At 38.0% G+C, this 281,113-nt stretch overlaps 5 protein-coding genes and 1 non-coding gene across 14 annotated transcripts; 3 read left to right on the forward strand and 3 right to left on the reverse strand.

The window, feature by feature from the left end:
- The first annotated feature begins 698 nt into the window (after nt 1-698).
- Nucleotides 699-26,598, forward strand: Ncoa4 (nuclear receptor coactivator 4). Of its 4 annotated transcripts, XM_071611268.1 has the most exons (11): nt 723-806; nt 7,157-7,323; nt 16,852-17,006; nt 19,305-19,445; nt 19,610-19,698; nt 19,994-20,102; nt 20,620-20,709; nt 21,497-21,643; nt 23,233-24,246; nt 24,581-24,721; nt 25,078-26,598. In XM_071611268.1, the coding sequence occupies exons 3-11, from the start codon at nt 16,866-16,868 to the stop codon at nt 25,081-25,083; spliced, it is 1,878 nt and encodes a 625-aa protein (XP_071467369.1). In that variant the 5' UTR covers nt 723-806; nt 7,157-7,323; nt 16,852-16,865; the 3' UTR covers nt 25,084-26,598. The 4 variants fall into 4 exon arrangements, with proteins under 4 accessions (XP_027803652.2, XP_027803656.2, XP_071467369.1 ...); XM_027947851.2 differs by lacking the exon at nt 7,157-7,323 and having other exon boundaries at nt 699-806; XM_027947855.2 differs by lacking the exon at nt 7,157-7,323 and having other exon boundaries at nt 699-806; nt 21,500-21,643.
- A 664-nt stretch (nt 26,599-27,262) lies between these two features.
- LOC114102392 (mitochondrial import inner membrane translocase subunit Tim23) lies at nt 27,263-52,067 on the reverse strand. Its single transcript, XM_027947850.2, has 7 exons — nt 51,816-52,067; nt 50,604-50,662; nt 45,289-45,382; nt 44,245-44,329; nt 41,844-41,902; nt 39,485-39,595; nt 27,263-27,979 (listed from the first exon to the last, which is right to left on the reverse strand). The coding sequence occupies exons 1-7, from the start codon at nt 51,919-51,921 to the stop codon at nt 27,864-27,866; spliced, it is 630 nt and encodes a 209-aa protein (XP_027803651.1). The 5' UTR covers nt 51,922-52,067; the 3' UTR covers nt 27,263-27,863.
- LOC114102477 (small nucleolar RNA SNORA74) lies at nt 42,354-42,557 on the reverse strand. The gene has a single exon (XR_003584514.1). It is a non-coding gene; the product is annotated as a small nucleolar RNA SNORA74 (small nucleolar RNA).
- A 65-nt stretch (nt 52,068-52,132) lies between the features above and the next one.
- Parg (poly(ADP-ribose) glycohydrolase) lies at nt 52,133-166,140 on the forward strand. 6 transcript variants are annotated; one of them, XM_027947898.2, is made up of 18 exons: nt 52,133-52,613; nt 59,600-59,666; nt 60,348-61,331; nt 62,152-62,335; nt 65,326-65,448; nt 65,574-65,657; nt 70,229-70,303; nt 101,245-101,337; nt 104,746-104,903; nt 112,252-112,331; nt 115,844-115,904; nt 120,627-120,702; nt 125,464-125,611; nt 135,690-135,768; nt 137,168-137,276; nt 145,763-145,868; nt 161,055-161,183; nt 161,993-166,140. In XM_027947898.2, exons 1-18 carry the CDS (start codon nt 52,394-52,396, stop codon nt 162,145-162,147), a joined length of 2,931 nt encoding a protein of 976 aa, XP_027803699.1. In that variant the 5' UTR covers nt 52,133-52,393; the 3' UTR covers nt 162,148-166,140. The 6 variants fall into 6 exon arrangements, with proteins under 6 accessions (XP_027803699.1, XP_071467374.1, XP_071467372.1 ...); XM_071611273.1 differs by having other exon boundaries at nt 52,133-52,333; XM_071611271.1 differs by lacking the exons at nt 161,055-161,183; nt 161,993-166,140 and adding exons at nt 151,759-151,920; nt 152,067-152,568.
- A 37,944-nt stretch (nt 166,141-204,084) lies between these two features.
- Ogdhl (oxoglutarate dehydrogenase L) lies at nt 204,085-230,488 on the forward strand. The gene is made up of 24 exons (XM_071611275.1): nt 204,085-204,140; nt 206,345-206,410; nt 207,081-207,285; nt 208,974-209,138; nt 212,908-213,010; nt 213,422-213,537; nt 213,910-214,064; nt 214,909-215,055; nt 215,696-215,786; nt 218,285-218,464; nt 218,823-218,951; nt 220,409-220,588; nt 220,950-221,102; nt 221,653-221,755; nt 222,239-222,367; nt 223,799-223,949; nt 225,080-225,207; nt 226,050-226,228; nt 226,720-226,791; nt 226,911-227,036; nt 227,148-227,220; nt 228,545-228,708; nt 228,882-229,036; nt 229,808-230,488. Exons 3-24 carry the CDS (start codon nt 207,082-207,084, stop codon nt 229,929-229,931), a joined length of 3,027 nt encoding a protein of 1,008 aa, XP_071467376.1. The 5' UTR covers nt 204,085-204,140; nt 206,345-206,410; nt 207,081; the 3' UTR covers nt 229,932-230,488.
- A 15,583-nt stretch (nt 230,489-246,071) lies between these two features.
- C4H10orf53 (chromosome 4 C10orf53 homolog) lies at nt 246,072-276,953 on the reverse strand. The gene is given in 4 exon segments (XM_027947879.2): nt 246,072-246,249; nt 246,251-246,323; nt 260,864-260,983; nt 276,857-276,953. Coding segments are annotated over 4 exon segments (468 nt in total).
- Nucleotides 276,954-281,113: the final 4,160 nt, after the last annotated feature.

Consider the following 281,113-nt stretch of genomic DNA (forward strand, 5'->3'; position numbering starts at 1 on the left):
AAACTACCTGCTCTGTCCATCCCTGGCAAACAACATTGTCTTTCTGTGTCTAAGTATTTGACTACTCTATTAGTGGGCACCACAGTAGAGTTGATAGGAGGAATAAATTATAATGCCCTATAACATAGTAGGACAACTGTGGTTGACAATAACTAATTGAATATTTCAAAATAGCTAGTAGAGAGCATTTTCAATATTCCCACCAAAAAAATGATGTTTTAGGTGACAGATATGCCAATCACTCTGATCTAATCATCACACATTGTATATATGTATTGCAAGATCACGCCGTACGCCATAAATATGTATAATAACTATGCATCAGTTAAAATTAGAATATGTTTGAAAAAAGAATTTGACTAATTACAGCATAGAAAGTGGAATTATACGCTATATATTTTTTTGTGTCTGCTGACATTTATATTTACATCTGAACGTCAAATATAAATAATATCTATCTTGTGGGGACATTTGGTGTTAGAGAATCACTTAGCATAGTTCTCTACATAGCATTTATCTTCAAAAATGTTTGCTTCATTTAACTTGATGTATTCGCTAGAGGTGAAAAGGACACTGATCAAGGGCAGGGAAAAGAGTGTGCCTGCACTCTATACCCTCTAGAGGGCAGGCAAGAGCTTTGCGCTGACCCGAGCAGAGGTCTCGCGAGACTGTCAGAAGCGTGGCGAGAGGCGTGGGAGGAAGGTCGTGTTCTCGCGAGAACTCTGCCTTTGGGCCCAAGACTTGTGTCCGCTGGTGTCAGTCCAACCAGGGTACCCTCGGGTCGTCCGGAGAACCTCTCCGAACTGGTAAGAACTGGAATAACTGGCTGGGCGCGCAAGTCTCCTCCAGTTCTAACTCCGCGAGCCCAGCGGAAGCCGGATGGTAGCTGGCGTGCTGGGCCTGGGTCTACCCTTCCTGGTCGCCCTTTCCTTCCGCACGCCGGTCTCGGGCCTGTCTTCTCCCTTCTGGACACGCAGGGTCACTGACCACCTCATTCTGCCTGCCCGCGGGCTAAGCCTGACCTCCTCTCGCAGACCTTAGACTCGCCGGGCCCCGGAGCCACCTCCTTCTGGCTGCCAGTTGGCTGGGCCTGATCTCTCCCAGACTCTCCACTAGCCGGTCCCGGGACCACCTCGTCTTGCTTGCTCGCGGGCTCCCAAATCCTTGATATGTCAAGTCGGCCACCTCCTCCTCCCCGCCCGCGGGTTAGTTCTGTTCTCTCCCAAACCCTCGACCCATCCGGCCCCAAGGCCTCCACTTCTTGTGAGGCAAGGGCCTGTCTTCTTCCCTCCCATCCACACGTGGACCTCGCGGTTACCACCCGCAGCCAGGAGGCAGGGAAGATTTGTTTCCCCCTCCCTTTCCCTACAGACACTCCTGGCCGCAGGGATCCACCATCTGTTCCTGCTGGGTCGCTTTACCCCAGCTTCAAGTGTGACCAGGCGGGACCTGTTTTCTATGCCAGAGCGCATCCATTCCCAAGGGATTGTCAGGTGGAAACGCAAAAAATGTGGCCCTATAAGTGCAGCACACAGTGTTACTTAACATTCAAATAATCCCAATAATCTGGAAAAGTAGCCTGATTATCTTCCTTTTACAGATGAGAAGTTGCTCATTCATGATTCATAATACTGGCAATCATTTATTCAGTGACTTTATGCTGAAGGTATTACAGATATAGAAATGGGGAGGGGGAAGGACACACTTCTCGCTTCGATAGAACTAAATTTTTGTGATGGGAACAACAATAATATAGTCTTAAGTGCCATGGGATATGACAGGGGAAGATATGATCAAGAATGACTCAAGTCAGGGGCTGGGGTTGTGGCTCAGTGGTAGAGTGCTTGCCTAGCACATGTGAGGCACTGGGTTTGATCCTCAGCACCACATAAAATAAATAAATAAAATGAAGGTATTGTGTCCATCTACAACTAAAAATAAAAAAGAATGACGGAAGTCAGTGTCTGACCCCAAGGGCAGAGCTTTCTTTACCGGGCCATTTCTGTTGTTGTTGTTGTTATTGTTTTCTAGTTAGATAAGATTGAGTATCATAACTACTTTCGGATGTACTTAATTTTCTACCATCTATTTGATAATTTGGAATATGTAGGACTCTTGAGTTACCACCTTGAGTAAGGATGGGACAGGTTCATAGTTGACTCACTTCTGCAGTGGAATCCTAGTGTGACATTTCTGAACTTTAAAGTACATCAGAATTGTGAAAGAAAACTTACCTTGCTGCTTCAGTGAAGGGAGATTCGTTTACTATCTGTGGTCAGAGGAGTAACTTAATTTGCTCTTTGCCTTTTTTTTGTGGGGGGGATGGGGGATACTGGGGATCAAATCCAGGGGTGCTTTTCTATAGAGCTTCCCATCCTTTTTTTATTTTTTATTTTGAAACAGGGTCTTACTGAGTTGCTGAGGCTGGCCTCAAGCTTCCTATCCCCCTGCCTTAGCCTCCTGATTGCTGGGATTGCAGGCTTGTGCCACTGGACTTTGCTCCAAAGATTTGCTCTTTTAAGGATTTGCTCACTTGTATAATTGTTCAGATAAGTAAACGTGTAAAGTCTAGCACAGTAACATTCCTTACATTTTATTTCTCTTTCCCCTCTTCCATAGAGCCTTTGCCCTTGGGTCTCTAGAGGATATTCTAGCTGTTCAAAGTTTTATTATAGTTTGTGTATCAACGAATCTCTATAATTACATTATTCCCTTTGGGAAAAGAATTATTTCAAAAGTAGAAAATCAAATTGAACTATGTAAGGAAAGAAAAGGAAGATGTGTTTCTTAAAGCGGGAGGGGATGTATCTTAAAATTACACAGGACGGTATACTCTTACCCCCATTTTATTATATCAGCACAGTTGTCGGGGAATCTCTAGAACCTCTGAAGGGGTTTCATAAAACTCCATAGGCTATTTCTGATACATAGCCCTTCCTCCATTTGAGAGTCTCTTGGTTATTGTTTTCTAATACTTTCCTACATGGTGTTAACATACTGGAAGGCATTCAGAGCCAGTTGCTGCTGCTACTGATAGACTTTTAACCCTTAATCATTATTTCAAAGAATTAGTATTTTTTGTTTATTGTTGGTAAGTCCCTGATACAAATTCTTCTCTAAGTGGCAAGTTCATGTACCCTTAGGGAACACAGACCAAGGTAGTTTAGGCACTTAGATACTTGTTGAATGAATATATAAAACCTTAATACTTAAATGATCTCTTTAAAATAGCAGGTGTGGCTGAGGGTGTTAGACCTGGGATTAAATCTTGGCTCCTCTAGTTGGAAGGTTGTGACTGCAGGTAATATATTTAACCTTTTCAGTTTCATTTTTTTAAAATGATTATAATACTCACCCTAAAGTGTTGTGAGGACTAAATGAGATAAAGTGTAAAAAATTGAAAAGGCTTTTCACAAAATGGCTATAGGTAAATCCTGAATTCATTCATGTAGCAGATACTTCTGGAATACCAAGTGTACAACAGTAAACAAAGAGACAAAGTTCTTGGTTCTGTGGAATTTACCATCTAGTGTTTTCCAAAGGAGGGTCAGAAAATAAATGGTTTCTACATGTCAGATGGTGATAAGTACAGTGGAGAATAATAAAGCATATGAAGGGGTTGTGGACAGAAGTCTTTTTAAAGTATAGGATGGTGAGGAATGGCCTGAGAAGATGACCCTTGAGCAGACCCCTGAAGGAAATAAAGGCTTGGTCTTGAGGATATCTGGAGGAGAGTTCAGTGGTCCTATGGTAGAAGCAACCTTGTTGTGGAAGAGCAGCAAGGAAGGGAACTGGAGTGGAGGAGTGGGGAGCAGTCATGAATGTTTCTGCAGGAATCCCAGAGAGATGATGGTGGCATATTAAATTGATGCTAAGTACATAATAAAATGTCTTCATTATCATATTGCATTCTCTGACTAAAAGTAATAAAGATAGTTAATGCCCATGTAGCTCCTACTATGTGTCAGGCACTATTCTAAATACTTTACCTGTGTTAGTCATTAACTCTTTCCAAAAAAGTATACTCAGCTTCAGAGAACAGAGACTTGTCACTATTCAATACATACCTGGAATATATTACTGATTCAGATGTGTATTTACCAAGCCACCAATGACAATAGGGGTGAATTTAGGGCCCCAACCACATACTGGTTAACTTCAAAAGGCAGGCCTTATGTGACTATAAGTGCCTATAAAAAGGAACCAGCTAATAGGTATACATTGGGTTCAGTTCAGTTTCATGAGAGAACTGTAGATATCCATGACATTTTTATTACTTTTCCTGTGACTTTTTAGCCCTTCCAAAATTTTTGTCCAAGGTTTCCATTTTGGCTTTGTTTTCATTATTGGAAAATATATTACTTAAGCAGAGAATGCATATGTACAATGTGGACGCTTAGCCCGTAAGGAGGCCATGTTGACCACTTTTGCTTTGGTGAGTAGCAATAGTACTGTATCTCTATGTTGTCAGTTACAGGAGCTGCCATATAATTTTTCTCAGCTTGTCTTCTTTGATTCTTGAATCATAATATTATAGTGGTCATTTATAAACTTACAGTCAATCCTACAATAACTCAAATCCCAAATATGTCATACACATTCCCTAAATTAGATAGATTACCTGGCAAGTGAACAAAGTAATTATTTTGAGGGTGTTCCTTTTACTTAACTTCTGGCATAAATGACTCATTGAATGCTTTTAGCCATTCTTATCTCAAGTTGTCATTCTGATTTCACTTGACTTGATTATTCAGTTGAATCAAGCTGTTCCTTAGGGGGCTAGGAGTGTGTTTGGGGACACTATTGAGTCTTAAGATTCCTCTTACCTAGCATTACGTTAAAAGTGGTCTACAAATGTGACAATTTAGTTTTGTGATGGAGTAAAAAACTGACAAAATAGGATAAAAGGTTTTTGCTTGATTGTCAGTTTAGTCATAGGTAAAAAGCTAAGTCTTAACACTGGCCAATTACAGCTTTCAAGAGAACATAATATCAGTTGTGTTTTGTCTTATTTTGACATTATTGCTAGTCACCCACTTGTTTGCTTCTGTGGGGGAAAACCACAAGATATTTATCGTATTTACAAGGGATAAAATGATATTATTTTTATGATGATAGTAAGTAACATGTTTTCCTATCCATGACTATTTTAGGGAAAGGAGTTTCAAACTGAAGACAGGACACCACCCCTATTCTAAAAGCTAATCAAACTTTTGTTAATGTCCTGAGGATTTTCTGTGGTAATGCAAAGTCTGAGGGGAGAAAATTCAAGTTGGCTCTAAATACAGTAAATGTTTCCCTTTAACTTACAAACCTGTTGCCATTTGTGAATCTGTGGAGCTGACCTTGAGTCTGGCCTGAAAGACTGTTTTAGCAACTATTGTGGGATTGTGGCTTCAGTGTCAACTTGCCAGTTTTGTTTGAAAAAGGTAAATAATATTTGTGCTAAAAACATTTTTCCTTTTCTGAAAAACATTTTTAAATTAATATTATAGGCCTCAGTGGGACAGATTATGTTTGAAACAGAAATATACTATACTTTTAAAAAAAGTATAGATGGACACAGTACCTTTATTATATTTATTTATTCTTCTGTTTTGAGGCTCAAATCCAGTGTCTCACACATACTAGACAAGTGCTCTGCCACTGAACTACAGCCCCAGTCCTATACTGAACTTTATAGTGCCTGATCTGAACTTGAGCATTCATTTAGCATTTATTCATCCATTCATGAATCAAAATGTAGTGAGCTTTATTGAGTTCAGGGCTAATAGTTGTACACCATTCTTTTTAGTTCGATTCAGTAGTTCATGTAGAATGTGAAGAGGGGTGGAAGTGTTAAGGTGCCAATCCCAGGCTATCTTTTTACCATTAAAGGTATACAAAGCTATAAGATAGGGTCTCTCGGGGAGCTCTCAGGTCAAGGAGGCAGACATATAATAATTTGAGTAATGTGTTACAGGGGTCATGTTGGAAATCCATGCAGATTACAATGGGCACAAAGGGAGCAGTAAAATTATTGAGGAATGAGGTATAATGATCAGGAAAGGCTTTGTAGTGGTGGTGACTTGAAAAGTAGATAGCTAGGGAGAAGTAAAGGGACTGACATTGCTGGCAGGGCTGGGAGAGCCAAGCTGGACAAGATAACCAGATTGGATTATATGCATGAAATGCCTAGAAAGAAGGAATTCTTAGTTTACTAAAGTGTAACTAATGTCAAGAGCTAGAGCAGGACCACACCCTGATCTGCTGTCTTGACGTCAGTGGTGTATTAATAAACTAAGAATTCCTTCTTTATTATATTTTTTTATTTTTTGGTACCAGGGATTGAACTCAGGGGTACTCAACCACTGAGCCACATTTCCAGCCCTATTTTGTATTTTATTTAGAGAGGGTCTTACTAAATTGCTAAGTGCCTCACCATTGCTGAGCCCAGCTTTGAACTCCTGATCCTCCTGATTTAGCTTCCTGAGCTGCTGGGATTACAGGTGCTCTCCACCTTGCCCGGCTCCTTTATATTTGATAATGTCTGAACTGGTATCCTAGAAACTGTGAGCTCTGACGAAGAAATGGTGAACCAGCTGTTCATCTGGAATCTGAGGGGTGCTTAATAAGAGGGTGTTTACCCTCAATATTCATTCCCCTCTGGTGTTTTTTCATATGGTTTTGCTTTATCCTTACCATTTACAAAAATAACTTTGTATGCATAGACATATAAAAACTATTTTACATTTAAGAAATTGAAAGGGAATGACAGTGCTGTCGAAATTACATATTCTGGCCTGATTGGTTACGCAAGGTTTTAAGGATTAGCTGTGGACAAAAGGGAAAACTAGAAGTGCCAGTACTGTGAGCCTGATAGTAATCAGACAGGCAGTACAATATGCCAGGCATTGCCCTAAACATATTACATATAACCATACAATTCTCGTTGAGTCCAGTATCACTCCCGTTTCACAGGTGGGGAAACCAGGGCACAAATTGACTTACCTAAGGTGAGGTAGTATCTAAGTGGTAGAGCAAGGTTTTGCGATAAACCAGTCAGTGTCAGAGTCTATTTTTTTTTTTTTTTTGACGGGGGAGGATATCGGAGGTTGAATTTAGGGGCACTCGATCACTGAGCCACATTTTCAGCCCTGTTTTGTATTTTATTTAGAGACAGAGTCTGACTCGATTTAGTGCCTCGCTTTTGCTGAGGCTGGCTTTGACTCGGGATCCTCTTGCCTGAGCCTCTCAAACTGCTGGAAGCTGCTGGGATTACAGGCGTCAGGCAGCGTGCCCGGCCAGAGTCCATTCTTTTAACTGCTCTATCTGTCTCTCCAGGTAGGAATGCCATGTTCATTAAACTATTCCCTACATGTGGAATTGTGCTTGACACCAGGCAGGTGCTTAGTCAATGTCTGCTGAAAGAGAAGCATCCATGAGGCTTTGAGGCAGTACTAGACTAAGGCTGTGTGTGTGTGTGTGTGTGTGTGTGTGTATGCGCGCGCGCGCGCGCGGGGTGCTGGGGGTGGGGGTGGGGGGAAGCGGGGATAAGATACAGACACAGAGACAGACTGACATGGGTACAAACAGATTTGTTAGAGGTGAGGAGAGGGGATGTCTGAGAGCTTGAAACAAAAGCCCAGGACTGAACCCCAGATGGGCAAACAGTGGTAATCTCAAGTTTCTGATTGTCCCACGTTTGCTATTTCTCTGCCGTGATTTGCAGCAGGATCCTTAAAACAAAGACGTCTTAGCTCGGATTTGGGGCTCGGAGCAGGTGGAGCAGACCAGGAAAGGGGGCTGGGGAAGAGCCCTAGCGTCTTTGGATCTCAGAGGCAAAAGCAAGTGGAAAACTGAGAGCTCTGCGGTGCGGAGAGCGCGGCCCACTGGGCGGAGCCTTCTGCTCGCCCGGCCTGCGTGCTCCCGTCCGTCCGCTGGAGGCCGCGCGTGACGTGCGAGGGGCGGGTCGCGGCCGGGCTCGGGACTTAGCACACCCAGGCTGGGGATAAAACCGCTTCTTGCCCGCGAGGTAGCTGGCTGAGCCGGGATCTGCTTTTCGAGGTACGTTGGCAGCCTAGGGGCGCCTCGGCCCCTCGGGTCGCCCTCGCGGGCTTGGGCTGGCCCTGCGGCGCGCTTACAAACTGGTGACGGCTCTACGGCTAGGAGACCGCGGGACGGGCTCCTTGGCCACTGCTCTTGGAAAGGGCACCGGGAAGCCTAGAAAGCCGCCTGAGTCACTATTGCTCTTGAGCTAGAAACGCCTTGCTTAATCCTGCTGTTTTCTAATTTTTGTGCTAGAAAAGACCTAAATTTAATTCTACTATTAGATGGTAGAATTTTGCGGTCAGTTTTCAGCTACTGCTTCGGAGAGTTGCAAAGATTGCTTGCTTGCAGTTACTTATACCTTTAGGTATATCGCAGAAAGTCCTGAAGTGTTAACACAAATCTTAACGGTATCGTACGGTGAACTAAGTAATGCCTTATTTAAATTCTCTTGAAACATTAACGTTTATTTGTGTGGTTTTTAAAAAAATGGCGGAGACACAGGTCTTGAACTTCAGTAGCTACTTGTCTTGATAAATTTAAGTGGGTTGGGAATAGGGTAAGATCTGTGTTATCTTTGAATTAATGAATTATGATTCAAAACTTTTTTAAAAAATCTGTCAGAACAAGTGAAGCCAAAAAATCCCAAAGTAAAACTGAAAAATATCAATTATTGTTTTTAAATTTATAGTTGTTCTCAAAGTTTGTACAGTTTAATGTAGGTTGTCACATCAAAAATAACCAAATTGGCGATTAGTAATTCGAATCTAGTAATCCATGGAACACATAGGTCTCCTGTGGATTGATTCTTGCAGGCTTGACCTTTTACCAGTGATTCAGATGCCAGGAAAATAAGTAAAAAGTGAAAGGTTGTTTTTTTTTTTTGGTGTGTTGGGGGTGTGTCAGATGGCATAGGGGGCAAAGAATGTCAGAGCTGGCAAGTGAGGTAGAGATTAGCTAGTCTAAACTTTGATTCATGCACAAATGAGGACTGAAGCATCTTTGATAACCTGTAGATATTTGCTGTGAAGGCAAGTCTCTTTCTTCAGTTCTTCCTACTTGGTACTAGTATTTGGCAATGTTTTGATTATTCTCAGCTTATTATGACATTTGTGGTATGTGGTTTTTTTTTTTTTTTTTTTTTAATGGTGTAAGACAGGTGGTTCTGAGAAACTGGCTATAATTCATTGAAAACTATTATGGAAGTTATTGAAATATTAGTTTTTTTTTTTTTTTTGGTTACTGGGAATTGAACCCAGGAATGCTTTACCACCAAGTCACATCCTCAGCCCTTTATTTATTTATTGAAACAGGATCTCTAGAAGTTGCTGAGGGCCTTGCTAAATTGCTGAGGCTGTCTTTGAAACTGATTCTTCTGCCTCAGCCTCCCAAGCTGCTGGGATTACAGGAGTGTACCAACTTGCTGGGCTGGAATAGTAATTTTAAACTCTAGTGTTGGCAAATAATAATTTATGGGTGATAATACTCTAAAGGAAGAAAGTGTGCACCTGGGGGAGAGATCCCAGGGCTAGATCCTGGAAATTTTAGTTCTGTATCCAAATCTTCTTACCCCTTGTAACTGTGGCCTTTTGGAAGGGTCATTTAAACTGTGTGGACCTTTGGAATCATATATGAAGTGTGGACCGTGTACTAAAGAGACAGTTACAATTTTTTCATCTTTAATTATTATTAGTAATGGTAGTGCTGATGAATGAACCTAAGGCCTTCAGTGTGCTCTGAATGTGCTGTAACACTGAGTTACACCCCCAGCAAATTTTTTGATCTTTAAATTGTGGTTTGTGTGGGACATGAGGGTTAGGGCTTTTTGGAAATTTTATGGTTAAACCATATGATGATGAGTTATTTTCATTTGTGATTAGTTGCTCAGAAATTCTGATTCCAAGATCTGGGACTTCATAACTAGATTTTTGGAAAGCACTGTCTAAGTATGACAGGTATTATTGGCAGAACTCCCCTTTAAGGAAACTCCAGTTTCTGTTATTTGTTTGAAGAATGTGTCTTTCTTTTCCTCTCCTTTATATTTTCCTCCTACTCTAAAACTTAGGGTAGGGAATCCTTGAAACAGGGAAATTTTAGAAAGCACTTAACTTTGACTCAAAAAGTGAACATGTAAGGCAGTCCTCCTTTGAAGGTGATAGGGCAATAGTTTGGATTTTGAAGGTGAAGATAAAAGATACTGAATTTTAGAATTAGAGCTAATCTTTGTACAGGCAAGGAAACAGACAGAAGCATGCATACTTGGTATATATTAGTGGGTTTAGACTATTGTGTTTTGCCATGAAAACAATTTGCCGATTGCTATATTATAGAGTGAAAGACTAGACTTTATTAAATGAGTACCGTGTTGTTACATCTGCAAGTCTATATTGTTATCCTCACTTATGAATTGGGAAGTTAGGTTCAAAAAGGCAAGGTACTGATAAATAGCTAAAGGATTCTAAGTCCAGGCCTCTTCATGTGAAAGCTTTTACCAGTTTCAAAGCTGCTTTCTATACTCAACAGAAGGAGATTCCCAAGGTCCTTATCACTCAGTTAAACCTAAAACAAACCTAAAAACAACTGCATTGTTAAGAAGTGACATGAGTTCTTGGACCTGGTGGCATATGCCAGTAATCCAGCAAGTTGGGTGGTTGAGGCAGGAGGATCACAAATTTGAGGCCAGCTTAGACAACTTGGCAAGACCTGTCTCAAAAAATTTTATAAAAAGAGGGATGGGGATGAATCTCAGTGCTAGAGCATCCCCAGATTCAACCCCCAGTGTTGAAGCCCCTATCTATCCCCCCTTTGCCCCTCCCCCCCCCCAAAAAAAAAAAAAAACCCATGACTTGCTGGGGTTGGCTAAGTGCTCAGAGACAGATAATGTCTCACTGTAACTACACTGCAGTCTTCTGTGTGGAGAATAAAAATAAAAATTACAGATCATTACACTGGACTAAGTTCCTGCATACCCCAAAACCAGACTAAAAGTCAAAATGGAGTCATTTACACTAAAGTTTCTCATCACCAAATTGAAATTAAATTGTTAACTGATGGTTACAAACTGTCAGGATTAGAGACCACAGCTAAATTTCCTAGGTCAGTTTTAATTGGCATGATAATGACATTCTCTCTGCTTTAATCCTTACACAAAAGAAATAACTTTAATCTCATGTTAATTAATCAGTCATTGTTCTGTCTTCCTGTCTCTGCCTGACAAGGAGCATAACCTAGAAATGGCCCATCTGCTTTTTCTTTTCTTTGTATGTTCTCTCTATAAAACAAACCTCTTCTGCTCAGCCCTTGGGAGTACTTTTTCTATTTTATAGAATGAACTGTTGCCTAATTCTAGAATTGGGGGAAAAAAGCCAATGAAGATCTTTAAATGAAATTGTTGATTTTTTTCCCTTCTATTGTTGTTGCCTTTATTTTTCCAGAGGAAGGTGAGGCCCAGAGTGGTTAAGTTACTAGATCAGGGGTCTCCAGCATACAGACAGGTTTGGCAAATTCTTAACCATCATGCTTGCTATGCTGTTTCTTGAACCTGGAACAAATGGTGAATTATTGTTGAAAATGATCAATGTGAGCTACTTACCTTATGCAAATCTCTATTTCATAAAGCTAGGTCAGACATCAACTCATATGATTTAAGCTCACCTGAGGGGTGGGGTTCTTCATTTTAGATCTGAAGGTTTCTTTTTCATCACAGTACAAGAGGGCAGGCCTTTCTTGGGATCAGGAGTATGGAAGCCCCACAGGAAGGAGGAACAGCCATAGTTGGAAAAGGCCAAACATACTAGGACTGGCCCTAAAGACATGAAACAGATTTTTATAGTGGCTGACAGTGAGCTCTAAACACCCTTATTCTAACAAGATGACTGTTTTGAAGATAGCATTCATTTTAATTTGGGGGAAAAAAATGTGTGTGTGGAAAAAATGGTTTTGTAACTTTTTTTTTGTTTTTTATTTTTTATTTTTATTTTTTTGGTACCAGGGATGGAACCCAGGGGCACTCAACCACAGAGCCATGTTCCCTAGCCCTTTTTGTTTTTTATTTGAGACAGAGTCTTTCGAAGTTGCTGAGGCTGGCCTTGAACTTGTGATCCTCCTGCCTCAGCCTCCTGAGTTGCTGGAATTACAGGCATGTGCCACCATGCCTGGCTAGTTTTGTAACTTTAATCTCATTTTATGTTCTGTGCATGGATGATAAGGAGAAAATCCAATGTGTGTACTTATCCATGGTCTGTTCTTGTGCAGTTCCACAGTGCTTGTGATTTTATCAAGAAGACTTGCTTTGGGGATCTAGAGATAACAGACTACACTGTATGCATTTGTGTTTGCCTTCCATTTTCCCAGAGTTCTAAGGTTTTTGACAATGTGAAGCAACGTTTTAACTTAATCTTACTTAATTTACATACTGCCAGGAAATTGTGGCATTCCACACAGTGGTGAAGATCTAAGAATGGGAAATTTGATGCAGCCAAAGACAGTTATTACATTTGAAAGACAGCTGAACATGTCTTAGGGCAGTGTGAATCACCTTGCGAGTAATTCTGTCTTCTAACCTTTCAGTGTTTACCTGTGTTAGGATTTTCAAAGTCCCTATAGTGTGTACCAAATACATACTAATGCCTGGGTTTCAAACAGGCCACTCACACTGTGAAAACAGGCTGCAAAGTTAGCTGCAGCTGGTGTTTTCAGGGTTAGAAAGAATTTTTGCAGAGACTTCTGACAAGTCCAATTGAGAAAGGCTTTTCTTTTACAGATCATTTTGGGGAAACAGATTGAGGTAACAGAATTAGCAAGGGGAAGTTAGAAATCTTCCTGAACTTTTGAGTTTCTTGTAGGAACTTTCAAGTTCCTGGATCTGAATCTTTTGCTGAGATGGTGGAAAGAAAATCTGTTGGGCTGTGTCTTCCCATCAGTTTCTTTCTTCTTTTCTTTTTTTTTTCCTTTTTAGATATACGTGACATTATAAAGTATTTTGACATATTTTACATACATGGGGTATAACTTTCCATTCTTGTGGTATGGAGTTACACTGGTGGTGTATTTATATATGAACATAGGAAAGTTATATCCTATTCATTCTACTCCATTAGTTTATTTCTGAGTTTGGGACTTACTTGCTTTTGTCTCTACCCATCTTTCAGTTAAGTACCTGGGCTGAAACCTAGTCTTAAAGATGCAGTCAAGACTAATCTAAGTTCCCTTTGTCTAAAGTGGGCAGCCAGCCATTTGGATGACTTCATTGGGCAGGCTGCTGTTCGGTTTAAAGCTGTCTTCTCTAGGGTTATTCATTGCTTTAAGACTGTTAGAAATTGGGGCTGGGATGTGGCTCAAGCGGTAGCGCGCTCGCCTGGCATGCGTGCGGCCCGGGTTCGATCCTCAGCACCACATACAAACAAAGATGTTGTGTCCACCAAATACTAAAAAATAAATATTAAAAAATTCTCTCTCTCTCTACCTCTATCTCTCTCACTCTCTCTTTAAAAAAATAAATAAATAAATAAAAATAAAGTGAGATAATGGATCTTATAAAAAAAAAAAAAAAAAGACTGTTAGAAAGTTCTTTCATGTATTGTCTAAAATGTCTCCTATTGGGCTGGGGATGTGGCTCAAGCGGTAGCACCCTTGCCTGGCATGTGTGCGGCCCGGGTTCAATCCTCAGCACCACATGCAAAACAAAGATGTTGTGTCCGCCGAGAACTAAAAAATAAATATTAAAATTCTCTCTCTCTCTCTCTCTCTCCCCCTCTCTCTCCTCTCTCTTTAAAAAAAAAAAGAAGAGTAAATTAGACCAAAAGTAGGTAAAATAAAGGTAAAATTTAAAAACAAACAAACAAACAAATAAATAAATAAATAAATAAAATGTCTCCTATTAACCACATCACATACTTCCACCCTGGACTGTTCTGCACAAGTTTAATTCTTATGTTCGACAGGTTTCCAAATATTTTATTTATTTATTTGTTTTAAATTTATCTTTTTATTCTCATTTGTTCTATATGACAGCAGAATGCATTACAATTTATATTACATATATAGAGCACAGTTTTTCATATCTCTGGTTGAATATAAAGTATATTCATTTATATAAAGTATGAAGACTATTTGTGTCTTCATACAGGTATTTAGGGTAATGATATCCATCTCATTCCACCATCTTTTTTACCCCCATGGTTCCTCCCTTCCCCTCCCACCTCTTTGCCCTATCTAGAATTCATCTAATCCTCCCATGCTCCCCCTTCCAACCCCACTATGAATCAGTCTCCTTATATCAGAGAAAACATTCAGCATTTGTTTTTTTGGGATTGTCTGACTTCACTTAGCGTTATATTCTGCAGCTCCATTCATTTACCTGCAAATGCCATGATTTTATTTTTTATTGCTAAGTATTATTCCATTGTGTATGTATACCACATTTTCTTTCTCCATTCATCTACTGAGGGGCATCTAAGTTGGATCCACAGTTTAGCTATTGTGAATTGTGCTGCAATAAACATTGATGTGGCTGTGTCCCTGTGGTATGCTGTTTTTAAGTCTTTTGGGTATAGACCGAGGAGTGGAATAGCTGGGTGGAATGGTGGTTCCATTCCCAGCTTTCCAAGGAATCTCCATATTGCTTTCCATATTGGCGGCACCAATTTGCAGTCCCACCAGCAATATATGAGTGTGCCTTTTCCCCCACATCCTTGCCAACACTTATTGTTTGTGTTCTTAATAACTGCCATTCTGACTGGTGTGAGATGAAATCTTAGAGCAGTTTTGATTTGCATTTCTCTAATTGCTAGAGATGTTGAACATTTTTTCATATATTTGTTGATTGATTGTATATCATCTTCTAGAGCATATCATCTGTTCAGTTCCTTGGCAACAAAATGAAAGTAAATCCCTATCTCTCACCATGCATGGATCAAAGACCTAAGTTTAAAGGTCAGAGACACTGTGCCTGTTAGAAGAAAAAGTAGGCCCAAAGCTCTGTTATGTCGGATTAGACCCCTGACTTCCTTAATAAGACTCCTATAGCGCAAAAATTAAAATCAAGAATCAATAAATGGGCTGGATTCAAACTAAAAAGCTTCTCAGCAAAAGAAACAGTCAGTGTGATGAATAGAGAGCCTATATCTTGGGATCAAATTTTTACCATTCTTACATCAGATAGAGCACTAATCTCTTAGGGTATATAAAAACTCAAAAAGCTAAATACCAAAAAAAAAAAAACAGGTTTCTAAATATTTGAGAGCAGTTATCATGTCCTCCCAGAGATGTCTCTTATCTAGGCCAAACAGCCTTCCTTTCTGGAGAAATTTTTCATAGTTTTGAGACCTTTTATCCTTTTCTAAATGCCCCTAGGTTCAATTCCCCAGCATTGCAAACAAAACAACAACCCTCCAAATTACTCCTTGCCTTTTCCACCCCATTTTTGCACCTCATTCAGATGCAAAAAAAAAAAAAAACCAAAACACCATATTGTTTTATGAGGTTTTAACAGCTACCTAGAGTGTTTTGGAATATGTTTCTGTTAAAACCCCATGTTAGCTCTAATATGATCTCATCCAAATATGTAGGAAAAAGAGTTGAGTAATTAGGGAAAACAGTGATATGCCTCTTAAAAACATTTAAACCGGCCTTAGTCCATTACCCTTTGAATTACTTTGTAAAAATGTAATCTTATTGTTTAATTTGGTTTTACTTCTATTTAGTCCATATTTACTTTGTCTCCAAGCATGTCACAGAATCTTGCCAAAAATCTTTCTGTCACCTGGGTACTTAGCATCTGCTGCTTTATATCTACTGGCCAATTTGGTGAAACTATACAAAAGGAAATAACTTTGGTATCACAGGGCTAAGTGAACTCATTCTGGGCCACAGTGATCACTGTTTACTTTTTCCTGGTTTTTAGAAATCATCTGTTGATTCTAGAGTTATGCAGGATGAATATCAAATTAGTCTTCCAGGGGCTGTTGTCAAGCTTCCCTGACACTCTTCTGTGGGCCTTATTGTATAATTGTGTGCTTTTCCTTATACTTTTCTTCCTTGTCTCCCCTGAGTTTTTTAGAGAACCCTCTGTTTTTAACTATACCAATTTCTATAAGTACCTCTTTTCTATGAGTCATTTGAGATTATTTTGTTTACATTTGTATTCTTGAGTGCTTTCTAGCTGCATAGTTATTCTTAAATTCTTCATAAATTAAAAAATTCCACCTAAAAGAGAAAATAACAAAATTACAGCTTCTTAATAAACTTAGGCAAATGTCAGTTCTAAAAACCTGTATTCTAAACTCTATCTAATTATTGATTAGCAGCTTATTTTAAAAGTAACTATGGAATCTTCAACACATTTTAGTCTAAATCTGTGAAGAGGAATACATGCTTCTTATGACTAAATAAATGTGTATTATGAATGGAAACATACTCATTTCCAGGGCTTGAACACAAGGGCTTGTGCATGCTATGGAAGCACTGTATCACCAAGCCACGTCCCCAGCCCAGCAACTTATGTTCTTTTAACTTTTTAAGAGACATGTGTTCTGTTGATTAGGAGGACTACCAGTATTGTCCCCCCCACCCCCAGAAGTATCTGTTCACATGTAAAGTGTCACTAAGGAAGATTTATATAATTTTATAATAGGAACAGAGATGGGGAAGGGAGGAGGCAGTATTTATTAAGAGTATCCTGTGTGTTGGGGTCCTGTGTTCTGTGTTGGAGGTAATTCAAGTAGTTAGTAATGGGAGCTGTTTGGAATGATCATTTGAGCAATGATTGATTTTGGTTGTAATTACAGTGTTACTTGGATTTTTATTTTTTTCTTTCTTTTAAAGGAACAGTGAGCAGAATGAATACCTCCCAGGACCAGAGCAGCTGCTCCAGTAATAGAGAAGCCCTTTTGAGATGTAGTGATGCACGGAGGGACTTGGAGCTTGCTATTGGTGGAGTTCACCGAGCTGAACAGCAAATTAAAGATAACTTGCGAGAGGTGAGATGTGTGCTTTTCTCTTATCTGGACTTCTAACATAGGGCTGGCTAAAACACAGCCAAAGACTTGGCTTCTCAGTGCCAACAAACAAATATCATCCCATGCCTTGTATGATCTGCCTAATCTCAGCTGCCTGGCATATCGATTTAAAGGAGAAATAGGCAGATGCCAGAGTCTGAGAAATCCTCTACCACTCCGGAGAATTCCATTCAACATGTATTTTTAAAAAATTTTAAAAAATTTGTTCTAATTAGTTATACATGAGAGAATACATGTGTGCACTTTGATATACATAAATGGATTATAATTTCTCATTTTTCTGGTTGTACATGTTGTTGAATCACATTGGTCATGCAGTGGTATATGTAATAATATCTGTTTCATTCTACTATTATTCTTGCCCCATACGCCCTCCCCCTAATCTAAAGTAACTCCCCTCTAATCTAAAGTAACTCTGTTCTTCTTCAACCACACAAACCCCATTGTGAAGTAAGCATCTGCATATAGACTTTTTTTTTTTTTTTTTTTTGGATTGGCTTATTTCGCTTAGCATGAGTGCCTCCAGTTCCATCTATTTACCGGCAAATGCCATAATTTCATTCTTCTTTAATGTTGAGTAATATTCCATTGTGTGTGTGTGTGTGTGTATATATGTATATTTATCACCTTTTTTTTAATCCATTCATCTGTCGAAGGGCTTCTAGGTTGGTGCCATAGCTTAGCTATTGTGAGTTGAGCTACTATAAACATTGATGTGGCTGCATCACTGTAATATGCTATTTTAAGTCCTTTGGATATAAACCAAGAAATGGGATAGCTGGGTCAAATGGTGGTTCCATTCCAGGTTTTCTGAGGGATGTCCATACTGCTTTCTATGATAGTTGCACCAATTTGCAGTCACACCAGCAATGTATGAATGTACCTTTTCCCCTACATCCTCACCAACACTTATTATTGCTTGTGTTCTTGATAATTGCCATTCTGACTAGAGTGATGAAATCTTAAGAGTAGTTTTGATTTGCATTTCTCTAATTGCTAAAAATGTTGAACATTTTTTCATGGATTTGTTGATTGATTATATTTCTTCTGTGAAGTGTCTTGTTCAGTTCCTTAGCCCGTTTATTGACTAGGTTATTTGTTTTTTTGGTGTTAAGTTTTTTGAGTTCTCCTGGAGATGAATGCTCTGTCTGAGGTGCGTGTAGTAAAGATTTTCTCCCATTCTGTAAGCTCTCTCTTCTTCAGTTTCTTTCTCAACTTAAATTTTTGATACTTTTCTATGTGGTCTCCATGACAGGCACTGTCATCAGTGAAAAATAATGAGGGGAGCAGGCAGTAGTTTGCTTAGCTGTACCCTCTTGATGTGTTAATAGTAGCACTTCAGTATGCCCCTGTCTCATTTTAACTTATTGGTCCCATTATTTTAGTGACATAGTTCTGTAAATGACTTTGTCATTTGGAAGTCAGAATGAAATCTGTTAGTTCCAATAGTAATCTGTTGGTGAGTGTGTAAAGTAGTATATGGCTTTGAAATACAACTTTTTTTAACTCAGAAAAAAAAAGATTGTCTTAAAAATTTTTAAAGTTATTTAATATGGATTCTCATTTATAGCTGTTTTGAGTTTTTCTCTTGGGATTTTGACATTTAGCCCTCAGGTGACTCACTGCTGATGCTCTCAGAAACATTTAGTTTACAATTTTACCTACTGACCACCCTAATTGGTCTTCTTGCTATTGACATGTGGTGACACATGTCTTTACTAAATTAGCCTGCTGAAAATGGATTGCTCATTCTGTAGGTAAGGAAAGACATAAAGGCCACCTATGATGCTGAGGACCAGAGCAGGTGTTCCAATGATCTCTTTTACTGATAAACTTGTGAAGTCATATGTTTTAAAAAGTATAGAAACTGAAGGGGATCAGTATCTTCTGTTTACTTTATGACACCCAAAATAAACTTGATGTTCTTAGAGGCAGGAGTATTAAAGGAAGATTTTAGAGTTGAGGTGTAACCTTTATGGCTGTAATTCTTAAACTGGGGTTTGAAAGAATTTGTGGGTCCATCAGGGGCCCTGTTGGACTTATACCCTGAAATTACAGGCCAAATATTTAGTATATATAGTTTTTAGTATATGTGTGGTTTGTTTGTTTTGGTTTTTTGGAGGGAGGCGGATATTCCTTGAATGTCACTAGATAATCGGAAGGATCTGTGACCCACAAAAGTTAAGAACCTCACTGTTCTGTGGGAGTCATCATTTTTTGGATTGTTACACAAGTGAAACTAACATGTATGTTTCCTAGGTGAAATCTCAGATTCATAGTTGTATAAGCCGTCACCTGGAATGCCTTCGGAGCCGTGAGGTATGGCTGTATGAACAGGTAGATCTCATCTATCAACTTAAAGAGGAGACACTTCAGCAGCAGGCTCAGCAGCTCTACTGGGTAAGGTGGCTCCCTGACTAGAACTGGTTTGACCATGGTTTCTTGTTTCCAGACAATATATTTCTTGTAATTCAATGTTAATATAAGTCAGATAAAAGTTTAATCTCAATTGCTTTTTAACTTGGATATACCTGGTACTTTTAGTGGTTTCATTTTTCTTACAGTTATTGGGCCAATTCAATTGTCTTATCCATCAGCTGGAGTGTACCCAAAATAAAGATCTAGCCAATCAAGTTTCTGTGTGTCTGGAGAGGTAAATACCCTTATTTGTTTTGACTTTTGGCTCTTTTGACATAGTAAAAGAAAGTCAGTTTTGTAACTCCCAGCTTATGTTGGTTTTAACTTTTTATCTTCATTCTCATAATATGATCATCCTGTCTTATATTTTAATGTTACACTTGTTATATGTGATTAAACCATACACAGTCTGTTGAGTTTATTAGAAAAGTGCAGCCATTTAAAATTACTCACAATTTGGCTTTTATTTTAGAAGCAACTGAAACAGATATTGTATGAAAATAGCCGAATTTTGCTTATTTTTTCCCCAGATTGGGCAGTTTGACCCTTAAGCCTGAAGATTCAACTGTTCTGCTCTTTGAAGCAGACACAACTGCACTGCGTCAAACCATCACCACCTTTGGGTCCCTCAAGACCATTGTGAGTAATGTTGACCTCAGATCCTTTGTCAGGTGCTTCTCAAGTCTGCATCCTCACAGATGATCTTTCTTAAAACAAATTACAGGGCCTGGGGTTGTGGCTCAACTGGCAGAGTGCTCGCTTAACACCTTTGGGGCACTGGGTTCAATCCTCAGCACCACATAAAAATAAAATAAAGATACTGTATCCACCTAAAACTAAAAAATAAATATTAAAAAAAGCCAAATTACATATTTACTATATGAATAGTGGCTTTCTTGAGGCGTTAACCTTCAAAAATTGAGAAAGTGAGTTCTGATAAAGTCAATAGAGCATTAGGCTGTTAGTTTGTTGACTCATTAATAATCTTTGGAATTAATCTTGCATCTCTAATTGTTTTGCCATATTTCTTATAAAATTGATGGCCCGAATGGTCTTTAATAAAGACCCGAATGTAGTGTAATTTGCGTCTCATTAAAAGTAGCAATACTATCAATTCTTTTGAAGATTTGATGGAATTCTTGTCTTCATTTTATAGCAAATTCCTGAGCATCTGATGGCTCATGCTAGTTCATCAAACACTGGGCCCTTCCTTGAGAAAAGAGGTTATATCCTGATGCCAGAGCAGGTAAAATGTCATTTGTTTCTGGTATTTGGATTACTATTATTTGCTTTAGATTGTGATCAAATAATTTTTTGTGGAGGTGGGGGCGCTACTATTTATTTGTAAAATGTTATCAGTGATAGTTTATGCAAGTGAATGCTTGAAGCATTAAATGTCAAATAGAAATTTGATTGTTATATAGGTATTAAATAAGAAAATAATTATGGTATTTGCCGGAGTCCGGCTGCAGCAAAATAACCGGGGGGTGACGAATAACTTGTGTACGTTGATACAGCAGGAGTAGGAGCCGTTTATTGCAGGACAGGAGCAGTATTTATACATTCCACACAGCTTATCTAATTAGCATAAACTCGATACAGCACTGAACCAATAAGAAATCTCCACACTTAATGGCTCGCTTTTGTTACTTCTCAAACCACTCCCTCTGGCATTTTGCCAGGCACCATCCAGACTTGTTTACGAACTCTAACATTCCCCTGGCAAAATGCCAGGTTTTATTTTGACTTGTTTACAGACTCTAACAGGTATTGATTCTTTATTGGGGATCCATTAATTCATAGAGATGATGTATTTTTAAAGGCAATGTGAATTAAAGGTCCTGGACATCTGAGTTGAGAACAACCCTACAGGTAGTTACAGTTCTTATTTGAAAATTGTGAAGATTGAGGGGGAAAGGCATGTGACTTGCTCAGGGTCAGTAGCAACCCAAGACTGGATTTCCTGCTTTGCTGGTGTATTTCTGTTGCATTTGACAATCCTTGTTAGGCAGCAAAGTTTTGTTTGTGATTAGCAGAAGTCAACATCCAGCAGCACAACTATACCTCTCAGTGAATGGCTTCTTGGAAGCAAACCTAACAGTGGTCGTCATGCTTCTTACCTACCTAGTACCAACCTCCAGGACTGGCTCACCCAAAAACAGACCTCAGAAAATAATCAGGTATGTTGCTGTCTTCATTGTGAAGTAGATATAGTAGTAAACCAAGTTAATTACTAACCAATATTGTCTTATAGTATATGATTATAATCTGGAAAAACCCATATACTTTTTGAGGGGCACTGGGGATTGAATCCAAGGGCTCTCCACTCAGCCATTTTTATTTCTGATTTTGAGACTAGGTCTTTTTAAGTTGCCCAGGCTGTCCTTGGAACTTGTGATCTTTCCATCTCAGTTTCTTGAGTAGGGAGTTGCAGGTGTATGCTACCTGCATATGGTATATGTCTGGCTGGACATATTCTTAATTTTTAATTATAATGGTGACATCTCTCAACTATGGATAGAAAGTTAAGAAAATAGCCATTAGCTTTAGCTGGACGTAGTGGCGCAGGCCTGTAATCCCAGCGGCCTGGGAGGCTGAGACAGGAGGATCGTGAGTTCAAACCCACCCTCTGCAATTTAGGGAAGCCCTAAGCAATTCAGTGAGACCCTGTCTCTAAATAAAAATACAAAATAGGGCCAGGGATGTGGTTCAGTGGTCAAGAGCCCCTGAGTTCAATCCCCAGGACCCTGCCCCACAATAAAGAATTTGTAAAAATATACAGCTGGGCCTAGTGGCACTCACCTGTAATCCCCAGTGGTTTGGGAGGCTGAGGCAGGAGAGTTGCAAGTTCAGGGCCAGCCTCAGCAGCTTAGCGAGGCCCTAAGCAATTTGCAGAGAACCTGTCTCAAACTAAAAATGGAAAGGGCTGGGGATGTGGCGGTTTTTAGGTGCCCCTGGGTTCAATCTGTAGTACCAACAAACAAATGCACACAGTTCCCATATGAAAAGATGTTGTAATGTTTTTGTTGGTATACTCATTTTTCCTGTGTATACATTTATTTTTCAAGTCTTTTCTCTAAATCCTGTTTTTGTATTTTTTCCCCTCCAATATAATACTGAATATATTTGTTATTTTTTTTTTATTTTATTTTTTTTGGTACCAGGGACTGAACCCAGGGCATTGAACCATTGAACAACATTCCCAGCCCAATTTTTATATTTGATTTAGAGAGAGGGTCTTGTTAAGTTGCTGAGGCTGTCTATGAACACACAATCCTACTGCCTCAGCCTCCCAAGCCTCTAGGATTACAGGTGTGCATGCCACTGTGCATGGCTTATCATTTGATTTCTTCTGTGGAACCTTTGAATAAATTCTTAGAAACTACATTCCTATATTTCAATTCAGCATACTCTTTAAGACTTGATACATATGGCCAATTGGGCTTTCCAGCAAGTTAGTAATAGTCATCTTCCTACTAGCAGAGTATTCAGAGTAACTGCTTTCATTCCCTTTGCCTGTTTTTATCTTCCATATTCATAAGAATATTACTACTAGCTTCTCTTGTATCACATATGCCACAAATTCTTAGTTTAGCTTTTTAGAACTACAGAAAATATTTTTATGTAGTCATGTTTTAATAATCCAAACAGAAATCTCTTGTCTATCATTAAATTTGGAAACATTGGGCAAGACAGTAAATATGCAGACAGAATCCCCAAAACATTCATAATTATTCTGGCAAACTAATGATGTGTACTTCTTGTATAGACCTCTGCAAGAGCCTGCAATTTCTTCAGTAATGTCTGGGGCAACTTAAAGGGCTTAGAAAACTGGCTCCTCAAGAGTCAGCAACAAGAAGTTTCTGGAAAACCAGGTTACCAAAAATTTAACAGCCACTCAGCTACCAGTTCTTTCTCCATTGAAGTTGAAAAGGTTGAAGATCTAGAGCTCCTTGATCAAAGTGAGATGGGATTGTCTGATTGGCTGGTGCCTCCCCAGGAACCTTGCAAGTTGGAGAAACCTGAGAATGGCAGTCATGAAACCAGTGAGAAGTTTAAGCTTTTATTCCAGGTCTTTCAGGAGCCTTACAGTGTGAATGATTGGCTTGCCAGGCCTGACTCTTGTACCAACTGTTGGGGCAACCAACCTAAAGGCGTGGAGATTGAAAACCTGGGCAGCCTGAAGTGCCTGAATGACCACTTGGAGGCCAAGAAACCACTTTCCACCCCCAACATGATTACTGAGGATTGGCTTGTCCAGAATCATCAGGATCCATATAAAGTTGAAGATGTATGCAAAGCCAATGAGCCATGCACAAGCTTTGCAGAATGTGTGTGTGAGGAGAATTGTGAGAAGGAAGCTTTGTGTAGATGGCTTCTGAAGAAAGAAGGAAAAGATAAAAATGGGATGCCTATGGAACCCAAACCCGAGCCTGAGAAACATAAAGAGTCCCTGAGTATGTGGCTCTGTCCTTCCAGAAATGACATAACAGAACAAGCTAAGGCACCAAAGGCAATAACTCCTAGAATTGCCGATTCCTTTGAAGTCATAAGGAACAGTTCCTTGTCAAGATGGCTCATCAGGCCTTCATGCAAAGAAGGAAGTCCCAAGGAAGTGCCTAGTACTGCCGACAGGGCTGGCAGACAGAAGCTTAAAAGCCCCATTACTACTTCCTGGTGTCCCTTTAACACTGCTGACTGGGTCTTGCCAGGAAAGAAAGTGGGAAACCTCAGCCAGCTATCTTCTGGAGAAGACAAGTGGCTACTTCGAAAGAAGGCCCAGGTAAGATGACATCAAAATTGCCATTTGAGTTTTACTTTCTTACCTCTAAAACTTGCACATGGGCCAGATCTTTAAATAGGTTAAATGCTAAATTTGACAGCCATGTGTTCAGAAGGACTTAATAATTATTATTTAAACTGAATTATTTGTGCTTTTCCCAGGCCAGCTGCCATCTTGCAGTAGAGAAAACCCAGCCTGATTTAGGGTAGAAATAATAGTTGTCATCTTTACTCTTGGCCAATATTTACTTATTATTTATATTCAGAAAGTGAGTTAAGTTGGTCTCGTGCCTCCCAGATGACATGAAACAATAGATATTTTTTTCTTCTTGCAGGAAGTATTTCTTAACTCACCCCTTCAAGAGGAACATAAATTCCCTGAAGACCGTTATGGCCTCCCAGCAGTTTGTGATCTCTTTGCATGTATGCAGCTTCAAGTTGATAAAGAAAAGTGGTTATATCGAACTCCTCTACAGGTGAGTATATGCTACCAGTGTGAATGTTAGATTAATAGTTTTTTATAAAATGTTTTATAAACTAAAGTAGCTGTTTATAAAATGTTGTTTTATGAATTCACACTTTTCTCACTGAACCATATATTTATAAGGGTGGGAAGAGGAAGAGCGCCTAAAAATTTCATGTATTGCACTTGAACTTGCTTTGTCACTCACTAGTTGTAATTGAAAATGATCATTTGAGATGTAATTGCTGGGAATTTCTTAAATCTCACGAATTCTAATAGCTTACTGAGAATTGAGTTGTTTTAAGATGAGGAGAATTTGCTTTCATTCACCAGTAGAATGACTTTTTATCTGTGGACTTTTCTTTGCAGATGTGAAGGAATGGACTACCATAGTCAAGCAGCTTCTCTGCAAATTATCACACATCCATGAACTGGTGACTGCAGCTTGCCAAATCATCTTGTTCCTGGGTCTGACCAGCTTAGTTTCTCATAATTTTGAGCTAGCAAAGAAAAATTATCAAAAGTTATGAGTTTCTTTATAAAAAAGAGGCTGTTTGTGGCTGTTTTTTGATGCTGAGGTTATTCATTTCCTTCTGATAGAAGTATTCACTAAATTTGCCCCCACACTACAAATGCAGCATTTTAGTGGATAGGTTGTCACCAGCTTCCACAGCTCCTTAGATTGGGTTGTTAACTAGTACATAAACACTGTAGTTTGAAAAGTGAATATTTCTGTAATCAAAGTGTGTTGATGTATTCGAAAGCTAGTAAACTTCCCTAAACTTTTGATTGCCCTTTAGATGCTTCTCTTGCTGTGGGTTTTCTATTAGTGGTCTGAAATGATTGTTCAATTTAATTAATACATAGCATATTTCATATAATTAACCTTGCCAATAGTGATTTTTTTCTTTTCTCATCAAAATATATTAGTAATCTTGACAATTTTTGACATTAATTACCAGATGTTTTGGCTTAACATGAGTTCTATACTATTTTTCTTCATTTGAAATTCATCCACTGCAAATTTTGCCTTTATTTCTGTGGATTTTAAAAGCACCCAGTGAGATGTTTGAGAATTCATTATTATTTAAAGACCATTTTAAGGATAATGCAAGCCTTTTTTCCAGTATTCTACAAACCCATATGCTTTTTGGGCCCCAGTGTTGACTAAGTAAAAAGTCAAGACATGCTGAAAAAGTAGTACTTGAACCATTCATTACCCTAGGGATTACTGGTGCATTCTGTGTAAATGGAAGCTGAGCTTGACACCTGGTGCTTTTGATTAGGGATAAAGTCAATGTCCTATCATTTTTAAGCACAGCATTCCTGTACCTCCAAATGTATGATGCAGTGAATTTTAGTGCACAGGCTATTTTCAACCCTTGTGCCTTTATGGTGTTTATTGAAGCTTTATGAAAACTACTAACATTTTCTCAATATTGTTAGTCATGCCCAAGCTTTATTTTCTCTGTAGAAGAGGTGGAATTTATCTTTTAAAACTCCGTTGAGGTCTTAGCTGCATTCCAGGCTTTATTTAGAACTATTACACCTCTTTAACTGCCTATGCTATTAGAAATACTTGTGGGGAAATTTCATGGATCCATAGCGACAGTGCCATTAAGCATCATGGGAATTCTTTGAACCATAGCTCAGAAGGGCCTCATGTTATTTCTTCCTGCCACTAATGAATTATTACGTAAGTGGTAGGTAAAAAGAACTCTTTCCAGTATCTTAGGTTGCAGGCAGGTAGTTTCTTTTTTGAGGTCTAACACACTGTATCTTAAATTATCAAAATGTAATTTACATTAATCACTATGCTAATAAGTATGTAAAACATTCTTTTGCAATGATGCATTTTATACCTCCCCCATTAAAAGCATAATAGCCACACCACATTTGTGTGTATTTGAAAACTATGTTGTAAAATGAGCTATCATGTTATATGTGATAATTTTTGGTTGGGTACAGCCAAAAAACGACTGTTGTATTTACTGTCTATATAAATTATGAATCTTAAATTAGCAAAGAATAGGTTATTCCATTTTCAGCCTTTACTTGAAAATTCTTCACATCTACTTTTTAGAACTGGAATTTCATAACTAAGATTCAGTGCTTTTCAAAAGGCCCAGGTTTTACTTTTTCCCATCTTAGTTGATTAGTATTTACTTTGTAACTGATTTCATATTATGGATAACAAACTCAGAAATTAAACTCGCCTTTATTTTCCGTAACTTTTCCTAAGGCTTCTTGAAAAACTTTTAGCTTCTAGTTATTCCCCAAAGGAGTTACTATGTACAGAATTAAACATGATTGTTGGATAGACTGTACTAGCATACTATTCTGATTAACATGAAGTATCTTCAGATTACTTAATGCCAACTTATCAGTCTACTGGTGAAAAATCCTATCCTAGTTGTTAATTTCACCAACAGACCTTCATTGCAATACAAACACAAAAACATGTTGTTTTGGCCTCCTTTAGGCAGAAGAAAATGCCAAGATTAACTTTGCCTTCATATCCAAAGAGATGTTTTATTTTCTTTTTTTGTGGTACTGGGGATTGAATCAAGACCACTCTGCCACTGAATTACATCCCAGTCCTTTTTAGTTTTTCAGACAGGGTCTTCCTCAGTTGCAAAGGTTAGCCTCAAACTTGCAATACTGCCTCAGCCTCCCAAGATGTTGGGCTTAAAAATGTGCACTGCTGTGCCTGGCTTGGGCAGATGTTTTAGAATGGAGACACCAACTATATGGTTATGTGGGAGTTATAACGGTTCTTATTTTTTACCCTTTATTCAGAACACAGGGCAACACTGCAGTTTGAGATCATGAAATGAACAAACAGTGATAAAGTATTAACAATAAGCATGACCTGAATTCTGAGAGTAAGTGGTTTTCTAGGTCAAGGAGTAGGAGAGAGAACAGGTGCAATATCTTCTCCAAAGGAGAAGAGAACCAACCACATTACTCAGTGAGTCACCAAAGGGTTTTGCCTTTAAGGGCAAGAAGAAATGCCGGTCCTGATCTTTATCACAGCAAATTGGAATTTCCAATTTCTCAAACTAATTGTAGGTAGAAGAGAAGGTAACTCCAGACTGATTAATTGGTCTAGATGACTACTGAAATGTCCTACATTCATCAGTTGGTAAAAATCTTCAGAGTGACTGTTGAAGAAAGGAACCTTTCATGTGTTCCCAGTTATTATACAGTGCATAGAGGCTGGTAAGTGTTAGTCCTGCCAGACCACCTCGTGCTACACCTCGAAGACCACCTGGGAGAGAAGGGAGAGAAAAAAATAATGAAATAGCTTTGTATTGTATAGTGTCCTAAAATGAAAATACATCAATTATGGGGTTACACTTGTTTAAAACATTCAATCTCAACACAGGATTAAATTTAGATAAACTGTGGTTTCTCAGACATATTTAAAGTCTGGTTGATAAATTCTCAAAACCATTATTTAATACACATACATTTTTTTTTTTGTATTTCGACATTCACAGCCCTTTTCACTTTCAATTTAACAATTTGTAGCTACCAGGATTAATGGGTTCATTTATCTCAATTCAGGTTGTAACTGTTGGTTCTGGATATAAGACCTTGTGTTTATTATTTCTGAAGTTCTTGAAAGTTCTTTTCTGCTAGTTCATACAGTTTAAAATTTCACTAGCATTTAAATTCAACGAACTTAAACTATAATGTAAATAAGGTGAATACTTTATGTAGAAATATAGCAGCCTTTGGACTCTGAACAGGTTCTCCAAATATTAACTTTGAGGACTCAGAAGGAGTAATGGCTAAGATGGTGGTGCTAATGTAAATAGCAACTCCCAGCACTGATGTGTCACTCTCCTACAACTGAAGAGCCAGAGACACCCAGCTTTACTGTACTAGCAAGGGGGGGAAAATCATGAGTCAGACTTTAAACTACTTCTTTTTGACAACAAAGGAACACTTGTGGAAAAAGATTTCCTTTGAAATGCAGAAACAAAAATGTTTCAGTCACTTGAAACAAGCAGCAACCACACAGAAATTTCCCAACATAGAAAAAGCCCCAACTTTATGGTTACATCGCTTTAATAAATAGCTTTTATGTGGTAAAGAGAAACCAAATTAAGAAGCTCTACAGAAATGGGGGTTCCCAAAGACACTTAAAAGACAATGTGATTCTCTTGCAGTTCCACAAACATGGACTTCAGGTAGCCCACTGTGTTTCTGCAGAGTATTTGTCCTAGTTGTGGTGGATCTTATTACCTTTGAAGTCTATGCCAGTCAGTTCTGTGAAATTCATTAACATCACTTCAGAAGTAACCATTTCTGCAATGAGTGTACTACCAAATGGTTGCAGCTGATAGATTGGAGGGCCACTCCCTGCAGGAATCTTTCCAGTCTGAAAACTTCTGATATCTGACCTGCTTAAGTTCTCAGGCTTCTACTGTGAAATGCCTTAATTATCTCTCTTAAACAGACTCAAACAAATTTTTTTTTTTGAGGTCTGTAAGAAAGATCAAAACATTTTTAAAAAGCCCCACAAATCAAAGTCCACATCATCCCTATCTTGTTACATTTAGACTGTAGACATGGCAGTTGAATTTGCAACTGTACCCAGTGTTGTTTAGAAAATATAATAAAGCTGTAAAATAACATACACTTATCCTGTTGACTTAAAATAATATGCTCAGTTTAATAGGGATCTCATGCTTTTGACTAATAATAGGTCAAGAGAAAGCTGTAGGGCTGAAAGGAAACTAATAGACCAAATTCCTAAAATGGAACAAAACTGAAGCATGGGAGAATACACACCTGCATTACTATGGTTCAGTTATTAGACCTAAACTTTTGAAATGTGATGAAGGTTCTCTAAAGGAGACAGCCAAAATAATAACACTTCAAACTCCTTTCTGAATCAACCAGAAAACAAAGGCAAAGTTCCCCTCATTATTATTTATCAGTAGGAAAGTGGCAAGAGGGCAGTTAATTGAAAATACAGTAGTTTTGGAGATACTTTTCCATGATGATTCAACTTTACACATTCATTACAGATCCAAAAGACTGCTCACTTGACTTGGAAAGAGCTAAAACCATTTTTTCCAGCTGACCCTTTGTTCTGAGTGCTCTAAGAACATGGCTTCTATTTGGCCCTTGTGGAAGAATTTTCACACTAGTTCTCAAGTAACAAGCTTCCACATGTATTCTCTTTGATACAGAAATCCTCTGATGCAGAAATTGGGAGTTACACAACAACAATGGGATCTATAAGGCTTTAAGATCTTTAGGATACTAGTGTACCTTAAGTGTCCCTTAAGAATAATTTATATCCCAGAAAGCAATTTCTTTAACCAAAACAAAAGCTAAGTTCAATTCAGTGTAATAAGCTCTTTAAAGGTTAGAGAAAAGTTACCTCAAGCAAAAAGACACTAAACATATGCAATGTTAGATTTCTATTTACCACATAGCTAATCCTGACCCATGTTTTAATTTTAACTCTTTTCAGTAATTTCAGGGTTTCCCAACTGGTCAATTTGTTAAGTTTAAGGGTCTCTGTTTTAAGTTCTCTAAACAACTTCTCCCCAACTAAATACAGGAATTTGATCATCAAATATAACTGTGTTGAACATGGAGTAAGCAAATAAGGTCAATGGTCAATCTATACAGAGCAAAGCAAATAAGACTTGTGTTTCAGTTTTACTTCCTATCTTTTGGATCCTTACATAATTTTTCCAGAGAGAAAGAACAAATAATGGTTTTTGTAAACATGGGAAAATAAGAATCAGAATATTTAAGTGTAGGTGCTTCTTATATAATTATTTAAATGTACCTACTTAAAAAAAAAAAGTCAAAACACCCAGTGGTTTGGAAGGCTGGGACTGTGGCTTACTGTTTAAGTGCCCCTGGGTAAAATCCCCAATACCCAGAGATGGGGTGGTAGGCGGGGATAGTGAGTGGAAACACATCCTTAGTTTTCAGACACTGAACAGACAGGCAGCAGTTGCCAGCAACAGTTAGTGGCTCCTGCTGCACAGAAACAGTCTTAACTTACATATTACTAAACACCATTTGGGGGGAGGGGGTTGTTTTAAATTTTTTATTTTTAAAAATTACGGAGGTGTTTGTAGCTCAATGGTAAAGTGTATGCCTCAGCATGCACAAGGCTCTCAGTTTAATAACCAGCATCCAAAGAAAGAAATGAAACTGTAGTATAATACACAAAATTTATCATCTTAACTTTTTAAGAACATAAGTAGCATTAAGTACATTTGCACTATTATGCTATTATCACCAATGTTCACTGCCAGAGTAACTCTTTGTCTTTCAAAACTGAAACTTTGTATCCATTAAAAAAATACTGCTCACTTCCCATCCTTGGCAACCACTACTATACTTTTATGTCTCTTTGACTTGATTATTCTAAATTCTCATATAAGTAGAATCACACAATATTTGTACTTTTGAGACTGAATTACTTCACTTGGCATCATGTCCTTTAAGGCTAATCCATGCTGTAGCAGGCAAGAGAATTTCCTTCTTTTTAAAGGCTGAATAATATTATCTTGTCCGATATACCACATTTTGTATATCCATTCATCTATCAAATGGTTAATAGATACTTGAGTATATACTTTTTGGCTATTGTGAATGATGTTAGGAACTAAACAGTATTGAAATTTAAAGAATCATGAAATCAAACCCTAAGAGTTAAATCAAAACAGCCTGTGTAAAGATCAAATATCAAATTAAGCTAGAAGACAGAAAAGGAATTAACATTCATTGAATTATACTTTCAGATATAAGCACTTATTGTAACTTGTTTCACAACCCTCAAAGTAATAATATGGGTGAGCCCATTATTAAGATGACCTTTTATAAAAAGTCATGTAGCTGGTGAGATTCTAAAACATTTCATTACATTTCTGTCTTAAATGGCTGAATTAACTACATATTCTCTATATTCAGGCTTTTTGATAAATATCTTTATTTGATGGATTGTTGGATTATACATTAAACACCCGATTAGCTGACTTATTCTGGTTTTTTGGTAATTCATCCATCACATATATCAGGTAGTGTTTCTATTCCATAAATCTTAAGAGGAAGTCTCAAAAGGATTACAAAACCCCAAGTTTTCTTGAGATATTTGAGAAAAGTTTTTTTTTCCTTCTATATTAAAAATGGAATTTACTTGTAATTTTATGTTTAAAAGCTCAAAATAACTTCTTGTAACATATGTATGTAAGTACATATAAATAGAGCTTCCATGGATAGGAGAGTGGATTAATTACATTTTATGCTCATGAAAAGTTTATCTCGTGTTATGATTTAGATATGAGCTATCCCCCCAAAATTACACAGCTGAGACAATGCAAGATGGTTCCGAGGAGAAATGATTGGGTTCTAACAGTCTTGACCCAATCAGTGAATTGATCCACTGCGAGGGATTAAGTGGTACGGTGTGGCTGGAGGAGGTGGGAATTGGGGTGTGGCTCTGGGGTATATATTTGTATATGGGATGTGGAATCACTCTGCTTCCTGATGATGTGAGCCGCTTCCCTCCACCATGACATTCTGCCTCACCTTGAATGGAGCCAGCCTTCTATGGACTAAGACCTCTGAAACCATGAGCCCTCAAGTAAACTTTTCCTCCTCTATAATTGTGCTGGTTGGGTCCTTTTAGTCACAGCAGTGCAATAGCTGACTAAAATACCTTGGCACAGGAAAACCTTGTTAAAAACCTAAAATATTTCCACATTGAAAATATTCAGTGGAAGACAAATTTAAAACTTAACTGACAGCACAAGGATGGCACACAGCCCGTAAGTTTTGTTGGTGTACACTATGTTTAAAAAATTAATTATTTTGCCAGCCCAGTTGCCCATGCCCTTAATCCCAGGAAGTTGAGGCAAGAGGGTTCAAAGTTCAAGAACAGCCTCAGCAACTTAGTGAAACCCTGTCTCAAAATAAAAAGCAAAAAAGAACTGGGGATTTAGTTTAGTGGAAATGTGACCCTGGGTTCAATCTTAGTACCAAAAAAAGACTTAAGTATTTTAAAACCAGGAACTTCACACAAAAATCTGAGATTACAATTTCTTTGGAATAAATGGAAGGCTTCTTGCTGGAGCTGAGTGGAAGGTACTTCTAGCCCAATGCAAGGATATGGAAGTTTGAGGTCCGTTCCATACCATCCCTTATTTTCCAACATAAGGTAAGCCATTATGGCATTTCCTGTATTACAACAGCCCTCATTATAATAATGCACTGAATTAGGATCTAACTTAAAACATATTTCTAACAAGAGAGGGAAGAAAAGGCTAAATATTTGATGTTAAGCCAAAGATATGGGAACCTAACATTGTGTGAAGGACTACAGTGTTAACACAATAGGGGAAACCTCCAACCTAAATTAGGAAGATAAAGATCTTGGCTCAAAAGAGAAAAAGTAAAAAGAACATCCATGAATTCTATGTCAAGTGACAAGTAGATTCTAATGTTTATCACAACTGTGGAACAGAGGAGGTAAATACACTGCTGACACAGAGTTCTAACATCACTTCATAGTTACTGATTTAGTTTAGCTCAACCACACTGGCAATCATTCTGGCAAAGGCCAATTAGGTTCTTTTACCAATTTTTGGTTTAAAATATTAAAGATCTTCCCTGACCATGTGCCTTCTGTGACCTTTGGACATCCTTGATGGAACAGTTAAAGAATGCTCACTTTTCCATGGGTTTGGCTCACTCTTCAAAACTCAAGGCTATCACTCCCTCTGGCTTTGAGGATGTGGCCAGTCCCTGGGGAGATGACGATCAATAAGTCACAGGAGGTTGTTAGAACAGAGCTTTCTTTGTTCCTTTTTTTTTTTAATATTTAGTTTTTAGTTTTCGGCGGACACAACATCTTTGTTTGTATGTGGTGCTGAGGATCGAACCCAGGCCGCACGCATGCCAGGCGAGTGCATGCCAGGCGAGTGTGTTACTGCTTGAGCCACATCCTCAGCCCTGCTTTCTTTGTTCTAACTTGCATTTAAGTAACCCCACTGGAAATAAGACTTTGGGAGTCTCACCTGTGGAGAGGATGCTCTGCCCAGGACTCCCAGTTGGGACCCTGAAAAGTTGCCCTGGGGCTCCCCAGCTATATGACTTCAGGTGTTGGTGTTTCCCCCAATTTGGTGATATATTTTCTTCCCTTTCTGTCTCATGTACCACTTTTGCTTCCATATTATTGCTAAAATAAATGCTACATTGTATAAAGAGAGTATCTTTATTGTCTATTGGATCTGACCTGCCAAATTCAGCAGCTGCACACATATGCAATGCTTTATAATATTACAATGACCTAGCTATCCCATTCCTTAGTATTTGAAAGAATAAAAACCAGCATACTGCAGTGATACATGCCTATCAGTGTTTATAGCAGCACAATTCACAACAGTCAAGTTATGGAACCAACCCAGATGCCTACCAACAGAGGAATAGATAAAGAAAACATGTATATACACAATGCAGTTTTACTCATCCATAAAGAATAAAATTATGACATTTGCTGGTAAATGGATGGAACTGGAAAACATCATGCTAAGTGAAAGAAGCTAGACTCAAGAAAGTCAAAGAGGATAATGTCCTTTAACATGCAGAAGCTAGGAAGAAACACAGAATTAAAAAAAAAAAAAGTGGGGTTGGGAGGCAAAGGGGTAATCCCATAAAAATTCCTAGAAGAGAGTACAGTAGAGTAGAGGAAAGGGGGATGGGAGGAAAAGGGAAAATACTGGGGATTGAAATGGAGTCAATTATATGCAAGTATAAATGTCAAAATGAATCCCAGTATTACACTTTTTAAAAAACACATTAAAAAGAAAAATACCCTTAATCCTTGGGGAATAGCTAATTCCTTGCGGACCTGAAATATTTCCAACATCCAGTGTACTCTTCAAAAACAAAAATCTGAAATAATCAGGTGTGGTGGTGAACACCTGAATTCCGCACAGGAGGCTGAGGCAGGAGGGTTGAGTTGAAAGCCAGCCTCAGCAAAGGTGAGGTGCTAACCAACTCAGTGAGGCTCTGTCTCTAAATAAAATACAAAATAGAGCTGGGAATATGGCTCAGTGGTTTAGTGCCCCTGAGTCAATCCCTGGTACCCCCAACAAAAACAAACACCCCCCGCCCCCAAACCAAAACAAAACAAAAAACCTGAAAGGTGTGGGGGGGGGGGGGAGGAAAGGAGCTTGGTATAAAGTTTCAATATAGTAGGTTTGTAAGCATTTTAGTGGAAAGAATGATCATGTGGACAAACACATAAGAAAATGGGAAATTGTCAGACCAAAGAGAAGCTAGGTTAAAGAACTCTGATGATGTGATTTTTAGTTCAGGTCTGATGTTACTTTGATAAACTGTGTAATATTTTCCAAAGCATGTGAAATGCCATTACTAGATTCCCCGTGGCATATACGAATCCATTTAATAATGACCATGTTCTATCATAACACGAACAGCTATGGTTTTGCTATAATCAATTAGCTCAGGAGTGGCCTAGTTACTTATTTTCAGGGAACAAGGTCTCAGAAGTTAAAAGATATAGCAATCCTTGCTGCCCTCTCAAAGCCCTAATTAACAAATCTTATGCTTTCCGTAACAAAATCCGTTTGTAAAAGCAAAGTAAAAGGATATACAAATCCAGTTCTTCAAATTATATAATAATACTGAGTCACTGTTAAAAGGTTCTATTTATCAATATCTAAACTGAACAACAGGCCTTTAGAATTAAATTTCACATGCCAAAAAGAATTTCTCGATGACTTTTTCTTTGGGGGGGTACCAGGGACTGAACTCAGGGTCACTTGACCACTAAGCCACATATCTACCCCCATTTTGTATTTGTCTCATTGAGTTGCTTAATGCCTCAGTTTTGCTGAGGCTGGCTTTAAACTAGTGATCCTCCTGTCTCAGCCTCCCACGCCAACTGGGATTACAGGTGTATGCCACTGTGCCCAGCTTGATGACTTCTTTGTATAATTTCTGGCATCAATATTTTTCCAATGAATAAACATTAATGTGTGTAATAGGTGAATGGCTAATTGCTATAATATATGAAGTGTTTCAATAAATCAGTTAAGGGAACAACCCAATAAAAAATGTGCACATTAGTACACACCTGTAATCACAGCTTCTATGGAAGCTGAGATAGGAGGAATGCCAAGTTTGAGGCCAGTCTTGGCAACTTAGTAAGATGACATCTCAAAAAAAAAAAAAAAAGATAAGAATGTAGATGAATGGTAGAATAACCCTGGGTTCAATCCCCAGTACTGCAAAAACAAAGGATAAAGGACTTTGGGAGAAAAATACAAACAACATCTAAACAATAGAAGTTGCTCAATTTTGTAAGCAACCAGGGAAAAGGTGAGATATCAAGATTTTTCACCAAGTGTCATAATAAAAACAATGGTAAAAGTAAAAAAGTACTTGGAGGGGCACTCTGGCTTTAGTCATTTAACATTTTCAATATGTAGATCCTCTGCTCAATAACTTGTCTTTCAACAATTGTACTTTAATGTAGAAAACTGTGTAGTATGGTGTTTAAGAGGGGCCTCAAGAAGGTAATATTTGAACACAGACAAATGAGGGATAATGTCAGGTACAATATCTAGAAAGAATGTTTTAAGGGAACAGCCAAAAGTGGGTGTTAAAAGGCAACAGGAAGAGCAGTCAAATCTGGAACCCGAAGTGGCAAGGGCACAAATCATGTAGATGATTTGAGCATCATAGGCCACTGTAAAGAATATGGACTAATTAGACTTTTGATTTTTCTAAATATTAGAATTTCCATTAAATCATAAGCCTTAAAGTGTCTATTGTAACTCCCAGCAAATTTAAACATTCACCGGTCTCCTGAGTAGTCTATATGTATGTTAATTTTGGGTTTAGAAACCCTCTGAAACTTTCACGGGATCCTTCCAGAGTTCTAGAACATTCCCCATCACCCACAGAAAAGCAATCACCCAAATGACTAAGTATCACTGGAAACAAAACAAACAAAAAAGTCCTAAAATGACAGTATAATGGAGAGTAAGAAACAACTGAGATGTTTTAATGAGTTCAGTCTTCCCTGGAAGAGGCTGCAAATAAAGGCTGGATGGTGAGGAACCCAGGAGAGCTAGCTGCTGTGCAGAGTAACACATTCTGCTTCCACAATATAATAAAACAAAGAAAAGCAAAGCAATAAACAGCGTCTAATCATCTTTGACATCTATCCCTCCATCACCATTCCCTCATATCATCACTTGTGAAGTTCATCACTGATCATAACGTTCTATATTAATATTTTTCCTTGACCATTTTGACTTCTATTTCTAATCTTTTTTCTCTACTCCTTATTTCTAGCTTAATGCCCCCCAAGGATGACTCTTGATACTTTCAGTCAAAAAACTTGATACTACATTGCCTTTCAACTTAACTTTAAATTTTCTCCCTAGCCTCTCAAGCCTAAGCCTAGACTAACCTCCCAGACATTTCTCCTAAACCTTCCTTATATGGTATCAGGTAACTAAACAGATAAATTTGAAATTCAGTCTTTTTTTCCCCCTAACCACCCCCCCCTTAAAAATCATAGATGTACATAACATCTTTATTTTTGTCTATTTACTGTTTTTTAATGTGGTGCTAAGTATCGAATTCAGTGTCTCAAACATGGTAGGTAAGTGCTCTACCACTGAGCCACAACCCCAGCACAAAATTCTTAAGGCCCAATCCAACTATTACTCCTTTCTAAAATTTCCCGGATTTCTTGGAGGCTATTTGGTATGTTGAAAAATACAATGGGCTGTGAAGTCAGACTAGGGTTTGACTAACTTAGCTAGCCTGAATTTCGACTTGTCTATAAAAGTGACCTTTGCTCCCTTCAGACACTTATAAATAAGAAAATGTATAAAAAGCAAGAGACTTCCTTTCTCCCATATGTATATTTTATATAATTTTTAAGGACTTAGCAGTCTCCCTAATCTGCAGTCAATAAATGATATCTTTATTGTTTAGTTGTAGATGGAAAATACCTAAATCTTTATGTGGTGCTTAGGCTTGAATCCAGTGCCTCACACATGCTAGGTGAGTGCTCTACCACTGAGCCACAGCCCCATAATATCTACTATCTTAAAAATCAAGAAATATTATCTAGAAACATAAAAGAGTGAAGAATTAAAGTAACTGCCTTTCAGAATGGGAAACCAGCTAAGGTGAGAATGGTGAATGCATAGTCTCATGCATTATTGAAATCTTTGATTTTTAAGACAATAATCTTGACTTTTAAAATTATATGTCTGACAAAAAAATATTACCAGAAGTAAGCAAAGATGTACCAACAAAATAATTAGGCAATGGATCAAGGGTAGAGCATGTGCTTAGTATATGGAACAAGGCCCCTAGGATCAATCCCCAGTCCAATAAAGAAGAAATATAGAGACCTAAATTAGGCATCACTGGGACATTTGAGTCTAACCCACTGAACTTATACACAGAAGAGAACATAGATCTCCGAGTAAGATTCTATAGGAATAACATACACTATACTGAACTGTGCCTTTGGCTTTGTGTATACCAGTAAACTGGGCACAATGGTGCACACCTGTTAATTCCAACAACTTAGGAGGCTAAGGCAGGAAGATCAAAAGTTTGAGGCGAGACTGGGCAACGTTGTGAGACTCTTAAAATAAATTAAAAAAAAAAAAAAAAAAAAAAGGCTGTAGCTGTGGCAGAGAACTTAAAACATGGGGTTCAAATGAATGCCCCAAACCACAAACAAGCAAAATGAAAACCAGGAAAAAAGAAATACAAAAAAATGGTAATTTTGAATATTCCAAAACTTACTCTATCTACAATAAAAAAACAAAATGAATGAAAAACATAGAAAAGAATCTTCTTCCTTTTTCCCTGCTTTTTTTTATAGTGCTGGGGATTGAACCTAGAGAAATTTTTAGCTCTTTTTAATGGCAAAACAACAATAACAACCAGGAAGTATATGACCCAACAACCCCACTTCTGGGTATATGTATAAGAGAATCAAAAACAGGGTCATAAACATATATTTGTGCATCCATGTTCACTGCAGTATTATTCACAATACTGAAATTCAGTAGAAGCAGCCCACAAAACCCTTGAGAGAGGAACAGATATGCAAATTGTAGCACATGGAATGGAGTATTATTCAGCCTTCAAAAAAAAAGAAATTCGGATACATACTACAACATGGATGAACCTCAAGGATATTATGCTAAGTGAAAAGCCAATCACAAAAGGACAAATGATATACAAATTCACTTATATGAGGTACCTAGATTATCTAACTTATCTTCTTAAAATTAAAAGATTTCAATGATGCCTGAGACTACTGTACCACCATTATCACATTAGCTAATTCTCTGTTCCCAAAGGCAACTGTTTTAATTATTCACTCATCCTTTCTGTTCAGAGACAGAAAGTATAAGATTACCAGAGCTGGGAGAAATGGAAAGCAGGGAATAGCTGTTTAATGTGTTATCAGTTCTGGAAGATGAATAAGTTCTGGAGATTAGCTGTACAACAATGTGAGCACACAACACTATCTGTACCAAACACCTAAACATGGTTAAGACAGTAAATTTTATGACATATTTTAAATTAAAAAAACAAAACCAAAAATAACCACAAGGTTACAGAACTACACCATATTATAAAAATACTATAACATTTTCACTGAAAACTAAAAAAGCACACAACAAGTGTATTAAGTGATAGTTCCCCATTCAGTAGTACCTACCTGTACATTTATACAACATGCCTGTCATAGTTCCAGCTGCTACTGTGTTGAGGTCATCTTCTGCACCTCTTGTTTTCTCAATGATAACACCAAATGCACTATAAAGCAGAGCTAAAGGAAAAATAGAAGTGATGTTATAAAAGTGTGACTAAAAGTCAGTATGGCAATAATATTTAGATAAGTTTATCTGAAGATACACAGAATAATCAATGGAACGGTTTCTAATAGCAAAAGCCTGGCAACAAATAAAATGCATTTGTACCATCTAAACTGATACAGGAAGAAACTTTCCATACAATGAAATACTACAGTCACTTGAAACAAAAACCATTAATAATCAAAGCAGGCACATATGCACACTAGTACATGACTCTGATTGGCTATGCAAAAAATAATCTATGTAAGTTTTCAGAAGAGTAACTATTTCTATATACTACTCCAGGAAAGCCCAAAAAGTATATTTTAAATTTTTCATTTATATGTTACCCACATATACCCAGTATATGTACTTTGGATTAAGTCTGTTATAATTAGCCAGAAGATCTAAGAAATAACTATATCCCCAATTAATAAGAGAATTACAACTCTGGACAGGGAACAGCTGGAATGTAGCCTTTGAAATGCCTCTTTAAAAACCCTCCATTCCCCCTGATGGGCAGAATCATAGCTTCTAGGACAGGATCCCCCCATGTTTGTCTTTTGCTAGCGAAGCAGTAAAACTTTTCCCTTTTTCTCATATTTTGTGTGTGTATAAAATTAAAAAGAAATATAAAGTTTGATTCTTGTACATGTAAAAAACTATAACATTGGCACCATTTGGTTTTACATGATTTTCCCCCAAACAACCCTCAACCTCTGCTACTTTTAGATTCCTATCAGACATGAATGCATTAACGACTTTTCTTACCCTTTCACAAAATCATAGCTATAACTGACCCTTCAACATTATACCAAACTTAAGACTTATAACTCCTTTGTTATGGTATTTCATACTTTTATTAACGTTCATCTATCTGTTCAACTTATATAACTACAAGTGAACATGAGTAGAACATTATGATTGATCATATTACAAAAAGAATACAGAGTGACAAACCCAGTGACCACTTTGCTTAGGCCCGAGAGGTTTCTTGCAATGTGGGATGTATAGTGCTAAAACTGAGAAAGTCTGAAGCAAAAGGGACAGTAACTACCCTGGGTATATAAGCAATTAAAAATTAACAAGAGATCTGGGCATGGTGGCACTTGCCTGTAATCCCAGCCGTTTGGGAGGCTGAGGCAGGAGAATTACATGTTCAAAGCCAGCCTCAGCCACTTAGAGAGGCCCTAAGCAACTAAGTGAGACCCTGTCTCAAAATAAAACGTAAAAAGAGTTGGAGATATGGCTCAGTCGTTAAGCACTGCTGGGTTTAACCCCCAGTACAGAGGAATTAACAAAGGAGGTGAGGAATTAACAAAAGAGGGTGACTGTGTGCACACACATGTTGGGCACGGAGACACAACGGGGACAGGAGAAATGTAGGCATGAGCAGCATATGGAAGTAGCTATTTATTAGAATCAAAATGTGAATCTGGCTTTAAGGTGTTCAAACGCACTGCTTCTAAAGCCCACAACAAGGCTGGGATCTTAGTATATTATAAGAGGATTTTTCTACCTTTTCAATGAGTTTTCTACATTTTTCCTTGTTTAATCTGCCACAAGTAAAAGATTTCCAGACATTCAGTTGAGCTCATAAATTATGAAAACCTTGCGTTAGGGCATATGTGCCACAGGCTGGTCTATTTTAAGTCATCAATAATCAAAAGAGCCTGTCATTTATAAATAACACGTGATGAAAGTATTTGGTTCTGACTAAGCACTACTAAATTACCTCTTACCTAGAACTGCCAATGTTTTTGTTATCTACAAAGAAACTATTATAACTCTGGAATTAGGTCCTTGAAATCTGCTGAGCAGGTTATTAGGAAAAAAGTAATAGCACTGGACTAATCCATCATGTCTCCACTTCAGAACCTTGAACCTTTCCCAACATACATAGCCCTTTGCCTCAGACCTAAATCACCTGAATTTTGTTTAGTTAAAATTTGACCTTATTTGGTGTCCTGCATGGACAAGAGAAGGCAGTGTTTAAAATATTTTAAAACGTTTAGAAACGGTATACAGAACAGAAATAGCACCTACTATTTTATTAAATAATTCAGGGTCTTTCTTCTAATGATATCCTACTCACCAAAGTGGATTTAAACATAATTGTTTCAAATCCTTGAATCAGAATTTTGGTTGATCAAATTGTTCATACTTATATATTCTTTCTTCGCATTATAATATGATTTATTATCAAATGAGATTTCTACTTACCCAGAGAACCTAGAGTATTAGCCCAAAGTGCACCTTGCCTAGTCACCATATTCAAAATCCTACCAGGGAAGAAAAAATCTGTATTAAGAATCCATAGTTCTGTAGTAACATAAAAAAAAACCATAATAATAGCTTTTTAAAATGCCTAAAGTCAAGCCTCAACATTTTCTTAATTTTGAGATACATTTTAATGCCTCCTGACATTTCAATAAAGATGGTTTTTATGCTATATAAAATAAGGGTTAGGTTAAAATTCTCAACATTTTGGTTAAAATTCCCATATTAAATATAAAAAAATTATTAAACATGTATAAAAAAACTTTGAATAACAACTTGGAATATACTCTATATAACGTATTTTATAAAGAAACATTATAGATGAATGTGAAAATATCATTTTTACTATGACACAATGGCTTTTCTTTCTGGGAGGGGGGGTATATTAACTATACGATATGAAGTAGAACTGAACATTAACAACCATCTAACTAGAATACATGGAGGAAGTACCGTGTCTGCTCCCTAACTTGAACTAAGCAGCCAAAGTGAATGCTTAGCACACTCTCAAGGAAGCAAAGTCCTGCCTTGTACCAGTGCCACATGCTACCAGAACAGTGACATAGGCAACTGGATGAAGAAGACAAGATATTCCTCTCCCAGCAGTGTAACACCATCACAGGAATGGTTGTGTCCGGATAGCTGACTACTGCTGGAAACAATGGAAATATAATAACAAAGAGTAAAAGAACTCATTAATTAACGTTCTATAGTATAAAAATTTGTATTACTTCTAACAATGTTTAAAAACATTAATATCCTCACAAACAAAAGTATTTCTAATTAAATTATTTACTAATGTTTTAAGTTCAATATTTTAAAGTCTGTAATTAGCTTTAAAAATATTAATTTTCATTTTTGTATTGCTGGAGGTACTGCAAATTGGTAAAATTCTTTGGGATGCCTATTAAGCATAACCATCCTCAGCAACCATCAGCCACAGTTATTGTGTCCCATAAGGCAGAAAAGTAGAGGAAGTATACTCAAGATCACAAAACAGTAAACAATAAAAACCACATATATCTGTTTGATCCTAATCCTATCTTCTTTTCATTATTAAATGCTGCCTCTATGTAGAAGAATGATTATAAAACTACTACTCTTTTAAAAAATAAAGTCTTGGGGCTGGGTTGTAGCTAAGCGATACAGCGCTCGTCTGGCATGTGAGAGGCCCTGGGTTCGATCCTCAGCACCACATAAAAACAAATAAATAAAATAAAGATATAAATAAATAAATAAAGTCTCTTCAAAGAGACTTTTCACTTCCAAATTCATATTTAACATAACGTGAGGAATTTGTTTCAAAACAATACAGGAGAGGAGATGGGACATAATAAGCTGTGGCTGATGGTTGCTAGGATGAATTATGCTTCATAAGTATTCATCATGCTATTTTGTTTACTTTGGTATTAATTTAAAATTCCTCATATACAAGAAGTAAAAAAAATTACTGGAGCAACGGACAAATGTTACAAAAATAAACATAAAATACTGAAGGAGGATGGTAATTTAAGTACAGTGATTCACATAGTAATAAGAATATTAAAAGCTTCTAATTCAGTAAATCTGCTGCCATCTGCTGGCTGAATAATACATATGGAAGATGGAGTTCAAAGTGTCCTAAAAAAAACCATGAGCCAAAGAATACATATTTGTGATTCTACTTATATCAAGAATAAAAACATGCCAAACAGAACAACTTACTATTTAAGCAATATTGATAGAGACTGGTTATGTTTACTTCTTAAGCACAGTGAAGACATATGTATACTTTCTGGACCTTAAATGTACCTTCCCTTCTCTGCAAATTAAAATTCCTGAGGAAATCTTAATCTTTTAAATCTACCTCTAGGTTCTAGGAATTACATTTAAAGTTCTTTGGCTCCTCATTTCAGAAATGGAGAGTGAAGACATTAAGAAATTCAGGTAAAATGACAGACTTTGCATTACTCTTTTGAACTGCTTATTTCTTCATTACCAAGTTCTCCAGTTCTGCATGCCCCTGAATAATCCAAAGTTTATTACTAATAATTCAACTATTTGAAAAGCATGTCATATAAGCTTGGAGAATGGAATCCACATAGCTGCAAAGTTAGGCTGGTGCAGCACCAGCTGACTGAGGGACACTAACTCAAAAATCACTCCTTTTAAAAGCTTACATTCAATAATTGGATTCCTTGGTTCCTTCTATTTTGAGTAAGAAAAAAAAAAAAAAACAGGAAAAAACAAAGGAAAGTATATCAATGTTCCAAACATTTGCAATCTCAGATTTGTGCCCATTACACTACGAGAGCAGAGGTTAATATTCAAGGATCATTGTATCAGATGATTACATGAGACTTACTGTACATTTCTTGGTTTGGACCAGGCCATGTTCTGGGTTTCCTTCAATCCTAGCCGAAGACCATTCACTGCTCCAAATGCAGCTCCTGGTAAATCATAATAATTCATCCAAATATAGCTTTGTATTAAAAAACAACAACAACCATACTTCTGAGTAATTTTCATTTATACTTAATAGAAAAGAAGGATAAATATAAATACCAAAAAAAACATTGAAAATATAAAAAAAAACCCTTAAAACCAGTATTCTAATTCCTTTTCATTTTAAGCACCATCAACTTCTTTTTTTTTTAAAAGAACAATTTATTTTAAATAAACCAATTACATATTTACATAAATAATTTATTTAATAAAAATCATTCTTCATTCCTGATAATTCTTCTTAAGATAGACATAGAATTAGCTAGTTTGGTTGAAATATTTTCCACCAGATACCTAAAATGAATGCATTTCATTTATTTCAAGGCTAGTTGCCCTGTCAGTATATATATTATCCATCTGAGTTCTGTTGATTCTATAAGAACCCAAAGCTCTTTTGTTTCATTGCTGACCCTTGTTCAAGACAATAGCATCCTCAGCACTTTGGAAACAGTTATGTGATGGAAGTAATGTAGGATTTCAAAAGCCAGGGGATTGAAAAGTTTGATGTGCCATTTAAGATCTACATGATCAAGAGTGATTACTATTATTTAAATACCCCATGATTCACTTTCCTCATCATCAAAGTGAAAGCAGTAATTCATGTCAGCTAAGGCTGATGATCGTTTATGTAATAGTGATTTCCATGGTGCTTAATAAGCTAGAAAATAAGTATTTATCAACAAAACAAAAACAGAACCCAATTATTTCCTAAATTCCCTTGTGAATGTACTATAGAGCTGACTCTGGCTATTGACCAAAAATAAAATAAAGAACCTGGGTTGGACACCATGATCAGTTGGAAGAAGCTAACATAACTAGAGAAATGCTGCAATAATTCTAAGGTAGCACCATCAACTTCTTAAACTGAGGACACCAAAGGAAAAAAATATATCATTACACCCACCTGTCATACAACATCCTCCAATGGTAAGGAAGGCTAGTTCAAATCTGCCCCGTGTTTTATTAGCTCCAGTTGGTAAAATAAACTCATCCGTTTCCTAATGGATTAATAAAGAAAACCAAGTTGAGCATCACTCAAGACAGCACCTGAAAACTACTTTTAACTTTTCAAAGCAGTTTTTCTAGAAAGTAAAACATTGAATTAATGCAAACTCAACTGTCTTTTTATGGGGTGGAGGGTACTGGGGATTGGACTCCCAGCCCTATTTTGTATTTTATTTAGAGATAGGGTCTCACTGAGTTGTTTAGTGCCTCGCTTTTGCTGAGACTGGTTTTGGTTTTGAACTCGCAATTCTGCCTTGGCCTCTTGAGTTGCTGGGATTACAGGCATGTGCCACCATGTGTGGAAACCTCAACTATCTTATTTAAACAAAAATAAAATTGTCTGCAGCAATAGCAATACCTAAATCAAAGTGAAAGGAAATACATAATACATTTTGTTCTTAGGAGGGATTCTCATTTAGCACTTGTTTCCTTCAAAATGTAAATCAGATAGATAATATGTAATCTGCCTTAATGACAAATTTGAGGTGACAGAGTGTAGAAAGAACAGCTTTAAAGAAAAGAACACTGAAAGCTATAAGAATTAACAGATGACAGACTGTCAAGTCTGAAGGAAAAAAATAATTTTTGATTTTGTAGCAACTAAACCTTGAATACCATCTTACACATGTAAAATCAAATGATCCTCAAAAAATGAGCAAGAACTATTAAAGTACAATCATCTGTATCAGTCATCAGTCATACAAGGGCAAATTATACCCTTAATAGTATTTTTTTTCAGCTGGGGATTGAACCCAGGGCTTCATGCAAACTAGGCAAGCACACTACCACTGAATAATACCCTGACCGCATATATTCCTTTAATAACCTTAGGAAGTTATAGACCCTATTTGTAGTAAATGCATAATTAACATGAGTCCCTGGAAGATGACCCAAAATCCTGGGTTGAGAAATGCTACTGAGAGGGGCTGGGCATGTGGCTCAAGCGGTAGCGTGTTCGCCTGGCATGCATGTGGCCCAGGTTTGATCCTCAGCACCACATACAAAGATGTTGTGTCTGCCGAAAACTGAAAAATATTAAAAAATTCTCTCAAAAAAAAAGAGAGAGAAATGCTACTGAGAGCAAAAAATGATGATCAATTTAAGAGTCAATATACAGTTAGAAAAAACAGTTTCATTTAAGGAAAGCTTTCCATGAAAAAATAGCTTTGGCAAATTCCCTGATGGATAGCACACAGAGTGTGCCACATTCAACATACTAAAAACCACTAAATATCAACATTTATCCCACTCCTTGTAGCAAATACTGAACTTTGGTAAATGCATTACTAATTAGGAAAACTAGCTCTGCACTGTGTTTTTAATTTCTGGCTTGTGCATACAAAATACTCACCAAACACTGCAAGTAAACAAGCACATGTATTCTCATCACACAAAATGGTCAGTTGGGGAATAATAAGCAAATCTTGAGAAGATTCCATGTGATGATATACTGTACATAGTTTTTCAAATTTTGGATGCTTCTTGACATTTAAATTATAGTGATTTTAAATACGGTTATGCCGAACCTTATCAAGCAAGCTCAAGGGCATGTCAGCACAAGCTCACTCAAGGCTTGGAAGCAAATGTACATCAATTCATACACAAAACTGACAGTAAAGTATATTAATACAATGAATACAGGAGAAGATACGTTGAAAAGTTCTTGTTAAACCTGTACTGGTGACACTCTAGTTGGACACTAGTGTCACTAAAATACCATAAGTTTGTTTGTCAATACAGAAGACAAATGAATCTAAGAACAGATATCAATGAACCTGATGAAATAGTCAGAAGGCTGAGATTATGTGTCATCTTTATAATTTCATGTGAATACTACTATGGACACTGGAAATTATTTAAAGTCTCCTTGTTTTTATACCAGATATTCATATGGGCTAACAGAGAACAAGATTTATTAACATAATTTAGAAAACATTTTAGGGATGATTTAAGAGTAGTGATAATACAAAAGCAATAGCAAGAGAAAGCACAAATAAAAACTGATGCCAAAACTACTATATGGTCAGTTGACAGGCAGTATTTAAGATATATTTAATTTTCTAAAAGTATAGAAAAATATTTTAAAAATGTAATTTTTATTAAGGTATCATCTTTACATTTGTTTTCGATTGTTACATGTAACATGAAGACAAAAAGGTTTAGAAAAACTTTTTCAATTCTGAAGTCCCTCTAGCATCCCCAAATTCCCTATTTTGTTTTTGAATACACATTTTTTTTTGTCTAACCATACTCACTTAGCAATGTAAGATCAAAATAATATTGCATTTATAGCTAGAGTAGCACTTTAATTCTGAAGTCAACATTTAAGCAAAATACATGTTCTGTGAAATTCTGAGTAAACTGACAAGATGGGAGCCTCTAAAAAATCCACTTATTAAAATTTAATAAATTTAAATGATAAATTTTCTGCAAAAACAATGAAGCTTTAAACTCACAAGGTCCTTATTAAAAAACATTTTTTTTTTAAGGACTAGGGTATAGCTCAGCAGTAGAGCACTTGTTTAGCATGCTCAAAGCCTTGGGTTCAATTCCTAGAATAGGAAAAAAAAAATTAAGTTACTGACATATCACTCACATACTATACTACTCATTTATTTAATGTACAATTCAATAGTTTCATTCCCCACATAGTCTCAATTGCAAGCCATTACTAGTCTACTCTTCATGCCTATATATTTGCCTATTCTGACATTTCATATAAATGGAATCATATATTAAGCGGTCTTTTGTAACTGGTTTTCTTTGATTTAGCAGGCATTTTAAGTTCATCCATGTTGTAGCATGAAACAATAATTCATGTTTTAATTGCCAAATGATATTACATTACATAGATACGCCATACTTTGTCTATTCATTCTCCTGTTAATGGACATTTGGTTTGTTTTTGCTTTTTGGCTACTATGAACATTTATGTACAATTTGTGTGAACATGTTTTCAATTCTCTTGTGTGTATATCTAAGAGTAGAAATGCCAGGTCATAAGATAATTCTATTTTTAACATTTTGAGAAACTGCCAGACTATTTCCAAAGCAGATTTATCATTTTACATCCCCACAAGCAAAGTATGAACGTCCAATTTCTCCACATCCTTACCAGTATTTGTTATTGTCTTTTTCATTATAGCTCCTGGTGGGCCTGAAGTAGTATTTTACTGTGGTTTTGTGACTTCAGTTTCTCTAATTAGTGACACTGAAGTTTCATGTCATTACTTGGCATCTATACACTTTCATGAAGAAATGTCTATTTATAATTAGAATTTTATAATTGGATTGTTATTTCATTAATGTTTTAAAACATTTTTAAAACTAAACATTCTAACTATAAGTCCATCATCAGGTAAATGATCTGCAAATATTTTCTCCTAGTCTTTGACTACCTTTCCCCTTTCTTTTTCTTATTTTGGTACTAGGGAATGAATCCAGAAGTGCTTTACCATTCAACCACGTTCCCAGCCCCCAACCAGCGTTTTTTTTTTTTTTGAGACAGGGTCTCACTAAGTTGTTTAGGGCCTAGCTAAACTGTTTGTTTTGGTTACTATGAACATTTATGTACAATTTGTGTGAACACGTTTTCAAGTTAACACTACATAAAGAACATAATATGTTGTGTTGTTAAGTCTCTAGCCTTGAACTTGTGATCCTCTGCTTCAGACTCCTGAGCTGCTGGGAATACAGGCATGCACTACCATGCCTGGCTCTTTCCCCTTTAAAAAAAAAAAAAATTGTTTTCTTTTTTTGGTGGGACTGGGGATTGAACCCAGTGCATACCAAGTTGTTTCTGTTTTTTTTTTTTTTTACTATTCTTTTAGTTATCAGTGGACCTTTATTTATTGATACGCGGTGCTGAGAATCGAACCCAGTGCCTCACACATACTAGGCAAGTGCTCTGCCACTGAGCCACAACCCCTCGTTTTGTTTTTGTTTTGTGTTTTTGAGACAAAATCTTGCTAAATTGCTAAGGCAAGTATCAAATCCTCCTATTTCATGTCGCCTAAATTGCTGGGATTATAGGCATGTCACTGGGTCCAGCTTTTTAAAAAAAATCAATTTTGACTAAATTGAATTAACCAACTTTTTATTTATTACTTGTGCTTTTGGTAGCAAATGAACTACTGCATAATCCAATCACAACTATTTATAGCCATGATTTCATTCAAGAGTTTTATATCTTTAGCTCTTACATTTATAAAGTAATTTTACACTTGGAGTGTTTGTTGCTACTGTATGGAAAGCAGAACTGATTTTATGTTAATTTTATATTCTGAGACTTTGCTGAATTCACTTATTAATTGTAAGTTTTTTTTTTTTAATATTTATTTTTTACTTGTAGTTGGACACAATACATTTCACTCATTTATTTGTATGTGGTGTTGACGATCGAACCCAGGGTCTCGTACATGGGAGGTGAGCGCTCTACAGCTGAGCCACAACCCCAGCCCTATTTTTTTTTTTGTACCTTTATTTGATTTTTAAAAGACAAGATCACATCATTTGCAAAGTGTTTCACTCTTCTTTCAATCTGCCATTTCTTTCTCTTGCCTAACTGCTCTGGCTACAGAATGTTAAACAGTAGTGAAGTCAGTAGAAATTGCTTTTATTACTCCTGATCTTAAAGGGGAAATAGTCCTTCACTATTGTGTAGATGCCATTTATTAGGTTGAAGGAATTCTCTACTATTCTGTGTGTGTGTGTGTGTTAAAATCATGAAAGGGAGATGGATTTAATCAAATGATCTTTTTGCATCTATTGAGGTAATCATGTGGTTTTGTCTTATATTCTTATTTTTATTGCTTTATTACATATTGATATGTCACAGAACATAAACTGATTTTCAGTACATTAAATTAACCTTGCTTTCCTGAGATATTCAACCACTAGTGTTTAAAGTCTTAACATTTAGCCCAGTATTCTGATACTACAAAGTGAGCTTTAAAAGCAAAATTTACTTTTATCAGGGTGCATTCCTTGTTGGTTTAACTCCCTTTAAAGGGGGTTAAATGGTTTCAGGGAAAGATACAAGCCAAGTTCTTAGGGTTTGTGAGGAAAAAAAAAAAAAGAATGGAAACCAGAGACTTAGTATATGGTAGAATTAAGTACCTGTACTAAGTTCATGGATTAATTCAACTTGGAATTAAATAATTGAACTTTTTAAAGTGTAAGATAAAACATCAAACACTAAAATTTTAATCTTACCTGCACAAGATATCGTGGATCCACATTTAAATAAGGAGACAGAGGGTTCATACCAGTTACTAGAGAGAAAACAAGATGTTATTTGCATAAAAATTCCCACAAGTTATTACATATAATAAACTAAGCTTCTAACAGTTCCCTGTCTTGCAATTCTGATTTATAGGCTCCATAAATATTTTATTTACAAGCTCCATGAAATTTTGTTTTTTCTCTTTTCTTCTACCTGTCAGTTTAGGGGCTGACTCATTCTGGAGACCCTCAATCTCAAAAAACAATGTTCATAGCAGCTCAATTCACAATAGCTAAGCTAGGGAATCAACCTAGGTGCCCTTCAACAGATGAATGGATAAAGAAAATGTAGTACACTTACACAATGGAATATTACTCAGCCATAAAGAATAAAATCATGGCATTTGCTGGTAAATGGAATTGGAGGCAAGCTAAGTGAAATAAGCCAGTCCAAAAAACCGAAAGGCCGAATGTTTTCTCTGATATTTGGTTGCTGAATCACAATGTGGGGGTGGGGAAAGTTCACTGGATGGGGGGCGCATACGTGGGGGAAGGAAGAGGGAATGAGAAAGACGGTAGAATGAACTGCACATAACTTTCCTATGTTCATATATGAATACACCACCAGTGTAACTTCACATCATGTACAACCACAAGAATGGGAAGTTATATTCAGAGAAGCATGTAAGTATATATACCTTCGTGTATTATAAAGTATAGCTCACTTTCCAGCTTATTTAGATGGTTTCCTGACTTTTTCCAACTCATATTTACTTCCCGACTCCACGTATTGAGTGTTTGGCCCCAATAGTTACTTTGGAATTTGATTTTTTTAAAAAAAAATTCGCCAAGAAGCTAACTAATTGCTTGCTATTTGCAATACGCTATTTCCAGAAAATCTGGGCTTTTCTCTTAACTCACGACAACATATAGGAATACATATAATAACAGAAAGGGACCTAGATATAAACGGAAGAAAGCATGCATCATCCCTTAAATCCGGGTCAACCACAGGTAGCTTCCCCAGGGATCTACAGTCCCCCAAAACAATGTTCATAGAAGCTCAATTTCACAATAGCTTTGAAAGAGCAGCCGGTCAGACACATTAACCTCGCTACCAGCGCTGATGCTTCCGAATGGCTCACGTTAAGTGCAGACGCCGGAAGCAGTCAGAAATGTTCGCATACTGGGCCCGATACTTACGCGGGACGCCGGCTAAATCCGCGTGCGAGTAACCTGCTCCACCGGCTCCGAAAAAACCCGCCAATCCCCCTGTGGTTTTGTTACCACTTCCCCCGCCGCCTTCCATGGTGTCTCAGGAAACTACCGTCTCGTTCCCGACCCTGCCTCAAGCCGGGGTCGAGCGCTCGGCGGTTGCTTCACAGTAGGCGCGGGGAGACCCGCGTTACCACAGCCTCCTTCACACGCTGACCTTCCGGGCGTCGATTCCCGTTAAGCACCACACTTCCGTTTTACGGCTGTGTACACCCCGGAAATCGGGGGCACCTGACGGCAGACTTCCGGTGGTGGGAAAGTGAACGAAGTCGGAATCCAAGCAGCGCGATCTGAGGCTGAGATACCTGCGGAAAGAAGGAAGGCAAGCTTCTGCAATAGGGCTTGACTCTAACGCCGGCGAACCAGCAATTACAGAAGCAGGCTGCGGCAGAGAGGGAATGGTGCGGGGAGGCGCTGAGAAGGAGGCGCAGTCCGTCCCTCTCAGGGTTAGTGAATGAGGTCTCCTCCCGGGCCGGCCCGGGGACTGTGCGCTGTGGGTCCCAAGCATGAGTGCGGGCCCCGGCTGTGAGCCCTGCACCAAGCGACCCCGCTGGGGCGCCGCTACAACTTCTCCACCGGCTGCCTTGGATTCCCGGAGCTTCCCCGGCAGGCAAAGGCGCGTCCTCGACCCCAAGGACGCTCCTGTACAGTTCAGGGTCCCACCGTCCTCTCCAGGCTGCGTCCCTGGGCGGGCGGGACCGCACAGAGGCGGCGCCACCTCGCTTGGTACGTGGGGAAATAAAAATCTTTTGTCCTTCGCCTCGGTCCAAACCTTCTCTGTTTTGAGTCCGAGGACCCGGGGTTCCTGTCACTCTAACCTGGTTTTATATGCATCACTCCGAGCTTCGCTTGCTCAACTACCAATGCCACCAGTGGAGGAGGCGGGGGCCGCATTTTTCCCGGATCCGCTTGATGTTGTGAGAAATCTTGATGGACAGTTACAGGGCGGAAAATGGCCGGAGACCCCGTTTTCTTTTCTCAGATTTGATGGAGAAATTGCCTTTATTGGCATCTAGTTGTGTAGCAGTAGGACGCTTCAGCCTGTAGATGGGGGAAAAAAAAAAAAAAGCTGTTGCAACTTCCCTCCTTCGGATTCTGGAACCCAGGATCCAGATTTTTTAGTCTCAGTTACTTTTTTTTCCCTAGTTGATCCTGTGGCTCAGCTTTATTTATGTACTTATATATTCATAATTAACTTTCCAATTTCCTTAGCAAGTCCAAATTGAGTTGCTCTCATTTGCTACCAAAAATGTATTAAACAATGCAGAATTTTAATTGGCGACAGAGTATCTTGTTGGAATGTATGGGTTTAGAAAGGCAAGTATAATTCAAAAGTTAATAACACAACAAATATATAGAAGAAAATAAGTCAATTACACACTTTGATATGGCCCTGATAGTTATATTTATTTTAAACAGCAACTAATTCTGTAAATGCAAAAAGCTGAATATTTTGTAAAGTTAATTTTCTGTTTTTTTGCTTCTCTTCAAGGAGAGGAAAAAACTCAAGAATAAACAGCTTAATTTTATAGTTGTTTCTATGGCATTATGATTCACTAGCTAAATGAATTATTACTGGCTTTAACTTGTTTTTTCACTAGGTCCTTATATGCAGCCACATCTTTTCAGATGTCTGTAATTGCTAAAAAAAAAAAAAAGCTTATAATGTAAAAATGTAATTTTTACTCAATAGTTTAAAATCCTTGAATAAGAATTTAGCATCTACTGAATTTTTTTTTAAATTTCAGTTACTTTTTTAAAAATATTTTTTTAGTTGTTGATGGACACAGTATCTTCATTTTATTTATTTATTTTTATGTGATGCTGAGGATCAACCTCGTGCCTAACATCATGCTAGGCAAGCTCTCTACCACTGAGCTATAACCCCAGTCCCTAGTCTTAGCTACTGTTGTGCTTGTCTCCGGCATAGTGTTGAACACAAGGAACTTGTTCTCTGCTTTCATACCCTAAAATCTGTCAGGAGAGATAGACAATAGACAAGATAATACATATAACAAAAGGTAGTGAATGTTTTAATATGTGAGGGACAGATTGTTTTGGTAGAAGGCAGGTGTACTTAACCTAGTTTATGGGCTCAAAAACAATCCTCCGGAAGACACTATGCTTACTTTGAGGACTAACAATTGTATACAGTTTCCTAGATGAAGAGGTAATAAGGAGGTGTTTCAGGAGTGCAACTAGTGTGGAGAGTTAATGGGAGAGTAGTGAGAGAAGGGGTGCAGCAAGTTGGAGAAAATCAGATCATACTTTACTGGGATGTAGTAAACACTACTAAAGATTTTGAAGTTTAATGACAATGAGGAGCTATTACAGAATTTTCACTGGGGCGAGGTACTTTGATTAGAATTGTTTGTTGAACGGTCCCTATAGTTGATGTGGAAAACAAAAAATGGTCGGAAACACAAGTGGAGGCCCAGAGAGTTAAGGTGTTCTAGGGGGAGATATTTTAGCCTTACACTTGGATATGGGCGGCAAAGAAGGAGAAGTAGATGAATTCAGGAGAGAATGGGATACTTATATTCCTCAGAAGTAGTACATGTGTGGTGGAGAAATTGAGAGTTCTTGGAATAAAGAGGGCTATGGAAGCTTATGTGAATAGTTTAGATATCATTTAAATATATAGAAAATATAAAGGTGAATAAGGACAGAACACTTAGGAACACCAACATTTTAAGGGAAGACTGAAAAACAAAATGGTCACAGAAGTAGGAGGAAAACCAAGCTTGTGTAGTGTCATGCAAAGAAGAGAGTGTTTCAAAAAGAATGCAGTAGTCAACAGTTTTAAGAGGCTGGGCAAAGGTCAGACAGTTTTCTGTATACTTGGGTGTCTTAGGACTTGGAGGCAATGGGGAGCAGATTTAAGTCTTGAAGGATGAGCAGGATTATATAAATGAAGGGGAGAGAAAATATGTAGGCAAAGGAAACAGCACACACTAAAGGATAACAGCATTGTCAGGTGAGATTGTTGAGTACTCAAACTTGAGTACCATGTTAAGGAATTTAAACTTGATTCTGTGGTTAATGGGAGTCTGTGAATAAGCTTTTAAGCAGAGAAATGACATTTTGTTAATATTTTAGAAAAGGTGATATAAACAATGGCTTTTGGATTTTTTTTTACTACAACCCACACAGTATAAAATTATTTGGCACACGGTAATATACATATAACCTGGTACTTTTGCTGTATTTATAACTGAAAACAAATTTTTCATAAAATAATACCCTCACTATTTATGATGCATTCTTGTATTTCATTAAAATATGCTACTATTTTGTAGTTTATAAAACACTGGATTAGAGAAAGTCAAGACTGTAAATAGGGAGACAAGTTGTTGGAGACACATAACAGTCACCTGATGAGTAATATATTTAAGGAATATAAGGAAGGGTTGCACTTAAAATTCAGCATGTAGATTTCAGAGAACTTGGTGTGGAGGAGGGAGAACTGATGATGAACAACAGGTAATATATTTGACTTGTGTGACTGGGTAATTTGTGGTCCTGTCAACTTTATTTGCATGGTAAAGAGGAGTTATTTGTTAGTAGGAGTTAGGGCAGTCATTCATATATGCATTTTTTTAATTTGTTTTTTTGTACTAGGGATTGAACTCAGGGGCACTTGACCACTGAGCCACATCCCCAGCCCTTTGTTATATTTTATTTAGAAACAGGGTCTCACCGAGTTGCTTAGTGCGTCTCTAGTTGTTGAGGCTGACTTTGATCCTCCAGGGCAGTCATTTTTTATTATTTGGATCTTGAGTTTTTATAGAAGAAGAATCATATTAATTCTTCACATGTGTGATGTTTTCTATATACAGAACACCAATTAACAGATTGTTGAAATTCTAAGTTTATTTCATTTGGATTTTAGGGTTCTTTTAGGAAGTTGGTACATAGTTATTTATACTAGAAGGAGTAAGTGGAGTAGAAAAATTAATATTTAGTATTATTTTTCTTCCTGCATATGTCTTATATTGATTGAAATCAGATAATCTGTATTTAGGCAGAGAAGTTAGCTTGCTGTTCACATTCTGGGGGGTGATTTATGTACTTGCATTGCTATGGGAAACTTTGTGGAAGTGGGGTGTTCCTTTGAAATGCAGCTGAATTTTAGTGCATTTTGTACCTTTTGCTTCTATCTATAGGTGCTTATTGAATAATATCATTGAAATACACTTGTTACTGATTGATGTTACTGATGAGAGTAAATGTGAATGGTGCAAATTCATAATAAAGTTGGAGAACTAGTGATCTCAGTAAAAAAAAGATTGAATAGAAGTGTTAAGAATAAATATATTTCTTGCGTATCTGTGTTGTGAGGCTGGACATTTAATATTTTCTCTCATTTTTGTAATCTTAATGATTCACATGACCCTTGGAAGTAGTTGTTGTTAATTCAATTTGAAGCTGAAAAAAACTTGGCATAGGTGATGCTAGTGACTGAACAAAGGTCTCAGTCCAGGATTGATTTTACATTATGTACCTTTTCCTTATTTATTTTTGTTGCTGTGATTGTTTCTAGTTAAATGAAAGAAATTTCCCAGAATTTGGGGAATCATCATTTTATGTTTACTTCAGAAGTAAGAGAGAGAGAGCTCTGAAACAGTCTTGTGATATGTTGGAAAAGAAACCTCTGGAAGCCAAAAGTAGTGGTATTGGAAAGAGAAGTAGGGAAGCCCTTTCTCTGGATACCAAACAAGGACTGAGGAATGTTAACAAGAAATATTGATTCCTCATCTCTTGCCTTTCCTTCTTCATCCTTTTCTCAGACTTCAGGAATCATAATCAGAAGCCCTAGCTAGAGAGAGAACACATTCTCCTTGTTAGGGCTACAGGAGAGAGCCCTAGCTCTCTTTCTCAACTTCATTGGTATACAACTCATGGTTTTTCATGAAATAAAGTTTGCAGTCTTTAGGTTCTATGGAATTATCAGTACAGTGCTGAGCTCCATGTGTAGTGGAGGAGCCTAGCCAATGAGTCCTTATATTTAACTGTAACATTTATGGAAAAAAAGTGTTTTAAAATCCTAACCTGACTCAAAAATGAATGCTTTGTACATTGCTGGTTTGCAATTTGAGGATTTTCTGAACTGTACTTGCTGTGTTTGGTACAGGTTGAGTGTCCCTTATCTGAAATGCTTGGGACCAGGAGTGTTCAGATTTGAGTTTTTCAGATTTGAAAATATTTGTGTAGATGTTAGCGATTGAGCACCCCTAATCCAAAATCCAAAATCTGAAATTCTCTAAAATCAGTGCTTGATACTCAGAAAGTTTCAGATTTCAGAGCATTTTGGATTTTCAGATCAGGGATGCTTAACCTGTAAAGTGAAATTCAATAGAAAAGATAGAACTGTAGAAAAAGTCTCAGAATCAAACGATTCCTTTTTTTGGACTGAGGGTCGAACTTGGATGCTCTACCACCGAGCTACATCCCAGTCCTTTTTATTTTTTATTTATTTATTTTTGGGAGCATCTCACTAAGTTGCTGAGGCTGGCCTTGAACTTGCAATCCTCCTGCTTTAGCCTCCTGAGTTGCTGGGATAAAAGGCATGTACCAATGGGCCTGGCTGGATCATCCTCTTAACTCTCTGCTTACTAAAATTAATTTTTTCTTTGAAGCTTAATATGCTGCAGAAATTCAAAATAAAATCACTGAAGTAGTGGTATTTAACAAGAAATATTAACTGCATATAATTACTTTTTATGATAAAACTAAAAAATAATGATTTTTACTAGTTGAACTATTAGTATTTTGTAGGAAGTATAATATATGGTACTCAGATACTTTCATGGCAGGTATAAATTGTATGACATTAGAATACTTGAATTTGAATTTTTTCCTAAGTCTCAAATGTATTTAACTTATGCCATTATCTCAGTGATAAACAGTGATATTTGTTATTTGAGCCTGCATCTGTTTTGCTCATATTATATGGTGTTTGAGAAGATGTGTGAAAATAAGAAAGAGTCTGATTTAAGGTGCAGTTTAGAAAGTGGTTGAGAATACTTCATGTTTTATTTTTTATACTAAAATGTTATATACATTTAATCCATGTATAGTATGTTAAATTTTGAAAGCACTTATTTCTAATGATTATATAAAATATTACTTGTTTTGATTTATATTGCATCTCTTGTACTTGATCTGATCAATAGCTATTGACTTCTGGTCATTTCTATCAAGTTATCTCCTTGGTACCTCAAATTTAGTATGTGCAGAATTGACTTAATCATATTTCCCCCCAATCTCAATTCTTTTATAATCCACATTTCTATTTAATGCTGTCACAATCTTTCAATCCTTTCAAGCTTAGAGCTTAGTGCCACATTTAATTTCTCTCACATTATGAAGTCTGTAATGATTGTCCTACATTTTACCACTCTTACTGAGATTTGTTTTGCTCCTTGGCCAGTAATTCTTCAGTCTAGTTGGTCATCAAAATCACTTTTTGAAACAATTACAGATTCCTCTCAGCCTCCATCATACTCATATACAGATTCTGATTCAGTAGGTTTAGTAGGATGTGGCCCTTGGATCCATTTATTGCTAGCCTCCTGATTTGAGAACTACTAACCTACACCAGGAGCTTTCTCACTGTTTTTTGTCGGTAGGCTCTGCCTTTTTGCCTGCGTATTTGTCCTTCAGGCTGGCTGTGAGCTTCCTAGATTTGAATTTTGGAATCACAGTATGACTTATAGCACTTTCTTATACTTCTCTTTGTGAGTATGGTCTTCGGTGATACTGTCTTAGCTGACTTTTCGACTCTATTTTGTGTTGTTTTCTTTTTTTTCTGCCATTGGTGCCTTTGCTTATGATTTTTTACTTTTTGTGAATTCATGTTTTTTCTTAAAGGCAGAATTTAAGTATTAGCTCTTTCCAGAGATCTTAACAATTATCCCACTTACTCCTATTTCTTGCTGTGGTCTTTTTCCTGGAAATACCTTCTTAATTAAAACCATTTTAAATAATAAAGATAATTGCCAGGCATGATGGTATACCATTTTTTATTCACCTACAATATAATTTCAACTACTTGGAGACAGACAGGAGGATTGCAAGTTCAAGGCCAGCCTTAGCAACCTTAGTGAGTCTCTGTCTCCAAATAAAAAATAAAGAGGACTGAAGATGTGGCTCAGTGTTAAAACACTCTATGTTCAATCCCTAGTACCAAAAGAAGTATTAATAATAAAAATGATAATTTAGAACTAACGTTTACTGGGCATATACTGAGTGGCACCTATATGCTTTACATAGATTATTATTAGTTTATTTAAACCTCACATTAACACCATGAAAAACACTGCTAGTATGTTTTATAGCTAAGGAATTTGAGACAAAGAGAAATTGTCCCTCACAAGATCGCACAGGAAAACAGTGGGAGAACCAGCATCTGAATCCAGATTTTCTGATTCCAGAGCCTGTATTCTTACACATTGAGCCATACCAACTCTTTTTGGAGCCAGTCACTTTCTATCCTTTGCCGTTAATATTAGTATGTTTGTCCATAACTTCTCTCTTAATACTTGAGGGTGAAAGAAGATCTTTGTTTAGCTCATAGAACCTAAAAAAATGCCATATGTATATTTTTAAAAATATATGTTTTATAAATATAATAGGCTGTATATATTTTCTATTTGAAGGAAGGTATGGCTGTACATTAATTTTGTACTGTTTTTTTTTCTTTCTTAAAGTTTTCAAACAAAAGACTATTACCAGTTGGATGGACACTCAAGGAATCAAGACAGCTGAATCAGAAAGGTATAGAGACATGCTTATATGGAGAAATGAATTATATAGTGTGGGGTTTTATGTTGCTTCATATTTCTCTTATTTCTGTGCTTTCTCATTTTTTATTCACCTACAATACAACCCGAAAAAGGAATAGTCCCTTACTTTATTTATTTAAAAAAAATTTTTAGTTGTTGATGGACCTTTATTTTATTCATTTATTTATTTGCGGTGCTGAGAATTGAACCCAGTGTTTCACATATGTGAGGCAAGTGCTCTACCACTGAGCTACAATCCCAGCCCTTAGTCCCTTCCTTTAGAATACTTATTTTGTAATGGTAGTTACAGACACAAAAACACGTAATGCTGACTCATGTGAGAAATGCCACAGTAAATGTATGAGCAAGAAAAGATATGAGTGGTGGTTAATATAGAGAAGAAAGAAAAAAAGAATCAGCTTTATGCTTAAGCCTTGAGGGACGACTACATAAGAAGGTGAGTGAAGTTTATGATTTGAAGAAAGGATAGGTGTTTGTCAAGCACACAGCTGGGGAAGGGAATTATAGGCACATGTACAAACAGTAATGAAAGAACATGCTGTGTGTTCATGTATTCACAAATATACTTATGGATATGACATTGTAGGGATGTGGTTGGTTAGGAAACTTTTTGTATCATAAATTCAATTTAGTTCTTTCTATTCTCTTGTAGTTTGCGTAGTAAAGAAAATAACAATACAAGGATAGAATCCATGATGAGTTCTGTACAAAAAGATAACTTTTACCAACATAATGTGGAAAAATTAGAAAATGTTTCTCAGCTAAGTCATGATAAATCACCCATTGAAAAAAGCACTCAATATTTGAACCAACATCAGACTGCAACTCTGGTTAAGTGGCAAAATGAAGGGAAACACACAGAGCAGCTTTTGGGAAGTGAACCTTCAACAGTGACTCTGGTACCAGAGCAGTATAGTAATGCTAACATCAATCAGTCACCCCAAACTGATGATCACAGTGACACAGATAGTGAAGAAGATAGAGATAATCAACAATTTCTGACACCTGCAAAGCTTGCAAATGCAAAACAGACTTTAGAAGATGAGCAGGCCAGAGATGCCAGAAACCACCAGAAGTGTAGCAAGACTTGCCATCCTGTAGAAGACTCTGCAGGTTGTCAGCAGGAGGAGATAGATGTGGTACCAGAAAGCCCATTGTCAGATGTTGGCTCTGAAGATGTTGGAACTGGACCCCAAAATGACAGCAAGTTGAGTAGAAAAGAAAGTAGCCTAGGAAATTCTCCATTTGAGAAGGAGAGCGAACCGGAGTCACCGATGGATGTGGATAATTCCAAAAATAGTTGTCAAGACTCAGAAGCAGATGAAGAGACAAGTCCAGGTTTTGATGAACAAGAAGATGGTAGTTCCTCCCAAACAACAAATAAATCTTCAAGGTTCCAAGCAAGAGAAGCTGACAGTGAACTTAGGAAACGACACTCTAATAAGGGAGGTGAAATTAGATTACATTTTCAATTTGAAGGAAGAGAGAATCGCACTGGGATGAGTGATTTAAATACCAGGCCACCTGGAAATACTTCTAGCCTTAATGTAGAATGCAAAAATTCCAAGCAGCATGGAAAAAAGGATTCTAAAATCACTGATCATTTTATGAGAATGCCTAAAGCAGAAGATAGAAGGTAATTCTTTTTCCCCATAAGGAGCATCTTTCTAATAGTATATGTTTTAAAATTTCATAAGGGAGTTTAACAAAGTCAGGATTTATAGTAGAATAAAGTAATGGTTGTGTTTCTTATTAAATATTCATGTTAAATTTAATCCTAGACTCTAAATTTTAAAATGGCAAGAAATAGAAAATAAGATATAATGTTGGCAGTCAGATTTTTATTTTCATGAATTTCTTTATGGAATATATGGGAATTATTAGAACATGAAAATATTAGATTGATAGTGGTGACTGTTAGCCATTTTTCTAGGCCATTATATATTATACTTTCTCTAATGTTCTGACAGGCAGAAATTATTGTACTCGTTTTATAAATGAGAAACCTGATTTGCATTAGAAAAGTCACTGAAATCATGTAATCTGGGTGGTGGTAGTGGGATTTAATTCCATGCATGTCTGATTATAAAGGTTATATTTTTGTCACTATTCCATATTGAATTTTAAAATCTGCCCAATGATTTTATATGATCTCAGTTTTCTAGCATATGACATTAAGTTCGCTTTGTTGAAAATTACTGTGTAAAGATGAGAAGTGGCTAATACTATGAACCATGGCTCATTTCTGTTTTTAGAAGATGATTTATCTGTCTGAGGAAGGAATTTTAATATAAGCTTTATAAGGTTTTCTGTTGCCTTGTAAGTGTAAAACAAACTGAAGTGCTAGAGCAAGGTTAATGCACTTTAAACAATAACATTCTGGGTAAAATTTTGTACTTTTGTATTCAGGGGAACAATAAATAATTTGTGGCTGCATACGTTTGTCTTGACCCTAGAAAAGAACAGTGTGAAGTCAAACATCAGAGAACAGAAAGGAAGATCCTTAAATACGTTCCACCTCACCTTTCTCCAGATAAGAAGTGGCTTGGAACTCCTATTGAAGAGATGAGAAGGATGCCTCAGTGTGGAATCCGGCTACCTCTCTTGAGGCCATCTGCCAATCACACTGTAACTATTCGGGTGAGTATCACCTCTTACCCACGAGGAGAGAGGACTGGAAGTTCTGATTTATTGTGATATTTATTAATATAAAACAGACCAAGGCATAGAAAGTTCTCTTTTTTTGCAAATATGAAATACTGAGAAGTCTACAGAATGAAGAGATGAATGTAGCTTACTTAATAATAGGGCACTTCACAAATCAGCCAGATGAATCATGAATAGTCAGTTAATGATGAATTTGAATTTTTAATGATGAAATTGAAATTTTCAGGGTTTTTATGAAAGTTCTTTTTTTTTTTCTTTTTAAATTCAGTTCTCAGTATTTATTAACACTACATTTTAGTTACTAGGTTAGACCCCAGAATTCAAAATTGTACATAGTTGAGTACATTCTCCAGTTTTGTCCTCATAAGGTTTAGGCTCTTCTATACATGTCTATCACTGCCTCACAGGTACCAAACTTAACATCTCTAAAGCCAATCTCACTTTTGTAAAAATTATGGTAAGACATACATAACATAAAACTTAGCATTTTAACCATTTTTAAGTGTACAATTCAGTGACATCAAGTACATTTACAGTGTCACGCAACCATCACTACTGCCTATTTCCAGAACTTTTTCATTTTCCAAACAGAAACCCTGTATCTGTTAAGCAGTCATACCTCATTCGCTGCTTACCCTAGCTCCTACTTAACTTCTTTCATACTTTCTGTGGGTTTTTAAAAAATTTAATGAGGTATATGAATTTGACTCATTTTAAATGTGCAGATTGGTGATATTTAGTTAGTGAATTCTGTAACCATTACAAATAATCCAGTTTTAGAAGGTTTCTATCTCTCATTGAATAGTTTTAAATATTCATCTGATTTTTAGTCAGTCTTTGTAGATTTCACAGGGACTACCACCCCCCAAAAAGTGTATATGACATTAAGTTTGCTTTGTTGAAAATTACTGTGTAAAGATCTGGTATCTCTTAGTCCTACTGCCAGAGCTTAAAATTTGTGTTTTCTTCTAGATTCATTATTCTGAATATGGCAATGTACATATTATATGTGCATATGTTATACATATATACAAAATAGTTTTTTAATGGAAAATCAAGGAAGTGTGGAATATTATCAAGAACAATGGTTAATAGAATGAGGCAGAATAACCCTCAAACTGGAAGTCACTGTGTCCCTTCTGAATTCCTGTTGTGCCTTGTCTGTCCCTTACTTGCGATTGTCATTGCATCTGTTTTTTGTTTTTTTTCGTTGTTGTTGTTAAAACCATTTCTGCTGGAGAGTATCATGCTAAGTGAAATAAGCCAATCCCCCCCACCCAAGAAAAAGGACAAAAATAAAAAAACTTAGTTCTTTAATACATAGTTCTTAGTTACATTTCTAAAGTGGCATATGTTAATAGTTACAGAATTTGATGAAGCTAATTAGCTTTAGATATATGGTAGTTTGAAATTGCAAGGATGTAATACTTGTGCTTAAATATCTATAAACATACACTTTTGTGCATGAGTATGAACATTCACAATATATATATCTATATATATGTTTTCTTTTGTTTAAAGCTGAAGTAGTACCTATTCTGTTTCCTCAAATGAGGGGAAAAACTAGACAAAATCACCATTGGTACCTTATGAGGGTGAAAAGTACTTTCAGAAAAATTAATAACTCAGTCACATTTGACTGTAGACCTTTTTTCTGCTTCCTGGAATATTCTCATCCTTAAGCTTCTATGACACGGTGTAATCCCAGTGTTCTTTCTACCTTCTTAGCCAGTTCTTAGGTTACTTCTTGTTTTATCTTCTATATATGACCAGTCAGTGCTATTAGAGTTCCTCTGGGCATTTTCATATGTCCTCTTCTTCCTGGGTGGTCTCATCTACCCTTGTGGCTTTAATGATCACCTATGTCGATGGCTTACAAATTTATTTCTCTTAAATTGCATATGTTTTTATGAAGCTGCTTGTTTGACAGTCTTCCTTTCTATAAGCTGTTCCTTTTTTGAGAATTATGTTGGTTGATCAACTTATAACAAGGAAAGGTTTATTTTGGTCATAGTTTTAGAAGTTTTGGTCTGTGGTCACTTGGCCCCATTGCACTATGGGCCTTTGGTGGCATGGTATGTTAAAGTGGGAGTACATGGTAGAGGGTCTGTTCACCTTATGCTTCCTGGAAGCAGAAGGTAAGAGGGAAGAGGCCAGGATTCCAAAATCCTATTCAAGGGACTTAACTTCCTTTCACTAGGAAATGGTTCCTTCCATTACTTGCAAATAGCGTGGGCTTGGAATAAGCATTTAGTACCTGGGCCACTAGGGGGACACTGCAGATCCAGACTATAGCTGGAACTATCTTTTCTTCCACTTTTTCCTAGCATGATTATGATCTAATAAAATGAGGAAATGAACAGCCTTTTAAAGAGTTTCTAAATATTTTGTAATGAAAAATTAAAATTGAGTCCAGCTATAAAGGTGAGAATAAAGGTTTAACCAGATTAAAAAAAATGTGAGGAGGAGGTAATTGGTATTTCTGGTATTAAAAAGAGAAGAGATATTGGTATGTACATAGGCATATATAGAGACATGCACTTGAATTTGCTCTGTTTAAAAAATTATGCATCTGCTGACTTATCTAAAATGAATTAGAAAACTGGGAATACTTTCAAAAGATAATGTTATTCCAAAGTGGGGATAAGGGTTTTATGGAGGAATGAGTGTGTCTGGGACACTTGGATTTAGGGAGAGAGTGTGGAGGCTTTAGGCAGCAATTCAGGCAAAGAATGATGAGGGCTTAGCACCTAGATGGAATGGAGATACAGAACATGGTCTCTTGGAAGCTGATAAGAGGAGAGGAGTGACAACAGCTGAAGAGAACTTTTGAGGTTTCTTGCCTGGGAACCAGTCTATGTATTTACAATGCATTTACTTTAGCTTCTTTCTGTGGATTATTTTATAGAAGAAGTGCTTAGAGTTTATGCTCTTAAAATTTTCCTATTTACCCTCTATTTCAGGTAGATCTTTTACGAGCAGGAGAAGTTCCCAAACCTTTTCCAACACATTATAAAGATTTGTGGGATAATAAGCATGTTAAAATGCCTTGTTCTGAACAAAATTTGTACCCTGTAGAAGATGAGGTAAGAAAAAGTGAAGATTATTTTAGTCCTTGAAACATGTTTTGGTACTTAACTTGCTTGACTTCTGATTCTGTAATGCAAAATAACTTGGAATTGTTTGATCTTGTTATTCTTTTTCCTAAAAGAATGGTGAGCGAACTGCAGGGAGCCGGTGGGAGCTCATTCAGACTGCACTTCTCAACAAATTCACAAGACCCCAAAACCTAAAGGTATATTCTTTTTGCCATTTTTGTTTCTTATTTATAGCTCTTAGAGATGAGTCTTCTGTTTCCTCTCTTAAAGATGTTTTATGATCATAATAGGCTCAGGTAACAGTATTCATTTTAAACAAAGTGTTTGCTTCCCAGAACTAAGGAAGGCTCCTTAGAGACATTCTTGGTTTTCACTCCATCACTAGGAAATGAGCTAAGGAATTGAGAGTTGTAAATGACTTGCCTGGAGCCACACAGAATAATTTCGTGAACCAGGAATCAGACCTCTGTTTCTTGATACACTGTCCAATTTCCTTCAGTCTAAGCTTCTCTTTTTTGTTTTAATGTTTCTGAAATGTCTTTAAAAAGAAATCAGGAAAGAATTATGACTTCAGCAATATTTGCCTAAAGGGAAGCTGATTTTGCTAGTGATTAAAGTATACATTAAGTATTCTATTTTTTTATTGCTCTTAATATAGCTGCTAGCAGTTTAATAATTTATTTATTAATTTTGTATATTGACATTAATTTTTTTGTACTTCATTTAAAACCATAAAGGCAACCGTTAGATTGTTTTTGTAATATTTAAAATATGCATAAGTGTATATATTTTTTGAGAAAACACTGTGTCTATAGAGCTTTTATAGCATTTTATAAATACAAACAGTGACAGAATTTTCTATACTTCATAAAAATGGTTTTATTTTCTTCCTGTTGCCTAATTTGCTATAGACAGTTTCTCTGGTTTTATAGGATATTCCACCTATATTTGCAAGTTATTTTTTAATTTTCCATAGGTTTCTGTAACTTTTAGGTTTATCTTTTTTTTTCCTCATGAAACACATTGATGTTGTACAATAATGTATTTTGAAAATTTAAAAAATTTTTCAAGTTTATGAAGTGTTTCCTTAATCTTGTAATGAAGTCCTTTTAGTTTAACTCTTTGTAAATGAAAAAAATTATCAAGGTATGCCATAGTTGACCTAATTTTAGTGTAATGTTAATTAATTTTAGTGTAATGTTAATTGTATATGTATAAACATAAAAATAAATATAAATTCTTTATGCTTATAGTGCTTTTGCAGATATATTAATTTGATGATCACAGTGAAAACAATTTATGCTTAACATTCCTTTTTTTTGCATGGATATTTTTAAACCACTGATCCAAACTCCAAAATAGTATGCTAAGAAATTTTTTAAAATACTGTATAAAGAAAAAATTCTTTATTTTGTATTTATTTCTTTTCTTACAACTATAAACAGTTGGTGGATGCTGGTGGATGCAAAGATGATATTTTTATGTAGCGTATCAGCTTGCAAATATGTAGTGACTGCTTTGAACCATATTCTTTAGAATTTGATATACCTGTACTATGATGTATTCTAGCATGGCTTAATCTTTCTTCCATTTTTATCTGTTTAAAGTACTAGTCTTCATTTCTACAGCATGTTGTCATTTGGCCTTTGTCTTCAAAACCAAAATTATAAACTCAAAAATGCAGAAGCAGGCCACCCAAGAATACTATCCAGACTCCATATGAGGGGGGGGGATAATATAGCTCAGTGATAGAGTACTTGCCTAGCATGTGCAAACCCTGAATTTGATTTCAGTACCACTAAAAAAGAAAAGAAACCAGATTCCATTTCTGTGGTAGGTTCTTATAGCTTTAGCCCACTTTAGAAAGTGGGCTATATTTTTAGAATTTTCAAATTTTTTATTCAAACATCAACAGAGTAATGATAGTGTTCTCCAGCAGTATCTTATTGTGCCATGATTATTTTAGGAAGGGGTGATTACTTTAATGTCAGTTTCCCTTTTTTTGATTATTTTATAGTAGATTTAGTAGCATAATTCATCAAGATTTTCTGCCATCTGATTTGGTAATTATTTACGTTGCTGAAGAATGCTATGAGAGAGGAAGGGAAAATATTAAATTCTTCTGATTGAGTATAATGATCTTTTTGTTGATTATATATCATATGATGTTAGATTTAGGGGGATCAGAGAGGTTCAAAGTTTAAAAAAGAATAATGTCCTCACAAGTGATAATGTATAAATAACGTGTCTGACAGTTTGTACAAAAAGCACTTCTGCAGATTCCCTCAATACTTGATAACAGAGTAGCATCCTGTTTTTCTAATGACAGGAAACTTCATGATGGACTCACTACTTTTGAGAGTTGAAACCTGAACTAAAAGTAAAAAAACATTTATCTCTCTGGAACAGATTCCTTATCTTGGGATTCTACCAATAGTAGTTTGAAAACATTTGGAAAAAAAATTATGGCTGTAACTAAACATGCACAGACTTTTTTTTTTTTTTTCTCATTCCCTATACAATACAATATAACAACTGTTTGCATAGCATTTACTTGAATTGGCAACTAAAATTGTGTGTTTTTTTTTTTTTTCCCCTTTTGGCACTGTGGATTGACCACCGGGCACTTTACTACTGAGCTACATTCCCCAGGTTTTATTTTTGATTTTGAGATAGGATCTCAATAACTTGCTGAGGCTGGCCTTGAACTTTCAGTCCTCCTACTTTAGCTTCCCAGGTTGCTGGGATTACAGGCATGCACCAACACACCTGGCTGGATTAGCAATTGTAAATAATTTAAAGATGATTTAAAGAATGGAGGATGTGTAAATTATATGCAAATGCTATGCCATCTTATATAAGGAGACTTGTCTGAGCATACTCAGATTTTGATATTTTCAAGGGGGCCTGTACCAATCCCCTGCAGATACTGAGCGATAAGTGTCTAAGGGATTTATGCTAATTATATTATGCCATTAAGGAATTGGGAGTGCAAGTTCCATTTATTTTTCCTTACCAACTTTGAAGAATAATTTGCATAAAAGAAAGTGTATCCTTTTAAAGTATGTATTTTAATGAGTTTTCACATTTATATCTACTGGGGGAAACCCTACCACAATCAAGATGCAAAGCATTTCTATCATCCCCCACGTGTCTTCTTACAGTCGATTCTACTGTCCTTAGACAACTACTGAACCACTCTTTTCACTATGGATTAGTACAATTTATGTGAATGGAGTCTCATACCCTGTATACTATAGTGTCTATTCTTTTTACTCAGAATGAATGTTTTTGAGATTCACTCATTTAGTTCAGTATATCAGTAGTTTGCTCCAGTATATGCATTGCTTATTCAATCATCTGATTTTTTTTTCTTTATTTTTGATTTTAGTACTAGGCATTGAAACCAGGGGCTCTTATTCACTGAGTACATCCCCAGCCCTTTTTATTTTTATACAGAATCTTGCTAAGTTGCTGAGGCTGGTCTGGAACTTGTGATCCTCCTGTCCCAGCCTCCTGAGCCGCTGGGATTATAGGCGTGTGCCAAGCACTTGGCCTATTCATCTGTTTATAGACATTGTTATTTATTACTTTATGTGAGGTTTTGAAATAAGATATCCATGATTAGAAAAAATTCCTTAAATTTTTAAGAATTCTTAACAGAAATTTTTATTTTATGATTTGTGAGAAAAATTAAAGCTTTTTCTTGCCATGTTATTTATGGACAATTTCTTTTTTTCCTGAAGGAACTTGTATATCCCTTGATTCCAAATAAATAATATACATTTTGTGCTATCTTTTTAACCTAGATGTTTGGTGATTGTATGCCATGAACTGTTGTTTAAGAAGCTCTTTGGCAGAGCATTAATTTTTAAAAATTTCTTTATTGATAAGGAAATCTCAAAGGTTTATAGTAATAATTTTCAGACTTGTGTATTTCTTCAATAAAAGTATTTTGAGTGTGTATTACCAATATAATTATTTATAAATTGTACTCATTTATAACTTTACTAATGTTATGTATAATAAAATAATCAAAATAGATATTGAAAAGAATGAAAGTTCTTTCAGCACAACTAATGAATTTTGCATACCTGACTCTGGAAACCACCTGCATAGTATTGTTTATTCAGACAGTTAAAAGTTACACCAGTAGATGGCATAATGTTTTGACTTTTCATTCTCTGTAAATATGTAATTTGTATGAACTGCTAGGGGAAGATAATCACTTATATATATCCTTTAAAAGCTGTTAGTGAAGCAAAAAGGACCACTTCATACTTTAAGATGGGGTTTCACAGTCTTTTTCATTATTGTCCTCTATTCCAGAAGCCCTTTTAAACATTTTCCCCTAATCTCCCACCAATATAAAATTTTAATATTACACATATGCTGTGTGTGTGTGTGTATGTACACATACACATATACATATATAAAGTTTATGAATTGTTGCAATTTCTAAGTTAATTTTTATCCCCCAAGATCCAATTTTTGTCCACTTGGAGTATATTATCCCCATTTATAATGAATGCTTTATGGTAGTTATGTCTTTCCCCTATTGCCTAACCTTTATAATATCATTTTCTTGTTAATAATAAATCAGTATACATTCTGTTTGTCCATAACTACTACTCTGGAGTAAGCTGATACTAAGAGGAAGCTTGTCTGGCATTAAGAAATTTACTGGAAGTAATTCGTAAGAGACAGGCTATTCATAGGTAAATCATGTGGCTATATCATGAGGTTTTGTTTCTGTTTTTTTCCATAGGATGCTATTCTGAAATACAATGTGGCATATTCTAAGAAATGGGACTTTACAGCTTTGGTTGATTTCTGGGATAAGGTAAAAGTATGCTTATTTCTTTAGCTATGAAATACTGAAACTCTATAAGAAGGTTTGAGAAATATACCTGTGATTCTTTCATACTAACAGAATTATCTTATTTATTCTTAGGAATTTCCTGTGTTTTAAATCCATGCTTTAGGAAGATGTAATTAGGTGTTAATTTTGAATTTTGATTTATTCTCATATTTTCTGTTATATTGTCATACCATTATAAGTATTATCAATGGATACATAATCCATGACCAAGTTTTGATAAAATTATGCCTATTAAAACATCTAGGTTGTGTCCAATTACACTATAATAACATTCTGAATGTGTGTGTGTTTTCCCATTTTGATAATATTTCTTTAGATGATTCCCAGAAGTTAGATGGCTAGGTAAAAGGACACAGCATTTATAGTTGTGTATATATATGTGTTGTAAAATCATTTTCTACAGGGAATTGTTGCAACTTACTATGCCATCAGTAATGGGTAAAAATACCACTTTTGTACCAATACTAGTTAAATGGGCATAATCTGTTTTGAAAAAAATGGCAGTTTATCTTTTTTAACATTTTATTTTGAAATAATCATAGATTCACAAGAAGTTGCAAAGAAATGTTCAGGGGTGTCCTATCACCCCTTACCCCACCTTTCCCAGTGTTGATTGCTTGCGTAACTATATCAGTACTAGGAAACTGACATAAGAATTTATTTTAATTTCATTGTAGTCATTTGTGTTTGTATGTATAATTATATCCCACGTTACTGAGGCTTCATGTAACTACCACCACAGTCAAGTTACAGAAGAACTATTTCAATACCACATACTCACTAGTGCTTCCCCTTTATAGCTACATTAATTCCTTCCTAACTCCTAGTAGCCAATAATTTGTTTTCCGTCTCTAATTTTTTTATTCCAAAAGGATTACAATGTTTAGCCTTTTCTCACTCAGCCTAATTCCCTTGGGGTTTATTTGTATGAATCTATAATTATTTTCTTTTTATTACTGAATTGTATTATGTGGTAAAACATTTGTGTTGTTTCTAGTTTTTTACTATTTCAACTAAAGATTGTATGAATTTTTGTGTATAGATTTTTGCATGAACATAGAATTTTGTTTCTTTGGGATAAATGCCCAAGAGGATGGTTTATAAGTTGTTGGTAAGTGTATTTTGAACTTCAGAAGAAATTGCCAAACTACTACTTAGCAAAGGAGCTGTACCAAACAATGACTGTATATTTTTGCTAATTAATTAAGTGCCCCTCCCAAGAAAAGATGTTTTTATGTATAATCTGTTAACAAAATTATATTCAATTTGATTCTTCTCCTCATGTTGTTTTGAATCATTTAAGTTATTTATACTTTACTTACTAATAGAAACTGTGATTTTTGAAATGGAAATGTTTTGAATTGAAATGTTTTTAATGTTCCACAATTTTGATTACCTAATAGATAATAATTATTGAAGTTTGAATATGGCCTTTATTATTTCTTTCTATTGGCACCTTTCCCTCCCTGGCTAGTTTTCAGTTAAATATCTTTGAAGTAATTAAGATACTTGTTATTATTCTTATTTCACAAATGAGTAGTTGTGATTTAGAGATGGACTTGTTAGGCCAATGTGACATAGTTTGTTCCTGGTGGGGCAGTTTGACCCAATTAATGTTCTTTCATTACTGCATGCATCATGGTGTGATTTTTCTCTGCAGTCTGTACCACTTCCTGCTGCCTCATTTTCTCTGTGATAAAAGGATGGCTATACCCCTCTTTTTCACCTTTCTTTTTAAATTCTGCCTCCCTAACTTCCCATTTTTCTGCCTCTCTTCGCTAAGAGATGAGATACCGTTTATCTTTGAATTTCTAAGGTAGATGTCTAAGTTTATCTTATGGCAGTCCTTCTCTTTGCCTTGTTATTTGTGAAGTGTTGACATAATCTAGTGAGTTAAAAGTTTCATGGGGCAGAAGCTGGAACTTAACAAATTTTGTGTCTACTGTAGCACCTGGTATAATGCCTTACATTTATTTAGCAAGTGGAGATAAATAATAAAGATTATGGAGATAAATAATTATTGATCTTATTTTAGCAGATCAGATTATCATACTGATTTTAAGGGTTATCAAAGTCAGGAGAATATTAGAAGAAACAATTCAAATTGATATGTTTCTGATTTCTGTCCTTACTCCCTGCCTGAATTTCTGTCTGTCCCCTAGAGGATTAGTGGTGGTAATCTAAATCAAAGTGGTTGGTTAACTACATTGTCAGGAATCAGACAATAAGATTATTGTGAATCCTCCTAGTTAATGCCTCCTGTTAATTTGGAAGAGCTTGGAAATGTGAAAATGCAGTTGACACAGTAGGAATAACACTAATAGCCTTCCCCCCCCCCCCCCCCCAGAGGCTTAAATCATCTCCACAAAGTCCTTGATAATGCACTGCCATGGCTCTCAGATTATTATGCATCTGACTCTTGGAGGGTTTATTAAAGCATAGTTTGTTGCCCACTCTTCTCCCCAAGTTTCTGATTGATTAGGTCTGAGTTGGGAACTGAGACTTTGCACTTTTAAGGCTGATGTTTTGGGTTTAAGGACCATATTTGGAGAACCATTGATGGAGAACAGAGAATAATATTAAAAATGGGAAATTATACTTTCTTTGCTTTGAAAAACAAGTTTTGGTTAGAATAAAATAATTTTTTAGCAGATATAGTGATGTCAGTATAATATGAGAATTTTCTGATTTAAATGACATTACTTTTCAAACTCAAGTTTAACATTTAACTTGCATTAAAAGTTTGAGATAATTTTTCTCCTAGGCATATCTTCTATATACTGCAATTTTCAGTATATAGACTTAAAATTCTTCAGCTGCTTTAAAGGAAAGGAGATATTATTGAGGACTTGTGTATATCGAAATGAATGTATTATTACATTAAATCTTGTAACCTTTTGTGGAGTGTAGGTAGAATATTCATTTTATAGAGGAAATATAATTAGGTTTAGAAAAGTATGTAAAGGAGAGATATTTAAAAAAATATGTTTATTATGTAAGTAGCATGTTACTTGTACTAGCTTCTTTCACTTAGTATAACATTTTCAACAATCATCTACATTGTACTACATGTCAATACTTTATGCTTTTTTGCTGAATAATATTCCATTGTATAGATGTATCAAACATTGTTTATATATTTATCAGTTGATAGATACTTGGATTGTTTGCTGTTTTTGTCTATTATCAGTAGTAATTCTCTGAATATTTGTGAAAAGGTTTTTATGTGGCCATAAGTTCTCATTTTTCCTAAATATATACCCAGGAGTAGAATTACTGGGGTATATAGTAACTTTTTAATATATTGGGGAACCGACAAACTGTTTTTTGAAGTGGCTACATCATTTTATAATTCCATTAGCATTATATAATGGTTCTAATTTCTTCACATCTTTTTTTTAAAAATATTTATTTATTTATGTATCTTTAGTTTTTAGGTGGCTACATCAGTTTGTTTTTATGTGGTGCCAAGGATTGAACCCAGTGCCTCATGCATGCTAGGCGAACACTCTACCACTGAGCCACCACACCAGCCCCTTCTTCACATCTTTATCATCACTTGTTTTTGTGTTTCTTTTATTTTAGCCATTTGAATTGGGTATAGTGGTATCTCATTGTGGTTCTGATTTGCATTTCTATAATGACTAATGTTGGTTATCTGTTCAGGTGCCTAATGGCCATTTTGGAGAAATATATTTAAATCCTTTATGTTCTTATTGTGGAGTTATAAGCATTCTGTAATATTCTAGATGCAAGTACCTTGTCTGATCTATGCTTTGCAAATATTTTATCTTATTTTGTGGGCTGTCTTTCCATTTTCTTGATGGTATTCTTTGAAGCATAAAAGTTTTTAATTTGGATGAAGACTAATTAATCTTTATTTTGTTGCTTCTGGTTTTGGTGCCATATCTAAGAAACCAATACAGGTTATAAGGATTTACTGTTAAGTTTCTTCTGCTTTAATTCTGTTAACCTTTTTGTATTCATTTTTGTATATGATGTTAGAGATATTCTCATCTGCTCAAACCCAAAGAATGGAATAGACACACAAGTTACAGAGAAAAAGGGGCTTTTTATTGACATTCTTGCAAGATCTGGTATCTGTGGAGCAGGCATACCCAGAGCAGTTACAATCAGCATTTTATCTGCTAGTGGGTAGTGCTTTAAGATCTCTCTCCTGGATCCTCATTGGCTGAGTACTAATATTCCGAAACATTGCCCAGGTTTTATTGTCTCCTATTGGGTTATTTAAAGAAATGTACTTTTAGTTGTTTCTATCTCCCTCTGTTCTCTTGTGGTGGGAAGGCCTTTTTGGGGTGAGTTTATCTTAGCCCTTACACAATTTCTCACTTTTGGTTAGGCTGGCCCCTTTTTCTCACCTCCTTTACCAAGGGACTGTGAATATGACATACTTGGGTATAAACTGCTGGTAATCACTGTTTTATTTCCCCTTTGGCTCTTTTCTTTCTTACGTCCCCAGTAATTTTACTTTTAAAGCCAAATACTTGAATATGGACCACTTGAATATGGGTCACTGGACTTTCTGTTTCTCACACTGTGAATTAGGGATCCAGTTTTATTATTTTCCATGTGAATATCCATTTCAAGTTAATTTTCTCATGTGGTAGAAAGTAAGGGTCCAGTTTCATTATTTTGCTTGTGGAATTCAGCTTTTCCAGCACCATTTGAGAAGACTTTGCTATCCCTATTGAGTTGTCTTGGCACCCTTTTCAAAGCCCAGTTGACAACAATGTGAAACTTTATTTTGTTCTGTCAACTTTATTCCCCTGATCTATATATCTTTTGTATGTCAATACCACTCTTTCTTGATTACTGTAGTTTTGTAGTAAGTTGTAAAATCACGAAGCCTGTGTCTTCTTTGTTCTTTTTGGAGATTGTTTTGAGTATTTTGCATTTTGATATGAATTTTAGGATTAGTTTATTGCTGCAAAAAAAGCCAACTGCAAAGGGCAATTTTTATAATCATGTTAGTAGAATCCAAATTAATTTTTCATTTTGAGATAGTGCCAATAATTTCAGAGTTGCCTTATTGAACTTTTGACTCCTGGAGTTGAAAGGAAGACATAAAGTAATAGATGACTTATCCCTCTGTCAGGAAATTGGATATCCTAGGGTCTCCTTGAATTTCAATGTCTCTTACTCTTACAGAGTTAATTTCTCATGAATTGAAAGGTTGTTTCTCTTTGTTACTTAAGTTATCAGAATATAACATTTGTATTTTGTAATTCTCTGCTTTTAAATTGGATACAGTGGTTAATTTTGGTAAAAGGTGATACTAAATTTGATACTTTGAGATGGTACTAAAGCATGTCTTTGGTTGCAATACCTCTGTCACCTTACTATAAGGTAGAGTAGTCATTTTTTCCACCTCTCTTTAATCAGAATACTCAAGACAGGACCTTGTTTCCTTTTTATCTGGTGACCTTGCGCAGAAGCATGACTGAAGGGATAATATATGGCAAGTTTGTGTTTAGTGTAGATCATAAAATATGAGGTGATTACTAAGGTGCTGATGATGGTTTTATAGTTCTTTAGGGAGAAGGGTCATTGCATTTTTGACCTGATTTTTATTTGCTTTGTAAACGCAGAGGTTTGAAGGAACCTAAAACTATGCCAAAAACAATTTCTTTTATCATATTCTTCAGGTTGTTGCTTATATATAATATCTTATAATTCCAGCTAGATATAAATGTATATTTAAAATATTTTGTTCTGTCTTCTAATTTATGTAGCTTTATAATTTATTGTTGTAATGGTTCCATAATAGTTCATTGAATTGATAATTTTTGTAAGGGGGTGGTACCAGGGATTGAAGTCAGGGGCACTTGACCACTAAGCCACATCCCCAGCCCTATTTTGTATTTTATTTAGAGACAGGGTCTCACTGAATCACTTAGCTCCTTGCTTTTGCTGAGCCTGGGTTTGAACTCGCAATCCTCCTGCCTCAGCCTCCTGAGCTGCTGGGATTACAGGCACACACCACCATGCCTGGCTGATAAATTATTTGCTCAGTTGTTACAGTGTTAGAAATTTGAGGAAATCTATCTAGAGCATATCTAGAGATTCAAAGGTGTTTTCCTGTGACCATTTGCTATTCTGTAATTGTTTATGTATTTAACAAAAGACCTTAGATGTTTAATACATTTGCCTGCTTTCTTGTCTGTAAAATCTCCAAAGATATTAATTTAGAACTTTATCAAGTCATGGCCCATAGGGATATCATTACCCAGGCTTGCAGTGATTATTGAGATGTGCCAGACACATATAGATGACATTGGTAGAGGAAAAGATCTTTAATGCAAAAGAAACAATTTTTTGGCTAGGTTTTAAATTATAAATTAATTGTCTACTTTGCATTAACTGTGTCTACTTTCAGGAGTAGGAGTGCTCCTTAATCTAAGGGATTCTTAAACATTGTTCATTAACAGAATTTGGAAATTTTATTAAGTTTGATACATAAAAGCAAATTGTATGTTTTATGGGATACTATTGTAATATTTCAATGCATATATACATTGTTTGGTATTTAATTCAGGGTAGTCATATTTGATGTGTCAAAAACATTTATAATTTCTTTATATTGAAAATATTTGATATCCTTATTTGTAGCCTTTAAAAATATACAGTAATTATCATTTCTATAAGTCATGCTACTTGACAGAAATTGGAAAATCTTCACTTAAAAGTTAAATTGAGCACTAAATGACTTGCCTTGCTAAGGAAGAATATCCAGGAAAACTTTAGCAGTATATTAAGATTGATATTTTCCAGGTATTTATTTTGAGGCTGTTGATATCTGTTTCCTTATAAAATTTTTCTGTGGTTAAGTCTGTAAGTAATGTATTTTATAAACCAAATGAACTTAGGAGTAGTTACTATCAACAGTCATTTAATGTGATTCCATGTTATTGTTACTACCTGCAGACTAGTATCCAGTACAAGAAGTAAGGGTCCCACAATCCTTCTGAGTCTCTTATTGAACATTCTCTGTTGGAATTGAAGTTAGAAGTATTGATGCTTTTATTATTTTGTCAAAACTCAGCCAAAATCACAGATATCAGACTATTAATTTGCAATTTATAATTACATATTTAGGTACTACTGAGTCAAAATGTTTGTTATTTAGTGTTTTTGCCTCTTGAATGCTAATATTGGTCTTCTTCACTGCCAGCTGTTAGAAGTGCTAGGAACAAATAATCTTGTGTTTTATGGCTCTCCTGTGTAGTGTTCCACAAAATTAAATCCAAGCACTTCAATAATTATATTCTAAATGAATCAATATACTATACTACTGGTATTTTTCACAGCAAATTTTAACAAAATATACTGTATGTTAGGAAAGGTTCTCTTATTAATGTATTGTAGAGGAGTTTTAAATACTTTAATCTCATACAACCTGTAGCACTATTTCATTTCATTTTTAGTAAACTTCTCATACAACCTGTAGCTCTATTTCATTTCATTTTTAGTAAACTAACTCATGAAATTTATATTGTACATTAAAGCCAAAATGATGGAAGAAGGGCCTGAGGGTATGTTTAAGAGGTTTTTTGTTGTTGTTTGTTTGTTTTTTTTTTCTGTTTCTGTGATTCTGGCATCTATTTCTGGATCTGGGTGGTTGTTAAAATGTGGACATTTGCTTTATAATTATCCAGTAAACCATACACATATTTTGTGGACTTGTTGAGTATACATTCATGACAAGTGTAAAATGTCTATTTAATATAAAGAGCCTGTACATTCTAAAATTAAACTCTTAAATTCTAAAACAGCAAGATTTTTTATCAAGTGGATAATTTGTTGTTAGGAAATCTGAGGATGTTAGGGACTATTTCATCTCCCTTTGCATGTTTTATGTCAGGGATTGAAAAGACAATCCCTTCTATTGGTTTTTCCATAAAGACTGCCATAAGTAACTAAATGAGGTGAATTTTCCTGCTTTTGTTTTTGGCATTGGTGGCTGCTAAAAGTGGAGAGTAAAAGGTAGAAGTATAGCAGTTTGAGGACATTTAAAAAGAAAAATGAAAAAATTTCAAGTAGAAAGCTGTGTCTTGGCTAGGGATATATTCCTCTTTGAAAATCATACTTTTTTTTCTTTTATAAATATAAAGTCTTTACCTCAGATTATATACACAAAAAAATAAAACTGAGGAATTGTGCATCTTTTGTCTTTGCTACAGTTATGAAAACATTGAGCATGTGTTGCAACATTTATTGTTGTCTAATGACTTAGTTCAAAGGCTGATTTCTTCTATATAAGAGTCAATCAGTAATGAACTTTGTGTACTACTTACTTTTTTCCTTTTTTCTTGTTATTGGTTCTTTTTAGTTATACATAACATTAGAACTCATTTTTTAAAAAATGAATAAAAAAATAAAAGCATGGAATATAATTTGTTTTAATTCAGTCCCCAGTACTTCCTCTTTCCCTCCCTTCTTACTTCCTCTTTCCCTCCCTTCTTTCTTCCTCTTGTTCCCTTCCCTCTACCCTACTGAGCTCTCTGCTATTTACTTTCAGTTTTTTTTAAGTGTCTTGTGGATATTTGTGATGTTGAGATTCACTGTGGTATATTCATATATATATATACATAGGAAAATTAGGGAAATTAGATTCATTGCACTGTTCTTATTCCCTCCTTTCTCCCTCCCCTTCAATCCTGTTCATCTGCTCCATTGTATTTTTCTATTTATTTTTTACCCCCTCCCATTTTCGATTAGCTTCTGCATATCAGAGAAAATATTTAACCTTTGATTTTTTTGGGGGGGGGGGATTGGCTTATTTCACTTAGCTTGAATAGTCTCTGGTACCATCAATTTATTGGCAAATGCCATCATGTCACTCTTTATGGCTGAGTAATACTCATTGTATATCTATACCACATTTTCTTTATCCATTCATCTCTTGAAGGGCACTTAAGTTTGTTCTAAAACTTGGCTTTTGTGAATATTGCTGCAGTAAACATTGATGTGGCTGCATCATTGTAGTATATTGATTTAAAAATCACTTGGATATATACTGAGGAGTGGGATAGATGGATCATATAGTGGTTCCATTCCTAGTTTTTTTAAAAATTTTTAAAATTTGTTTTAATTAGTTATACATGACAGTAGAATGTGTTTATGCACTCGTTTCTAGTTTTTTCGTGAATCACCATACTGCTTACCAGAGTGGCTGCACTAATTTGCAGTCCCCTCCACCCCCAACTATGTATGAGTTGTACTACTTACTTTTAAAAGGCAAGTAGGTATTATTTTTAATTTTGAAGGATGCAAATTAACTGTGTTTACTGTAGATCAAATTTTATGCCTAGGTCACCTTTTCTTCAGTTCTTGATATGTTGTTTTATTTTTTAAAATATACTTTTAGTTGTTGATAGACCTTTATTTTATTTATTTTGTTTATTTATATGTGGTGCTGAGAATCGAACTCAGTGCCTCACACATGCTAGGCAAGTACCCTACTACTAAGCTACAACTCCAGTGCCTGATATGTTTAATTTTAAAATTAAAAACAAACCAAGTATAGCATAATTCATTATCCCCCAAATTGAGGCAAAGTACTGTTATACCTGTGCTTAACTAAAATAACATTTTTTGAACTTATGTGACAATGAAAATCTTTAAAAATTATAATGTACAGGCATCACTAGAAGTTCAGGAAAACAACATAAACTTGTATTAAAATAGATTATCAACAAAGTTAACTCATCTATGTGTGTGTATATAGTAATATTATCACACATATCATAATGGCTAGAAGAAATGAAGTTTGAATTCCTTTCTTCATTGTGTTATAAAAAAGTTAAAATATATTTAGAATTATTAGGCAAATAAATCAGTTATCACTAAGTAGCATAAAATGCATCTGAATAGTTGTATGTTTATGCATTGTTGAGCATTGATGCATTTATGCATAAGTAGTATGTTGTGGACTTCCTGGCCTTATAGAATATGACTTACTATTATGGGCAAGTAATTTTATAACTCTTAACTATCAAAGTACTTAGTATTTTTTGTATGTTAAAAATTTTAGAACAAAATTATTGTAAAAGATTTTTTTTCCTCATTTCTTCCCCCCTCTTCACCCTACCCATCAGAATTTCTATAAACATTTCACTGAATTTGAAGAGTTCTTTCAAATGGTTTGGGAAAAGTTGATCTAAGGCACTTGGTTGTTGTAACCAATGTTTAAGTCAGAATCAGTTTCTTCAGCCAATAATTAGTTAAGATTGTGGCCTTCATACAATAACTATTCAAGATGATACCCTTTTTGTATTCTGTGTTGTTTGTTTTTGTTTTCTTCTTCTTTTTTTTTTTTTTGGTACTATAAAAGTGAATTTCTGAAAGCATATAAATCCATTGTTCCTTAGCTTTTGATTTTATAATTCTTCATTAATAATCTACTTTCTGAGTCTTTCTTCAAGGCTTAAAAAAATTTAAAGTGTCCTTGTTATATTTGTCATAAAGAGCCTGTAGCAAACTCCTAATCAAATGAAAGCAGCCTTGAATGTTTCATAAGACTACAGCTAATGTCTTTATCTCTCTAGCTTACGAACCTCTGATTTGGAGTTCAGTGGAAATTTAACCTTTTTGGACTTCTTCCCTTGATGACTCAGTCTCTGGAATCAATAAGGTCTGCATTACTTTATAGCTCAACTTAATTTAATTCATGAGAACTGTAGGAACCAAAAGGCAGCTAATCAGAGTCACTAAAATATTAAAACAGATGGATGTGCCTTTTAGATTTGTACAATGTGTGTGGAATTTCTCCAACCACCCTCGCTCCCCTTGGTTAATGTGTGTGTTTGGATTGTGGAATATTTTTAAGGTTTTATATTCATGATTCTTTAAAATAGTACATGTCTTATAGGACAAATTGCTTCAATTGGAATGAAGCACTTTGCTTTGATAAATTTGCTGAGTTATTTTGGAATGTCAGTTTTAGTTTAGCCTTCCATGCACTGTATCACTGATGCAATTAGGGCGTTATTTTGTAATTGCAAAACACTCTTTCTGTGATAGATAAAGAGGACGGATGTTAAATATACTCAAAAGTAGGAATCCATTCAGTAGAATTCCTCCTATATTCTAATAATGAAATTAAGCTAGTACATTAATATCCTGCAACTCTAGCCTTTCATTTATTCATTTGGCTGAAATAGTAATATAAGACATTCGTTCTAAAAGTTGCTATGGCATTGATTTCATTATTCAGAAACCTACTCTGTTAGAGGAGTGATAATAATTCTGTTTTAATCTCCTCTGTGTTTTCATTTGTTTATCATCTAGCTCTGAAGCGTTTTTGTTGTTTTGTTTGATGTTTTATGTATGTAGCTTGATGAGGATGCCTTAATTTCTAATAAATTAATTTATAATTATTCTTATGTTTTAATTCACTCATCACATTTCATGCTTAACCCTGGAGGGACTATTGTAATATATATTATCTGGAAAAAAATACAAATGAATAAAAACAGAATGTTAGATCTATTTTTGAACTACTTCAATGTGCAATCTATATAAAAAGCAGTAAGCTCTGTTACAGAGACTAAATATGTCCATTATCCTCTTCTAAAGGAAATGTACTGTTAACACTATGTTCTACTAAAGACTGAACTAATGGTGTTTCTTCTTATTTTAGTATCGGTACTGGTAAATAAAAGTACTCATTCATGATTTATTACTATAGTAATGACAGATAATGTTAACTACATGAGGCCATCAGATTCTAAGCTCTCTAAACAATTAGTTTTTCTTAAACTGAGTAGTTATAATATCTGGTTGCGACAGATGTTCTTTAGTTACATGAAGAGCGTTAGAAAAAGACATTTTCTACATTAAGGACCATTTTCAGCACAGTAAAAAATGGAATATTTTCCAATAAACTTCAGAGTGATATATGTTGAAGTCATCATTACTATTATTGGTCTTATCCACCTCAGCCCTGGAAAACCCAGCTCTGAAAGATAAACAAAAAAACACATTTCTCTGGGAGTGGCATGTTGAAGCTGCTCACTGTCTCTGCTGCTTGGTAACTCAGAACCTAGTTCCAGAAACACTTACTATATTGAATTAACTATCAACATATACCACCTTTTTCCTGGTAGTTGATTTGTTTCCCTTTATGGTCCTGTCCTACCTCCAGACCTGCTCTTGTTAAAAACCATTCCAGCTTCAGTTCTGTTGGGAACACTTATCTGTTGCAGGCTTAGCCTTATCTCCTCCAAGTTTTCTTCCATAAGATCCTCCTGGAGATATCTTTGGTAGAAGATCCTGTTTGTTATCTGTGGTAGAGATAGTAGTAGTGCTTATTTTTGAGATCTTTACTTCATAGTACTACATAGTACAGTGAAGCACTGTTTTGTGTTATTTAAATCTCACAGTCACCCATTAGGTAAATACCATCTATATTTCTGTTTAATAAGTGAAGAACTGAAAACCCAAGAGTTTAAATAACTAAGTGGTATCTCATTTTTTTATCTGTGACTGTGGTGCATGCCATCAGAGTTTGGTCCTTGACATAACACCTAGGGAAGAAGCTGAATCAATTTAAACACACTGCCCAAACATTAGGTCAAACAGAAGTGGGCAGAAAAGGCGGGGGATTCATGGTAGAAATCAGTTGAATATGGATCGGGAGGCCTGATTATGTTCAAAGGTTTGAATTATAGAAAGAAGCTTAGAAAAACCATATAATAAAGGTGACCTTGGTGGCCTGTGGCCTTAGATCTGGCATCATTTAAAGGCATGAGTTAAGGAGGACACTTAGCCAACTTCTGGCAGTCTTTTGTTCCTTTGAATTCTTTGCCATCTGATTGTTTCCTCTTCCCATTCTTTTATCCGCCCATCTTTGACACCTTTTTTCTTTTAACTGTGTCCCCACCAACTTGGGCAACTCCGGTTGATGTTCATGTTGATTACCCACTTATTTAACTGGTCCCAGATGTATAGGTAAGACCCTCCACTTTATTAACCCATGCGACCACATCTTGGATCAGACTTTACCCTAGTTCAGCTCTCTGTTTAAGAGCGTGAATTGTGAGTTCCTCTCCTCTCACAGTTCACTTATTCCTACTATACTTTCTGTTTTTAAAGCCTCCATTGCTACCTTTTTTTGGTTCTGTTTAGTATTTCCCAGGTTGTGTTGCTCAAGTACTTTATAATAAAGGGTTGAATGGTCCAAGTCCTGATGGTTCTTGATTTTTTAAAATGTATTTGCTATGGGTTGCTTATTTACAACAGGTGTCATCATGAGAAAGGTGATTGACTTTTTGCTTGTCCATCCTCTATGCTCTTCCTTGTAGGAGGCTATGATTTGTTCTTTGTTCTGTCCCTAGCACTTGGTGCCAAAAACTTTTAAGACCACTTAATTCAGGTGACACTCAAATCTTCAGCTGTTAGCTCTAAATGTTTATTGGATTTATTTACCTAGATATTTCATATGTACATGAAACTAGTCTTATCACCATACTCTGACTCCAAATTCTGTCAAAAGGATTGTTCCATCATCTATCCATTTTCACTCACTCAGGTTTGTTCATCATCTTAGATGTCCCACTCTGCCTGTGCCACCTTTCTGCTCATCTACCATTGCTTCATCTTATAGTAAGATGCCATAATTTTACTTCCTTCTTGAGTCTTACATCTGTTTCTGTTACATTTCTCTTATCCATACCACCATCATGACTCAATGAGTCATATAGCTGACTCCTGTGAGGTGTTACTCCCTTAAAATCCATCCTTTGTGCTGCTCACACACTGTGAGCTATCTGAAGCATAGGTCTTAAAACCTTCCATTGATACCTGATCTCTTTTTAGGTATGTTGAGTGCTATTCATACCATTTTGTGACCTTGCCTCTGTTCATCCCTCCAGCATCATTCTCTGTCACTTTCCAGCTCTAAACATCATAGTCTAATGACTCTAATTTGCTTGTGGTTCTCTGTCATGCTGTTTGCTTGCTCTTAGTCTATCCTTCAAGACTCAGCTCAGTCTTGGTCTCCTCTGGGCACCTTTTTTTGTCTTCTCAGCCTCTTCTAAAAGTTCCTTTGTATGCTTACAGTAGAAATCTGTGCCCACTTCCAGGCACTTGCCACATATGGCATGATACCTCTAAAAAATGTCTATATTCTTCCTGAGGCTGGACTTCTCTAGGTCTTCATAGTGTTTTCTAGCTTATGACTGGTACCCATTAAGTGTTTCTGGAACTAGGTTCACAGTTGTCAAGGAGAGTAGTCCAGCACATGGAAATCTTGAATCTTAAGCTACCATCTCTTATGGAGAGATTTAGGAATTATTGTGTAAACTGGCAGCGACCACCCCATATTAGAGAGAAAAGGTTAGACCAGTACACAATAACCCTTATGGTTGTTGTATGTCATATTGTCATTTTTACCCTAAAATGTAAGAAGTTTCTAGAGGACAGAGATTTTGCAGTATTTATCTTTTTGTTTGTTGTTGTTGTTGTTATTTTCGATACTGGGGATTTAATCCAGGGGTGCTCTACCATTGAGCTGCATTGTCACCCCTTTTTATTTTTTATTTTGAGATAGGGTCTTGCTAAGTAGTGGAGGCTAACCTCAAACTTCTGATCTTCCTGCCTCAGCTTCCCGAGTCTGGAATGACTGATGTACACCAACTTTCAAGTTCAACTCTCAGTGTTTAATCTTTGTGTTTGTTTCCCAGAGTACTCAATCTGATGTCCCAAAGTGGGTGTGCCACATGTGTTAGCAGCATGACTAGAGTTGAGTAGAAGGGACCTATTGGGCAGATTCCTAACTTCAGCAAATCTACACTTCAAGAACCCATTTACTTTTTTAATTCCCAAGATATAAGAAAAGAACAAAAGCCCCAGATTATAGGTTGCTACTGAGCTCTTAATCAGTTTTATTTGATACAGCTAAATCCTATACCAATCTTCACATGTCTTGGGCCTATACAGGCCTTAAAGCCAAAATTATTTCAGGAGGAATATTTGACCATTTCAAACTCATCGTTATTTTAAAATGAATTACAATTGCCAAAAATAGCCTGATGCAGTTGAATAAAATTAGGCACATTCAAAGAACTAAATAAAAATAAGATTTAGTCATATATAGTTGAACCTGCATGTCTTGGATGCTTCCCTTGATTGCTCTGGTAACCTATTTCAGAGCAGGAAAGCAAATAGGACAAGATTTGTGTTGCCCAAACAATATCCAATGGCTATGTATAGCTGTTAAAATTCAAATTAATTAAAATTAAATAAAATTTAAAATTCGGGTCCTCAGTCATACTAGCCACATTTCAAATGCTCCATACCTACATGTGGCTGGTGAAAAACCCGGACAGTAGAGCATTTTCATCATTGCAGAGAGTTTGGTTGGCTAGTACTAGCTTATCTCTAAGGTTCCTTTTGCATTTGACATCTCATTCTTTTTAAAAGCCGCTTATAGATTAGAGCCCTTCAAAAAGGAGCCTGAGATATTTCTTAACATTCTGTGATCATCTTTTGAATTTTTTAAGATTTTATATTGCCTTAAATAATTGAGCTACTATGTAGAACTTGGCTAATTTTTTAAAAAAAGATTTTCATTGTATTAGCATTTGTTTTAACTATAATAATAATGCATTCTTATTTTTTTCTCCAAAGAATCTGCCACCAGGGGGTGCCCTCATACCTTTGGGAAAATTAAGTTTGTTTTAGCCAGGATATAGTTGAAGTTCAGACTGTAATATTGATTATTTATTCATACTGGGTAATTTAGGAATTAAGTACTATAAGTATATGTGCACACTACTTGATTTGTATGGAAATATTTTTGCTAGGGGTGTGATAAGCTGTCATTGAAGTATCTTAAAAATTACTTAAAAGTAAAAATAGGTATTTTTGAAGTACTTCTTAGAGGTCAAAAAAATCTTGTTTACAAGTGTATGTAAACAATAGTAAAAGATTGAAGTTATTGCTTGCCTATGTTTCTTGAACAAATTAAATCCATTTTGCTTCTAGGACCAGAGAGTTTACCATTGTCTTTAGTTATTTCTCAGAAATCTTGTCATGTTGAGTTTGATTGCCTGTCTATAAAAGATAGATAATAGTGTGACTATATGGTATTGAAAATATCTGTTAGCTTATATATAATAGCATTGTGGTTTGGTGGTGTTTGCAAAAATGATTGATGGAGATGACCTTGTAACTGTATGGTAATAGAAATGAGAGATGGGAAAGACTGTCTTGTGCCAATGTGGGATTATTCCCTAGGGAATAATCATTTACTATAACAGTATTGAGGAGCGAATTCTTCTTTGGAGAAAGAGACTAATGAAGAGGTATTATCGTGCTTTGTCATTACTAAGGTAATAGTACTCTGTGCATTTTATTAACGTGGAAAAGGTAGCGATTATACAGTAAATACTGCTTAGAGAAGCACTTCTTTCATGTTTCATAAGCTTACATAGTTCTTCATGTTTAATCTAATGGAATTTGTGTCGGAAATAGTGTGACTGTTTTTGATTAGAGGTATATTTTGTTTCAAGAATTGGAGGAAGGTATTTTTTCTAAACTGATTGTATCCCCAGATTAATTGTTCATTATTTGGAATTAGTACTGGATGATGAAATTCCATCTCATCTACAAAAGCCTGTGAGTCGTAAATCTCGAATGGCTTGTTTTCTGAAGTGAGAAATGAGTGCACATTTCTATTATTAGAAACATCTGATTAGGAGAGGTTGCAATGGGGCTGTGGTAAAGATTGGTAGGAGGTCTCTTTCTCCCTTTATTTCCCCTTCTTCTCCCTATATTGACTGATAAGAGATTGGTGATGAGGGTATAAATTAAGAATAAAAGGAGATTCCATCATTTATCACTGTACCTTCCCTTTTTACTAGCAACCCTTGATAGGAAGGAAAGAACACTGCCTTTAGCAGCTTGATTTACTTGTTATCAAACAACTATTAAATGAATATAAGGACAGATGCAGGTTATATCCAATGTAAATTGTAGGGCTAATATTTTCAAGTTTCTATGTATTTCATTTATCTATTAGCATTTATTATATTATTATAAATGCTAACAATGAGCCATAATTTTTGTTAGTATTTTCCATATTTGAGTCATAGCACTTTGAAAAATCCATAGGAAATTTTGTAATAGTTGTTTAAAAAGAAAAACCAAAATAAAATGAAGTAGAGAGACAGGGTGACTCTTCAGCCATCCCTTTCCCTGTGTTATCACTGCAGACCCTTGGGAGCACTCAGCCTTTCACATCACCTACTCGCTACCACCACATTCATTTTGTACCTATTTTGATGCCACGAGGTAGAATTTTTGAAGAGTCCTATTTAGACCCACAAATTAGCCGCTAATTTGTGAGGTATGCCTTCTTAAGTATGAAAATAGAAGACTGGCTATTTTCTGAAAACCAATTGTACCATATTAAATTTGGAGAACATTTTTATTGAAACCATAATTGTCATGGGTGATACACATGAGAGATCACCCTGTGACTGGCCTGTCAGACTTTCATGAGTCTTCAGAAATTAAGGGGAATGAGTGAGTTTGTTTTCTTGTAAGCTGTCACATTCTTCTCTTCAAAGTGTCAGCCTGAGTCGTGCACAGATAAATGTTAAAAACATTCACTTCCAGCTGAGTTTTTACTCTTACATAATTTAGTGCTATAAATTTTCTTTTTCTCTGATGGTTAATTTTTTGTACTTTTAAAAAACATACCCAAAAATAAGAGGATCTGAAAGATCCTCAGAATTTTGACTTCCTATTTCTTTTATTTATTTATTTGTTTCTTTGTTTGTTTATTTATTTATTTTGGTGCTGGAGATTGACCCCACAGATGCTTTATCACTGAGCCACATCACCAGCTCTTTTTATTTTGAATTTTGAGACAAGGGCTTGCTGTGTTGCTTAGGGTCTTGCTGTGTTGCTTAGGGTCTTTCTGTGTTGCTTAGGGCCCTCTAAGTTGCTGAGGCTGCCTAGTCTTCCTGTCTCAGCCTCCCAAGTCACTGGGATTACAGACATACACCACCACACCTGGCTCTTTTTCTTTTAATTTTTGAAATATCAACTTGTCTCTTGGACTTTGGAACTGCTACAGGAATCTCCAGTTAACTTTAATGTATGTTATAGAAAACTGAGTCTATAGACAGTTGAACTTAAAGCAAAACAAAATATAGTGCTAAACATTAGAGATTCTGAGAGGAATTTTTTTTAAAAAATTCATTAACTCAGATAGAAAATGTCAGTTTAATAAGTATTTTTATTGATTCTTACATATGAACGTGACTGTTCTAGGCATGGTCAGTCAACCATGAATCTTAAAGGAACTTCCAGTAAGGACTAGAGAGCATGCTGGTAGATAACTGTATAAAGCAGGAAATCTAAAAAGTCTTAGGTGGGGGGAAGGAAGGAAAAAATGTGAGAGGGAGAATTACCTTCTAGTTGGAAATTTGGTTAAGACTTTGAAGAAAAGTGTTGTTTGAGCAATATAAGTTTTAGAGGAAAGAAATCCCCAAAACAAAGCAAGTTATATTTGTGGAAGCACAGGTAGGTTCTACAGAAGAATGAATTGCTGAATTTCCAAGTACGTAAGATACAGATGCACAGAAGGGGATGTCTGTCTGTCTGTCTATCTTCCTTAGAGCTATTCATGCTAAATAAGACTAGATATAAGCATAGGGCAAGATAGCTTGACTGTTCAAGAAATTGTATTGAAAAGGTAATGAAAAGCCATTAAAAGCTTTCAAGTGAATCAGGGACACACTAGGGTGTACTTAGGCAATAATGGAAGATGGGGGGCTGGGGATGTGGCTCTAGCGGTAATGCGCTCGCCTGACATGCACTGGGCACTGGGTTTGATCCTCAGCACCACATAAAAATAAAATAAAGATGTTGTGTCCACCGAAAACTGAACAAATATTAAAAATGCTCTCTCTCTCTCCTCTCCCTCTCCCTCTCCCTCTCCTCTCTCTATCTAAAAAAAAAAAAAGAAAGAAAGAAAGAAATGGAAGATGAGTTAGCAGCAGGGCAGCAGTTAGATTATTGTTGTAATCTTGGGGAGACGTTGGGAGAAGTTGAATCAGGGTAGTTTAGTAATGATTAAGAGGAACTAATGTAATCCCAGAGGCTTGGGAGGCTGAAGCAGAAGGATTGTGAGTTCAAAGCCAGCCTCTGAAAAAAAAAAGAAAGAAAGAAAGAAAAAAGTGAGGCATTAAGCAACTCAGTGAGACTCTGTCTCTAAATAAAATACAGAAAATAGGGCTGGAGATGTGACTCAATGGTCAAGTGCCCCTGAGTTAAATCCACAGTACCCAACCCCACACCCACCCCCCAAAAGAGGAGGTAGTGAATATGTGAGGTCCTGCTGGATCAATCAGTATTTGGTGGTTAATTAATATGGGAGTGTTAAAAGAAGGTTGTGAATTACTGGCCCATTAGCAAATAATACTTTGTATGTGGAGCTTTAGAATTTATAAAACACTATATATTGGAGCTTTCATAACTCTATGAGTTAATCAGAGTTGTAATAGAATTATCCTTATTATGGATGAAGAAATAAAGAATTTGGGGATATTTTTTTAAAGTTAATATAGAGAATAAATGCATATTTGGGCATGGAACTGTGGTCTTTGAGTTTCTTGGCCAGTGCTCCTTTCTCTAAAACATGCTTTTTTGTGAACCTGAGAAGAAAATTCCTGTTATCTAATCTCAATGTGTGCCACAACGTCGTTAATTGTGAGTAAACTGCTTTACCTTCTTTGAGCTTTAGTTTCTCTTGATGTTTTTATCCTTTCTATATTGTAGGGCCACTTTTGGGATAAAGTATAGTATTGTTATTTTCATTGACTCTTTGAATAAAGAGTTGAGTAGCAAATAATAATGTATAATATATTTTTTGCTTGATACTGGAATGCAGTATGCTTAAACCACAATCCCTACATTTGTGAATGCTTCACAGATTAGAGAAGGAAAGAAAAATATGTAAATAAATAAATATATTGAACTATAATAAGTGCTGTTATAGGTGTATTTTGACTACAGAGTCATAGAGGAAGGAATAATTAGACAAGTCAGGGAAGGTTCACAGGGAAATGTCAATTAAGTCTGAAGGTGTAATTAGTGGTTTAATAGTAGTAAATAGAAGGTAAAATAATGCATCATCATCGTAATAGTAGTTATTCTTTGTTAAAAAGTTTTTGATTTTGCAATATTTTCATTTTATGGGTGAGAAAACAGGCTCAAAAGGTTGTGATTTGTTCATAGTTATTTACCGCCAGTATGGTAAAGGAGCTGCAAATTTTTCAGTATCACTAGAGTATAGTACATAACTGATAGAATAGAAGATAACACTAGAAAAGGATAAGTGCTATGAATGTACCAAGTGTGCTTTTTATTTATTTTAAAAATAAAGATAATAAAAATGAATGGTGATTTTATGATAGGCAATATTTTAACATTTATGAGAGACAGAGGATTAATAGCCAGTAAAATAAGTGCAGTTAAAAATTAGTTACTATGTAGGCCCAGATGTTTTTGTTTTTGTTCTCTATTATTTATTTAGGGTACTGGGGATTGAACCCAGGGGAGCCATAGCATTGAGCTCCATCCTTAGCCCTTTTTATTTTTTGTTTTGATACAGGGTATTGCTAAGTTGTTAAAGGGTCTTATTAAGTTGCTAAGGCTGCCTCAGCCTTCTACATTGTTGGGATTACAGATGTTTTCACTGATTAGGTCTTTTAAACATTCAAAGATTATGTTGAACTAATTTTTAAGAAACTCTGAAAAAATACAGGAGGAGGGAACACTTTCTAATTAATTTATAAAGTCAGTATACCTCTGATACTAGTAAGTGATAAACATTGTACAATATATTAGCTGATTGAACTAGTAATATATAAATCAGATTCCATCATTACCAAGTCTGATTTATCCCAGAAATGCAAGGTTGGTGTCATTTGAAGATTTTTTTCAATAGATGCAGAATAAACACTTGACAAAATTTAGGGAGAACTGTTAGCAACTAGTACAAAAAGGATGTCCTCAATCTGATAAACAGTATCTATGAAAAAATCTTCTACTAAAATCATACTTAATGGTGAAATATTAAAATGTTCTTCCAAAAAGGAGAAAGCAAAGGTGTCTACTCTCTTCATTCTCTGTGATATAATACTGAAAATCTTGACCAATACAAAAAGGTAAAAAAAACAAATAACATGTTTGAAAATCAGAAACGAAGAGTAAAACTGTTTCTGTTTTCTTTTTTCTTTTTGGTTTGTTTCTGTTTAGTACTGGAAATTAAACACAGGACCTCATGTATGCTAAGTCAGTGCTCTAGCTCTGAGCTACATCTCTTTCCTAGAAAGCTGTTTTTATTTACAGTTGACATGTTTGTTTATATAGGAAAACTTAAGTACCCTAGAAAACAATAACCAGAACTAATAAGGGTCTTTATTTAGCAGAACATAAGGTCAGTGTACAAAAAATCATTATATTTTCATATGCTAGAGGTAAATGAAATATTAATTTTAAAAATTTTATTAAAACAGCACACATTAAAATAAGAAACAACATACTTAGAAATAAATTTAACAAAGAGTGTTTAAAACCTGTCCCTTCAAGACTATAAAACATTGCTGAGATAAATTAAAGAAAACCTTAATAGAAGAAAATATACCAAGCCCATGAATATAACTCAAGTTGATTAATTATCAGTCCTCTCTATGTTCAGTTCCAGTCATAACAGCAAGTAGATTTTTTTTGGTAGGAAATGCAAAACTGATTCTAAAACTTATTTCCCAACACAGAGGAACTAGCATGTGCAGAGAAATTTCAAACAAGTTGAAGAAGTTGGCAGACTTATTAACTGCTCTGTAAATTCATTAAACTATAGTAACCAAGACAATGTATGTGTAGTGAATTGAATAGTATTCCCCAAAACTCATATCCACCTGAAATCTCAGAATATGGCTTTTTTGGGGAAATGTAGTCTTGTAGATGTAACTAGTAAAAATTAGGTCATTCTGGATGGGGATATACATAAAAGTGGTGACTGATATCCTTATAAGAAAATGAGAGGGCACAGAGATAAATGAGTAAAGAAGAATGATGGGGTGTGGGGTGCTTAGGGGGTTAGAGATTGGAGTGATGCATTTGAAAGCCAGGTAAACCCAAAGATTGGCAGGACTTAGCTGAAACTAGGAAGACACAAGGAACTGGGGCTGGGGTTAGCTTAGCAGTTGAACGCTCGCCTAGCACGTAGGAGGCACTGGGTTTGATCCTCAGCACCATATAAAAATAAATAAAATAAAGGTATTGTGTCCAACTATAATTAAAATATATATATACACACACACATATGTATATATAAGAAAAAATATATATTTATTTATATATATTTATATATAAGAATTATATATAAAAAGAAACAGGGAACTTTCAGTGAGAGCATGACCCTGTTGGCCCCTTGATTTTGGACTTCTATAATAGAATAAATTTTTGTTGTTTTTAAACCACACAGTTTGTGACATTTTCTAAAAGCGGCCAAAGGAAATTTAAAAAGTGTGTTATTAACATAAGAATCAAGTTGATCAATGGAATAGAGTAATGAGCCCAGAGATAGACCCTTGCTTATACAATCACTTGATTTTTAACAAAGGTGTTAAGGCAAAATCCAATGAGGAAATAAATGTTTTTTCTACAAATGGTGTTAGAAAAACTGAAAATCTCATATAGATTGAAAGGGGTGGGGGGAGGGAATAACTTTATTGCTTCCCACACATCATGTGTAGAAAATAATTCTTTTTTATTTTTTCCACAGAAAATAATTCTAAATAGGAAAGCCAAAATTATGAAACTTCTAGAAGAAAATATCTTCATGGCTCAGGGATAGGCAAAGATTTCTTCAGACATGGAAAGCATTAAACATAAAAGAGAAAAATTCAGCAAGGTGACTCAGGCCTATAATCTCAGTTACTTGGGAGCTAAGGCAAGGATTCAAGTTTGAGGTCATCCTGGACAACTTAATGAGACTGTGTCTCAAAATAAAGCTTGAAAAGTTCTGGGACTGTTATTTCAGTGTTAGAGTGCTTGCTTAGCATGTGCGAGGTCCTGGGTTCAGTTTCACACAAAAAAAGAACCAAAATAAAAAGTAGTTGTCAAAGGAAGATGAAATAGGCAAGCAAAAAAGAAAAATATTTGCAAAATATTTGTCTGATAAATTTCTTTCCAGAGTACATAAAGTACAACCACATTTAAAAATGAGCAAAAGTATGTAAAAGATAATTAAGAAAGGAAGATTTATAAATGGCCTATAAGCACATTGAAAGGTGTTCAGTATTATTTATTATAGGGGAAGTACCAATTAAAGTGACAATGAGCTATTAGTATGTAGGGACTAGAAAGGCTAAAATTAAAACTAGAACCATGTTGGGAGAAGGTGTGGCTATTTTTTTTTAAGACTAGACATACATTTATCTTATTGTCCATTAATTCCATTCCTTTCTGTACCCAACAGAAATGAAAAAATATAGACACAATCCATAGAAGAATGTTTATAACAACTTATAACAGCCAGCATCTCATAACAAATCAAGTGTCTATCAACAAGAGAATGAATAAACAAATGGTAGTATAGTCATACCGTGGAATAAAATACTAAAAGGGAACATATTACTGATAAACATGACATAGACACATCTCAGAGACATTGTGCTGATTTTAAAAAGCCTTTTTCAAAATAATACATGTGCTGTGTTTACAGTAAGAATTAAAAAGCCAATAGGAAGCTGTGGTAGAAAAGTTTAGAATGGTGGTAGTCTCTGAGATATATGGGGCAAGAGGTGTCTGGGAAGGGACATGAGGAACTTCTAGGGAAATGGCAGTGTCACATTTTGATAGGGATTTGTGTTACATAGATATACACAGAGTTGTGAAAACTAATTGAATGGTACACTTAAGATTTGTTATTTCACTAGTTGTAAATTTTACTTCAGAAGAAAAATATCCATAAACAAATATTGAATTCTAGTTATTGATTATGTAGGTAGAAATGATTGGAGTAAAATGTACCAGTACTCACAACTTACTTAAAAATAGATTAATGAATGTACAGAAGCATGACAAAAGAAAATATAGTAAAATGTTAATTGTAGAAACTAATTGTTCTGTATATTTTAACTTTGCTGTATTTTTCAGTTTTTCATATTGTTGGGGAAATTGGTAACCATCAATGGGGAATGAGTAAAAGAATTATGGCATATCTCTACCATTTGTCATGCTACTATAGCATGAGCATTAGAAGAAATTCTAATGTTTCTCTTACTGCAAAAAAAGTTGGAAGAAAAATGTTGTATTTAAAACTTAACACAAAACTGAGTGTTTATATGATACATATAAATTCTCACAAGACATTTAGGGAGGAGATCTTCATCTGTTGGAGAAGTCAAGGAGAGCTTTGACTTCATCTGACTGGCACTTTTTCTTTCTTTTTTTTTTTTTTTATATGTTTTTAGTTGTATTTGGACACAATACTTTTATTTTGTTTATCTATTTTTATATGCTGCTGAGGATTGAACCCAGTGCCTCACATGTGCAAGGCAAGTGCTCTACCACTGAGCCACAACCACAGCCCCTGACTGGCACTTTTAAGGCAAGACTGTATTCCCATTAAAAAATAATAGAAGTAAGGGGTCATCGCAGAAAGGCTTGAATAGATGAGGATTAAAAGTTAAAATCATTAGTAATCAAAGAAACATGAAGTAATAGTGAATTGACATTTCAGCCCATCAAGTTGCAGAGATAACAAGAATGTGAGAATATGCAGTATTAAAGGTATGGAGTTAAGTAATTTCTTATCCAGCTTAAGTAGGAATATGAACCAGTAGATCCTTTCTGTAAGACCAGCATATATCAAAAGTCTTTATAAAAAGCCCAAGCTGTTTGATGTAGTATTTTCTCTTACAGAGTTATTTAACAGATGCATAAAGATGTATGTACAAGGAAATTCATTGCAGTGATAATTATAACAGTGTAAAACTGACCATATCCTATAAGCCCATCATAAGAGAATTTTTAGAAATAGATCATAGTTTGGCCAAAAAATAGAATAATACCCAACTATTAAAAGTGGTGATGTAGCACAATGGCAGAGACCTTGCCTAGCATGCATAAGCCCTGGGTTCTATCCCAGCCCTACAAAACAAACAAATAAACAGACACAACAACAACAGCGCTAGAGTTTTGTTTATTTATGTGGGGAAAGTTCACTATTAAGTGAAAACAAAGTACAGACTTTATTGGATGGGTAGATGGTAGCTGGCAAGGACATGTTCTAAAGCTTATCAATAAATGTCTCCCAGTGGGTTTGTGGGTGATATTTATGTTCTTTTTGTTTATGTTGATTTTATACAGTGAAAACACATGACTTTAAAAACACATTTTTTTAGTGATGTTTATGGGGACCACATAGCAAAGTGAAAAATGCTTTTAGATGGGTGTGGTGGTACATACCTGTAATCCCAGCAACTCAGGAGGCCGAGTCAGGAGGATTGTGAATTCAGAGCCAGCTTTAGCAACTTAGCAAGACCTTGTCTCAAAATAAAAAATAAAAAAAGGACTGGGGATGTGGCTCAGTGTTTAAGCACCCCAGGATCCAATCCCTGGTACCAAAAAAAAAAAAAAAAAGGAGAAGAAAAAAAATGTTTTTATTGTTAAATTAGGTTAAAAAAAATACTAAATTGTTTAAACTGTCATTTCAATTGATAAATGCACCTATGTAAGAAGAGAAAGACTTAGGTATAAATAGTGGTTCTGTTAGGATCCATTTTTTTTTTTTAATATAGATTTTGGAAAAATGTGTTTTTATATTGAAAATTGTTCAATAAAGTTAGATGTCTTAGACCTTTTATGTAAATTTTGATATTTTTTCATTAAAAAATTTTAGTAACTTTTCAGAATTGTACTAGTATCTTGTTAGGTTTAGTCCAGCAGAGAAAATTGATTTGTGGTGTTTCTTGTATTTGTTGATTTGTGATTGGTTATTTTTTACAAGCTGTTTGCTGTGAACTATTTGAAGAAGATCTATCGACATTATCTCCTTTATTTAAATGGCAATGGTTTTCTGATTTTACTAGCTACAAATTTCACATATTCAAAGTTTACTTGTCAATATTTATTTAGTACTTTTCTGTACATCAGGCAAAACTTAAGACATGTGCAAGTACATCCTCAATAATTACTAAAGAGTAGTTAACAGATTTAGTTGACCAAATATTCTAAGAAAGAAAAACTGAGTAAATAGCTCTTACTATTTTTATGTTTATAGATATCTAAATCATCTATGTTTTCAACATCTGGCAAATTTGGTTACTCTTTTTTAATAGTTTGTCCATGTTTTAGTTCGCTGAAGGAAAAAAGAAAAAGGGCCTCCTCACTGTGGTGAGACAGTTATTACTGTCTTTCAAGGTTAGGGCTGATGTATTGGGGGTCACAGAGAGAGAATTTGGGCTTTGTATCTTGAGATTCATGAGGTCAGTGAGGTCAGTTATTTACTGTTCTTCTGTCTCTTGGCACAAGATATTCAAATATTTGTTTACCAAACAATTGAATAATTGAACAAATCTATAATATTAAGAAAGGAGATGGAAAATTTTAAATTTTGTTTTATTAATTTTGAATGGAACATACATATAACCAATTTGTGGGACTATAGTAAAAAGTCTGTAAAAGTGCATGAGCACACACTTAGACACACAGAAACACCACATAAATTTAATTATCTGGGCAGACTCTCCAATAGAAAGCAGGGCTTTATTTGTGGGAAAATTTGATACAGCTTTCCTTTTTACCATAATATACATGATTATATTCCTTAAAGTCATCATCAAAAATCATATTGAATTGATATACAATACTTGGCCAAGGGTTCTTCCTTTTTTCTTTAAAATTTCTTTTTTTCCTTTTGTTCATTATTTTTATAATTATTTTCAGTTTTTTAAATCTTTTCATCTTTTTTGCTTCTCTTGAAGTTAAGTGATGATTTACATTTAAAAAAATTTATTTTTTTCTGTTGCATCCCTGTTTGTATGTACAGATTAGATTTAATAAATATTTTGTTAAAATGTAAAATGTGCCTAAAGATACTAATATGTTCAGGTCTAAGATCATGCTGATATTTTAAATTATGCATTTAAAATCAAGCAGTGGTTGAGTTGGCTATGTTCTCAGATGACCTTTCTTATATTTTCATTTGTGTTTCCAAAGCAGCATTGGACATAGCTGTTGACGTTGTGAAGAAGTACCATGTAATAATGCTTCATTAAATAAATGAGATTGTGGGGCTGGGGTTGTGGCTCAGTGGTAGAGTGTTCACCTAGCACTTGCAAGGCCTTGGGTTTGATCCTCAGCACCACATAAAAATAAATAAATAAAATAAAGGTATTGTGTCCAACTACAACTAAAAAATAAATATTTTTAAAAAATGAGATTGTAAAGCTTGTCAGCAGAGGCATAGCAGCAGCTAGTCATGTGTCAGTTTTAAAAGACAAGGACAAGTAACCAAAGGAAAAGAAACCATGAGCATATTAAGACACTTGATTAAGTGTTATTAGGTTGAAATTTTTGAATAGGCATTTCTCCCTATCCCTTCCGCTAAATACAGTTAAAACACAGTATAAAGAACAAATATAAGATGATTCTGAAATGTGGAGAGAAGGCTGAACTGCTAGGACTGTGGGACCCTGGTTTATAGTGCTCTCAGCACAGGCCTAGTGAAGAGCCTGTACCCTCTCCACCCAGCATATCAAGTTGCCTCCTCTGTCCTCCCTAGCATAGGCAGTGAAGGCCAACTGGGGAACCTGAATTTTCATATCCACCTAGAAGTAATGGATGCTATCCCTTTCTGTTGGCCAAGTATCACAGAAATTCTGCTTTATATATAAAAGATTTAAGTAAGATCCAAAGTCTCATAACATCATACCCCAAGTTTCCAAATTAAAAGTATGAATAAAAAATAATTCATCATCAAGAACTAGGAAAATCCCAACTGAAATGAGAAAAGAAAATGAATAGACACCAACTCTTGAGATAACACAGGTGTAAGAATTATCTAGTTAGGATTTTAAAGCAGCCACCACAGATATTTTAATGATAGTAGATTTCTCATCAGAAAACATGGGGACTGGAAAGAAGTAGCACAAAGCCTTTGAAGCACTAAAAGGCTTCCATGAGCAATTAATATCATGCTTGAAACAAACAAAACAGAGTCCCAATAAGAAATAAATGCTATGAACAACTAAGTGGAAATTTTAGAATTGAAAATTCCATTAACTGAAAAAATTTTAAAATTCTGTTTATGAATTCATTGGAGAGTGGGCATAACAGGAAAGAACTGATCTGACTAACAGAGAGAAAAAGACAAAACAGAATAGTGTAGAGACCCATGTGACTATAATAAAAGATCTAACCTTCATGTCATTAAAATACCAGAAAGAGAGGAGAAAGATAGTAGGACTGGAAAAATATTCAAAGAAAATATAGCTGAAAACTTTCAAAATTTGGCAAAACACATAAACCTGCAGATTCAGAAGTGGAGTGAACCCCATACTGGATAGACCCAAAGATATTCTCAGTAAGACATATCCTAGTCATATTTCTTTAAAAGCAAAGAAAAAATCTTGAAAGCAGAAAGAGAAATGACACATTTTCAGAGTAAAAGGCAGCTTTATTTGTGTTTTCCATTAGTATTTAGCTTACAGTTCTGGAGGTTCAAAGACTGGCATTGGTTCAGCTCTGGTGAGGGTCCCTTTGGCTGTTTCACATGCAAATGAGCACTATGGGGGCAGTATATAAAGAGACCAGAGAGATCACAAGAAGCTAGAGAGACCAGGAAACAGCCTTATTTCTTTTATATAACAACTCTCTCAACTAACTCAGGGTCCCAGGAAAACTACATTAATAATCCCTTCTAAGGCTCACACTCTTAGTGATGTCCCAATAGGCTCAAGCTCCTGAAGGTCTTACTACTACAATGAGGACCACTCTCACAACCTGTGAACTCTTGGGGAACATACTTGAACCATATCCAAACCATAGCCATTTGTAATGCCCCAAACTGAAAGCAAGATGCTCCTCAGTTGGTGAAAGGCTTTATAAACTATATGGTATTTTTATTATGGAATGCAAGGACTGAGAATGAACTGTTGATAATTAAAATTACTTGAATTAATCTCAAGGATACTATTCTGAATAAAAAAATCAATTTGAAAGAAAACAAACTGATTTTATTTGTGTAACATGACAGTTATAGAGATGGAAAACAAATTAGTGGTTGCTAAGGGTTAGGAAAAATGGGAGGAAGAAAATGAGTAATTATAAATGGGTAGTATGAGATCTTTATTGTTATGGAATATTTCTGTATCTTGATTTTGGTGATGGTTTACAAATATACACACATGATAAAATGGTATAGAATGATAAATATTGTACCAGCATTAATTAACTTGTTTTGATTGTGTGGTATACTTGTATAAAATCTAATCATTGAGGGAAGCTGGGTGAGAGGTATACTGAACCTCTCTATACTATTTTTGCAACATCCTTTGAATCTATAATTACTTCAAAATAAAAAGTTTTAAAAAGCAAAAAGATAAGTTATATTTAGGAAGAGTTTGAGTTTTTTAAACAAGTATTTTAATATATTAAAATGTATTTATATTCAGATACAGGAAAGCAAATATTTAAAGTAGTAGAATGTCTTCTAAGTGTTTTGGGTTTTTTGTTTTTGTTTTTTTGCAGCACTGGGGATTGAATCAGGGACTTAGGCATGCATGCTAGGCAAGCACTCTACCACCAGCTACTTCCCCAGCCCTTTCTTGAAATCTTACTCTGAGACAGGGTCTTGATAAATTGCGCAAACTGGTCTTGAACTTATGTTCCTCTTGCCTCAGCCTCCTAAATATCTGGGATTACAGCATACACCACTGCATCCGGCCTAGCCTTTATTTTTATCAGAGTTAAAGAGGCTTATTGTGAAGAGGCAATCATGTTGACTACTGTGAACTCCTTTTGTTTTTGTTTTTTATAATGTGTTGACTTCCCTTTAAGAATTTAGGTCTTAGCATAAATTCCCATTTCCCCATCACCATTAGTATAAGCCTTACTGCTGCCTCCTCATTTTTCCACCCTAATTATCACATTCCTATTTTTTTCAATAGAATTTTATAAACACTATTTATTTCTGGGCTATTATTGCTTTTCTTCTTTTGTACAACTTTTTATTTTCCCCTAAAGTAACAGTTGTCTCATGTTCGCTTGCTTACAGAGATGGAAATTTTTAATTTATTTTATTTCAAATTATGATATGGGAATTGTGATTTTAACTTCCCAAGTATACCTAGAAAGGGAAAATTCTAAGATCATAGGAAACCTCATTGTTTCCTACCCGGTAAAGTTACATTTTGGTATATACTGTATGCTTTGAAGTAATTAGTGTAGCTTTTATTGTGATTGCTTTAAGTTATAAACTTCTGAAGTTCAATGGGTCTTTTAGAGCTTCTGAGAGAGTCATTGGTTTTCACTTGGAGTAGTCAAGGGCAGAATGTACTCTTTTTCATTTACAAGTATTGTATTTGATAATTAAGGTTGATGTGAAAGATACTTGATTTGGGGGGTTATTTGTTTTGGGGGAGCATTAAGGTATATTATATATAAAAGGAAATAAATTTGTAAGTTTATTGGTACTTTAGTTAGTGTGATTCTACATGTGTTTGGTAGTGATGATAATGTCTTATTATGGGCTTTCATGAAAAATAAATTAGTAATTTTATAACAAATATTTGTTCATTGGTTATTACCCAGTGTTTATTATTATTCACATAACATGTTTTGTTGGTTTTCAGGTACTTGAAGAAGCAGAAGCTCAACATTTATACCAATCCATTTTGCCTGATATGGTGAAAATTGCACTCTGTCTGCCAAATATTTGCACCCAGGTTAGTGAATTTAACTTCCTCACGAGTCTTTTTTTTTTTTTTTTTTAATTTTGTAGTTGTAGGTGGACAGCATGTCTTTGTTTATATTTTCTTTTTAATGTGATGCTGAGGATCGAATCCATTGTCTCTTTACCACTGAGCTACAATCCCAGCCCCTTTGTAGCTTTCTTAAGACTTACAGTTGGATGTTTTTTAAATTCTCATGGTCAAAGTCAGAAGAATGGTAAAGAGAAAGGTGAGGAACAGTTTCTTCCCAAGAATATGATAATTTTGCTATGTTAAGGGAAAGGTTAGAGGCTAGAAAGAATACTACAAAATGACATTAAAGATGCAGTGTTCAATTTTTGAGCTTCAGTTTACATTGTGGACATTTGTTTACTTAGACTTCTTTTCCTCTTTTTGTTTAAACTGTCTCTGTCTTTAAAAAAAATTAATCATTATTTCAAAGTATAATAATAGAATTGGGATATTTTATTTTCAAAACAGCTTAATACTATACACTCCTTTACCGTCCTCTAAAGTGATATATTGTTAAACCAATGAGTTTATGGTACTTTTTAAAAAAAAATAAAATAATTCATTATTGCTTTATTTTGTTTGGAATGTATTAATTAGATATTATTGATACATAACAGATGACCTCAATAGTGTCTTAAAACAATTCACATGTATCATCTCAGTTTTTATTGGTCATGAGTTTAGGAGCAGCTTAGCTGAAAAGCTGTGGCTCAGAGTCTCTCTTGTAGTTAATAGTCAGGGTGTTGGCCAAGGCTATGGTTTTGTAAAGGCTCAACTGGGGCTAGAAGGCCCACTTAGTTGGCTTACTCACATGGCTGGTGGCAGGATGAGTTCATGTGGACCTTTCTGTTTGCTTATTGGGTATCCTCTTCCAAGAGAGAGACTGAGGAAGCTGTAGTACCTTTTTGACAAAGTTTCCCAGAGTACCCAGTGTTGCTGCCACTAGTTTTTAATTATTAGTATCTGGTCACTAAATCTAAATCATACTCAAGGATAGGGGCTTTTCACTTTTTAAAGGGAAAAGTATCAAAATATCGAAGAATTCATGAACATATTTTCAGCCCTACATAGAAGATTGTTGTTTTGTTCTTCATTTTTCTTCCTGTGTTTCTCACAATAGTGGCTTGAATTTGCCTTTGTCTTTTATTTTTTGGGTAGCCCCCTTTTTGCTAGATGCTAGCAGGATTCTTTAATACTGTTACTCCCACAGGGCCCTATGAATATTGTGGGTTGAAATGTTTCTGATTGTGTGGGATGCCCTGTCCCATAGCACACCTCAAAACCATAAGCATAGTCATTGGAAGAACCCAAAACTATCCACACCTGTCCAGATGTCTACTTGGGACCATGCCATCTTCAGTAGAAAACCAGTGAATGTTTTCAGCCTGCCACAGTTATTAGCCTTTAACGCAGATGTTTTCAGGGCTATATAACTTTAATTTACCTCAGTAATACATTGTGTTTAAATGAAATTTTATGCCCAGTGTGGTGGTACATACCTATAGTCCCAGTTTATTTGGGAGGTTGAAGCCAGCTGGGCAATTTAGCAAAACCCTGTCTCAAAATAAAGAAATCAAAATGAACTGAGTTCAATTCTTAGTATTACCACAAAAAAAAAAAAAAAAAAAAGTTTTACATTAGACAAGAATTTTATTTTTTCTCTCTCCAAAAGGGAATTGAATCCAGGGAGCTCTGCCTCTGAGTTATATCCTTAGCACTTTTTAATTTATATTTTGAAACAGGGTCTCACTAAGTTTCAGAGACTGGCCTTGAACTTATAATCCTCCTGCCTCAGCCTCCTGAGTAAATGGGATTATAAATATGTGCCACTAAGCCTGACTGAAGGAAATACTGTTTAAAACAACTTTTCTTAGTGCTTCTCTTGGAAATTGTTTGGTTATATTCTTGTTTATTCATTTTCTATTCTCTCCTTTCCTTACTTTGTAAAATCTCTCATTACCTTATAGCTTTTGACTTTACTTTTTTCCCTCTGAGGCTTTCTTGCCTTTTACCAGCAGAGCATAGTTTATCCTGTAGCACTCAAATATACTTCCCACATTGTTTTTATTTTATGTCTTTACTTTATATTCTCCTTGAAGAGAGATCCTTTTTTGGGGGGAGTCTTTTTTTATTTTTGGAACTGGGGATTGAACTCAGGGGCACTTGACCATTGAGCCACATCCTCAGTCTTTTTTTGTATTTTATTTAGAGACAAGGTCTCAGTGAGTTGCTTAGTGCCTTGCTTTTTTGCTGAGGCTGGCTTTGAACTCATGATCCTCCTGAGCTATAGGATTACAGGCATGTGCCACTGCGCCTGGCCTCTTTATGGGTCTTGTGTGGTGTTCAGTTAAATGCTTTTTAAATTCAGTGTGTAGTTCATAATCAACTGTATCTATCCTTTAGGCATGAATCACTTCTCTTCTCCCTCATGCTATAGGACACAAAGTTTCTATTTTTCATTTAATGACATATGTGTGATTCAAAAACATCTAAATTTGTAAGCAAAAATAAGTCACTCGGTAGAACCAAATCAATTCATGAATCCCAGCTTTTTCTCCTGGATGAAAACAACTTTGTTCTTCCAATAAGCTGGAAGTATGTCTTTGGTTGTACTGGTGTATCTTTTACAAACATTTAAACATTTAAAAATAGAATAAAATACACTGAATATAATTCTCAGGTCCTATGGATTGTATTGATAGTGGAAGTCAATGAATTTGGGTTTGGTGCAAGTAGAAGACATTTTAGACATAAAATATTTGAAAGAAAAATGTTCTATTGTATATTTCTTGATTTGGGATGTTTGATTATGTAAGAAATGCCTATCTTGTTATAAATTATACATAAGTTTTTGCATGTTCTATTAATTTCTTTAATAAAATTGTATTTGGATCTCATAAAGAAATTGTCACTTGTACGATGGGATTTAGAATAAGAGGAACTGTGTTTTCAATTATTTTCCTTAAGTCATTTTATTAGGAATAAGAAATATTGCTCTGACAATTTTTTTGTATAAGAATAATATTTAACTTATGTAATAATACCTAAATTCAGTGTATTTTTTTTGTTTTATCTTTTGTTTTAATTTTTTATTACATGGGTAATGTTTTTCTACTTACTTGGTTAAGCACTTTAGTTAAGTAATGTTTTGTGTTCTTTTCACTATCATTGTTATTGGTTAGAAATCTGCAGTTTGTCAAACAACTACATTTTTTCAATCATCCCTGATAAGCCGCCCTTGGCTTTAACAATATTGTTGATTTAAGGATTCAGGAGTGGCCTGAAATTATTCCTGCCTTAATTTAGCAAATGCAATTTGGTGCTTCTGCCTTCAAAATTGCTAAACTAATTATTGCTTTTCTTGTCTGTATTTTTTGTTTCCTCCATCAGCCAATACCGCTCCTGAAACAGAAGATGAATCATTCCATCACAATGTCCCAGGAACAGATTGCCAGTCTTTTAGCTAATGCTTTTTTCTGCACATTTCCCCGACGAAATGCTAAAATGAAATCGGAGTATTCTAGTTACCCAGACATTAACTTTAATCGGTATGTTTTCAGAACACTTCTTTAACAGTGAAATAGAGAAGAGTGGAAGGAACAATAATTTTGAATAATTTGCCATGGGCTAAGCATTTTATGTACAATTATCTGATTTCATCTTTACTAAGAGTTAAGTGATGTTTTTACCATTTTGCAGGCAAGATAATTAAAGTTCATAGAGGTAAAGAACTTAATTGGGATCCAGGAGCCAGTAAGTCACAGAACTGAGATTTCATCTCAGTATTACAATGCCCATGTCCTTTCCACCTTCTCAGATTATCTTCCTCATCTGAATACTCTGGATTCCACATGCCTTAGTTTGACTATTCACAGGAATATTTATTGTACTTTATATTCCTTATATGCTGAAATAATATTAAAGTGGGAGTGAAAGTCATTTCTGTAAATATCTTGTAAGGAGTATAAAATCATGAGGCTTGAAAAATATACTTAAAATGAAAAGTGACTTTGACATGATTATCGATGTAATATTTTTTAATGGAAGACAAAGAAATGTACAAATGATTTTTGACTAAATTAGCACATTATGAAAGTGTTGATAAAGCTTCAGATTTTGTCAGTTTTCCCAAGTGAGAATAAGGTATCTTCTTAGCAAATGAATATCATTTTTCCCATCCTTCCCATTCTCTGATCCATTATCCTCCAAGTCTTTTTTCTCTCTTCATTTGAGCATTTTCTTTATGGTATCTATGAACAGAATGTGAATTTTCTTCCCTAATACCTAATGGGTCTTCAGAAAATTGTTATGTGTTCCTCTTTTCCATTAGGTTGTGTATAATGCCTTCCTCCACCACCTTTGATCACCCATCTCCCAACCCTGAGGGTGGATCAGTGTGGGTAGTGTGCCAAGTAGGAGGTATGGTCATGGAACAAACCAAAAAGTCATTTTCGTCTTACATACTGTTTTTGTTTTAAACATAGCATGGTGCAGTAACCATTTATTTTAATTTGCCTTTTAAATGAACTTTAAAAAAAAAAACACTTTTTTAAACCAATGTTGGACTTACAGAAAAGTTACAAAAATACCCAGAATTCCTGTATGCAACTCCACCTAGTTTCACCTTATGTTAACCTCTTTTGTAACCATAGTTAAGTGATGAAAATCAGTAAATTAACATTTGATGTAGTACTGTGAACTGAACTACCAACTTTACTTACATTCTGCCAGTTTTTCTACTCCTTTTTTTCTGTTCCAGGATTATGCCCAGCATCCCATATTGCATTTGTTTTCTTGATCTCCTCCAACCTGTTCCTTAGATTTTTATTTTCTTTTATGACTTTGATACTTTTGAAGGTTACTTATTAGTTATTTTGTAGAATGTTTTGTATTTGGCTGATATTCTTTCACAAATAGAATGAGGTCATACATTTTGGGCAGAAATACCACAGAAATATCTTGTGTTCTTAGTGCATCACTTTAGTGGGCTAATGATTCATCTTAGCACTGGTGATCAGCTGCTTAAGGTAATGTCTGCTGGGTTTTTCCACTGTAAAGGCACTCTTACAAGGAAGAACTGTCCCTTTTACTATCAAAATGGATTCATTGATATTACAATCATTATTCATTTTTGCTGCTAAAATTTTTCTAGCTCTGGCTATTAGGGCTCCTTCAGGACTTTTCTTTGACAAGTCCCCATTCTTTTTTTTTGAGCATTACCTTTTTTTCTGGACTCAAAATATTCTGGGTTTATCCTATATTTTCTGTGTCCCAGTCCTGGAATCAACCGTTTCCCCAAAGATCCATGACTCTTTTGTTACTGAAAAGTAAGGATGCAATTTTGAGAAAAAGGAAAAAGAAGTTTTGTTGCTTTGCTATGACATATAATAGTTGCAAATATTACTATGCTTTTAGTTTGAGCACTTTGAAGGATATTTGAAATTACATTTCCTTAGATCACAGGTTGCAAAACTTGGAATGCAACTTTATAGAGTTGTTAGTTTCCATGAGGATGCTAACTTTGAATTAGTTCTTAGGAATGCTGCCTCTTATGCAATTATATCTCATCAGCTTGGATATTGGAGGCTTGACATTTTTTGGTTTTGGTTTTTTTTTTTTCCATTTCTCTCCTGCTTTTTATTACATATAGTATTATAAACCAGTTATTATACTTTTGTTATCAAAAGCTCAGTCCTTGTCCCAGATGCCAATCCTATAACAAGGACATGGTTTTGAGAAAAAAAAAAAAAAAAAAAAAAGATGTTTATTGCTTTGCTAGCAAAGGAGAAGCACAGGGGACTCCTGTCCCAGAGGCTGTGATTCTGCCCATCAGGGGAATGGGGGGCTTTTAAAGAGGTGATTCAAAGGCTATATTCCACTTATTATTTATCAGAATTGCAATTCACTTGTTAATTTGGGAAGATAGTCATTTCTGGAGCCATTCTCAGTGTCTGAATACTTAGTTCCTATGGTGGGTGTGTGCTCTGTCTAGGATGGAGAAGAAAGGTAATCCTGTTTCCCCAGAGATTAGAGAGGGGGAGAGATTAGGGAAGAGAGGGAGAAAGGAAGAGAACAAAACATTAAAAAAAAAAAATAAGTCACAGTGGCAGAGCAGCAAGGGCTACAAGCAGAGCATAAGATGGACCACTGTTAAATTTTCATAACCAACTAAACTCTGACAGGGAAACTCTAGGGCTTCTTGGCAATGGTGATTTTATCTTTTTCATTGTTCATGGTGATTTATCCTGAAGACTAAGCAGATCGGCCAAGTGTTTACCTGTTAGGCTTGACGAAAAACAAGGCTCAGCCATTTTTCTTAAGGAAAGAAATATAGATTAGAACAGTGTAAGCACTTTATACAAATGTATATTGACTTTTTGCTGGGTATTATATAATATCTTATTTTAGCCCAAGTACCTCAGTTTACTTGACATTATCTGAAATCTTCTAGCTTGAGAATGTTTCCCAATAATAATAGATAATATTTGTTAAGCATTTACCATGTGCTAATCACTGTTAAATTATTTCATACTTAATCCTCACATCAACTTTAAATTAGGTATTGATTAGTTGTTGTTATTTCCATTTTTCAGATTAGAGGAGATGGAAGATTAGAGACGGTTTGTTAGTTTCACCAAGTTAACACAGTAACTGGTAAAATTTAGATTCAACTCAAGAAACAGTCTGCTTCTAAAAGCAGTGTCCCTTAACCACCCTCTTATACAGCTCCCTTTGAATGAACAGAATTACTACTTCTTGAACCTTAGTGAAAAGCCTAATGGATTTTTTTTTTTTTTTTTGGATAGCAGAATACTGAAAATGAATTAAAGCAGGTAGGCCTGTGATAGTCTTATAATTGTTGTAGGAACTCCTTAGCAGCCGGGCTTTTATAAGATGGAATATGTTTTAATGAATCTAAACTAAACAATAGGAATGATATTGATGGCTCACTTTGATTCTATCTATGGAAGTTTTTAGGTAGGGAAGCTTCTTACTATTAAGGTTCATAGTAAGTAAGGGACTTGTCAAGAGAACTAGGACTTGAACACTGCCTTCTGCTCAAACTCAGTCCTTTTCATTATATCTCATTGCCTTTTAAGAGCAGAATGCTCTGAGAGCACTTCAGAAATAGAAGACAACCCCAAATTCCCTTTTCATGTGGCTTAAAAGATCAAGTACCTAATCTAATGAGCTATTTGGTAATCTAATTATATAGCATTTTGTTGTTATTGTGTGTTCTTTTTTGTATAATTTCTATTAAAATGAGTCATTTTTGGCAGTTCAGAGGTGTGTATGTGTGTGTATGTGTGTGTGTGTGTGTGTGTGTGTGTGTGTGTGTATGAGTATATTTAATCTCAAATGAGTTATAGTAGCTAGTTGATTGAATAAGAAAAATGGGAAGAGTGGTGGAAGGCTGACGTCAATAAATTGAATAAGTCTTCCCTTTTTATTTATTGTTGTGTTCTTCCAGACCTGCTTAGTTATGTTAAATACCCCTGACCTTTTCCCCTGCTTGCCTTTCAGGGCCTAAACATTCATATAAAGGCTTCCAATGTGATTAGCATTGATGCTTCTGAGATTGCATGGAAACTAGATGGTCAGAGATAAATTGTGGGTCTCTGCAGTGGTCAGCCCAGGAGGCTTTTACATCTGCCTTCCCTGGATTGAAAATGCTGCTGGAGCCATATGGCAGAGTGCCTCACAGAAGAGCCAGAAATGACTTTCTGGCTGGGTCCCACATTATCACTTGCTTCTGTTTTAAAGTGGAGGTTATAGTACTTTAGTTTTGATTTACTGTATACTAATGGAATTAATCCTTTACTTAAAATGGCGTGGGTATGTGTGTCTAGAATTCAATTCCAGTAATGTTATCAATATTCCATCCAGGGAAAGATTTTATTAAACTGTGTTTCTCTTTATAAATATGAAAAGAAGGTACCAATTAATAAGTTTCTGACCTTTGATTGACTTCTTCCCTTGAAAATGCAAAATGTTTTGTTTAGAAAAAGAGTCTGGGTGCCTAACTGGCCTTTTCTGTTTCTTTTAAAAATAATTTGTAATTCTGAGTTAGTGAAATGCTAGAGAATCTTCCCTACATGCACAGGGGTTGTTAGTGGCCTGGTTTGTGTGCATATTTATATACATGCTGCCAAGTCAAAATCACTTCCAAATATATATTCCCAAAACTAAAAATCTAAATTAAGAGAAAGGTGTTGGGAAGTTAAAAACTCAGATGATGCTTCCTTTTTCTAAGTTTCCCCCCCACCTCTCTGTGAGTATCTGTATCTCATAGGCTCCCTCTTTCTCCATCCCCATTTACATCAGACTTGATTTGCCTTCCCCCATCATCTTGTCTTCCAAGCTTAGACCCTTTGTTTTCTCCCTCCTACTCCAACAGTTTCTCATATTATGTATGAGAACATCACTCTTGTGATGACTTTCATTAATGCTTGTTGCCTATGTATTTCTGTTTTCACTTGTTGCATAATAAGATAATGTTTTATTTAGATGGCTATACATAGTTCTTTGAAATGTCATAATAAGCCAAATCTGAGAATTATCATAAGGATTTAAACCTGCTTTATCTTCTCTGAATTTATCTTCACCCCCTCCACCCCGCCCCCCAAACACAGTTCTTGGCTCAGATGGGAAAGCATATTTTGGTTACATTATGATTTGAAATTAGACATAGAGCAGTAAATAATTGTAATACATTGATATTCTCCTTGATTTGTTCCTTTAAGATTTGGACTAGTAAAGTAACACTCATTTGTAGTGATATAACATCAATATGATATTCTAGGAAAGTCCATATCACCAGGGTAATAAATCTGCAGTCCCAAGAGAATCCTGAGGTTAACAATTTGTCATCATGGTTGTGAAATATGTGGACTTTTATGAAATTTTACAAACAGCTGATTCATACACAGAATCTAGGGACACTTTCTTTTTGTGGTTTGGGGAATTATTCCTTAAGGGCAACAGCCATTTTGTCTTCTCTCTGCAGTAGTTCTATTGGAGAAAAACTTTTCCCTTTTAATTGAATTATGCAATATATCAATTCATCTGTAGAAAAAGGTAGTGACTGCTTTTTGTATTCATACTGCTATCATCTATAAGTAATAAGCCTAGAAAAGGATTTTGCAGTGAAGCCTAAAGTATTCATTTAGTAAATCATATTTATTGGTATAGGATGTTTAATTAAACTGCCAAGTGCCTTCTTCATTTTGACTATCATTTTGATTTAAACAAACTATACACTGGTTGACATATTGCAGAAGAAATCAAGCTGAAACCTGTACTCTCAAAGAGCCTATTTTCAGCTGCCAACTGCATTTTATGTATGAGTCTTTAATATTTTAAATTCTTTAAATGAGTAAAAATTATCACATAAGCATCTTTGAACTATTTTTAAAAATAGATTACATTTTAGGTTAGGTTAAAATGCTACCCAACATGAGTATTCTTTTTAGGAAATACTCATATAAATTCTTTTGCCAGAAGTTGACCCTGAATACAGATTTCAGATCCTTGTAAACAGGATCATTTAAAATCTGCATTTCCTTCCCTTTTCTTAATTCATTTCAATTGCTCAATAGGATTTTTTCATGAAATTATTTTTCTTCTCTGCATAGTTACATAAGCTTGCTCTTCTAATCATGAAAAATGTTACCTATTTCAGCACTTATTAAAGTGAACTTTTACTTGAAGGGTTTCTGGTTTTAAAGTCAGAGTATATGACTAGAGGCAGAGAATCCTCATCATTTATAGCCAATGAATTTTCCTGTAATTTTTAAATGCCTTTGGAAAGCTAGATTTTATTCCCAAAAGCCTGCTTTTGTGTGAGAAATCTTTTAGAGAACTACTTATTCAGGTCATATGCTTCTAAAGTCCTGCTTTTCTTTCCTCAGGACAAATTGAATTATGTTACCAATAACAATGCCACATTATTTCAAAGAAAACCAAATTAAGTAGTGCAAATCTAGGTTGCTGTAAACTGGATAACATAGGCACTGTTTTGGTAACCAAGCAAAGGATCTATATTAGTCAGCTCTAATTGCCATAACAAATACTATAGCTTGTGTGGCTTAAACAACAAAAATTGATTTTCTTTGAATTCTGAAGGCTAGACATCCCAGACCGAGGTGCTAATGAATTCTGTTCCAGATGAGGACTCTTTTCTTGTCTTATAGACTATTGCCTTTTCACCTTATTCTCACATGGCAGAGAGTCCAGGTGTCTCCCCCTCTTCTTATGAGGACCCCAGTTCTGTAAGATTAGGGCTGTACTCTATGACCTTATTTAACCTTTACCACCTCTTCAGAGGCCCTATCTGCAAATAAAGCCACATTGGGAATTCCAGCTTCAACATATAAGCATTGGGAGGGCTCATTTATCTGTAGCAAGATCTGCTTAATTACCAAAAATTGTACATTCAGTCCCCAGTCTCTTGTCATACCTATGTCTCTCCCCTCCATCATACTCCCTTCACTTCACTACTCAAATATGGATTTTTTTTAGATATTTTTGTTCAGTTATATAACTGCTTAATAATATTATTCATTATAAATAAGTATGTGCCACAGGGAACATACTGTGCATTAACTGACTGTCTCCGCTTGACCTTGGGAGACTAGATGGTACCTTTTCCCAGGAGGAAAATGGATTGGACAAGTGGGTGGGTAGAGAGTACTGGCTGATTCCAACTGTTTTCAGGGAGCCTGGGTATAGTGGATTTTAGTCCTCTCCAGATGCCCTTTTATCAAATCTGTTTTCTAGTTCTTTGCCATCATTACCTTCTGGAAGGTGATTACTTAGTAGCAATATAAGTTTAAGTACTTTGTGAATTATTAAGGCATTTTAAACCAATCCTCTTTTATTTTTGGTCTCTTCCAGGTTGTTTGAGGGACGTTCATCAAGGAAACCAGAGAAGCTTAAAACACTTTTCTGTTACTTTCGAAAAGTCACAGAGAAAAGTAAATTCCTTTCATTCTTCTTATCATTTTTCTTACTGATGAGTACAGTTCAAAATCAAGTGACATGTGAAGAACATTTGTGTTTAAAGTACTCCTTACTGCCCCAAATACATTTGAACAGTAGTGATTCAATGTTATAACCTTGATTTTATGCATGTTATGGATACATATAAATGTGTACTATGAGTGTGCATGGGTTCTATGTACTCTGAACTCACCCATATACTATAAAACCTGCAATATACATGAAGGAATTTTTATTTTATGAGTAAAAATAATAAATTAATACTTTAAAAAGAAAGTATATTGAACAGGAAATGTATATTGGATGCTGTTTATTTAAAGAAGCATTAACTAGTTGAACTTCATTTGTAAAGGCCAATTAGTTAATTGTTTCCTATTCATTCATCTCTTTTGCTTCCCCGAATCCCTTTGTAGAGTTCTTGTAAAACTGGATTGTAAGTGTTTACATGTCTTTCTGCTTCTATTGGACCGTATTTACTAGAACTGGATGCCCAGACTGACCTGAGGCAACAACAGTAAATGTCCAACAAATGCTGGCAATGACTATCTGATAGTGGACAATATTGTTACTCTTACCTCAGGAACTAAATGACATGACCAAGTTTAATACATCTATGGTTCAGTTTCTCATCTATGAAATAAAATAATAATGATAATTACCTCACAGAATACTTGGGGATATTAAACAAGCATATATATGCTTAAAGTGCTACCTTTACTGCAAGTTGATAATAAAGGAGACCAGAACACCTCATAAGTTTCCTTTTGCTAAATTTTCCTTTTTCTAAATCTAAGTAAGTAATTCAAAGTTTACTTTTCTGTCTTGGGTATCAAGTCATATATACCTTCTCTGAAAGCCAATTTTCTTTGTGAGCTTTAGGATTTCAAATACTCAGAGGAAAAGCAAATTATTTGTTATTGTTGTTTTTAATTTTCATTAGAAATGTATGTGCCATCATAAATCTTGGGGATTAGGTTGAAGAAATAAACTATAATTAGACATTTTATTTCTGGCTTTTTCACTGTACATGATAATTTAGGTCTCTGTAGAAATAAAATGAAATGTTGCTATAGGTTTTCAACATGTAGCACTAGTAATCTAAGGAAGATATGATAAAGGGACTTAAAGAAATTTGCTACAGCATGATTAGTTGTATTGAGGTCCAGAGCCTACTGAATAGAGGCTTTAATCATCATAGATGGTGGGAAGTGCCATCACATTATATACGTCTAAGAATGAGAAAGCACTCAGGCTTGGGGAATCTGTTAGGAAACCTGTTGCACAAAGCATCAAAGTTCTGGCCCTTGATCAAGGATAAATGAAAAATTAACCTGGCTGTGAAGAAAAGGGATAATAAAGAAACTTGTAAGTCCCAACTTTATCACTGCATTGGGGGGCTCGTGTTGAGAATTTTATATCTGAGAATTTGAACCACAGACCGCAAGTATCATGTCTGGAGTCCTATCAACAGTGTGGTATGTAAAGGCCTACAACAGAGGTTTTAATGTAGTTTCAGTTTGGTGACACCTCCCGATGATGGAAGGAGCAGATGCCCATCTTCTCTGGGAAAATTCTGTTTTAATCCAGACCCATGGCAAGATAACTACGTTATAAAAAACATTTTCAGAAACTTAATAGGTGAAACAACATGCATTTTAGAACTGATTAAACATAATTTCAACAGGACCAACTTTTCATTATGGTTAAACATCTATATTTTTATATTCACAATGAAAATCTTGAGTCAAAGTTTTTAGAGCTTTCTGAATTATTATTTTCAATATAGTTTTAGATAAAGTATCTTATAGTCACATGTTTAAAATTGATGATTCATATATAGTACATATTGTGATTTTTATTAAAAGAAGTATTTGATTAACCAAAATACCCTCTTCTGAGGTAAATTCTGCCCCTTTATGGAAAAAGCTAACAGACATGTTCTCAAGGCATTTTTGTCAGTAATTTTCTCTAGAGAACCTTATACTGCCTTTTCTCTTGCTTTGCCAGCAGTATTTATTTATGAATTTCTTGTGGTCTCTCTCAGTATGTATGAAGGACTTTTAATAATGTTCTTTGCCAAGTGACTGAATGATAAAATAGACATTAATTTCCTATTAATAGAATTGCTTCTCTAATGTTTGGATTGTTTGGCCTCCTGGGAGTTTTAAATATGCTACCCTTTTGTCTTAAAGTTAGTATCTGAAGAATATTTTAAGACTTGTGTTAACAAAAATTGTTTTCTAATGTAGATGCTCCATGTAATTTTTGAGTTGTTACTGCTTGTCCTTGGGAGTAAAGAAATGTGGAATTATCTACAAGAATGAAATTATGGCCAAGCTTCTGTTTGGCTTGACACCATCATCACTAATAGTTCCTGACATCACTCTTTGTGCTTAAGAGCTTTTTCTTTCTTTCTTTTAACAAAAGAAAACAGAAATGGCATGGCCTTTTTACTTTGTTCTTTTATTTGAAGCAGACAAATTAGTTCTGGCCAGCAGATTTATTTTTTGCTTTTGCCACTGGCTTAAAAAACAAAAAAGTAATCCTAACCAAGAAAGGATCCTATCCTCTAAAATTATCGACTGTGCTAATTTTGAGCCTTTCAAATGTATTGCTCCTTTAAAATTTCATCTTTCTTCTCTAAACTCTTAGGACTCAGTAATTCCTCTTCCAGTTAATATGCATACTTAAAAGTATAGTAATTGCCAATCATCTAAGCTCCGGACTTAGTTGTGCTAAGTCCAAAAGACATGCCAAAAATTTCCTTTTGAAAAATTTTACTTTACCATAAAGCACCAGTCTTTGAGTGTAGGGTTAAAGCTTTTCTTTCAAAAGGAGTCTAAAAATTGGAATTTAATTGTCTTTATTGTTTATGATATAGCAACTATGCATTTTTAGTTCTCTTTTTAAAAGTATATTCAGTTTTTAAAATGCCACCAAAAAGTGCCAGCTTTAGATCCTTCTGTTGTGCTGCTACTTGTATAGTTTTGTTTAGTAAGGGCTTACTATTTTATAGATGATGCTCCTAATGTAAGGATAACTATTTTATATCAATGTTCTGCTGTATAGTTGGCCCTCTGTATCTGATCCATCTGAGGATTCAATCTACCATGGATTGAAAATAATCTAAAAAAAAAAAAGTTACATCTGTACTGAACGTGTGCAGACTTTTTTTCCTTATCATTATTTCCTAAATAATGTAGTATAACAACCTAGCTAGCATTTATATTTTATTAGGTATTTTAAGTAATCTAGAAATGATTTAAAGTATATAGAAGGATGTGTGTAGGTTTATTTGCAAATATAAGGGACATGAGCATTCACAGATTATAGTATGCACAAGGAGGGTTCTAGAACAAATCCCGCACAGATACTGAAGGACTGTATACCAAGTCTGTGTACTAGAATCAGTATTTCCTCATTTGTTACAGATAATTCACAATTGAAACTTAACTTTGTGTGTGTTTTTGGTTTATTGCTTTTGTAGAACCTACTGGGTTGGTGACATTTACAAGACAGAGTCTTGAAGATTTTCCAGAATGGGAAAGGTAATAATAATAAAAATAGTGTTATACCTTTAGACTTTTTTTTTTTTTTTTTTAACCATGAGAGGACTTGATTTATAGCCCTTAGAAAGATAGGCACTCAACCTCATAACTGCCCTCATGCTGGGAATATTTTCTCATAAATGCTCTATCAGGAGCTCTCATTGTTAGAAAAGTTGCAACTTCAGTCAAAATCTGCAACTCTTTGGCTTCTACCATTCTGCCTTAGTTTTGTCTTCTGAAACAAAGTTTTGTTTAGAATTAAGGAGTTTTGTGTGTGAAGACACTATATTAAGTAAGAACGCCAATATTTATTTATTTATTTATTTATTTTTATTGGTTGTTCAAAACATTTCAAAGCTCTTGACATATCATATTTCATACATTAGATTCAAGTGGGTTATGAACTCCCATTTTTACCCCAATTACAGATTGCAGAATCACATCAGTTACACATCCACATTTTTACATGATGCCATATTAGTGACTATTGTATTCTGCTACCTTTCCTATCCTCTATTATCCCCCCTCCCCTCCCCTCCCATCTTCTCTCTCTACCCCATCTACTACAATTCATTTCTCTCCTTGTTTTTTTCCCCATTCCCCTCACAATCTCTTATATGTAATTTTGTGTAACAATGAGGGTCTCCTTCCATTTCCATGCAATTTCCCTTTTCTCTCCCTTTCCCTCCCACCTCATGTCTCTGCTTAATGTTAGTCTTTTCCTCCTGCTCTTCCTCCCTGCTCTGTTCTTAGTTGCTCTCATTATATCAAAGAAGACATTTGGCATTTGTTTTTTAGGGATTGGCTAGCTTCACTTAGCATAATCTGCTCTAACGCCATCCATTTCCCTGCAAATTCCATGATTTTGTCATTTTTTAGTGCTGCGTAATACTCCATTGTGTATAAATGCCACATTTTTTTTAATCCATTCATCTATTGAAGGGCATCTAGGTTGGTTCCACAGTCTAGCTATTGTGAATTGTGCTGCTATGAACATTGATGTGGCAGTATCCCTGTAGTACGCTCTTTTAAGGTCTTCAGAGAATAGTCCGAGAAGGGCAATAGCTGGGTAAAATGGTGGTTCCATTCCCAGCTTTCCAGGAAGAACACCAATATTTAAATGTTCTTCCTTACCCTCTTTTTGGTTAGTGCTTGTATTTTATGACTCTTCTTTCTGGAGCACAAGATTGGGGAAAGTTTTAAATTTAGTTGGAATATAAACAGTAATTATTTAGAACTTATCTAAGTGGGGAATTTTAAGTTTGGCTCTTGTATTCTTGGCAGATTTTATGTTGTTGCCAATTCATTAGGGTTTTAAGATTATTATTATTCTTTACCTGAAAACACTGAGGAGGTCTGAGTTAACTCAGATGGTAAGATCTTCAATACTCTGAAATAGCTAATACATTTCCAGAGGAAATTTCCAGTGCATTTAAAAATGTGGATTGACTTTTTAAATAGGCGAGGACATGATCAAGCATACTACATGTATGTATGTTTTTAGATGTGCATTTTATATTAACCACTGCCTCGGTATTTTCACTAGTAATTTTTATCTTAGTTTGTAGTTGTTTTATTTGAAATTAGTGATCGGGGGTGGGGGGAATCACTCTTAAAGGAAGTTAACTTGAGAAGATATCTGCTTAGGTGGCTTTCCTGTGATGTTTTCATGTCCATCAAAGGTGTTTGTGAAGAAAAACTTACTTCAGTGCATAATTGAGATGATTAAAAAGTGGATAAAAAGATTAAACAACCTGAAAAGCAGGGTGGGGAGTAATAGAGCCAGAAAAGGAGCACAACATATACAGTGTTTGAAAGCATGGCGTATCAAACATGAGAGAGACCCCTGAAAGTCATGTAGTCCATCTGCCTACCAAAAATACTATCACCTCTATAATACCTTCAACAGATAGAGACTGATCAGCTTCACTGATGGGAAATTCACTGTTTACCTCAGTCCGTTCCATTGGTGGATGCTTGTGTTATAACTTAACAACATTTTATTCCCTAAAAATGTCTGTCTTCTCAAAATAAGCCCGCCTTCCATTCCTGGTTCTTCCTTCTGGAATTAGAATAAATCTAATATATAATATTCTTCAACATTCACCCCTCCTTCAGTATCTTGAAAACATTTTCTTGACAGTTCTAACAGTGAACACAAGTCCATAGTATACTCTTTTGGGAATTCTAAACCTGCTTTGACATACTCCTAATCATTGGTTTCTCTCAATATGGTGCATAGAACTAAAAGTAACATTCTGCTATGTCATCTGGCCAGACCAAAGTACAGAAGGTTGCTTTTCTTCACTTTTCTATTAATCTCTAGAAGGAATACAAATGTTGTGTTCATACCACTTTGTTGTTGATTTTATAGATCATTCACAGAGCCTATTTGACATCAGTGTGAAAGGACACACATTTGTACATCATTGTTGGAAATAGGGAGAGGTCAAAATGCAGAGACTTGCAGACTGCCATGTGAATGAGATATATTAACTTCGCCCCATCAAACAAAGATTATCCCCTTAACTTTCATAGGCAGAATTTAATTTGGTACTTTTCTAACTTATTTATATTTCATTGATCTCTCTTTTTTGTTGTTTTTCTTTGTTTGTTTTAGCTGCTTCATAAGTGAGTTGGAGAATGTGATTAAAATTAGTCTTCCAGACTGCACAGAACTAGAAACGCATATGCATTTAAGAAGGGAGGATGAAAAAGAGATGAGGATTGTTGATTGTCAAGAATAAGGAGCTACATGGGTGCCAGAAAGTCCAAGGCTTTTCTGAATCCCAGTTTCTGTAACATTAGTTAGCCCTTTGATTCCATCAGCAAATAACTTAACTAGGCTTCATTAATTGTAGAGAGCCAGAATCATTTGTCTTTGATTCTTGGCACAGGAGTGTAGAAGCTTTGCTGGGACTAAAATAGGAGACCTGTTGGGAAGTTGAAGAATACTTGAAACAAATAAAAAAAGTTTCTAGCAATTTCATAATTACAATGAGAACTATAATATAAAGTTAACAACTTCACCCATGGAGAATAGTTGCCAATTGATGGGAGTTCTGTTTTGAAGTCCTGACTGACATTCCAGAGATTTCTGGACCATGCTTCTTTATGTTTTCAGTAGTATCCTCACAGGTGGTCTCTGAATAAAATGGCTAGGAAAGTAGGAACAAGAAAAGGAAGTTTAAAAAAAAGAAAAATCAAACCTATGGACTGTCTACAAGGGATTGTATACTTTTTTCTAAAATTATGGTCTAATTGGACCAATGAGATGTATTACTTGGGTTCAGATCTTTGCTACATTGTTTACTTGCCTGAGCAGGTTACTTAAAAACTTTCTGTGCTTTGGTTTTCTATTTCCAAAGGAGATCATATGGGGTTATTTTGAGAGTTAAATGAGTTAATACAAATGAAGCCCTTAGAGTAAAACTTCTACTGAATTACCTTCTTGGGTTAAAGTTAACAATCTATTAGACTGAAGTTTTGCTAGAAATATATTTGGACTCATTAAGATTAGGAAGCTGATCTCAGTAAATAAGTAGTGCTTCCCAGTTAACCTTTTAAATTATTATTTTTTAAAATGTAATCATTCTCCCCTTCAAAAAAAGTTATTGCTATCCTTACATAAGGAGTTTGGGTCTAATCTCTTCTACATTCTATTATAATTTTATGTATGTGTGTATGTATTTTGGGAACTGTGGATTGAACCCAGGTGTACTTTATCACTGAGTACATCCTTACTTTTTTTTATTTTTGAGACAGGGTCTCATTTAGTTGCTGAGGATCTCACTAAGTTGCTGAATCTGGCCTCAAACTTGCTGTCTTTCTTCCTCAGCCTCCTGAATAACTGAAATTATAGGCATGTGCTACTGTGCCCAGCTAATTTATATATTTTATGCAGTAAGAAATCAAGGGGAAAAATCTTGTAAAGAAAAATATTAATACCAAATGCTATTAATTTATTTAAATTGATTTTTAATATACTATAAGGCAGGTCAACACCTCAGTGACTGTAGCATTTTTGAAAGGAAAAGAAAACAATTGTGTCTTCTGAGTGACTTATAGGTCCTAGGTTCATCTTTCATCTATTAATATGAAAATGTCACAGATCAGGATTTGTATAGCATGTATTTTCATCAAGACACCCCTTCACAAACACATGTAAATAGAGCCCATTGAGAATTGTATGTGATTTATTGCCAGATTTTCTACATTTTTTTCTTAGACTGTGACCTTGAGCATAATAGTTAAATATCATCTTCATTTTTTTATGTCTTAACAAGTTTCTCGGCTACCTAACAGAAGAGAAACTTTGATATTAAAAGGAGGAAAAGCAGGTTTCAAAACAATGTCTTGTCTAATTTTAATTTAAATATGTATCTTTGTAGATTTTTTAATATTTATTTTTTAGTTGTAGATGGATACAATACCTTTATTTTATTTATATACTTTTATGTGATGCTAAGAATTGAACCCAGGACCTTGAATGTGCTAGGCGAGCACTATACCGCTGAGCCACACCCCCAACCCCTCTTTATAGATTTTTAGAAGGAAAAGTTTGAGAGATTCAGTACCAGGAATATTGACAGCAGTCATCTATTTCTGGCTTTTGAGATTTGGAATTGTTTCAATATTTTAGATACCTGTATTTTCAGATTTGTCTGTAATGAATTATTTATCATTAACAAAAAATTAAGGGAATATATTTTTATATTATAGATGTGACAAACCCCTGACACGGTTGCATATTACTTATGAAGGTACCATAGAAGGAAATGGACAAGGCATGCTACAGGTAGGTAAATCTCTGTTGTTTGTGCGCATGTTGAAGACTTTTTTTCTTGTCAAGCTTCTGACAAAAGGAAATTTGAAAGGCTGTTTATTTGTCTCCTAAACTGATTTAATGCAGAGAAGCATCATGGCAGAATGGAAAGAAACACCAAACAGATCACTTTGACAGCCTTGGTAATGTTGTTATTTGCCAGTGTATGCTCTCTGTTTCTTACATGTGCCTCTTTAAAAAGCCTTTGACAGAAAGTCCCAAGATCTGGACAACATCAGTTCCTCTTGGTTCAGACACTGATTGTAGATTGACAGTGGAGAAGTTCCCAGGGTATGTTCTTGACAAGCTGTCACAGGCAGTTTTGTTCTTTGTTTTGAAGGCTCTTGCCCTGCCCCAAATGATGACCAGCTTGAGATGTTTTTCTGCCACCAACAGCCTTAGGTCTAGGAGGCAGACATCTAAAACTGATTGATAAGAAAAGCTTCTCTCCTATATATAACAATTTTAAGCACATGAGCTAGCTATGCTTGCTAATGTCTTTTTTCCTGTTAGAGAGCAGGTAATTCTGTCCATTCTTCAATCTTTGTAATTATTTTGTAACTGTCATTAGTTAAAAAAATATTTTTAGCAAAAGAGCTTAACAAAACACTTCATATATTTAGCTTTAAAACCTCATAATACCTAACCTGAGCATATATTTTGCTTTTGATTCATAGCATTTTTTTCAAAAAATTCACTAATCAGAGACAATATATTAGTGATTTGTGTTTTTATCCCATTTGTAAGAGCATTGTAAACTTAGTTTTCTCTGAAAGAAGCTTGTGTATTATATCATTTATACTGGGGATTTTTCTTCTTAGATCCTTATTTGGTGCTTATATTGGGTTAGAAGCTATAAAGAAAGCAATGTTGAGAAAATAGTTGAATTTAACTAGACTATTTGTGCATAGTTATGATATACATATGTTCCAAATGACTGATGAATCAGATTCTTTTTAGAATGGCCTTTTATTTAAACATATTTGTAATTAAAATTTTAAAGGAAGTGAATTGTGTTTTATTTCAGATCACCTTCTCCTAGTAATTACTTGAACTTGTAAACAAAAGTATTTAGGAAAATTGAATTGACAGTTTGTCCTGGATTTAACATTTGTAGAAACAAAAACAAAAACCACCAAAAAATATTTTAATATATGTACAATCATATATTTTTTCTTCTACTCAAAAACATAATTTCAAAATGTACTTAAAAACTGTTTGAAATGAATATTACTTCCCCCACATTCCCTTTTTTATGAGATTATTTTCTCCATTAAAGTCTTGGGTAAACTGGGGTATTCTTAATACATATGAACTGAACAGAGTTATTCTTAGTTAGCACCACAGGAATGCTGACCTTTTATTACAGTATAATTCAACAGGGAATTACTTAACAACAGTTGAAGCTGAGATTCTCCTCACTTCCCTGGAATATATTATAAATGAAATATGAGACCGCAGTAGATTAAAAGAATACCATAAAGGCTTCTAGCACTATTAATTGTTCTCCCAACCCATGCTATATCTCCCCAGGAGATCAGGGAATATTGTATTGCAATGCTTCAGAGCTCCTTGGGTAGCACATAATTTACATTATGCTGAATGGCAACAACAACAAAACCTCTCTAAGGAGCGTTATCATTTCTCTCTTTTCATCAAGTTATAATTCAGAAGCTGAATAATCTGAATAAAGTAGCGTTAGAGTAAAGAAACTTATAAAATGAGTGATTAAAAATAAAGAAACACTAATATGCTTGTTTTCATGTACTAGAACAGGTCTATCACCTCTTTCTTAGTTCTTTATTAAGAACTTTTTTAAGTAGCAGAAACTTTTATTTTCTTAAAGACCCCTGTTTTTAGAGGCATATTGAGTTTTGTGCATTTATTTCTGTGTACACCTTGCAAATAATGAATTGTTGACCTTTTATTCAGTAAACAATAGCATTCACATTGCATGTATTTCATGATCATTATCAAATAGTACATAAGTTGGAAAGAGGTTGTATTTTATTTGTTCTGTAACTTATTCCAGTAAAAATTAAGTTATACTGACCTCAACTACACTTGCAGGCACTCAGTATGGTCTCAGTTCTCAAATGCACTTCATTTCATTTCTTTGCTGGGTCTTCCCCCCTTACTTTGCCCCTGCTCTCATAATGCTTGTCATCTAATTGCTTTTTTTTTTTTTTTAATGTTACACTTTTCCAGTTTATTTTTTAAACTGTAGCCTGAAGTATCTTACTAAGACACAGGTCCAGTTGTCATATGAATCTTTCTCAGAAACTTCAAAGTTGAGTAAAAATTCCCTAGACCCCAAACCACTTTATCACCAACTATAACTATCCACATGATGTATTTTACAGTGAAGCCACCATAATTCCTCTCATGTAGCTGTTTACATTTGGGTTTCTCCCTGTGTCCCTTGTATAGCTGTTGCCTCAAGCTATATGTTAGCTAACTCTGGATCGAATGCCATGTTCTCTTGTAAAGCTTTCCTAATCTTCCTCCCATGCTCAGATTTAGTTAATTCTGTTATATGAAAAGTAACAAATACATACTAACATGCTCTTTAATTATCACCTTATCAATCTGCTTATGTTACTGTCTCCCATCCATCTAACTTGCAAATCCTATGAGGCCAGGAGCTGAGTACTTCTTATTCATCTTTGTATCCCATGGTTCCTACCACAATACACAGTAAATATTTATTAAACCGTTTAAGCCACAAATCATCCAGTCCCTAAAGACCTCATGTAGTAAGTAACCAATCTAACTAACATTTTCATCAAAAATTGTTTTTCTATATAAGCTAAAGAGTTACTGGGCACCCCCTGCCCTCCAGCCCCCTCCCTTTTTTTTAGTGCTAATTACAAATACAAACTAGGTGCAGTGGTGCATGGCTATATTCCCAGTGACGCAGGATGCTAAGGCAGGAGGATTATAAACTCGAGGCCAGCCTCAGCAACTTAGTGAAATTCTGTCTCAAAACAAAAAAAGACTAGGGTTATAGCTCAATGGTAGAGCATCCTTGAGTTTAATCCTAAATGCCACAAAAAAAGAGAAAAAGAATACAAAACCAAATATATGATTTTCAAACTCATTTTAAGAATTTGTTGATATATTTCCCTCAAGTTTAATCTCCAGGACCACACACACACACACACAAAAGAGTAAAGACTATTTTGATTTCTGTAAGTTTCTATATACTTTCACATAGCAAAAGATTTACATTCTTTTGGCAGGAGTTATTGGATTTTTTTTTTGTTGTTTGTTTGTTTGTTTTTAAATAAGACAGGGTCTTGGTATATTACCCTGGGGGACTTTTAACTTTTGATCCTCCTGTCTCACCTCCTGATTAACTGAGATTAGAGGCTTGTACCAGTACACCTGACCTGATTCATAATTCTTGTTCTACTCTATTATAAAATTAGCTTTAGGTTATCATTTAGTATCAGTTACCTCAGAGAATACAAACAAGTTTGAAGAAATCTTATAATTTACAGTGGTTGGAAAGCATATTACCCTCTCTTACAGTATTTAAATTCTGTTTTACTTGTGTGTGTGAATATGTATGTACAGAAATTATATGTATCTGTATAATCTAACTCTTAACAATAACCTAAGGCTAAGATGGACACCATTTCTTATATAAACTGAATTAACATTGGCAGCTTGAGTGCATTCTCACAAGGATTGTGTAGCTCTTCTTCATCAGTAGATCTCATAATACTTTTACCTAAATCTTATGTAGGACTGGGGGAACAGATTAGTGGTGGCACTTGCCTATCATTTGCAAAACCCTGGGTTCAATAGTTAGCACTGAAGAAAAGAAAAGAAAAAAAAAGCTTATGGGTTTCAGACTACATTGGAAATATTAATTTAGTTGAATTTTTGTTCTTATACCAGGTTTCTTTCTTTCTTAGGTATATTTTAAAAAAATATTTGGTGGCTAGGCATGGTGACACACACCTGTAATCCCAGCAACTGGGGAGGCTGAGTGAGGCAGGAGGATCAAGAGTTCAAAGCCAGCCTCAGCAAAAGTGAGGCACTAAGCAACTCAGTGAGACCCTGTGTCCCTAAACAAAATACAAAATAGGGATGAGGATGTGACTTAGTTGTCTAGTCCTCCTGAGTTCAATTCCTGGTACCCAAAAAAATAAGTTGGTAATGTTCATGTATTTGGCGATTTAGGACAAAAATTCCATACCTTTTATTCTTCCACAGAAGAGAAAGATATAATATTATTAAGAGAGGTATTATCCCAAAGTAGTCAACTACTAAACTCTTCAGTTCTTTAGGACAAGTGTTTGATTACTGTATTAAAGTCATCTGAAATATATAAAATGAGGTTAAGTATGGATGTAGGAAAATAATGTTAAAACCTTTCAAGCAGAAGACCTCCCTTGACTTATGACCAGGGGAGCACAAATAAGGTTTATTAAATAAGAGTTCCTAGATAATATTTCGCCCATAAACAATTTTTCTGAGGTCCTTTATGCACTTTTGGAATCCAAAGAAACATGCAGACATATTAACTTCAATGAAATGGGAAAAGTAAGGCACAAATGTAACTACGAGTGTACACAAGTATAACTCAGACTCCTTGGGAACATTAGTCGTTTGAGGACTGATTTTCATGGGAAATAAAAAGATTAGAACTTTTTGGCATGTGCTTCTTTATCATAATTCAGGTATTTTAGATCATTATTTAACATGCCACATTTTCCTAAACAGGTGGATTTTGCAAATCGTTTTGTTGGAGGTGGAGTAACCAGTGCAGGACTTGTGCAAGAAGAAATCCGCTTTTTAATCAATCCTGAATTGATTGTTTCACGGCTCTTCACTGAGGTGCTGGATCACAATGAATGTCTTATTATCACAGGTTAGTTTGGGGGAATTCTGGAAATGGGGTAAGTCCTCCCTACCTGTGAATATCTGTTGTGAAGATTTGAGGCTACTGATGGGTACTAGTCCCAGTATTTTTATACATTACTTATACTTCCTTTTTGAAATTGTTATAGTCTCATTTTCCTAAAATATCTTGAATATACATTTTATTCTCCACCTTTTCTTTTTTGCCTTCCAGCAGTTTGATTATGATTTATCTAAGTATGGACTTAAACTCTATCCTCCTTGGAGTTCATTGAGCTTGCGAGTTTAATGTTTGTCATCAGATTTGTTAAATTTTTGGCCATTATTTATTTATGTTAGTACATTGATGGTGTCCCATAAGTTTCTAAAGCTATGTTCATTTTTCTTCTTTTATTTATTTATTTATTTTTTGGTGCTTAGAATGGATAATCTCAAATGACATATCTTCAAATTCATGGATTCTTTCTTTTACCTGCTGTAATCTACTTTTGAATCCCTCTAATGAATTTTTAGTTATTGTATTTTTTAATTCCAGAATTTCTATTTGATTTTTTATAATATCTTTTTATTAATATTTCTATTTGAGAGTTATCTTTACACTTTTGTTACTTAGCCAGTTTTCTTTAGTTCTTCCAACATATTTAAAATAACTAATTTTTTTCTCTTTCCACATTTTTCATTGGTACATTGTATTGGTACATAATGATGAGATTTGCTGTTACATATGTGTATATGCACACAATATAACAATATAAATCTGGCCAATATCACTCCCCAGCACTTTCCCCTTCTCCCACCCCACTGGTCCCTTTCCTCTACCAATCTCCCTTTGTTTTCCATGGGATACTCCCCAGCACCTTTCTTTTTCCTTTTCTTCTTTAGTTTCTACATATGAGAGAAAACATATGACCCTGGAGCTTCTGAGTTTGACTTATTTCACTTAATGCTGTCTAGTTCCACCATTTTCCTACAAATGACATAATTTCATTTTTCTTTCTGTCTGAATAAAACTCCATTGTGTATATACAACACATTTTCTTTATTCATTCATCTATTGATGGATATCTAGATTGGTTCCATAGTTTGGCTATTGTGAATTTTGCTGCTATAACCATGGGTATGCATATATCATTATACTATGATGCCTTTAATTCTTTAGGATAAATACTGGGGGGTGGTATAGCTGAGTCATGGTGGTTCCATGCCTAGTCTTTTGAGGAATCTCCATACTGACTTCCATAATGGTTGTGCTAATTTGTAATCCTACCAACATTGTAAAAGTGTTCCTTTTTCTCCACAACCTCTCCAGCATTTATTATTATTTGTATTCTTGATAACTGCCATTCAGATTCGTGTGAAATGAAATCTCAGTATAGTGTTGGTGTGCATTTCCGTAATTGCTAATGATGTTGAACATTTTTTCATATATTTGTTGGCCATTTGTATTTCTTTTTGAGAAGTGTCTGTTCAATTCATTTGTCTATTTATTAATTGGGTTATTTGATTTTTTTGATTTTAAGTTTTTTGAGTTCCTTATATATCCTAGATATTAATCCTCTGTCAGAAAAGTAACTAGCAAAGCTTTTCTCCCATTCTGTAGGTTCTGTCTTCATATTCCTAATTGTTTTTGCTGTGCAGAAGTTTTTTAATTATGTCATTCCATAAATAACTGATCTAAAATGTTTGTTTAGTAAATCCAACATAAGTTACTGTTGACTGCTTTTTCCCCTGGGTATTGATTATATTACCTTATTTCTTTCCATGTCTTACTTTTTTGTTGTTGTTGAGAACTGGACATTTTGAATAATATAATGTGGCAACCCGCAAATGAGATTTTCCCTCATCAGAGTTCAGTGTTGCTATTTGTTGTTTGTTTAGTAACTTTCCTAAACAAATGCTGTAAAGTCTGTATTCTTTCTTGTCTCTACTCAATTAGATTATTGGTCAGCTAATTCTAATGCAGATTTCCTTAAATGGTTGGAGCCAGTAAGTCACACAGTCTGTGCTGAAATGATCTTTGTACATGTGGGGACTCACCTTTTAACACTCCCATCTACAGTTATTGACTCTGCCTTATTCTTCACTTCCTTTTTACACAGAGCCTTAAGGTTAGGCAAGAGGGGAGAGAGCTGAGGGCCTGAGCATTTACATGGTTGTGGGCTTGCATGTGGTCTTCCAGACTCCCAGGAATATGTTAGAACTTTTCTTAAGCCCCTTGTGGACATCTTATTCCTAGGCCTTTTCTTTGAAGCTTTTTGTTTAGCCTATTATTTGCCCTAACTGACAATCACCACCTCAGGCAGCCTCAATTTTAAGTAGTTACCTGTGTTTATTTTCATTTAACCTTTGGGAATTAGTCTTTTCACACTGGGAACACTAAGTCCAGTAAATAAAGAGCCTTCGAAGTGAGGTCTTTGAGAGAAACACCAGACAAATGTAATAATGACAGTTCTCTGAGAATGGAGAATTGAAGGATGTTTGTCACTCTTCTGCCTCTTCTTGTGGCTGCCAGGCTGCTAGTTTTCACTATGCTTAGGGACAGTTGGGTTTTAAGGCTACCTCAGAGCTTGGGAGAGTGAAATGAAAAATAAGGCAAATTAAAACACCATTAAGCTTGCTGTTTTTAACCAAGATTCCACCAATTTTCCTTGAATAAACACTGCCTGGATTACTTAAGACTTTAGTTTATTTCCACTTTTGATTTTTGCTGTGATTCTGTCAGTGTTCTCATTGATTTTAGGGAGGGGAGAATTTTCAAGGTTTTTGCTTCGTCCTTTTTGCTGATGTCTCCATACCTTTTGTGGACACTCTTTGGTAAAGGGGCTTTAAGTGAGTAATTTTGCTTCATTTAAAATTCTGTGTTAATTTTTATCCTTGTAATTCTGCCATTTTGCTGAGGTAAGTAACTTTAAGAAAATAAAAGTTGTTAATTACCTGAGTTTATGTAGGAAATTAGGATTGGAATGTTGGCAAAGAATTTCTTCTTGGATGGAACCCTAGTTAGCCATACGAAGTTAATGACTTGTAACTTGAAGTATTTCATTCACAAATTCTTGAATTAGTGATCCAAATTGTACTGAAATGGAGAGAGACAGAGATAGACACAGACCCCTTTTGTTCTCAGCATTGCCTCAACTCACATATTGGTCATCTGGCTGGCTGTGTTAGTTTTTACATAAGCACTTAGAAAGGGTACAGTTGTGGGAAATACTGTGGGAAGTGAGAGTGCAAAAGATTACAAAACAAAAAAATGAAAAAAAAAAAGTGGTATAAATCCATTATTGGGCAACTAAGTACTTTGAGTATTTGCCCTATATTCTTTTTTAAAAAAATGCAAATTGATTTTATTCTTTCTTATGGCTGAGTAATATCCTTTGTATAGATATAAAACATTGTTTATTATATAATAGATGAATCTTGAAAACTTGCTAAATAAAAGAAGTCAGACACAAAAAGCCACATATTATATGATTCCAGTTATATTAAATGTCCTGAATAGGTAACTTGATAGAGATAGAAAGTGGATAAGTGGTTGCAGTGGTTAAAGAGAAATGGAAATAAGGAATAATTGTTAAAGAAATTTCTTTGAGGGAAGATGAAAATATTTTGTAATTGGAAAGTGATGTGGGTGCATAGCTTTGTAAAATCCAGTGGGTTATGTTCTTTTTTTTTTTTTTTTTTTTTAATATTTATTTATTTTTTAGTTTTCAGCGGACACAACATCTTTGTTTATATGTGGTGCTGGGCATCGAACCCGGGCCGCACGCATGCCAGCCGAGCATGCTACCGCTTGAGCCACATCCCCAGCCCGGGTTATGTTCTTTAAAAGGGTATTTATCGCAGTTTTTTAAATTTTAAGAAATTTTGGCTTATCCATATTTCTTTTTTGTTTGTTTGTTTTAGTTATACATGGCAGTAGACTCTATATATTATACAAACATGGAATGTATTTTCTTCTAATTGGGACCCCAATCTTGTGGGTACACACAGTGTTGAAATTCACTGAGATGTATTCACATATATACATAGGAAAGTTATGTTAGATTCATTCCACTGTCTTTCCTGTTACCCTGTACTCAGGGATCTCTGAAGGTCAGGAATGTGACTGTCATCATTTGGGTATATCAAATAATACTTTTAAAAGGTTTTAAATTTTTAGCAGTTAAACTGGATTTGAACTGAAGACCTAGAACAACACATCCCATCAGTTTTTAAGATGAATTTACATCCTTGAAATAAAATCTTGGGGGTTAGTGCTGTAGCTCGGTGGCAGAGCACTTGCCTAGTAGTATGTGTGAGACATAGAGTTCAATCCTCAGCACCACATAAAAATAAACAATTAAAGGCATTCTGTCCATTTACAACTATAAAAAAAATTAAAAAGAAATAAAATCTTGGGAATTATATTCAAAACTAATTTGTTTCATTTGCTTCATTTCATTTACAGTAGTAAGGAGTCCCTTGTCATCTGCCTTTAATGTAACTATAAATAAATGGAAAAATTCCCTGGGAATTTTTTTTTAAAGAAAGTTTATTTTTAAAGATCATTTATCCCCAGATCACTTGGAAGTTAACTCTAGTCTTTCAATAATGTTTTTTAAAATGGATAGAAAATTGCAGATCCATGGTTCACCTTCAGATCTGTAATTAAGTCAGCTAAGGACATTTGGGGTGACTTTTAACTCAGTGTTTTTTTCCCACTTCCACTTAACTTTATTATAGTGCCTCCTAATTAATATCTGTGATGTGATGTTCCCTTAATGGAAATGGCCATTTCATCATCTATTTGATGTCTGGATTTCTGCCATCTCCCTTCTTAGAAGACTCTTAACCATACACTGCATCTATCTGCAGATCAATTCCATTCCTTCAATCATGCATCCAGGCTCAGTGAGCTAATGACTATGAGTATGCTGCCTGAATCTGTAGAAGAGTTTGAGAAATTGGAAATAAATTAAATTTATCATCATTGTGGGACATCTGGTTACCATCAGACTTTTAAATGAATATGAAACAGGTCATGCAAACAGGCAAATACTTTTATACGGTGTTATCCCTCTATACTTTTATACAGTGTTATCCCCCCACCCCCCTAGTGGTCCTCACTGGGGCAGCCATAAGTTAAAACCTTTTGGTAAGTATAGATAAAGGGAAAGAATTAAAACTCCAGTCTTACCTTTTCTTATCTTTCCCTCTGTCATGTGTTTCTCTACAATATCCAACAAATAGCTCAATACTAAAGGACTCTAAGGGGTTTTTGTTGTTGTGTTTCTGTTTGGTGAGCACACAAAGCAGATGCATGCCTATACATGAAACTTTCTGAGCAGAGGAATAGTATATTTAACATAAAATCTACCCTTCAGTTAATCAAATGATCCCAGACATTGCAGTTCCTTATGTCTTTTCTGAGTGTCAGCAGAACTGACAGAAATGACTATATATAGACACTCTTGCTTATAGTATTAGTGCCTTCTCTTTATAGAGGTGCAGTGCTAGGGACACCTGTCACTATAGAAATAACCCTTTGCTAAATGACACCAGTTCTTTGGGAAAAGATCCAAATTCAGTTGGAGTTTTTCAGAAATGTTTGGAAATCAAACATTTCTTTGGTGTTCCTCTTTGATTTTTAATCATGCTAAAGGCAAGACCGTTCTATTTACTGTATGATTACCACTGTGTGAGTGATGCTGATGAAAGGTGAGTATATGGCTTTCATATGAATCTTTCTAAGGCACAAACTCATTGATAAGTAGATTTGGGGTGGGGGGGGCAGGTACCAGGGATTGAACTCAGGGACATTCAACCACTGAGCCACACCCCAGCCCTATTTTGTATTTTATTTAAAGACAGGGTTTCACTGAGTTGCTAAGTCACTTGCTGGAGCTGACTATGGGTTTGAACTCCCAATCATCTGGCCTCAGCCTCCTGAGCTGCTGGGATTACAGGCATGCACCACCACACCTGCCATAGTAGAAATTTTTAATCTTCAAATATTTTTTCTATTCATTACCAACTTTTATTCCTAGGAAGAGAAAATAACAATATTTCTTACTAAATCTAAAAACACATAAAGCTGTCGTGAACTCTTAATGAGGTTTTTAAGGGGTTTCTTCTAGATTTTTTCTTAAGTGAAGGTCTTCCTTAACTGTGAAGTTCTACAGGCTATCCCTAGAGAGAGCTATCATAAAGGCCATTCATTATATCTTGTTTTCTATTATATTATCACTAAATGCTTACCTTTATGTTTTTATTAATTTATTAATAAATTTGAATTTAAAACACATTAAAGGGATCCAGTTTTCAAAACAAACAGCCAATACAATTGTGAAAATTGTCAGTGTAGACACCCAGGATTTAATTTGTTTAAAGCAAAAGCATTTGTATATATCTTCTTCTTCTTCTTCTTCTTTTTTTTTTTTTTTTTTTTTTTTAATTTCCCATACTCAAAGAAGATAAATCTAGGGCTAGGATATATAGCTCAGTTGGTAGAGTGCTTCCCTCACACGTACAAGGACCTGGGTTTAATCCCCAGCACCACCAAAAAAAAAGATAAATCTAGCCTTGTTTCCCTCAAGAAAGAAGACTGAAAGCTATTTTATTTTGAAGTAGAAATATGATAATTGCTATTTTATATTTTTCAACTGCTTCCTTTTCAAAAGACAGGACAGGTGTTTTAATAGTCAAGGGATCAGATTAGGCAGGTGTGTGTGTGTGTATGTTTGTTTATGAAAAAGAAAAATGAGAATTGTCTACACCAAGGTGGAAAACATAATAGAACCAGAGCCTTTCTGACTCTTTTGGTTCCTTTTACTCCAGTAAACCAGGTCACTTTTAATCACCTTGTGAATAGAGTCAAATATCTGTTTTCTCTGTTCCCTTATAAAGTTAAAATCTAATGACATCAACATTGACTGCTTTAGGGTTTAGAAGAATTTTTAGCTTGTCTTATTTGACTTTTCTAAGCAACTCTGTGAGATAAGAAGAATTATTAATAACCCTGAATTTCAGTCCAGTGAGGTTTGGTTATCCAAGGTCTCCTGGCTAGTAAAGATTAACTTAGAGCTCTTCTGTGTCCTAATGTCAATCTGTCATTCTTTGCCATGTTATCCTTTTAGATGTGAATTTTTATATATGGTTCAATTATATAATATCTTCCTATTAAGTATACCTGGCCTCATTATTTTAATCTCAGTTAATAACAATGCTCTTTCTGTTTTGTTCATTAATTATGTTTATTAGGCAAGTACTCAGCTGCTTTTATACCCTTGCATTATAAAATGCTAAAGTAGACACAAATATTAATAATTTATAGTCTCTGGTATAGTTTCTCAACCTTTCCTTGTGTTTGTTCACCTTGATATTTCTAAAGCGTATAAGCCAATTATTTTATAGAATGTCCCTCATTTTGAATTTGTCCAGTGTTTTTTAAATTACATTTTGCTTATTCATTTCGGTGATTTCAGAACTACTAAACCATGCCACTGTAAAAAGCAAACCTTAGTGGAGTTTGGTATTGGTTTATGATTATTTTCTGGTTTTCTCTCTCTTTTTAAGTAAAATTTACATATAGTGAAATATGTAATGTTAAGTGTGTATTGTGGTAAGTTGGCAAATAAATATTGCCCTTTTATCCCACACCCCTATCAAGACATAGAATAACAAATCCATCCGGTCAGACAATTTCCTTGAGCCCTTTTCTGATCAATTCCCATGCTAAGACCAGAAACAAACACAATTTTTATTTTTTTCATGAATTAGTTTTGTCTTTTTTAGAACTTCATATATATATATATATACACACACACACACACACACACACATACATACACACACACACACACACTTCTACCTTCCTTTTCCCCCCTCTGCATAAAATGTTATGTGAGATTCATCTATGGATTTGAGTATATCAGTGGTTTTAATCCTTTTTATTACTAAAAGTATAATTCCTTTGTAAATCATGTTTTGCTAATTTTCTGTTGATGAACATTTAGATTATTTGTACTTTTATTTTTGTGATAGTCTTTTTTATATGTCAGGTTAGATAGACTCCAGTCCCCATATATTCAAATGCTAATCTAGGTATTGCTGTTAAGATATTTTGTAGATGTGATTAAAGTCCACAAGCAGTTAATATTTTAAAAGGGAGATTATTTGCAAAAATCTGGGCAAACCACTTGCAATCAGTTCAAAGGCCTAAAGAGCAGAGCTAAGGCTTTCCCCCCCGCCGAAAAGAAATTCTTATTGTGGACAGGAGTTCATATCTGAATACCAGCCTGCCTTGTCAGCTCCCACAGTTATTTAAACCAACTCCTTTAATAAATCTCTTCGTATATATCTCCTACTAGTTCTGTATCTGTGGTTGAACCCTGACTGATAGAAGACTGTTGTGAATTAACCCTCTAAGAGTGTTCTCTTCAGTTTTTGTTAGCATATATTTTTAATTTCTATTGGCTAAATACCTAAGAATGTAATTTATAGGTCCAAGGGTGGATGCATATTTAATTTTGTAAGAAATTGTCTGTTTTCCAAAATCATTGTGCCATTTTACATTCTTCTAGCAGTGCATGAAATTTCTACTTGTTGTACATCCTTGCCAATGTTTAGTGTTGTCAGTCTTTTTTTTTTTTTTTTAGTCACTCTTTTCAGTTTATAGTGGTTTTAATGTTATACTGGAATAATGTTACAGTGTTTCATATGGTTGTTAGTAGGATATAGTTCAAATCTTCTGTCCAGTTTTCTAAATTGTATTGTTTTTATTATTAATTCATGAGAGTTCTTCAGGTATTCTAAATATAAGTTCTTTGACAGACGCTAGTTTTATGAATATTTTTCCTGCTGTCCTGCCTAAATATTTTCTTATTGGTCTTTGTATGGCCAGAAGTATGTAACTTTGCTCCATTGTAGTTTTTGTTTGAGGTTTTTTGGGGTAGAGACGAGAGCTTGCTTTGGGGGATTTTGTTGTTGTTATTTCTTTGGGTAAATTTTATACTCATTGCTTTCTTTATCCAGTCTAAGAAATATTTATCTATCCCCAATATAATGAAACTCTTCTTCTATGTTTTCTTCTGGAAGTTTTATAATTTTATTTTTATTTCTGTGAGTCATCTCAAAATTGTTTTCATTCACAGTGTAAGGTAGCAGTTGAAGTTTATTTTGTTTTGTATGAATGTCTATTTACTCTGATAATATTTGTTGGGAAAACTACCCTTTTCTGTATGGATTGTTTGTCTTTTCTATATAAGTTTTAGAAATAGACCTACATTTCTTCTCATTTACTACTTTTTAAAAAAAATATTTATTTTTTAGTTTAGGTGGACACAATATCTTTATTTTACATTTATGTGGTTCTGAGAATCGAACCGAGTGCCTCATGCATGCTAGGCGAATACTCTACCACTGAGCCACAACCCCAGCCCCATCATTTACTACTTTTAAAAAGAAAAAGTCTTTTGAGATTATCATTAGGATTGAGGTGAATCTATAAATCAAAAATTAACATTGTAACAATATTGAGTCTTCTATCCCAAGAGCCTTGTATATTTCTCTTTTTATTGAGGTCTTTGTTTTTTCTCAGTTATGACTTCTTCATCCATTGTATTTACTTCTAGATTTTTTTTTACATTATATTTATTTTGAAAAGTTTTATTTCCCATTGTTTATTGTTACATATACACATATATAGACATACCGTTGACCTTACTAAATTTGCTTATGAGCTTTTCTTGTTATAATTCCCCTCTACACACTCTTTCTTTCAGTAATTCCTAGGATTTGCTGGATAAACAATGATTGCATGTGCAAATCGGGACATTTTAACTGTTTTTCCTTTGGTGCTAAGGATTTAACCCAGGACCTTGTGCATGATAAGCTTGTGTTCTACCATTGAGCTACACTCTTGTTTTTGTTTTTAATATTTTTTATGCCTTTTATTTCTTCTCTTGCTTTATTGCACTGGCTGGGGGACCCCTCAAGCACAGTGCTGAATATAAGTGATGAGAATGGTATTCCTTGCCTTGTTGCTGATTTTAGGTGAAATGTTTTCACCATTGAGTATCAAGAAAATAGTAACAAATTATTTGTTTCAGGTACTGAACAGTACAGTGAATACACTGGCTATGCTGAAACATATCGTTGGGCCCGGAGCCATGAAGATGGGAGTGAAAGGTGAGTCTGTTTCTGACTTGAGTATTACATGACTGAAAGTGAAGGAGCATGGAGTGACTCTAGTGCACTCTGTATCTCTTGTACTATTATTCAGGCAGTTGAACTTTTCTTTTAAATTCAGTGTTACAGTTTTGTTGCAGTTAAAACAGTATAACCATATCTGTATACAAAGGGAGACCAGAGAAAATGAAAAACCAGAAGTCTAAAATAAGTACAAGGAAGACAGAATTTTCTACAGTTCTACAAGCTGCCAATTGGGAGCAGTTAACTTCCAAATCCAAATTTAATTAGAAGTGGCTCTAATTAGAGCGTCTTATTTAGTTATCCTTAATTTCTCTGTGAGATTAGGTAAATGGAGGACACCTGTGTTGGGACAGTTTGTCTAATGCCACAAAGCCAGTTGATAGCAGGTACTGCAGTGAACTTTGCTGCTGTTGTCTCCTATTTCTTTTTAGAATTTATTCACATTTTGACATCTTTGCTTTTCCATCAAATTGTGTAGTTTATCAGGTATAATTTTTTGCAGAAATGCTGCCTGAAAGCTTGTGGGATTTTTTTTGTTTGTTTTTATTTTTATTTATTTATTTTTTGTTTGTTTGTTTGTTTTTAAATGAGAAACAATCAGCTCTGGTCCATGTAGTCATACCTGTGCCACAAACATTCAAGTCCAGCCTCTGTATTCTTATTTTGTTTAAAGTATATGGTGTAACAAACAGTTATCTTTGTGAATATTTATTTATTCCTGGTAATTATTTCCAAACTAACATGAAGGCTTCATTGTTCTTCAAAATGAAAAATTGGTCGGCATACCAATTATGCAAGTTTTTAAAGAGGTGAGATATTTGGAATTTCACACATTTCTAAAATTATCATCTCAACTAGTCCTTCCTACTTCCACAAGTGACATGTTATTGTCTACTTTGATGTCCTGTCTTTCAAAAAATAGTTTCTTGCAGTCAGCAATTGAGCACAGTAGTAACACTTGACTTCTTGGGTTTATGTCCTGGACAGTATGTAGTAGTATTACATCCCAGTAATTTAGAGCAGATCCCACAAAACAAAGAAGGATTGAACTTCAGTATGAAAGGAAAGAAAGACCTAAATTCCCTTTGTTTGCCCTCAAATCTTTTTGTGTCAGACTTACTGTAAATGATATATAATATGTCATAGTGTGTGGTTTCTTGATTTTTCATTGTACTACTTACTACCCAACAGTGCATAATGTGTATGCCTTTGAATCTAAATACAAAATGTTTCTTGACCTCCTGCTTTGCTGAGACCTGTGGTCACAGTTTGTTTGTTTTTACTATACACTACCAAGGTATTGACAACCTAACCTCTGCAAGGCTGAAGGGCTCTACCTATTCCTCATCTTTTTCCCTTATTTGTCCTATCCCAGGGATGACTGGCAGCGACGCTGCACTGAGATTGTTGCCATTGATGCACTTCACTTCAGACGCTACCTCGATCAGTTTGTGCCTGAGAAAATGAGACGTGAGCTTAACAAGGCCAGTAACCTTATTTCTTAGTTCATCTGGTAACTGTCATCTATTTACTGCCATTTTATTAATGCTGAAATTAATGCTTTCTGGTAGTTTTTTACAGTGTCAAAATGCCCACAGCTTTCCTGATTTAATGGCTTTGTCAGCTTGTGCAAGATGTACTTTCCATTTTGTAATTGTTTGATTACTAGATGAGGTTGCCCACTACACTGTTGCTTGATGTTAAACTCCACACATGCATTTATCTAATTAAGTACTTTTAGCTGCTTTGGAACATTATTGTAAAACCATATAGAAATGAATGAGCCCTGAAAAAAATTTTTTTTCAGATCTTCCCAATGACATTTTCTTTACATAGTATCCTATCAGGATTAGAACAGATAAACCATTTATTATTATTATTGATATGGTTCAAATAAAAGTTGTTTGTTGATTTGGTAATTTGACATGTTTTTACTGGAAACTGCAATGGTCTGTTATGCTTAGTGCTGTCTAGTATAATCATTTTCTTCTTTCTGTTGTATTACAGAAATGTAAAATGAGTCATATCTGTTGTTAGTTCAGATTGTCACAACTGTTAGCTACAATAAATTCCATCATGCAATAGTGCTGATTCTGTTCTCTAGAATTCAGGCCTCACCAAAACAGTCAAAATTTTCTTTAGTTCCTCAAATCACTTTCATAGCCAAGGAGACTAACTCAATTCCAAGTCATTGTTTGATTCCCAGGAGCAGGATTTGTTTATAAGATTAATTATGAAGTTTGTGGTTTTATGTGGCTACATGTGTCAGTCCCTACACAAAGATCTCTAATAATGACAGCAGGCTGGATATATACAACCAAATAATCCAGATAGGCTTTTATTACCCTTATAACTTGTAGATATTTTGAATATAATTGGTTATATTATCTCATTTTGATCATCAGAGAATCTGCTTTATTGGTAACCATATTTTCTTATAGATAACTTATTAGATCATTTTAATTTTTAGGGGTTTCAGATGAATCTCAAAAAGAATAATGCACTATCATCCAAAGTTGAATTTATAAACAGACATCATTTATTTTGAAAAACAGCAATTCCTCAGAAAATCTATCCAGATATATTCTTTAATATATTAGCACTTCTAAATTTCTTTCCTATCTGACACTGAAAGTCAAATTTACTTGTACTGAAAAGTATCTTTTACTAGTAGTTGAGTACACTTTAAAGGTAAGTATGCTTGGGGCTAGGGATGTAGCTCAGTGTTAGAATATTTGCCTAGCATGAATAAAGCCCTGGGTTTCATCCCTAGCATTACAGGGGGTAAAAATCCATATAAGGCTGCTTTCACTGTTCTAAATTCTTACCTTAAAGCAATTGTCTTCAAACCTCTATGTGTTTTATGATAAAGCATATTCATCTAGAATGAGATTAATTTTTAGAGTTTCTTCTAGTGTTACTTAAACATGTATACAGCAATTTTGTCACCTGGTCATTGAAAGTAGAGGACATTGGCTGGGTGTGGTGGCTCATGCTTGTAATCCCAGCAGCTCAGGAAGCTGAGGCAGGAGAATCTCGGGTTCAAAGCCAGCCTCAACAACTTAAAGAGGCACTAAGCAACTCAATGAAACCTTTCTCTAAAGTAGGGCTGGGGAATGGCTCAGTGGTTAAGTGCCCCTGAGTTCAATCCCTGGTACTAATAAAAAGAGAGAGAGAGAGAGAGAGAAACTAGAGGACATTTATCTAAGTGGTAGGTGGTTTGGAGAAAAATAGATGAAAGACGAGACCAAAATGTGTTTAACTAAAGTTGTAAAGTATATTAACAAAAATTAAAATATTTCCTTTTTATGGATAAAGCCTTCCTAAAGAAGCTAGATCATTCACTTTTAGAAATTATCTGCAATTATGATCTCTTTTAAAAGATAAATTTTGGAGTGATTGGCCACATTATATTATTATGTTTAATGCATATACAAATATGTAACAACAAACACCCCTATATGTACAAGTGTAATGCACCAATAAAAGAAAATGGGGGAGGGGAGTAATCATTGGGCATAAATTAGTCTTTGTTAAATTCCCTTTTACCATATGTAGGTATTCTCTACATTAACTTATATCACTAACATTCAATTATAGACACCAGAAATTTTAAAGGTGTGAAGTGTTGGTTTATATGAATACATTGTTAGATATATTATTGCAAACCTTAAAAAAATATTTATCTGTGGAATGTAGAGTGCTTATGAGACATACTTTATATAAAAAGAGTGAATCTTTAAATAACCTGGCAACAGGAATTTTATTTCATTCAGGTCAGACAGTGCCTGACACACTGCTTGCCTTATTGGGAATGTCTCAAGAATAATTTGTTAAATGTCTTGCTCAGTTATTAAGCAAATAACTTCTTAGGCAGTGCTAATATGGCTTTTTTTATGACAAACATTTTAGAAACTATAGAAGTACATTATCTCAAAGCACTCAAAATATTATAAATTGTTAACTTCTCAAATATTCCCAAGTGTTAAATAAACTTTTAAACATTTCCAAGTGTTAAATAAAGCCTAAGTCCATTGTAAAATGCAGAGCAGTTGAAGGATATGATGGAGATGGGTTGATTTTTAATCTATGCCATTCTGAATTTGCCTGCCATTATTTATGTCAATATGCAGTTGAGTCTAATTTTTAACTCATGAAAAATTCTTTTCAGTCAAATTTAAGCAGAAACTTTTTCAAACTATATTGGTAAAAATAGTAAAATCAATAAAATAATTGCTTACTGTGTGCTAGGGACTCCACTTAGCATTTTAAATGCATTGTCTGTGTTTTTGTTTTGCTGTGTTTTTTAAGATGGAGTCTCATTTGGTTGCTGGCCTGGGCTTGAGATTCTCCTACCTTAGCCTCCAAGTAACTGGGTCTATTAATGTGCCACTGCCTTCCAGGCATGCATTGTCTGATTTAATCCTCACTACCCCAGGAGGCAGAGATACTGTTTTTATTGCCAATTTTGGGACAGTAGAGTAAGCCTCAGGAAGTTGAGTAGCTTGCCTAAGGTCCCAAAAGCTGGGTAGTGACCACACCAGGGCTTAAATTGGGTTCCCCTGACTTTAGATAATTTTTTTTTGTTTTTTTTCTTTTTGGAAGTTCTGGGGATTGAACCTAGGGCCTGACACTTGCTTAGGCAAATGCATTGTCACTGAGCTATATCCCTAGTACTCAGATTTTTTTTTTAATTTATTTTTTAGTTTTCGGTGGACACAATATCTTTATTTGTATGTGATGCTGAGGATCGAACCCAGCACCCTGCGCATGCCTGGCAAGCGCCTTACCACTTGTGCCACATCTCCAGCCCCTTTTTTTTTTTTTTTTTAATACTGGGGATTGAACTCAGGGGCACTCAACCCTGAGCCACATCCTCAGCTCTATTTTGTATTTTATTTAGAGACAGGGTCCCACTGAGTTGCTTAGTGACTTAGTTGCAGAGGCTGACTTTGAATTAACAATCCTCCTGTCTCAGTCTCCAAGTTGCTGGGATTACAGGCGTGTATACCAAGCCCAGCCTCAGATCACTTTTTAAAAATGTAAATCCTCTCATATAGAGATTACTATAATTAGATCTGATCTTCTAGATTTTTTATCTTGTTTAATCTTTAATCGTTGAGAATATTTCTGCCTTTGATTAATATATAATATACAGACATATGCTTCAGTTGCTCCTTGTCCTCTGATGATAAACTTCCACTATGCACAAAGTATCCATTGAATCCTTTTCTCAATATTCTTTTCTGTTTGATACACTTTTTCAAGAAAATGTGAGCATTCCCCTCAACCTATTCTTGAATTCCCATGAGATGAAGAAATATCTTGCATGTAATAGAATTTGCCAGTATATGAAGAGAATTTGTCAGTATATGAAAGAGCACCTGGCTCAGGGCCTCACACATGGGAAAGTATTGAAAATGTGTATTCTTTCATTCACTGATATATTCTCCTAAAATTTGTTCTTTCATCAAAGATTGGTTTTCTAATTCTTTCACTAAAAAAGGGGGAAAAAACAGTAAATGATTTTGTTAAGTGTTTTTTATTTTATTTTTAGTTGTAGATGGACACAATATCTTTTTTTTTTTTTAATGTGGTACTAAGGATCGAACCCAGGCCTTCCACATGTGTTCGAGGCAAGCACTCTACCACTGAGCTACAACCCCAGTCCTTGTTAAGTATTTTTGAAAGATTAATTTAACAGACTAATCCAAATAACTTTGGACCTTCTAAATTAAAGCATTCCATCCCTTATTAATTTACATTTGCCTATTGAAATAGATTTATGAATTTTGATGTAAGTAACAAGGATTCCACATAAGCTGGCAACACAACTTGAAGGAAATATTTAATGTTTTATATTTCATTATGTTTTATAAACTTGGATTTAAAGCAGAAGTCTGTATCAAATCAGTTTTAGAGATGATTTATGTATGTTTGTGTGCATGTGTGAATGAGTGTCTTTTTGCATGCCAGAGAGAAAGTTAAGAAGAATAGAAAAATTACCTTTTTCTAAATGAAGCAACAAAACATAAGACTAGTTTTCATCATCAGAATTCAGTGTGGATCTCTGAGCTCTCAGGGCCTCTTTGTTACTTTTACACATTACTTGAAAGGGCATTCCCACAAAGTGCTCTAATGCCTCTGGAAAAGGTCTGGTCCGTCCAGGTCCCTCCTGTCTTATTGAAGTGACATCATGACCAGCAAACAGAGTACGTTTTTAAAAGGAAGGAATCCATTTAACTGATAGTGCAAATCTGTATTTAATCCTATGAGTGCAGTTGGGTGACATGTTAGGGGAGAATTATCTTTGACTTTGGAACAATTTATGACTCCATCTTGTAAAAGTGGCAAATAACCCTGCAAGGGAAGAAGGAAATCACCTGTGAAAAGTTGTACTTGGCTATATTAGACTTTTGTAGGTAAGATTACATAGTGAATATATTTCATTAGGCCTTCCAAAATAGGAATTGAACAAAGTGGATTGCCACTATTATTCTATTTTTAATTGTTTTTTTATATTCATTTTTTAGTTGTAGTTGGACACAATATCTTTATTTTATTTTGTGGTGCTAAGGATCGAACCCAGTGCTTCACATGTGCTAAACAAGTGCTCTACCACTGAGCCACAACCCCAGCCTCTTGATTTTTTTAATTGATTTATTATTATCCAAATTTAGAATGGAGTTATTGTTAAATAAAAACTTTATAATAAAACCATTCAGTACTTGGCTGCTGATACTTTAAGTTCAACACCTGATCTTTTTATAATCTTTTCTTAAAATATGTGTCACTTTACTTTTTTAGGAACATTAGTTCAAAATGTGTCATCTCCAGTGAGTTTTCCCTTAAGTTTCTCAACATATAGAGTCAGAACATCACAAGATAACTAATTTTCAGTTTTACACACGAGAAAACAGATCTACAGACTTTCATTTTATATTACATTTTAAAATAGCAAAAACAATGTACGAATGTTACAACTTTCAAAGACAAAAACGTTATCCATAATACTGTCTTTCAAACAGTTGTTTTCAGGGACTGGGGTTGTAGCTCAGAGGTAGAGCGCTCCCCTAACATGCATAAGGCACTGGGTTCAATCCTCAGCACCACCTAAATATAAATAAAGATATTGTATCCAGCTATAATTAAAAAATTATAAATATTTAAAAACAAAAACAGTTGTTTTCATTTTTTATAGGTCTTTCCACATGAAATTTGGTTTTATATAAATATACACAAAAGTTAACCTATAATTTTGCATTTTACCTCTTTCATTTAACTTTATATTATAAATGCTTTTCATACTTCTTAAAAATCTTCATAATTAAATAAAATTGGTTGGATTGATAGGCTGTGATTTAACTCTATAGTCACGATCCTATTTTTGAGCAATTAGTCCCAGATTTTTCTCTTATATGTAAAGTAGTAATAAACATCTGTACAATGCTGTTTCTTTAGAAGAAATTTACAAAACTATTATTACTACTGAGTCTAAGGATAACTTAAAGACTCTTTAGTAATATTACTTTAACAATATAATATATATTTGCATGATGATGAAAGACATCCTTTAAGTGTATCTACTTGGGACTGCTACAATTTATATTGAAACCAGAGTTGTTAGTGTGTATATACTTATTTGTGCTACGCTGGAGTCCCATGCCTTTCCTGGGCTCAGTCCTGGAACTTTTATACATGCTTTCTTTGGTCTCTTTTCCACTTTCTTTGCTTCCTTCTTATATCTCTATTTTCACTACTTCCTGTTTAGTATCTAGTTTTTAATTCTAGATACAAAATTTTTCTTTTGGTTTTTACTTGTTCACCAAACTGCACTGTTTTTGCTCATTAAAATACATTTAACCTGGTTACTTAGAGGAAGCAGTGAGGAACTAAAACATTCTGATAGTATTAAACAGAATATGAACCAGGAAGCCAAGAACTCCTCTTTGTCCAAGCATGCCAGAAAAAAAATGATATGAAAGATGGCATAGTTACGTTTATTCTGACAGAGGTTTGTTTTCCCTGTTATACATATTCTTTATCATTCAAGAACTTACTCTTCCCCCATGGAGTTGTCTGATATTTTGACCTGAAAGAGATTTTTAGAAGCTCTATGCATCTGATTATACAGGTAATTTGTAAGTTCTTGTGCAAGTTCTGTACCATAGCATTGAATAATGGTCTGGTACCAACTTATAATTAATATCTGTCAGAATTTACAGCCTAGGAGAGGATGGCGGGAATAACCTTGTTAATCCATCCAGACAGTGTATAAAATAAAGTTTTATACCTTTGTGGAAACTTCAGAGAATAATTTGCTGTATTTCAGCATGTGGGTTTCACAGAAGCATCTTTCTCTATTGTTGGTTTTTCTCTTACTCTTTTAATCTATTTACTATTACATATAGACTACATTTTAGGTTTATTTGGTACCTGAGAGAACCTAGGGAAGATTTGTTTTGCTGTTATATTATCTTCTTAATACAGTATACTTAGAAGGCAGAAAGATTGACTGAGATGACTGCAAAGAAGTAGAAACCATAAACTCTGGGACCTTCTCATGTACAAAAAATTAATTTAATTAATACTTAGCCAGCATCTTCAGGATATATTATACTTTCTTCAGGTTACTGGCAAATTTTTGAATATTCTATCTTAAAACAGCTATGAAACTAGAGAATTCTAGGACTGAAAGAAATCTTAAATTTTTTTTCATAATCAGAAATAGGAATCCCTTTTATAGATAGTTGCTAGTTTTTTGTTAAAGGAAGTTTCGGGGTCAAATACATGTCATGGGATGTCACTCCAATGCCATTGCCTAACGCGCCTGGGCCCGCGCAGAACCTCTCCGGGCAGCTGTGGGAGAAGTGAGCAGGCGTCATCTCTGGTGGCCTCGGTGGCCTCGCTTTTACAAAGCATTCCAATGGCAAGAAGCACAAAAGTGAATCATAGTGGAGCTAGGATTGTGGCTCAGTGGTAGAGCGTTTGCCTAGCATGTGTGAGGCACTGGGTTCTATTCTCAGCACTGCATATAAATAAATAAAATAAAGGTCCGTTGACAAATAAAACATTTTTTTTTTTAAAGTGAATCATAGTTACTAATCTAGTCCCAATAACTCTGGGGAAGAACCTGCTAAGGAAGCTCCATAGTAACTCTACTTTGATGCAAAAGTGGTCACCAAAAGCCTTCAGAGAACAAGTACCTTTCCTGATAGTTTGTCTTGGTTATCCCATTGGTTCTTGAAATATCTCTGATAATCACATATGTCTGAGGTGGAAAAAGAAACTGTAAGTCTTATGTTTTCTTTTCTATCAAAGTTAAATCTGTAATGCAACACACACAAATTTACTGTAACTAAGTTTCACGTGTATAGTGGAGCCCTCTTAAGTTAGAAAACCATGTGGTCAGAATGGAGCCATTTTTAAATTCCCTAACAGGTATCCAGCCACAACTGTAGCCCCTTTTCATGCCTTCCCCAATTTTAAATCAGCTAATTGTGTAGATTGTACCCCCGAACTCTTCATTTCAAAGCCAACAGTACTTTGTTAGGGATAAAAACTGGCAGACTGCCTACCCAGGTATGCTTGCCCACCAAATTCCCTTTGGGGACATACTCTTCTGCAGACATAGAGTTTTTGCCTTACTGGCTTCCTACCATATGTTTGATTTCTTACAGCACCTCAGTATTTCTAACAGAAACTAATACTTGTATTAGTGTAAGGGATTTGATATACCCAACATTCAAACAAATAAATATTAGAATCTGTCCTTTCTCATTCTCTTTCTTGTACAATCCCAGGTTTTTCTCTTTCTTTGTTTTCCCCTCTACTTTGGCCTTAAGAAGAAAAAGAAAAACGAGGGAGAGAGAATATAAGCTTGGTAATGGATGCTGATCCTAGTACATCTGTCAGAAATACTGTTACTGTCCATTCAGTCATGTGCTGTGATATTTCTTTCATCTTGTAGGCTTACTGTGGATTTCTACGTCCTGGAGTTCCTTCAGAGAATCTTTCTGCTGTGGCCACAGGAAACTGGGGTTGTGGTGCCTTTGGGGGTGATGCTAGATTAAAAGGTGAGTAAATCCTTATACAGAAGGATAATAGCATGCTCACCAGGGGATAAGTAGTAGTCCTTTAACAACATTTCTAATGTTCTATCATAAGAGACTATAAAAATCTTAAGTAAAAGGATATTTGATACCATCCTCTTATTATTATATTTTATTTAAATTATTATATTTAAAGGAATTCTTAGTTTAATTTACTATTTCCTTATAGAGCTTGCTTATCTGTTTGATCTCTCAGACACAGTATTTAGTTGAAGATAGAAAGGTTAGGGGAAAGAGTCCATAAAGACTGTGAGGTTTCAAACCAAAGCACCTACTTCAGCACTTTCCGTTGTGGAGTGATTTTTTTTTTTTTACAGGCATAGCTGTTTGACTAAACTACCATGTTCTGAGCAATGTAGTTGGCATGAGAATAAAAAGATGAAGAAGATTAGGTCCTTGCTTTGGGAGTCACTGTCCCACATATGAGAGAGAGGCATAAACAAATGCAGCACATAATGATGAATGCTCTAGTAGAGCCACACAGTGTGGTGGGAGTATATCTTGGGAGAGCTGCATGAATGGCACAGATGAGGAAGCATTTGGGTACCCAAGATAGATAAGCATTTTGCATATTGTATTTGGTTGTTGTGGTGAAAAAAATCACAAAACTTGAATAACAATGATGTTGATCCTTTACCAGATAATGACATTCGCTTTACTTTTGAAAGTATTGATAAATACTTTCAAAAGAAAATAGTATTATATCATTACTTGGTATGGTTACCATTTTCTTTCAGCCCAACTGTTCTGATACCAGCGGGATATACCATAATGCAGTTCTGACATTAACTATCTGGATTTATTGCAGAACCCACAGATTAGGGGAAGGGTTCTCCATAAAACTGTCTATACTTTAGATTGTAACCACAAGTCTGAGCAGGGTCCCTAGATCACTAGCATCTAACCAGCTGGCTACCAGCATGGGATGTTCTCATGGTCCTCAGATTTGATAATTTACTAGAATGGCTTTTAAGTCCTATATTTAAGTTGCAGTTTTACTATAAAGTATATACACAAGGTATGGAAGGGAATGCAGATCTTTGACAACCTGACTCCATGGTGTCTGGGTACTTCACTTTCTGTGCATGTGAAATTTGTTCATCTAGGAAACTATTCTGAGCTTTGGTATCCAGAGTTATTTTGGGCACTTCATTACTAGACATAATTGATTAAATCATTGGTTAACTGATTGAACTTGATCTCCAGCTCTACCCCTACTCCTGGAAGTGGGGTTCTAAATGCTAGCATTACAAAGCCACTAGTACTCAAGAAATTCTAAGGAGTTTTAAAATTTTTTTTTTCTTTTTAGTTATACATGACAGTAGATTGTATTTTGACATATATACATACATGCAGTATAACTTACCCATTTTTGTGGTTGGACATGTCCAAGGATTTTTTTTTTAATATTTTTTAGTTATAGTTGGACACAATACCTTTATTTCACTTATTCATTTTTATGTGGTGCTGAGGATCAAACCCAGGTAGGATCTCCCATGTGCGAGGCGAGTGCTCTACCGCTGAGCCAAAACCCCAGCCCATATCCAAGGATTTTTGAAGCTTCTCCTAGCAACTCAAGACCAAGACAAGACAAACTGTAATATCACAATTATCAATGTAACAATAATATAATTTACAAACTACTAGCTGGCCTTAATAACCAAACTAGAAATAAATAAAATCTATCTCTTTAGGAATAGAACAGTTTGAGTCTGTCATAATGTAACTGTCCCCCAATAATAAAAAGTTAATAATTTTATAAAATTTTGAATATGTAGAAAAATGCCATAAGTATATAAAAATCACCAACATAGCTAACATTTTGATGGCCATCCTTTCAGACATCATTGTAAAAGTCTGTGTGACCATTTGACATTTTGAAAACCTTATAGTCTTATGGATGATTTTTAATACCAACAAATGTAGATGTACTGTCAACATTTTCCCTTCTTTCCTTATTTCCTCCTTCCTTCCTTCCCTCCCTCCTTTTCTCCCTTCCTTCCTTCATCCTTTCCTCCCTCACTTCTTCCTCCTTTCTTTCCTTCCTTCAGTGGGGTCTCATGATGAGAGTCTCACTGTTTTGCACATTCTGGCCTCAAATTCATGATCCTCCTGCCTCAGCCTCCCTCATAGCTAGAAGCTAGTTGTCAACTCCTGTCAACATTTTTAAATGGCTATTTGGTATTTCTGTTATATGTACATGCATAATTTATTTCACAGTTGATTTGTTTTCTTTATCTTATAAGCATCACTATGGTGTATAATTATATATAAGCTTTATGTAATTATCTTATAAGGGTAAATTCCTAGAAGTAACATTAAGAATTCAAAGAATATGTATCCTTTATATTTTGATACATGTTGTAAATTGCACTGTGAAAGGCTGCATCAGTTTACATTGTCTTCCTTACAAGAATAACCTCCCCAATGTTACAGAGCTGGGACCTTCCAGGAAACTGAGGCAGCATGAAGACCCCCCCTTCCCCTTCAAGCCCTGATTCTTGCAACCAAATCAGAAGGATTTCAGACATGTCACTCAGAGAAAAAGGAATGAGTTTATTGAAGGAATAGAAAAAGGGAGATTTGGGTCCTCTTCAGAGAGGAGATAGACCATGTGTCTCTCTCCAATTTTTTTTTCTTTTTTTTTTTTTTTTTCAGTATACATGATCGTAGAATGTATTTTGACATATTATACATACATGTAGTACAACTTCCCATGCTTGTGGTTATATATGATGTGGAGTTAACACTGCTAGTGTATTTATATATGAACATAGGAAAGTTACGTCCAGTTCATTCTAATGTCTTTCCTATTCCCCTCCCCCCTTCCCTTCATTCCCTTTTGTCTAATACAGTGAACTTCTGTTCTCCACCTTCCTTGTTATGTGTTAACATTCGCGTATCAGAGAGAACATTCAGCCTTTGGTTTTGGGGGAATTGGTTTATTTCACTCAGCATGATTGCCTCCAGTTTCATCCATTTACTGACAAATGTCATAATTTAGTTCTTCTTTATGGCTGAGTAATAATCTACGGTGTATATATGCTTCATTTTCTTCATCCATTCATCTGTTGAAGGGCACATCAGTTGATTCCATACCTTAGCTATTGTGAATTGAGCCCCTATAAATATCGATGTGACCACATCACTATAGTATGCTAATTTTAAGTCCTCTGGGTATATGCCAAGGAGTGGGATAACTGGGTCAAATGGTGGTTTCATTCCAGGTTTTCTGAGGAATCTTCATACTGCTTTCCAGAGTGGTTGCACCAGTTTGCAGTCCACCAGCAATGTATGAATGTATCTTTTTCCCTACATCCTCACCAATATTTATTGTTACTTGTATTCTTGATAATTGCTATTCTGACTCAAGTAAGATGAAATCTTGGTGGAGTTCCAGGTCTATTAGGGATCCCAGAGAATTTTCCAGAGTTTTCTGCCTACGTCCACCTCTTCTAGACTTCTGACAGCAGGGTGGCATGAGACTTGGAAGTTCTCACTGCCATGACAAATCTAGGTCTTAAATATTTTATGGTTAGGAGGAATTACCCTTATCTCCCTGAGTTTTGGGATGTGGTCTGTGAAAAGGGTCACATAAGTCTCCCCCTTTAGGGTAACTTGGGTTTCTCTTATTGATATTATTTTGGGCCTGCATTTCTCCTGCAGGTAGTTTGCTGAGGAATGTGACATAGCCGGTCCACTTAAGCCAGGCAGGATTGCAGGCAAATTGCTTCTTAGAAAAGAAAGCATGTGGGGGTCAGCACAGTAGGCCCATTTTATAGAATTATTCCCTTAACCCCATGTTCCCACCACTTGTGTTTGTCTGTACCCTGTCACCAAGACTGGATTTGTCAATCTTTTTTAATTTCTCCGAGATGCAAAGTTTTTTGGTTGTCTTGTGAATTGCTTTTCATGCCTTCTATCCATTTATCTCTATGGGAGTAGTTGAATTGTCACTAGCTAGTAATACCTCTTTATAGATTAAGAAATAGTAATTGTTTGACTGCCCTGTGTTGCAGGCATTTTTCGTTTCAGCCTCTTGAGCTGTTGTCATACCGAGTTAATTTTTTTATATGTCCACATTTTTTGTGGTGTACTTAGAAAAATCTTCCCTGTCTTCTCATTCTTAAGATTTTCATCCATATTTTCTTCAAATTTGAAATTACAAAACTGCATGGATCTGTTTTTCAGTGTTTTGAGAGTCCATAAAAGAAAGAATTTGGATTTTTTATTTTGTGAAATTCTTTATCATCCTGAATTTATTTGAGGAAACATGGTTTTTCACTCTTGAGTTTATTGATCTTATGACAGACACTTTTTTCCTGTTTTTCTCTTAAGTAAAATGAATGATTGGTTTTGTGCCATTAATCCAGAAACCAGGTCTGCCATAAACCATGGTCATTTGTGCTGGACAATTTAGAAAGCATTATAAATGTGTTCATTTCTTTCTTTTCTTTATAGCTTTAAAGCCTTTCTCTCAGACTGCAGCTTTGTTTGCTTTAGTGACTGTCAGGTATAGTGTTCAAAAATTTCCACTGTGTAATTCATTTTCTTAATAATTGAGATTTAAATTTTGGAATAATTCTTTGACAACTTCCTACCCTTTGTTCACTTGAATAATAATAAAAATAAGTAGCCATAGGGCTGGGGGTGGCTCAGGGGTAGAGTGCGCATCTAGCATGCGCGAGACTGTGGGTTCAATCTTCAGCACCACATAAAAATAAATAAATAAATAAACATGTTATTAAAAAAAGTAGCCATAATATCCTTTAGTAGAAGATTGATTACTAAAACTGATTTTCTTTTTTGGTTTGGTTTGGTTTGGCACTGGGGATTGAACCCACTGGTGGTTTACTGAGACATCCTGAGCCTTTTATTTGGGGCCTCCCTAAGTTGCTGAGGCTGGTCTTGAACTTGCAATCCTCCTGTCTGGGCCCCCTGAGTCACTGGGATTATGAGTGTGTGCTCCAACATCTGTCTCTAAAACTGATTTTTAAAAAGAAAGAGATATGGTTTATTTGTATAATAAAATATTATATAGCCATTAAAAGCTATAACCCAAAACAAGGGAGGGTGAGGAGGGGAAGGATACAAATCCATTGGATTAGACAAAGGGGAATGAAAGGAAGGGAGAAGGGAAGGGAAGAGGAGGGGCAGTAGAATTAATCAGACATAACTTTCCTACCCATGTATTTGAATACACGACTAGGGTAACTGTGCATCATGTACAACCACAAGGATAGGATCCTAAATAGAATAAGTTCTACTCCATGTATGTGTAATTTGCCAAAATACATTCTACTGTCATGTATGACTAAAAAGAACATTTTTTTAAAGATTAAAAATAAATAAGTAAAATATACTGGGGAAAAAAAGAAATAGATCGGTTGACATGGAAAGATATTTTTGGAATATTGCCACATTGGGGGAGGATATATAGTATATGCCACAGAAGTCATTTAAAATTTTACATTCAAATTTGAGGTTCTTCATTTATCAGTTTTTGTGCAAAGATGAACTGTGGCTATCTCCAAGTGGATGACACAAGTGTTCTTTATTTTCTTTTTTAATAACTTTTTCTGTTGTGATCATATGTGTTTTATAACAAATATCTTATCAAAAATTTTTCATGGAGGAGGAACATAGCCATATGTAAAGCCTTAAAACTTTCTTTTATTAAAAATAGGACTCAGTATTTTTTAATATACTGTTGCATAATTTTACATGAGTCTCAACAAGTTATACCAGTTGAACTTGAATTTCTTTAATTGCCCATTGTTGTGTAGCTATTAGGAAAACATTTTTTATATACTAATTAATTCAATATACTTTTATTAACAACTTTCTGCCCCAGGCAACGATGGCCATAGGAGCCAGAAGGCAGAAAGAAGGTACTGGGGAAGAAGAAAGGATTTTGTGGCAGCCCTAGCAGCAACCAGTGGTCTCATGCACACCTATGCCACCAGTAGGGCTCTCTGCCCTCTTGCCTAGTGGAGACCATGGGAAAATGTTTTGAGTAAATTCAAACTCCTCTTACTTTGGGGGCTTCTAACCATAGACAGTTTCTGACTCACAGTGGTTCTTTATGATGATACAAAAGCAATACGTATTCAATAAAATGATACTTTAAATTTTGACTTTTGATTTTTTTTTTCCCCCCAGGCTAGTATATTACTCTCATGTGATGCTGACAGTGACCATAAACTGCAGCTCCCAGCCAGCCCCATAAGCATGAGGAGAAACAACTAATGTTCTACATTGTTGTGCTGCTAAACTGGGATGACTGGTACATTGGGTGATTAAATGAATTTTCTACTTAGGATATTTTTAACTATGGGTTTATCGGGATGTAACCCTATCCATCATGATTCAAGGAGCATCTATATTCTGAAGTAACTAGTCCCCACTTGGCTTTTAAATTTTTGTTAAAGTGGGATTGGGAATATAGCTTAGTGGTAGAGCACTTGCCTGGCATGCCCAAGACCTAGCAAGGACCCAGGTTTGATCTCCAGAAATGAAAAAAAAAAAAATTACGTCAGAATTTTATTAAAATTTTAGTATATTTATTCTCATCCCATTTGTATGGTGGCTACATCTTTATCCTGTGATCTTTCAAAGGTAAAGCAGTTCATGCTTTAGAGGGACTTGTCACACTTTGATCGCCTTGCAAACTCAATTTTCTGGGAAAGCCAGAAGTTATAATTTTGTAGATTATTTGGCTTTTTCTTGTTGTTAGAGTAGAAATGCTTTTTTTTCTTTCAGTTTTCTATATCATATCCTCAGTAGAGATTGTGGGGTGGATTCCTTTCTCAAATGTATCACTAGGCCCTAGGTACCATGAGATTTTTAGCAGATTTTAAATATTTCTAAAGGGTTGGATTTTTAAAAATAAATTTGCTTTTTTTATTATTTCTTATTGTATTATAGTTCCAAAATTATATAATATTCTACTTTTTGGAGTTTTTTTGAGCTTCTCTCTGTGACCTAATATAGTTAATTATTATAGATGTGTTGACACTGAAAGTGTCTCTGAAGGTTGTAGCGTTTACTCCATGCCTATAAAAATTATATACCTAAGCCAGATTTGTGGCACACACCTATAATCTCAGCTACTGTCGAGGCTGAGGAAGGAAGATCACAAGTTTAAGGCCAACCTAGGCAACTTAATATACCCTGTCTCAAAATAAGTATAATACATAGGGGCTGGGGGTATAGCTCAATGGTAGAGTGCTTGCTTAGCATGAATGGGGACCTGGATTCAATCCCCAGTAAGAGAATAGGGGAAGGATTCTCTGGTTATCACCTGAGGCTTTTCATGCTTCTGATTTTATCTGCTTGCTTCATGAAGACACTGAGTAGTGCTTTAAAGTTCTTTCTCCTATTGTGATTTTTGTCAATTTCTTCTTGCCTTTCCTTCATTGTTTAATTTTTACTATGTCCATAGAATGTTGCCTGATTTGTGAGAGATTATACTGTTGGCCAATTTTCTGTATTTATTTTTGTTTTGCAAGTGCTAGGGATTGAACCCAGGCACTAAGCATATGCTCTACCACAGAGTTATACATTACCAGCTCTTAAAGGTATCTGGAAACTATAGTTCTCTGAATTTTCTTTTCTATCCCCATCTCCTACCTTTGGTGCCTAAAAGTGACTTGCAGATAAATCTGTCCAATGAATTTCTTTTAACAGATTTATTTAGCAGCCTCTGCCTTTTATTAATCTAAAACTTGATATATTGTTTTGTAACCACCTCTCTATATCCAACTAGTTTTTGTAAGATTCTGCTCTGATGTTATGCCCCAGAAAGATCCCATTCTCCCTCCAAAAAGTTATGAATCAGGGTTGTTTCCATTAAAAGAGAACTAATGTATCTTATTCCTTCTGCCTAGAAGGGGATTATTGGCCAATTCTCTGAGATGGAGTTGCTCTCAGGGATGAATGATCTTGGGATCAGGTGCTGCCTGTGTGTGTGTTGATTCCTCTCCTGCCTGCTCTTCTCAGTGTGATGGCCTCATTCTCTTCTGTTTACATCAGTTGTTTCTGCATGGCAGGAATGGGTACCAAATAGTTCCAGGCTAACAGCACTACTGTTGAGTGGCCCAAGAAGAAGGACTCCTTGATTTAAAAATCCCATGGAAGTGTTATAATTGGACCAATTTGGATACCTTCCCATCACTGGGACCAAATTATCATAGTCAGTAAATATTTGATATATCCCTAGTGAAACTGAGAAGATTTCCAGTTGGTTTTCATGACATTTATATTAATAAGTGAAAAGTTTCTGAGATTTAGAAACTTGATATAAATTTATTTTCTTTCTGACCTAGTTTCCATTTATATCAAACCTAAATATGTCTTTACTAATTACTTTGCTATTTTAGAACCAAGATGGCTAAATTGCAAAACCAGAACAAAACATCATTAATCTGGAAAAGATTGGAACCTGGACAATGTTAATGAGTCATTTTTTGCTATACATGGTTGGCCTGGCCTAGCCCATTGACTGGGGTTTGTGGGAGGCATTTTAATGGAGGTGCAGAAAAGGTGACAGAAAATTGAAGACAGAGAATTATGCTCCAGGTTACCTCACTTTTCCTACCACAAGTTCCTCAGCACTTTGCTTCCTTTTGCCAGAATAAATCACCTTCTCCATTTCTCTCTCACTCTCGCGTGAGTAAGAATACTCCTTCTTTAACCTTCCTGTATTGACCTCTTTGTGGACCCAGGTCTTAGGTTAGGGTCTTATTAAAAATGTATATTCAGAAATGTCATAGGTAAGTGAATACTTGTTATCAGCACCTCAGAAATGGTGCTGAGGTAATGGAAATGGGAAACGGCTTCAGGAATTTTCTTTTTACTGTCTGGGAGTTGATGATCATTAACTATAAGAATCATTGCATTTTTCTTATTTTATTTGCCTAATTACTCTTTAGTTTGTTAGCTGCATGTTCAAGAATTGTAAACTAAGGTTTGTAGACAGGCTAACAAACCTAAAGAGAGAGCTAATGTCAGAACTAGCATTTAAACTTGGCTCCATTTTCCTCAAAGACTGTAGTGTGTTCACAATTATTATTCTTATTTTTGTCATTATTATTATTAGTTGAGAACATGTTGAGTGCATTCTGTGTTCCAAGAATTATACTAAGTACATTCTTTACCTACATATAAACATAGCCTATTAGAAAGGTTTTATTTTCATCTTTATAGATGAGACAACCAAGAGACAGAGAGAGGTAAGTAATTACCCTAAAGTTCACAGATACCAAGTGCCAGTGCCAGGATTCAAATCAGGATTGAAGCCAATATGTATGCTTTTATTATTTAATCTATATTGAATCTGGATATAAGAGTTGGAGAGTATATTGTAAACTGGGTGAAAGGCCCAACAATTGAGCCCCTGTCCCAGCCCTGCCACCGTGTGCCTTTTTTCTTTCACCAATAGGACTTTTTATTCATGACTGTTTTAAAAATCTGAATTTTAGATAGGTTCTTGGACTGGTGGTTCATATTCATAGGTTCATCCAACTTTAGTGTTTATCTCATCCCCAGTATCCTTTCCAGAACTGCTTTTACCATGAAGCTCCATGAATTTTCCTAATTCAAACTTAGACTTCTTCAGCATTTTTACTTTTCTAATGAAGATATCATAAAGAAGATAAATAGATTGACAAGCCTTTTATGTCTTTCCCAATGCTGTCTAGAACCAGTTAATTGACCACTTCTTTCAAATTATTTGTCTGTACCTCCTGAGTCATGATTTTCATCATCGTCTGGATTTGGCAAACTTGTTGAGCCATAAGAGGCCTTCCATAATCTAATTGTTGCTTTTTTTAGTAAAACAAACACAGAATAGGTGCAGCAAATGACCAGTGGTAGTCTTGACATCAACATCGTAACTAATGTTTTCTCAATATTTCTTATCTTGAACATAGCCAGTACTTTCACACCATACCAATATTTCTAAAAAAATAAATCAACCACTTTTTTTCTAGGCTTCCTTCTTGTTGCCTTAGGCTCTTGTTCTTACCTACCTCTGTTGTGCTGCTCAGAGAGCCAAAAGGCAACATTGAGCCTTTAGAAACCTCCATAATGGGAGGAGGGAGTGGGACAAGTCAAGATTAAGAAGAGTAGCCAGAGGACAAGAGCAGAAAAAGAATAGGAGTTGGCCTAGAAACGTGCTGTTTTGTGGAAACAAGCAAGTGCCTTGGGCTGGTGAGCAGTGTTTGGATTTTCAGGGCAACTACTGGTGTGAGAGCTCTCAAAAGAACTTGGGTTCACTAGAAGGGCATGGGTAGTGTTTTTAGGTCTGTACTGTTTGCCAAAATGCATTCAAATAACAGTAAACAGTGCAAGGAAGTTCTTGTAGCTGGCATGTGGTAAGATCTGCTTGACCTTGAGCAGAATGATGTGTCATGGCAGCCTGGAAGAAGAGGGGTGAGGGCATGAGGCCCTTGAGTCATACTGTAGGGGTTCAAGTCTCAACTCCACTACATTCTGATCTAAGTGACCTTAGATAAATTACTTAGCCTATTGGTGCCTATTATTTTAAAAACAAAATAATACTAATAATTACCTCATTCAGTTTCTGTAAGGATTAAAAGAAGTAATCCTTATAAGTTATAAGTCAGTGCTTGTAAAGCTCCTACAACAGTGTTTACATGCTGTAAGATCTCTCAGTGTTAGCAAGGGGTTACTAATATTATGTGCTGGTGGCCTCAACACCTGTGCGATAGTATCCATCATTTTAACCATTTTCTGTTTGATTCATTTATTGCAGTAGGACACTATAAATTGTTTTTTGAAGTTATTCACATTTATTTATATTTTCTTCATAGCTTAACACTGAATGCCAGAAAGAAAATTAAAACCAAACTCCCTGCAGGTTAATTTAAGTGATTATTTTGGCACCTAGTTGTGCTTGAAGTTAGAATTTCATGCTTTTGTGTCAGACTTGGAATCAATCCACATACGTTATTAGATTTGTGATTTATTCTCATCTACCTTTAGGTAGAAGATAGTTCATTTAAATCATGCAGCATAATTCTCTAGATTTACAAAGATCTTGGGAATATCAGAGAGAGTGAGTGAGGTCCATGTACTGTTGTTTAAGTGAGCTTTTGCCAGTGACTACTGATGTATCTAGGATTGAGATTAATTTATCTTCCTGGAAATTTCCTTTGTGTGTTTATAATCTAATATCTGATGATACATAGAGAAAAATTCAGTGATTATGGAATCTTAAACTCTGGAAGAGTCTTTAGGGATCATCTGATTCAAATGCTTTATTGTATAACAGAAAAATGAGGCCAAGAGGGTTAAGCAACTAGCTAGAGATAGCTAGCTAGCAGAGGATATGGACTAACTTTGAATCTTCTGTCTCCCAGTCCTAATTAGTCTAACATGTACTTATGGACTCAAACAGAAATGGATGTGAAATAAAAAATGTCATGCTTGGGGTTGGGAGTATAACGCAGTAGTATAGTGCTTGTCTAGCATGCCTAAGGCCCTGAGTTGAATATTCCCAGCACCACACACTCATGTACACACCAAAAAAAAAAAAAAAAAAAGTTTGGAGTGGGGGGAAACGTGTAAATTCATTTTACTCCTTTCTTTCTTTTATTAGGATCTAATCTGTTTTTGGTAATTCTGTCAAACTTGACCTCACAAACCTGTCCACAGTAGCAAAATGACCTGTGGAGCTTTTTTTTTTTTTTTTTTTTGGAGGGGGGTATAAATTCTAAAAGTAAATTTTAAATGTTTTTATGAATATTTTATTTTCATAAATGACAAATGACCAGTGATCTAATAGGAAATAGAACCGAAAGGACTTCTCTTCAAGTCTTTTTTTTTTTTAATAGGAAGCACTTAAAGCTAAATATTTATTCTTACTGAAAGGGAAGAGATTATACCTCTTGGTAGAGAAAGATGACATTTAGACATGTAGTTTAGGTTAATTAGAAACTTTTAAAATTGGGTGTAGTGAAGCTTTAATGTATGTATAAGTTGGATGAGCAGTTTTAATTAAAACTTACCTCTTTTGAAATTAACCAATTTCAGCATTCTGAAATTAATGAGATCTAGTCATTGGCACCTCCCAAGTTGTGGATACTCAATAAATATTAGTTTGGAAAACAATCTCATGTGTTATTATAATATAGATTCTTTCCCAAATTGGAAAATACTTGACTATACCAAATTTTCCTAGTTTGCCTTGAAACATTTTTTCCTTCATAACTTTTTAAACTATTTAAAAATCCTTTCAGGTTCAATCCCCAGCACCACCAAATAAAAAAAAAAAAAACTAAAATCCTTTCAAATTTATAAAAAAATAAAAATAATTAACCTGTTGCTGAATATGTAATGTTTATGTCTATACACATGCACACAATTTTTTTCCTGAACTATTTGAGCTAAGTTACATACATTATGCCCTCTAAATACAGCAATATATATTTCCTAAGGGAAAGGAGGAAAAAACTCTTAAACTTTAGTTATTAAATCTATATTATACATTAGTACTTTTTTCTATTGTTTATATTTTTATGTCAGATAACCTAATAAAGCTCTTTCTAGTCTTTTCTCCTCCAACAGAGTCTAGGGTCAGCTACATAATTTAGTTGCCACATGTTTTAGACTCATTTTTGAATTCATAGTATTTCCAAAACAGCCTTTGTCTTTTATGACATCAACATGTTTGAAGACTAACACATTCTTTGAGTTTACTATTTTTCCTCATGATGAGGTTAAGATAATGTATTCTTAATCAGAACCATTGCATCAGTAATAGTGTCTAGAAGCATTGGAGGATATCGGACACAATGTTGATTCTTTCCCCTTGACTTCACATCTACAAATGATCCTTTCCTCATCCAGTATTAACCATGGTTGATTACACAGAGAAGTTGTTCCTATTGTGGTACCCCCTCCTTTACGTATCTAATAGATATTAATCAAGGGTACACATTTTTTAATGGTTTGTAATTAATTGATTGCTGTACTTCTAGTATTTTGGTGGTTAGCCCATCCAGATTTGGGTAATGGAAACTCCTTCAAACTCCCATTTTCTTGTGATAAGCTCCCACCAATTTTTCCTTTTTTTAATTAATTAATTAATTAATTAATTTTTTTTAGCACTAATCATTCTGGGCTCATCTTGTACCTGCCTGCCCCAACCATGGAATCAGGCATTTCCCTAGGAGTCCATTCCTTTTAGGAGGAACGGAATTAGAGACCACAGTCTGAGTACTCAGTGTATTTGGTGCTGCTAGAGTGTCTGTTTTTGCCCATCCAGCCAGCAGAGCTAGAAAATATGTGTATAAACACATATTCACAAATATGTCTCTAATTTAGACATCATGAACACACACCATTGTCTTCCTTTTTCTTTCTTTCTCCCCCAACCCCCACTGGAAATTGAACCCAGGGGTACTTTACTGAGCCACATTCCTAATCCTTTTTATTTTTTATTTTGAGATATGACCTCAATAAATGGCTGAGGCTGGCCTTGAACTTGTGATACTCTTGACTCAGCCTCTTAAACTGTTGGGATTACAGGCATGCACCACTGTGCCTGGCTGTCTTCCATTTTTATCCATCCTCGTGGAGTTATTTTTTGTCTTCCTTCATTCTATGTCTGTGTGTCCATTCTCTCATAGTGAGACTCTGAGCTCTGAGTAGCATCAACATATTTATCCTTTTGCTCATCCTCTAATACACTTAAAAATAGTTTCAGAATTGCTTTATATTTAATTACTATGGTAAACATTCCTAGCAAAAAGAGATGAGAATTTTTTTGCAGTTCTTTCCTAAGAATTTGGCTAAGACCAAAAGTGATCACATAACCATCTTCATAATTTCTTTCATTTTTTTTTCTTTTTTCTTTCCCTTCAGTGTAGTTATTTTAGTCACTTGAACTAAAAGTAGGCTAACTTGTTTTATTTTGCTTTCAGTTGTAGGTTCCTCCCCATTTTCATGTATATTAATGTTGAATATATAGAATATTAGAATGCTCTCAATCAAAATAATAAAAAGATATCCTCTGTGTGTTTACACACACACACACACATATATATATATATATCATATATATATGGGAGGAATAGACGAACTCTAGATAGGGCAGAGGGGTGGGAGGGGAAGAGAGGGGGCAAGGAGTTAGCAATGATGGTGGCATGTGATGGACAAGACATGAATTGGTGTGAACATACTTTATATACAAACAGAGATATGAAAAATTGTGCTCTGTATGTGTAATAAGAATTGTAATACATTCTGCTGTTATGTGTTTAAAAAATAAAATCAACTAAAAAAATCTACTTTTATTTAAAAAATTTTTAAAAAATTTTTAAATTGTAGACAAGCACTCCACTACTGAACTACAACCCCAGCCCTCCATAATGTTTTAATTTGACTCCCACCTTCTTTTTTTATGAAGTGAAAGATATACAATGAGCAAAAGGGCATTATTGTAACCATATTTAGTTTTGTTGTGGTTCAAAATAAATCCTACCTATGGAGATTACGCTTGCAAAGAAACTTGATTTTTGCAGACATATTTCAGGCTCATTGATTTGTAGCTTTGACTCTTGAAGATAGTGGGTCTTAGTTGTTTTCTATTCCAACATACTAGACAGTTACTGAATCTTCAGTAACACTGACTCCTGACTCCATGCTGCAGGAACATTGGCAGTACAAGCACAGAGGGATATTGTTTGGGAATTCTTCCTGTGGCATTGATGAGAATTGGAACCCCCCAAATACAGTGACTGTTTAATAAGACAAAATTATAAAATCAAGCAAGCAAACAAAACTATTAGTTCTGGATTAACAGAAGTAAATATAAATACCACCTCAGTGCCTTGATTTGCAGTTTCAGATGCTCTTTTCTTTATTTGTGATCCAAAGAAGGTATCTGTGTTGAAATCCTATGATTCAATGGTATTCTCAGCAGCATATCTGGAAAGTCACAGAGCTAGATGATTTATGCTTATTTTGTATTCATCATACGTAATAATGTGTATTTTATTTATAAATCTTGGATCTGGGATAAAGCTGTGATATACCAGCTACAAGTTAGCAGGTTGAAAGAATTAAAGATAACTTGATAGTAGAAGTATCATAATAGAGCTGTATCTTTTCTCTTTGCTATAGCTTTAATACAGATACTGGCAGCTGCAGCAGCTGAACGAGATGTGGTTTATTTTACCTTTGGGGACTCAGAATTGATGAGAGACGTTTACAGTATGCACACTTTCCTTACTGAGAGGAAACTGACTGTTGGTAAGTAGGAGGTAGTCTTGATACTTGGTAGCTAGATGGATTATACACCATCTAGGAGGAACACTTGCTAAATCTGGATGGATCATAGTGGATAAGAAGAAACAAGTGCATTACTTCAAGGGAATAGAACAAAGCTCTTAGAGGGACTGCATTTGTAGTCTATTTTTCTGGCAGAGTTTCATCCACAATTTTGAATGAGTATGTCAGCTTATTAAAGTCAAGAAACTGGAGTTACTTTCAATTTTTACTTTTGTGGGTATAGAAAACTAAAAGAGGGGCTGGAGTATAGCTCAGTAGTAGAGCTCTTGCCTAGCATATAGGAGGCACTGGGTTTGATTCTCAGCACCGCATATAAATAAATAAAGTAAAGGTCCATTGACAACTAAAAGAAAAAAAAATTAAAAGGAAAAAAGAAAGCAAAAAAGTGGAAGACATCTGAAAGTAAATTCAAACATAAGAAGTCTCAATCTGTGGTATTTATCAGATATGGAGTATGCTCATCCAGTGTGATTACTACTTTAGGAGCTGAATGTATAACTAGGATTGCATGAACTCCCACAACAGGGTGTGGACAGTTTACCATATGTAGGCTGATGTTATCATGAGCTAAGTTGTTTTCTTTAAAGTGTTTGTAAAATTTTTAAGTTTATGCCAGGAAAGCCTTTTAAACATAAGAAATTCATACTGTAGTTTCAAAAACCAAATCTGAGCATGTGCTCTTTAGATTATGACAAAACTCTAGTGTTCTTTTGAAGCTTTTTCCATCCACATACCACACATGCAAATTGTTCTGACCATTTACCCTCCAGGAGAAGTGTATAAGCTATTGCTTCGATACTACAATGAAGAATGCAGGAACTGTTCTACCCCTGGACCAGACATCAAGCTTTATCCATTCATGTACCATGCTGTTGAGTCCTGTACAGAGACTGTTAACCAGCCAGTACAAAAGACAGGGACTTGAGGAGCCAAGTGAATAGAACCTCCTCCCACTGCTCAGAGACATCCTGTTTGAATTGTCAGGTGTAATATATGAATGACTTAAGTTAATGTAAGTGTGTATATAATCTACATTTGTAGTCAAGGATGTAATCCCTTCTAAACATATGCAATTGTCAGTTTGTACATCTAAACTTTCCCCATCCTGACTTATATGGGCTTAGATATGTTATCTTTCCGTTTTCTTCTATTTTAGTTTTCATTCTTTGATTTGTCTTTTGACCATAAGGTTTCTTGTAAAAATCTCCATGAAAGGCTGTGCTCAGCTATCGGGTTTCTTTATTCATGGATGTATATTATACAGATTGCTTCTGCAGCTTGCAGATGCCAGTGAGCCTGGGAAAAAGTTAAAATCCAGGAATCTCTGTAATAGAATTTGCTACAGATCTCCCTGTGAACCTTTCGTCCCAACACTAACAGGCTTATGTTGTGTGAATTTTTGAAAATTAAGAAGTTTTTTTTTTCATATATGTTACATAGTGCACATATCCTATGTTGTTCTTTATTTAAATCAGAATAATTTTCAGAAGTTGTTCTTTTAATACATCTGCTTTTATCTGTATGGTTTGTCTATCCATTTTATCCCAATCAATTTTTATTGACACTGTTTCTAGAAATTGACCAAGATGAAAGAAAATGTAGAGTAAAAGAGTTTTCCTCATATGGTGTAATGAAAACATATTCAAGAGGGTTGAAGAGTTTTGTTTGTTTGTTTGAGTTTTGTTTTTTTTTTTTTTGTTTTTTTTTTTAATTAGGATCAATATTTGTTCTGTGGTGCTTGAGGCATTTCATATAACCAAAGTTTGGGAACCAGAAACTTCATGCTGATTTGTACTACATATTGAAGTTTTTCTGGTATTCATAGGTTATATAGTTGATAATTTTTCATTAATAAATCATTTGTCAGAAACTTCCATATCATCTATATTTTATATACTATATAAACATGATCTTTAAGTGTTTATGTGGAACACATAAAATCCAAATAAAACTGCTGTGGGGAATTTTAAGCTTTATCGGGGCTTTGTTTAAAATCTGTTATTCACAATTTTGTTCTTTTAAAAGTGGCAACAAAAATAAATAATGAAGTCTTTAGAAGATGAAACTGAAAGCCAAAGTCAAGTCTTGTGTTGAGTAGAGTTTAATCACAAAAACACTTATTTAGATTTTCAAAATAGTCCTAAATTATAGTGTTGTTCTGGTTTATAGTCAATTGTCAGGAAAAGCTGATGGAGATCAAATCCTGTTATAAGGAACATCAGTAGATGGCCTAAACTCCTGTTATCAGCACTGGAAGAAAAAAAAAAAAAATAGGGCCTATGCCAGTAACTCTTTTCTTCTTCTCTCTTTCTTCCTTTCTTTCATGTCCTTTCTTCTTCTTCTTCTCCTTCTCCTTCTCCTCCTTCTTCTTCATTTGGAAACAGGTCTCAGTCTGGTTTTGAACTCAAGATCTTCCTGCCTCAGTCTCCTGAGAGCTGGGATTTCAAGTGTTTACCATTACACCTGGCTCAGTATCTGCAACTCTTTATGTTTGTACAGAGATTGATAGGATAATAGGATTTGGTACCTGATGGCGGACGCTTGTCATTGATGAAGCTGTTTATCATAGTAACTAAGATTTTTAATCATCTCCTAAGTTTGAAGGAGTCTGGCTTTATTTCTGCTGATACTGAAGTCTCTTTCCCAGCCTAATCTGTGCTTTAATTAAGCATTTATGGTTATATTTCCTTTCCTTATTTTTCCATCCCTATGCTCTTCCCCTCTTAGTTGCTTACAGTGTTTCATGAACAGTGTTTGTTGGTTCTTGCAGTAGAGAAATTATGGATCCAGGTTAGAAGACTACCCAGCTCAGTATTCCAAAACACAGAAGCAGAGATTTTGCTCTTAGTTGTACAGCGGTAGTGATGGAGCCACCTACTAACTGCCTTGCCTCTCTTGCTGTTAAGAGATTTCTAAGAAACCTCTTGGAAGATCAGTTCTTCGTCCCAGTATGTCCTGACAGTAGGGCAGCTAACATGAGAGCTCATGCCTGACTTTTTGAGGAAGGAGGAAACATAGAGCAAACGTAGCTACTTTGTCATTAAAGATCCTCTTCAAAAAAGAAGGAGAAATTAACATTTGTATCTATTCTGAGGTGTTTAACAGTATCTTTTTACTCTCTTTTATACAGGGTTTATTGTTTTCATATTGTTACTCCTTTTTTCATGTAGAAATCTTAGATTTTTAATAAAGCTTTCTTTTCAATTTCTGACTAACTCATTCAGATCTGTAATAGCAACTTAACAAAACAAATGTCTAGTAATGGAAAGGACATGAGATTTCTAATTCAGGAAAATTGAGTTCAAATGCTGGCCATTTCTCTAGTTAATATTTTAACCTTGTTGAAATAAATTGATTTCTGACCTAACTTAGCTAGAAAATGGAATAAGTAGCACCTACTGGGAAATAAAACACAGTAAATTGAACACATACTTTGTGTTCAAAAATACATCAGTTGACCAGGAAACATAATGGAGTACCTACTATATATTAGCCAATCTGCTTGTTCTACAAATTTTAGCCTATTTTTCCAGGGAGTAACAGATGCCCAGAGGTTTGGGGTTATCGAACAAGCTCAACCTGAAGGAGTTCATTATGGAAAAGGGATTTGCTGTGTTATCTATGTAGGGATCTGATAGAAAAGGGCCCTGACACCCTTGTTACCTAGCAAGTTAAATATCCCTTATTGAAATACTTGGGACCAGAATAGTTTTGGATTCTAGATTTTTTTCCGATTTTAAAATATTTGGGTAAAAAATGAGATTTTTTTTTTTTTTTTTTTTTTGGAATGGGACCCAAGTCTAAGTGCAAAATTCATTTATGTTTCACATATACACATGGCCTGAAAGTCATTTTACATCACATTTTTAGTGCACTTGCACTTTGACTGGGGCTTATCACATGAAGTCAGATGTGGCATTTTCCACATAGTGTTGTGTTGGCACTGAGAAAGTTTCAGATTTTGGAGCATTTAAGATTTCCAATTTTCACATTAGGGGTTCTTAACCTGTGTAGTTAGTTTTTCATCATGAGTGACTAGTTATTAGTTAGGTACATTCAGTTGTTTCCAAAAGGATTATCTCTTGTTGCTGGTTGCAAAGGCATTTAGAGCAGGCATACTCAAACCAATATTTAAAAGGGAGATTAAAAAAGGAGATCTAACCCAGCCCAGTGATTGTTACTTCTCTCTAGTACATATTGCTCTGGAAACCAAAGTGGTTAAGCTGTCCGACTCCAGAATATAGTGAGCAAAATGTTGGGTCACATTTTTGGAAAACTTTCTCAACAGGAAGGAATATGGCTGCATAGATTTTTTACCTGTGTTCTTTCCCTTTCTTCAGTCTGTGTGGCTGTATGTTCATGTTTTTTGTTTTGGTTTGATTTTTTTTTTTTTTTTTTTTTTTTTTTAATTCTGATGCAGAAGACAATCTAGCATACCAACTTTTAAAGATAAGATTGAGAGGGCCTGCACTTCCTTCTCTCAAAACTGTGAATACCTCCCATCTCTTTGTTTGCAGGGAAGACCAAGTCTGGCCATTGCTGGTACATGATGAGCTCAGAAAATTAATCCTGTCATTTTGGGGGGATAAAGGGGGACATTCCAAAATGATACTTGCTAGAACAAACAGCTAAGATCCACTGACCCACTACTGCCCTCTGTCCCAGCAAAATGTCCTGAGTCCCTGCTCACCAGATACTACATAGATCAATTGTGCCTTCAGTTGGAAGGTTTCCCAGACAAGACAACAAAGCTGCATATGTTCATCTGGTAATTGGCTTTATTGCTCCTGACTTTATTTTAAATGTAAGGTTAATGTGTCATGATGATTCTGGACTTGGGGATAAGGAGAGGTCTGTACTGATGTTTACATGATTTTGTAGGAAGAGAATAAAAGAAATTTGGATCCCCTTGTCACTACCTCTTTTTTTCTGCAAATAATTAAGCCATTTTTCATGTAAAATTTTGTGTGCATGCTCTCAGTGAAAACATGTAGAGTATGTCTTAGGGATTTGGTGAACATTTTTACATGTAGATTTGCCATTCCACCTATAAAGTTGTACATAAAATTTTAGTATCTGGGGAAAGAAACATGTTCATGCCAGAATTGTTAACAGCCTCAAACCAGACTCTCATTTGTCTTAAACCCATTTAAAGATATTTTCACTATAATCTTGACCTCGTGTGATTTCAGAGTATTCATTAATTTCACAGATGGCAGTGAGCATTTTTTCACATGATAGCATTTTTGAAATCAAAGCACTTGTAAAAAATTCCAGTTTTTTTAAATTCTAATTAGTTTTGCATGACAGAAGAATGCACTTTGACACATCATACATAAATGGAGTATAATTTCTCATTCTGGTTGTACATGATGTAGAATCATACAGTCGTGTAGTTATATATGTACATAGGGTAATAATGTTTGATCTTAAAATCAGCATACTGTAGTTTTTCTTAATGCTACATAAAAATTAAGGTGTATTACTATCTAAGACATCTTATATATGAGGAAACATGGCAACTTAAGTGACAACCATGTGTCAGTCTCTTTTTAGCTATGGTAACTGTGCCCATATTAAATATCAAATTTATACTCTTAGCAGAAATGGAGACAATCACTACAGAGAAAATCATGATTATTGTAAAATTCTATAGTATTACTTAGACTGGTAGTCAAGAACTTTTTTTGTTTTCTTTTTAAGGAGCATTTCGGACAAATACAAAAATAAAATAGGGTAATGAATCTCCATATCCATCACCCATCTTCAACAATTATCAATTCATGGTTAAATTATATTTCTACCAATTTCTCATCCCAAAAAGGATCCAAGAATGGTGGGACATATGTGTAATCAGCCACTCTTGGAAGCTGAGTCTGGAGGATCAGTTAACTCAAGAGTTTGAAGTCAGCCTAGGCAACATAGATCCTGTCTCTTTCTAATTATTTTTAAATGTAATCATCATATATAGATATAAAATTCAAGACATAGACAGGGGCTGGGAGTGTTGCTCAGTGATAGAGTGCTTGCCTAGCACACGTGAGGCACTGAGTTTGATCCTCAGCACCGCATAAAAATTTAAAAAAGGTATTGTGTTCATCTACAACTAAAAAAAATGTTTTAAAAAAGATATTCTTTCTGATGAGTATAGCTAAAAACCCTGATCATTGTTTGTAAAACAAATAGTCCAAGTGTGGTGTTGTGCACCTGTAATCCCAGGGACTTGGGAAGCTAGAGGCAAGTTTAAGGCCAGTCTCAGCAATTTTTGAGATCCTGTCTCAAAAAGGACTGGGGACATAGGTCAGTGGTTCAGTCCCCAGTACCAGGAAGACTTACAACTGAAAAATAAGCAGACTGCTAGAGACTTTGGGAATTAAGGAAAAATACAGTTGATGAGTTTCTTGGATTTTGTATTGTCCCAGATAACCCATACTGGATCTTGGAGAAACCAACAATATGAAGATACTGATTGCAGACTTAAAGGCCTAAGAAAAGTCTCCTCCCTTTAAAACCAAAGACTAGGAAAGGGGCAACCTAAGCATGACCAAAAAAAAAAAAAAGTAATACTACTCTATCTAACCAAATACCACATAACAAAAACACCCCCCACCATCAAATACTAGGTATGGAATCTAACTGTCTATGTTCTTTGGTTTGTGACAATGTGTTCCCAACTACCACACTTCAAGCCCAAGCAGGTGGTAAAGAAAATCTTTTCCCAACACAATGTGAAAATAATACATGGGAACACTGGAACTCTACTTCCTAAGGGTAGCAAGACTCCAATTCCCTTACTTATTAGGTGTTGTCTGAGGAAGCCTAACCAAAAGACTTGTCTCTACCACTCAACTGAGACCACTCACTTCCACTCCATCTTCCTAGCCTAGCCTATGAATTCCAGCCCCTATTCAGCAGTAACAGACCCCCTCCCGCTAGATATCAACAGAGGCAGAAGATCCTGGATTCCATCTCCACTTGACTATGTAATAAGGAAGTGTCTTTCACACCCTACTCAAAGATTGTAATAATGTCAGGTGCTAAAGCAAGTTTTAATATGATCCAGAGTCTCATAACTATACAAAATATTCACATTTCAATCAAAAATCACTCATGCACAAACCAGAAAGATTTTAGCCTGAATGACAAAAGACAACAGACAGTAACACTGAAATGACAAAAATGTTAGAATTATCTGACAGGGGTTTTAAAGCAGCCTTCATAAAAATCCTTAAAAAAGTAACTTTGTACACACTTTAAATAAATGAAAAAGACGGTCTCAGCATGGAGGTAGAAAGTCCCAAAAAAATAAGAACCTAATGGAAATTTAGAACTATACAGTACAATAATGGAGGTGGGCTCAAGAGAATAATGACTGAGGAAAGAATGAATTTGAAGATAGAAATTAGCCAAATCTGAACAAAAAAGAAAAAAGTAGACTGTGGGGGGACGAAACATCAACTTTTTTGAAACTGTAATAGAAATCTCACTTTCATTGTAGTCCTGGAAGAAAAGGAGAAAGAAGATAGGAGTTCAAAAGTATTCAAAGAAATAATTTCTAAATTTTTCCCAAATTAGCAGGTGTGATGGCACATGTCTATAATCCCAGCTTCCAAATTTGTCAAACAAAATAAATCTATAGATTAAGAAAGCTGAGTGAACTCCAAAAAACACTCCCACAGCACATACTAAAACATATCACGATCAATTTTCTCAGAACTAAAGGAAAAAAATCTTGAAAGTACTGACAAAAGGACATATTACATAAGATAAACAATGCAAATTACACTGAATTTCTTACCAGAATTCATGAAGGCCAGATGGGGATAAGGGGAAACCAATTCTCAGATAAAGGAAAGCCAAGAGAACTTGTTGCCAGCAGACCTGCAGACCTGCATAATAGAATGGTCACAGGAAATAATTTTTTTAAAAAAACTTGGACTATGAGAGAGGAAGAACTGAAAGAGTAGAAAATATGGGTAAGTAGAATAAACTCTTTAACTTTCCCAAATGATATCTATTGAAGCAAAATTAATAGCTGTCTATTGTAGTTTTCCATGTTTATAGAGGAATTGATTTTCAATTACAAATATGAGAGAGTAAAGAGGCATAAAGAGAGGCAATGTTTCTGTACTTCACACAAACTGGTAAAATGGTGGCAACAGTAGACTATTGTAATAAGCTGTACCTATACAATGTAGTATCTAGACCAACCCTAGAAGGGCTATAAAAAGAGATACATTTAAAACCACTATACATCAAGGTAAAATTCTAAGAATAAAAAATAATCCACAGGAAGGCAGAAAAAAGAAAACAAAACATTGGAACAACCAGAAAACAAATAATGGCAAAAGAATCAAAGGTTAGTCTTAGAAAAAAATAATAAAATTGATAAGCCTCTAGTTGGGCTAAGAAAAAAAATGCAAAGTTGCAAATTGCTAATATTAGAAATGAAAGAGGGAACATCACTATATATTCCATCATATTAAAATGATAATAAAGGAATATTATGAATAACTTCATGCCCACAAATTTGATAAGCTGTAAGAAATGGACCAATTCCTTGAAAAAAATATCTTGCTAAAAAGTCACACAAAAAATAGAGAATATGAAGCCAGGCATGGTGGCACATGCCTGTAAACCCAGCGGCACAGGGGGTTGAGACAGGAGGATCACAAGTTCAAAGCCAGCCTCAGCCTCCTTGAGGCACTAAGCAACTCTAAATAAAATATGATGGGCTGGGGATGTGGATCAGTGGTTGAGCGCCCCTGAGTTCAATCCCTGGTACCCACCACCCTAAATATGAATTGTCCTATCTCTAGTAAAGAAATTTAATCAATAATTAATGATTATCTCGAAATAGCAGATGTCCCAGATAGTTCCTGGTGAATCTCCCAAATATGTAAGGAAGAAATTAAACCAAGTATCTATGATCTATTCCAGAAAATAGATGCCAAAGGAATATTTTTCTATGAGATCAGCATTACCCCAATAACAAAGTTGGACAAAGAAAAGGAAAGTATAAACTGACATCTCTCAAAATATAGAAGCAAAAATTCTCAACAAATTATTAGTTAATTGAATCCAACAATATATTGAAAAAAAATTTGCATCATGAGCACATAGGATTTATCTTAGATATACAAGACTGGCTCAAAATTCAAAAGCTATTCATGTCATCACCTCAATAGACTAAAGAAAAATAGCAATCAAATTATTAAATGCAGAAAAAAGCATTTGACATAATCCAATTTCTATTTATGATTTTTGGTTTTTGTTTAGGGCGGGGGTTGGTTGTTTGTTTTTGTTTTTGGTACCGGGAATTGAACCCATGGTTCTTAACCACTGAACCACATTCCCAGCCCTTTTTTATATTTTATTTTGAGACAAATTCTACCTAAGTTGCTTAAGGCCTCCTTAAGTTGCTGAGGCGGCTTTCAAGTCATGATCCTCCTGCCTCAGCCTCACAAGCTGCTGGGATTATAGGCATGCACCATCATGCCCTGCCCTAGTCATGCTTTTATTTTTTTTTCATTATATTTTATTTTATTTAAAAATTTTTGGTATTGGGGATTGAATCCAGGGGTGCTTAATTGTAAAGCCACATCACCAACCCGTTCTTATTTTTTATTTTGAGACAGGGTCTCGCTGTTGCTAAATTGCTGAGGCTGGCTTTGAACTTGCAATCCTCCTGCCTCAGCCTCTGCTTATTCATGATTTTAGAAATACCTCAGCAAACTAGGAATAGAAGAAGAACTTCCTCAATATGATAATGTATACAGAGCCTTGGCCAATATGGTTAATGGTAGGAAACTTAAAGCTTTCTTGCCACACTCAGGAACAAGGCAAGGGTGTTCCCTCTCACTATTGCTTTATAACATCATACTGGAAGACCTAGCTAAAGCAATAGGACAATAAAATATATTCAGAATAGGAAGGAAAAAGTAAAACTATCTTTGTTTACAGATAACATATTTATGTAGAGTCCAAAAGACTCTACAAAAAAATCCCCAAGGTTGTAGGATATGATTTTAATATATGAATGTCAATCGCTTTCCTATATACCAGCAATGAACAAATAGAAGAAATACACATTACCATTTATTAGTGTCCTCTCAAATGAAATAGGCATGAAACTACCAAAATATGTTTAAGATATGAGTAAAAATGCAAAACTCTAATGAAACATCAAAAATTAAAAAATTTGAGAGATGTTCCATGTTCATGGAGATTCCATGTTCATGGATAGGAAGACTTGATATTGTCAAGATGCCATTTTTCTTTCAACCTAGTCTATAGATTCAATACAATCCCAATCAAAATCCCAGCAAGTGATATTGTGGTTATTGACAAAATGATTCTACAGCTTATATGTAATGAGAGTGATGGCCAGCATCTCACTGCGGAGCCTGGTGGGGGGGGGGGGGGCTTCTTTTTCCTGCAGAGGAGGGTGTAAGCCACCTGAAAACTTAAAATCTCAAATAATTAGTGAAGAACAAAACATAAAGAGTCAGAAATATATTTACAAAAGCAGAGCCCCTGATAGATCTAGTCCACATGGGTGCTGGAACTAGACAAAGGAGAGATGGCTCCAGTGGTTTATTTAAGGGGGTACATCAAAGGCCGGGATAAGGTTTCAAGGGCAGAATCTTGCTTTGTGATGTTTTGCAGTCAGCAGGTTAATTGACATCTTGGCAGGTCACACCCATCTCAGGTGCTGTGTGGGATTTTTGGCAGAGCTTGAGGGGGAAGTTCACCTGCATCAGGTGGTCAATCTCTGTGGGGGTGCCACCAGAAGTTCCCAATGCCAGACTTATCCCCTCATTAGTCTATAATGTGCAAAAGTCCACACACAGCCCATGGATGGCTCTCAACATTATATGGAGAGGAAAAAGATCCAGAATAGCCAATTTAGTATTGAAGGAGAAGAACAAAGAGGACTCACAGTACCTGTGTCAAGACTTACTATAAAGCTACAATAATAAAGACTGTGTAATATTGGAAAAACAATTAACAAAATAGACCAATGAATCAGAAGATCTCAGAAGTAGATCTACACAAGTGTGGTCAACTGTTTTTTAACCAAACAATAAAATGTAGCAAGGATAATCTTTGCAGGTGATGCAGGAACAGCTGGATTTTCATATGTAAAAAAATAAATAAATCTAGACATAGACATTATACCCCTTAAAAAGTTAACTCAGCATGTAGCATAGTCCTAAACATACAATGCAAACTATAAAACACTAGAAGAAAACCTAAGCAACTTTGGTGATTACTTTTAGATACAACACTAAAAGCACAATGCAGAAAATAAATAATTGATAAGCTTGGTTCATTAAGATTAAAAATTTCAGCTCTGCAAAACACAGTGTCAAGAGAGAAGACAAAGTAGAGAGTAGAGGAAATATTTGCAAATGAAATGGTTAAAGGATTCATACCCAAAATACACAAAGAATCCTTAAAACTCAACAATTAAAAAACAAGAAGAAATGAACAACACAATTAAAAATGGGCCAGAAGGGCTGATGAGAGTGTGGAGCAATAGGAACTCTCATTTATTGCCAATGTCAATGCAAAATGGTATAATCACTTTGGAAAATACTTTGACAGTATCTAAAAAAAATTAAATATACTCTTTCCATACAACCCATCACTAATACTTTTTAGTATTTACTCAAATGATTTGAAAACTTAAGTTCACACAAAAACTAGCACACAGATGTTTATAGCAGCTTTATTCGCCATTGCCAAAATTTGGAAGCAACCAAGATCATTTTTTTGTGGACTAAAGTGGAAACTGTGATATATCTAGATAATAAAATACTATTTTGTGCCAAAATAAAAAAAGCTATTGAGCCTTGTAAAGACACAAAGGAAATGTTAATGCATATTACTAAGTGAAAGAAGCCCATCTGAAAAGACTACATACCGTATGTTTCCAACTTTATGACATTCTGGAAGGGAGAAAACTACAGAGGCAGTAATATCAATGGTTGCCAGTGGTTGGAGGTTGGGGAGGGAACAAATGGAGCACCAAGGATTTTTAGAGCAGTAGAACTACTGTGTACCATACGTTAATGGTGGATACATGTTATTATTCAGTTGTGAAAACCCATAGAAAATATTAAATGCCAAGAGTGGACCCTAATATAAACTGCAGACCCTGTATGATTATAATGTAGGTTCATCGACAGTTAACAACAGCTATGGTATGGTTTGTCAATAATGGGGGATTGTGAAAGCAGGGAACAGGAGGTATTTGGGAACTGTATTTTCTGCTTAATTTTGCTGTGGACCTAAAAATTACTATAAAAATAAAGCTTATTAATTTTATGAAGCAACAAACTTAAGCCTTAATACATCAACAGTTAAATTATCTATAAAGGCATTAAATATAGCTGGACACAGTTGCACATGCCTGTAATCCCAGTGTCAAAGGCTGAGACAGGAGGATCACAAATTCAAAGCCAGCCTCAGCAATTTAGTGAAGACCTACGCAACTCAGTGAGAACCTGTCTAAAAAAAAAACATTAAAAAGGGCTGGGGATGTGGCTCAGTGGTAAGTGCCCCTGGGTTCAATGCCTGATACCAAAAAATAAAACAAAATGCATCTAAATTTCCTTAAAAAAAAAAAAGACATTAAAAGCTGAGTGTGGTGGCGCATACCTATAATCCCAGCAATTCAGGAGGTTGAGGCAGGATGATTGGGAGTTCAAAACCAGCCTCAACAAAAGTGAGGCACTAAGCAACTCAGTGAGACCCTGTCTCTAAATAAAATACAAAATAAGGCTGGGGATGTGGCTCAGTGCTGGAGTGCCCCTGAGTTTAATCCCCAGTATCCTGTCAGTATGAGAGAATAAATGCTTTAAAAAATCAATATTCTGCATATAAGGTAACCTTAAGGTTGTTGTTGAAAAGTCCCACCTTCCTGCTTTTAAGATCTGCTTTTAGTCTCTGCCATTCTGAAATTCCACTCTGATTTTCTTTGTATTTATTCCACTTAGTGTTTATTGCGCTTTCCTTGTTTCATGTTATTTGTTAGTCCTAGAAAATTCTCTTCAGACATCTTACCTCTTCCATTTTCCCTATTCTTTTCTGAACCTCTAATTGGACTTATTTTAGATCTCATTTGACCTTCGTTTCTCTTAAATAATGATTTTAAATGTAAAATAAAGATGCTTTATTGTCCACGTTGTCCACAGCTTTACCCAGCCTGATGGCTCCTCCCATACTACTCCCCCAGGAGTGAGACAGCAGCTCTCAGCCTCTGACTTCAAGGAGAGTGGGGCAGCTATGTGAGTCCCACATGCTGGGTAGAGAGGGCCTGTTAGTGGTCCCTTGCTAGGAGAAGGGAAGACCCTCAAGATGCTGCTTCCCTAGAAACCCTTTGGCAGAGAGGCCTGGAAGATGAGAGAGAAGGTCTGAGTAGGTGACAAAAAACATGGGTGACTAGGCCAGAGGCTGAAGGAAGGAGGAGGGTGTGGAGTTGCCAGGAACAAACCAAAGGTTTGCTCAGGGCCACCTCTAGCAAGTGAGAGCTGCTGCTATGTGCGGTATAGGAGATTTAGAGGCTGTACAGCCAGTAATTAGGGCTTTTCCCAAGTGAGGACAAGAGGAAGAGTACCAGGAGTGAAGAGAGCTCTCCCTAGCTCCTTCTGTCTCTGGAGAGTTTATTTCCAGGGAGGTAGATGAGATCATAAGTCATCCCCCTTCCCTTCCAAGCCTCCTGCTCTATTTGCCTAGTTTGGTTCAATGCCCGTGTGGATGTGGGACCCTTTAACAAAGGATATTGAAGGTGGGTGGAATAGCAAGAGAATCAAGAAACCATTCTAAGAACTTTTTATAATATCCCCAAATTGGAAACAACACAAATGTGATCAGGAGAATAATTAAGCAATCTGTAGCATATTCATATAGCCCAAAAATAAACTGAATGAATTACTGATAAAATTACCAATAACATAAAAGTAACATGAATGAATCTTTTTTTTTTTAAGTTGTCAACATCACATTTATTTATGGCAAAGAGCTACAAACTGAAATCCTCAATTCTGGCTGGTGGGCCACATAAACATTTAACATTTGAACACAACATGAATGAATCTTAAAAACATCATGCTAAGTGAAAAAAGACTACACAAGAGTATATAACGTATGTTCCATTCCTATGAAAATTCTAGAACAAGCAAAACCAATTAATGATTGACAGAATAATGGTTTTACTGTGGGTATGGGATAGTGTTAGGTAGGTTAGTCAGCCATAAACAGGTGGGTAGAAGGAAGGACAAGGAAGGGCAGTAACTTTCAGGGACAACTTAGACATATTCATTAAGAAAAATCCACGAGTCACAAGACTTAAAACCATAGGGAAGCTTATTGGGACAGGAAAGCATCTGGAAAATGTGAACTGTAATGTCGAACCTTCCCCAACACACAATCATAATATCCTAAGGGAACTAATTCTCAAAATCATGGGTGTTTTAGTTAGCTTTTTGTGGTTGTGACCAAAATACTTGACAAGAACAACTTTATTTGGGGCTCATGATTTAAGAGGGCTCAGTCCATATACTGCTGACTCCATTGCTTTGGACCTAAGAGCACATCATGGAGGAAGGGGCCCCTTGGAGGAAAACTGTTCAGCTCATGGTAGGGTTAGGAAGCAAGGGTTGGGGGCAGGAACCTTAAGGAATATGCACCCTTTCAGGGCACACCTCAGTAACCCACTCCTCCAGCTATGTCCTACCTGCCTACAGTTACCACCAAGTTGGTCCATTCAAACTAGAATGAACTGATTAGACTACAACTCTCTTAACTTCATAATTTCACCTCTGAATATTCCTGCATTAAAGGAGCTTTTGGGGAATGTCTCATATCCAAAACATAACAACAGGGAACCTTGTCAAAGCAGACAAGCATCTCTGTAAAATGGGAACTGTGATGTATAATCTCCCCAGCCATGGGTAATTATAATCTTTTAAGGAAACTTGCCCCAAGACCATGTAAACAGCTGTCCCTGTGACCAAGTCATCACCAAAACAGTGTCACAACCTCCCCCTGTGACTAAGTCATCAGGACCCTTGCTTAGGAAATTTGCTGAGGGATATACCAAGGGTCAATTAACTACTTAGTGGAGTATGAGAAAATAGGACAAGAAAAAAGGAACTCAAAAACCTTAAAAAACACAGACTCTGTACAGGCTCCTCAACCTTTCTGAATATTTGTGCACTTCACTGTGTGTAGATTTTACAATTAAATACTATAAAGAAATATTGACCTTTGTTTAATGATATGCATGATGAGGCATTTAAGGAGAATTGTACTGATTGTGTACAATTTAATTTGAGACGCATAAGAAATAATATGGATTAATGGATGGATAGAGGAATCTTTTCACCAATATGTGATAAGCAAAAAGTATAAAATGTTAATGGTAGAATCTAAGTATATGAATGTTCACTGGAAAGTTTTTTTCAACTTTTCTGTATATTTGAACATCCTCACAAAAATGCTAGAGAAAGGAAGAAGAGTGGCTTTCAAAACCTGGGTTATAAAAAGAAAAAAAAAAACAAGAAAAGTAAATGGAGGATGTTGGAAGACAAAAGAAACCCCCCAAAAGAAGCTAATAAAAGAAATGGGGCCAGGTATCACAACAGTAACAGAACTTTGCTGTTATATAAATGGAGGATACATGAAATCTCCCCTCACACATGTCTTTCCTGCAAGCCAAATATTAAGGGAAATGCAATTGCCTATGTATTGACAGAATGTAGAAGGGATTCTTGAGGTAGGACTCTTGTAATCCACTCCAACCTACCCATCCTATTCATGGAATGCATTCACACTTGAAGCTGTCATCTGGAAAGTAGAAAAGGAAGGGGAAGGGAGGGCAGGGGAGGGGAAAACAGAATATTTCAGCTAATAAACAATTCTCTAAAACTATGAAGCAAAAGAAATCTGTAACATCATTCTAAACTGTGTTCATTATTAATTTAATATAATCATATAAAGATTGAAAAAGTACCTTGGATCAGAAGTTGAAAACTTAGGAAGAGAAATTGGCAAAGAACAAAAGAAATGAAACTAGTTGATTGAACTCAGGGTAAGGAGGGGATGATAAAGCCATAGCAGAAGGGAAAACTAAATTTCCCCATGTCCAAGGGAGAGTATTTGACTAAATGCAGATCTTATAGAGTGTTGAAGATGAGTAGGAAAACATCCAAGAAAATTTAAAAATAAGATTAAGAAATTTGAAAAGGATCAGAGAGGAAAATGACTAAAACAGAAGACACATAAAGAAGATCCAACATAAAACTGTACCACCAATGAAAGGAAATCCCAAAGTGCCGCAGTCTGGCTGGGCACAAAATCACGAGCCACTCAAGCAGGAACAAAGTTTATTTTTTTGAAACTGCCGCCAATGTCCGGTACCGCCCGGGAAGATTTTTTCCACCCACGCGGCCTCCTCCCAGACCCGCAGAGAGAGCTCCTCCCCCGGAACTCCCTCCTACTGTACTTCCCCAACCAATGGGAACTCTCCAGGAGTCCCGTAGCCGGCCTAGGTGAACAGCAGGAGTCCAATATCCATATGAATGCAAATCTTAACATAATCATATCATCTCAATGGCTAGCTGGCGTCACCTTTAGACTAAAAATGCCATGCATCATATACTTGGCTCTTAGCACCAAAGAAGTACATTTCTTGACAGAGCTGTGTCATACCATCCTTTGGGCCCTCTCCTGGAAAAGTAGAATCAAGTTCCAAATAATGCCTTTTAAATTATATCTTCTAGTATTATAGATGCATGACAGTGCTGTATCATATCCTGGCACCTGTTTTTTGATGCATAAAATGACCATGCTTTATCAGAGCTGTTTTTAATGATTGTACTCTAGAATGTTTTCTTTTCAGATGACAATTGAGAAGCTAATAAAAGAAATGGGGCCAGACATCACAATAGTAACAGAACTTTGCTATTATATAAGTATAACATAATAACAAATTTTATATGATTTTTAATATAAATATATGTACATATATAATTTGAATTTTTAGAAACTTCAGCTGTGCTGTCAACTTTGGAAAAAAAAAGTATCCCAGTTTACCATGTTGAGTTGGCATTGTATAGAAATTAATAGCCTTATTGGTCTAGAAACACTAACTAATTTTTTCCATTTGTACGTGGATTACATGGTATTAAATATGTAAAGTCTTATCTACATGGGCTTGATTACAAAAACTAATTAAAAAAAAGAATATCCAACATACATATATTAAGAATCTCTGAAGACCAAAAAACAGAACTAAAATTTAAACTATAACCCAGTTATCAGATATGTGTATTGGAAGTATTTATCCAAGTTGTGGCTTGTTTCCTTTTCTTAAAAGATATTTTGAAGTGCAATGAAGTAAAGTTAATTTCTAAATATTCAATGGCTTGTCCTGTTTGTGTCTGATCTAGTACACTGTTGCCTGACCAAAGTTCACAGAGATTTTTCTCCTATATTTCTTCTAAAAGTTCTGGATTTTTAGGTTTTACACTTAGGTCTGTGGTCTATTTCAAGTTAACTTTTGTATATTGAGTGAAATCTTACACAAATGTTCATTTATTTCAGCATTGCTCATTGAAAAGACTTTTCTTTTCTCAGTGAATTACTTTGGCAACTTCAATGGAGGGGAGAATATCTATTTTGCACTCTCTTCTTAAAAACATTATGCTGAATGAAAGAAACAAAACACAAAAATATACATATCATAGCCAGGTGCAGTGGCACACATTTGTAATCCTAGTGACTCTGGAGACTGAGGCAGGAAGATCTCAAGTTCGAGAACAGCGGGCAATTTAGTGAGAAATTGGATTCTCTACCTCATGCCATATACAAAAATCAACTCAAAATATATCACAGATATAAGAAATAAAACCCTTAGAAGAACACACAGGAGTAAATCTCTGTGATCTTTTTTCAAGCATACCTGCAAAGCACAAATCATAAAAGCAAAATTGATAAATTGAATTTAATAAAAACTATAAAACTTTGCACTTCAAACAACGCCATCAAGAAATGTAAAAATGAGGCTGGGGCTATAGCTCAATGGTAAAGCTCTTGCTTAGCACCAGTGATCCTCAGCACCACATAAAACTAAATAAACAAAATAAAGATATTGTGTCCATCTACAACTGAAAATATTTAAAACATGGAAAGGACTACATATAGAGTGGGAGAAAATAGTTGTTTTTCCTATATCCAATAAAGAACTTAAATTGATAATTTTTTTCAGTGTTGGGATCAAATCCTGGGCCTTACATAATAGACAAAAGCTGAGCTGCAACCCCCGACCCAGGGGGACATTTTTTTTTTTTTAATCTTACAACTCAATAATGAAAAGAAAAAATGTTTAAAATGGATAAAATATTTGAACAGACATTTCTCTAAAGAAGATGTAGAAGATCAATATGTAAAGATGCTCAACATTAGTCATTAGAGAATTGCAAATCAAAATGACAGTGAGATATCAACCATGAGGATATCTATAATAAAAAAAGACAGATGATAACAAGTTTGGGCAAGGATATGAAGAAACTGGAACCCTCATACACTACTGATGAGATTGCAAAATGGTGCAGACATGTTGGATAACAATTTATGGATTTTTCAAAACTATTAACATAATTTATAATTTGGTCAATTTCATTCCCCAACTGCAAATTATGTTATATGCATGTGCAAATATGTTACAATATATCCCACTATTATGTACACCAATCTAATCAATTTTTTAAAAGTTATACTACAAATCCAAAGTTGACTTGTTTTTCTTCCAGGATTTAGCACAGAATCTTCAAAAGAGTAAATGATAGATTATTGATTTGTTATTACTATCATCTCACCTGGATCCATAGATTTGGGTTTATGTGAAATGTTCTTTATTTGAAAAACACAGTCATGAAAATTTTGTGTTCTGGAATGTGGGAAGCCATTCTCGCACGTGATTGGGCACCTTCCTGATTGGGTGTGAGGCGTTCTGGCCAAACTGTGTCGGAGCTAATCCCCACCCTCTCCAGGTGCGAGAGCCTGTCCAGAGCCTGTCCGTGTGGGGGTGTGACTGACCACTGACCCTGAGACCAATCACTGACCCTGACCATGGAATGCTGCCCCCCTCGACCTTCATTGGATGGAATTTTCCCCTGAATTTCTTGTTCCCCAATAAAAGCCCACTCCCTGGCATTTCTCTCTCTCTCTCTCTCTCTCTCTCTCTCTCTCTCTCTCTCTCTCTCTCTCTCTCTCTCTCTCTCTCTCTCTCTCTCTCCCTCTCCCTCTCCCTCTCTCTCTCTCTTCCTCTCCCTCTCTCTCTCTCTCCTTTCCCTCTCTCCTGCTAGTCTGAGTAAGCTTTGCTGCCCACCGGGTGGTTCCAGGTGAGAGCCAGAGGAGAGAGCCTTCTCAGACCTGGTCATAGAAAAAGGTAATTGAGTCTGTGTGTTTATTTCAATCTCTCTAGTTAACTTCTATACTACGAACTTCTTAAATGAAACCAGCGTGCTGGTCACTCGGAAAAACAACAAACAAAATGTCTTGAACAAATGACTTTTAAGTGCAATTAGAAGCTAGATATGTAAAAACCTATGCTGAAGATTTTGGCAAAATGAAACTTTTATAGTAAAAAAAAAACTGTATGGTTATATATAATTTATAAACTTTATGTAATTTAATGATTACTATTCAATTAATCAGTTTTACCTATGTGGATTTTGTCTGTTTTTCTGTCTTTTTGGTGGATTTTCTGAAGACTAGACCAACTATCAACAGACACCTTCTAACAGCAGGGTGCTGCAATCCCCTCAGTGGGGCTGTGGGCTGTGGCCAACAAGGATGACCTAGACTTAAATCCCAGCTCACACAGCCTGTATGGGGCCTAACAACCCCCCTCACTGAACACCAGGTTCCTCATTTTGGATTTTTTTTTTGGGGGGGGTGTACTTGGGATTGAACTCAGGGGCACTTAGCCACTGAGCCACATCCCCAGCCCTATTTTGTATTTTATTTAGAGACAGGGTCTCACTGAGCTGCTAAGCAGCACCTTGCCATTGCAGAGGCTGGCTTTGAACTCATGATTCTCCTGTCTCAGCTTCCTGAGCCGCTGGGATTACAGGTATGTGCCACCACACCTGGCCTCATTTTTAATCAGTGCTAATGACAGTGATATAGTAGGGTTGTAGAACAAATTAGAGATGAGTGCTAAGCATTCATCATAGAGCCAGCACCTCGTGGGTTTTAATAGTAAGAAGCCTCCATTTTCTTTTCCTTTTTTCTTCTTTTTGCCACTTCACATTGCAGCATTATTGCTAATTTCTAATTGCTGAGTCTTTGCTCTTTAGTTCTCACACACTTTAACCTCCACCCCTAGTCAATAGTTTCAGTGGCCCAAGTGTTACTGAACCAGGCCTGTTGAGCCCACCACACAGTATGTCAATTAGTCAAACAGTAAGTTGTGAAAAATAAGAGTTTATTCACAAAGTGGTCACATATAGAGATGGAGGATACATCTCCAATTCACCTTCCCAGGATAGGGTTTGTGATATTTTTAGGCTGAGGCCTGAGGAATGGCCTTTGAAGGCTAGGAAGTAATTGATGAGGCAGATGCACATGTATGATCAAGCTTTAAGACTTACTGTCATAAACCACAGCTCAGAGTGTTATCTCTGTCCCCAAAATTGGTGATTTTTAAAGCCAACAAAAACAAGTAACTAAAAGCAGGTGAAGCAGGTTTAAGACTAGGGAGGTTCATTCAGAATGATCACAAGTTCAAGGCCAGCCTATTCCAACATTTAAAAATAAAAAATAAATAAAAAAGGCTGGGGATGTAACTCAATGGTAGACTACCATGGTTTAATCCCTAGGACCAAAAAGAAAAAGAAAATAGAAAAGGAAAAAAGAAAAATCAATTATCATCATTATAGCAGAGTATGACAAAAGTTCTCTTTTTTTCTTTTGGTGGTACTGGGGATTGAACCCAGGGGTGCTCTATCACTGAATATTTATTTTATTTTTGAGAAACGGTCTTGCCAAATCAGGCTGAACTTGAACTTGAGATCCTCTTGGCTTAGCCTCCCAAATTTCTAGGATTATAAGCATGCAACATCATACCTGGGTCTCATCTATTTTTAAAAGCCTGGCTTCCTCCAATTCAACATTGAGAGGATCTAGTTGAGAGGGATAGCTGGTCTGGGCCTGCCTGGGCACAAAAATCATACCCAGAGCCTGGGCCTTGGGCAGCAGAGTCAGCACTCTGTGGATATGGCATATGGACTGACCATCCTTCTCAAAACACTACACTTTCAACTCCTAAGTCAACTTAAGTTCCAGCTGAAGTGAGGCAGGGATTTTCTGTCTGCTTTGGCTTTTCACAAGGCTGTGGAAAAGATTAAGCAGTTGCCACTTTGCCTTGAAGAAATATTACTTCCCGTGTTGTGACTTAATACCATTTAGAGGAAAAGATAATTCTCTTGCTTTTCTCATCCTCAGAAAATAAATGGCCTTAGATGGATTTTTTTTTTCTGTTTCCTTTCAAACTCATGGATGCTTCCAAGTGTCTGGGAGCAGATTTGAAGGGTGCTAGTCTTTACTAGTTTTTCCCTTGAAAATATCATTCCACTGCCAACAAAATCATCAGTATCTCTACTGTACATTGCACACCTGGCCATAATTATATATCAGCATGGCACTTAGAGAATGTCCTCTCTCCTTATTTATCTTCTGTCCTTGGGGATCAAACACTGCATAAATTCCTTCATATAGTAGATATATGTCTTCAAAAGTCAGATTTCAGTCTGTGTTTCTAGGATAGCTTCATCTCTCTTCATCCTGCTTCTCTCTCATCCTACCCCCTTGCTCTCTCTACTTGGGATTTCCTTCCTCCTCTTCTCAAAGTTCCTACGTACCTTTGATGATCTTTCCTTGGGGATGCCTTCCCTGAGCTCAGACATGGTCAGCCCTTCTCCTCCCAGCCACGTGATGCCCACAGCCCTACACCATACACAGCAGTGCTTTTAAACCTCTCAGTACAAGTTCTGATTCCAGAGCCTAACTGCATTCCTAACAAACCCCCGAGTGATGCTGGTGCTGCTGGTCCACAGCAATGCTTAGAGTGGTAAGAATCTAGAGTTCTCAGTGCAGGGTTTTGTTTTTATTTGTGTCTGTCTCATCTTTCTGCTTTAGCAGGTGAGTGACTGGTTGTTTCATCTCTGAGTCCCCAGCACCAAGCACAGAGCAAACAGCAAAACTATTTGTTAAATGAGGATTCATCCCCATTACACTCATGAACATCATCTCCTCCTTCTTCATCCTTACATACATTTCATGGAGTTTTGTGCTATAGCGGCCCTCCTCCTCCTCCCCCTCCTCCTCCTCCTCCTCCCCCTCCTCCCCCTCCTCTTCCTCCTCCTCCTCCTCCTCCCCCTCCTCCCCCTCCTCCCCTCCTCCTCCTCCTCCCCCTCCTCTTCCTCCTCCTCCTCCTCCTCCCCCTCCTCTTCCTCCTCCTCCTCCTCCTCCCCCTCCTCCCCCTCCTCCCCCTCCTCCTCCTCCTCCCCCTCCTCTTCCTCCTCCTCCTCCTCCTCCCCCTCCTCTTCCTCCTCCTCCTCCTCCCCCTCCTCTTCCTCCTCCTCCTCCTCCCCCTCCTCCCCTCCTCCTCCTCCTCCTCCTCCCCCCTCCTCCTCCTCCCCCTCCTCCTCCTCCTCCTCCTCCCCCTCCTCCTCCTCCTCCTCCTCCTCACTCTCCTCCTCCTGCTCCCCCCAACTCTATTTATTGCAGTTCCATCATTTGGATCTAGGAGGCCCATGTGTTTAAGGCTTGGTCCTGAGGGTGGCGCTGTTGGGAGGTGGTGGAACCCCCAAGAGGTGGGGCCTAATGGGAAGTCTTTGGGTCACTGCCAGCATGTCCTTGAAGGGGATTTTGGGAACCTAGTCTCATCTTCTCTTTTGCTTCCCGGCCATGAAGTGAAAAGCTTTTCTTTAACACACTGTCCTGCTGTTATGCTCCTTGCCATAGACCCAGTGCAATGGGGCTGACTGATCACATACAGAAATCTCCAAAATTGTGAGCCAAAATAAATCTTTCCCATTTGTGAGTTGATTTTCTCAGCTATTTTATTGTAACTACAGAAATGTGCTTAACTTATTTTGAAGGCAGACACTGGCTATTGGTTGCTTTTTGACTCAGGAAACAGATACTTGGAGAAAAGATTAAAACCACCTGGTCTAGTAGGTTTTATGAAGGTAAAGAAACTGGCAGCTTCTTCTGCTGAGTAGTGTCAGGATTCTAGCACTCTCTATTTTTTTAATATTTATTTTCAGTTGGACACAATATCCTTATTTATTTATATTTATGTGGTGTTGAGGATCAAACCCAGGGCCTCACACATGCTAGGTGAGCACTCTACCACTGAGCCACAACCCTAGCCCCTCTAGCACTCTCTTTAATGCCATCATCATTCTATGTGCTTCTGTCTGTGGTCACTGCTTAGTGATTATAGCTCTGATCAACGGGGATGAGACTTGGATTTTTACCTGCATCAGATTCCAGGTAACGAATACATATCCTATTTTTAGAAGTTGTACTCTGAGGATGGTAGAAGAAAGGTAAAACTTGTGAAGAATGAGTGGCCCTTGCCCATCCATCTGTCCCAGGATAGTCTTGGATTCCCTTTGTATCATGAGTATCCAGTGTTAAAAAAGAAAGTGTCTCATTTCTTTACCCCAGAGCATATCCTCAAGCTATTTTTTTCCCATATTGTCTGTCATCTAATATGTACAATGGGTTCATGAGCAAAACTGAATTACAATCATTCCTCAGTATTTGAGGGGGAAGAGTTCCAGGTTCCCCATGGATATTCAAATCCTAGGATGCTTAAATCCCTTATACAAAATAGTATAGTATTTGTATATAACCTATATACGTCCTCTTATATACTCTAAATCAACTCTAGATGACTTAATACCTAATAAAATGTAATGCTGTGTAAATAGTTGTTTTAGTGTGTTGTTAAAGAAATAATAACAAGAAAAAAAGTCTATACATGTTCGGTATATATGCTGGTTTTTTCCTGAATATTTTTGATCCATAATAGATTAAATCTACAGATAAGGAACTTATGGACACAAAGGGTGGACTGTATGTTGTAAAATGATAAACTGCATATAAGGGAGAAAACCTGCCCAGTAAGCATTTGAGATGATGCAGCTCTGTACCACTTTAAAATGTTAAGTAGCCACAGGATGTCCTACCTGGAAAGAAGCTTACAGAGAGATCCTCTGGTCTAACTCTATTTTCAGATAGGGAAACAACCCAGAGAAGCCATCTGGCCTGCTTGGAACCCAGAAGTAGAGAGAGCATCTAATCTAGGCTCAGAAACCAGGACCTTCAGTAATTCCTCCCTTGCATGTGGAAGTCCTTGCCCTTGAACTTGATAGTCAGGACTAGCCCTCTTATGTTCATTTATTTCTAAGGGACTCTGGGCCCCTTTTTGGCTTCTGAAAGTGTGTGTGTGTGTGCGCGCGTGCGTGTGTGTGTGTGTGTGTATTACTGGGGATTCAACCAAGGGCCATCAGACATGACTTACTGGGCTGTATCATAATTTCCTATATTTTTTGAGAGAGAGAGAGAGAGAGAGGGAGGGATAGGGAGAGAGGGAGAGAGAGAGAGAGAGAGAGAGAGAGAGAGAGAGAGAGAGAGAGAATTTCAATATTAATTTTTTAGTTTTCAGCAGACACAACATCTTTGTTTGTATGTGGTGCTGAGGATCAAACCCGGGCCGCACGCATGCCAGGCGAGCGTGCTACCACTTGAGCCACATCCCCATCCCCATAATTTCCTATTTACTATTTGTCTCCACTATGTGGACTGTCAGGTTTTTAAGAGCAAGGCCCATGTCCTTAGCATAGTGTGTGGCACTTAGTCTCTCAGGAAAGTAAAAATATACCTGTAAGAAAAAAAGGAGAGAGCCTTTGGGCATTAGGGTGGCATTCAGATTTTGGACATTCAGATTTTGCATCCAGGCAACTTTAATAGTCACTGCACTCTTGGCTCATTCCTTTGGAGAAGAATACTGTTAGGCTCTGATCCACAGGCTATTTTATCAGGCTCTGTTTTTTCTTCTTGGGTCCTTTCCATGATGACTCATGTGTCTCATAAATTGGCATTAGTGTTCAGATGCAGCTAAACTATAATATCTCAGAAATGGCAAAGAGAACTGCAATTCATCAAAACAAAAGTCATCACACATCTGCCACCCATTTTTAATAGAAGTGACCAGATCTTAACAACTAAAAATAGTATCTTTTAAGACTACTGCACACCTTTATTCCATCTCCAGGCACACCAGATTCTTCACCTGAGGTTGTTACACCCCATAATTTACACACAAAAGATTGACCAGGGTTACTCAGTGACGGATCTGGGATTAGAGTTGTCTTTCATGACCTCCTTTAATCTGGTTTTCCCTCATGATAAAGCAATATGGCACTACTTAATTGTGGTAAGAGAGTGGGCTGCTAACAGATACGAGGTGATGAATTCAGTATATCCTTGCTACAGACAATGGCATCTTTACATGGTGGAAAATTATGTTTCTAGTGCAGGGGCTTCTTTGTCCCTCCTCCTACATCCCCCTTTTGTGAGACAACATAATGAGGAAGGTCAGAGGACCTACTTCCTAGACAATGCTTATAAGCTATCTTGTATGATACAGTTACATTTTGTTGTTGTAGTTTGTTTATTTCCCACATGGGCTTTGTGCAAAAAAAATACATAAAGGAATAAAAAAAGAAATTTATGGGGCTGGGGATGTGGCTCAAGCGGTAGCGCGCTCGCCTGGCATGTGTGCGGCCCGGGTTCGATCCTCAGCACCACATACAAAGATGTTGTGTCCGCCGAAAACTAAAAAATAAACATTAAAAAAATTTCTCTCTCTCTCTCTCTCTCTCTCTCTCTCTCTCTCTCTCTCACTCTTTCTTTAAAAAAAAAGAAATTTATACAAAAGAATCAAAACAAAAAAGACTGCAAGAGTGTCAACTGGTAACTCACTTTGGAAAAACCATTTGGCAGTATTCCCCATACCCTGAGGCTTAGCAATTCTATTCATGGATGTGTACCTAATAGACATTAGGACTTGTATTAGAATGTAATAGAGAGACCTGCACTAGATATTCATAGGACCATTATTCACAATAGTAAAAAAAATTCTCAAAAGTTCATCAAAAGTGGAATGAATTTAAAAATGGCTATACTACCAAAATCAATATACTGATTCAATGCAATCCTCATCAAAATAACAATAACATTCTTCAGAGTACTAGACAAAGTAGTCTTTAAGTTCATTTGGAAGAATAAGATACCCAGAATAGCTAAAGCAATTCTGAGTATGAAGAGCAATGGAAGAAGTATCAACAAAATCTGATCTCAAATTATACTACAGAGCAATAGCAACAAAAATAGCATTGTATTGGCATTAAAATAGGCATGAAGACCAGTGGAACAGAATAGAAGATACAGAAGCAAACCTACATACTTACAGTCATCTGACCAGCTAGATTAAAATTTTCAGAACACTTACTATAATGCCTGGCATACAGTAAGTTCTTCATAAATGTTATTTAAAAACATTCTATCAGATGCACATTCTAATATCATTTAACGGTTTTCATGAATACATTTTTTTCTTTTGGTACATGGAATGGAACCCAGGACCTCAAGCATACTAAGCACATGCTCTGTTACTGAGCTACATCCTCAGTCCCTTAAATACATTTCTTAATGGTTAGAAAATAAGTTGCCATATAGCTATATCTTAATGTATTTAGCCATTTTCCTATAATTAGACTTTGAGACTGTTTCCAATTTAGGGCTATTCTAAATGATGTTGTTTATTTTACTATTTTCCCCTTTCTGAGTAAATAAGGACATGAGAGATTGAGTAACCAGCTCAAGGTCTAAAGCTAGAAAGAAGTAGAAAAAAAATTCAGACTTGTAAGCAGCTCTATGTGTAAAAGTTTTCTCTTTCTCTATTTGCTCTTTGGGATAGATTTCCCAACAGAATATTCTGGATCATCATGAAATTGTGTGTGTGTGTGTGTGTGTGTGTGTGTGTGTGTGTGTGTGATTGAACCCAGGTCCTCACATATACTAGGCAAGCACTCTACCACTGAGATACAACCTCAACCACACAATGAATATTTTTCTAATATATGCTTAAAACTGGCTGTCATGGATGCCCCATGGAATCATCTCAGAGTCCTTATCAGGTCATCCATAATTGACTCTCTCAACACCCACACTACCAGCAGAAGAGGAGGAAAGAGATACCAGCAGAATAGATGAACAGGAGTATGGTGGGCTTGGCAAAGGAAAATATTGCTGCTCTGGTCTTGACTGAGCCACAAGAGGTAAATACAGTTTTGTCAATTTCAACATTCTGGGCTTTGTACCATAATGTCATTTGTTTTGTTTTTGCAACATTCACTTTCCTGGCTATTAACTACTATAAAGTGGCTAATTTTTTAAAAAAATAATCCATAAGTTGAAGAATTCTGTGAAACTGTATCTGTCCATTTTCTATTTCTATAACAGAATACCTGATACCAAATAATTTATAAAGGAAAGAAATTTCAACATTTTGGGCTTTGTACCATAATGTCATTTGTTTTGTTTTTGCAACATTCTCTTTCCTGGCTGTTAACTACTATAAAGTGGCTAATTTTTTAAAAAAATAATCCATAAGTTGAAGAATTCTGTGAAACTGTATCTGTCCATTTTCTATTTCTATAACAGAATACCTGATACCAAATAATTTATAAAGGAAAGAAATTTCAACATTTTGGGCTTTGTACCATAATGTCATTTGTTTTGTTTTTGCAATATTCTCTTTCCTGGTTGTTAACTACTATACAGTGGCTAATTTTTTAAAAAAATAATCCATAAGTTGAAGAATTCTGTGAAACTGTATCTGTCCATTTTCTATTTCTATAACAGAATACCTGATACCAAATAATTTATAAAGGAAAGAAATTTCAACATTTTGGGCTTTGTACCATAATGTCATTTGTTTTGTTTTTGCAATATTCTCTTTCCTGGTTGTTAACTACTATACAGTGGCTAATTTTTTAAAAAAATAATCCATAAGTTGAAGAATTATGTGAAACTGTATCTGTCCATTTTCTATTTCTATAACAGAATACCTGATACCAAATAATTTATAAAGGAAAGAGGTTTATTTTGTGGCTCCTGGTTATGGAGCCTGGGAAGTCCAAAAGTATAGCACAGCTTCTGGAAAAGGACATGTGCCACTTCAAATCATGGAAGCAAGCAGAAGAGCAAGTGGGTGCATGTAAAAGGGAAAAACACAAGGAGTGACCTTGCTTTATCACATCCTATTTTTCATTTAAAAAACCCCGCTCTTACAGTAATGGCATTAACCCCTCTTAATGCCATACTCATTCCTAAAGATCCCACCTCCCTACACCATCACAATGGCAATCAAATTTCAACACAAGTTTCAGAAGGGACAAACTGTATTTAAACCACAACAGGCATTCTGAGTGTCTGTAAATCCAGAGCTGGCGAGGAAGCTTCCCTGCTCCAGGTCATCAGCTGGTCACACAGCTGAGGTCTGGATGTTGTCCGAGGTCCTGAAAATCCAGCAGCTTTCTGATGCCCATCACTTCACACTTGGGACAAGTGTGCTAATCTTTCTTCCATGATGCAGCCAGATCCTAGTTCCTTTAGTAATCTTGCCCAAAGATCTAGCTTTAGGAAGGAATAGCTCAATTAATCAGCCTCTCCAGAGGTTCATTTTTTTCAGTTATGTCCTCAAAGAGGGAATTATACGTCTAATACCACTGGCTCTGTCTGTCCTGAGTCAGGGTCTGTTCTATAATATGATCATGGAAGGATGAGAAGGATCAAAGAGAAGAAATAGAGCAGGTATAAATGGTTAATAACTAAAAACTTTAAAAATGTCATTTAAAATGTACATATCATTGCAATGCAAACCTTCCTAAGAAGAAATGGCCTGACTGAATGAAACACACACAAGACCTTCACATTTTATGTTCCTGTGGTCTTCCCTAAATGTCACAACAGAATACACTCCATAGTGGAACTTGTGAGAGAAATAATTGCCTCCTAAGAAGAGGAGGAGAGAGGAAAAACATTCCCAAAGATTGGAATTCTTGAACATCAAGATGGAGTTTTTATTTATCTATTTAAAGACACTCCATAGAAGTTAAGCCACCAAGCTGGCCCCTTTAAGCCTTTTTGTTGATAGCCTTACCTAAGGCATGATTTTGCTCTAAAGGGTTGAAGGATTCTTAATGATACAGAGAACAGTGCCTTTTACATTGAATGTGAACATTGCTTGGGGATGTTGTTTAAATTTGGATTCTGCTGGGGCCTGAGATTCTGTGTTGCTGACATACTCCCAAGTGATGCCAGTGCTTCTGGTTTGAGACCACAACTTGAATAGTCAGGACATAGGCAATGATAACCCAATTTCTAGAAGATATTGAACACTCTGTTATCGGGTCTCTGAGTTCAAAACATGACCTGTTTCCTGAAGTTTTCTGAGGGAATCAATGAAGCCCTGTTTTCTTGCAGTGATCAGGGTATGAATAATGGTAAATATCACCTTTCTTCTCTTGATTCAACACTGAACAGAGAATACATTGCAAACTCCTTTTTGGTAGGGTTTAAATAGTGAGACAATCTGTCTCTGTTGATATTTCACTAGCTCAGTTCTTGCTTATAAAATCAATCTGAACCCAACGAACAGTGGCATTGATTACTCCCCACGGCCCTCAGCTCTAGCCCACATGCTTCATATAATACAGGAACCTATCCCAATCTTATTAACTAAGCTCAGCACACACTTCCGCCTTCCTCTCACTGGAAGTTAATTATACTGCTGGGTTTTCTAAGTCACTGTGCTTACAGTTGCCTAAAGATTTTTCAGAAAAGAATAGGATTTATAAGTGTGAGGGAGCCAGGTTTCTTCTGTTTTAATGCAAAAGGCAAGTAAACCAAGTGGCATTTGTATTTATAATTTCACTGGGGATTAATTAAATTCAATCTGGCAGGCCAAGACCGAAGTGACCTGTTCAACAAGGTCAAGAGGTTATTACATGATGGAAAATGTTTTCAGGATGATCTTAAATGAAAGGGAATTGCAAATTGTGAAAACAGTATAACCCCAGACTTTGTTTAAAGTCTGAATGACAAGGAAGAAAGACAAGAAGGAAAACACTGACCAACTCAAATAAGTGATTGAGTTTGGGTGAGAGGCTATTATTATTATTACACTTTTTTGGTGCTTTTAGACTTTTCTATAGTGAGAAAATGTATTGACAGTGCAATTAAAAAGACAATCTTGACTCTAAAACATAACTACTGTTTTTTTTTTTTTTTTGGCCTGATTTGTTAACCATTTCATTGTTCTTTCTGTTTGTCTCTCTGTCTTGCCTTCTCTTCTACTGAGGGGTAGAGGGCTCTAACCTGGAGTCTGCTAGAGGTAAATATCACCTGGAGTCTACTAGAGGTGATCTGTATTCTGAAACCACTAGGAAAGCAGGGGTTTCTTAGGTCTCTCCCAGGTGAGCTCCTATTAGTACACCCATGATAATGAGAAATCAATTCTCTTGGTCTCAACGAAATATGAAGACCCAGCCATGCTTGAGGCTGGGCCTTCTAGGATGTGATAACTGCATCATACAGAGGCAGGAAAGGTCTTGGGCACATCTCCAGGATCTTGGAACTCAAGGTTGACTCTTTCCCTCTCACTACCCACTGCCAATCTGCCTCCAGCCCCACTGACCCTACCTCTGTAATATTATTCAGTGAGTCCCCCTCCCCTCACCACTGGACCACCATTCCCTTAGGGACTTGGGGGCTGTCCTCAGTAGGGGAAGCTCCCTCCTTGCTTTTGCATTGTTTCCTACCAGTCTTCCACCAGTTTCCAGAATGATATTTAAAAAACAGAATCTGATTCTGATCTTTACTTCAACCCTAAAGTGGTCCTACAGAGCTGAGGGGACCCCCAAGGTCATGAGGAATATTTGAGGCCCTTGGTCAGGCCTGGCTAACTCCAAGCCCTTCCCTGGAGCACCAGATAGGCCCACAGAGAACCCCATTACCCCACCCCCACCCCACTACACTCACACTCAACTCCCCAGACATGCCAGACCCTTGCTTGCCTTCCAGGCCTCTGCCTACAACACCTTCTCTCTTCAACATCTTTGCCCTCGGATCCAGGAAGCTCTCCCTCGGATCAGAGGGAGAGTACATTTGCCCTCATCTGTAATCCCAGGAGAGTGGGTCAAGGGGAGAGGTGACTTGGCCCCACCTGAGAACTCATTCCCGGGTGCTCACATGGAAGTGTAGGATTTCAGACCGCCTGGCTCCATTTTACAGGAAACTCAGGTGTCCCTAGGAGAGCCAACAGTTCTTCCACTTGAGCATTGCGGGCCGAATCTTCGCCTGAGAGTCCTCTGAGGCATCTGATGTTTCCAGATAACCCCTGAGGATGTTCCTGGAGTGGGCGCAGGCCTGCCTGCTAGGCACCCATTGCAACAATCGACCACCACTCCTCGGAGGGGAGCGCAGCTCCAGCCCCTAGCCGCAGGGGTTGATTTGCAGGGAGCAGTAGTGACTGGGCACCCACTCCTGCTTTCCAGGGTTGCGGAGCTCTCAGCCCACCACAGGGTTGGGGTCCTCAACGGATGTACTGCCCAAGCCCGTTGCGATGCGTCCCAGCTAGTGGGCTGAGAACCCTCCCAGGGTGAGTGCGGGAGGACAGCGCGGGAAGAGGGCCAGCAGCACACTACTCGGCCAGAGAGCAGCTGTGTCTGCAGCTCAGTCCCTGCCCAGCGCCCCACACCCCACAGTGACCTTCCCTACGATCTCCTCTGGAGCCCACGCTCTGGGAAACCATGGGCGCCTCCCAGGGCAAGGCGGGTGTGAGTGTGTGTGGAGAGGGGAGCCGCTCCCCTCGGTTCTGCCTGCACTTGGCAGTGCACCGCCTGGAAAACTCTTACTTGTGGTTCAGGACCCCAGCCTGAAGGCCCTGTTACCTCTCCGCCCCAACCCATGCCATCGCAGAGTACCTTGCCCGGCCAGGTGCAGGCGTCGTCGGTGGGTTCTTCTTGGGGGTGAAAGTGGGTCTCCCACCAGACACCTGGCTATGCACAGTCCAAAGTGACTGGAAAGCGAGGCTTTCAGCTGGACTGTACAGGTCACTGGAGGGCTACCAGTCTCCTGGGACTCCTCAGGAGCACACAGGCCTGGCCCAACATGCAGGCCTCCTGAGAGGAACGCTCCACTGCTCCCCTCGCTTAAGGCCATCTTGGAAAGCAGAAGAGAGTCCCCGATTCCGTTAGGGGAGAGACTCCTGGGAGTTCAGCCACCCGTGAGGGAACTGGTGGGGATGCCTGGGCTTGAGACTGATGGAGAGCATGCCAAGAATGTTGTTCACTGGCTGTGAACTCTTGGGGGACTTGTTCTAGGAGGTGAGAGGTCTCGATTGTTGTAAGTTTGGGGACTTAGTTGGGTATCTCAGCCTCTAGATCATGCAGCCTCTAGATACCAAGCCACCTGCAGTCTTGGTGCCCTATTCCACCTGATGTCAAGTGAACTGTAAAGGGCTGCCTGTGTAGGAGGGCCTATGGCAGAGCCCTGGCCTAGAGGTTCCATCTTCTGGGAAGAAAAATCCTGACCCATCGCTCTGTGGTTTGGATTTGCCTCCCCACCATCACCACAGGGCCCTCAACCCAAAGCCCATTGTGTTAAAGGCTTGGTTGGCTTGGTGCTATGAGGAGGTGGTGAAAACTGTAAGAACTGTTGCCTACTGGGAGGTCTTCAGATCATTGGGGGGGGTGCCCTTGAAGGAAATAGTGGGACCTCAGCCCCTTCCTCTTCCTCTTTCCTTCCCCACCACAAGGTAAGTGGCTTTGCTCCCCTACAATGTGCTGCACAGGCCCAAAGCAACAGAGCCAACACATCATGGTCTGAAACCTCTAAAACTGAACCAAAAAAAAAAAAAAAAAAACCTTTCCTCTTTATTTTTTTACTTGTTCTTGTTAGCTATTCATGAAAGTAGAATGTATTTCGACATATCAAACATGTGTGGATTATAACTACTTTTCTTCTTTATAGCTTGAGTATCTCATGTATTTTTTTATAATGACAGAAGAAAGCCCAGTGTATATGTTGGAGGTTGGTGGGCAGAGGGCAGATGAGGCCTGTGAGAGGCAGCTGTAGCTGTGGAGCACTCTTTAAAGTGCTTCTGGGGGAGCTGACCACTCTAAGCCTAGGTCCAGGCTTCTGCTGCATCACAGGCTTATCAGAGGATGGCCTTTCTCCACTTTCAGGCACCCCTGGATGATTTTTTAAAAATATATTTTCAGTTTTAGAATGTCTTGTTTTTCTTAAGGTGTCAAAAGTTCTCCTTACAGTTTCTTTTTTGAGGTGATAAACTCTTTCTGAAATTAATTATACTGATGTTTGTACAATTCTTTTCCCTGCACTATTGTTGAATGTTTTAAATGAGTAAATTATATGAATATGTAAATTATATCTTAATAAAGCTTAACCCAGAAATAGATCCACACGAATAAACCCAAATGATTTTTGACAAAGGTGCAAAAGAAATTTAATTGATTGGACCACCATTTGACCCAGCTATCTCACTCCAAAAGACTTAAAAACAGCATAATACAAGGGGATCCAAGATGGTGGGCTAGAGGGAGGTTGCATTCTGTGTCACTCTGTGACCTGGGATTTAAGTAGTAGGTGCAACCAATATGGAAAGCAGTATGGAGATTCCTTGGAAACTTGTAATGGAATCACTATTTGACTCAGTGATCCCACTCCTCGGTTAACCCAAAGGATTTAAAAACAGCGTACTGCATTGACGCAGCCACACCAATGTTAGTAACAGCACAATTTACAATAGCTGAATTGTGGAATTAACCTAGATGCCCTTCAGTAGATGATTGAGTAAAGAAAATATGGTATATATACACAATGGAATATTACTCAGCATTAAACGAGAATAAAATCATGGCATTTGCAGGCAAATGGATGGAGTTAGAGAATATCATGCTAAGTGAAGTAAGCCAATCCCCCAAAACCAAAGGCTGAATGTTTTCTCTGAAAAGTGGATGCTAATCCATAATGGATGAGTGGAGGAACTTTAGATGGGGCAAAGGTGGGGGAGTGGGCAGTGGGTAGGAAAGATGGTGGAATGAGCCGATCATCATTACCCTTGGCTAATAAACCCTCCAAACAGCCACCCATGCTAGAGAGGGTACATCTCCCCTGTGCCACAAGAGAATATAATGAACTGGGGTAGAAATCAGCGCTAACATAGCAGCATGCATGTGACTAGAATTCAGTGGGTTGAAAACTAAGATAAGCTCTGGAGCCTGAGTTCCATGTGGTTTTGTGTTTGTTTTTATTTTTGTTTTCTCCCCCTCGAAGCAGGATGCTGATCTAGATGTAGGGGAAAGTAAACATACAACACACCCAACACATTTGGAGTCAACATCCTCCTGGCACATTTTGAATCTGCAAGTCCCTGAAATAAGTCCTTCCACCTTAAAAACCTTGACATAGAGGAATTTTTGTACTTTTTACCTAATTTTTTATTTTGCCTGTATTGTCTGGGTTGAGTTGTTTTGATTCCTTTTTGTTATTATATACTTTTATGAAATTATATGCTCATAAAATTTCTTTTTAAATTAAAAAAAAGGAATTCAATTGAGAAAAGACAGTCTTTTCAATAAATGGTACTAGAGCAATTGAACATCTCTAGGTCAAAACAAACAAAACCTCAACCTAAGTCTCATACCTTATACAAAAATTAACTCAAAATGGATGATGGATTTAAATGTAAAACAATTTAACTTTTACAGAAAAAAGGAAATCTTCAGGAAGTAGGGTGATGTGAAAAATTCTTAAGACACTCAAAATGTAAACCGTGAAATGAAAGATTGAAAAAAATGAACTTCATCAGAGTTAAAAACTTATGCTCAAAAGAAGACGCTTTAAAGAGGAGGGACAGACAAGTTATAGACTGAAAGAAAAATATCTGCAAATCACATATCTGACAAAGACTAATGTCTAGCCTATTCAACAGTAAAAAGAAAAGAAAAAAGGAGAAAGAAAAATATAAAGCAATCTAATAAGAAAAGGACTGGAAGACATGAAAAGATATTTCTATGAAAAATATACACAGATGAAAAACCAGCACATGAAAAGATGCTCATTAGCCATCAGGTAAATGCAAATTTAAAACCACAGTGAGCCTGGTGCAGTGGCACAGGCCTATATAATCTCAGGAACTCAGGAGGCTGAGGCATAGGATCACAAATTCCAGTCCAGCCTAGGCAGCTTAGCAAGACTCTGTCTCAAAATAAAAAATAAGTAGCAAGTTCCTGGATCCAAACAAAATAAACAACCCCCCGCCACCCACAGTGAGATCTCACTACCTATCAGAATGGACAAATGGATAACACACACACACACACACACACACACACAATGACAAATCCAAACGTTGGCAAGGATAAGGCAAAACTGGATCACCCATACATTGTTGGGGAGAATGTAAGATGGTACAGACACTCTGGAAAAGAGTTAGGCAGTTTCTTTAAAAATTTAAACATACAACTACCATGTAACCCAGCAAATTATGACTTAGGCATTTATTCCAGAAAAATGAAGACTTTAAAAATCTGTACATGAATGTTTGTAACAAGTTTATTTGTAATAGCCACAACCTGGAAACAATCCAGATGTCCTCAATGGTTAAACAAACAGTGACCCTTCCATACCATGAATACTTGTCAGCCATGAAAAGAGATGCACAACTAATGCATACCACAACCTGGATGAATCTCCAGATAAATTTTATATGTAACCTTCTCTTTCTGGCAGTCCTGGGGATTGAATCCAGGACCTCATACATGCTAGGCAAGTGCTCTACCACTAAACTACATTCTTAGCCCCCTCTTTTATCTACCCCCTCATTTTTAAAAACTGTTGAGACAGGGTCTTACTAAGTTTCCCAGGCTGGGCTGAAACTCTTGATCTACCTCCCTCAGTTTCCTGAGTAGCTTGGATTACAGGCATGAACTATCACATACAGCTTTATATATAAGATTCTTTTAAAAAATATTTTTAGTTGTAGTTGGACACAATACCTTTATTTTATTTATTTATTTTTATGGGTGCTGAGGATTGAACCCAGGGCCTCTGGTGAGTGCTGTACCACTGAACCCCAACCCCTATATATAACATTCTTGAATGACAAAATTATAGAAATGAAGAACTGTTGAATGTTTGGCAGGGGTTTAGGAGAGGAAGAGATCGGAAGGAAGTAGGTAGATGGAGCTCTAAAAGGGCAACATGAAAGATTATCATAGTCATGGAAATGTTCTACATCTGCATCTTGCTGTATTCTGTATTCAGAGCCTAGATGGATACTCAGATACTCACCTTCTAGCTCCATCAATGGATATTGGGACTAGAGCTGGAAGTCTCAGAGTTCAACTCATATTTTTTCGTTGATTCAGAGTCACTCTGTGTATAAGTGATCTTTGAAGGTGTCAGTTCCCTCATCTTTAAATCTGATAACGATTAAGTGAGGTGACACCTGTAAAGTGCTTAGCTCATAACCTGGCACCCTGGTAGGAACAATACTTGTGTTGGTAACAAAGCAAACATGGTGTGACATCTGATCAGAGACTATGGATAGAATAGTTCATGTAATTTTAAAAAATCATATTGGAGGATATATTCATGCAATTTATATACTTATATTCATTAAAATCGGGGTTATAATATTTAATAATATGGGAAATGGTTCAACTCTGCATGTAAAAGATACATTTTAAAGGTGAGGATAAAATCCTCCCAAGAAAGCATTAACAGTACTTGCCTCTGGGTAGTGATCTGTCCTTTTGACACCTCTCTTCAAAATAATAATATAATGAGATGGTGGAAGAAAAGAATAAAAGAAATTTACACATAAGCAAGCTTTAGTTGATAGCTTTCCATGAGATTTAAAAAAGTGTCATCCCTACCCCTCCTGGAAAGGAACTCCCATGTAGACGCTATAACACAGTAGTAAGGAGAAGCTGGAATTGAGGGGTAAATCTGGAATCCTAAGTGGTTTTCAATTGAGGAATGGAATCTCAGACAAGAGCATCATGCCTCATTGCACTAATCTGCTCAGACTGCTGTAATAAGATTCCACAGACAAGGCAGCTGAAACAGAAATATATTTTTTTTCACAGTTTAGAAGTCTGAGATCAAGGTGTCTGCAGGGTTGTTTTCTCTGAGACCTTTCTCCTTGGCTTGCAGATGACCTTCTTCTTCCTGTGTCTCATATGGTCTTCCCTCTGTGTCTCTGTCCAAATTTCCTCTTCTTATAGAGACACAGTAATATAGGATTAAGGCTACCCCAAAGCCCTCACTTTAACTTAATTTTATTTTTAAAGATCTGATCTCTCAGCATAGTTACATTCTGAGGTACTGGGGATTAGGACTGCAACATATGAAATTTGGGGAAGGGACACCATTTAGTCCTTAAGAATTATAAATTACTTTATGGCCAAAGTGTCCACAAACAAAGACTGGGGAAAATGTTTGCAACATATATAACAGTTATTCTTATCCAAAATATATAGGCAGTTTATATGAACCCACAAGAGACATGTAAATAGCCCTATAGAAAAATGAGCAAAGACTATCAGTAGGCAATTTGCAGAAAAACAATACAAAATAATATACAAATAAAAAGATTCTCAATTTTATCAGTTGCAAACCTGAGAAAATCAGATCTTTTTTTTTCACCTCTAAGATTAGCACAAATTAAAAAGACTTATAGCTGGGCATGGTGGTGCTTGCCTCAAATCCCAGAAACTCCAGAGGCTGAGGTAGGAGAATCACAAGTCAAAGCCAGACTAAGCAGCTTAGTGAGGCTCTGTCTCTAAATAAAAAAATTATTTTAAAAAGGCTGGACTGGGGATGTGGCTCAGTGGTAAAAACACCCCTGGATTTAATCCTGGATACAAAAAAAAAAAGACTGATAATAACAAGTCTTGACAATGATATAAGTAAACGGAAACTCAAAAACACTGAGAATGAAACATAAATTGGAATGATCTTACTGAAAACTGCACATATTAAATTCTAAAATATGTATATTTTTGGCCCATGTTAAATTTCTTCTAGGAATTTACCAAATGAATGTATATATGAATATATGAAAGTATAACATTCATACATTTATTTGGTAAATATATATATTTAAAACATTTAAATATATATGTATGTGTGTATGTGTATGTGTGTGTGTTTGTTTTGGTACCAGGGATTGAACCCAGGGTGCTTAATCACAGATCCACATCCCCAGCTCTTGATTTTTAAGTTTTTATTTTGATTCAGGGTCTTGCTAAGTTGCTTAGGGTTTCACTAAATTGCTGAGGCTGGCTTTCAACTTGCAATCCTACTGTCTCAGCCTCAAAAATCCCTGGGATTACAGTATGCACCACCATGCCTGGCTCAAATGACTGTATGTAGGAAGATTTACTCTCTTTCAGTGTGGTGCCAGGGATCACGTGTAAACCCAAGGAAGTGCTCTACCACTGAGCTACATCTGCAGCACTGCTCTCTATTTTTTTTTCTGCTGTAAATATAAAAAAAAAAAAAGTAAATGTCCAATGAAGAGAAGTAAAATTCAATCATCATATAGTCTTACAATGTATAGAATATCCTATTAAAAAGAACAGATGTCATATATGTGCTTAGAGTAAAATAAAGATCTTTAAGACAAATGAAAGCTATTTGCAGAACTATATTCTAGTGTGATCTGCTTTACATTTTATTTGTATATGTATTGAAATATATAAAAAGCTTTGAAAAGATATTCACCAAACTATCCAGGAGTTATCTCTGGAGGAGAATAAAGGTGAGATTGGGGAAAGTGGAAGGGAAGTTTTCACATTTTGCTCTTTATATTTCTGTGTTACTGAAATTCTGTACAACTAGAATTAAAAATATATACACTTGCATGACCCTCTCCTCACCACACCCAAGGAAGGAAAAAAAAGGCGTCCTCTTCTAAAGATCATTTCAGAATCCCTGGCCACTGCCTCAAGTCTCTCAGGCTTCTAAGAATGGCAGCCACCTTGTGAGAGCCTTGATTGCTCCAAATCTTTGCTTTAATCAATGTAATTAGCAGAGCCTCAATTAAGCTCGAAGGCAGTGGTTTCTGTCCTGGGCTGCCCTGCCCATCTCCTTCAGTGAGTGACTAAGCAGCCCTTCCAAATGTGTGTCTCTTTCTCTCTCTCCATCTTCTCCATATTTCCTGTCATGACTCAAGACAGTTGTGAGCCAGTGGGAGACTCTGAAATCTTCTGATTTGTTAGGTATTGTTCCTGCTTGCTACTCTGTGTCGCTTTGCATCTTTAAGTTGTTCATTAGTGAATCTGACATCTAAAATTTCCTTCTGTCCCTCCAAGCCTGCATCATCTCCTGTTTTCCAGTTCATTGAAGTTCTACCTTAGTCACCAAAACCAGAAAACTGTGAGTCACCATTGCCCCACCCTTTATACCTGGTCAACCACTAAACCTGTGGAGCTGAGTCCAAAACTTGTCTCTACTCTGTCCCTTTCCTCTATCTCTACTGCCAGTGCATTATTACCTCTTACCTAGATAATTTTCATTCTCATCTTTTACCATTCCATTTTCCCTCCAGTTGAAGAGAAAGCCTGTTAGCAGGAAAATTTAACCATGTTATTCACAACTTAAAACATTGCTGCATCTGTGGCTCACTGGATGGAATCTGTAGGGAAGGAAAAGGGGATCCCCTTTATTGTTCATTGCAGATACTCCTACAACAAAAGAAAGGTTAACACAAGAAAAGCATTAACATTTTCTATTACAGTTTAACATGACACAGGAGCCTTCAGATTGAAGACCAAAAGACCCAGGGTGAACTTCCCATTTTTATGCTTAGCCTCTATGAAGAATGGACAGCTATGTAGAAATATGAAAAAGGATATGAGCTAATGAAAACTGACTGAATGGGGAAACCCAGAAAGGACTCTCTTCTCAGCTTCTTCTTGGGCCCTCAAAGATAGAATTTCTTCCTCCCAGGTATAGGATGGGATCTCTGGGGTGAGGGCCTTAGTTTCTTTATGGACATATTCTATATGGAAAATAGAAAGTTAGAGCAATAGTTTTTGGTTTTATGGCTGGCTTTGGGAAGGTTTTCTGGTTTATATGACCTGCCTTGGAGAAGAGGAATTCTAATTTCTGTGGCTTTCCTGGGGGAAGAGTGAAAGCAGGAGATAGGAGCACAGGACAAGGTCAGAAAGAAACAAGAAATACTGCTTCTGAGGCCTTTGCTTTGGGGCATCAATTTCTCAGCCTCAACAAGTCCAAACCCCTTGATGAGGTGTACATAGCCTAATGCCACTGCCCAGGCCACCACCCCTGCAGACATCCTGGGAATGTCCCCTTTCAAATAGCTGTTCACAGAGCTCTGCCAGTGCCTATGCCTCTTTCTCTTGTTGGGGATCTTCAGGACACATGATGATTTTTTTCTTTAGCATCCACTCCCATTTCTTATGGTACCCACACCCCACGAACCATGTGCCTTTCAATCCTTGTGTGGTTTAGATAGGTGACTCCAGGTCCCCTCTCCCCAACTTCTGGCCTAGCCAGATCATTTAGCCTCTCTGTTCCTGGAATTTTAGTTTTGAATATTATAAGCCTTGAAGAGAAAGCTCCTGTCTGGCTCAGCTCAGCTCCCTGAGACTACTTCTTAAACCTTCCTCTGATTCTGTGAATTTACTTATAAACAATTTACATATCCCCCCTTTTTTAAACTTAAGCAAGTTGGGTCATTTTGGTTGCTTATAGTTAAAGAATTCCCAATGAACCCTGCCTTTCTACATTTTTTTTTCTTTTGATGCTGGGTATTGATTCCAGACCTTCAAAATGCTAAGTTTGTACCCTGCCACTGAGCTGCCAGACAAACTCCTGCTTGTCCTTGAGGACCCAAGTTTTGTCCATTTACTCATTAATTCATCCAACAAATATTTATTTAAAAATTCTATAAGCTGGGCTTGTGCTAGGAGATAAAAATACAATAATAAAAGAAACACGTAGGGTTCTTGGACATATAAACCCCCAAATATGCTGAATAAACAACTTTTAAGGGACGTCAGGTATGAAGAATAGTTAATTATATTTATCTGTTCTTGGAATTTTTCAGCATTGTTCTGAGTAATAGATTAATTACTTTATATCTACATCTTCCTTCACCCTTGCCAACCATATTAATGTGGTTGATATGTGAATATATTCTTGTGAAATGCATATTGAAGTTTTGTAGGCATGCACCTTTAATTAACACAAATAATTTTACATTATATATTTATTTTGTTTTCCATTTTTCTTCACTAAGTGTGGTAGCATGCCTGAAGTTTTTGAGATAAGGATAAGGGCCTTGAAAGCAGATAAAAGGATTGTGGTTTTTAGTTTGGGTGAAATGGAAAGTGATTTGAGGGCTTTGAGCAGAGGAGTGATATGATTTGAATGGGTGTTTTTCAAGTGTAAATCTGGCTGCTGTGCTGAGATTAGGATTCAGGGGTGCAAGGCATGGAAGCTGGGAGACCATTAGGAGGCTATTGCAGAATTCAATAGAGCAGACAGTGGTTTAAATCAGGTGCTTTAATATCCTATACAAGAAATCCTGCATACAGTGAGAACAAATACCAACAGAAAAATTGACAAAAAGTACATCAGGAAATCCCAAAACAAGGAATATGAGGTGAAAATCACTAATAATCGAGAAATGCAGATTGAAACCAGAATAGGAGGACTAGGGCTGTAGCTCATTGGCAGAGCGCTTGCCTAGCATGTGTGAGGTACTGGGTTCGATCCTCAGCACCACATAAAAAAAAAATAAATAAAGACATTCTGCCCATCTATAACTACAAAAATAAATAAATAAATAAAACATAATAGGATATTGCATCTGTCATTCTGGGGAAAATGGAAAGCTAAAATCTGAGATAAGAGGACTTAAAATACTTATACACTGTTAAAGGAATATAGAATCCAGAAGCAATCTGACTCTGTTGAATCAAGTTAAGCATGACCCAGCAACTCGATAATTCAGCTCCTAATTATATATAGAGAGGGGGCTTGTGTCACCCATCTGGAATAAGTATATTCCAGAGAAATTCTCACGTAGGATCATAAGGGAATGTGAAGATGTTTATTGCATCACTGTTTGCTGCAATGGGGCACTGAGGGCAGCCGACGTCACCATCACTGGGAGAATAGATGGGTAAAATGCACACCGGACTTTGAGATATGCAGTTTTCATGCATTATTTCATTATTTCTTAAAAACATCCCTAAGACAGTGGAATTTTTAGTATACCCATTTTACAGGCTATAAAACGGAAACTATCTTCCTCTAAATACAAACCGTTGCTTATTTTCTTGTACATTTCTTCTTAAATTTAGACAGTACTGGGTTTGAGGGGCTCAGCAGTGACTCGGTTCACTCAGCCATTATGAGCCTCCTTTTGATTCTTCCGTCTGGCTGTTCTTCACTCCGCTAGCCACAGGTGGCCTCGGAGCTGGGCAGTCAGCACCGCGGACAGCGACAGCCTCAGGGCAGGGATTGGGCGGGGCGTCAGTGGAGACGTCACGACGCGAGAAGTCTCAGGGGCGCGCACTCGCGGGCGGCTGCGTCACGTGACCCAGGTAATTGGCACTGCGTTCCCTGCACCCCATTGCACAGCCCCATGACCTGCAGCCTCCGGACCGCGCTGCAGCGCCGACCCCCGCCCACCCGGTGAGCGCGGTTGCGCGTCCCCTTCCTGGTCCCTGCGCCATCTCTTGGGCTGTGTTGGGGGACAGGCGCCTCAGCTCCAGTCTCCCTGGTCCTGGGGAGTCGCTGCCGGCTGTCCTGAGCCGGGCCCTGTCGGGTGCGCGGGGGTGGGGGTGGGGGTGGGGGGGTGTCGAGTGGAGGCGGAAGTAAGGGAGAAATAGAACGTGACCTTGCCTCCGCCCTTGGCTTACCGTGGCCTTCTGGAGGACCCCCAACCTTTTTCGCGCGTTAGATCTGGCGAGTACAGAATTTCGCGAGTACAGAATTTCGTGTAAAGGAGCGACGCGCCAATAGTAGGGTTTCAGGCATCAGCGCTGGGCTCCTGGGTCCAAGGGCTACAGACTACTTTCTTTACCTTTCATGACCTGAGGAGAGGCTTGCTGCTCATTGCCCTCCCACGCAGCCAGCGCCAAGGGTCACACCAAGGTTAGGGAGGGTCCAGTGTTGTGTGCCTATTTGGAAATTAAGGGAGTTTGAAGTCCCAGGGCCTCATGGGGTAGGATCCTTATAGACGGTTTTAACTGCGATCTCAGTTCCCAGACAAGAAAACTGAGGTTTCTAGAGGCTGAACTGACCTGAGGAAGTGGACGAAGCCAACATGGAAGTCTTTCCCATCCTCTGGGAGATGGAGGGGGTGGGGCGATAACCTTGAGGCCCCAGCAGGCAACCTAGGCTTTAACTGATCCCAGAGGGCCCTACTCTAACACCCCCTTCCATCCTTAAAGATGGTTTTAACTATGGTCTCAGTTCCCCAAAGAAGCCCAAGCCCTACTGTGCAGCCCCTCCTCACCTTTTCCCACTTCTGGGCTTTATTTTAGGCCCTTACTCTCTGGCAAAGAAACACCCCCCCCCCCCCATACACACCTGCTTTCTCTTGGGTCCAGCAGGCTAGAGTTGAGGTTTATTCCTGAGCAAAGCCCATCCAATTCTCAGAGCATAAAGAGGGAACAAAAGAATGCTTCCTAGCTTTGAGGTCTTGGGAAGAACCCCTCTTCTGACTTCTGTTAGCTGATTTTTACAAGGGGTACATTAGGAAGCAACTCTCAGCTAGGCACCTGGACAGGATCTTGTATGTGGGAGCCTTAGTGGTAGGGGTGTCTGCAGTTGTGTTTCTGAGATTGGGTTGGTGACACTGTCCGGGAGGTGGGGGGAACAACCCCAGGAGTTGCCCCACACAACTCTTCTAGTTGGCAGGGACCGCACAAGGTGTCTGACTCTCAACTGCTTGCCACTGCCTTATACAGTGTGAGTAGGGCCTGGCAAGGCTGGCTGGGGCTCTGGCTGTAGATATTGAATGTTCTAGGGCTCCTGGGTCTGCAAGCCTTCCTTGGGTAGGAGCTTAAGTGGTATGCTGGCTACCTGCCTGCCCAACTGGGTGAAGGCCACATCAGTGTCCATCAGCTGCCCCAGTGTTCAGTGTTCTTAAAACTCGGTGTTCCCATACTGGGCCAGGCTGGATACAGCCAGGCTTTGTTCCATTCTGGCCTGAGCTCTCCTATTCCCTATGGGGGTGGGGCTTGGGCTGTCAGCAGAAGCAGCTTCAGCCAGTGGAAAGTACATTGCCCATAAGAGAAATCTGGGGTGACATCTTGATTCTACATTAGGAAGACACAGGCCCTGTCACCAGCATAGCCTCTTCTTCCTCAGTTTTCCTGTTTATAAAGTGGGGCTGACAGGGGCCCACAGTGGTATGCTGAGAGGATCAAGTGAGTACTGTGACTGCTTCAGGACCAGTGCTTCCTAATAGTCTACTCTTTTTTAAAATTTTCAGAATGGATGGTCTTAGTGCCTAGTTTCCTTTGCTGTGTGTGGAACAGGGACAATAAAACTTCCTAGTTGTTTGGGATCTTGTGGTACTCCAGGCCAGGAGATCCTGGGCCTGGTGGCAGGCTGGGCTGGTGCAGCCCCACATTTGCTAGACAGAGCAGGGGTTGCGACCCCCAACTATCTGACCCTTGAGTCAGTGCCTTGGAGAGATGCTGCTCTCGGGAGAGCCAGCCCCAGGGGGCCCTCACTGTAGGGCCTGGCCATAGTGGCTGATGGTGGTGGGCACACAGCCCAAAACTTTGGGAGCTGAGCATGTGGGAGGGAAACTTGAGGAACTTGGGACTTAGAGCCCTACTAAATTCACTCAATATTTTTGAGTTTTTAATTTTTCTACTGTTTAGACTTGTTGCTGATTACCTGAGGAACCCGCCCTTCCTTGATTGAAGAGACCCTCCCCTCTGGCTCATGTGAGTTTGCTAGGAGGTGGGAGGACCATATCCTACCCTGCAGTGGAAGTTGAGCCCTTTTATAAAGTCCAGGCAGTGGGCTTCTAGTGGCTGGTGGAGTGAATAGAAGGGATGGGTGGAGGTGAGGGTGGAGGAAACCTGGTGGTAGAGCATGCCTTCAGGGACATTGGCTCAGGGTCCAGCATAGGCAGGACCTGGTAACCATTATGCCTCAGAATGTGTGTTTTCTGGGTTGCTGAGCCTTGGAAGGGGCAGTAAGTAGTCTTCTCCCTACCTTGGGGGCCCTGGTGGGGTAGTTCTGGTTCTGCACACCCCTCACGGGCCAGGGCTCCCTATACATTAGCAAGTCCTGTTCAGTTTCCAGGCAGTGGTTGGACTAGGGCAAAGGAGGAGCTGGGTTGGGATGAGTAGGGCCCAGCAGGGCTGGGCTTATGGATGTTCAGTGTCTCTTAATGAGGTTTACTGAGCTGGGCCTTCCTGCTAGACAATGAACCCAGGGGGTTGGAAGATTATCTCATTTACCTCTATCTTATAGCCTGGTCCAGCCCCCAACCCACTCCCTGCTGCCCCCATGGGACTGAGAGGTGCTGATGAGTGAGCACATGGTTTTCAAAGCCTTCCCCTATCTTGGTTCTATGGTTTACACCTCTCCTTCATCATCTATATCCAGAATGAGTCAGCTAAGGCTGCTGCCATCCCTGTTCGGGGCACAAGCCACGAGGTTCCTGGCTGCACGGGACATCTCAGTGTTCAACTGGCGTGGCAGGTCTTCTGGGTCACCAGCCACCTTCCCTGGAAGCAAAGGTGGAGGTGGCTCCAGTTACATGGAAGAGATGTACTTCGCCTGGTTGGAAAACCCACAGAGTGTTCACAAGGTTGGCACCGCACTTTGCCTGCCGAGTGGGAGGGAAGTCTCTGGGGCCTATTGTGTTGGGTGTAGTGGAGAGAAGCAGTCTGCTTGCTGTGTGATCTTGGATGAGTTTCTTTACTTCTCAGATCCTCAACTGTCCCTGTTTGTTAAAGGGTCTGTCTTCATGTAGAAGAGGACAACTTCATGCCTTCCTGCTGATGAACTGGCTGGGGGAAGAGGTCTTGCTCTAGAGATCCTGATAATGCCTGTTCAGCCATACCTGAGGCATTCACTGCCCCACTAATATGCTATACTGTCTTCAGATACCCTGTCATGTGGAATTAGGCCAATAAATGTTTATAGGTACATGATCAAATAAAACAAATACCATTTGATGGTTAAAAAGAAGTCAATCAGATAGCAGGGTGAAAAGTGAACTTGCTTTCTCTCCCCTTCACTCACATTTTTCAAAGGAAAGTGAACAGTCACATGATCCAGAGCCAAGCAATATGAAAAGCCCCAGAAAAACACTCTTCCAGTCCATCACCAGCTGATCAGATCCTTTTCACCCCATTTCCTTAACTTTCTTTACATAAACTTACTGCAGACATAATTGGATTTTGTCCCCCTTTTACACAAAAGTTGTACATAAAAATGCTGTTTTGCTTCTTGCTTTTTTCATTTGGCAATCTGTCTCCACATCTTTCCATGTCAGTATGTGAATAGTCTTCTTGTGCTTTTTTCTAGCTGCATAGTATTATCTTGTGTGGGTATGCCCTCTCTGTCCCCAATAACAGATATCTGGTTCACTTCCAGCCTGGTTGTCATGAAGAGTGCTGTGGTACATACTCTTGTATGTTGTAGCTATCTGTAGAAAAGATTTCCCAAAGTGGAAAGGTTGGGTCCAAGATTATCTGTGTGTGTGATTTTTCGGTGAGTATTGTTAAATTGCTTTCCACAGAGGTTGTTCCAGTTGATTCTGCCACTGGCATTGTATGGAAGTGAGCAGAGGAAAACAATTTTACATGTTCTCCTGGAAAACTGATAGAAGTGCCTGTGTATAGGCTCATCTGATTTTGCGTCTACATCGAGTAGCAAGCCACATATCCTCTTCTGCTTTGTTTTCCGTAGAACATATCTTTTTGGTGATATTCCACATCCACAATAATGAATGCACTTTCATATTTTTTAACACTGCATAATCCTCCAGATTCTAAAATTGATTTGTTTAGCCATTTTCCTGTTGATAGTCATTTAGGTTGTTTTTGTAAATCACAGCCCTGCAGGGAACATCCTTGTGTATATATCTAGTGCACATACTTGTGCAACGCCTGTGGAGTAAATTGCTAACAGCAGAATTGCTGGCTCAAAAAAAGAGCCATGAATGTGTAGAGTGTCTGCTTGCCACACTGCCTTCTAGAAGGATCTCTTTAAACCAGTGGGTGAAGGCATGTCACAACTGCTATCACAACTGAAGCCCCTGAGCCACAACTTATAACCTCCTCTGCCCCCACCACATCAAACCAAGTCCTGAGAAGAAATGGGCTCTAGGTGAGGGGGCCTCAGCTAGCTGAGAAGGGTCTGTGAAGCATAGCCCTGAGAAGACCCTGAGAGCTGTGGTCCCCAAGGATGCTCCCTGGGACCCAAACTGGGTCACCCCTGAGTCTTCCCAGGCACTAAACTGGCTGTGTTCTTGCTTTCTTCCCTGCCCAGTCCTGGGACAGCTTCTTCCGGAAAGCCAGTGAGGAAGCCTCATCTGGCTCTGCTCAACCACAGCTTCCCTCTGTCATCCCTGAGAGCAGGCCCACAGTCTCTGGCCGGACCAGCAAACTGGTAGAGGACCACCTGGCTGTGCAGTCCCTCATCCGGGCCTACCAGGTACGGACAGCCAACAAGGAGGCTCCTGGGACTTGGCTGGGTGCTGAGGGAAAGAGTCTCACTTGGCTCCAGTGTCTTCTCAGAAAGCCCTTGAAGTTTGCTACCAAATACCATCTGCTCCTCTGTCTAGTCATTGTCACTTATCATTCAGAGCACTGGGTTATTTTTGTGCATACTGATTTGGTGGCTTGTCATCTGTCTTCTGGAATGTTGTCTGTCTTTCCCACACCAGGCCCTCAGTACCTAGAGGAATACTTAGTAAGTAATCAATTCCACTCATCTGAATGAGAGGTAAGTGCATTAACCATAGTTAATGTCTGTTTTCTCATCAGGACTGGGTCCAAGAGGACAGGGACTGATATTCAGCAGGTGCTTCATTAGCATTCGTGGAATGAATGAATAGTTCCGGTAAACAGTTCTTCCCCACCAGCTGCACATTCTGGAGACCTTGGCTTTCCTGTGTGGGGTCCCCAGTCTGGGCTCCTCTGTCAGAGAGTTCTGGTGATCTGTAATCTTGGTATTGACTGAACAGGGCTAATTAGATGCTGTTCTGGGCATTCATGCCATAACAAGTGTAATCATTGGGGATTTCTGTGGGAACTGGTGGCAGGAGGCATTTTGTAAGGGAAACTTGACATGCAGAGGGTGATGCTAGGGGATCCTAGATGTCTGGGCAGAGACTCCGTGGGAGGGAGCAGCAAGCTGCTACAAGGGCTTGGGAGCAAAGATGCATTAGCAAATGGAAATGATTGCTCTGAATGAAAAGCCCTGTATGGGAGGGAAGTAATTTCCCTGTGCACCAGTTGTCCTGGATGGAAGAAGGAAGGTGAGCAGGTTGGGCCCCCTCACTGGCCTGAAGACTCATTGACTGTGGCCAACCAAGCAAACAGCAACTGCTTGTACTGGTTGAGCATCATTAATCCAAGGAATCTAAAATACTCCAAAATCTTAAACTGTTTGGGCATCAACATGACATCACAACTGGAAAATTCCACACCTGACCTCATCTGATGGGTCTGTCAAAACATAGACACTACAATGTTCTTCAGAATCATTTTTAGGTCCTGTATATTTGAAATATAAATTAATTTTATGTTTAGACATGTGTCCCATTCCCAAGATATCTCATTACATACATGGAAACATTCCAAAAAAAGAAAAAACAAAACAAAAACCCTGAAATCCCAAACGCTTCTGATCCTAAGCATTTTGGATAAGGGATGCTCAATACACATTGTGTTTTTCTGGCTGGTTGAAAGAAGCAGAAAGTGATCTAACAATTGACTTTGACAATCAAGCACATGGAGTGCAAAACTGTATTAAATACAATAACCTCCAGAGTGCTGCTTGAGGGACTTATATTCTAGCCTAGGCATTTTTTCATCTGCTCTTAGCCCCTGGATTCAGACATTGTGACTGTATTTACTAGTAAAGGTCTATCTAAGGTGGAGAAGCAGGGTGGCTGCAGGCCCCAGCCTCTTGTGCCTGACATGGGTGAGTTCCTTCCAGGAGAGCTGTGGCCCTATACTTCTTCAGCAGTGAATAGCCATGCGTAATAATTTCTTAGATCCATTAATTCATTAGGGATTACTAATGAATATTGTTCTCATTCTATCTTTCCTTGTTTATTACCTGACATATTCTACCAGGAGAAAATCCCTTTGTCCACCTGGTTTATTGGGAGATAAACATTGTCTAAGAAAGGCAGAGTGGCACAGTCCTGTAATCTTAATGACTTGGGAGGCTGATGCAGGAGGATCACAAGTTCAAAGCTAGCCTTAATAACTTAGCAAAGCTCTGTCACAAAATATAATATAAAAAGGGCTGGGTAAGTAGCTCAGTGGTAAAATGTCCCTGGGTTCTATCTCCAGTATCCACCACTCACCATCCCCCCCCCCCCCAAAAAAAAAGAAAGGCTCAGTGTTTGTTTTGTATTGACTGATTTCCAAAAATATGAAAATTATATTCTTCAAAGGGGACCAATGAAGGCTTTTCCTTTTTTTTTTTTTGTTTCACATGAATGCACAAATTTAAACATATTTCAATTAGTTGCAGATATTATACATATGGTTGCTTCGGAAGTGTCCATATTCTCAGCCCTAACTGTTTAGCACACCTTTGCTTTCTGGTAGAACAAGATGCCAAAGTTCAGATTATACATTTCTACTCAGCCCTAGAATCATCTAAGTCTCTGTGGAGTTCAGAATGTTCACTGGAATTGATTTGGTGATTTCAGTGGTCAGAGCTAGGAAATGTGTGTGTGTGTGTGTGTGTGTGTGTTTAGAAAGATAACATGTGCTGTAAATTTATACTGATGTGTCTTTGTACTTCAAATGCAGGACTCAGGATTTGTCCTTGACCTCATCAATCTTATGGCACCATCTCCTTCCAAAGATGCCAAAAATAGATGTTCTGAAAGATGCCAGCACAATGGCTTATTTGATTTTCCTGCAACCCACATGCAATAGTCTTAGAATAATAATGCAAACTCTGCTACTACTGGTTGGTTATAGAAAGGAGTTTATGACTTTTTCCCCTGTAGTTCTGTTTGTCTTCAGGGAATATTCCATTAGGTAATTAGAATAGTTCTTCTCTGTATATTTATGCCACTAAGTGGATATCTTTATTCATTTGTTTCATTTTACTTTCAGTTTTTAAAGCTGGATTTTGCTTTATAACATTGTGTAATGTTCCAAAGTCAAATCTTCAAAGCAAGATATATTCTTAAAAGTCTGGCTTCTAGCACTCTTTCCCATTTTGTTTTATCCCTATAGATAATAATTTTTTCTTATTTTATGGTTTTCTTATTTTGTGATTTTATTCTTCTGATGCATATGTTTATATGTTCATACACAAGTGCATATTTTTACTGGAATGTCCTCTTTCTTGGATAATGGGTGATTCACCATACACACTTATAGAATTTTGCTTTTCTTAATAGTATTTTGTGGAGACTAACTCATATGAGCAGAAAGGGATTTCCTCATTCCTTTTTTTTTTTTTTTTTGGTACCAAGGATTGAACTCAAGGATACTTAACCACTGAGGCACATCCCCAGTCCTATTTTTGTATTTTATCTTATTTATTTATTTTTAAAACATGATTTTTTAAGTTTATTTTTTGATAGTTTTTTAGTTACAGTCAGACACAATACCTTTTTTTTTTTTTTTAATGTGGGGCTGAGGATCGAACCCAGCACCTCATATGTGCTAGGTGAGTGCTCTACTGCTGAGCCACAACCCCAGCCCCCCTATCTTGTATTTTATTTAGAGACAGGGTCTCACTGAGTTTCTTAGGGCCTTGCCAAGTTGCTGAGGCTGGCTCTGAAGTTGTGATCCTCCTGCCTCAGCTTCCTGAGCCAGTGGGATTACAGGCATGCACCACTGTGCCTGCCTCCTCATTCTTTTTACAGCTCTATAGTACTCCCCTGTTTGGATTTCCTTTGTCCATATGCTAGACACCTGTTGATGAATTGTTGGGAAATTTCTAGAATTTCACAGTTACTAATAGAACTATAGTGTATATATTTGTGTATAGGTATTTTTCTATTTTTCCTAGCTGTATATTGTACCTTTAAACAGGTGAGCTGGTACCACCTTGGTGGCTGATGCTGAGGTCTCATAGACAACCGCATTATGAAACCTGGGAGATCTGGGGAAACTTGAAATCCTGAAGCTGAGAGTGAGGGGCTGGGGCTCTGAACATCACTCTAGGTGAAGGTCTGCTTAGCTGAGACCCAGCCTGGCATTGCCCTTTTCCCTCTTCCCAGATCCGGGGCCACCATGTGGCCCAGCTGGATCCCCTGGGCATTCTGGATGCAGACCTGGACTCATTTGTGCCTTCTGACTTGATCACAACCATTGATAAGTTGGGTGAGCATGGCAACCCTTCCCTGTTGCCCTGGCAGTGACTGATCAAGCTGGTGCTTGTGGCCCATTGGGGGTGGAGGGGTCTTATGCCCTATAGGGCAGTGTGAGCCCACTGCTTCTCGGTCCAATTAGCTCCTTCTGACCCTTACTCATCTGCTGTATGTATCCCTGAGAGGGATGTGTTCCTATTTTCTCTAGCTGGTACACTGCCCAGAAAGCAAGAGGGATTTGTCTAAGCCCATTCTCATGGTAACAGATGTGCTCTAACTCTCACCTCCTGCTTGCAAACAGACAGTTTATGAACTTCCAGGCTAGACCTGGAAGGAGGTCTGAGGAGGTCTGGGGATGCTGCCCTTCCTCTTGGGCCTGACCTCCCTCTTTCTCCCTCTCTGCTATTTGGGGCTCCTTCCCCAGCATTTTATGACCTGCGGGAGGCTGACCTGGATAAAGAGTTCCAGCTTCCCACGACCACCTTTATTGGGGGCTCTGAAAACACCCTCTCTCTGCGGGAGATCATCCGGCGCCTGGAGGTGAGCCCAGGCATGTGTATCCAATGGAACTCTCTGGAGCATCTGAGGAGAGAGGGAAAGCCCTCTCTACCTTTTCTGTTCCAGATGCCAGGGCAATTGTCCCTGTTCCTGGCTTCCCATTAAGACTCTTCCTGGGCTGGGTGTGGTGGTGCATGCCTGTAATCCCAGCAGCTCGGGAAGCTGAGGCAGGAGGACCACGAGTTCAAAGACAACCTCAGCAAAAGCGAGGTGCTAAGCAACTCAGTGAAACCTTGTCTCTAAATAAAAGACAAAATAAGGGCTGGGGATGGCTCAGTGACCAAGTGTCCCTGAGTTCAATCCCTGGTTACCCCTGCCCCCCCCCCACACAAAAAATCCTTCCTGTCCCCCTAGACTACCTATTGCCAGCATATTGGCCTGGAGTTCATGTTCATTAATGATGTTGAGCAGTGCCAGTGGATTCGGCAGAAATTTGAGACCCCCGGTGTGATGCAGTTCTCCAGTGAGGAGAAGCGAACCCTGCTGGCCCGGCTTGTGCGCTCCATGAGGTTAGTACCACCCCAGATGGATTGCCCAGTGTAGTTGGAGGGGCCTGCTCTTGGCCTCAAGTAGGAAACAAGGAGGTGCCTGGCAAGGAAAGGCAGGACTGGATTGGCCTCCTCTGCTGGCAGTGGGGAGCCCTTAGAGCTTTGGAAACAGGTGCTCACTTAGTTTGGCCAAGAGCTGGTCCAGGAAAGAGCTAGGCAGGTAGGAAGGAGTAGGACTCCAGGAAAGCATGGTAACAGGGGACACTCTGAAGAAGGGCAGAAGTAACTGGATGTGGCTATCAGAATGTTTGGGCAGAAAGCTGTCCCCAGTGTGAAGTGATTATAGTGGTGTCTTATGGTGTGTGGAGGTGACTTCCTGACTGAGGTCTCAGAAACTAGGTCCTCCCATGGATGCAGGACTTAGAAAAGCACCTGGCCCAGGTGTTGGGTGCCAGGGGACTTTCTGAGAGGTGAGATGTGGCTGGATTCTGAATTCTGCTGGGGAGGTGGTCTTTGAGGTCTTGGGGAGAGAGTACTTGGCAGTGTGGGCAGGAGAGTAGTGGCAGAGAGCAGGTGGAGGATGGCCTGTTGGGGAAGTTGAGTTGTGAAGAGGAGAGAGGTGGCATCTGGGAAGGTATGGGCAGGAGTCTTTGGTGACCTGGCAGGACCCTCAGCCTGCCCTGACCTTGTGCTCCTTGCTGGGTGGGAGTGGTGTGCTCTGTAGGGGTGAGTACTAGATCATATAGTAAGAAGATGACTTTGCTCTTCCTTTGTCCTGGGCACCCAGCTCCTGTTGCTAATGAAAAGCCCCATGAGCTCCACCCCTGTCCCTCTCCATCCCTCCCCTTCCCTTTTCCCCAAGCAGGTTTGAAGATTTCCTGGCCCGGAAGTGGTCCTCAGAGAAGCGGTTTGGCCTGGAAGGCTGTGAGGTCATGATTCCTGCCCTTAAGACTATCATTGACAAATCCAGTGAGATGGGGATCGAGAACGTCATCCTGGGGATGCCACACAGGTGGGGCTGCCTTCTTTTCTATCGTTAGCTTTGTCCGTTTTCCAGGCTCAGGAGACTGAGTTGGAAGGGATGAGATGGAAATGAGGGTGTTGGTAGGGTCTTTGGGTAAAGGCCATCAGCCTGGTAGCTTCTCAGAGACCCTAGGTCTGACTTCATTCCAAGAAGAGCCAGGTACTTGGCCAAAGCACATGGGGCTGGGGACTAGTCAGGTGCTCTGAGACTCCCTTTCCTCTGACCATGTTGCTATAGTTCTTGGGAGGGGCAGAATTTTGTAAAGATATGCATTGTGCTTCTTGAAGTTCCTGTGGACATCAAGTGGAGGGCACATCCCAAGGAGGTGAAGGCAGGACCTGAATAGGTGGCCCTGGGTTGGCATTTCCTAGAGGGAAGGTGAGATGAAGGTGACTATCCCAGCTATAAAGTGACTGCATGTCTCCCTTGACCTTGATGAAAATTTGGAAAGCTTCTTCACCAGCAGTTTGTATGACCAGAGTCTGTGGGACGGGGCACTACTAGGGCAGATTCCCCCCCTCACCTGATTCTGTTAGGTCCCAGGTATACAAAGGAGAATGATGTTGCTGGACCAGTGGGGGAAAGTGGCATTGGTGTCAGGTAATAACCAAGCCCTCTCTGGTTCCAGGGGCAGGTTGAATGTGCTGGCCAATGTGATCCGAAAGGACCTGGAGCAGATCTTTTGCCAGTTTGACCCCAAGCTGGAGGCAGCAGATGAGGTGGGTGCATGCCCTGGTTACTGTGTCCCTGAGAGGACCTGGTATTTAGGAGATGGAATAGGGAAAGGCTGGGCTGAGAGCTTACAGGTGAGATAGAACTTCAATGGACAGAAGTGGAGAAGAGTGGGAGAGAGGCTGCATTATTTGCTGCAATATTTGATCTCTAAGGCTGTTGGGAACAAGTGCTGTCATGAGATAGCTAGGAGGGCCCTCTGATAATCTGGGCCAACCTCCTGTTTTCTAGCTAGGGAAACTGAGGCCCAGAGAAATGCAAGGACTTTACAGAGGTTGCTCACTTCGGCTTATGTGTGTGCCTCTGTCCCCAAGTCCTGTCCATCAGTCTGGAAGGGCCCCCTCACTTGTTTGTTTGCCCAGGAGAGTCTTGGGAGGTCAGAAAGTTGCCTGTGGGGGTCAGCCAAGGACATGCTTTCCTACTCCCACCGGCTCCTAGCTGGCATGTGTATTGTACATGCTGCACACCCAGCCGTGGCCATGCTAGCCCCTCAGTCCCCGTTGCTTTCCCCCTTTCCTCTGCCCTCTGCCTCGTTCAAAGTCCTGCTTGTTTCTCCTTTTGGTGGCACTGCTAGTCTTCTGGGTGAGCCTGTCCCTCCCTCCCCTGAAGCCTCTGTGTTCATTTGCCCTCAGTACTAGTCTCTGGCTTTCTTCAGCCTGCCATGTGTGTCTGTCTGTCTGTATCTGCATGTATGCATATCAAGTTGCATATCTATTTTCTCCTCTAGGATGAGGATAAGAACCTTGCCTTTAAAGCCCCAGTATCCAGTTCCACAGGTGCTTGGTTTGTTGAAATAAGTCACAATAAATGACTGCCCCAAGGACATTGAGTACATTGTACCTGAATAAGATCCAGAATCTACATCTGCTGGCTCCCAGCCCAGGGTTTTTCCAAAGTCCTGTTCATTTTACTCAAGCACCTTGAACTCTCTAAGCCTCATTTTTTTCCTTTGTAAAACTGGGATAAAAGCACCTGCTCCACTGTGGTTGTGAGGAAATGAAGAGATGATCATGGTGTTGGTGGTGCGTGTGCATGTGTACGCTGTAAAACTTGATTGAGGAGAAGTTTTTAAAGAATTTCTAAATTTTTTATTGAAAAAAATATGAGCACTATTTTTTTAAAAAGGTAAATTACAAAAGAAATATGAGCATTGCTTAAAAAAAGTTTACACAATGAGAACGTTTCCTCTGTGAGACCCCATTCCTTTGGCCAGTTTTTGTGTGTGTGCTTATGTTTGTTCTGAGGTATGTGCTTCCAGAATGTTCCATTCAGACACAAACACAGTTACTCCATTACAGCCTTATTTGTAGAAGGCCACGGGAGCAGCCTGTGATGCCACTGGCACCTTGTTGTCCCCACATACAAGGTTGTCATTGTTTTATACCAGCACATGTGTGACACCCCAGGCTTCTTAAAGCTACAGTGTCCCCTGCAAGGGCATTAGGTCATTGTAATGAGTGTCCCTGCACATGTACAAATGAGTACATTGGTTATATGGTGTCTGGGAAATGCAGTGGCCAAAGCTAAGGAGGTAGGATCATATGACCCTCTGGGGAGCTTGCAGACATGGTGTATGCCTGCTGTGCCCCTGTCCTCACATACACTCTTGGATCTTTCTGTCTTTGCCAATATAAATATCAAAATGATTTCATTTAGACATATCTTTGTTATGAACTCTATTGAATATCTTTTCATATGTTTTTGAACCATTTATACTTTTTGTTCTGTAAATTCTCTGTCCTGGTTTTCACTCTATAGGTAGGGCTTTTTGGGTTTTATCTTATTGATTTGTAAAAGCACTTTGCACTTTGAGGATACCAGCCCTTTGCCTACACTTTTCTTGTAAGTATTTTCCTCAGCTTGATTGTTTTCTCCCTAGCATGTGCCTGTATTTGCTTCTCCCACCCATGACAAGTTAATTCCTTTTTAGCTCTCTTATGATTTCTGGACTTTGAATATCATTTAGAAAGTAAACCTTCCCTTACTCCCATATTGTAAGATACGTCTTGTTTACCTCAATACTGCTATGGCTTTGATTACTTTGGTGTGAGGAGTGAGGAAGGGATTCAGTTCTGGTGTTTTCCTAGAGGCCTGGTATATGGACTTAGCTCTGTTATGAGCTGCTCTTCATTCTCTGTGGTCACTACCTCTTGATGGCCCTTCTTCTTGATGCCTTTATCCTTTCCCATGCTGTGGTCATTTAGGTTGAGAGGATGATAGTTGATAATGTAGAGGGGGCTCTTATGAGAAAGTGGCTCAGGGCTCCAAGCCCCAGGAGGAGCCTACCTTTCTGCTTTAGCTAGTCTAGAAGTGCAAGAAAGGCAGTGTGACCAGAAAGAGAGATGGTTCAGAGACAGCATAGACTTCAGAGGAAAGAGAAGCCAGGTAATGTCCCAGCCCAGCGTGGGCTTGAGTGTCTTCATCTCCCTCAACCTGTTTGGCATGGGGTGGGGATAGGTTCATCATGTTCTACCTTGACCTTCAGGGCTCTGGGGATGTCAAATACCACCTGGGCATGTACCATGAGAGGATCAACCGCGTCACCAACAGGAACATCACATTGTCACTGGTGGCCAACCCCTCCCATCTGGAAGCTGTAGACCCTGTTGTACAGGGGAAGACCAAGGCAGAACAGTTCTACCGCGGGGATGCCCAAGGCAAGAAGGTGTGCTCCTAGCTAGGCCTGAAGGTGTTCTCTGAGGGTCAGGTCCCAAGGGTGGGGCTATAGGGGACTAGTTCTGGAACTTGGGCTCAGATGACCTGGACTCCAAGGACCTAGGCTTGGATATCTTGACCCCAAGAGGTTGGGGAGTGTCCTGTGAGGGCTAGTCCCTGAGGGATTATGCTCTGGGACTTGGGCCCTGGGGGGCTAGATGCTGGGGCCCGATGGGTGGGCCTCTGGGGACCTGGGCCTTAAGAGGCTGGACAAAGAGGTCCTGGGCCCTGGGTCTTCATGGTAGAGGAGTCAGGGACACTGCACATCCTGGGGCATAGGCCCTGCTGGCTCACACCCTGTACTGCAGGTCATGTCCATCCTTGTCCATGGGGATGCTGCCTTTGCTGGACAGGGTGTGGTGTATGAGACATTCCACCTGAGTGACCTGCCTTCTTACACCACCAATGGCACTGTGCACGTCGTTGTCAACAACCAGGTAAGGGGTGGGCTTCATGCCAGGCCATATACCTGTCACTGGAGATCTAGGTGGTGGGTTGGTGGGAACAGTGAGATACCCTGGCTGTCATCCCACTGTCTCACTGCCCTGCCACTTACTGGCATGCAGTCTCAGGCAAAGTACCTGATCCCCAGCCCACATGTCCTGGTCTATGAAATTGGTAGATACATTTGTGTGCACACATGTATGTGTATGTGTGTGTATTTGGCCTTCTGTTCTGCATCCACAGGTTTAGCCAACTGAAGCACAAATAATTGTGGCTGGGCCAATACAGTGTCACACACCTGTAATCTCAGCTACTCAGGAGGCTGAGGCAGGAGGATTGCAAGTTTGAAGCCAGTCTGGGAAACTTAGCGAGACCCTGTCTTAAAATAAAATAAAAAGAAGGATGAGGATGTAGCTCAGTGCATGAAACCCTGGGTTTAATCCCCAGTACCAGAAAAAAAAATTTTGAGGAAAAATTAAACCTGTACAGAACATGTACATGGTTTTTTCTTGTCATTGTTTCCTAAACAATACAGTATAACAAGTATTTACACAGCATTGACATGGGTATTATAAGTTATTTAGAGATGATTTAAAGAATACAGGAAGATACGTGTAGGTCACACACAAATATGATGCCAGTTTATTTAAGTGACTTTGAGTGTCCAAAGATTTTCCTGAGAGGGTCCTGGAACCAGTCCCCCACAGATACCAAGGGACAACTGTACTTAGTACAGAGAACGTTGAAAGGAATACAATATGGAAGCTGTGTGTAACAAGATGTTACCTTTAGCTTCACCTGAGCAAGTTGGTCTCAGATCACTGTGTCACCTGCCTTTTCTTGAAGGCAGCTGTGATTAATAAGGGTTCATCTATGAGCTTAGAGCATTAACTGCCTTATTTACAATGCCATTGGATCTTCCTTGGGTAAACCTGCAGGCAGGAATTTAATGAGCCCTTTTGATAGATGAGGACACTGAGGCTTAGGGAATTGAAGTTCGTTATCCAAACTTGTACAGTCACTTGCTGGCACACTGGGTTTTTCCAGGCCTGTGTTCCTCACTACTAACATAGAGAAGTGACGGATGGAAAAAGAAGCAAGCGTAGCTCTACTGGTGCTCTGTTGTCCCTGTGGGCACTGCTGTCATGTCTGACTGTGGGGCTGTTCGCTATTATGCTTCATGTCCTATATTTTAGGTACCCTCCAACTGGTTGGACCCTGCAACCCAGTTTCTTCACCCACTGGGTCTCTAGAAACTGGGGCTCGGCGTGTAGCTCAGTGGTAGAGTGCTTGCCTGGCATGCACCAGGCCCTGGATTCATCCCCAGCACTACAAAACAAAAAAAGGGAACCATTGGGTGCAGTGGCACATGCCTGCTGTCCCAGGTACTCATTACTATTACTAAATAATAATAATAAAGAGATGCTGTTGGTTCCTTCTGCTCCTGCAGATTGGCTTCACCACAGACCCCCGAATGGCCCGCTCCTCACCATACCCCACTGATGTGGCCCGAGTGGTCAATGCACCCATCTTCCATGTGAATGCAGATGACCCAGAGGCTGTGATATATGTGTGCAGTGTGGCAGCTGAGTGGAGGAACACCTTCAACAAAGATGTCGTTGTGGACCTGGTGGGTCTTGGGGACTGAGGCCAAGGCAGGATGATGGCTCCTCCTAGCAATGCTAAGCAGGCCTGATGGGTTTGGGGTGCTAAGGCCAAGGCAGGAGTGAGTGGCCTGATCCCACCATGCAAGGCAGACCAGGTCTTCCGAACCTTCAGCACTAAGGGCTAGGACTGCTTTTTAGACAGGTTTAGTGCCACTAAGAGCTATCTGTGTGCAAAGTCCTGGGCATGGGACATTTGTTTAGTGATAGGTGATAATGGGTGCTTTCGAGAGCTTCAGAGTCTGCCCTGCCTGGATGTGACCCTGTTTTGTAGTGACTACTGAGCACACAGCCTGGGCAGGGACTGAGCCCCCAGCTTCCCTACAGGTTTGTTACCGGCGGCGTGGCCACAATGAGATGGACGAGCCCATGTTCACACAGCCGCTCATGTATAAGCAGATACACAGACAGGTGCCGGTGCTGAAGAAGTATGCAGATAAGCTCATTGCTGAGGGAACAGTCACCCTGCAGGAGTTTGAGGTAGGTACATGGGCACTGGGAACAAGTCTCAGATAGAACTGGGTGGGAACCTTGGAGTCGTTATAGATGTCACCAACTCAGTACTGGGCACAGAGGGTTTAAAGAAGTAGTCAATGTGGTCCTTGTCCCCAAGAGTCCCTGGTTAACAAAGTGCACAGAGAACTAAGTACACAGTTACAGCCGGGTAGGGTGCAGCAGGTGCCATGATGCAGGAGAAGCCCAGTTTCAGGCAAGATTCCCAGGAGGCTTCCTATAGAGGGATCCCTGAATTGGGTTCTTCCCCCAAATCATCTATAGACATGTTGGTCCTTCCATCTTCAGGGAACTCAGAGCAAGGGCTGTGAAGTCTTTCCTGGTTCTTCCCTCAAGCCCCTTACTGAGCATACAGCAGGCCCACAAGGCCTGGCTATAGCCATGAGGTTCCTACAAGCCAGGAGGCAGAGAATTCTAGAACTTGATGAAGGGACCAGGGCTTATGAGTCTGGGCAGATGGAGCCTCTGACTGCCCTGGGCATTGCTGCCTCCATCCATATCTTTATCCTGATTCCAGGAAGAGATTGCCAAATATGACCGGATTTGCGAGGAGGCATATGGAAGATCCAAGGATAAAAAAATCCTTCATATCAAGCACTGGCTGGACTCTCCTTGGCCTGGTGAGTTAGTGGTGTATGGCTCAGTGATCCACCTGAGCCTTGAGTTCTGGTACAGGGACAGGACTGAAATGGCCTTGGGTAAAAGCAGTCACTGCCCAGCTAGACACTGAGGTTGTATCCTGCACACCCCCAGGCTGTGGGGGCCCCATTCCTGCAGGTCAGGGTAGGTTGGGGCAGAGGGGTGACCATGTATAGCTAGTGGTCACGTGTGCTACCTGGAAAGGAAGGGTTGCTGGTGGGGAGCTCAGAGGGCTTCCCTGGAGGGGCAGGGCTGGGTCAGATGTGACCCAGGCCCTGTAGAAAGTGTGGGGCAGGTATAGGAGTACAGCTGTGGCTCTTCAGCTGTGGTAAGTCCCACAGATGGTCCAGAGCCAGCCAGTGTGGGTAAGGAAGCCATAGGCCCCTTAGTCCTGGGACAGCAGGCTGACCAGGGACATCAGAGCCTTTTGCTATCCAAATGTGAACAGTCTCTGTCGTTCTCAGGCTTCTTCAACGTGGATGGGGAGCCCAAGAGCATGATGTGCCCCACCACAGGCATCCCTGAGGACGTGCTGACCCACATTGGCAATGTGGCCAGCTCTGTGCCCTTGGAGGACTTTAAGATCCACACAGGTGAGGGTGCTATTGCTGAGAGCCACGGCTGAGTCTGTATGGCCCCTGGCATTTTGCCAACAGTATTGATTGACAGGCGCGATGCTGAGAGCCACGGCTGAGTCTGTATGGCCCCTGGCATTTTGCCAACAGTATTGATTGACAGGCGCCTCTGCCTGTCCGCCTCTGCCGCAACTTTTGAGTTCTCGCACTATTTTGGAGTTCTCGTGGGGATTTCCGGGGATTCCCCGAGAGTTCCCATTGGTTGGGGAAGTGCAGGAGGAGGGATTTCCGGGAGATATAGTTCCGGCTGGGGGTTCCTGGACAAGCCTCGTGGCGCGTTTGGGAGGATTTCCCCGGGAGCTGTGTGAAGTGTTTTTCTGCGTTTTAAAAATAAAGTTTGTTCCTGCTTCAGTGGCTCGTGATTTGTGCCCAGCCAGACTGCGGCATGCTATGTGGTCTCCAGTGCAGTCATTGACCCAGACCTAACATCATGCCCTGTAGGGAGGTGGGTTGGGACAACAAGGGAGACTGCATGGAATGTCCTTGCTGAGCCCTTGGTGGGTTTGCTCTGCTCCTGAAGTCCCATTTGTGCCTCTGGGGTGCCCTTGATCGTAGCTCCTTTCATGGTGGGTGTAGGGAGTTGAGCACATGTGGATGCCATTGCAGCTCCATGCCAGGGACCAGTCTCATATTGGGCACTTTGGGGTTTTCCAAACACAGTTGCTGGGGAACATGACCTTGGCCAGGCAGAGGAGCAGAGAAGCAGGGGCTTCCATGGAGGAGGTGGTGGGGCCAGGACTCTGCTGGCAGGAAGGATGTGGGCCTGCTGCTGGCATGGGCAGATGCCTGAGGTCAACCCCACAAATCCCTGGCTAATGAGCCTGGCTAGCACACCCCTTGCGTTTGGATGCTGTGGCAGCTGTAGGGCCACTACAACTGTAATAGGGTAACTGCATACCTTCTGACCAGCCCATTAGAGTTTTAAGGGAGCTCCCTCACAATGTGCATGGAAGCCAGGCATCCTGGGGCACCTGCTGATGATGTGAGTGCTCCTCTCTGTGCACAGCACAGGGTGTTTGTACATGTACCAGACTCAATCCTAAGTCTCTTGCTAGGCATGTGATCTTGAGTTCATGACTTCCCTCCTGTGAGCCTCAGTCTCCTCACCTGGAGAGTGGGACACTCCTCCCTGTAGGGTTGCTGTGAAGAATCCTGACTCAGTGCATGAGTATCTGGGACTGGCTCCTTGTTCCCACAGAGAGGGGTTGGCTGTTTCAGGTTGGCCTATTGTACTGGCTAGAAGCTGGAGTTGGGGGCTGGCACTAGGCCCTCCTGCAGCTTGCCAGTACCCTGTTTTTACACTAAACACTTACCCCAGGACCTTTGCTTCAGCTGTCCCAGAATAGTTGTCAGGCTCCGGAGGCCCTCAGACCCCCTTCCCTTCTGCAGGCCTCTCTCGCATCCTGCGTGGCCGTGCAGACATGACCAAGAAACGGACAGTGGACTGGGCGTTGGCAGAGTACATGGCCTTTGGCTCCTTGCTGAAAGACGGCATCCATGTGCGGCTCAGTGGACAGGATGTGGAGAGAGGCACGTTCAGGTAAGGGCAGGGTAGGTTCTGGGTCCCAATCCCTGGGCATTGGTCATGTTCCTATAGAACCCATAGGGGAGCTCATTGCTCAGCAATGTTTGGGGTATCCCAGGGTCAGCACAGGAGATCTGGATGAGGGGCTGGCCTTTCGTCTTCTTCCTGGACCTGGTCTGAGGACCCAAGGAAGACTCCCTTGTCTAGCTGAGGTTTTCACAGCTAATCCCATTCGCAGCCACAACCCCCAGCCAAGGCCCAGTAATCAGAGGGCTGCTGACTTCTCTCTGATTCCCCTGCAGCAGCTATGCAGAGCTGATTTCTTAGCCCAAGATGGTGACTCATATCTAGTGGTCTGGTGGTCATCTCTGGTCCTAGGATTCTTTATTTTTATTTTTTGATGAACTGCGGTCAGACCAGCCTTCCCTATCTTGCTTGTTGGATCTCACACTTACATCACATTTTCCTGATTTGGGCCCCCAGCTGTTTCACACCCTTACTCAGTGCCATGTTGGCATGTCATGCTGATGTGGCTTGCAGAATTCAACCAGCTATCTTGCTCTTGTTCTGGTTGCTCATCTCTGCTGGCTTTGCTCTAGCCAGGGACCTAGGCAGCTGCTTTGCTGCCCCTTGGCTGCACATTGGCCCTTGCCAGGGTTCAGCCAGGTGGTCCTCTTTAGGTATCAGCCTCAGGTCCTGCACAGCAGTTCCTGCCTCCTTAGAGGTTGGACAGGGCAGGTGAGGTAGCAGAGGAGTCAGCAAGGTAACAGCAGGACAGTGCCCCAGAGGTGTGGCCTCCTGGGATCTCAGGTTCTTCCTTGCTTTTGGGAGGTCAGCAGGGCAAGTCTCATCGGGTCTCTCTGTGAGTGAGAAGCTGAAACTCAGGGAGGTGCCATGACTTGAAAATCTTGCTCCCAACCCCCTGGTGCAGTGTGTGGGCAGTGGGCAGGCCAGGGGCAGGCAGGGGAGGGAGTTGTAGGGGGAGGGACTGTGGCAGCTGTCTTGGTGTCAACATCCTACGGGACCCTTCAGGTTTCATGGGGTATTAATGAAGGCTTGCCTGCCTCCGGCTGCCCAAGCTCCCCTGCTTTGGAATTGGTGCCAGCCCTCCTGCCCTCTGTCCCTTTCCTGGTCTGTCTCCCCAGTCACCGGCACCATGTTCTCCACGACCAGGAAGTTGACCGGAGGACGTGTGTCCCTATGAACCATCTGTGGCCTGACCAGGCCCCCTACACCGTGTGCAACAGCTCCCTCTCGGAATATGGAGTCCTTGGTGGGTTAGGCAGGCCCTGAGATAGCTGGGGACGAGAGAGAAGCTGGGAGGGAGCCAGGGTTATGGCCTGGGAGGGCTGCAGAGCTCAGAGACTCCTGAGGGGGCAGGTACTGGGCTGCCCCCTACTGGGGACATGTGGGAGATGAGATTCTGTCCTATCTGGTCCCCTCAGGGATCCCAGTTGGAGAGCCTTGCTTGCCTTGTGTGGAAGGGGACTTTATACACCAGAGCCCCTTCCCTGGACACCAGCCTTGGTGGGCTGGGACAGAAAGCCCAGTAGAGTCCATTATGGGACATGGCTACTGACTGGCCCTGCTGCGTCCATGTTCCTGAGTCCCATCTTGCCTCCTCTGCCCTGCACCCCAGGAATCCTGTACTGAGGTCCCTTCCATGGGCTCTGGCTCCCCTGTGTCTGCTATATATGTTTCCCTCAGCTCAGCCATTGGCTAGCATGCTTCTTCCCTCACTCCTCTTCCCAGAGTTTAGCCACCCACTCTAGGGAGATGCCTCTGGGCCAATTCCTCCCCTTCCTCATCCGCATCTCTGCACACATTTTTGGGTAGTTCTTGGCATATGGTTTCTGCTACCTCCCAGGTATCTTTGGCCTTAGCTCCTGGGCTAGATAAAGCTAAACCTGGCCATGTATGATATATGAGATGAAGGTGACGTGCGTGTTGCCAGCTTCCAGAAGACACATCCTGGCCTTTGAGTCCCAAGGAACCCCTGGGTTCTTTCTGGCTTCTTGGGAAGGATGAACTTGGGTAGGAAGGCTGGGTTTCACTGGTCTGACTGCTGTTTGGTGACAGTATGCAGCAAGCCCTATCTTGGTGTCTTCTCTTTAGGTTTTGAGCTGGGCTACGCCATGGCCAGCCCCAATGCCCTGGTTCTCTGGGAGGCTCAGTTTGGTGACTTCCACAACACAGCCCAGTGCATCATCGACCAGTTCATCAGCACTGGCCAGGCCAAGTGGGTGCGGCATAACGGCATTGTGCTGCTTCTGCCCCATGGCATGGAGGGCATGGTGAGGGCTGTGGTGGCTAGGTGGGCTCTGGTGGGAAGATCCTTGGCCCATTGCAGGGTGGAGGGGTTTCTGCCTTCTATGGCCCTGGAGCACAGGGATCTGCCTTATGGGGAGGGAAGGGAAAGGCCAAGATAGGGATGAACCTACCCCTTTCTGGCATGAGGTCTTACCCTCTCAGTCTCTCACCTCCCTCTCTGTGTGTCTGCCTCCTGGGCTTCTTTCAAGATGAGTCCTGACAGAAGTGCTCGCTCACTCAGTGGCAACACTGAGAAAGTGTAACTTATTACCTCTTCCTGCCTCCCTGCACGCTCACACATGCTGGCCCTGGGTGGATCCCCTCTGCAAATGCCCTGCCTGCTCTTGCCTCACATTCCTGGTTTTTCCTTGTGGTTCAAGCTCCATAGTGAGGGCACTTCCCTCAGGCCTGGGGTCCCAGCGGGGCCAGGTGTGCCCTGTGTAGGTCACCTTGGCTATCTCTTATTTGCTTTCAGGGGCCTGAGCATTCCTCAGCAAGACCGGAGAGGTTCCTGCAGATGAGTAATGATGACTCTGATGCCTACCCAGTGAGTGCTCCTACCATCCCCCAGGATGGGGGCCACCCTGTTGGGCCTTGGGGGGCCAGGGTGTGGGTGCAGCATGTGACTTCCTCCAGTCACCACTGGCCTCCTCCTGGCCTTTGCAGGTGTTCACTGAGGACTTCGAGGTGAGCCAGCTCTACGACTGCAACTGGATCGTGGTGAACTGCTCCACGCCAGCCAGCTACTTCCATGTGCTGCGCCGGCAGATCCTGCTGCCCTTCCGCAAGCCGGTGAGCTGAATTGTGCCTGCCCCCGTAGCACCTTTTCAGTACGAGGGTTGAATGTGGGAAGCCCTGGACAGGTGGGGACAGATGATCGCTGGGCATGTGTTTCCCTTCCAGCTGATCATCTTCACACCCAAATCTCTGCTGAGGCATCCAGAGGCAAGGTCCAGCTTTGACCAGATGGTGTCCGGTATGTGCCAAGCCTAGCAGTGTTGGGTGGCCTGCACTGGGGAGATGGCCTACGTGGGGCCCAGTGGCCCGTGCGTGGCGTCTGCTTCTGGGGTTCTTCTGTTTTCCTTTCCATCTGGGGCTCTGTCAGCCCTCTAATAGCTCTTCTCCTGGTCCCCACAGGCCATGGGGTTGGGAGGTTGGCACTGTGGCCAGCTCTGGTCACTTGTATGGAGCTGTAGGGCTAGAGGTGTGTGCTATCCATCCTCCTTAGCCACCAGCAAGGCTGACCTGGCTCTGCCAAGGTTGCTCAGAGGTGGGAGGCCAGTGAAGTGCTGCCTAGTTTGCTGTGCATTGTCATTCATTCATTAATCCATCTTTTCACTCATGAACCAAACACACATTACTGGCCTGGGTCCCCCTCCAGGAGCTCTCAGTCTTACTGACCTGGGGGGTTAGAGGAAGCACATGGAAGACCAGTGCTGAACTTGAGATGTGATTCCGTAGAGAATCAGGGAGAAGCAGGTATAAGGCACTGAGGTTGGCAGAGTCGAACCCCCTTGGTAAATAGAAGAAGCACCAACTGGCCATAAAGGGCCTTAGTGGCATGGACAGGTATTGGTTTTTCCCCTGTGTCTGGGTGTTCCCTCCAGTGTGGGAAGATGGCTAAAGTGGGTAGTTCACAGCTCCTGCAATGGGACTGGACCACCTGGTCTGATCAGCTGGTGCTGACCCTTCTCCTGTGGGACTGGCTGCAGTTAACCTGTCTGCCTCAGTGTCCTCACCTGGGATGCAGTGATGCGGGGACACTGTAGCAGCTTCCTGAAAGGTTTTGCAACCTGCTTGATCTGGCACATGGTGTGACCTCTGGCAGGAAAAATGGATAGGGCTTCAAGATGGGGGCTGTACTGCAGGTCTGAGGGGAAAAGAGGGCACAGTGGCCTCTCAGTAGCTACTCGTCATCCAGTGTGGTGAATGGGGTATCATGCAGGGAGTGGGCACCACTGGAGGTAGCAGGTCTTGGACAAATGATGATGCCATCAGATCAGTCTCCTGCAGGGGCCTGTACTCCTAATAACCAGCATCTTAAATATTGATGCTCCCAGGGTTCTGCTTATGGCTACAGCTCCATTTCCACCCCTGTCCTTGTGATATCTCATAGTGTCCTCTGTCCCTTGCTCTAACTTTTGGATCAAGAGTTGCCAGTTATAACCACAGGCCTAAGCCTGGGGTTAGACTCAGCAGCTAGGGAGAGCCTGGGGATGTTGGGGATCTTTTAGGAGCTTCTCTGTGTGTGCTTCTTTCTCTGTGTGCTCACGTCACTGCCATGCCATATTGGTCCCCAGGGACCACCTTCCAACGAGTAATTCCTGAAGATGGGGCTGCAGCACGGGCTCCTGAACAGGTGCGGCGGCTCATCTTCTGCACGGGAAAGGTGTACTACGATCTGGTGAAGGAACGCATCAGCCAGGGTCTGGAGGAGCAGGTGGCCATCACACGCCTGGAACAGGTGTGCCAAACTCTTCTAGTGATTAGAGAAACAAGCAAGATTGACTCGCCAGCCCCCAGCTCTGGGCAACGTACCAGGCAGGGCTGGGAGGGCCTGTTGAAGGATGGCTCCTGTCTTGGGAGCCCTGGGCACACTTCCCCTCATCTGTGCCCCATTTGTCCTTGCTTCCCCAGATCTCTCCGTTCCCCTTTGATCTGATCAAGCAGGAGGCAGAGAAGTACCCAGGAGTGGAGCTGGTGTGGTGTCAGGAGGAACACAAGAACATGGGATATTATGACTACATCAGCCCACGCTTCATGACCATCCTTGGCCACACTCGCCCCATATGGTACAATACTTGGAGGACCAATACCTACCCTTGCTTCTTTTGGGACTGCCTGTGGCTCTGGGCTTGATGACCCCATCCTGTCCCTGCCTGTCCCATTGGCCGTGCTACTTGGAACTGGCCTTTATTCTTTGAGCCACATTTGAAAACCTGGGAGTTGAGCCCTGTAGTCCCTGCTGGCTCCATGTGTTCTGACTGTGGTGGGTTAGCTTCCCCTCAGGGATGGAGCATCAGCAATACCACCTTTATACAGAGTAGACCTTTGTTTTTGTTCTGTAGCCAGAGCTGAATTACAGAACTTTCTACATGTCTCAAACCTCCATCCATTGAGCCTAGCTTCCTTATGTAGACTCTGTGAACTCTTTGTCTCTGCAGCAGGATGATGATAGGCTTAGACCCCATGGACAGATTAGCCCTCTGAGGTGCATGGCACATAGTAGCTGCTCAGTGCTTAACATTGGCATCACTTGTCTTTGGGAAGATGGTAAAGGGGTATGAGAAACTCTAAGTCAAAAGTGTGTTTGTCCCCAAAGCCTTTAAGTTTAACCCATTTGTTTTCTTCATGGGCAGATCTAGTGACATAGAGAGGGCAGTTTCTCCTCCCTGTCCTATAGCTGGGTAGCTGAGTTTGCCCCAGGCCCTCAGCTCACTGGGAGTGGTGTCCAGACAGTTCCCATAGCTAAGCCAGCTCTCCTCAGATGTGTGCCCTATAGTCCTGGGGTGAGTGTGGGCTGAGGCCAGGCCCACCCCTCCCCTTAGCTGTCTCTCCTCCAGGTATGTGGGCCGTGACCCAGCAGCTGCACCAGCCACTGGAAACAGGAATGCACACCTGGTGTCACTGAAGAAGTTTCTGGATACTGCCTTCAACCTTCAGGCCTTCGAGGGCAAGACATTCTAGAGTTAGTCAAGGCCTACCTGGGTCTTGCTGTGGGATCAATTGGGGATTTAGGAGGCCTGAGAGGGGGAAGGACTACTTGGTGCCCCAGGACCAACCATTCTTATGTAGCGATTGAGGCCAAAGAGTAGCACTGCTGGTTTCGGTACTATACCAACTTTGGCCTTCATGTTTATTTCAGAATCTGTAGGACTGAGAAAGTCAGAGGGGTCTGATAGAAAGGATATAATTCTAGAGTATTCCCTCAGTTTCCCCAAGCTTTCCGGAAGCTTTTGTGTTATTTCCCCATCTGTGTTGTTCATGTCTCAAAACAGCCAACAGCAGTCCTTGTGTCACTCCCATCCTGGCAGACTTGGATGCCACTCACCCTATCCATGTTCATCTGTAGATGCAAAAGGAAGTTCGCTTTTATGCTCTTAGACATGGAGATTTCAGCAATAACAAGCAGGTGAAGCAAAACCATGCCAGGTGACTTATGTATGCTCTGTTTTATGGGGCGTGTCCTAAAGGTATGCCAGCTTCAGTGTGAGATGCAGCCACAGCTCATGTGTACCAAAGTAGAAAACCAAATAATAATAATAATAATAAAAAATGCCTAAGAGAGATTTGCTGTTTTCATTTCATGTTGTAAAATCAAGGGAGGAGCATTTTGGTGCATTCTGGGTGGGGAGTGGGGAGAAAGAAAAAGATAAACATGTAGAGGACAGATTTTCCTCCAAGCACAAGGCATTGTTTGCAAGTCTTTGGCTTCATTCCTATCCAGCTTCTGTTGGCTTTGCTTCCCACCAAGATGCTGGGGAGCTGAAGCACAGAGACATTCTGCTTTCTACAAGTCATTTGTTTACTTACCCCCTTCCCAGAGTACTTTCTCTTTGTTAGATGCTCGGCACTGAGGTGTGCTAGCTCTTCAAACTCAGAAATTCAGCTAGGTAGATGCAATTTTTTATTTTTATTTTTATTTATTTATTTATTTTGGGTGCTGGGGTCAAACTCAAGGCCCTGTGCACACACTCTACTATTGAACTGCACCCTCAGTCCAATGCAAGTGGTTTAATTCTGAGTTAGGGTTTATGCTGGAGGTAAGTACAGAGTGCTGTGGGAGTCAGAGAAGGCTCCCTGAATGAAATGGTATTAAGAAAGATGAGTCCTATATGAGAACTAAAGGGAGATGAGTCTCCCTAGAGAAGACCCAGAAATACTAACCAGGGGGTTGGCATGGGGCAACACAGAGAAAGAAACTAAGGTTAGGCCGGGGACTGTTAAGTGCTGTCAGCCTCAAATCCAGGTTCGTGTGCACTTGGAATCCTACTGCAGAAGCATTCTAAGTAAAATAAATAAGGTAAAAATAATTAGAGCTGCAACTGGTAGTGTGTCTGCTATGTTCTGGAACCTCTGTGGAATGTTTGGCATGCCGTGATTAAGTGCTGTTTAACTTCACCCGTTTTGAGAATATGCTCATTTTATAAATGAGGAAATCAAGGCCTAAGGTCACACGCTGAGGAAGTAGTGGTTTTGAACGTGGCTTCTGTCTACAAGCCCATACTGCTTCCCTTGGAAGAAAGCTCTTCCTAGGGCTGTGACAGTGGGCAGAGGTGCAGTCAGTGAGGCACCTTGGCTGGGCAGGGAGCCTCAGGCTCTGAGTTGGATGGTTGGCCCGGCTTCCCTAAGGCATATATTGCCTTTCCTTCACATTGGTACTTGAAGGCTGCAGACAGGCTGGTGGGGGACCTCCTGAGAAAGTGGGGTGACTGCCAGATCAATAAATGAAGGAACACTAACTGTGTGGAAAAAAAAAGGGCTCCAAACTCTATAAACTAAGAACTAACTGGGAAATAAAATGAGCTCATGGGACAAACAGAAGGCTTTAAATGAACTGTGATAACTTCAGAGGGCAGAATATTGCTACTGGGAAACAATCACAGATTGTTTAAAAAATAACTGATTTGCTGAGCACCCTGGTGCACACTTGAAAGCCTGGTGCATGCCTGTAATCCTTGTTTCTCAGGAGGCAGGAACAGGAGGATCACAAGTTCAAGGCCGGCATCTGAAGTTTAGCAAGGCCCTAATCAATTTAGTGAGATCCTGTCAAAAAAAAAAAAAAAAAAGGCTGGGGATGTAGCTCAGTGGTAAATTGGGTTAAAACAAAACAACCTGATTAGATATTTAGAATATACCAAATATTGTCAAAATAAAAATCTTAATGGAGAGGCTTAATAGAAGAGATATATCTGGAATATAAACAAGAAGTTTGGAGTTAAGGACTTCTCCCAAGAAAGTAAATCAAGGAACAAAGATATATCTTTAATATTCCTTTAAAGAGATATGAAGGACACACAGATTTCACAGTTCAGACAGATCTGGCAAATCCCAGGAGAAAAACCAGGGATCCTTAAGGTGATGGAATTTATTGTCTCTTAACTGTGTCAATATCCTGGCTGTTGTCTTGTGCTATAATTTTGTAAGTTGTTACCATTGAGGGAAACTTGAACAAGCTGCATGGGATATATTTCCTACAAACTATGTATAATTCTATTATTATATCAAATAATGTTTAACTAAAAATGAATTGTTTGCTCCCTGTTACTGAGTTGTAAGAATTCCTCATGTAATCTAGATACAAATTCTTTATCAGATATGTTTTGCAAATATTATCAATCTATAGCATGTTTTTAAATTTTCTCCAAGAATGGAAGATTTTTATTTTCATCAAGTCTAATTTATCACTTTTTATAGTTTGTGGGGTTTTTTGGTGTCTGTAATAAAATACCATTGGCCAGGTGGCTTATAAACAACAAACATTTAATTCCTCACAGTTCTTTTGGCTGTGAAGTCTAAAATCAAGACACTGGCAGATTCATTGTTTGATAAGGGCTCCCTCTTAGTACATGGTGTATCCTGCTGTGTCCTCACCTAGTGGAAGGGGCAAACAAGCTCCCTTGGGCCTCTTTTTATAAGGACATGATCCCATTAATGAGAGCTCTACTTCTACCACCTAACCACCTCTGAAAGACCCTAGTCCCTAATACCATTACCTTGGAGGTAGTATTTCTTCATGTGAATTTTGATAGAATGCAATTTTTCAGACCATAATAATGTCCTAACTAAAAATTTATTTCTAAAACTATATTGCAAACATTTTCTCCTAATTTTTTTTTTCTGGATAGTTTAAGTTTGAGGTCTATAAACATATATTGAGTTATTTTATATACGGTGTGAGATGAGAGGAGCAAGATTTTTTATTTCCTATATAATATTCAGGTGATCCTGTACCATTTGTTAAAAAGATTTTTATTCATTAAATTAACTTGGTACCTTTGTGTATTTATATGTAGTCAATTACCTAGCATCAAGAATGAGAAAATAGGTGGAAGGCTTATCCACTGACAGAGATAAAGAAGATCTAGTAAATGAAGAGTTATAGATTAGAAGTCTTAATGCTTTTAAGAATCAATTCTTCTCACATGGATCTACAGAGTCTACACAATCTGCATCTGAATTATATCAAGCCATTTCATAGAAATTGACATGTTGTTGTTTACAATGTAAAAATTTAGACAACTAAAACAACTTTGAAAAAGAAGAGCACAGAAAACTTACACTGCCTTATATCAAGATTTATTTTAAAACTACAATGAAAGCCCGCTGAGGTTTTTGATTGGTATTATGTTGAATCTGTAGTCAATTTTAGGAGATATGATACCATCCAGTTTTTGAGTATGTTGTACATCTCCATTTATATATGTTTTGTAGGTTTCAGCACACAGGAAGAACACACACTAACTTAATTTATCTATAAAAATTTAAATTTTTTAGCCACCATAAATAGTATTCTTAAAATCTCAGTTTCTAATTGTTAGTATATTGAAATGCAATTGATTTTTATACATTGGGAATGTGCTTCATAGTTTTAATGACTTTTAAAAAACATATTCTCTTGGATTTACTACCCCCCCCCCCCAAATTATATTATCTGCAAATAGAGTTTTGGGCCTTAAAAGAGGTAATTAAGTTAAAAATGAGGTCATTAGGATGGGCCCTAATCCAAAATGACTAGTATCCTTATAAGAAGAGGAGATTAGGACATAGACATGCACAGAACAAAGACCATGTGAAGGCATAGGGAGAAGATGCCACCACAAGCTAAGGTGAGAGGACTCAGAAGAAGGCAACCATGCCTACACCGGGATCTCAGATGTCTAGCCTTCAGACTGTGAGAAATATCTATTGCTTAAGCTGCTTGGTCTGTGGCATTCCAGTATGGCAGCCCAGGCAGACTATTTACAGTTTTCAGGAAATTTGTCCAACCCACTAATTAGCATAAAAGTGTTTCCTTATTATTCTGTCAATGTCTGTAGGCTTTATAGTAATATCTCATTTCTAATTTTGAAAATTTGTTTTCTTTCTAATACTTCTGACTAAAATTTTAAAAGTTTTTGGATTTTTTTTTTTTTTGTTTGTTTTCAAAAATCCTCTTTTGAGGGCTGGGGTTGTGGCTTAGTGGCAGAGTGCTTGCCTAGCACGTGTGAGGCTGGGTTCAATTCTCAGCACTACATATAAATAAATAAATAAAATAAAGGTCCATTGACAATAAAAAAAATTCTCCTTTGGGTTTTATTGATTTTTCTCTATTTTTTTTTTCATTTTCTATGCCACTGACTTCCGCTATTAGATTTTCCTGCTTATTTTAGGGTTCATTTGCCCTTACTTTGTGTCCCTTCTTATAAGAGTCATATCCCATCAATATCTGCCTTCTTTTGTTTGATCTTTAGTTCCTTTTGAGAAACCGGTCTTTTCATATTTTGTCCAGAATTTGTAAATGTTATTGGCAAGTAAATATAAGCTACTCTTATATTACTAAAAGCTGTTTCCTAAAACCACTGTTTCTGAAGGACAATATGGCCATATCTGTTACAAGTGAAAATTCCCCCATTTTTTGATTTCTCTTCTAGAGCTCTTCTTATATATGTGCACATAGAGGAGAATGCAAAGATTTTTCATCTCAGTATTTTTTATAGTAGTAAAATAATAGAAACCCTGAATGTTCTGCAGTGAGGGTTGGCAAACTTTTTCTGCAAATAGCCAAATAGTAATTTAGGATTTGTATACCATAGAATCTCTGTAGGAACAATTTCACTCTGCTGAGGTAAAGCAAGATTACCCATACAATACATAAAGGAATGTCATAGCTGTGTTTAATAATACTTTATTTGTGAACTCTAAATTTGAATTTCATATAATTTTCATGTGTCACAAGACATTCTCTCCCTCTCCCTCCCTCCTTCCCCCCACCCCCCGACACTTTCAACCAAATTCTTAGATTGCAGTTCATAGAAAAATAGGCATTGGGTCAGATTTGGCTTATGATTCACAGTTTGCCAACTCTCATATAGAAAGTTAACTATGCTTGAGTTATTTTCTCTTAAATTCTAATTTCAAAATATAGATGTATAAGAAGTTGCAAATATAGTACGGCAATCCATTTACCCTTCACCTAGTTTCCTCTAGCAATTACATTTTACATCACTACAGGACAATATAAAAGCCTGATATTAATACAATGTGTACTAGTGCCATTTTTTAAATGTGTAGACTTGTTTAACTAACACTGCTAACAATGTTGGTTAACAGTGAACTATCCATTCCACAGAGATCTGCCTCATGCTACCCTTTAAACTTTCATCTGTATGGTTGAGTCATTTTGAGAAAGTCATATAAATGGAATCACTCAGTAAGTCACCTTTAGAGATTGGCTTTCTTTTTTTCTTCAGCAAAATGCATTTACCTTCAAGAAGTAAATTCTTTGTGTTCAATAAAGCTAAAAGCTGTAAGTTGAATATTCTATATGGACATGATTTTTGGCTTTGAAATAGAGTTGCTGATTTACTTGGGACTTCCAAGTTCTCTTGAGGAGAAATTTCTATAAATTTTGTGTCTCTGACATCTTTAATTCTTTGAAAAAGGAAAGGACGTGGGGTCTGAAACATCCAGGACGTGGATGCTACTTCACTTTGCCTGTCTCCCTCCAGCTAACTGCTGGAACTGGGTTTTCTTTCTTTCTTTCTAAATATATATTCTTTTAAAAAATACATATATATTTTCATTATAGTTGGACACAATACCTTTATTTTATTTATTTATTTTTATGTGGTGCTGAGGATCAAACCCAGTGCCTCAGGCGTGCTAGACGAGTGCTCTATCACTGAGCCACAACTCCAGCCCGTGAACTGGATTTTCTTGTATTGACATGTTTAACCAAAGGTTCTGAGATGCTGGCTGAGGAGTCAGTGGAAATGGGGGTTCACTTGCAGAAATTACAGCACAGTCCTTCTTCCACCTGCTGTGAGCCCCAGGCAGCAAGCCAGTGTTCCCTGTTAGACACCACATGGGTGGCTCATTTGGGAAAGTACACCAAAGGGGACTGGATCCCCTGGAGTGAGACCAGCTGGGGGACCATATTTGCTACCTGGGGGGAAATCTTCAGCTCCTCAGAACACTGGAATGAAAGGAACTCTTTGCAGCAGGGAGGCAAAGATCTCTGCTGGGCAGAGCCAGGTCCATAGAGCTTCCTTTCCGCACCGTCCCTGCCTGTTGGGTCTCAGCTGAGCCCCTATCAGGGTTGGGCAGTGAGTATTTACTTTCTGGTGTGGTGGTCAAGGTAAAGATTTGGGAATTAAATGGATCTTTATTTGATCCGGTTAAAATAAAATTGTAAAATATTTCAAATGTATAGACAAGAGACTATGAGAACAGACATATTTATATCCATCAACCACTTATCTTGAACAAATCCTGATGTCTATGCCCTATATGCTTTACAAGAGTTTTTTTTTAAGACAACAAAGCATAACAGTTATTATTGAAACTCATACTTTTTCATATTGAGTTATAGAAATTGTTTGTAAATTTTAGAATCTGATCCTTGGTGGTCATACATGTTAGAAATATCCTTTTTTAAAATTGTAGCTTATTTCTCCATTGCTTTTATCCTATTTTTTGTTGAATAAAGTTTAAAATTTTTCTGGTAGTCCAATTTATCCTTTGCTGATTTGGAAGCAATAAATATTGATATTCGTTTTATTATACTTCTTTATGGGTTTGATTTTATTATGTTATTTAGTATTTCTATCCTCCTCCTTAACAAAGGAATTTTGCAAAATTTAACTACCCATTTAAAAACTCCCATTTTAGTCATTTTCAAAAAAACTATAAGCATGATTAAACACAGAAATTGTTATTTTAATATGACCAGATTTATTATTAATTAAATTTAATTACCTGTTTGTTCATCACCTTTGCTTAATATTGTATCTTAAATCCTCTAACTTCTCTCAGTTCATTTCACTTTAACTGAAATAGAATCTTGTTATTTTGTTTTCTGTCTTTTCTGATGCCTGACATTTGGGGTCTTGCTAACCTTGGAGGGACCAGTGTTAGCCCACTTCTGCAGAGAGTCAACAGATCTCCTGAGAGCAGGTCTTTCTCATGCAAACCAACTAAATCAAGGACTTGTACCTCCAACTACCTCTTCTAGTCCCCCAGGGCCCAGAACCAAACAAGACAATCTCTATACCCCATAATTATTCACAGCTTGCTAAAATTATTCAAACTAGTGATCCTAAACCTGCTTACACTACCTTTCTGCTTCCTCCCATGGAAACCATTTTAAAGGATCCTGCCCACATTCCCCCCTCACTCCCTCTGCTTCCCACGTGGCTGCATGGCCTGCTCTGCCTCCTGTTTGTAAGGATATGTGAGAATAGCAAACATCTTCCTTCATGACAGTCATTTCCATGTCTGTGTCTTTATCATGCTTGATTAAAACAAATCCCAGGTACCCTTAACATAAGCCATTACTTTAGTGTGAGTCTGTAGGTGCTAAACCCTCTGAATCTTTTAGGTATTTAAAAAAAAAAAAGTCTTTCATGCCACTCACAAATGATAGTTTATCTGTCATAAAATTCTAAATTGACAAGTTTTCATCTTCAGCCCTTTTGAATGTTATGCTCGAATTCAGGACCCCCAAAAGACCACCAGAGACCAAGATCGATGTAAGCAGCAAAGAGGTGTTTATTGCGAGCTAGCTCGGTCCTCCACACACACACACAGCAACTGGTGACTCTGAGAGGCCCCAAGCCCAGGGTTTGTAGCAGTTTTATACACTCTTTGGGGAAAGCAGGGACTTCACATACATCATAGCATCTCTTAGCAAATCATCACACACCGTGGGAAAATCATAAAACAACTCTAAAACATAATTAGCACATTCACTGGCGGGAACAAGTTGGGTAAGGGTGATTGGTCAGTACAAGAGGGGGATTCGTTTGAACTGATTGGTTTAAGCTACGAGTGGAGTACTTGCTGAAGTACATGATTTCCCAACATGTTACCAACCATAAACTACTGGGAGGGTCATCTAGCATCCCAGGTATTTTCCCTGTCTCATGCTGGTTGGTGGTTGCTAGGGGGTTGCTATGGGTCCTCATCTAGCCTGACTGAGTCAGGGATACCTGGAGCAGCAGATCTCTCCTGTTATTTGTAGATAAACAACTCAGCAGGGTGGGTATGTGCCTAGGAGTGCTCTTTCCAAGGCAAGGGTCACACCCCCTTCCTTGGACATGCTTTGCTCTGAGGTAGAGCCTGGTTTTTCATGAAGAAAAGACTCCATTCTCTTTGGCTCTCATTTTTGTGGATGGAGAGTCTCCTCTTACTCTTACTATTGCTCTATTAGCAGTTTGTTTTCCCTGTATGGTAGCATTTAACATTTTCTCTTTCTTTTCTTTGTCTCTCTCTCTTGCTTTTCCATTGCTGGGAATTGAACCCAGGGCCTCATGCATCTTAGGCAAATGCTGTAACACTGAGCTGTACCTCCAGCCCGTCATTTCCTTTTACCCTTGATGTCCTGCACTTTTGTTACAATTTCTCTAAGTTTAGATTTCTTTTCTTTCTTTCTTTTTTATTCTGTTTTATGCTCATTATGCAGTCTGAGATTGTTTTACTCAATTTTGGAAATTTCTCTTCTATTATCTTTTCCAAATTATCTATTATCTTTTTCAAATATATTTCCCCTATATATTGCCTCTGTTACCCCTATCAGATAGATGTTAGAAGATCTCAAAGTAGACTTCAGGTCTCATAACTATTTTTTCAAATATATCTTTTAATTTCTGTCTCTGTACTTGTGTCATGGGTGAATTTTCCGATACTATCTTCCAATTCAGTGATGTTTTTCTCAAATAGTTTCAATCTAGAATTTATCCTCTTTAGTGAATGTTAAAAATTTCTGGGCATATACTTTTTAAAGATTTCTAAATTGTTCAAAGCTATTTAATATTCCAGTATGCATTATTCATTTCTGCCTGTTTCAAAATATTTCCTTTTATTTTGATGACTTTTATAAATCTCTTTGAGCAGCTTATAATAATTTTGAACTATTGTCAAGCTGCTTTAAAAACTTAATTTTCTCTGAAGTGAATTCACGTTCCAATTGTTGATTTTGTTGGCTATATGTTTTCTGTATTTGCATTCTTCTTTTGTTTTGGAATGTTGATTTTCTGGCTTCTTTTAAGTGGGATGTTTCATTTTGTTTTGTTCTCTTTTTTCTCCTGCTTTATCTAGTGGTTTTTCATTTTTGTGGTTGTCTTCACTAAGCCACATTAATCATCCAGGACTGAGTTCTCAACAGCAGTCCCCCCTCATCCTTGGGGTATGCATGGATGCTTGAAAACTTGAACAATATATTGTTTTCCCCCTATACATACATAACTGTTTTACAGTTTAATTTATAAATTTGGCAGAGAAAGAAATCAGCAACAATAATTTACAATAGATCTTAGCAATCTCAGTTTATAATTTTTCTCTTTTCTTGTCAAATCGAGAACTTTTACTTTTTTGCTTTAAGGAAGCACTTTACAGCTTTCTTTGACACATCTGAATTTCAAGAATCACTACTCTTGAATTGTGGGGCCATTATTTAATAAAATAATGGCTAGTTGAATATAAGCACTGTAGTGACCAACAAGTGGATAGTGTACACCCATGGATATGCAGGACAAAGGGATGATTCACAGCCCTGGAGGGCAGGGGCCAGATAGAGCAGACAGTAAGAGATTTCATCATGCTTCTGAGGAAGGCACACAATTTAAAACTTATGAATTATTTATTTATGGAATTTTCCATTTGATACTGTCAGACAGTAGTTGACTGTGGATAATTGAAACTTCAGAAAGCAAAACTGTGGGTAAGGGAGAACTACTGTAAATTAAATTTTATCATAGCTATGTGTAGTACAGGAAAAACAGAGTATGTATCGGATATGGACTATCCCTGGTTTCAGGCATCTGCCAAGAGTTTTGAAATGTATCTCCCATGAATAAGAGGCAACTACTGTAATGCAGAATATAGATCTTGTCTTGCAGTGATGATGCTAAAGAGATCCTAGGCCCAGACATGAAGCCAGCAGGGAGCCTTGATTAATTTAGCTTCTTTGCCCAGTCTCCTATTTAGGTACAGAACCTCAAATAAACCCATCTTCCAGGCAGTGCATCAATTTTGTTTTAGCCATATTTCCTGAGAAGCAGATCTGCATTTTGACACCTGACTTTAAACAAAGATACAGATGCCAGTCCCTCACTTCATATGAAATATCTTATGTCCTGTTACCCTATTAGAAGCCAGACTCCCAGATTCCTTCCCTGCTATCTCCAGTGCTCTGATGCCTTGTGGCTTCTGTACCATCTATTACATTGACCTTATGCCTTGTTTCTGTTCTCAAAGATATTTATTTATTTTTTCAAACTGACTATGTCTTAGAGAGCTCCTTTTTCAAAATTTTATCTGTCACTGTGATGTATTTGGGGTAGAGTTATGTGCTAAAGTAAGATGATTTCTTGAAGGATGTCTTAGAGCTTTTTTCATTGCAAGCCATAGAAATGACCTCTGGAATTTGCATGTAGAAAGTCTGGGAAGTAGTTCATGAGGTGGAGGGATGTGACCAGAATAGATCTGGGCATTTGAGCAGCAGGAGCTAATGGACATGCTCTGTTCCCAGGACGAATTCCTTGACTTTTAATCATTTTCAGTCATTTTATCACTTTTCCTAAACAGTTGAATTTGGGGAAAGAATATTCCTTTGGCCATTCATCTTTCTTGGGATAACTTGATTGACAGTTGACCTAAGAATATGTGTAATGAATGGGGGATAAAATTGGGGTATGGTTTTCAGAAGGAGGGATATGGATGTTGGGCAGAACAAACTGTAGGTGAGCATTCTATTTGGCCACTGAAGTGGTGTGAAAATAATAATAACAGTTGATACATATCATATATTTTCAACTCTTTACTATGTGTCAAATACTGTTCTGGGTCCCTTCTACCTGATTCGCTAATCCTTACCACATTCCATGAGGCATGTCTTATTTTCATGCCATTGATTACGATGATGAGATTCAGAGACATTAAGTAACTTTCTGAAAGTCACGTAGTTGGGGATTCACACCCGGTTGACTATGTCTAGTCCTTTGAGGCCCTGACCCTCACTCTCTCTGGACTCAAGTGCTTCCTCATAAGGTTGTTGTAAGAACTAAGTGAGGTAAGGAGAGCACTGAGCCCATGGTGGCTACTTTATGCCCAGCCACATTGGTCAAAGTGGGTCTGATTGGGACTTACTAGGTTTTCTCCATACGTGGGGAACGGGAGAGAACAATGAAAGCTGTTTTGTCTTTGGATATCCAAGGAAACTTCTAACATAACAGGAGGGAAATCTCAACATCTGGAGGCCAGAGTGGAACTATGTTACAAATTATCTACCTCTGCATGCTGTTTGTCACTTCTCTTTCCAGCCAAAGTGCAAAATGAAAATATCCTGTGGGCATTTCCTTTTCAGAACTGTGGGACCCAGAAAGGCCAGAGAAAACAGATGCTAAAGCTTTATTGCAGATGATCCTGAAAACCAAACTTTATGCTTTTCCTGATGGTAGAAGTAATATATGTCCTTTGAGCACAAATGAGAAAGTACAAAAAAACAAAGAAGAATAAACACTGACTTTTACCGATGACTTACCAGTGTACCAGTGGGCGGTTATCTTTGTAGACTTTTATTTTGTCCTCATGATAGTCCCAGGGGGGAGGTGTTATTACCACCTCCATTTTATAGGTGAGAAAACTGAGAAGTGAGAGTCCGAGTAATTTCCCAGTAACTCAGTAAGAGGGGAGCTGACATTCACATCCCAGCTCTGACTCTCCACCCCTGACCATGCAGATTGCGAGTTAACAAAGAAAGCAGCAAGTGTGTCTTTTTTTCATGCTCCATTTCATAAAATGATACAGACACTTTTATATGAGCAACCCTGAAAACATTTTTCAAAAATACAAATGTGTCCCAGATTGTCTTGTTCATAAAGAGACTGGGGCACTTTTTGCTGGGATCATAGCCTCCGAAATGTGTGTTTTGAACAACATGGCAGCCATCTGTGCTGGGTGGGGTCGGGACTCCTACAACATGCAAGTGTGAAAACAGCAACAGTTGCTGTGGCAAACTGAGCAACATATAGGAAAGGGAGCTATTTTCCCAAACATATCATAGCTACAATCATTTTTTCTCAGGAAAACCTTCACAACATATACTTTTTTCCTTTGCCAAAAGCCCTAACATGTTCTAACACCTTTTCTACTTCTAATTAAGTGAGTCCAAGTGTTCTCAGCCACCTCTGCTGCTTTCTCCCTTGTTTACCAGCAACCCCCTACAGGAGCCATTTTCTCTGCTCAGTCTGGGCCACAGAGACCAGGATTTGAGCCCTGTCTCTCCCCCTAGCTAGCCTTGGGCCTGTGGGCTGTTGCCTTCACTGTTGAGCTACTGTTTGTCTCATACAATCAACATAGCTACAAGAGAGAAATTTGTTTTCATCACAAAGAAATGATAAAGAGTTTGAGATGATGGGTAACCTAAGTGTCCTGAGTTGATAAATACACAATGCATAATTGGACTAAAACATCACACAGCACCCCCACAAACATGCACATGTCAGCTTTTTAAAAAGCCCAGATAATAAAGCTTGTTGCTCACAGGTTATAGAGAATTCATGATTGTATATGAAGAGCTTGGCATGGTTACCTCAGTCAAAACAGGCAACAGCTTCCAGAACTGTGGCCTATGTTCCCTGGAATGGAGTCAAGGGGAGGAGCTGACTGAAGAGAAAACTGAGGGAAGGGGGAGGCTGAGGACATATGGGGAGCAGGGAAGGGCTAGACTGGGTGGATGAGACAGAAAAGACCCTCGGGGGTAGGATGAATCCAAGGAAGACTTTTTTCTTTAATTTTTTTTTTTTACTTTTAATTGACACATAATAATGGCACATACTTATGGGCATGGTGATGTATATATATATACATTGTGAAATGATCCAACCAAGCTAATTAATATATCCATCACCTCAAACTTTTGTAATTTCTTTGTGATGAGAGGATTTAAAATCTTGTCACTTAACTATTTTGAAATACGCAGTACATTATTGTTAATTACATTTATCCTTTGGGTTTGTCAGTGAGTATGAAGTTACAGTTAAATAAGAGGAATAAGTTCTGGTGTTCTGGGAAACACTTTTAGAGCATTTGCTGTGAGTATGGAATAGAAAAGCCTTCTCTTTTCTCCCTGGAGGGTCTTCTACAAATTCTGCTCTGTGTACAGAGGCCGTGAGAGAGTGGACTTATCTGGAGGTGCCCGGAAATGAGGGGAATGGCCATAGCTCCTATAGGAGTAGGTGATTGATTCAAGTTCCAGACTGGAGCAGGATGTGCCTGGAGCTGCAGGGAGCTGCCCCAGTTTCTGTGTGAAAAGTGGCCCGGGATCTGCACTTTGCTCTGGGTACCAGATGATTTCATCTTGCTGAGCACCCACTGTTGTGTTTAGTGATGGATTTAGTGAAAAACATTTCGGTTCTAAATAATAGGAAATTTAATTCATTCTAACCTAAGAAAAGTTATGGCCTGGGGAAGGTGGTGCTTTGATTGGCCAGACACGAGTCTCAGCAGCAGCAGAGCTGGGCATGGAGTCCCAGGGACCATGTACACTGAGTACACCACTGTCCACCACAGTGGTCAAAGGATAGAACCGAGTCTCCCCATACCACAATCACAGAGATTTTCCAGCTAGCAGGACCCAATGGGGGCAGTTTCTTCCAACGGGTCATCAGATCCCCAAGGAAGATACTGAGAAGCTGTAAGCAACAATGTGAACTACACACTCTCCCCCCAAGGCATTTAGACACTTCCCAACATGCTTTTTGAATCAAGAATGCCTGCTGCCCCTCAAGCAAGTATAGGGTATCTGTTCAGGCCAGCAAGGTGGAATATTGATTGCCTTCAGGTGTTGATCCATTTGATTGTGGAGAATTGATAGGCAACACATGCTGTGATAGGCTCTGGGGAAGAGGCACAAGGATGTAAAAGATGACTTGAATGCTGCTTTGAGGTGCTCTCTGACCCTCCCAGGAGATAGACACACAAATGCAAAGTGGTAGGCATTCACTCAGCCTATGTAGCATGAGGGCTGCAGGAGACCAGAGGAGGAGCCCACCATTCTGTTGGGGGAGATAGGCTGAAGAAAGATGACACCAAGAGAAGTTTGAGTTGGGCAGCATCTTACCTGGTGAAGCTGGGATGATGGGAGGGCAAAGACCTGTACATGTATAGGGTCCAGTTGCTGGTCTCTTAGAACTGTGGGGTGGGCAGTGGGCCAGTGAAGCCAGATCATAAAGAGTCCTTTCTTTATAGCCAACTGAAGAGTTTAGACCTGATTCTAAAGCCACTTAGGGATGTCTTGGTCAAGGTCTATCATTGTGGGCATTAAAGTTGACTCTGGCTGAGACAGGTCAAAAGGGAGTTGTTTGAAAGGAAACCAGGAGAATCAATTACCAAGAAATCTGGAGAAAGAAGCTGAATAAGAGACAGGGACAAGGAGAAGCTCTGAAGCCAGAGGGACAGCCCAAGTCACACCACAAAGTCAGGCCTGGGATGAGCCTACAGACATGACTATCAAGGTCAAACATGGCAGCTTGCACCATGGACCATGGTGGGACATCAAGGTCATAGCATGCATGGTTGGTATGCTTTCCCAGGCTACACCCAGAAACCAAGCATAACTGTCACTGCCAGAATCACAGATTGCATCATCCATTCTTTCATTGTCCTCATGCCACAAGTCCCAAAGACAAGGTGTAGGGCAGGTGCACCCAACTGACCAAGTAGGCCATTTGCTCCTGTCACTCAAGACTCTGCTTCTACCAAGATGCATAATGTGAGGAGGTCTCCACATATAACATGATGACAGGAAGCTAAAAAAGATTATTTTAGCAATCCTGTGGAGAGTGGTTCACAAGAGACCACAGAGACTGAATCACAAGCTAGGAATTGAGTGAAATAGTTCAGGTAGGAGATGTTGCAATTCCAACCTAGTGCAGAAGCATGGTATTATCAAGTGCTGTAGTTTGGATCTGAAGTGACTTTTAAAGGTCCATTTATTAAGGGCTTGAACCCTACAGAGGTGTTATTGGAAGGTATGGAAGGTAATTAAGCCTTTAAGAGGTGGAGCTTAGTGGCAGGTGTTCTAGTCATTGGGGATGTGGGACCAAAGTCCCTTTCTCCTCCTTTCTTTTGTTCTCTGGCCTTGAGATGAATGATTGGCTCTGTCACGCACCCTCACCACGGTGTGCTGCCTTGCCACAGGCCTAAAAGCAATGAGGCCAATTGATCAGAGCCTACAGCTCCAAAATTGTGAGCCCAAATAAACCCTTTCTCTTTGTGAGCTGATTATCTTGCCTATTTGATATTGTGATGGAAAGCTGGCTAAAACATTGAGGGAAGGACAGATTGGTGATCTTTCAGGAGGAATAATATGGTAAAGGAGTAATTGTGGCTGTCCCCAACTTTCCAAACTAGGTAGATCATTGATCATAACTTTAATTAATGTGGGGGTTGTAGTTGGGAAAAAGAGCATTGGAGAGAAGATGTATTGGTTTTACTATGAGTCGTCTGTGAGTCAACTGTTGTTTGTGGCTACTCAGCCTCTCTTCTTTCTTACTCTGGAAACAGATCCACCATTCATTTTCTCCTGGAAAACTAATTCCTTTCCCACTATCAATTCTGTTGGTTCTAATAGGATTGAGTTTCCATCCTCTCTACCCCAGAAGTGAACATGTGGTTCAGACCTGGCCAACTCAGGTCACAGAGATTGGTCTTAAGTGGACACAGGACTGATCCAATCTGAGCTGATAAAAATCAGGCTGTGCTTTTATTGGCACTCTTGGGAAGAAAAGCTATTCTTTCTATTCAGGTTTCTCAGCCAGTGAAATGTCAGCCTGGGCCTGCTGGTGGCTGTCTTGTCACTACTTGGGGTGAGCTTGCCTGAGAACAAAGTCAATGCTGAGGACAGCAAACAAGCAGCGGAGACAGAGCCCTGCTATTGCTTATTGATCTCTTGTGTTCAGTTATGCTAGAAACTGGACTTTTCAGTTATACTAATCAATATATTTTTTATTTCTTGAAGCCAATTGCAGTGGGCCTAACCCATTTGAAGAGGAAAATTTCCTGACTTGGCCATTGAGATTTGGAATTTTGTGCTTTACAAAGGAGTCAGGGCTAGAGAAAGATCTCGGGAAGTTAGAGCTGAAACTGTGGGTGTGACCTCAGGATGTACGGGGGAGAAGGTGGTTGTGGAAAGACCCACAAGATGGGCCAATATTTGGGAAATACATCCAGAAACACCTCTAACTTCAAAGCACTGAAACCTTCTTATAAAGTCCTGGAAACTTCTTATAAAGGGCTAACGTTTGTAGCAAATTGAGAGAAACATTAAAATAGTTAAAAACGGTAAGGTTCTATTGGATGTTTTGGGAGCATTTTACAGAAAAAGGGAGAATAGATGACTCTTTAGAGACAGTTTCCAGAGTACCTCTACTCAAATGCCACTGTGCTGCCTAGATTTAGTGCTTCTCTGCTGCTTTCTTCAGAAAGTACAGCAATCAACAAGTAGTTTGGATATTTTTCCATTGTGAGTTGAGGCATCGAACTCATTTAACCCATCTTCCCAGTGATGCTGAGTGAATATTTAAATGACTGGCACATTTTGGGGGGTGTACTGGGATTAAATTTAACCACCGAGCCACATACCCACCCTTTTTATATTTCATTTTGAGGCAAGTTCTTGCTGAGTTGCTTAGGGCCTTGCTAAGTTGCTGAGGCTGGCTTTGAACTTGCAATCCTTCTGTCTCAGCCTCCTGAGACTAGCACATTTAAGTTTTTCCCCACACTTTTTATTGGTTAATTTTAGTTGTACATATTGATGGGATTTACGGTTACATATTTGTACATGCACACAATATAACACCATAATTTAGGAGATGGTCATATTTTAAAAATAAGAATTAATCAACTCTTGGAGTTGCTCTGAGCCTCTTTTGGTGTTATTTAGGCTCTTGCTTAAATTTTGTTCATTTTTGGAATAGTTGCATGAACCTGGTTTGTTTTATATGGGTACTATAGCTGGATTATGTTTATTGTTGTTGAGGTAGAATCCCAGAAGTTTAGTGTTGAGAAAGTTGCAAAAATAGCTCTAGCCCCATTCTAACAACTAAAGGGGATAGAACAAGAAAATTTAGACTTGGGGTCCTAAGCTTGGACATGGACTCTACCCGCAAGCTTGGCCACTTTTTACCTAAATGTGCCAGCCTCAGTAAGTACCTCACCTCCACTAAAGCTCAGTTTCTTCATCTGCTATATGAAGAAAACATTGCATGGGGCTGTGTAAGGCTCTTGCAAGGGTTCAATGGCATTAGCCACATCAGGTGATCACATCAGCTTATGTATAATAGGCAAGGGTTGATAATTGATAGACATCACAGTAGAGGAGTTCACTTCTTGGCTTTGACAATTTTTTATTGTATACTAACAAAGTTCCCTGTGCTCACTGTAAAGATTTCAAACTATATAGAAGTATATAAAATAGAAAGGAAAGTTTCTCTACTGCTCTCCTATTTCTTTAATTTGTTCTTGGATAACTCTGGCAATAACATTCTTTCTGATATATTTTTCCTTGTGCAAACGTGTGTACATTCACTACATACAAACTGTTAATGTATTTGGGAACCAGTACACAAAAATGGGTTGTTTTAGTTAGGTTTTTTTGTTATGACCAAAAGACCTAACAAGAACAATCTAAAGGAGAAAAAGCTTATTTTAGTCCATGATTTCAGAGGTTCAGTCTATAGTCAGCCGACTCTATCGTTAGGTCCAAAATGAGGCAGAACATCATGGCGGAAGGGCATGGCAAAGGAAAGCAGCTCAGGACATGACAGCCAGGAAGCAGAGAGAGCCCTGCTCATCAAGAACAAAATATAAACTTCAAAGTCACGCCCCCAGTGACCTACTTCTTCCAACCACACCTATCCGCCTATAATTACCAGTGAGTTAACTCGTATCCATGTATTAATGCACTGATTAGGTATCAAAAAGGAATCCCTTATTCTTTAGCCATCACCTCTGAGTCCCCCTTCTGTTAGCCCTATAAAATTACTTTCTGTCTCTGCATATTTGCCTATTTGGACATTTAATATGAATGGATTCATATGATATGTGGCCTTTTATAATTGGCTTCCTTGACTTACCATAATGTTTTCACGGTTCATTCCTGTTGTTGCATGTATCAGATATTTGTTCCTTTTTGTTCTAGAGTAGTATTCCATTGTAAGGAGACACCACATTTTGCTTTTTCGTTCATCAGTTGATGAACATTTGGGTTATTTCCAACTTTTGGCTATTATAAATAAATGCTGCTTTAAGCATTTATGAACAACCTTTTGCATCAATACATTTTCTTTTTCTCTTGGGCATATAACTAGGAATAGAATTGTTGGGTCATATGGTAATTGTATATATTCCTTTTATAGGAACTGCCAGACTGATTTCCCAAATAGCTGCCCAATTAATAGTCCCACCAGCAATGAGTGTATAAGGGTTCTGATTTTTTTCACAGACTCAACAACATGTGTTGACTGTATTTGTCAGTTTTGCATTACTACAATGAAATACTTGAGGTAACTAAGATACTTAGAGAAAAGGTTTATTTAGCCCAAGTTTTGGAGGTTAAAAATCCAAACAGCATAGCACAGGTTGGGCAAGGGCCACCCTCTGACTGCATCACCTTATGGCACATGGTATGGCAACGGTAAGAGTGTGTGTCAGAAGCAAGCAATTACATCTCTATAAGGGCAGTTGAAAGAACCACCAAGGAGTACCTTCTGAGGGCAAACATACAGTCATCTAAGGACTTCATTAGACTCCACTTATCAAAGATTCTATAGAGCACTTCCCAATAGCATCACCCTGGACACAAGACTTCAATCTGGGAGTTACTCAGACCATACCAAACCAAAGCATTGACTGTTTTTGGTAAAAGTCATCTTAATGGTGTAAAATGGTATGTCATCGTGATTCTTGTCTGCATTTCTCTGTTGACTAATGTAGTTGAGCATCTTTTCATGGGGCCTAATATATATATATATATATATATATATATTTTTTTTTTTTTTTCTTTTTTAAGAAATACCTATTCAGATCTTTTCCCCATATTAAAATTGTGTTTTGTCTTTTTGTTATTTAGTTGTAAATGTTCTTTTTATATTCTAGATACAAGTACTTTATCAGATAATATGATTTGCAAGATTTTTCTCACATTTTTTGAGTTTTTACTTTCTTAATGATGTCCTTTTAAGGACTGCCACAGTCTGGCTGGGCACAAATGCCGCAGTCTGGCTGGGCACAAAATCACGAGCCACCACACAGCTTGTAGATTCAAACAGCAACTCTTTATTCCCGAACTCACACCAGCCGTCTACAAACACGTTCTGGGGAAATCCACGTTCTCTGCCCAAATCCACCTCCACTGGGCTTCTATCTCCCAAAAAAATACTGTCTGAATCCCGTGAGAACTCAAGGGGAACTCAGGCAGCAGGATATGCCCTATTCCCAGCAGGAATAATCTTAAACCTGGAACGCCCTAAACCCGATTATCCTAAACCGGGAACACCCTAATCCCGGATCCGCCCTGGTCCTTGAGCAAGGTCACCTAACTGCAATGTCACTGCAAAATGTCCTATTTCCACGAGTCCTTCCACTAAGCAACATGGGGTACGCTGGCAAGGAAATTGTCATACCTACTTGGCTAATGGCTCCCAGCAAAGGACAAGTCTTTTTTTTTTCATTTTGATAAAGTCCAATATATATATTTTTATTTTTACTGCTTATACTTTGGGTGTCATATCTAAAAAAAAAACTATGGCCAAATATCAGATTATAAAGATTACTCCTAAGGTTTCTTTAAGGGGTTTTATGGTTTGGGCTTATATGTATAGATCTTTCATCCACTTTGAGTTGACTTTTGTATCTGGTATGAGGTAGAGGTCCACCTTCAGTTTTTTGCATGTGACTATACAGCTGTTTGAGCATCTTTTCTTGAGCCAAGTGAATTTTGAATATATATTTTTTCCAAATACTGAATTCTCTCTTTAGTTCAACACTCTTTCAGTTGCTTCTTGGTCTTCATGTCTTCAATGACCCTCTGCTATGCTAGAATCTGGTTTCTCTGTCAAGCTAAACCCAGATGCTTAATTTTTCACATTACTTTTTAATAGCAATATATGTACAATTTTAAATTTAAACACAAACTTAAAAGATAAAAGTGGTGTAGAGTTAAAGGTCTCCCTTTCATTGCTGTCCCACAGCCACCCTAGGTCTCCCTCTTTGGAGGTAGCTACTCCCTGTTTTTTGATATTTTATAGAGATCTAGCTTATATACATATGTTCTTTCTCATTTTTGCATAAACTGTAACATAATATAGATATACTTTACTATGCTCAGGTTTTTTTTTCTTTTTACTTAAAGCAATGTATTTTGGAGATCTTTCCATAACCATACTCCAAAGGTCTCTCATTCTTTTGACTGGACATGTTGACTTCATTGCATGAATGAAGCAGAGTTTATTTAATTGGTCTCTTGTTCATGGATATAGGGCAGCTTCCTTTCATTATTACAAGCCAGGCTCTAAAGAGTTTCTTTTTTCCTATGTAAATAAGTATATGTAGATGTAGAGCTTTAGGATAAGTCGCTTAAGGGGAATAATACTTAATCAAGAGATACATGCTTATAAAAAAGAGATACATGCTTTAAATTTTTTGGCAAATAATGCTAGATGGCTCTGCAGACATTTTATCAACTTATACCACTCCTACTGACTCAGGAATGCTTGTTTCCCACATCCTCACCAACAGAGAGTATTGTCACTTTTTGATTTAGTATCTCAGTTTCAATTTGCATTGATCTGATTATAAGTGAAGTTAAACACTTTTTTCCTGTGTTTAAGATCCATTTGTGTATTCTTTTCTGTGAATGGTCTATTTATTTCCTTGCCTTTCTTTTCTATTCCTGTTGGCTGTTAGTCTTCTTATTGATTTGTGGGAATACTATATTGATTAAAAATAAGAGTTGAAAATATTTTTTCCCACAGGTATTTTAATTTTTTAAAATATTTATTTTTTAGTTGGAGGTGGACACAATATCTTTATTTCATTTTTATGTGGTGCTGATGCCTCATGAGTGCTAGGTGAGCACTCTACAACTGAGCCACAACCCCAGACCGATATTTTAATTTTTGATGGCAATTTCTCTTTTTTTGTTTAAACACAAAACCATATTTATTCTTATGGAATTGAATTTATCCATTTATTCTATTATGTCTTTGGTTTTTTGACTCATAATTAGAAAGGCCTTCTTTATTCCAAGTTTATAAAAATTTCAAGTTTATAATTTTATTTATCACACTTAAATATTTGACTCATCTAAAATTTATTCCAGAAGAAGGGTAGGTATAAATCCAGCTTTCCTATAGATAGCTTTCCAATTTTTCTGACAATATTTAGAAAGAATATTCTTCCCTAGTGATTCAACCTTTATCATAAGATATGTTCCTTTGTGTATCAAGTTTGGATTTCTACTCTATTTTTTGGCTATTATTACTTATCTATATTTCAATACAAACTCTATAATCGTTTTGTTTTATTTTCAAAAAGTCCTGATGGTATTTTTACTGGGATAACATTAAATTCAGTTTTACTTAGGGCGATTTGATGGTTTTTCAGCAGCATGAGGGAGATAAGATGAGAAGGGTTTTAGAACTGTCTAGAAATGTTCCCAGACCTAAAACAGTTTGTCCTAAGACCAGCATCATAAGCCCTCAATGATGACCAGGTCCCCTTTAATACAGTAGCAGACAATCCGTGAACACCTACCAGAGCCTGCAGATGGCAGAGGCTGCTGGCCTCCTTCCATTCACCATCCTGCCCAGCTACTTTATTAACAAGGTGTTTTAGCAGTGCGTTGCAACTTAGCTGAACATCTCTAACCTCCAATTCCTTTGGAAGTAGGTTTAGCCATGTGAGTGGAGGATCAAGTGGGGCTTCTGAGAATTCTTAAAAGGGAGTGGGTAAGCTAGGCAAGGTGGTGCACAACTGTAATCCCAGCTACCCAGGAAGCTGAGGTTGAAGGACTGCAAATTGGAGCCCAGCTTGGGCAACATTATGAGACCTTATCTCAAAACAAACAAACAAACAGGGAACATGCCCTTCAAGCCCTTCTTGTCCCTTCCTCTTTCTAGCTGCCTGCAACACACACCTGATGACTAAAACTCAGTATCCATGATGAACCAGAGGGCTCCAAGCTGAGATGCCAGAGCAGAGGGTCAGATGGAATCAGGGTCTCTGGAGACTGAGGAACTCTAGACTTTCATATTCCGTGTTCTTGAGAGAAACAAACCAATAAGATACTTATATCATCTAGGGCTGGGGTTGTGGCTCACCAGTAGAGTGCTCGCCTAGCATGTGCGAGGAGCTGGGTTTGATCCTCAGCACCACATCAATCAATCAATCAATCAATAAATGTATGTGTCCAACTACAATTTTAAAAATTTTTTAAAAAGATATTTATATCATCTATATCTGTATCTGTCTTTATAACTATATTGATGTGGCATTGGCTTCCACAGTTATAAAGGCAGAGATAGTTTCATTATCTTCTATCTGCAAACAGGAGAACCAGGAGAGTCAGTGGTGTAGTTTCAGTCTGAATATGAAGGCCTGAGCCAGGAATACTGGTGCTATAAGTTCCAGTTTGAGTGTACAAGAAGACCAGTAATCCAGTCTGAGAACATTTGGCAGAGAAAGCAAATTCTCTTCCCTCTTCTTGTTCTATTCAGGTCTCCAATGAGGCTCACTCACACAGGTGAGGAGGAAGTTTGCTTTACTGAGTCCACTGATTTGAGTGTTAATCTCATCCAGAAACACCCTCACAGACATACCCAGAACAATGTTTGACCAAACATCTGGGCACTCTGTGCCCGGGTCAAGCTGATTCATAAGATCAATCCTCAGAACTTCTCACCACTAACTGGTTTCAACTAATGTTATTTTGGATATTTTCTCAACAGGCTGCTGAACTTGATTCTATTCTTCAAGAGCACAAAGGTGGAGAAAAGAGAGTGCCTCATTGCTGAGCTGCTCTTGCAGAGGTGGCAGGGAATAAACCAGCATCTTCAGCTTGTGGCAGGAAGTACCTGCAAGGTTGTACCTGGTGCTGTAGGTCGGGGTGGAGTAGGGGCAGGCAGGGCTATGAGGAGGGTGTGATAGATGAGCCTCTAGGGATCTGAAGGCTTCTGTCAGCCAGAGAATATAGCATGGGTATTCCAAGAGGAAGCAGAACCAGAAGAGCAGAAAAGAGTAAAAGCTATGATTTACTTGGAGGAATTATGAGAAACTTAGAGTAACCAGATCATATGTGTATAGGATAAGTCGTATAGGTCAGTCGTAGGACTTAAAAGTCCTGAAAAACCATAATGAATCTGGGGAACAATTTGTGATACAATATTGGAGCAGTTCCAAAGCTTAAAATAAAAGTTAATGGAAAAAGGAGTGCTTTATAAAAAATTTGTAGCCATGGTTCTTAACCTAGTTTTGCCCATTCAATGTATGATTGCATTGGTATTAGAGGTTGACTGAGGCCGCATATTTATGCCCTGGATATATTATATCAATCTCCATCAGAAGTGTCTGCAGATTGAACAGGCTGAAATCTGATAGTCCTTGGGGAGGTTTCCCTCCCTCTCAATTTTACTCCTTCCCTCAAAAATCACAGTTCCATAGTGCCCTTTTCTCTAAATAAAATACAAAATAGGTCTGGGGATGTGGCTCAGTGGTTGAATGTCCCTGAATTCAATCCCCAGTAAAAGTAAAAGACCCACTAATATAAATGTATATTTTAACAAGTAGATGTGTATAGAAAGGTAAATGATTTTTATATGTATAACCCAAAGTCTGGCCCTGTCTTCTTGGTTTATGGGTACAAGTGAAAGATTTACCCATAAAACTCCAAATTTGCTCAGAAGTATCCTTCTGCATGGTCGAAGGACAAATCCACATCCTCCAAGGTGCCCCTTCTCTGGACAGAAGTGGTAGGGGCTGGGTGCTCCCACACTCTGGGTGGCCTGCCTGTTTTGACCCACCTCTAGCATGTTCCAGGGCTACTGACTTCTGAGGCCACCACTGCTGCTGTGCTCATGTTGGGAGTACCCTTCCTGCTGGGCTTTGCCTCCACCTGAAGAGTAGACACAGCCTTTGCAAAATAAATCTTTCCATGTCACAGCTCAGTTGTTGCTGTAACTGTTAGCAAGAGCTGGCTGGAGGCTTAGGGACAATCAATCATGCTCAAAAAGCACCAACCACAGGATGATTGCCAGCCTAACCCCAACATATCTCCAAGCTCTGAAAGCAGCTTCCCTCACCCCTCAGGAGTATTTCCAAGCTTTCTAGGTTACCTGGAATCCAGACCCAAGAACATGAAACCAAGAGGGAACAAATAGCCCATTTCACTTATCTAGGACTAGCCTTCCCAGCCCTTCTTAGGCTGATTGATATAGGGCAGCTCCATTTTCCTTGGGGCAAGTGCCCATCTCTATTTGTAGGATGTGGTCGTGTCCTGACACCCCAGTGCCAACTATATCAGAACACAGATGAACTGTGAGCAGCAGAATCACCCAAAGCATGTGTTACAAAGGCAGATTCCTGGATCTTATCCCAAATCTATTAAATCAGAACCTAGGAATGGGACTTAGAATCTGCCTACAGGAGAATGTAAAGCCAGTACATTCCTTAGAGGTAGAAGTTTGGGTTGTAAGTGTTACATATTGGGGGCATCGATAGTACAATTTGGACTGAGCTCCTCCTAACTTGTCACTCCCATGGGAAGAGGGGACTGGGAATTACCATTTTTCTTCGGTCTTCTGGGTCTCAGTTCTTGACCTCTTCTGAAGGACCACTCAAACAAGAACACACATTATCACAGAGATCTGCGACTGTGTATGCAGATGTAGTCTAACACTTCACTAAGAGGCAGTCCCCATCAGAAAATGTGAGCCAAGAGAAGCAGCTCTGCCTAAAATGCCCTCCCCCAATAAAATGCCTTGATCACAGGAACAATAGACTTTCAGAGTCTCAGCTTTTCACGTGTTATTTAAGAGATCTGTACTCTTTGCTTTTTATTTGCATAACCAAATGGTTGGGTCAAGCGGTTTCATTGGAACAAAAAAGTGTCTACACACATCACCATTGTAGACAGGAAGGCTACCAGGGTAGAGAAACCTGTAGACAGGGGAGAGGGACCATGGAATTTATGTGGAAAATGATGCCCATACAATAAGGGGGAGAAGAGAGGTTCAGTGGATTAGACAATGGAGACAGAAGGGAAGGAAGGGGGGATGGGAGTAGGAAAGACAACAGAATACCGGACAAAACTTTTCTATGTTCATATGTGGATGCACAACTGGTGTAACTCCACATCATGTAATACCACAGGAATGGGATCCTAATTACAATAAATTATACTCCATGTACGCATAATATGTCAAGATGCACTGTACCGACATGTGTATCTAAAAAGAACAAATAAAAATTAAAAGAAAAAAGAAAATGATGTCTAGACCAAAGAAGTATATTAGAGTGAATGATCCACAAATGCGCTTGTTTTTCACTTGGCATTACGTTTTTTTTTTTTTTAAAAATTGAGCCAAAAGTTTGAGGGACTGGGGGTATAGCTCAGTGATAGATGCCTAGCTTTCATATGGTCCTGGGTTGGATCCCCAGTACAGACACAAAAAAAATGAAGTTTGAAATAGAAATCCAGATTCCTAGCCTTTTTGGAAAAATCCAGAAGATTGATACCACCAGACCAGTTTCCTCCTGCACAGAAAACAGTGGTATTGGAGTTGAGGGGTGGTCACCCCCTCTAAGCCCAGGCACCTGTTCTACTAGTTCATACCATTCCCCCTCCTCCTCACAGTCCCCACAGGAGGCGATATTCATGGTCACTCCTCATGCTTTACCCCTGTTTTCTTATCCTAGCTTAGCACTCAGCCTGTTGCTGCCCGGACTCTGTAAGCCTTAGGGCACAGGGCCCCAGAACAGTGGTTCATAGCTGGTTACACTGAGTGCCTGATTACACCACAGTCTAATATGATCTTTTCCATGATCCTTTTAAATGTTCACACAGTTTGGCAAGAATCTCTCTCCACCCTTTATGTCAGACACCTGGGCTGGTAGTTTCTTGTCTTTCACCTGGATTTGGCCAGCTGATGTGTTTCTCCTGGAAACTTGGCATCCACAAGATGGACACACATTGTCATCTGGGATGTTCCTTCCCTATAACCCTGCAATGCCTGCTAGCTGGAGGTAAATGTCACTAGCTAGAGGTAAATATCTAAAGGAGGAGGATTTAAGCACCACATTTTACTATTACTTTGTCCAGAAGATGTATCAAATGGAGCAGCCTTTGCCACTGAAGGAATGAGGATTCTTTTGGGTTCTTCCCCCATCTCCCTACTGCTCCCTATCCCCAGTCCCTCAAACTTTTTTTTTTTGGTATTGGGAATTGAACATAGGGTGCTCTACAACTGAGCTACATCCCTGGCCCTATTTCCTTTTTGTTCTGGAACAGGGTCTTACAAAATTGCCCAGGCTGGCCTTGAATTTGTGATCCTCCTGCCTCAGCCTCCTGAGTAGTTGAGATTATAGGCATGCAGTGCTGTGCCCCATTGGGAACTGATTTTGAACACAGTTCTCTTCTACATGGCTTTTTCACGGTATTGGTTAAGATTCTATTTATTTATTTATTTATTTATTTATTTAAGATTTTAAAGGCCAAACCTAAGGAAGAGAGCAGGTATAGCCAGTGAGGCCCCAGGCAGCAGCCCTGGAAGACCCCCTGAAAAATTATTCTTTTTAACTGTTAAAAGCCAGAAGAAAGAAATGGAGCAATCCCAAATATCTTTTTAAAACTATTGAGAGTGATATTTCTAATTTTATTCTAAAACATCACTTTCTTTATATGTTCCACTAATAGTGGCATTGATTTGACATTTTATAAAACTTAAAATGTGATCTAATTAAGTATTGTTTTAAAAGTGTTAAATGTATCTGTGTGTCTAGGTTGTTAAGTACAGATCACTTTTCCCTTGATAGGGAGCAAGCTGGTGTTTCCTGGCCCTCTGAGGGAGGTATGTTCAAGGAGGCAGAAGATAGACGAAGGTTCTTCAGATGTTTCCAAAGAAAACCTAATGGCAGAGGAGGGTTAGATTACTGCTAGCTGGAGGTAAATGTCACTAGAAGATAGATGGCTTCTACATCAAAGTCTTAATTCTATTTTCAATGTTTATTTGAAAAGTACCCCTTCCAAGGTTTGGATATGGTTTCTCCTAAAGATCATGTGCTGGGAGCTTGATCTCCAACAAAATAGTGTGGAAAGGTGGCTCAATTTTTTAAAAAGAGCTGACTGGGAGGTGACAGGGTCATGACCGGTCTCATGCCCTCCCCTCCCTGAGTTCTTGGGTCTCTCAGGAGTGGGTTGGTTTCCTCAAGGTGGGTTGTTATGAAGAGTGAACCTTGTTTCTTGCTTTTCTCTCACATGTGATGCCATCTTCCATGTTGTGATATAGCCAGCAGCCATCACCTGACTCTGATGTCATGCTGTTTGAATTTCCCAGTCACAGAATTGTGAGGTAAACAAACCTCTTTTTTTTATATATTATCCAGTGTTGGGTATTTTGTTATAGCAAACCAAAGTAGATGAAGACAACCACTTACACACACTTATGAACAAGGAAAAATCAAGGCACTGAAAACATTTATGATGTGGAAGGAATGATAGGCTTACTCTCTCTTCCCCATTCCACCCATTTCTTCACCTCTGTGACTTTTCCAAGTAATGTTGGATCAAACATCATTTGCCTCTGATCTCAACTGGAGTGCAGAGCCCTGGGCACAAGCATTTTCCAGAAGCTTTTTGTACTCTGGATTTTCTTATAATCTGCATGCAATTTTTCCTTACCTGCCCTTCAGTTCTGGTCATGGAGGGACAGAACAAGGAGGCTGCATGGAGCACCTGGTACCAGTTCAACATTAGGGTTACAGAGCCCCCAGAGAGGACATGGGATTCCACAGTGCTTGGAGCTGACATTACCATTCCCAGGGCAGATGGGGGGAACACTTGTAATTTTAGTATTCAGCAGAAGTAGTTTTGGCAGTGAAAATGGGAATCATTGCACAGGAGGAAGAATTGTCCTGATTCAATGCCTGTACTCAGCAAAGGCTCAGTCACACAGGAAGAAAATCAACATAAAATGTTAAGTTTAAAAAAAAAAGTACAAAATTGTGTACAGATAATGTGATCCCAAATGGGTAAAAATCAGTTTCTGTACCTGCCTATCTGATCTTTATGGACATTCAGACCATAAATAGAAGAAACCCAAAGTAAAATATATTAAAATGTTATTAAACTTTTCATCCTTATCTTACCTTTTCTTTAATGAAAATGTATTTTTCTTGTACTAAAATGTTTATATTGAAACAAAGATAGAATCCCATAGAATCTATAGAAACTGAAATTGGTCTTTGGAAAAAAAATGAGACTGAATCAAGGGTCACTAAAGGCATGAAAATCAACACAAACACTGAGAGAAAGAAATTTTTTGAGCCTGTTTCTTACTAAGGCAATGATTAAATATGTTCAAAGGGTTCTAAGTGATTGGTAATCTGGGTCAGCTCTGGTAAGTGATGTTTGACCTGGAGTTTTAAAATTATATCTTCTATTTCATCAAAAACAACAACAACAACAAAAACCTGTACAAGGGGTTTCATGGAGTGTCTGTTGGCCTTTGGAGTCTGGGGTGTGGGAGGGTTTGAGGCTGTCCAAGTTCATGAGAAGGCTTGCTCCCCAGGTATGTGGGTTCCCTACAGGCCTTGAAAGTCCTGCTCCTTCAACACAGGACCCAGTCTTCAGTGGGGTAATCTGCCTGTCTGAGGCCTTTTTAGCAGGACTTCACCTTTAATGTCATTAGACTGGTGTCTACATATCTCCCCTCTTCCTTACTCTATAACTAAGAATTTATCCTGCAGTTTGTGTATAGAACCTGGTAGCAAAAAGAATATCATTTTGACATGACTTATTTTTATTCTGACCATAGCTACAACCCTCTTTATACAGTGCTATGTTCCCCTCCAAAGGAATGGGCTGCTACTTCCTGCTTCTGCTCAGGACTCTTCCTGCCCTGTTCAGAGCATCCTGTTGGACTGGCTAATATAAGAGAAGGCAGATACTTTTCTTATTTTAAAGGAGGATAATTGAATGTTTATTTCAGTTAATTTTATATTATCAATTTAAAATATTTATTCCAGTGGGAACAGGAAATTAATCTATAGAAATAACCAGGTTTCCAAATACTGTACTGACATTGACTTTTGGTTCAGACTTCCAAAGGCCTAAATTCCTGCCCCTATCCCCAACCCCAACCTTTTCCTTCCCTTTAATTTTATCTGTTCCTAGCTCTTCACTTACTATAGAATGGAAACTCAAATGCTTCTGGCAATGATGCGTTATTAGTAAGGCATGGTGCTTTGTTATTAGATTGCATTTTATTATTTCCTTCAGCTCAGTATGTACCTGATATTGGAGGGCTATTCCTATGGGTCAAGATTGAGAGATGCTGCAAATGATGTGGTTTTATTATTTTTGTGGCCCCTGTGCAGCCATACAGGAAACCAGAGGCCAGCATCGCCTTGTTCTGATTGGTAGAGCCCGATGTCCATGTTCCGGAAGGCCACTTTGCTGGCATCCCAGAATGGCCAGAGGCAGCTGACATTGTCTGTTCCATGAAGGGATCAGTCGGCATTTAGCACGGCTATTCTGGCCTCTTCACACAGTGGGTCTAGCTTACCATCACCTCCTTGGGAGAGAGAAATCATTTTCTTTTGGCCACCTTTACACTCAGTTTGATATTATATTAAATACAACTGGGGCTTACACCAGGAGTGCATTTTCAAAGGCCACAGGCATTTAAAATGTTAATTAGGCTTTAACAGAGTTAGTGGATTGTAAAAACTCTTACTTCTGAGCACAGGGATGCATGCATAGTGCCAGTCTTCCAGGCCAGAAGCCCTCCAGGGCAAAGAACTCCCTAGAATGTTGCTGATGATGCCATATACTACAAGCAATATTGACTTTAATTGTCTTAGCAAGTTTAGATAGAACAAACAAGTGGAACAGAAATTACTTTAAAAGCAAATAATAATAAAACACACCTTATTAAAGAGCAGAAAAAGCTATTATCTTTAAATTCCATCATATATTTGAAAGCTCAGGGCTTAAGTTCATTTTTTTTTTCTTTTCTGTTTTCAGTGTTCTGGAAACAAGCTCAGTCACAAGCATTTTACTGTGTGTGGTTGGAATGCTCTCCTTCATGTGCTACAGGTTGCGGGGCTCTTAGTTTGAATTAAAAACTCAGAAAGAAGCTTACCAAACTCCAAGTCCTTAATGTTGCAATGGAAGACGATTTCTTCATTCACCATGAGTTCTACCACATTCCAGTCTTCTATCTTCTCTAGGAAGACATCATGTCCATCTTTGGTCAACACAGCTGGAAAAGAGAGTGAGATGGGGACATGGGGACAGACTCCAGACTAATCTGATTGTAGTTGTCCTCATGGATGACAACAGTTTGTTGGCCCGCTCATGGCTGTAAGTTAACCAGATGGTGGGCACGTACATGGACTGACCTAATGTGTACTCACCCTGACTGGGAAGCACAGCTAGACATGAAAAATTCAGATCTTGGTTACAAATTACTCCAGACCCAGAGGATCTGCTGGGCAGTAGCCTTTCTCTAGGAAAGGGTTACTGACCTTTCCACAGGTTTAATCTCATAGAGATGATGCTCAGTGTCAAGGGGGACTTAGGATTAGGCAGCTTCATTCTTACTGAAGAAATATAATTGGTAAACTGTCCAGATGGAAATTAACAAACCAAAAGCTTTAAGAAGCAATTCTAGTCCTTGGCCCAGGAAATGGCACTTAAAATAAATCTTTTCCTTTTTCCTATAAAGGAAAAAACTAGAAAAACAGGGAGATTTTGGCAACAAGATGTTCTTTCTTTCCATATTATTACAATGGCAAAACATGAAAAAGAGAATGGTTGGGTAAACTGTGATATGTTCATAGGCTGAGATTTTATTTAGATGTTTGTGAACTTTTTCCCCACCTTTTTTATTGGTGCACTATAGTTGTGCATAATGATAGGATGTGTTTGTTGTTGTATATTTGCACATGCACACAATGTAACAATATGATTTGGCTACTATCACTTCCCAGCATTTCCCCACTTCCTCCCTACCTCTCACCTCTTGGTCCCTTTCCTCTATTGACCTCCCTTTGATTTTTAGGAGATCCATCCCAACCTGTTTTCCCTTTTCCTCTCTAGCTTTTGCATATGAAAGAAAACATACAGCCCTCAACCTTCTGAGTTCCATTCATTTTCCCACAAATGCCAAAATTTCATTTTTCTTACAGCTGAGTAAAACTCCATTGTGTATATATACCACATTTTCTTTATCCATTCATTCTTTGTGAACTTTTTTAAATAGCAAGAATAATACTTGTGATATAAACAAAAATCAGGCAATAAATATGTATAATTCCATATTAAAAATACATGCCCAATATCAATTAAAGTACATATTCAAGAAAGAAGAAAAATACCCAGTGGTTATCTCTCCGTGGTGAGCTGCGATGGAAAGAGAAATCAGATTGGGGACATATTTTTTTTAAAAATCTTAGCATTTCAATCAGTCTTCAGAGGAGAAAAGCAGACATTTATGTCAGTTAATTGCATTTAATTACAGAGACAATTGCTGTTTCAAAATGTTGGCGTGTCCACTTCTTCATCTTTCAATCAGTTCAAGAACATCTAGCCCCAACTGTGAGCATTTTAATTGTGTGATTTTAATTTCACTTGTGGAAAGAAACTTCAGAAAGACTCAGTGAGAATCTCTATTAACAAGATAACACTGCTTGGGCCCCTGATGGCAACCCTAATTGACCTGCGTCAGCTAATGCCTCTCTCTACGGAATGCCATGTCATTTTCTTTGGCATATTTATGTTATTGTATCCTGTTTAAGTGTCTTGTTCTTAAACATCTTTGAAGAAGGTACTCAGCTTGGACCAATGACTTGTTTAAATGAAGCAGTCCTGCTGGTGTGGAATGGTAGTTGATTATCTACCTTTGATTATTTGGGGAGACATGCAGGCAGGACAAAGCACAGGTTTTTTTGGGCTTACAGTTCCTCAAGCAGCACCCCCTGAGGAGAGAGCATCAGTGGAAAGGTACAGTGGGGCCTCCATGTTTGTTGGCTTTGCATTGTACTGCGGAGGAATGGACTTCAATCTGACAGGAAGGCATCAGGAAACAGCTCCCTCTTTGGGGAGCAAGGTGCTGCTACTCTCCTAGTCACACCCAAGGCCAACTCTCCAAGGTTTGAGGGATTCTGGAGAGAATGTTGGCCAAGGAACTTGGAGGAGGAGTCTAGGGGGCATGAGCACCCTGCAACCTGCCCATATTCCCCTCCCTGAAGGGCCTAGCTGACACAGCCTCACTTTGCACTTGGGTTTGGAGTTTGTTTTATGGGGACAGTGTCACTCTTACATGACATAGTGTAGACCTGGAAACAAACAGGATTTGATCCACCAAATAACCCACCGTATGAGTTAGGGGGTGGTGCTGATTAATGCAGGTCCACCTTATCTGTGAGCAAATGAAGCTCCTTAGGAAGAACCCTCTTAGGAGAGCATCTCCTTTCACCTGCCTTCCATGGGGTTACCAGGAAAGGCTCTTTAAGAGCATGTGTCTCCCTCTCTGACCACAATCCCTTCCCTGCCCCTCCTCCAGGTGCCTAGTGTTAACACAGTCTCCCTGAGTAAACACACAGAACGATGCTGGGCATCAGCACCAGTTCTTGTGGATCAAGGGACGTAAGTCTGATTTGTATTGGAGTGATAACTGCAGCAGGGTCTACATCATACATTCAGCCTCAGGACACTTGTCCCCTTCCCATCAGTCCAGGATGTGATGCGCCCAGCTAGCTGCATGGCCAGGGCAGGCTTAAGGGATCAAAGAAGAAGAATCCCCAGAATTCCAGCAGCTCATCCAAATGCCACCGCTCTATGTGGAGGACCCATTTTTTTTTTTCCTGAGCTGCTGTGTAGTTGTCTATTCAAAGAAAGGTCAGATAAACATACTTCCTGAAGCAAAGTCTGTGCAAAGGCAGTGGCTAAACTCCAGCATAAATCAACCAGAAGCTGTAAGGCCACCCGCAGAACACCCACCTCTTTGAAGTGGCACCACATTCTTCAAGAGGGATCTGGATAAAGTGAAGGGACTCAGGAAGAGCTCCATCCTCTTGCACCCTCAGTGGATGATTTAAATGCTGCTGGAAAGGAGGGCAAGGCATACAGACAGGTGTGGTTCTTTCCTTAACACAGATGCAATGCAAAAGGCCATTAATGAGTGCAGCTAATGTATAGCTAGGGATAAGAGAATGGCGCTTGAGGTGGCTTAGCTAAATAACAGTGGTTCTAATTTTAAGGGTCAGTTTCAATTCCTTCCAATTGTTTTGAATGAGTCATTTGGCAGATTTAAGTACAGCAGGCAGGGAGTAACCCTGGCCAGGACAATTACTTAAAACTCATTGTTAAACATCAGTATTGAGGCTAGAATGGAGACATTTTTGCTGAGCTATTATAACTCATGGATAATAAAGAAAGAACAAATCTTTTCAGATTGTTTAAGGCAAGGTAAGTTTCAGAAAAGATTGGGCATATTTCCAAAGCAGCAGGGCTTCAGGAAATGATAAAGGGTTATGAGTTTTTAAAAATAATACTGAGAATTCAGATGCAGATTTTACGGAGGAGGGCTTGCAAATAGATTTGCTTGCTGTGATGTTAGTATTTGGCCTAAAGTGATGGTGTGGCTGGGTCTGGAGATGGGAGGGGAGAGCATGTGCCCCCTGCTTTGCTGCTATTAACACCCTGGCTCTTGTCACCTGTGGTGACTTGTTGGCAGCCTGTATTAGATGAGTTATCATGCATAGATATACAGAGCTTACTTTACCAATCAACCACCTGCTGATACCACACAATCCTCAAATCTCCTTCAGCCATAAAAATGCTCCTCTGGATTTTAAAACTCTCCTTCCCCTCCATTACTGGGGGAGGAGCAATCTGCGCCTGTGGTCTGGGTCTTTGCCTTAGCTCCACTGACTCCTTTACCTTCTGCAGAATGTCCCTAGAGGAAACCACCCACATTCAATGACTCACCCAATTCTCCCCCACTCTTCTCTGACCATTCTCCTTTCTTAATTTTTAAAAGTACTTGTGTTGGGAAAAATTGGTTTTAATCTCTAAAATTTTTGTTGGACTATAAAAGTAATGCAGATTTGTGATTAAAAATTATAAAAATGGACAAAATTTTTTAATCATCCATAATTCAGCCCTAGTCTCCTCTTGGTCTAAAACAATAGAAGTGGGGTGGTGGTATTCATGGTATTCAGGAACATGCTTTATGACCTTAACACTATGTCATGGGGACCAAGCCCTGTCAATACACATAGTCCTGCATTATTTTTCACTTCCACATTGTACTTCACATGCTGAATGTGCTCCGATTTATTTAACCATTCCAATTTCTGGGCTTTTTTCCCTCCCAATTTTCACTATCTCCAAGAATGTTGCAGAAAACATTGATGGGCATACCTCCTTGTTTATGTGCAATTTTTCTTTAAAACAAGAAGTAGTTAGAAATGGAACAGCTGGATTCTACAGTATGGATTACATTTTAATAGACACTGCCAAGCTTACCTCCAAGGTCACTGTCCAATTTTCCTTCCCACTGAGAGAGTATGAAAGCACTCATTTTCTAAGTCCTTTTCTCAGCCATAAGTTCATATATCTCTCGAGATAACTTCTGCTCAATAGTTTGGTGTTCACTGGCCATTCTCTTCTTGAAATTCCTGTCTCACCTGCCTCCTTCCACATCCAGTGCCCATTCCTTCTCTGGCTTCTCTTAACACTCTGCCCCTCAGAGCGAGTCCTGTCAACATACTGCTGTCTGCTTGGTTCTGTCTTTCATTGCTTCATTCCCCTTCACCTCCTGAGATTCCAGCATTTGGCCTCATGCAGGTTGACTTACTTAACTAATCTTTATTGCTCCATATGATATGCCTGGCAGAGTTCTAGGCACTGGGAGCTAGAAGAGAATGGAACAGACAAGAATCCCAGCTCCCTGAAGCACACATCCAAGTGCGCAAGAAGGATAATGAGGTAAATAGGTGAAATATATGTGGTTTCAGGTAGTTATGAACAGAAATAAAGGAGGAGGGACGAGACGAAAGAGAGAATCAGAAAGAAGAATTGAGATTTTAGGTGGGAATACCCAAAGAAGGCCCTCCCATGAAGGTGACTGTTGAAGAAGATCCAAAACCTGAGACAGTGAAAAGTGAAGAAAGTGTTGGAAACAGCTTTCCATGTGGAGAACTGCCAACACTTGGGTAGAAGTTTGCAAGGAGTATTCAGGGGTCCTCGAGGAGGTGGGTGTGGCTGGAGCCATAGGGTAAGCAGTGGTGGGAGAGAGTAGGTCAGGAAGGCCATGAGGAGTCTGGCAGCCATTGCAAGTTCTTGGCTTCTACCCTGAGTGAGCTGGGAGCCACTGGATGTTCTTAGAGGCAAAGGTCATGCTCTAACTCAGGATTAACAGTGTCACCTGGCTTTGATACTGAGACTGCAAGGGGACAAGCAGGGTCACAGGAGCCCAGTCTGGAGGCCAGCGCAGTAATCCAGGCAGAAGATGATGGAAGCTGAACAAAAAGGTGGAGGAGGGAGGTAAGAAGGGGCAAGAGGGCTGGATTGTGGACATGCCTTGGGATAGAGCTGACCGGACGGACTGACCCACTTGGTGGGGAGTGTGAGGGAAGGGGGAGTGAACAATGACTGCAAGGTTTTTGGCCTGAGTAACTGAAGGAGTGCAGCTGGCATGAACAAGACAGGGAAGCACCCAGGAGTTGCGGAGGTGAGTGTTAGGAGTCCAATTTGGAAACCTTGGACACACAGAGACTGAGCTGCCTTCTCAACATTCTGGCAATGAGAGCTCCTGATTAAAGATATAAATTGGGGAGTCATTAGTCTGTAGATGTCATTTAAAGTCAGGCGCTCTTAATTCAAATTTCCTGCCTTCATTTTTCTTCTGAATTCCAGAACATAATTTCTAACTGAAGCTTAATTTTCCCCCCTCTCTTCTTTGTTTCTTGCTGGGAAGGAAGCAGGAAGCAAACCCAGAGCCTCACACATTCTAGGCAACTGCTCTACTACTGAGCTTCATCCTCAGCCCTTAATATTTTTTTAATAGTTCATTTTCCCCCATTTCTCTTGCCAGAAGCTTCACCTTCAGAATTGGCTTCTTAGAGGACAGTCCGATCTCATCATGCTTCAGTTCAAGAACCTTTGCTGGCTGTCCATTGGCATGGGCAAAACAGGCCAGACTCTCTTTCTGGACACTGTCCTCCATCCGACCCAATCACTTGCTGTTCCCCAAACCTGATCCAAGCGGTCCCCTCCTCCCTTTCCCTAAGTTGACCTGCTCCCCTGGAATAATAAGAAATGACACTTGTTGAGCCCTTACTATGTACACACATTTCTTAGGAGAATCTCACTCCTTGAGGTGGGGATTCACATTCTTCTTTACCAATAAGTAAACAGAGGCTCACAAAGGCTAAATGACTTTGGCTTTGCCCACAAAGCTACTAATTTGATGGGGACAAGTTCAAAACCAGATTGGTTGGACTTCAGAGCCTCTGTTCATACTATCTCCCTGCCCAAGAGTATAGGAGACAAGCGGCCAGGGAGGGGTGACAGGTAACATTGACAGGATTTGTGGACAAACTAGAGGAGGGATTTTTCCCCTCAATACTAATAAGTTGTATATTATAACAAAATGTTCATTTATGCTTTCTGCTTTAATGATTTTGGCATGTAAATGATCTAATTGAATTTTTATGATTGTGCCAATTATTGGAGGCAGTAACGAACACAATTAAAAGGGCCTGCAGACATCAGCAAAATGGCAGAGCAGATAGCCCAAAACTCCCATATCTTTGCAGAAACATAAAAATAGACAAAAATAATCCTTCCTCCCACCACTGAAACTGTGAGAACCAACTTTGTCATAATTCTAGAAAATAGTCAAAGGTCTATAGCAATAAAGTGAGCACTAATCAAGAAAAAAGCAACCTGAAAACAGTAAGCAAGCTTTGTGGCATTTTTACGTGTCCTTGACCACTTTCTCCCTGACTTGGTGTCATCTTGAAGACTGTAGCTCATGTTCCCAGTATGGACCCTCATCTTTAATTCCAGAGAATGCAGAGCAGATCCTATTGGCAGATTCTTGTGTTGTATGTTCTAATCTATTTGGGGACTTCCTGAGGGACTGACACAAGGCACTTGTCTTTGCCTAACTTAGGATTCACACAGGGTAGAAAAGCCATGAGAAGGGTTTAAAAACATTGTGAGGCAAATGGAAAATCTACAGTTGCCTGGACAAAAGTATCGGGACATACAATATAGGTCATAAAGTCCAAGAGGAAAAATCAGAGAGAGAGAAAGAATTTCTTTGAGAAGTTAGGGCTTTCAAAAGCATTCATGTATCTGAACAATTTAGAAAACAGAGTGCATGCCCAGTGTGGGATGCATGTTCAGAAAAGACTGAAGATCCTAGCTTTCACCACTGATCTATAGGCTCAGTGAAAGCAGGGGGTAAAGGCGGAGGCAGAATTGTAGACAACCTGGATAAGTGCTAAAAAGTGTCTCAACCGGGCACAGTGGTGCATGCCTGTAATCCCAGTGGCTTGGGAGGCTGAGGCAGGAGGATTGCGAGTTCGAAGCCAGCTTCAGCAATGGCAAGGTGCTTAGCAACTCAATGAGACCCTGTCTCTAAATAAAATACAAAATAGTGCCAGGGATGTGGCTCAGTGGTTGAGTACCTGGGAGTTCAATCCCTATACCAAAAAAAAAAAAAAAAAAAGAAGAGTTTCTCAACAGAGCAACCACACAAGAAATGGAAGGATTTTTGTTTCATTTTAAAGCTCCTGGCATTCAAGGAAATCTTTGTCAAAACACTGATTAAATATAGGCCAAGCTTTCAAAAATTAAGAAGAGCAAACTCTGGGGAAAAAAGGAAAATCTCATTTCCAAGAGGAATAAAATAAAATATTTGCTCTCTTGAGGGGGTGTGTGTTTGTGTTGCTGAGGGTGAATCTGGGCCTTGTGAATGCTGGGCAAGCACTCTACCACAACATATTATAACTTTTGGATGTGTGATTTTCAACAAAAGCAATAGCAATAACAAAGCATACACAGAAAGAGGAAACAAAACAAAACAATTGTCGAAAACTGTCCCTGAGGAATAGGAAGCATTGAACTTATTTTAAATAAATTATCATAATTCTCAAGAAACCAAAGATAACTGTAAACAAAAACTAAAAGAAACAAGGGAAAATGATGTATGAACAAAATAAGAATATTATGAGGAAAAAAAACAAACAAAAGAAAGAAAGAGAAATAAAAAAGAGAGAGAGCCAAACAAAAGTCCTGGATTTGAAAAGTACAATAACTGAAATTAAAAATTCACTAGACAGTTTTGACAGCAGATTTGAGTAAGTAGAAGAAAGAATCAGAAAATCTAACGACAGATAAGAGAGGAGCAAAAAGAAAAAAGAACAAAGAAAAATAAACAGAACCTTGGAAAACTGTGGGAAACTTTCATATATGTATGTATGTAATGTAAATAACAGCATATTCATAATGGAAGTCTCAGAAGGAGAGGAGAGAGAGAGGGACAGAAAGGATATTTGAATAAATAACTGAAAGTTTCCAAATTTAATGAAAGCCATGAAGATACATATCCGAGAATCTTGACTAATTCCCAGCAGGATAAACTCTAAGAAATCCATATGAAGACATGATACAGTCAAACTGCCAAAAGACAAAGGCAAGCAGTGAGAGAGAGGAAACTCATCACGTATAAGATGTCCTGAATAAGATTAGTAGCTGATTGCACATCAGAAGTCAGGGCAGCGAGATGCTCACAGCAAGACTCATTTAAAGTGCCAGAAGAAAAAAGTAAGCCTGGTGCATTGGTCAGAGTTCTCCAGGGGAATAGAATCAACAGGACACTACATTCATCATAAGTTGAAAATATTTAAGTCACACAGGCACTTAATACACCCCACTGCCAAGCATTATAGCTTAGCAAAACAGTACACCATAGAGTGTCCATGGTTTCCTGTCACGATCCTGTGGCTGACTGGGAACTGCCACTTGCTGCTGCTGCTGTCTAGCATTGCAAAGGAGTATCATCACTAGCCCAGGAAAAAAAGAAAAAGATCAAAGTTTAAAATTTGAAACACAAGTTTCTACAGAATGCATGTTGCTCTTTCACACTATTATAAAGTCAAAAATTTGTAAACCAAATCATTATAGATTGGAGACAATCATCTATGGAGAAGAGTTTTAAGGAATGGACTCAGAGACATAGGTATGGTTTCTATGTTGCGGTCTCGAGGAAAACTTTTTCTTCTTCAGGAAACCTGAATCTTTTTTCTCTTAAGGCTCTAAACTGATTGGAAGAGGCCCATCCACATTATGAATGGTAATCTATGAAGTCTAATGATTATAAATAATAATCACATCTAAAAAGATACACTGCAACATGTAGACTATGGTTTGACCAAGCAATTGAGCACTGTAGCCCAAGTTGAAAATGAAGAATCACAACTGTCAGCCAGTATATCTGACAAAACTATCCTGCAAGAATGAATGAGAAGGGGAAAAGTCCTGGGGAATGATATTGGCCAAACTGTATTGTTATATTGTGTATCGTGGGCATGTAGGAACATGTAACAACAAATCTCATCAGTATGTACAACTATAATGCACCAATAAAAAATGTGAGAGAAAAAGTGAATGAGAAACCAAGACATTACCCAATAAATAAAAGTTGATGGTGTTTGTCATCAGTAGATCTGTGCTACATGAAATGCTAAAGGAAGCCCTTCAGGATGAATGAAAGGACATCGGAAAGTGACATGAAGCCAAACGAAGAAACAAAGAGGACGGGAAAAGGCAGTGATATAGATACATAGAGGAGCAAGTGTCACTTCACTTTTTGTTCATAACATCTCTTTCTTTTTGCCATATGATTAAAAAAACAAATCAATAACAGAGTAATTATAAATCTATGTTAATGGGTACATAATGTACAAAGATTGGATCTGTAACATAACAACCTAAAGGAAGAGGGACATGGGACACCAGGCATGGTGACACATACTTGTAATACCAGCATTTGGGGAGGTTGGGGCAGGAGGGTGGCAAGCTTGGCCAACCTCAGCAACTTAGCAAGATCCTGTCTCAAAAAAAAATCTATATATGTAGGTTAGTGGTAAAGAGTCCCTGGGTTCCATGTTCCATTCTCCATTTCCAGGAATACACATACACACACACACACACACACACACACACACACACACGGGGGTGGGTGGGGGGGTGGTATTTGTATACTAATTAAAATTAAATTGGTATTATTTAAACAAAGTCTTTAAAAGTTTAGGATATTAATTGTAATCCCCAAATTAGTAACTAAAAACATGCCAGAAAGGATACAAAAAAAGTAAAGAAGAGGATCAAAGAGGTACATTACAAAAATACAAAAATAATAATGGAGAGATTTAGAAACAAAATCATGTAAGACATACAGAAAATAGCTGATTGGCAAAAGTAAGTCTTTCCTTAGTAATAATTACTTTAAATGTAAGTAAATCAAACTCTTTAACTAATCAATTTACTGCTAATAAATGAAATTAGCAAAGTTAAAGGATACAAAATAACACATAAAAGCAGTTTTATTCTATACACTGACAATGAAGAAATTTAAAAGGAAATTAATAATTCCATTTAAGATACCATCCTAAAGATAAAACACCTAGAAACAGATTTAAGCAAGAACTGGGGTTGTGGCTCAGAGGTAGAGTGCTCGCTTAGCATGCATAAGGGACTGGGTTTGATCCTCAGCACTGAAAAACCAGCTTCTACCTCAGAGCAAAGCCTGACCATGAAAGGGGGAATGACCCTTGTCCTTGGAAAGACCCACAGAGCACTCCTAGGCACATACCCACCCTGATGAGTTGTTTATCTACAAATAACAGGAGAGATCTGCTGTGCCAGGTGTCCCTGACTCAGTCAGACTAGGTGGGGACCCATAGCAACCCTCTAGCAGCCACCAATCAGCATGAGACAGGGAAAATACCTGGCAGATGACCCTCCCAGTAGTTTATGGTGGTTGATAACATGTTGGGAAACCATGTAGTTCAGCAAGTACTCCACTCGTGGCTTAAACCAATCAGTTCAGAGGAATCCCCCTTTTTGTACTAGCCAATCACCCTTACCCAACTTGTTCCCACCAGTGAATGTGCTAATTATGTTTTAGAGTTGTTTTATGATTTTCCTGCAGTGTGTGATGATTTGCTAAGAGATGCTCTGATGTATGTGAAGTCCCTGCCTTTCCCAAAGAATGTATAAAACTGCTGCAAACCCTGGGCTTGGGGCCTCTCAGCGTCACCAGTTGCTGTGTGCGCACCAAAGACCGAGCTATCTCGCAATAAACACCTCTTTGCTGCTTACATCGATCTTGGTCTCTGGTGGTCTTTTGGGGGTCCTGAATTTGAGCATAACAGCACCACATAAAAATAAAATAAAGATATTGTATCCACCTATAACTAAAATTTTTTTTAAAAAAGAAATAGATTTAAACAAAAAGATGCATGTCTTGTACACTGAAAAATGACAATAATTGCTAAAGAAAATTAAAGAAGACCTAAATAGATGGAAATACATCCTGTGTTTAGGGAATTAAAAGACTTAGTATTGTTAAGATGATGATACTACCCAAAGTACTGTACAGATTCAATGAGACCCCCATCAAAATCCCCTGGCATTTTTTTTTCAGAAGTGGAAAATTTATAGAGAATTTTAAAGGACCCAGAATAGCCATAATGAAACTGGGACTCATTATTTCTTGATTTCAAAACTTACTACAAAGCTACAGTAATCAAAACAGTGTGGTACTGGCACAAGGATAGACATATAAAACAGTGGAACAGAACTGAGAGCTGAGAAATAAACCTGAGAAATAATTGACTGAGGTTAATGATTGGACAATTGATTTTTGAAATGGGTGCCAAGACCATACAATGGGTAAATAGTCTAAGAGCAAATGGTGTTGGTAAAATTTGATACCCATGTGAATACCTCTTGAATGAAGTTGAATCATTATATTATACCATATACAAAAATTAACTCAAAATGGATCCAAGATTTAAAGTTGGAAATTTAAAAACTCTTAGAATAAGACAGGGGGAATATGCTTGAACTTAGATTTGGCAAAAGTATCATAAATACCAGAGCACATGCAACAGGAGAAAACTACAGATAAACTGGACTTCATTAAAGCTAAAAATTTTGTGCATCAAAAGACATTATCAGGTGCACAGGTGCAGCCTCGGGAGGCTGAGGCAGGAGAATGGCAAGTTCAAAGCCAGCCTCAGCAACTTAGCAAGACCTTGTCACAAAATGAAAAATAAAAAGTGTTGGGGATGTGTCTCAGGGGTTAAGCACCCCTGGGTTCAATCCCAGTACAAAAAAAAAAAAAAAAAGATCAGCCATATTTCAGCAGGCAACCATCTCTACGTCACTGAGCCCCAATACAAACTCTGGACTTAAAGTTCAGGCAAATTTAACCTTGTTGGCAATATTCTGAGTGTATTGTCACACACTGTTGCCAGGAAAAATGAACACCACTTAATAATTCCACTGTGAGAAGAAAATTGGAAGCTTCACACTTGGAACTCTCCTGAACTTTGCCCTGTGTATCTCCTCCCTTAGCTGATTTTAGTCTGTATTCTTTCATTGTAATAAACTATGAGTAAAATTTTAAATATTTTTTGTAAATCATAGGCTTAATAAGTATCCAGTATCCAAAATATATAAAGCACTCTTCCAATTCAACAATAGAAGAGCAACCCAATTTAAAAATGGGCAAAGGACCCACACAGACATTTTTACAAAGAAGACACACAAATGACCCATAAGCCCATGAAGGAGGCCTAATATCATTAGTTATCAGGGAAACAGAAGTCAAAACCATGAGAAACCAATTTATACCTACGAAGATTGGCAATAATACAAAACAAAACAAAGAAACAAAATAATAAGTATTGGTGGAGAATGTGGAGAAACTGGAATCCTCATGCATTGCTGATAGGAGTGTAAAATGATATAGCTGCTCTGGAAAGTTCTTCAAAAGGTTAAATGTAGAGTTATCATATGACTCAGCAGTTCTACTCCTTTGAACAAAGGGACTCAACCAGACTCTTTGTAAGGTTCATAGCATCTCTGTTGGCAATAACCAAAAGGTGGAAATGGCTCACATGTCCATCAATGAATGAGAATGAGCAAAATCTGGTATATACATAACATGGAATATCATTCAGTTATAAAAATGAAATATAAATACATGCTACAACATAGATGCTAAGTTAAAATAATCCAGACACAAAACAACACATATTATGTGATTTTACGTATATTAAATACCAGAATGGACACATGCATAGAGACAGAAAATATATTAGAGAATTTCAGAGGCTGGGAATGGGAGATAGAGAGTTATTGTTTACTGCATATAGAGTTTCTCTTTGGATCTTAGAAATTTTTTGAAAACAACTAAGTGATGATGGTTCTATTACACTGTGAGTAGAATTTGTGTCACCGAGTTAAAACTTGAAATGCTTAAAATGTCAGAGTTTGTTATAAATATTTTACTCAATAAAAAATAGGAAAGAAAATAAATAGCTGAACTGCCAGAAAACGTGCAGATGGGATGTGGAGGGTGAGCTTGCATACCTAGGACGGGGGCAAAGAGTTCTGCAGAAGTCCAGAGTCTGTGGACAAAAGGAGAAAGTGAAAAGGGATAGAGATCTCTTGAATTCTTTTTCAGCAGTCTAAGATTCCTGCTATTTTTAGAGAAGCACTGTAGCTGCTCAGTCTTATCATTTAGTGGACTTTAGCTAGAGGTGGTTGCGAGGTGAGAGGTGGGTGGGGGATCTTATCAGAGGGGCAGGAAGAGAAGTCAATTATATAGGTGGGGTCCTTAGCCAAGACTACAAAACATTTTAAGCATCATCATGTAACAGTGCTGTGGACTGAATTGTATCCCCCCATAATTTGTGTATTGAAGCCCCATCTTCTTTATGACTGTATTTGGAGAAAGGACCTTTAGGAGGTAACCAACGATAAATGAACCCTAATCTGATGGAATTAGAGTCTTTATAGAAAGAAACACCAGTCTCCCCACCATGGGAGGGCAAGAGAGAGGGTGGCTGTCATCAAGCCAGAAAGGGAGCTTTCCCCAGAAACCAACCTAACTGGACCTTGATCAGGGAGTTCTAGCCTCCAGACTGAGAAAACAGACTTCTGTTGTTAAATCACTAGTATGGGGCATTTTGTTATGGCAACCCAAGGAGACTAATGTGCACAGTATCTCTTTACAACAGAAATGTCTCAGTCAACTGTTTTCTCAGAGCAAGTAACTTTCTCTGTCAATTGAAATTCTACTTGTCTATCAAACTTAAACAAAAAGCATTTCTTCTAGGATTGTCTTCCCTGAAGGCCATACCAAGACTGATTTTTTTTTTTTTTTTTTTTTTTTATTCTCTGGACTCCTACAGCATTTTGCCTGGAAGATCCTTACTTTGGATTCCCTTTCATTTGGAATGTTCTCTCTAAATTACTGGTGCATCCCTTTCCATCTCCAGCTTGGGCTTTTTCTCTGAACTCCAGAACTGCAGATCTGACTGACTACTTTCATCTAGGAAGCTGAAAGCACACAAAATTTAATATGTCCAAAATGTTCCTCCAAATGTCTTTGGTGTTTTTCAATTTTAGTGACTAACACCTCCATTCATCAACATCTTCTCAAGCTAGACACAAACTAGATGTAGTTGGCATCCTCTTTGCCCTTGCCTACCACATCCACCCTCTCAGGCAGTAGCACTACTTTTATTTTGACCCATTATCCCTTTTGTGGCTGTCCTGGTCCAAGCTACTCTCATCTTGATCCTGGACCACCCTCAACTTGTCCTTTCTTCCACATTTGACCCCTCTAATTTGACCCTTCTAAACAGTTCTCAGACCAACCTTGGTTTCGTCTCCCTGCCTAGAGTTTTTATGTGATCCTGGAGGATCTGGCCCCTGTCTATCTATCCAGATTCATTCCTTCAACAATCCTATCATTTTTCCATGCCTCCAACTTTTGCAGGTATCAGTGCTTCTGCCTGGAATGCCTCCCGCTACCTCCTGGCAGTGGTGAGGATTGAACCCAGGGACTCATACATGATAGGTAAGCACTTCACCACTGACCTATACCCCCAGGCCTCAGGATTTTTTGTGACTGTCTTTATCTGGTTAGTTTCTATTCATTCTTTTTTGAGGGTTGGAATTGGGGATGGGAACTGAACCTAGGGGTGCTTTGCTACTGAGCTACATCCCAAGACTCTTTTTATAATTTTTTATTTTGAGACAGGGTCTCACTAAGTTGCATGGCCTCAAACTTCCCATCCTCTTGCCTCAGCCTCCTGAGTTGCTGGGACTACAGGCATGCACCAATCATGACCTGCTTCTACTCATTCTGTAAATCTCAACTCAAATGTAATTCCTCAAATGAACCCTTTCCTCCACCCTATCTCCTCCAATTGTGGACAGACACTGGTCCCACTATGGGTAGGCTCCCTCCACTTTCTGTGCTTCGGCACACCTGTCATTTAATAGTCAACAATGAGAAGATCACTTAAAGGATATACAGCATGGTTCAACAGTGTATCCTAGGTACCTGGAAGAATGACCCACACATATTAGATGTTCAGTAAGTGTTTGCTGCATAAATGATCAAGGAACAAAATCTCAGCACTCCCATTTTCCATCCATTTGACTTGGGAAAGTCACTTAATATTCTTGATTCATAAAGAGAGTTTATTTAATTTTTAAAGTTTTATATTAAAAATTAAAGAAAAAAAAATAAAGTTTATTATTATTATTATTATTATTATTATTATTATTATTATTATTATATCAAGGTGGGCCTTAGGCTCGTGTTTGCGTCCACTCTTATGTCCAAACAATGAAAGCCAGAGGAAGCTGTTTAATCATCCTGGGTAGTGTGGGCTCTGGGAAGTCTTCCTGGGGGAGGTGGCACTTGGTTAGGGTCTAAAGGGGTCTAAAGAAATCTAGGCAGAGAGCACGCACTGCATGGATACTCGGAGGCTGCGGCTCACAGAAAGCCAGGCGTTGGGTGGCCCACCTTGCAGGCCCTCCAGGCGGAAGGTGCGGTGTTCCACTGAGAGCCCCGCCGCGCTGTATGGCCCGTAGCGCAAGATGACCACAGCGTTCCTCGGCATGGCGCTCGCTGCCGCCTGAGGCTGCAGCCTGGGATACCAAACAACGCGTTGCTGGGTAACCGCTCTTCCTGCCCCCAGAGGACTGGGCGAGGCCTCGAGTGGGCGGGACTAAGGCGGGGCCCGGGAATTCCACCCCAACAAAGCTCCAGCCGAGGGGTGGGTTCGTTCTCCCCACCCTTAGGGGCAGGGAAACCAAGGCAGTTTCAACCTGCGAGGCAGGTGTCGAGGATAAGTAACAATAACCGACATTTACGTTGCAGATATAGGAAGTTTGTGTCAGGCTACAGTGCTAATCACTTTACAGATTTGTCATATATATATATATATATATATATATATATATATATAATTTTTAATATATTATATATATATTTGTTTTATATATATATATATATATATATATTTTTTTTTTCCTTTTTTCTTTTTTTTTGTCCCAGGGGATTAAACTCGGGGGGCATTCGGCCACTAAGCCACATGCCACATCCCCAGCCCTATTTTGTATTTTATTTAGAGACAGGGTCTCCCTGAGTTGCTTAACACCTCACCTTTGCTAAGGCTGGCTTTGAACTTGGGATCCTCCTGTCTCAGCCTCCCGAGCTGCTGGAATTACAGGTGTGATTTCTTATAATTTAACTATGATATTAACCCTATGAAGTAAGTTGCATTTTGTATTTTTTATTTAAAAAAAAAAAAAAACAGATCAAGCAACAAGCCAAGCAGGGGTTTGGTTTAGAAAATTTTTGCATTTCCTCTACTTTTTTGCCTGCTTTTGGATTGATTCAATATGTTTTTTTAATCATTCAGTTTCTCCTCGTTTGAAAGTTGTTTCTTTTCTCTTAAAGAACAGAATGGTGAGCCCACAGCTCAGGTTTGTCCCAACTCTTGTATCCAAGCAGTGGAAGTCTATTTGGTGAAGACAAAAACTATAGGTTCCCCAAACTTCTATTCATTTGCTGGGTCCTGCCGGTTGGAATGCAGACCTAAAAGACATCCACTACTTCTAGCTCTGGCCTCTAAAACCTCTTCTGCACTCCTGCTGGCTCTCTCCTCATTGTCAGTCAGACACAGAGGATGCTAGGAGGACCTGGAGGTCCCATGGATTGAGGGACCCAAAACATGTCAGGCGACTGTCTCTCTGAATATCAGCACTGAATAAAGCCTTGCAAACCTGCATCAGTCTGTGACAGGAGCAAGAAGGAACATTTATTCTGCAACCACTGAGATTTTGAAGTTGTTTATTACAATGATTAGTGAAATCTAATAATTACACCCTTGAAATTACAACATATATCTTTAATTTCCAAAAATCAATGGTAGCTGTTATTTTTTATCCTCCTTTTGAACAGTAAAAAGATTTAAAAACCCTTTATCATTACTTTTTCTCCCAGCATATGTTCTTGTTTCTGTGTTTTAATTCTTTCTGTGGGTACAATCTGTCCTACTATGACACATATGTCTTTGAAGTTAGTTTATACATGTTTGGTAAATAGAGGGATGATGCCAGTAGAATTCTGAATTGAGGGAGGTCATAAATAGTTTCCCCCAGCACATTGTTTTCACCGTCAAATGACAGCAACTGAACTCACCAACAGAGTTGAGTGCAGTAAACTGGGGAGGAATGTGGAACTGTAGTGACATTGTTAATCTTCCTGCTGGCTCAGTATGGCCGGGTGTCCTGTCTTACAGGGATTCATATTGTCTGGTTCTAAGTTTTATATACTTTTTATGAGGCAAAAATCATCATTTCATTTTAATGTTTTTATTTATTAGAAATTTAACTGTAGCATTAACTTTGCTAAAAATTTTAGAAGTATCATTATTGCTTTGTTGTTGTTGTTACTGTTCTGTTTTCATGTTTATCACTTGCTTTCTACGATTTCACTGTAAGGTGCCTATGTATAAATTTCTTTTTATTTATCCTGCTTGGAATTTGTGGAGATTCTTGAGACTAAATGAATGCCCTTCATTAGTTTTTGGAAAAGTTTTAGATATTACTTTTTTCTTCCCCATTGGTACTGGTGATTGAACCCAGGGGTGCTCTACCACTGACTCCATCCCCAGCCCTTTTTATTTTTTCTTTTGAGACAGAGTCTCACACTAATTTGCTTAGGACCTCACTAAGTTGCTGAGGCTGACCTTGAACTGTGATCCTCCTGCCTCAGCCTCCTGAGTCCGTGGGATTACAGGTTTACACAACCATGACTGGTTGAGCCATTAGTTCTTCACAGGCTACTTCTGTTCCATTTTTACATTTCACGGACTCTAAATATGCTAGACCTTCTTACCATATTCTTTATGTTTCTTCTCTTTGGTATTTTTTTTCTCTTTTTACCCCTCTTTCCCTGCTTTTTTTTTTTCTAGAATGTATATATGCTTGTACACTATATATGTGCAATTGTTCATTTTTATATACAATCCAGTTTACTAATTTTCTTTTCATCTGTGTCTTCACTTATGTGAAAGCCATCAACTTGGTTATTTATTTTCCAATTCTAGAATTTTAGTCTGTTCCTTTTCAAATCTTCTGTGTCACTTTGTATAATGTTTCCCTCCATATGTGTTTGGTGTGTCCAGGAAAGTGGTTTTGTATTTGATTCTGCTGAGGTCCTTTGGGTCTTACTGACACAGGCCATTTTTTTTTTATGCCAGGTTTTAAATCCGGGACACTTAACCACTGAACCATATCCCCAGCCCTTTTTTATTTTGAGACAGGGTCTTGCTAAATTGCTGAGCCTGGCTTTGAACTTGTGATTCTCCTGCATCAGCTGGGATTACAGGTTTGTGTACCACTGTGCTGGGCCCAATTGTTGTTTTTTTTTTTAATTATAGTCTTAGAGGTCCTACTTTACATAGAAGGTGTGTTGATTCAAAGTCCTCATGTGGCACAAGTTTGTGGTTTTGATTTCTCATGATTGTGTTTCCTCCTCTTCTACAGCCCCAAGGACATGGCAGATTTCTTCATTGCTCCCTCGAGCCAATGGAAAGGGTTTTTCTGGGCTTTTTCACAAGGTGGGATACCTCTAGGAGGTCTTGGTTTTGTGGAGGGAGTTCCTAGCTGCTTTTCCCACCTTCCATGGGCTACGTGGCCTTTCAACTGGCAGCAAGGGTAAACCCCACCAGCCCCACTGCGGTCTGGGTCTGTCTGACGCACCTTTAGCTTCTGCTTATTGTTGTGTTTTGAACATCCTTCAGTTTATTCTGAAATGTGAAGATTCCTTCCTTCCTTCCTTACCTCCCTACGTCTTTCCTCCCTCCTTTCTCCCCCCCTTCCTTCTTTCTTTCCTTCCTCATTTTCCTGGGGATTGAACCCACAGTGTTTTATCTCTGAGTTACATCCCAGCCCTTTTTTCTGGGGATTGAACTCAGGGGTATTCAGCCACTGAGCCACATCCCCACCCCTATGTTGTATTTTATTTAGAGACAAGGTCTCACTGAGTTGCTTAGCACATCACTTTTGCTGAGGATGGCTTTGAACTCAGTATCCTCCTGCTTCAGCCTCCCAAGCCACTGAGATTACAGGCATGTGCCACTATGCCGGCCCCTTTTCTCTCTTGACCCCTATAGCTTTTATTTTTATTTTATTGTTTTTTTTAAGAGATAAGTTCTCAATACAGTGCCAGATTGGCCTCAATACAGGCAGAGATACTCCTGCCTCAGCCTCCCAAGTATCTGTGACTACAAGTGTGTACCACTGCATCCAACTTCCCTATATCTTTTAGACATCTGCCACTATTGCTGGCAAAATACAGACAAAGGCCAAAGAATTGTTGATCCAGTTCACAGAATTTACAGCATTATATTTTATAGCATTTGTCAGTAGATACAATGACCGGTGACATCTTTCTTGGCATTAGGTTTTATTGAATACAGAGTTACGGTCTTTTAAATAAGTTGAATAGAATGCTTTCAATATACAGTCCTTTAATCATACATATATTTCTTTAAAGCACAAAACTATAAATTAAGATGGAAAGGCTATAAATACACATGTACATATTGCCATAAATCTATAACTATTTTATAAAAATAGAACTCAAATATTAACTTTATATATTTTGGCAACTTAGCAGTATTGTAAGGTGGCCACATTTATTATGCATCATTGTTCCAAATGACTGTCTCATTTTCCATCTCTTTGGGGACACATGGAACAATCTCCT

This window comes from Marmota flaviventris, chromosome 4 (assembly GCF_047511675.1).
Source record: "Marmota flaviventris isolate mMarFla1 chromosome 4, mMarFla1.hap1, whole genome shotgun sequence".
In the NCBI taxonomy this organism is placed as follows: domain Eukaryota; kingdom Metazoa; phylum Chordata; class Mammalia; order Rodentia; family Sciuridae; genus Marmota; species Marmota flaviventris.

What these genes read in the sequence shown, in the direction of transcription:
- Ncoa4 (XM_027947851.2), top strand. Translation starts at nt 16,866, where the DNA reads ATGAATACCTCCCAGGACCAGAGCAGCTGCTCCAGTAATAGAGAAGCC. An exon ending in GTTTCTGTGTGTCTGGAGAG is followed by an intron (nt 19,699 to 19,993) that starts GTAAATACCCTT and finishes TTTTTTCCCCAG; the next exon opens with ATTGGGCAGTTTGACCCTTA. An exon ending in TTGGGTCCCTCAAGACCATT is followed by an intron (nt 20,103 to 20,619) that starts GTGAGTAATGTT and finishes TTCATTTTATAG; the next exon opens with CAAATTCCTGAGCATCTGAT.
- LOC114102392 (XM_027947850.2), bottom strand. Translation starts at nt 51,921, where the DNA reads ATGGAAGGCGGCGGGGGAAGTGGTAACAAAACCACAGGGGGATTGGCG. An exon ending in GGATTTAGCCGGCGTCCCGC is followed by an intron (nt 50,663 to 51,815) that starts GTAAGTATCGGG and finishes TTTTCTCTCTAG; the next exon opens with TAACTGGTATGAACCCTCTG. An exon ending in TCCAAACCAAGAAATGTACA is followed by an intron (nt 41,903 to 44,244) that starts GTAAGTCTCATG and finishes CTTCCCTGGTAG; the next exon opens with GATTTTGAATATGGTGACTA.
- Parg (XM_027947898.2), top strand. Translation starts at nt 52,394, where the DNA reads ATGAGTGCGGGCCCCGGCTGTGAGCCCTGCACCAAGCGACCCCGCTGG. An exon ending in AAGACAGCTGAATCAGAAAG is followed by an intron (nt 59,667 to 60,347) that starts GTATAGAGACAT and finishes ATTCTCTTGTAG; the next exon opens with TTTGCGTAGTAAAGAAAATA. An exon ending in TCGAAAAGTCACAGAGAAAA is followed by an intron (nt 112,332 to 115,843) that starts GTAAATTCCTTT and finishes TTGCTTTTGTAG; the next exon opens with AACCTACTGGGTTGGTGACA.
- Ogdhl (XM_071611275.1), top strand. Translation starts at nt 207,082, where the DNA reads ATGAGTCAGCTAAGGCTGCTGCCATCCCTGTTCGGGGCACAAGCCACG. An exon ending in CCCATGGCATGGAGGGCATG is followed by an intron (nt 226,229 to 226,719) that starts GTGAGGGCTGTG and finishes ATTTGCTTTCAG; the next exon opens with GGGCCTGAGCATTCCTCAGC. An exon ending in ATGACTCTGATGCCTACCCA is followed by an intron (nt 226,792 to 226,910) that starts GTGAGTGCTCCT and finishes TGGCCTTTGCAG; the next exon opens with GTGTTCACTGAGGACTTCGA.